Here is a 288358-nt window from a genome sequence, read left to right as displayed (position 1 = left end):
AAGGTCGGCTCACTTAGCTGCTCCCCAAGCTAGATACAGGAGCTCAGTTATTTAAAATCTATGGGTGGTTTATTATTTCATAAACCATAAAGCCCAAACGAGTAACAGAAAACAGCCTTTCTGGCTCAAATGAAAAATGAAAAAAATGGTCCATATAAAGTCATTCCCTGCTAGGCTCCCACCTTCTGGGACAACACAAGCGGCAGCTCTCGCAGCAGCTTCAGTATGGAGGCTTCCTTTCCTCCAAGCAACACAGAGAAAAATAAACTTTCTGGACATTTTACTCCTTCCAGCCACACCCTAGAGCTGAACATAAGGTGAGTGGGCATTCCGAAGATATGGTGGGTGGGATGTCCCGCCTGGGTGGGATGTCCCGCCCATCTCTAACCTACTCACCATGAAAGCTGGACCCATAAAGCGACTGGATGGCTCTCGGCACATATGCTGGAGAAAAACTTATGGCTTTTACATCATGTAGGATAGCAACCTTTGCGACACATATCTCCCCTCACGTACGGTGCCAGTTACCCTGTCACAGTGGGCGTAGATGTCTGACATTTGTGCTGTTCACCAAGACTTTGAGGACTTCACAAAGACAAAGAGCAGCAATTACGCCCTAGTCAGTGCAACAATCCTGCTCCTGTGCCTATTTAAACAGTCGCTGCTCACAATTAAACATGAAGCTATGCATGCAGGCCAGAAGGAGATGGAGAAATACATGAGACAGAGAGATACTTCCCAGCCCAGCCTCATCTCATCTGCTCAGGGCAGATTGGGTAACAATGAGGAGGTGGACACTGAAGAGGAGGAGGAGAAACAGGAGCTTTTGGTTAGTGCATTAGAGGCTAGTAGCCACACAACCTTCGTCCTGTCTCTCCTGCGTGGATGGGTTGAGGATGGCAATGAGGAGGAAGAGAGGGAGGGAAAGGAGGAGAAGATGGAAAGTTGTCATCATGGTGGAGACATGGAAGTGTTGGCTGTAGGGAGCTTGGCACATATGGCTGACTTTATGTACCGCTGCCTTTCCCATGAACCTTGCATTATATTCATCTTGGCCAAGAAGAGCACAGGTTGTTCACCCTGACAGATCCATGCTACAAAGAGAACTTTGCATCTCTTCTTCCTGAGGCATAGAGGTCTTCTAAAATGGTGTTATACAAGAAGGCTATTGTAGAAAATATGTTGAAAACATTCCAATCAGATAACACTAGCGGCAGGGGGGCAAGTGTCCTTGTCCAACTAAGAGGAGAGGTTAGGGAGACACACATCAGAGGCAGGCGTACACTGTCAAAGGCCTGGGCCAATTTCGTGACACCATCTCAGCGTCCAAGGCCTGATGACTGGGTATTTTTGACAAGGAGGGAAAAGTTTTTAATGATGGTCAAGCAATACCTGACTCCTTAATTTCTCTGTGACTTTCAACTATTGGATATCAAAGCTAGACACCTGGCATGAGCTGTCCCTCTATGCCTTGGAGGTGTTGTGCTGCCCTACCACTATCTTCCCTGGGTATTTTTTAGTGCCGCTGTGTGTGGGGGGTGGGTTCATAACAGACCATCGCTTTTGCCTGTCAACAGAAAATGCTGACAGATTCACTCTGATAAAAATGAACAAAGCCTGGATTAGCCCGAACTGATCCACTCTACCAGATGACAGCAGCACATAAAGTGTTTTTAATCTTCAATATTTGAATAAGGCACTCCAGTTGTTGCCTTCAAGGGTGTATGGATGACCCTGATTGTAATTTTTGGCAGGCTTTGCACGGCAGAGTTTTTATGAGTGTAGGAGTACCACAACTACTCTTGGCTCACAGTATTTGAATGAGGCACCACAGTTGGTGCCATAAAGGGAGTATGAATTACCCTGCTTCAAATTTTTAAGAGCGGTGAACCACACAAGAATCCACAATTCTTGCCACATGGAACTCCAAATTACTATCCACAATAATTGGTGGTGGCGGCGGCAGGGGTGGCGGTCCACAGGCTCTACATACAGCTTTAGCAAAAATTAATAGACCACCACATCAAAACCCTGTCATGGGCAGCCCAATCTCCAGACCTAAACCCCAGTGAAAATCTCTGGAATGTAATCAAGAGGGTGATAGTTAGTTACAAGCCATCAAACAAAGAAGAACTGCTTAAATTTTTGCTCCAGGAGCAGTCTGAAAGAGTAGTGGAAAACATGCCAAGAAGCATGAAAGCTGTGATTGAAAATCATAGTTATTCCACAAAATATTGATTTCTGAACTCTTCCTGAGTTAAAACATTAGTATTGTTGTTTCTAAATGATTATGGACTTGTTTCTTTGCATTATTTGAGGTCTGAAAGCACTGTTTTTTGTAATTTTTACCGCTTCTCCTTTTCTGAAAAAAAAAACCCCACAAAATGTATTGCTTGGAAATTCGGAGACATATTGTCAGTAGTTTATAGAATAAATGAAAAATTTTCATTTTACTCAAAAATATACCTGTAAAGAGAAAAATCAGACAAACTGAACATTTTGCAGTGGTCTCTTAATTTTTGCCAGAGCTGTATTTTTTGAGAAAACGAAAAGATGATCCAGCTTCCAAATAAAATATAAAAGTTTAATCCAACATATTAAAATAAGGAGACGACTCCTGGGACGGCATCATACACATAGTAAGGCGAGCGACGCGTTTCGACCAAGCGGTCTTTATCACAGCTGATCTGCTAAATGACATATCCGGTATATATACAATATAGCACCAATCAAATGCTAGAAAAATGTCATGTGATACATAGGAAAAAAACACAAAAACAAAATGTACCCAATAAATTCAAAACAATAATGTGCAGAAGGATATATACAATAGAATAAGCAATAAACAATGCACAATGAATAAAAATAAAGACATAAAGAAAATGAAGAAATACAAAGGGAGGGACATTGCTAGTAATGAAACATTAGTTCATTTCGTTTGTTCAAACCACCTGGAAACCTTGTACCTAGATTGAAGATCCAGAACGCTTCTCTGGTAAGTAACGCTCTGTGAATATCCCCACCGCGCGGAGGTTTTTTAATTTTCTCAATACCTATTACTTTTAAAGAAGCTGTATTGCGGGAATGAAAATCAATAAAATGCCTTGCCACCGAGGGAATGGTGTGACTATTATTTGTAGTGCATTTGATGTCATACAAGTGTTCCGATGTGCGGTTTTTTAATTTTCGAGTAGTACACCCGATATATGATTTGTCACAAATCGTACAATCAATTTTGTAGACTACAAATTGTGTATTACAGTTTATAAATGTTTGAATTTTGTATTGATTTTTATTTCCTCCGGTACCAAAAAACTTGACGGTGGTAAGATGTCTGCACGTAGTGCAATTAGTTACATTACATTTATAACAACCTATACAATGCAACCAAGTATTAGTTGAATGTTCAGAAGAAAAGTGATTAGGAGATATTTATGTTGCCTAAGGTAGGCGCTTTTCTGGCTACTATATTGCATCCCTTAGACAGAATTTGAGCAAGAGTGGGATCTTCAAATAAAATGGGCAAAGCTTTATTAATAATAGTTTTGATTTTATTGAACTGTGGACTAAATTGTAGACACACGTATGGTTTATTGCCTATATTAGTTCTATTTATAATTTTCTTTTTTTTATTTTTATTATTATCGCTTGTTCCACTGTCTATCTCTGAGGGGATAAGACTTGATTGCTCTTTCTGATTTACTATATGTGCTGCTCTGTCTAGCATCCAATGCGGATATCCACGTTTTAAAAATTTGTGACAAATCATATATCGGGTGTACTACTCGAAAATTAAAAAACCGCATATCGGAACACTTGTATGACATCAAATGCACTACAAATAATAGTCGCACCATTCCCTCGGTGGCAAGGCATTTTATTGATTTTCATTCCCGCAATACAGCTTCTTTAAAAGTAATAGGTATTGAGAAAATTAAAAAACCTCCGCGCGGTGGGGATATTCACAGAGCGTTACTTACCAGAGAAGCGTTCTGGATCTTCAATCTAGGTACAAGGTTTCCAGGTGGTTTGAACAAACGAAATGAACTAATGTTTCATTACTAGCAATGTCCCTCCCTTTGTATTTCTTCATTTTCTTTATGTCTTTATTTTTATTCATTGTGCATTGTTTATTGCTTATTATCTATTGTATATATCTTTCTGCACATTATTGTTTTGAATTTATTGGGTACATTTTTTTTTTTCCTATGTATCACATGACATTTTTCTAGCATTTGATTGGTGCTATATTGTATATATTCCGGATATGTCATTTAGCAGATCAGCTGTGATAAAGACCGCTTGGTCGAAACGCGTTGCTCGCCTTACTATGTGTATGATGCCGTCCCAGGAGTCGTCTCCTTATTTTAATATGTTGGATTAAACTTTTATATTTTATTTGGAAGCTGGATCATCTTTTCCTTTTTTGGATATTCTTCACGTCACGTCAGGACGGAGATCCGCGCTTCCTGCATTTCCTCGGTGTGCTGGCTACCTGCCTTTTGTCTGTATTTTTTGAGCAATGACTTCTGGAAAGCGTTGTGGATTTTGATATTTAGAGAAAGCTGATGATAAAAGGCCACAGGGTTACTTATAGCGACCACCTTATAAGGACCAATGATCCTATGACCTAATTTCCAGAAAGGAATTTTCAGTTTAATATTTCTGGTAGACAGCTATACTAAATCATTTACACCCAGGTCTCAATTTGACAACTGTATCTTATCAGCTTTGCATTTATATTCTGTCCCCTATGATCTTTAAGTTGTTCTTAACCCCTTGCCATACAGCTGAGTGATGAAGAGAATTGTTCCTCCCCAGGAACCTCTTGAAAACTCCTCCTTACAGAAGGTACAGAACTGAGGATGGAAGCCTTATGCACCAAAAAAGTCAACTTACCAGTGAACTCACAAAATGTTTTTAATGATGGTCAAGTAATACCTGGACGACCAAAGCAGCGTACTTCCTTATTTCTCTGTGACTTTCAAATATTGGGTCTATGCCTTGGAGGTGTTGTGCTTTCCTGCCACTAGCATCTTGTCTGAGCGGGTTTTAGTGCTTTGAGGGAGTCATAACAGACAGACGCTTTTGCCTGTCAACAAAGAATGCTGATAGGCTCACTCTCATAAAAATGAGCAAAGCCTGAATTAACCTCCATTTTTCCACACCAACAGATCACAGTAGCACATAAAGTGTTTTCAATATTCAATTTTTGAATGAGGCTCGCCAGTTTTTGCCTTTCAGGTGTCTATGTATGACTGGATGACACTGCTTATAATTTAGAATTTTTTCCTGGCTTTGTACTTTCTGCAAAGCCTTCATGAGTGTAGAAGTACAATGTAGTGCTGGTGCCTCTGCCCTCTGCCCCTCTCCTGTGGCAGAAATACCAGCGTACTCACTGCTGTGGCCCCTGTCCTGCTCTTTCTTCTTCAAGGTCTGTAGCTGCCCAGGATGCACACACCACACGCAAGTCCCTGGGCACTGTGCTTAGGGCATGCATGCACATCTCCTCTCTTATTGGGCCTCGCGCGTTCTAAAAGTATCTCTAGCCAATTGCTGGAGGACACTTACTGTTTAAGACACCTCCTCCAGCATGGAGGTGCCTGTGCAATGTTGTAAGTTTGTTTCTAGAACACTCATTAGTTCTAAGGTCCCAGTGCTCAAATTCCAGGATACCTGCCTATCAGCCATGCCTGCATGCATGTCTACCAGCCGTGCCCACCTGCCTGTTTTTCAGCTATGTTCGCCTGCCTACCAGCTGTGCCAGCCTGCCTGTCTATTTGCCGTGCCCACCTGCCTGTTAGCCAGCTGTGCCAGTTCATCTGTACATTAGCCGGTCCAGTCCGCACTTGCCAGTACTCTTCTGTTCGTCAGTCGGTCCAGTCCACACTTGTCAGTGCTCTTCTGCTCATCAACCAGTTCTATCCGCACCAGCCAGTTCTCATTTGTATGTCCGCCGGTCCAATCTGAATCTGTGGTTCTCGTGTTCCTAAAGTGCCTACCTTCATCTACTATTCCTTACTTCGGGCTGTTCCATCACTAGGGATTCTCGAGGTCAATCTTGAGTATAACCTGTTCCAACTCCTCAGTCTCTCCTTGGATTTCGGTATCGTTAGCCACTGTGTATCTGATGTTGGATTTGGTGAGGCACCTAGTTACGCCCCTCCAGGCTCTCCTTGGTCCACGGCACAATGTTTCCACCACCCAGCCTGTAAAGTACTTCAACTACACATTCAAAATATTTATGCTCCAAATTTTTTTCTGGATTCAATTAGTTATCCAGTAGATATAGAAAAACTGACTGAACAGTAATCTAATCTGAACTGGTGCATAACCAAAAAAGTCATATAGCAAATAGATTAATGGCTGCACTCAAAATTTACTGTGCTAAGGCAAGGAAATGTGCGATACATGAAATGGGAATAGCATAATGGCTTGTGAAATATATGAAAAAACACATGAGATTCTTAGCACAAGATTTGGCCAAAAGTTGTGAGCCCATCCACCAATCGTCAAGGTAATCTCAGAACGGATGGGTACCTGAGCTGACTGCCTAGTGTGAACACTTACCTATGGCTAATAACGTGGTAAAGCCTGCTTATATAGGAAGCTCAGAACCAACTGTGTTAGGATGTAATTAAAATCACAGCATGGTGAAGGGCGGAGCGTTCAAGTCAGAAAAAAGTACATAGTAGATATAGAAAAACTGACTGAACAGTAATCTAATCTGAACTGGTGCATAACCAAAAAAGTCATATAGCAAATAGATTAATGGCTGCACTCAAAATTTACTGTGCTAAGGCAAGGAAATGTGCGATACATGAAATGGGAATAGCATAATGGCTTGTGAAATATATGAAAAAACACATGAGATTCTTAGCACATGTGTTAAGTTTTTCTATATCTACTATGTACTTTTTTCTGACTTGAACGCTCCGCCCTTCACCATGCTGTGATTTTAATTACATCCTAACACAGTTGGTTCTGAGCTTCCTATATAAGCAGGCTTTACCACGTTATTAGCCATAGGTAAGTGTTCACACTAGGCAGTCAGCTCAGGTACCCATCCGTTCTGAGATTACCTTGACGATTGGTGGATGGGCTCACAACTTTTGGCCAAATCTTGTGCTAAGAATCTCATGTGTTTTTTCATATATTTCACAAGCCATTATGCTATTCCCATTTCATGTATCGCACATTTCCTTGCCTTAGCACAGTAAATTTTGAGTGCAGCCATTAATCAATTAGTTATCCATACAGTTTAGTTCTGTTATTGTTACATTACGGTGAAATATAAAACTCCAAAAAAGCATTGAAAATTTTTTCTTGATTCAATTGCTCACACATAGAGTATAACAGACTTTGTGGTACATTTCTGTGGTATATAACACTCCAAAAATGTTGGAAAACTTATCTTTATTCAAATAGTCAGCCATACAGTAGTTGGTGGTGCTTTCTGTAACATTTCGGTGGTATATAAGACTCCAAAAAAGCATTGCAAACTTTGGATTCAATTAGTCATCCATACAGTATTAGGTGCTTTCTGTTAAATTTCGGTGGTATATAAGACTCCACAAAAGCATTTAAAAATTTGTCTGTATTTAATTAGACATCCATAGAGTATTGATGGAGTCAGAAGAACTGTTTTGTAAATAAAAGGGTATAACATTTATTAAATACACATTTTTTATAATAACACCACAATCTCAGTGTATCAATACAAAAGGTTACAATTAGTTACAAAAAGGGGGGTCTCTCTCTATTTGCAAAGGATCCAGGTAAAGTATTCCAACAACCACACTAATGTGTTGTATCCGGCCAGAGGTTCAAGTTCATATATACTAGTATTCAAAATAGCCACTATGAGTAAAGCTACCATTATAAAGTATAGGGATATTTAAAGGATTGAACCTCACCCATATTTGCCGTAGTGTGGATGTGGAAACGCCAGCCCCTACGCGCGTTTCGCGTAGGCTTCTTCGGGGGGCCGTATTAGGAGTTGCTCTGCATTATGTTATGTGTTGCTCTGATCAATATAATTACATCCATAGAGTATTGGTTGCTTTCTGTGACATTTCTGTGGTATATAAGACTCCAAAAAAGTGTTGAAAAAGTTGTCTGTATTCAATTAGTCATCCATAGAGCATTAGGTGCAAGGCTGGAGTCACCACCTGGCCCCCCCCCGGAAAGTGCCGAGGCCCTCAGAAAGCAGGGGGGAGGGGAACACCGACATCCCATTTGTCCCCAATTTACCACAACAGAGAGGAGCCAGAAGACTTCACCTTCATATTAAATGGTGTAGGCTTCATTTAGCGGTGCAGGGGTTAATCTGCTCAATTGCCAGCTTTTGGAAGCTTTCCTGCATTAAGACTCTCAGCTGTTGACTGTTAGCCACTCCCATTTTCTATATAATCTGGGCCTTGGCTAGCACTCATTCCCAGATAGCTTACACTGAATTTTTAGGAGGTGGTCATTTGTGATTGGTGTATGAGAAGGCATTTGGTGGATTTATTTGAGACTGTTGCTAAGTTTTGGGTGGGTGCCAATTTCCTTCCACTCCCCGGTGTTTACCTTATGTTGTTTGTGTGAGTATATTTGCATGATTGGTATTTTTCTTTATCCCTGTTCGTATTACCTTGTTATCCTGGTAAGTCTCGGTTGGTGTATACTGGTACACTACTCTTCCCTGGGTGGGGGAAGGGTACAGACTGAGTGTGAATTCAGGAGCTAAGGCAAGGTATGACCCCCATTGCCTTCACCATCAGAAGTAATCTGGGGAACAGGGTGAGCTAGGATGCCCCTAGTGTTAGGGACCGGGAAGGAGCCCCAGGTCCTGGGACACCCGACAACAGAGTCATGGCACCATTATTCTGTATGGAGTATTATATGGGGCCCATTAATCTGTATGGAGCATTATATGCGGTCCATTATTCTATATAGAGCAATATATTGGTCCCATTCTGTATGGAGCACTATATTGGGCTCCGTCTGTATGGTTCAATGTATAGGATCCATTATTCTGTATGGAGCAATATATGGGGTCCATTATTCTGTATGGAGCAATACATGGGGTCCATTATTCTGTATGGAGCATTATATGGGGCTGTGAAGTAGCATATATATATATGCAAGGCAATTAACACATGACAGCAATAAAGAGTGTATGTGTAGCAGGACAAGTAATCAGCAATGAAAATATATATAAATGTATGCTCCATATGTTCTAGAGAGTCAGTGCCAAAACCACTCCTATGTAGTCAACGGGACCAGCCAGACAGTAAGTGAGCGTCTCTATGGAGAAACAGTATCAAATCTGCTGACAAAAGGTCCTGTGAAGTGGTGGTGGTTGCAAAAAAAAAAAAACACCAGGGTGTCCAAATGTTTGCAACGCAGCCCACAAAGGGATAAGAAAGAGGGGGGCACAAAAAATCTGAGGCAGTAAAAAATGGAGCATGAAAAACAATAAATGCCGCACAACCTGCCCTACCCTATCCTAGTGTTTCATCACCCATCCCCTGCAGACTGTGAGCCCTCGCGGGCAGGGTCCTCCCTCCTTATGTACCCGTGTGCCTTGTTATTTGCTCATGTTTAATGTACTTGTCTATATTTGCCCCATTTTCACATGTAAAGAGCCATGGAATAAATGGCGCTATAAAAATGTATAATAATAAAAAATGCAAATACTACCCAAGGAGTCTGCTGTGCCAAAAGGAGTCTGGAGTGATCCAGGGGGGATCCAGAGTCAGACCCTGTGCACCCCTGAGAGGTTGAAAGCTGTAAAAGCAGTGGGACCCTGAATGGCAAAAAATATAGATGGCTGGCGTGAGGAGATGGTTGCGTAGGAGAACCTCACGTGTATCGCTGCGATGCAGCTTCGTCAGGGGAAACATGCCAAACACAGTCTTTAAATAAGGATAAGTATAATGAAAAGTAATCAGGTACCGGTGTGTAGAGTCTGCCCATCCAGCCCGCATAGGAGAAAAAAAAAACCCAGCAGCAGCAGAAGGCGGGGTAAAGTGTCCTGCACACACACGTTGAAATAATCAGTAAGGCCCAGTGACGTCACAGAAGGGCATGGATGCGTGGAGAAGAAAGACCGCGTTAGGGCTAGCGGAATGCAAATATAGATGTTTTATTGAAATTGATGCGTTCGCAGCCCGGGGTCCACCGTGCAGGAGAACCTGCTGCTAGCAAACGGCCGAACTATATGGCGGTATGAACTAACTCTGTTATTTCACAGAGTAGCCGTGAAAGCAAAGCACTGCGCCCTGTTAGACTTCACAGAGGCAAAGGATAACTACCCAACTGAGAGCAGTCAGAGGTCATGCATGCACACAAAACTCCTCGCCGGAGGTGCCAGCATTCTAGGGGCTTATTTCAGCCAGGTCCCTGAACACAAACTTACATGACCACACTGGCGCAAAGTACATAGCATAGAAAGATACTAGCACATGGCCGTGCGAGCCTTAAATAGTTGCAGCACTTACAGGACCTACCTTCCTAGAAGGACCAATGAGAGGCTGCCACAGAGCCTGAGCACCTACAGGACCTTCCTGAAGGACCAATGGCTTTAGTTGCAGTATCTGAACATGTGACCCTCGATCTCCACTGAGAGATCTTACTCTGGGCATGCTCAGAACGAGAAAAGCAGGACTTAGTCCCAGAAGCGTCTGCTCGCCGCTACCCAGCACTGACTTCAATGGCAGAAGCAGGAAAAGCAGCAGTAACTCTTTGTACAGAGTCAGACTGAGCGAGATCCTGGGACTGACGTCTCCGCTGAGCAGGCTCCACTGCGGCAGAAGAAGAATGGGAGACTGCAGTGGAGATGGCCTGAGATTTCCCCTGTGCAGAGGTGGGAACTTGACCCTTAACAGACCTTCCAGTAGTCTACTGGCAGAAAACCCCATATGCATACCTCCCAACTTTTGAAGAAGGCAAAGAGGGAGAAAGGCAGCGGCGCGCGCAGCACATTTTAGGCCACACCCATTTAACAAGTAGTCGCATCCATATCCACATCCCAACCACACCCATTTAGCACTGCTGATCACACTGTTTTATAAACAGAAAAAATAAGGCAACACAGTGCTCCATCTATCTATATATAAAATTGTCTAAGGGTTTTTCCGTCTGTCTGTCCTGGAAATCCTGCGTCTCTGATTGGTTGAGGCCTGGCTGCCTCGACCAATCAGAGACGGGCACAGCGGCGATGATGACATAAAGGACGTAGAAATCCCACGTTTCTGATTCAGCGACGGGCACAGTATCGACGTTGATGTCATAATGGTTGCCATGGCGACGATGATGTCATAAAGGTTGCCTCGACCAATCAGCGACGGGCACAGTCTGCCGCGAATTCTGGAATCATCATTGACCATGCATATTCTAGAATACCCGATGCATTAGAATCGGCCCACAATCTAGTACTATAATGGCCCCACATGATGCTCAATACTGTATGATGGCCACACAATGCTCAATACTGTATAATGGCTACACAGTGCTCCATACTGTATAATGGCCACACATGATGCTCAATACTGTATAATGGCCTCACATGATGCTCAATACTGTATAATGGCCACACATGATGCTCAATACTGTATAATGGCCCCACATGATGCTGCACACAGTATAATGGCCACACATGATGCTCCATTCTGTATAATGGCCACACATGGTGCTCAATACTGTATAATGGCACTACATGATGCTCAATACTGTGTAATGGCCACACAGTGCTCCATACTGTATAATGGCCCTGTTGTGAATTCTGCTCTTGGGCTCCCTCTGGTGGTTATGAGTGGTAGTGCTGCTGTCTTTGGATCGCAGCATTTATCAGGTGTGTCCACTTATTGCAATTTGGGCTGGGCTATATAGTCTTGCTTGATCCTTTAGTCAGTGCCATTTGTCCATTGTTTTTGGAGGATTCACATCCATACCTGGTCTCTCCTGTTTTGCTGTTCATTTCAACAAAGATAAGTTCTGGCTTTGTTTTTGCTGTCCACATGCTGTGGATCTTATAGTTCAGTGCATTTTCATGTTTTGTCTTGTCCAGCTTTGTCTGTGAAGGATTTTTTGCAGCCAAGCTGTGTCTCTGGAGATGCAGATATACCCTCCATGTCTTTAGTCAGATGTGGAGATTTGTATTTTCTGTGGTGGATATTTTCTAGTGTTTTAATACTGACCGCATAGTACTCTGTCCTATTCTTTCTTTTTAGCTAGAATGGCCTCCTTTGCTAAATCCTGATTTCAGTCTGCGTATGTCATTTTCCTCTCATCTCACAGTCTATATTTGTGGGGGGCTGTCTATCCTTTGGGGATTTTCTCTGAGGCAAGATAGTTTTCCCATTTCTATCTTTAGGGGAAGTTAGTTCTAAGGCTGTGTCGAGGTGTCTAGGGAGCGTTAGGTACATCCCACGGCTACTTCTAGTTGCGGTGCTAAGTTCAGGTTTGCGGTCAGTACAGGTACCACCTTCTCCAGAGTACGTCTCATGCTGCTCCTCGGCCACCAGATCATAACAGTACAACTGGGCAACAATGAGTTAAACGCATCTCAGAAGAAGGGAAGGAAAGTGCTGAGCCATTTATTTTTCTGTAGTCTGTTTTGTCTTTCCTTCCCTCTTTACCTCTGGGTGGCTCAGGAGTTGGGCGCTGGCATGGAGGTTCAGGAATTGGTTTCTCGTGTGGACCAACTTGCTGCTAGAGTACAGGGTATTTCCGATTATATCGTTCAGACTCCGGCTTTAGAGCATAGAATTTCAACTCCTGATTTGTTTTTTGGGGACAGATCCAAATTTTTGAGCTTTAAAAATAACTGTAAACTGTTTTTTGCTCTGAAACCCCGTTCTTCTGGTGATCCCATTCAGCAGGTTAAAATTGTCATTTCCCTGTTGCGTGGTGATCCTCAGGATTGGGCATTTTCCCTGGAATCAGGGAATCCTGCTTTGCTTAATGTAGACACCTTTTTTCAGGTGCTAGGGTTATTGTATGATGAACCTAATTCTGTGGATCATGCAGAGAAGACCTTGTTGGCCCTGTGTCAGGGTCAAGAAGCGGCAGAATAGTATTGCCAGAAATTTAGAAAATGGTCTGTCTTGACTAAATGGAATGAGGATGCCTTGGCGGCAATTTTCAGAAAGGGTCTTTCTGAATCCGTTAAAGATGTTATGGTGGGGTTCCCCACGCCTGCTGGTCTGAGTGATTCTATGTCTCTGGCCATTCAGATTGATCGGCGCTTGCGCGAGCGCAGAGTTGTGCACACTGTGGCGTTGTCCTCCGAGCGGAGCCCTGAGCCTATGCAGTGTGATAGGATTTTGTCTAGAGCTGAACGACAAAGATTCAGGCGTCAGAATAGGTTGTGTTTTTACTGCAGCGATTCTGCTCATATTATTTCTGATTGCCCTAAGCGTACAAAGAGAATCGCTAGTTCTGTTACCATCAGTACTGTACAACCTAAATTTCTGTTATGTGTGACCTTGATCTGCTCATTATCGTCATTTTCTGTCATGGCATTTGTGGATTCAGGCACCGATCTGAACTTAATGGACTTGGAATTTGCCAAACGTTGTGGTTTCCCCTTGCAGCCTTTGCAGAACCCTATTCCTTTAAGGGGGATTGATGCTACACCGTTGGCTATAAATAAACCTCAGTTTTGGACACAGCTGACCATGCGCATGGCGCCAGCCCATCAGGAAGATTGTCGTTTTCTGGTGTTGCATAATTTGCATGATGATATTGTGCTGGGTTTTCCATGGTTACAGGTACATAATCCGGTGTTAGATTGGAAATCTATGTCTGTGACTAGTTGGGGTTGTCAGGGGGTTCATAATGATGTTCCTTTGATGTCAATTTCCTCTTCACCCTCTTCTGAAATTCCTGAGTTTTTGACAGATTTCCAGGATGTATTCGATGAGCCCAAATCCAGTTCCGTTCCACCGCATAGGGACTGTGATTGTGCTATTGACTTGATTCCAGGTTGTAAGTTCCCTAAGGGCCGACTTTTCAACCTGTCTGTGCCAGAACATGCCGCCATGCGGAGCTATATTAAGGAGTCTTTGGAGAAGGGGCATATTCGGCCATCTTCTTCACCATTGGGAGCAGGTTTTTTTCTTGTTGCCAAGAAGGATGGCTCCTTGAGACCCTGTATTGATTATCGCCTCTTGAATAAGATCACGGTCAAATTTCAATATCCTTTGCCTTTGCTTACTGATTTGTTTGCTAGGATTAACCCTGCTGTTCTGTTCGGTCTGGGAAGACCTATTTTGAACTTTGGTATTTTTTGGGGTGTTCAAGATGCGGTTCTGAAACTTGTGGTTGATTGACTTAAATGAGGATGGGTCGGTCGGCCACGGGTTTCAGAGCCGCATCTTGAATATTTTAAAGAATATTGAAGTTCAAAGTCGGTCATTTTTGACCAACAGAACAGCAGGGTTAAGGGGGCTAGTTGGTTTACTAAGATTGACCTTCGAGGGGCATATAATCTTATTCGTATTAAGCAGGGTGACGAATAGAAAACTGCATTTAATACGCCTGAAGGCCATTTTGAATACCTTGTGATGCCATTCGGACTCTCTAATGCCCCATCTGTGTTTCAGTCCTTCATGCATGATATCTTTCGGAGTTATCTTGATAAATTCATGGTTGTATATTTGGATGATATTTTGATTTTTTCCGATGATTGGGAGTCTCATGTGAAACAGGTCAGGATGGTATTTCAGATCCTCCGTAATAATGCTTTATTTGTGAAGGGGTCAAAGTGCCTCTTTGGAGTGCAGAAGGTTTCTTTTTTGGGCTTCATTTTTTCTCCCTCATCTATAGAAATGGATCCGGTTAAGGTTCAGGCCATTCATGATTGGATTCAGCCCACATCTGTGAAGAGCCTTCAGAAATTCTTGGGCTTTGCTAACTTTTATCGTCGTTTCATTGCCAACTTCTCCAGTGTGGTTAAACCTCTGACCGATTTGACGAAGAAAGGCGCTGATGTGACGAATTGGTCCTCCGCGGCTGTTTCTGCCTTTCAGGAGCTTAAACGCCGATTTACTTCTGCCCCTGTGTTGCATCAGCCAGACGTTTCTCTTCCATTTCAGGTTGAGGTTGACGCGTCTGAGATTGGGGCAGGGGCTGTTTTGTCTCAGAGGAATTCTGATGGTTCCTTGATGAAACCGTGTGCCTTCTTTTCTCGGAAGTTTTCGCCTGCGGAACGCAATTATGATGTCAGCAATTGGGAGTTGTTGGCTATGAAGTGGGCATTTGAGGAGTGGCGACATTGGCTTGAGGGGGCCAAGCACCGTATTTTGGTCCTGACCGATCATAAGAATCTGATTTACCTCGAGTCTGCCAAACGACTGAATCCTAGACAGGCTCGATGGTCCCTGTTTTTCTCCCGTTTTGATTTTGTGGTCTGGTATCTTCCGGGTTCTAAAAATGTTAAGGCTGATGCCCTCTCTAGGAGTTTTTTTCCTGATTCCCCTGGGGTTCTTGAGCCGGTTGGCATTCTGAAGGAAGGGGTGATTCTTTCTGCCATCTCCCCTGATTTACGAAGGGTTCTTCAGGAATTTCAGGCTAATAAACCTGACCGCTGTCCAGTGGGGAAACTGTTTGTTCCTGATAGATGGATTAGTAAAGTGATTTCTGAGGTTCATTGTTCTGTGTTGGAGGGAAAAGGCGTGCACTCTGTAGAATGGAGCTGGTGCTGGCTGAACCTGGACTGGATCCAGTTCAATCATAAATTCGGGCAAACAACCGCACTCAGACAATTTTTTGCATCAGAGATGTGAAGTATTTATTGAGTAACACCACAGTGGTCAATAAAGTTCTGAGGTAAAGTTTCGACCCGAAAGGTCTTTCTCAAACCTCACTTAGTGAATAGTGATGGAGGAAAGAGGAGGAGGACGATACTTGTCCGATAGATGGAGACAGAGGCTCCACAAAAGGTCCAGAGAACAGGAGTACGGAGGTCCGGTACGGCACGGACAGGGCGCAGTGTCCCTAGAAGCACTGTGGGTCCAGCAGGGAGGAAGGAGGCGGTAGTTCTGTGTTGGCTGGCCATCCTGGGATTTTTGGTACCAGAGATTTGGTTGGTAGGTCCTTTTGGTGGCCTTCTTTGTCGCGGGATGTGCGTTCTTTTGTGCAGTCCTGTGGGATTTGTGCGCGGGCTAAGCCTTGCTGTTCCCGTGCCAGTGGGTTGCTTCTGCCTTTGCCGGTCCCTGAGAGACCTTGGACGCATATTTCTATGGATTTTATTTCAGATCTTCCGGTTTCCCAGACGATGTCGGTTATCTGGGTGGTTTGGGACCGGTTTTCTAAGATGGTTCATTTGGTACCTTTGCCTAAATTGCCTTCCTCTTCTGATTTGGTTCCGTTGTTTTTTCAGCATGTGGTTCGTTTGCATGACATTCCGGAGAATATTGTGTCCGATAGAGGTTCCCAGTTTGTTTCTAGGTTTTGGCGGGCCTTTTGTGCTAGGCTGGGCATTGATTTATATTTTTCTTCTGCATTTCATCCTCAAACAAATGGCCAAACCGAGCGAACTAATCAGACTTTGGAAACTTATTTGAGATGCTTTGTGTCTGCTGATCAGGATGATTGGGTGGCTTTCTTGCCATTGGCCGAGTTTGCCCTTAATAATCGGGCTAGTTCTGCTACCTTGGTTTCGGCTTTTTTTTGTAATTTTGGTTTTCATCCTCGTTTTTCTTCAGGGCAGGTTGAGCCTTCTGATTGTCCTGGTGTGGATTCTGTGGTTGACAGGCTGCAGCAAATTTGGGCCCATGTGGTGGACAATTTGGTGTTGTCTCAGGAGGAGGCTCAGCGTTTTGCTAACCGTCGTCGGTGTGTTGGTTCCCGGCTTTGGGTTGGGGATTTGGTCTGGTTGTCTTCCCATCATGTTCCTATGAGGGTTTCTTCCCCTAAGTTCAAGCCTCGGTTTATTGGTCCTTATAGGATTTCTGAGATTATCAATCCAGTGTCTTTTCGTTTGGCCCTTCCTGCCTCTTTTTCCATCCATAATGTTTTCCATAGATCTTTGTTGCGGAAGTATGTGGTGCCCGTTGTTCCCTCTGTTGATCCTCCGGCCCCGGTATTGATTGATGGAGAGTTGGAGTATGTGGTTGAGAAGATTCTGGATTCTCGTTTTTCGAGGCGGAAGCTTCAGTATCTGGTCAAATGGAAGGGTTATGGCCAGGAGGATAATTTTTGGGTTGTTGCCTCCGATGTTCATGCTGACGATTTGGTTCGTGCCTTTCATTTGGCTCGTTCTGATCGGCCTGGGGGCTCTGGTGAGGGTTCGGTGACCCCTCCTCAAGGGGGAAGTACTGTTGTGAATTCTGCTCTTGGGCTCCCTCCGGTGGTTATGAGTGGTAGTGCTGCTGTCTTTGGATCGCAGCATTTATCAGGTGTGTCCACTTATTGCAATTTGGGCTGGGCTATATAGTCTTGCTTGATCCTTTAGTCAGTGCCAGTTGTCCATTGTTTTTGGAGGATTCGCATCCATACCTGGTCTCTCCTGTTTTGCTGTTCATTTCAACAAAGATAAGTTCTGGCTTTGTTTTTGCTGTCCACATGCTGTGGATCTTATAGTTCAGTGCATTTTCATATTTTGTCTTGTCCAGCTTTGTCTGTGAAGGATTTTTTGCAGCCAAGCTGTGTCTCTGGAGATGCAGATATACCCTCCATGTCTTTAGTCAGATGTGGAGATTTGTATTTTCTGTGGTGGATATTTTCTAGTGTTTTAATACTGACCGCATAGTACTCTGTCCTATTCTTTCTTTTTAGCTAGAATGGCCTCCTTTGCTAAATCCTGATTTCAGTCTGCGTATGTCATTTTCCTCTCATCTCACAGTCTATATTTGTGGGGGGCTGTCTATCCTTTGGGGATTTTCTCTGAGGCAAGATAGTTTTCCCGTTTCTATCTTTAGGGGAAGTTAGTTCTAAGGCTGTGTCGAGGTGTCTAGGGAGCGTTAGGTACATCCCACAGCTACTTCTAGTTGCGGTGCTAAGTTCAGGTTTGCGGTCAGTACAGGTACCACCTTCTCCAGAGTACGTCTCATGCTGCTCCTCGGCCACCAGATCATAACATGGCCACACATGATGCTCAATACTGTATAATGGCCACACAGTGCTTCATACTGTATGATGGCCACACATGATGCTCAATACTGTATAATGGCCACACAGTGCTCAATACTGTATAATGGCCACTGACACATGATGCTCCATACTGTATAATGGCCCTACATGATCCTCAATACTGTATAATGGCCACAAAATGTTCCATACTGTACAATGGCCTCAGACGATGCTCAATAATGTATAATGGCCACACATGATGCTTCATACTGTATAATGGCCACACAGTGCTCCATACTGTATAATGGCCACACTTGATGCTCCATACTGTATAATGGCCACATATGATGCTCCATACTGTATTATTGCCACACATGATGCTAAATACTGTATAATGGCCACACAGTGCTCCATACTGTATAATGGCCCCAGATGATGCTCCATACTGTATTATGGCCACACAGTGCTCCATAATGTATAATGACCACATATGATGCTGCGTACAGTATAATGGCCACACATGATGATGCCAGTGTAGAGTCAGGGCTGTATATGTGTCCCAGCAGCTCTGCTTACAATGCAGGCAACGATTTCAGCACCTGTCGCTGTCCACACTGCTGCCTCACAGATCCTGCACATTGCAATATAGCCCAGCTCTGCAAACTCTGCATGCACTCAGACAACACCACTATATACTGGCTCCACTCCATAATTTCTGTAGTATGTAAATGATACATATATACAGTATATACTGTGCCTAAGACTAACAGGCTGCACTTGATTTCTCTAACTGTTGCCACTACTCCTGGTTATAATGCCTTGCACTGTGAGCACAGCAGGGCCAGCTACATGTATGTGTGCAACACACACACACACATACACACACACAGTCTACCAGTCACACTATCAGATGGAGACACACACATGTACCTCAGAATGTCCTCTCTCCATCTCTGAACCACGGAAGAAGATACAGAGGCGGCGTGGCCTATTACAAGGGGGCATGTCGGCTGCTTCTCCTGCTGGCTGTGCGGGAGAAGCAGAGTCCTGTGTGGGACTGCAGGGCACAGCCTCAAAATCTGGACAGTCCCGCAGTATGAGGGACAGTTGGGAGCTATGCCATATGTCACGCAAACGCTGTGTGCGGCCACAGCACTGAAAATCAAGCTTTTAATGGCACTGTGGTTTAAGTGTATAGCGCTCCCCAGAGTTGGAATTGCTCTGGGGTCTCAGCTGCCGGGGTAGCTAAGACCTCAGAGAACATGATTCGGGTCGTTTTTTACTGACCCCGATGTTGCGATAACCGTTATTAACGATATAACGGCGACCACAAAAAAGTCAGATTTTCCATTTAATTTCTTTCTCCTCTGATGTGATCGCACAATAGAGGAGAGAGCAATAGGGTTCCCTGGTCCCCTCATCACCCTCCGGTACCTCTGGTGTCCAGGCATCCCCCATGAATCCCCCGGGCCGTCAGCACCTTCTTCCGCAGTGCGCCCGCCGAGACCTGCCGGGTGGCACCCGGCAACAATAGGAAGGTTTTTCCTATTGGTTCATTTTGATCACTGTGACAGATCCTGTCACAGTGATCAAAATAAAAAAAATAGTAAATAACCCCCCCCCCCTTTATCACCTCCTTAGTTAGGGAAAAATAATAAAGTAAAAAATATATATTTATTTCCATTTTTCCATTAGTGTTAGAGTTGGGCTAAAGTGAATTGGGTTAAAGTTAGGGTTAGGGCTAGCGTTAGGGTTAACGTTAGGGTTAGCGTTAGAGATAGGGTTAGGGATAGGGTTAGGGTTGGGATTACGGTTAGGGTTGAGATTAGGGTTAAGGGTGTGTTAGGTTTAGGTTTGTGGTTAGGGTTAAGGTTAGGGTTGGAATTAGAGTTAGGGGTGTGTTGGGGTTAGGGTTGTGGTTAGGGTTATGGTTAGGGTTGTGTTGGGGTTAGGTTTGTGGTTAGGGTTATAGTTAGGGATGGGATTAGGGTTATGGGGTGTTGGGGTTAGGGTTGTGGTTAGGGTTGGTATTAGGGGTGTGTTGGGGTTAACAATGTGGTTAGGGTCATGGTTGGGATTAGAGTTAGGAATGTGTTAGAGTTAGGTTTGTGGTTAGGGTTATGGTTGGGATTAGGGTTAGGTGTGTGTTAGGGTTGGGATTACGGTTAGAGTCATGGTTAGGGTTGGTATTAGGGTTAGGGGTGTGTTGGGGTTAGTTTTGTGGTTAGGGTTATGGATAGGGTTGGAATTAGGGTTAGGGGTGTGTTGGAGTTAGGGTCATGGTTAGGGTTGGGATTAGGGGTGTGTTGGGGTTAGAGTTGTGGTTAGGGTTATGGTTGGTATTAGAGTTATGGATGTGTTAGGGTTAGGTTTATGGTTAAGGTTATGGTTAGTGTTGGGATTAGGGTAGGGGTGTGTTGCGGTTAGGGTTGAAGTTAGAATTTGGGGGTTTCCACTGTTTACGTACATCAGGGGGTCTCCAAACGCGACATGGAGCCACCATTGATTCCAGCCAATTTTGCATTCAAAAAGTCAAACGGTGCTCCCCCCCTTCTGAGCCCTGCTATGCACCCAAACAGTGGTTTTCCCCCACATATGGGGTGTGAGCATACTCAGGACAAATTATACAACAACTTTGGGGGTCTAATTTCTCCTGTTACCCTTGGGAAAAATAAAAATTTGGAGGTGAAAAGATAATTTTTGTGGAAAAATATGATTTATTATTTTCACGGCTACATAGTAAACTTTTGTAAAGCACTTGGGGGTTCAAAGTGCTCACCATACATCTATATAAGTTCTTTAGGGGGTGTAGTTTCCAAAATGGTGTTACTTGTGGAGGTTTTTCACAGTTTATGCACATAAGAGGCTTTCCAAGTGCGACATGGCGTTCAATCTCAATTCCAGCCAATTCTGTGATGAAAAAGTGAAACGGCGCTCCTTCCCTTCTGAGCTCTGCCGTGTGCCCAAACAGTGGTTTACCCCACATATCGGGTATCGGCGAGTTCAGAAGAAATTTGACAACTTTTGTGGTTCATTTTCTCTTTTTACACTTGTGAAAATAAAAAAAATGGTTCTGAAGTAAAATGTTTGTGAAAAAAGTTAACTGTTCATTTTTTCCTTCCACATTGCTTCAGTTCCTGTGAAGCATGTAAAGAGTTAATAAACTTATTGAATGTGGTTTTGAGCACAATGAGGGGTGCAGTTTTTAGAATGGTGTAACTTTTGGGTATTTTTTGTCATGTACACCCATCAAAGTGTCTTCAAATGTGATGTGGTGCCTAAAAAAATCGTTTTGTAAATTTTTTTGTAAAAATTAGAAATTGCTGGTCAACTTTTAACCCTTTTTAACTTCAAAACAACAACAAAAAATTGTTTCTAAAATTGTGTTGATGTAAAGTAGACATGTGGGAAATGTTATTTATTAACTATTTTGTATGACATATCTCTCTTATTTAAGGGCATAAAAATTCAAAGTTTGAAAGTTGCAAAATTTTCTAAATATTTCCATTTTTTTCATAAATAAATGCAAGCCATATTGAAGAAATTTTACACATAACTTGAAATAATATGTCACAAAAACATTCTCAGAATCAGTGGGATCTGTTGAAGTGTTCCAGAGCTATAACCACATAAAGTGACGGTGGTCAGAATTGTAAAAATTGGCTTGGTCATTAAGCAGCAAATTGGCTCTGTTACTAAGGGGTTAAATAATTATGGATTAATGAGGGAATAATCCATACAGGCCACTAAGGAACTTTTGAGATAAATGTCCAATTACTCTTGGTACCTTTAAAAGGATTCAACTACATATTAAAGAACTGTGATTACTAAACCCTTACCCCAACAGGATGCGAATGTCCTCAAATTATAGCTGAGAATCTTTAAGTCCATATCGATTATATATATCTACTATATACAGTAATTGTCTAAGGGTCACTTCTGTCTTTCTGTCTGTCTGTCTTTTTGTCTGTTTTCCTGTCACAGAAATCCCAAGTCGCTGATTGGTCGCGGCAAAATGGCCATGACCAATTAGCGACGGGCACAGTGTGGCCGCGAAATGGCCACTCCCTACTCCCCTGCCATCAGTGCCTGCTCCATACTCCCCTCCAGTCAGCGCTCACACAGGGTTAATGGCAGCGTTAACGGACCGCGTTATGCCGCGGTGTAACGCACTCTGCTAACGCTGGGCTATTAACCTTGTGTGACCAACTTTTTACTATGGATGCTGCCTATGCAGCATCCATAGTAGAAAGATCTAATGTTAAAAAAAAAAAAATCATTATATACTCACCCTTCGTCGGCCACCCGGATCCAGCCCAGGCCTTTCCAGCTCCTCGCGACGCTCCTGTGACCGCTCCATGCATTGTGGTCTCTTGAGATGATGACGTAGCGGTCTCTCAAGATCGCTACGTCATCATCTCGCGAGACCGCAATGCACTCTTGGGACCAGAGCGTCGCGAGGAGCATCGGTAAACGTCTGGGCTGGATCCGGGGGCTGCCGGAGGGTGAGTATATAACTATTTTTTATTTTAATTCTTTTTTTTTTAACAGGGATATGGTGCCCACATTGCTTTGTACTACATGGGCTGTGTTAGATACTGCGTGGGCTCTGTTATATACTACATCTCTGTGCTATATACTATGTGGGCTGTGATATACTACGTGGCTGTGGTATATATTACGTGGCTGTGCAATATACTACATTGGTGTGCTCTATACTACGTGGTCTGGGTTATATACTGCATGGGCAGTGTTATATACTATGTCTCTGTGCTATATACTACGTGGCTGAGCTATATACGATGTGGCTGTCCAATATATTACGTGGCTGTGCAATATACTACGTGTCTGTGCTATATACTATGTGTCTGTGCAATATACTACGTGGCTGAGCAATATACTACGTGGCCGTGCAATATACTACATGGCTGGGCAATATACTACGTGGCTGGGCAATATACTATGTGGATGAGCAATATACTTTGTGTTTGTGCTATATACTACGTGGCTGGGCAATATACTACATGGCTGGGCAATATACTACGTGTCTGTGCTATTTACTATGTGGGCTGTGCTATATACTACGTGACTGGGCAATATACTATGTGGCTGTGTTATATACTACGTGGCTGTGCTATATACTATGTGGCTGTGCTATATACTACGTGGCTGTGCTATATACTGCGTGGGCTGTGTTATATACTACGTGGGCTGTGTTATATACTACGTGGGATGTGTTATATACTATGTGCCTGTGCTATATACTACGTGGCTGTGCTATATTTCTCTGCTGTATCTGTGCATCATGAATCATGGTATGTGTTAAAGAGGAGGGCCCACTGAGACTCTTTCGCCCAGGGTCCTCAAAAACCTGGAGCCGGCCCTGGCTTCACTGATTGGTCACGCCCGACTGCGAACAATCAGCAACAGGCGCAGTCCACCCGCAAATTGGCGCAGAATTTGAACCATGATTCGCTAATTGGTCGCGGCCGGCCGCCGAATCCAGTGTATAAATTGCATTATTCTGAAAACTTCATAAATAAACTATATATTTATAAAAATAAAGGGAACACTAAAATCCCACATCCTAGATATCACTGAATGAAATACTTCAGTTGTAAATCTTTATTCATTACATAGTGGAATGTGTTGAAAATAAAACCTAAAAATTATCAACGTAAATCACAACTAATATCCCACGGAGGTCTAGAGTTGGAATGATGCTCAAAATCAAAGTTAAAGGAAAGGAAAATGAAGTTACAGGCTGATCCAACTTTAGTGGAAATGCCTCAAAACATGGAAATGATGCTCAGTAGTGTGTGTGGCCTCCACGTGCCTTTATGACCCCCCTACAATGCTTGGGCATGCTCCTGATAAGGCGGCGGATGGTCTCCTGAGGGATCCCCTCCCAGACCTGGACTAAAGCATCCGCCAACTCCTGGACAGTCTGTGGTGCAACGTGACGTTGGTGGATGGTGCGAGACATGATGTCCCAGATTTGTTTAATCAGATTCAGGTCTGGGGAACAGGCGGGCCAGTCCATAGCTTCAATGCCTTTCGAGCACCCCTAGATACAGGGCTGCGGGTTACTCAGTACCGGTCCTCTGTCTAAGTTCTAGGGTTGTCACTGTTGCTGGGCCCGGTCCGTGACCCTTCTAAGGGGCGTCCAATAAAAGGGGTGATGAAAGTCGGCTAAGGTTTCGTGACGCCACCTGTGGTATTCGGTCAGGTCGACCGACGCCGCTTGGGGTCCACTGGGGTGATGTGATGGCAGCTAGATGGTATACCTTCCCACAGGCAGTGGCGTAGGAAGGGGGGTGCGGGGGGGGCGGTCCGCCCCGGGCGGCACAATGCTGGGGGCGGCCGGCGCTGCAGGAGAAGAAGATGGAAAAAAAAAAAAAAGACGCCCCTTTAAATCTTCGGGCGGCGCCGTCCGCCGCCACGACCAGGGCCAGCTCCCCCCACCCCCGGGTCCCGCCCCCGCCCCCCCCGCTCTATACTCACCTCTCCTGGTTCCTGCGGCGCCGGCAGCTGCAGCGTCCTCTGACTCTGCGACGTCTCAGAGCAGAGGGCGCGATGACGTCACTACTGTGCGCGCCGCTCTGCCTCTCTGTCCTGAGCGTCGCAGAGCCGGAGAGACGCTGACTGCACCGGACCTGCGCTGGGAACGGGAGAGGTGAGGATTTTACTTTTTTTTTTTTTTTCTTTATGTCTGACTGTCTGGGGCTGGGGCAATGCTGGACACACTGGGGCAATACTGGAGACCATGGGGCAGATTGCTGGACACACTGGGGCAGTACTGGAGACCATGGGGCAGAATGCTGGACACACTGGGGCAATGCTGGAGACCATGGGGCAGATTGCTGGACACACTGGGGCAGTACTGGAGACCATGGGGCAGATTGCTGGACACACTGGGGCAATACAGGAGACCATGGGGCAGAATGCTGGACACACTGGGGCAATGCTGGAGACCATGGGGCAGATTGCTGGACACACTGGGGCAGTACTGGAGACCATGGGGCAGATTGCTGGACACACTGGGGCAATACAGGAGACCATGGGGCAGATTGCTGGACACACTGGGGCAATACAGGAGACCATGGGGCAGATTGCTGGACACACTGGGGCAATACAGGAGACTATGGGGCAGATTGCTGGACACACTGGGGCAATACAGGAGACCATGGGGCAGACTGCTGGACACACTGGGGCAATACAGGAGACTATGGGGCAGATTGCTGGTCACACTGGGGCAATACTGGAGACCATGGGGCAGAATGCTGGACACACTGGGGCAATACTGGAGACCATGGGGCAGAATGCTGGACACACTGGGGCAATACTGGAGACCATGGGGCAGAATGCTGGACACACTGGGGCAATACTGGAGACCATGGGGCAGATTGCTGGACACACTGGGGCAATACTGGAGACCATGGGGCAGATTGCTGGACACACCGGGGCAATACTGGAGACCATGGGGCAGAATGCTGGACACACTGGGGCAATACAGGAGACCATGGGGCAGATTGCTGGACACACTGGGGCAATACTGGAGACCATGGGGCAGAATGCTGGACACACTGGGGCAGTACAGGAGACTATGGGGCAGAATGCTGGACACACTGAATACTGGAGACCATGGGGCAGATTTCAGGACACATTGAGGCAATGCTGGAGACCCTGGGGCAGACTTCTGGACATACTGGGGCAATACTGGAGACCATGGGGCAGATTGCTGGACACACCGGGGCAATACTGGAGACCATGGGGCAGAATGCTGGACACACTGGGGCAATACAGGAGACCATGGGGCAGATTGCTGGACACACTGGGGCAATACTGGAGACCCTGGGGCAGATTGCTGGACACACTGGGGCAATACTGGAGACCCTGGGGCAGATTTCTGGACATACTGGGGCAATACTGGAGACCATGGGGCAGATTGCTGGACACACCGGGGCAATACTGGAGACCATGGGGCAGAATGCTGGACACACTGGGGCAATACAGGAGACCATGGGGCAGATTGCTGGACACACTGGGGCAATACTGGAGACCCTGGGGCAGATTGCTGGACACACTGGGGCAATACTGGAGACCCTGGGGCAGATTTCTGGACACATTGAGGCAATGCTGGAGACCCTGGGGCAGACTTCTGGACACACTGGGGCAATGCTGGACACTGGGGCAGATTGCTGGACACACTGGGGGTAATATACTGGACACACTGGGGCAATGCTGGACACTGGGGGTAATATGCTGGACACACTGGGGCAGACTGCTGGACACACTGGGGAAAGGCTGGACACTGGGGCAGATTGCTGGACACACTGAGGGCAGATTGCTGGACACACTGGGGGTAATATGCTGGACATACTGGGGCAGATTGCTGGACACACTGGGGGTAATATGCTGGACACACTGGGGCAGATTGCTGGACAACATGGGGGTAATATGCTGGACACACTGGGGCAGATTGCTGGACAACATGGGGGTAATATGCTGGACACACTGGGGGCAGGACTTGAGGCATGGGCAGAATGTAGATACGGGGCATGATTGGAGACACGGGGCAGGATTGGATCATGGGGCAGGACGGATACGATGGAGGCTGGTGGGGCAGGATGGGGAGATCATATGGGGTAGAATGGATACTCATGAGGGCAGGATACGACAACATATGGCTGGAGCCAGGAATGAGATAAACGGGGCCAGGGTGGGGAATATTATTACCATAGGGGATAATTAAGGGATATTATTACTGCAGTGATGTATTTATTTTATTTTTTGAGTATACTGTTTTAAATGGGGGGGCGGTCCTGTTACTGTGCAGAGTGACACTATATCACCTTTTTTTCTTCATGTGGTGTAATGTAGAAGTTGTGAAAAATTAAGTAATGTGTTCTGCAAGCGGAGCTCGAGATAACTGTGTTATTTCCTGCAGAAACGAGTCCTGGCTGGAAGGAATGATGGCGGTCTGTGCTGGATGAAAGATGAAGGACTTCACCTAGAGACGTCACTGGTGAGTCAGTGTTACCTATACACTGACACTATACACTGTATACTATATAGAGGTCCTGTGTATAATGTCACCATCACCAGTGATCTCTGTATTACCTCTACACAGACACTGCATACTAAGTACAGATCTCCTGTGAATACTGGCACTTATGGTGATAGTATTGAGGGTTTTTTTTATTACTGATCAGTATTGTAGTATTCAGTCACTGTGGTGGTAATATGTGGTCTGGAAATGGTGCGGTGGTATTTGTCCCTTGTATGTAGTATTATTCGGTCACTATGTGGCCTGGTCATGGTGTGGTGGTATTAAGTCACAGGTGTGGCATGTGGGGGTGACACCATTAGGCCCAGTTTAAGTTCTACAAAACAGGAAAACCATTTTTGGTAACCTTTGTCTGTATTGAGCTGGGGGAGGGGGGGAGGGGGGGGGGGGGCGCCAAACTCGGGATCAGCCCCGGGCGGCAAAAGCTCTAGCTACGCCTCTGCCCACAGGTGAAGTATATCCCCAGGGCTTCCCAGTAATGTAGGTGGCTATGGTGTGAGGCGCAGTCAATAACGAGGACACAGGGTTGCAGTCTCTTTACCTTTTACTGAAGGCTTCGGGATCCTCAATCCAGAGCACTGTCAACTGGGCTGTCTGAGACCAGCTGGTCTGAAGGCACATCCAGAGCTCCCTTTGCAGGTGGAAATCAGTGCCTACCACTAGCGCCTGTGTGTTGTAGTTCTTCCCTGCTGAGCATTCGTGATAGTCATCACAACTTCTGTTCTCGTTCTTTCTCTTTCTCTCTCTCTCTCCGTCCCCCAAGTTTATCTGGATAGGATGCACCCATTTGACGGGAAGGCTCGGAGCTATTCTCGGACCCTAGAGACGCCCCTCTCCACGCTTGCCCCCTATGTCTGCTTAGGTGATGTATGATAGACAGCCGACCTATAATCAACTGTCCTGCGGTATTTGAAGTAAGGCATAAAGTCAGTTACTTCCTCGGTGTTCTGGTCACCGGCTACGCGCCTCAGTAGGATGTTGCCGTTCTCGGGGCACGACTCCTACTTGCTCTCCTTTGTGCTTTGATCTCGTTTCTCACTTTCCACAATATCCTTCTCTTCGTGTCCTTTCTTAGGATACCGCCGCAAGGTAGTGCAGGCGCAGTTCCGTTGCTTTCTATTCATTCTGCTAGGCCCCTGTCAGGAACCCACCCCTGACAGGTCCTCCCTGGACTCTCCCAGGCTGCGTTCTGTCCTAACTTCCTATCCGACCTCCTAGTTTTACCAGTGTGAGGAGTGGCCTAATACATAGTGCCTTTTGCTCCCCCTAGTGGCCAGAGTGTGAAGTGTAATGTGTGCTTGTGATACCTGGTCAGGTGAACTCCTTTAGTGCAATCAGACATAACATCACTTCCATTAGTGGCAGAGCGACATCACTGCAACGACCAGGACTCTGGGGCGCTGCACCTTCATCTTGCAGGAACTGCTGACACTCTCCAGCCACACGAGGTCTGGCATTGTCCTGCATTAGGAGGAACCCAGGGCCAACCGCACCAGTATATGGTCTCACAAGGGGTCTGAGGATATCATCTTGGTACCTAATGGCAGTCAGGCTACCTCTGGCGAGCACATGGAGGGCTGTGCGGCCCTCCAAAGCAATGCCACCTCACACATCATGCTGAAGGATGTTGCAGGCAGCAGATCGCTCTCCATGGCATCTCCAGACTCTGTCATGTCTGTCACATGTGCTCAGTGTGAACCTCCTTTCATCTGTGAAGAGCACAGGGCGCTAGTGGTGAATTTGCCAATCCTGGTGTTCTGTGGCATATGCCAAGCGTCCTGCACGGTGTTGGGCTGTGAGCACAACCTCCATCTGTGGACGTTGTGGACTTGGACCATCCTCATGGAGTCGGTTTCTAACCTTTTGTGCGGACACATGCACATTTGTGGCCTACTGGAGGTCATTTTGCAGGGCTCTGGCAGTGCTCCTTCTGTTCCTCTTTGCACAAAGTCTGAGGTAGCGGTCCTGCTGCTGGGTTGTTGCCCTCCTACGACCCCTTCCACGTCTCCTGGTGTACTGGCCTGTCTCGTAGTAGCGCCTGCAGCCTTTGGACACTAAGCTGACAAACACAGCAAACCTTCTTGCCACAGGTCGCATTGATGTGCCATCCTGGAAGAGCTACACTACCTGAGCCACTTGTGTGGAACCCCTTTTGAGAAAGCTGGACCGTGAAACGCGCATCAGGGGGCTGCTTGGTCAAGTGGGATAACCATCCGTGCACTTATGGGTAAGCATGTATGAATGACTAGTAAATTGGGAGTCATTTGCGGGGTATTGCCTTTGGCATCTATTCATTCTGTCAGATCCTCTGCCATGTGGGTGGTATTGTGTTACCATTGTTATTCATGGATAGCTTGCTCAGTATGTATTTAGCTTTTCCTGCCTAAACCAGCTTACGCTCATGTCTCCTCCATATTTCCTCACTGTATGGGCTACATTGTTTTTTATCTAGTGATTTGTATCTGCAATTGTATAAATAAAGTTTTTCTAATGATTATGCTTTGTGGGACTTTCATACTCTGCTTCTATGTCTTGCACTTGTGTAGGTTATAGAATCTGTCTCATGCTACCACGAGTGTGAAAGCACAACCAACATTCAAAAGTGAACAAAACATCAGCCAGAAAGCATTGGTACGGAGATGTGGTCTGTGGTCCCCACCTGCAGATCCACTCCTTTATTGAGTGTGTCTTGCTAATTGCCAATATTTTCCATCTGTTGTCTATTCTATTTGTACAACAGCATGTGAAATTGATTGTCAAACAGTGTTGCTTCCTAAGTGGACAGTTTGATGTCACGGAAGTTTGATTTACTTATTTACTTTGAGTTATATTCTGTTGTTTAAGTGTTCAATTTATTTTTTGAGCAGTATATATATATATATATATATATATATATATACATACTGCTCAAAAATATATATATATTGTGATGCAGTGACCAATGTTACAACCAGGGAACCAGGGGGCGCTGTGTGTGCACTTCAAGATGCGCTTGGAGGCATAATGGTGATGAGAGAAAGTCCGGCATGATTATAAATGGCTGGTATGTGTGTCGCAGAGGTCACTCTGCACTGTCAGTCTGAAGATAAGTTGGTGGTCTGGGACCTGTAGTCCCACAGGTTAATGTGTAAGTTGTAATGGGAGATTGGCAGGGCTAGTTATGTGAGATGGGCGGGACAAACTAGCCACACACAACCACACTCTCACCCAGTGGAGTGGTTACAGGTATGTAATGTGACCAGGGTGTGGGTCACATGGTGGTTCCTGTGCATGGTCCTGGACGGTCGGTGTTGGAAGCTCCTGGCTGGTGGAGTGTTCCTGGAAGCAACTGAGACCGTGGACTTTGTGGCCGAGGTGTTGGATTGTCCTGGTGTGGACTGGAGTCTTGCAAGCACCTGAAGAGGCTGCAACTACAGAGCCTGTGATGGCTTTGGTATTGGGGAGGCTACAGTTCCTACTGTGGGTCTGGACTATCTGAGGTGCCCTGGTCACAAGGACGGTGATCCCAGTGAGGCAGCTTTCCCCTGTGAACCAGCGCTGGCAGGAGCCAGTAGATGGAGCTGGAACTCCTGTAAGGTAACCCTGGACAAGGGGATTGTATTATGTGGCAGAGAGTTTTATCTGCTGCATGAAGAGACTGTATGTCATGTGGTTTATTATGACATTTAATAAACCAGATTTATGTGAGATATCGTGCCTGAAGTGTTTATCCTGCTGCCAAGCGAGTGTTCCCCAACACACTCAGGTAGCGTATCCTCACATATGGCGGAGAATGCGAGGGGCAACGGTCCAAGAAGCACGTGTTGCAGCGCTGGCTAGTGTTGAGCGATACCTTCCGATATCGGAAAGTATCGGTATCGGATAGGATCGGCCGATATTCAAAAAATATCGGATATCGCCGATACCGATACCCGATCCCAATGCAAGTCAATGGGACCAAAATATCGGAATTAAAATAAACCCTTTCTTTCCTTGTAGGTTCAGTCTACATGAAGGAAAACAACTAAGAATAATGCAGGATGTATTTGGGGAGGTGGCGGAGACATTAAAGTCATAGAGGTTTAGCCCAATCAAATAGAATAGCATGTTTTTTTTTTTTTTTTTAAAGACGTTCGGAGTGACAAAGATATTGACTATGTAAATATTATTTTTATTTTGTCAGATATTGATGTTTCACTATTCCACGCCCTTCCTTCTTTTTTTTTTTACTTTTCCCACACTTTCATCTTCATCATCATCAGCATCTTTGACATCAACTTCTTCTTCACCTTATTCATCTTCTTCTTCATCCTTTACCTTTTTTTTTTTTTTATTACATTCTTCATATTCATTTTATTCAACTATTATTATTCTTCCTATTCTACATATTCATTTTATTCAACTGTATTATTCTTCCTATTCTACTTCTTCATCATATTCTCATTTGTGACAGGCATTCCCGTAGTTGTTATCTATAAAAGTTGGAAGATTACACCTTCCGTTCTGCCAGTCACAAAAGTTACATTTGTCCGCGTTCAGTTTGGCCTGCAGCATCAGGCTTTATCCAGGGGCACCACGAGGAGGAACGGACTCACCCCCATACACTGCTTAAGGTACCATCACACTTAGCGACGCTGCAGCGATACCGACAACGATCCGGATCGCTGCAGCGTCGCTGTTTGGTCGCTGGAGAGCTGTCACACAGACCGCTCTCCAGCGACCAACGATGCCGGTAACCAGGGTAAACATCGGGTAACTAAGCGCAGGGCCGCGCTTAGTAACCCGATGTTTACCCTGGTTACCATCCTAAAAGTAAAAAAAAACAAACACTACATACTTACCTACAGCCGTCTGTCCTCCAGCGCTGTGCTCTGCACTCCTCCTGTACTGTCTGTGTGAGCACAGCGGCCGGAAAGCAGAGCGGTGACGTCACCGGTCTGCTTTCCGGCTGACCGACGCTCACAGCCAGTGCAGGAGGAGTGCAGAGCACAGCGCTGGAGGACAGACGGCTGTAGGTAAGTATGTACTGTTTTTTTTTTTTTACTTTTAGGATGGTAACCAGGGTAAACATCGGGTTACTAAGCGCGGCCCTGCGCTTAGTTACCCGATGTTTACCCTGGTTACCAGTGAAGACATCGCTGAATCGGTGTCACACACGCCGATTCAGCGATGTCTACGGGGAGTCCAGCGACCAAATAAAGTTCTGGACTTTCTTCCCCGACCAGCGACAGCACAGCAGGGGCCTGATCGCTGCTGCCTGTCACACTGGACGATATCGCTAGCGAGGACGCTGCAACGTCACGGATCGCTAGCGATATCGTCTAGTGTGACGGTACCTTAAGTCTTCTTCTGCGTATAATTTAGATAATATCTTTTGCTCTGATATTAAGTGTTATGCTTAATGTTCTTCTGCTCTTTGTTCTGCAGCCTCTTGTTCTTCTGCTTCTCGGTCTTCCATGTCGTTGTCTCCAGTGTCGTCATCTCCGCCGTCGTCGTCTCCGCCGTCGTCGTCTCCGCCGTCGTCGTCTCCGTCGTCGTCGTCATCGGGGTGGTCTTCCGGGTCGTCGACTTTAGGGTCTTCAACTTGGAAATGTAGCAGAAGGTACAAGAAGGCTGAGAAAATGCCAAGAACCTGATGATGGAACTGGAACTCGGATGGCTACCCGAAGGTTCAAGAGCCTATGGAACTACCGAGGACCAGCTGACGTTACTGGAACCCGGTTACTAAGCAGGAGGTACCCGTGCCTGAAAGCACTACCAAGGACCACCTGATGTTGGTGGAACTTGGATACCCAGAAGGAGGCACCTAAGCCAAAGGCTCTGCCCGGAACCAGCTGACGGTACTGGAACCAGGATGGGGAGCAGAAGGTACAAGAGCAAAAGACACTGCCGAGAACCAGCTGACGGTACTGGAACCCGGATGGCTACCCGAAGGTTCAAGAGCCTATGGAACTACCGAGGACCAGCTGACGTTACTGGAACCCGGTTACTAAGCAGGAGGTACCCGTGCCTGAAAGCACTACCAAGGACCACCTGATGTTGGTGGAACTTGGATACCCAGAAGGAGGCACCTAAGCCAAAGGCTCTGCCCGGAACCAGCTGACGGTACTGGAACCAGGATGGGGAGCAGAAGGTACAAGAGCAAAAGACACTGCCGAGAACCAGCTGACGGTGCTGGAACCAGGTGGTGGACCCGAAGGCCCACAGGAGAGGAGAGAACAGCTAGGCCGCGAGGCAGCCGCAGTTACCGAACCCCAACAGTCCTACAGGGGGAGCTGGGCCTACTGGCACTACAGAACCAGCCTTGACTACCAGTTCACACAGCCCACATAGGAAGCTCCTAAACTGGAGGCACCCTGGAGTTGGTTAACCCGACCGCACCACGACGGGGCAAGCATAGGCGTCTCAGTGAGCTTGACACAACCCGGAAACAGCTGACGGTGCTGAAACCAGGTCTGGCACGAGGGAGTACCTGTGACAAAAACACTGCCGAGAACCAGCTGGCGGTGCTGGAACCCAGATGCGTTGCCCCAGTGTGCAAGAGCCAATGGCACGACCGAGGACCAGCTGACGGTGCTGGAACCCGGTTACTAAGCTGTAGGTGCCCGCGCTTAAAAGCACTATCAAGGACCGCCTGACGTTGGCGGAACTCGGATACCCAGGAGGAGGCACCTAAGCCAAAGGCTCGGCCCGGAACCAGCTGACGGTGCTGGAACCAGGTGGTGGACCCCAAGGCCCACAGGAGAGGAGAGAACAGCTAGGCCGCGAGGCAGCCGCAGTTACCGAACCCCAACAGTCCTACAGGGGGAGCTGGGCCTACTGGCACTACAGAACCAGCCTTGACTACCAGTTCACGCAGCCCACATAGGAAGCTCCTAAACTGGAGGCACCCTGGAGTTGGCTAACCCGACCGCACCACGACGGGGCAAGCATAGGCGTCTCAGTGAGCTTGACACAACCCGGAAACAGCTGACGGTGCTGAAACCAGGTTTGGCACGAGGGAGTACCTGTGACAAAAACACTGCCGAGAACCAGCTGGCGGTGCTGGAACCCAGATGCGTTGCCCCAGTGTGCAAGAGCCAATGGCACGACCGAGGACCAGCTGACGGTTACTAAGCTGTAGGTGCCCGCGCTCAAAAGCACTACCAAGGACCGCCTGACGTTGGCGGAACTCGGATACCCAGGAGGAGGCACCTAAGCCAAAGGCTCGGCCCGGAACCAGCTGACGGTGCTGGAACCAGGTGGTGGACCCGAAGGCCCACAGGAGAGGAGAGAACAGCTAGGCCGCGAGGCAGCCGCAGTTACCGAACCCCAACAGTCCTACAGGGGGAGCTGGGCCTACTGGCACTACAGAACCAGCCTTGACTACCAGTTCCTGCAGCCCACATAGGAAGCTCCTAAACTGGAGGCACCCTGGAGTTGGCTAACCCGACCGCACCACGACGGGGCAAGCATAGGCGTCTCAGTGAGCTTGACACAACCCGGAAACAGCTGACGGTGCTGAAACCAGGTTTGGCACGAGGGAGTACCTGTGACAAAAACACTGCCGAGAACCAGCTGGCGGTGCTGGAACCCGGATGCGTTGCCTATCAAAGATTGTCTTCCTACAGCCCCAACTAGCGGTGTTGGAGCAAAGGGTAAGCAGGGGGAGCAGAGTGTAGGCCGAAGCCTGCACTGGAGTCAGCTTTGTGTCTGCGTTGCGTTTGCAGGACACTTTGCCGGCTACACAGTGGGGGAACAGCAGGCGGTGCTGAACCCCACTAACACATTGGCTGGTGTTTTTCTCTGTGCAGCTAGCACTTCCGGGCAAAAACTAGCGATGTTATAGCCCAGGGTCAGCAGGAGGAGGAGAGGAGCAGAGTGTAGGCCGAAGGCTAGTTGAACCAATTTCAATGGTAACCTTTAACCCCCCCCTCAGGTGTTACAAAGTACAAGAGCCACACCTTGTGCAGCATTAATGCTGCACAAGTAAAAGGTTGCTCTATTAATTTTTCTACTTGCACACGCTGAATGCAACACGTACACAATTTAGCCCATTCTACAGTCAAACTGTAGTTGAGGCGTGACTTGTATTTTTAAGGAGACGCAGCATAGGTGTCCCAAATAACGCCTTTGTGCTTGGCGCAGCTTCCTGAGCGTTGTTTTTTGCTGTACAGGAGTCTGCGCTCTTGTGTTATCCCTTGGCAATGCCCTGTTAGCGCTGCCCGTCTTATGACCTCATTTCATGTTGGCCGGTGCGGTTAACGATGGCCATAAATCCCAGACCTACAGTGCCTTTTCATAAAGTCACACTGCGGTGCTGGGATTCGTTGCCTTGAGCAGTAAATATTTTCGATGCTCACACACGTCCTTACACCTGCTTCAGACTGGGCGGCCTCTGCTGATCCCTTTTCGCATGCCGCGGCCATGAGGCCGCACAGTCTGAAGAAGGCGGAAGGAGATGAGTGACGACAGGCGAACATATGCACTGCTCGTGCCCATAAACCACACCCTCGCTGACAAAATAAATAAGACAACGAGGGGCGTTGTTTCACGCAGGGCGGATGCACAGGCGCAGCCAGCTAACCATGATGTCAAAAGACGGGAAGCGCTACCAAGGGGGGTGCTGCGTATCATTAGAAAGGAAAGTCACACCTCAGGGACAGTGGAATGGTCTCAATGAGACACATTTTGTACGTGTTGAGTTCCACGTGGGCAAGGAGAAAAAGTCAGCCACCTTGTACAAATGCAGCAGTACTGCTGAACAAGGTGGCTGTTATACATAGAAACACCTGGTGGTGGGGGGCAGGCTCCCTTCAATTTCAGTTCATGTGCCTGCATGGCGTTTGCAGGGCACGTTGCCGGCTACACAGCTGGAGAACAGCTGGCGGTGCTGAACCCCACTGACACATTGGCTGGTGTTTTTCTCTGTGCAGCTAGCACTTCCAGGCTAAAACTGGCGGTGTTATGAGCCCAGGGTCAGCAGGAGGAGGAGAGGAGCAGAGTGTAGGCCGAAGCCTGCACTGGTGGCAGCTTTTGTTCTGTTGTGCCTGCGTGGCGTTTGCAGGGCACGTTGCCGGCTACACAGCTGGAGAACAGCTGGCGGTGCTGAACCCCACTGACACATTGGCTGGTGTTTTTCTCTGTGCAGCTAGCACTTCCAGGCTAAAACTGGCGGTGTTATGAGCCCAGGGTCAGCAGGAGGAGGAGAGGAGCAGAGTGTAGGCCGAAGCCTAGTTGAACCAATTTCAAAGGTAACCTTTAACCCCCCCTCAGGTGTTGCAAGGTACAAGAGCCACACCTTGTGCAGCATTAATGCTGCACAAGTAAAAGGTTGCTCTATTTAGTTTGCTCCTTGTACACGCTGAATAAAACACGTACACTATTTAGCCCATTATACTGTCAAACAGTAGTGGAGGCGTGACTTGTCTTTTTAAGGAGATGCAGCACAGGTGTCAAAATTTACACCTAGGTGCTGGGCGCAGATTCCTGAGCGTTGTTATTTGCTGTACAGGAGTCTGCGCTCTTGTTATCCCTTGGCCATGCGCTGTGAGCGATGCCTGTCTTCTCACCTCATTTCATGTTGGTCGGTGCGGTTAGCGATGGCCATGAAACCCAGACCCGCAGTGTCTTTTAATAAAGTCACACTGCAGAGCTGGGATTCGTGACCTTGCGCAGTAAATTTTGTCGCCTGTCCCTCATGTCCTTACACCTGCATCAGACTGGGCGGCCTCATCTGATCCCTTCTCGCATGCCGCGGCCATGAGGCCGCACATTCTGAAGAAGGCGGAAGGAGATGAGTAAAGACAGGCGAAGATATCCACTGCTCGTGCCCATCAATCACACCCTCGCAGTCAAAATAAGTAAGACAACGAGGAGCGTGGTTTCAGGCAGGGCGGACGCACAGCCGCAGCCAGCCAACCAAAGATGTCAGAAGACGGGCAGCGCTAACAAGGGGGGTGCTGCGTGTCATTAAAAAGGAAAGTCACACCTCAGGGACATTGTAATGGTCTGTAATGAGACACATTTTTTACGTGTTTAATTAAACGTGGGCAAGTAGACAAAGTCAGCCACCTTGTACAAATGCAGCAGTACTGCTGTACAAGGTGGCTGTTATACATAGAAACACCTTGGCGTGGGTGGCAGGGTCCCTTTAATTTCAGTTCATGTGCCTGCGTGGCGTTTGCAGGTCACGTTGCCGGCTACACAGCTGGGGAACAGCTGGCGGTGCTGAACCCCACTAACACATTGGCTGGTGTTTTTCTCTGTGCAGCTCGCATGTCCGGGCAAAAACTGGCGGTGTTAGAGCCCAGGGTCAGCAGGAGAGGAGAGGAGCAGAGTGTAGGCCGAAGCCTGCACTGGTGGCAGCTTTTGGTCGGTTGTGCCAGCGTGGCTTGTGCTGGACACGATGCCAACTACACAGCAGGGGAACAGCTGGCGGTGCTGAACCCCACTAACACATTGGCTGTTGTTTTTCTCTGTGAAGCTCGCATTTCCGGGCAAAAACTAGCGGTGTTAGAGCCCAGGGTCAGCAGGAGGAGGAGAGGAGCAGAGTGTAGGCCGAAGCCTAGTTGAACCAATTTCAAAGGTAACCTTTAACCCCCCCTCAGGTGTTGCAAGGTACAAGAGCCACACCTTGTGCAGCATTAATGCTGCACAAGTAAAAGGTTGCTCTATTTAGTTTGCTCCTTGCACACGCTGAATAAAACACGTACACTATTTAGCCCATTATACTGTCAAACAGTAGTGGAGGCGTGACTTGTCTTTTTAAGGAGACGCAGCACAGGTGTCAAAATTTACACCTAGGTGCTGGGCGCAGATTCCTGAGCGTTGTTATTAGCTGTACAGGAGTCTGCGCTATTGTGATCCCTTGGCCATGCGCTGTGAGCGCTGCCTGTCTTCTCACCTCATTTCATGTTGGCCGTTGCGGTTAGCAATGGATATGAATCCCAGGCCCGCAGTGTGTTTTCAAAAAATCACACTGCGTGGCTGGGATTCGTGGCCTTGTGCAGTAAATATGTTTGCCGCTCACACATGTCCTTACACCTGCTTCAGACTGGGCGGCCTCAGCTGATCCCTTATCGCCTACCACGGCCAGGAGGCCGCACAGTCTGAAGAAGGCGGAAGGAGATGAGATAAGACAGGCGAACATATGCACTGCACATGCCCATCAATCACACCCTCGCAGCCAAAATATATGAAACGAGGGGGGTTGTGTCGGGCAGGGCGGACGCACAGGCACAGGCAGCCAACCAATGATGTCAGAAGACGGGCAGCGCTACCAAGGGGGGGGGGTGCGTGTCATTAAAAAGGAAAGTCACACCTCAGGGACATTGTAATGGTCTGTAATGAGACACATATTTTACGTGTTTAATTCTACGTGGGCAAGGATAAAAAATCAGCCACCTTGTACAAATGCAGCAGTACTGCTGTACTAGGTGGCTGTTATACATAGAAACACCTGGGGGGGTGGGGCCGGGTTCCCTTTAATTTCAGTTCATGTGCCTGCGTGGCGTATGCAGGTCATGTTGCCGGCTACACAGCAGGGGAACAGCTGGCGTTGCTGAACCCCACTAACACATTGGCTGGTGTTTTTCTCTGTGCAGCTAGCACTTCCGGGCAAAAACTAGCGGTGTTTAAGCCCAGGGTCAGCAGGAGGAGGAGAGGAGCAGAGTGTAGGCCGAAGCCTGCACTGGTGGCAGCTTTTGTTCTGTTGTGCCAGCGTGGCTTGTGCTGCACACGTTGCCGACTACACAGCAGGGGAACAGCTGGCGGTGCTGAACCCCACTGACACATCACCTAGTGTTTTTTCTGTGTAGACAACACTTCCAGGTGGCAACTGACAGTGTTGAAACCCAGGGAATCAAAAGAGGAGCAGAGTGTAGGCTGAAGACTGCAGTGGAGCAAGTTGAAAGGGAACCTTTAACCCCCCCCTCCAGGCATTTGTTGCTGAAAGAGCCATCTTGTACAGCAGTAATACTGCACATGGAAAATGGTGGCTCTGAAAATTATGCTCCTTGCAAACGCTGAAGTACACGCTCATATAATGTGTCCCCTCACACTGTCAAACCGTCCCGGAAGTGGGACTTTCCTTTGTAATGTGACACAGCAAAGCCGTCATTCCAACCGCCTTGGTGCCGTGCGCCACCTCCTCAACGTTGTTTGGTTCTGTCACGGAGCCCGCGCTGTAATGTTATCCCTTGGCCATGCACAGTTAGCGGTGCCCGTCTTCTGACATCATGTAGGTGTCAGGCTGGCAGTGCCTGTGCGTCCAAGCTGCCCGAGATCCAACCTTGCAGTGTCATCTAATGTAGTCCCACTGCGGGCCAGGGATCCATGGGCATGCGCAGTGCATATCATCGCCTCTCACTCACCTCCTTCCTGCTTCTTCAGACTGTGCGGCGTCACGGCCGTGGCATGCTATTAGGGATCAGCTGACGCCGCCTAGTCTGAAGAAGCGTGAAGAAGGGGAGTGGGAGGCTAGTATATGCACTGCGCATGGCCATGGATACCAGGCCCACTGTGGGATCACATTAGACGACACTGCGAGGTGGGATTTCGGGCAGCGTGGACGCACAGGCGCAGCCAGGACGACAACAAATGATGTCAGAGGACGGGCAGCGCAAACTGTGCATGGCCAAGGGATAACATAACAGCGCAGGGTCCATGACGGAATCAAACAACGCTAAGGAGCCAGCGCACGGTGGCAAGGGGGTAGCAATGACGGCTGTGCTGCGTCACATTACAAAGGAAAGTCCCACCTCCGGGACGGTTGGACGGTGTGAGGGGACACATTACATGAGTGTGTAGTTCAGCGTTTGCAAGGAGCATAATTTCAAGAGCGACCTTTCCCTTGTGCAGCATTAATGCTACACATGGTGGCTCTTTCAGTAACAAACGCCTAGGGGGGGGGGGGGACAGGTCCCCTTACATTTTAGTTGTGCCAGCTTGGCGGTCGCATGACACGTTGCCGGATACACAGCTGGGGATCAGCTGACGTTACTGAACCCCAATAACAGAGGAGCGACTGTTGACTGTGCAGACAGCACTTCCAGGCACCAACTGGCGGTGTTAGAGCCCAGGGACAGCAGGAGGAGCAGATTGGAGGTATTGCCGCACACACAGCTGGGGATCAGCTGACGTTACTGAACCCCAATAACAGAGGAGCGACTGTTAACTGTGCACACAGCACTTCCAGGCACCAACTGGCGGTGTTAGAGCCAAGGGACAGCAGGAGGAGCAGATTGGAGGTATTGCCGCACACACAGCTGGGGATCAGCTGACGTTACTGAACCCCAATAACAGAGGAGCGTCTGTTAACTGTGCACACAGCACTTCCAGGCACCAACTGGTGGTGTTAGAGCCCAGGGACAGCAGGAGGAGCAGAGGAACAGAGTGTAGGCCGAAGCCTGATTGGAGCAAGTTGAAAGGGAACCTTTAACCCCCCCCAAGACGTTTGTAGCTGAAAGAGCCATCTTGTGCAGCACTAAGGATGCAAAAGGAAAAGGTTGCTCTTTTAATTATGCTCCTTGCAAACACTGAAGTAAACACTAAAAATGTGTCCCCTTATACCGTTCAACCGTCCCGGAGGTGCGAATTTCCTTCGTAATGGGACACAGCACAGCTGTCATTCCTATCCCCTTGGTGCCGTGCGCTGCCTCCTCAGCGTTGTTTTAAGCTGTCACGGAGCCTGCGCTGTTCTGTTAGCCCTTGGCCATGCCCAATTAGCGCTGCCTGTCTTCTGACATAATTTGGTGTCAGGCTGTCAGTGCCTGTGCGTCCACGCTGCTCCAGATCCCACCTCGCAGTCTCGTCTAATGTAATCCCACTGCGGGCCTTGGATCCATGGGCATGCACAGTGCATATACTCGACTCTCACTCCCCTCCTTCCCTCTTCTTCAGCCTGTGCGGTGTCACGGCCGTGGCATGCTATTAGGGATCAGCTGACGGCGCACAGTCTAAAGAAGGCGGAGGGAAATGAGCGAGAGCCTGAGGGGAAGATATGCACTGCGCATGCCCATGGATCCCAGGCCCGCAGTGTGACTCAATCAGAAGACACTGCGAGGCGGGATCTCGGGCAGCGCGGCCGCACAGGCGCAGCCAGCCTGACACCAAATTATGTCAGAAGACAGGCAGCGCAAATAGGGCATGCCCAAGGGATAACAGAACAGCGCAGGCTCCGTGACAGCTTAAAACAATGCTGAGGAGGCAGCGCATGGCACCAAGGGGGTAGGAATGACGGCTGTGCTGCGTCACATTACGAAGCAAAGTCCCAGCTCCGGGACGGTATAACGGTATCAGTGAACACATTTTATAAGTGTTAAGTTCTGCGTGTGCAAGGAGCTAAACCAAAAGAGCTACCTTTTCCTTGTGCAGCATTACTGCTGCACAAGATGGCTCTTTCAGTAACAAACGACGGGGGGGGGTGGGGGACAGGTTCCCTTACAGTTAGGTTGTTGTGCCAGCGTGGCGGTCGCAGGACACATTGCCGGGGATCAGCTGACGTTACTGAAACCCAATAACACTGTGTCGTATGTTTTTACTGTGCAGCCTGCACTTCTGAGCCGCAACTGGCGGTGTTGGAGCCCAGGAATAGCAGTTCAGGTGGTAAAAAGATGAACACAGCAGGAGACCTGGATGACACCCAATTACTTAATCAGGCAGAGGAGTGGCAAATTCCTGCGAGATCCAGGCCTGGTTCATTTTCAGGAAAGTAAGCCGGTCAACGTTATCGGAGGACAGTCGCATGCGACGGTCTGTTAGTACACCACCTGCGGCACTAAAGACACGTTCTGATAAGACACTAGCCGCAGGGCAAGCCAGAACCTCCAATGCATACTGGCTTAGCTCTGGCCATGTATCCAGCTTAGAGACCCAAAACTTGAACGGGGAAGAGCCGTCTGGGAGTACAGTAAGAGGGCAAGCCATGTAGTCTGTCACCATCTGACGGAACCGTTGCCTCTTGCTGACTGGAGCCGCCGGTGATGGTGTAGACATTTGGGGCGGGCACACAAAAGTGTGCCAGAGTTGTGCCATACTGGGCTTGCCTTGGGCAGAGGCACTGCTTCTGCTCCCTCTTTGGGCAGAGCCTCCCCCACTGCCTCGACGCACTGAGCTGCTTTGTAAAGCACCAGCAGCACTCCTCTCAGTTGGACAGGAGAAGATGATGGAATTCACCAGTGTGTCGTGGTACTCCCGCAATTTACGCTCCCGGGTCAACGCTGGGATGAGGTTTTGGACGTTGTCCCAGTAGCGAGGATCGAGGAGGGTGAACACCCAATAATCAGGCATGTTGAGAATGTGGTCGATGTGGCGGTCGTTTCTCAGGCACTGCAGCATGAAATCCACCATGTGCTGCAGAGTGCCAACTGGCCCAGAAACGCTGTCCCCTGCTTGAGACATGATCTCTGCCCGCTCGTCATCACCCCACCCTCGCTGTACACACTGACCACTGGACAATTGTGTCGCTCCCTCCTCTGGACGGAGCTCTTCCTCCTCCATTGACTCCTCCTCATCCTCCTCACAAATTGGCCCCTGCGTACCCCTTTGGAGGAACCACGTGGCGCTGACTCTCCAGAAGCTGATGGAAAAGGTGACTCCTCATCCTCCACCTCTTCCACAACATCATCCCTTAACCCTTGCAAAGTTTGCTGAAGCAGGCAGATAAGGGGGACAGTCATGCTGACTAGTGCATCATCTGCACTTGCCATCCGCGTGGAATAATCAAAAGGACGCAAAACCTGGCAGACGTCCTTCATAGTGGCCCACTCTGTGGTTGTGAAGTCTGATCGGCGCTGACTGCGACTTCTTTGCGCCTGATGCAGCTGGTACTCCATAACTGCTTGCTGCTGCTCACACAACCGCTCCAACATATGTAACGTGGAATTCCACCGGGTAGGTAGGTCACATATGATGCGGTGTTCCGGAAGGCGGAATCGGCGCTGCAGAGCAGCAATGCAGGATCTGGCCAAGCTGGAACGCCGCAAGTGAGCACACTCTAGGCGGACCTTGTGCAGCAGGGCATCAAGATCCGGATAGTCCCTCAGAAAACTCTGCACAACCAAATTGAGCACATGTGCCAGACATGGGATGTGAGTGAGGTTGCCAAGGGCCAAAGCTGCCACCAGATTTCGGCCATTGTCACACACTACCATGCCTGGCTGGAGATTCGCTGGCAGTAACCACACATCGCTCTCCTGCTTGATGGCATTCCAGAGTTCCTGCGCTGTGTGGCTTCGATTCCCCAATGAAACTAGTTTCAAGACGGCCTGCTGACGTTTGGCCATGGCTGTGCTCATGTCGGTCATAGGTAAACGTTCACGGGTCCATGTGGAGGTGGACTGTGACGGCTCCTGCAGAGTTGATTCTGAGGAACTTGTGTAAGAGGAGGAGTCAATGCGTACAGACTGGATTCCTGCAATCCTTGGAGTGGGCAGGACACGTCCTGCGCCACTCGCACGATCTGTACCTGGCTCAACAACATTAACCCAATGGGCAGTGAGGGAAACGTATCGCCCCTGTCCATGCTGACTGGTCCACGCATCGGTGGTGAGGTGGACCTTGCTACTGACGGCGTTCAGTAGTGCATGTTTTATGTTTCCCTCAACATGCCTGTGCAGGGCAGGGACAGCTTGCCTGCTGAAGTAAAAGCGGCTGGGCACCTTGTACTGTGGGACTGCCAATGCCATCAAGTCACGGAAGCTGTCAGTCTCCACCAGCCTGAACGAGAGCATTTCCAGGGACAACAGTTTGGCAATGCCTGCATTCAGAGCCTGTGCTCGGGGGTGGTTGGCCGAGAATGCCCGCCTTTTCTCCCATGCCTGTACTACCGATGGCTGTAGAGTAGACTGGGAGTGTGAGGATGACTGGGAAGGTGGTGCTGTGGGTGGAATTACACAAGGTCTCTGGACAACAGTGCCAGAGGTTCTTCCATGGCGATCCTGGGAGGAAGCCAAACCAGCTGTGCGTGAGCTGGAGGAAGAGGCAACACGAGCTGAAGAGGTGGTAGCTGCCGCTGTTGGTTGGCCTACATCTTCAGTCTGTTTCTGTAACTCCACCGCGTGCCTGGTCCGCACATGTTTCCACATATTTGTGGTATTGAGGTTGCTGACATTTTCCCCTCTTTTTACTTTCTGATGACACAGCTTGCATTTGACAAAACAAATGTCATCTGCAACTGTGTCAAAAAAGGACCAGGCACTGCAAGTCTTGGGAGCGCCCTTTTTGGCTTTGGAAAGAGACAGGCTCCTAACGGGTGCCAAAGTGGAGGCTACAGGCTCCGCAGTCTTCCCCCTCCCTCTCCCTCTTTGGCCCGTAAGGGGAATCTCTTCCTCAGAGCTGCTCCCACCACCTTCCTGTTCCTCACGCCACGATGGGTCAACGACCTCATCATCTCCACTACCCTCTGCCACCAACTGCTCCTCCTGGGTAGTCTCGGCAGCACAGTACGCACCAGAAAGCGGCACCTGAGTTTCATCATCAGATGCGTACTGCGCTGTGGTCACCGGAGGCACTGGCCCACCCGCCTCTTCAGAGTCAGAGAGACAAAGCTGTTGGGCATCACTGCACACTGCCTCTTCTTCCATTTCTCCAATGCTGCTTGGCTGGCCCCCTGTTTCCAAGCCAAGAGATTCAGAGAACAGAAGTAGAGACGGCTCCTGTCCTGGGCTCTCTGCCTGGCCAATTTGGCAGGTGGTGAAGAGACAGATGGCTGCTCTCCAGTGCTCTGTGCCTGAGAGGATGTGGCCCTAACTGAAGTCGATGCCGAGGCGTTAGCTGCCATCCACCCGACAACGGCTTCAATTTGGTCTTCACGCAGCAGCGGTGCACGGCGCTCTCCGACAAAGCTGCGCATGAAGGACTGTTCCCTGCTGAAACTGAGTGACGACAAGTCACCGGCGCCCGCAGCAGGCACAGAATCACCATGTCCTCTCCCTGCTCCTCTCCCTGCTCCTCTCCCTGCTCCGCGCCCACGCCCACGTCCGTGCCTTACTCCCTGCCCTCTTCATCTTGGTTGACAGATAAAGATAAGCAGAAAAGTACTAAGGCCTTAGTGTGCTTATTCCTGAAATGCTCCTCCTAACAGGTGTAAGAAACACTAATGTTGTAAAGTGTGGACTAAACTTTATTATTTTTCAAATGTGGCCGACACAAGTGTTAAGTTGTGTTTGGTGAACTTTACTTTTTTTTTTTTTGCAGATCGGGCTACAGAGGTAGTTTAAATCACACGGAGACCGTGCAGACAGCCGTAAACGGCGCTGCAAGGCCCAAAAAACCTCCTCTAGGTTATCCTATTTAGTGTTTTTCCACTATTTAGCTGGAGACGGGTGGAAAGGCACTAATAGGAAATTTTTTTATTAAAGTTTAAACAGGCTGCACTATTTGAAAAAAAGGAATTTTTTTTTTCAAGGTATGAGGCAGTAACACACCCTGAGCTGAATCCAACCGGCTATGGCTGCACACAGACTACAGGGCGAGCTGCGCTCACACAGAGACCGTGCAGACAGCCGTAAACGGCGCTGCAAGGCCCAAAAAAACCCCTCTAGGTTATCCTATGTAGTGTTTTTCCACAATTTAGCTGGAGACGGGTGGAAAAACACTAATAGGAATTTTTTTTTTTTTAAATTTTAAACAGGCTGCACTATTTGAAAAAAAGGAAAATTTTTCTCAAGGTATGAGGCAGTAACGAACCCTGAGCTGAATCCAACCGGCTAAGGCTGCACAAAGACTACAGGGCGAGCTGGGCTCACACGGAGACCGTGCAGACAGCCGTAAACGGAGACGGGTGGAAAAACACTAATAGGAAATTTGAGAAAAAATGTGCAGCAGGCTGCACTATGAGCAAAAAAGGACAACTGTGTGAGGCAGTGTGAACCCCCCCTGAGCTGAATACAACCGGGTATATGGCTGCACACAGACTACAGAGTGAGCTGCACACACACACACACAGAGACCTTGCAGAACGCTGTTAAAACAGCGCTGCAAGGCAAGAGCAAGGTGAACAGTGAAGAACACACAGCGTTTTGCTAAATTAGCCTTTGGAAAGGAAAATAAAGCAATTAGCTAGCTCAACTGGCCCTCAGTTAGAACACAGCGTCCTGTCCCTAACTGAAATCACAGCAGAGTGAGCGCAAAATGGCGGCAGCGTTTTTTATAGTGCAGAGTGACATCATTTCAGCAGCCAATCACAGCCTTGCCAGTACTTACATGCCCACCATGCTAAACAGGATGTGCCCACACTTCCAATCATTCCTCATTGGCTGCTGCGTTCAGTTTGAATTCTGGGAACTTACGATTCCGGTATCCGATACGCGGGAAGTATCGGAATTCGGTATCGATACCCGATACTTGCGGTATCGGAATGCTCAACACTAGCGCTGGCTGATCTGACCCAGAGGAGTAAACGGTCTGAGAACCGGGTGTAACAGACAGGAGTCTGTACTGACTGTGGTCAGTGAGAGACTGTGAAGTTTTTTTTTCTCAAGTCAGCTTACTGTGGCTCGGTGAGGTCACGAAGTTTGCTGTAACTCGGCAGGGTTACGAAGGTGACAAGCGTCTTGCTGTAACTCGGCGGGGTTACGAAGGTGACAAGTGTCTTGCTGTAACTCGGCGGGGTTACGAAGGTGACAAGCGGCTTGCGGTGGATCGGCGGGTCCACGAATTCTGCGGTGGAGCTGTACAGAGCATTGTGGAGTGCAGCTGCAGTTGCAGCAAGAGGTTCAGCAGCAGTGGCTTGTGATTACCAGCAGGAGCTGGAGAATTGAGAAGAAAAAAAGAAAAATTACTTTTTTTTTTTTTTTTTTCTTTGCAGACTCTTAAAGGGCCAGTACAAGCCCAGAGACATAGGGGTGTACTGTGCGAACTGGGGCCTGAGTGCCGTGGGGAAGTCCATGGGGTGTCCCTTAAAGGGGTAGTGTCCATAAAAGTGGGCGGTGACCCAAATGGGGATGATTGCCCAAAAGGGGGTGGAGTCCCAAATGGGGGCGGTAACCCAAAGAAGGGTAGTCGCCAAAAAAGAGGTGGAATCTCGAGAAATGGTGGTTTCCCAAAAGGGGCAGGAGCATCCCAAAGAGGTACCGCAGATAAATTTCGATTCTGGGGGCCCAGTGACTCTACTGAGGGTTGCACCTGAGGGACTCGAAATACCCGGTAGGAAAATCAAGGTCACCTGCATCCATGGGCATACTAAGCTTTTTCCAATAGTCAGGGTGGTCCTAGAGATGGCCAAAGACCGTGCAATCCATGATGTGGCCGTAGTCTCAACCTTACCCTGCCCAGTGATAATTGGCCGGGACTCTAAATTCTTCACAGACTTGTGGGAGAAGGGAGTTTCTTTACCGCAGGAGAACATAAAAACATAAAAACATATGTTCCTCCCAAAGTTGAAGGGTCAAATGTCGGGTTGACCAGTGGGGAGGGAGCGTCTGCCCAACTTACGGACATTTCACCTGATGTGTACCCCAAGATGACTGGTAGTGGTGGGTTAAATAAAACCTGTGTAGCTGAAACCCGGTTAGAAAGCAACTTGAGCGTTCACCATGTCGTGGGCTGTGACACAGACTCTGGGGGTGACTGTGACATGACGTGGCCAGTAACAAGCGCTACAACTGAGTATGATGTACCGGTATCAGAAATACTGACACGGGGAAACGACAGGGCTCCACAGGGTGAAGACAGGATGGCAGTGACAGACATGCCAGAAGTTGTGACCTGTTTGGGTGGGGACTGTCGGTTCCAGGAGGACCGAATGGGTGGTGGTGACTCCCATTCAGATGATGACACCAGCGGAAAAGAGTGCAGTATAGCTGACTCAGGTACAGCTGGCAAGTCTTCCTCCCGTCGCCGGAGACGTGGAAGAGGCAAGGGGGCTGAATCAGTCGCACCTTGTGAAGATTTAACGGAGTGTGTGAAGTACTCTGAAGTCCCCGGGAATCGGAACGAGGCTAAGGTTGTCACTACTGAAGCCCAAGAGAGGGTTGAACCTGTTAATGAAGAAATAGGTAAAACTCTGAAGCAGCAGAGTGTGGGTGAGCAAGTTTGCCCATCTGAAAGTATATTTAAAGAAGTGATGGTGCGACACGTGCTAGCCAAAAGAGAACAGGATCACGAAATAGAGATGATTAAAGAGTCTGTCGAACAAGAAAGAGTTCTGAGACAAGTGGCTGAGCACAGAGTGGATGAGCTGGAGAAGGAAGTCTCTGAGCTCAAACATCACCTGTCAACGTGGCAAAGTGTGAATAAAGCCTTAAGGGAAGATGTGGATGTGCTCAGGGAAGCATTAAATGGTCTTCTGCAAGAGAAGGAGATGCTGGTCACAGACTCACAGCGGCAGTACCAGAGTGGTAACGAGGTGAAGTTGCCAGTGCCCATCCTGGCCAGGGTTCTGGAACACTGTAAAGCGGAGGAAGAGTTGGCAATAAAAACAGAACAAGACAGTCACCCGGCCGTGGCAGATGTCTTAATGGAAGAGTCCATGGCAAAAGGGGAGCCGTCTGTCCATGAAGAGAGTGAGACCCCGCTCTTCAAGTGTGTGATAGATGTACCCGAAGATGTGCAAGAAGCCTGTACCGGTGAAGGTGTGCATGAGGCCTTTAAGAAGGGGGTCAAAGCGCATAGTGTGAACTGGGCCCCAGAGACGAAACAGTTGGTGATACTGTCTACTAAGGAAGTCACAGTGAAGCGGGTGGCTATCCTGAAGGATATGCATCTACAATGTCTCCGTACGAAACAGATGATCTTGTTGAGAAATAAGGAAGCGGCTCGACGTTTGGAGCATGCCAGGAAAGCTCAAAGTCGGCTGGGCTTTGTGGAAGACATTGTTCAAGTACCCAGAAGTCTGGTGGGGAAGGTCATTGGAAGATTTGGAAAAGTGATGCAGGACCTGGTGAATAGGTCCGGTGTGGTAAGACTCAGGATTCCGGATGATGGTGAAGTCCAGGTAACTGGTGAAGATGAGATGGTTTCATTTGTTGTAATTGGCTCAGTAGATAGCCTTAGAAACATTCGGGTGACGTATCTAAAGGAGAGAGAGCAGCTAAGGCTGCGTCTGAAGATTAATAAACAGCTGCAGAATATAAGATGGCGACCACTTCCAACCCAGAGTATGGAGATACGAAAAGGCACCCTAAAGAGTAGAAGAGTCCAAAGAAGTGACTCCTCTGTTAATTCAGGGCTGAGTGACCGAGGTGGGAGACCTGGTAGCAGACGTAGTAGCGGAGACTCAGACCAGACAGTCAGCTCAACTGTAAGTGGGTTGACCAAAAATGGTCTGCTGACACAAACGGATGGTGACTCAAGGGTTGAAGCCCAGGGCCGACAAACTGACCGTTGGGGCCGGAGGAGGTCTATCAAAGGTGATGTGGGTTCCCGGTATCGGAACCCCATGTTTGTCATGTGTCCACCCCAATAGGGTTGAACAAAGGGGGAGGTATGTGATGCAGTGACCAATGTTACAACTAGGGGGCGCTGTGTGTGCACTTCAAGATGCGCTTGGAGGCATAATGGTGATGAGAGAAAGTCCGGCATGATTATAAATGGCTGGTATGTGTGTCGCAGAGGTCACTCTGCGCTGTCAGTCTGAAGATAAGTTGGTGGTCTGGGACCTGTAGTCCCACATGTTAATGTGTAAGTTGTAATGGGAGATTGGCAGGGCTAGTTATGTGAGATGGGCGGGACAAACTAGCCACACACAACCACACTCTCACCCAGGGGAGTGGTTACAGGTATGTAATGTGACCAGGGTGTGGGTCACATGGTGGTTCCTGTGCATGGTCCTGGACGGTCGGTGTTGGAAGCTCCTGGCTGGTGGAGTGTTCCTGGAAGCAACTGAGACCGTGGACTTTGTGGCCGAGGTGTTGGATTGTCCTGGTGTGGACTGGAGTCCTGCAAGCACCTGAAGAGGCTGCAACTACAGAGCCTGTGATGGCTTTGGTATTGGGGAGGCTACAGTTCCTACTGTGGGTCTGGACTATCTGAGGTGCCCTGGTCACAAGGACGGTGATCCCAGTGAGGCAGCTTTCCCCTGTGAACCAGCGCTGGCAGGAGCCAGTAGATGGAGCTGGAACTCCTGTAAGGTAACCCTGGACAAGGGGATTGTATTATGTGGCAGAGAGTTTTATCTGCTGCATGAAGAGACTGTATGTCATGTGGTTTATTATGACGTTTAATAAACCAGATTTATGTGAGATATCGTGCCTGAAGTGTTTATCCTGCTGCCAAGCAAGTGTTCCCCAACACACTCAGGTAGTGTATCCTCACTATATATATATATATATATATATATATATATATATATATATATATATATATATATATATATATATATATATATATATATATATATATATATATATATATATATATATATATATATACGTGTATATATATATATATATATATATATATATATATATATATATATACGTGTAGATAGATACATGGATATGAGATCAGATAGTGATGTGAGTGTCTTGGTCTCTATTCTTTATCAGTTACGGAAACCGTTTATATTTACATATACCACATGTTATGGCTATAGCTATGTGGACTGTGTATTTTTATTGATACTAAAAGAAACACAATGAAATGATATTTACATGTCCTTGTGGGTAGCTACGGAACCCAGAATGGTAACATTTATTTGTTTATATTCCTTCCTGACACTAAAGGTTTATCTAATCATTACAGGTGGATCCAGCCATATCTATTCTAACTAAGGTGCATTTAGTAATACAGTATGTATATACTAGGTGAGTATGGGAATATGAGATGGACTACAACGAACACAGAGAAATGACCAAAATATTGATTAGCCTTTGATTTCCTAATAGAGTGTGCTAAAGCTGCTGGTGATCACATAGAATGGGCAGTCCTGCCATGCTGATTATGTATGCCAATAATCTGTACAGCTTCTGATCATTGAAACATTTTTCTGGTGCTGCTGGAAATGGGAAAGTGCACAATGTTATTAGACAAAGAAACTGTAAAACGTAGACAATGCACCTCCTATAGGTTGACAGAAGTCTTCCAGCGTTCTTAGCTTTTCTTTGTTACCATTTCTAATTTGCAGTGATCTGCAAATTGTTCTCCCTGAACATCTTCAGCTTCCATTGACCTTATGTTAAGTTCACACAAATGTATTATTTTTCTCCCCGGCCCCTTGTTTTTATAGCCCCGTGTAGATGTGATATAAGTTTGCTATTGATTATCAAGTAGTTCTTGGAATAAAATATTAAAAATGTTTTGGCTCCAGAAAGAGCAGCGAGAGGTGAACAGATTGCTTTAGTTGAGACGGAGCTAATGCACTGGATTCTGATGTGCACAGTTGGGTGGGTTGCTATGGTGATATAGGTCCTAGGCTAGAAGGCAGAGGGAGTTGTTGGATACCCTGTGGAGTGCAATAATGTTAACTTATGGCGTTACTGGTTACGCAGGATGCTGGCAGCAACGCGCGTCTGACTGCAGAGAGCCGGATGAGGAGAGGAGGATGAGGAATCTGCTTTATTATACACAATGTATAATAATTGACCTGGTAGTGGTGGAAATTGTAGAATAAAGCCATACCATGATACAATTATTAAGCTGCAAATACTTAGAGCTGTATCTGGCAGAATTGCTCAGAAAGTGATCAGTGGTTTAATTTTCTTACAATCATATTCTCTGAACTGTCCCAGTCATGTAGAACTTCCCATCTACCCCAGTGTAAAGCCCTGCCTTGTGACCTCGATCAATGAGGGATTGTACTGCCTAGCACTCTTCGCTTTTATTATATTAGAACATTTGCATTATTTCTCTCCTATGTATCGTGCCTGTAACCTAATACATGAGGTCTTATCTCTGAAGTATGAAGAACTCTTCCACCCTTCCACCCAACAACACCAATATTATTCTATGTTTTATACATACACATTTTATAAAGCAATTTACAATTAAATTCTATTCTGCTACATTACATTGCTACAAAAAAAAAACGCTTATGGGATGATGTTATTATCAAAGTTTTACTTCTAATCATTCTATTCACCTCACATTCGTCACATTACAAGGTTATGTGAAGTGATGGCCATAAGGATTTTTTAAGAACTAGTAAATATGATAGCTGCATAGCATATATGCACGCGTACATTATGATTCATGCAGTTATGTTGATTTGCACAATAATAAGCAATGTTTCTTTTGTGCACTAGGTGTCACTCTGGTCAAATTTTTCTTAACCTTCTACCGCTATTATTTACATCTATCTAATATCTATCTATCTCTTCTATCTATCTATCTATCTATCTATCTATCTATCTATCTATCTATCTATCTATCTCTCTATCTATTTATTTACAGTGGGGAAAATAAGTATTTGATACACTGCTGATTTTGAAAGTTTTCCCACCCACAAAGAATGTGAGAGGCAGAACCTAAAAATAAAAAAACAGAAAATCACAATGTATGATTTTAAATAATTAAATTGCAATTTTTTTTTTTTTACATCAAATAAGTATTTGATCAACAAGCAAGACTTCCGGCTGTCACAGACCTGTTAGCTTTTCTTTAACCTCTTAACGACCTGGGGTATTTCAGTTTTTGAATTTCTATTTTTTGCTCCCCTTCTTCCCAGAGCTATAACTTTTTTATTTTTCTGTCAATATGGTCATGTTAAGGCTTGTTTTTTGTGGGACAAATTGTACTTTTGTAATTTTGAATGACACTAATTGTTTTAACATATGTGTACTGGAAAATGAGAAAAAAAAATTCCAAGTGTGGTGAAATTGCAAAAAAATGGCAAAAAAAGTGAAATTCCAATTTTACCATGTTCACTAAATGCTAAAACTGACCTGCTGTTATGATTCTACAGGTCATTACGAGTTCACAGACACCAAACATGTATAGGTTTTTTAATATTTAAGTGATGAAAAAAAATTCCAAAATTTGTTTAAAAAAAATGGGGCCATTTTCCGAGACCAATAGTGTCTCCATTTTTCGTGATCTGGAGCTGGATGAGGGCTTCTTTTTGCACACCGAGCTGATGTTTTTATTGATGTCATTTTAGTGTAGATACGGTCTTTTGATCGCCCGTTATTGCATTTTATTGCAGTGTAGCGGCGACCAAAAAAGCTTAATTCTGGCGTTTTGAATTTTTTTCTCATTACACCGTTTAGCGATCAGGTTAATTTTTTTATATTGATAGATCAGGTGATTCTGAAAGCGGCGATACCAAATGTGTGTATATTTGATGTCATGGACCACAGGGGGGATATTTTTGATTATCCGACTGCTGCCACCAATATGTCATGAATCACAGGGGGGATATTTTTATCATCCCAACGCTGCCACCAATATGTCATGAACCAGGGTTGTTTGGTTGCCCTGGTTCTTTTCTGAAGGGGATTTATCTATATCCCACTTCCCAGTTCCGGTTTGGAACTTGCAGCTCTCTGGCGCCCCCCTTACCCCCAGGTCAGACAGGGAACTGCACCTAGGATAATTAGTCGCCAGAAAGGCTGCCTTCTATATACTGGCTATTTAGCACACACTGCAGTGAGGGTGGTATAATCATTCCCAGCCGCAGCCGAGCAATACACTATAAAAACCCCATTCCGTCACTGCCAGCGTTACCCCTCAGCACAGGACACTTTGCTCGCCACCAGCTCCTATTTCTTAATTAATAATGGGTCAGGAGCCAACCCAGTTAGTGGCGTAATTTACTTCAGAGGACATGAAAGTAAGTTATAGAGCAAGGAGAAACAAAGTTAGTAATTTTATATATTTTACTCCAAAAGGTAGGCAGTGTTTACAAAAGTATAAAATCGTATGTGCAGACAATTACAAAAATAAAAGGGATTAAAGATTAAAATAAACTTACAGCTCTTTCATATCATGGCTGACCATGCGGCTGAGGGGAGGGGAGCATATGTCCCAATACATCACAGAGTGTCTCTTAGCTAGTTCCCTGGACAAAGACCAGTGCAAAATACCATCTCCCTGACTTATGCCTGTGCCCAAAACCAAGGCACTCCCCCTGTGCTGATCTCACTGGGTGGCTGAATACTCCCCTTTTACAAAGTTATGGAAAACCATCTCTAGACATATCTAGCCGTGTGAACCTCATAGTGGAGCAACACAATTATCATTATGCTCAGCGTGACATGGGGGTTCATTTAAGCATAAAAAGAAAGCGGATACATGACCTGCTTATAGAGAAATACGTTCCTTGAGTTTCTTTGGGTTTTAATCCTAGAGATTTCAGTGAGGTATAGATCTCTTGGTGGACATCCATAATATGTAACTTCTATATCTCTATCACTAATTGAGATCAAGTTATGCCCTACTATTAAGTTTTTACATGAACAAAGAGCACATGTTACCACAGCTGCCTTTAGCCAGCTTAAGGCCATAAACTACTCAGTGGGGGCTGCTGCACACTGGTGTCAAGTTGCACAGAGTCTGTAGTATGAAGAAGAGTTTCCTATGCGGTGTGCAGAGAGGGGGTCAGAAAGCCAACAGCATGTGTCTGAGCTGCATGTCTCTTACAAAGGCAGGGAGATTCAGCAGCCCTGAATGTGTTTGCGTACATTCATGACATTTGATTTTTTTTTTTTAGTATTGTTTTATTTTGAATGGGGCAAAAGGGGGGTGGTTTTAAATGTTATATTTTTAAAATTTTTCAAAACATTTTATTTTTTTACTTTTTGCATGCTTCAATAGTCTCCATGGGAGACTAGAAGCTGCAATACTTTGATCATTTCTGCTACAAGCAGGTGATCAACAGATCGCCTGTATGTAGCAGAAATGATCACTTGCTATGAGCATCGTCCACGGGGCGGTGCTCATAGCAATCTGGCAATGACAACCATAGAGGTCTGCTGCAGACCCATCGGTGACTCGTGATCATGTGACACGGTCACGGATGGGTGGGATTAGCGATGCGCTTCCGGTAAGCATGAGCTAAGTCATCTCTGACAGCGGCATTTATCTAGTTGAAAGCTGAGGGTGGATTGCGATTCCACCCGTGGCTGTTGTGGGCACATATCAGCTGTATAGATCAGCTGTCATGTGTTCGGAAAGGCAACAGGGGGAGTACTATTAAATGCAATGTCGGAAAGGGGTTAACAAGCCATCCTACTCTACACTCATTACCTGTATTAATTGAACCTGTTTGAACTCGTTACCTGTATAAAAGACACCTGTCCACACACTCAAACACACTCCAAACTCTCCAACATGGCCAAGACCAAAGAGCTATCTAAAGACACCAGGGACAAAATTGTAGACCTGTAGAAGGCTGAGATGGGCTACATGACAATAGTCAAGCAGCTTGGTGAGAATGCAACTGTTGGCTCAATTATTAGAAAATGGAAGAAACACAAGATGACTGTTAATATTCCCCGGTCTGGTGTTCCAGGAAAGATCTCACCTCGTGGAGAAAGGATGATTCTCAGAAAGGTCAGAAATCAGCCCAGAACTACATGGGAGGATCTGGTCAATGACCTGAAGAGAGCTGGAACCACAGTCTCAAACATTACCGTTAAAAACACACTACACCGTCATGTATTAAAATCCTGCAGGGCACAAAAGGTCCCTCTACTCATGCCAGCACATGTCCAGGCCTGTTTGAAATTTGCCATCTTGGTGATCCACAGGAGACATGGGAGAAAGTCATGTGGTCAGGTGAGAACAAAATAGAACTTTTTGGTACCAACTCCACTCGCTGTGTTTGGAGAAAGAGAAAAAGGATGAGTATAACTCGAAGAACACGGTCCTAACCGTGAAGCATGGGATAAACATAATACTTTGGGGTTCCTTTATTGCTTTTCTGAAAATGGGACAGGACGACTGCACTGTATTGAAGGAAGGGAGGATGGATGGGGTCATATATCGCGAGATTTTGGCCAACAACCTCCTTTACTCAGTAAGAGCATTGAAGATGGGTCGTGGGTGGTCTTCCAGCATGACAATGACTTGAAACACACAGCCAGGGCAACTAAGGAGTGGCTCTGTAAGAAGCCTTTCAAGGTCTTGGAGTGTCCTAGCCAGTCTCCACATCTGATCCCAATGGAAAGTCTTTGGAGGTAGCTGAAACTTAATGTTGCCAAGCAAACCTGAAAGATCTGGAGAAGGTCTGTATGGAGGAGTGGGCCAAAATCCTTGCTTATAAGTGTGTGCAAACTTGTTCAAGAACTGCAGGAAACATCTGACCTCTTTAATTGCAAATAAGATTTTCTGTACCAAATACTAAGTTCTGTCTTTCTATTCTATCAAATATTCATTTGAGACACTTAAATGCAAATTGATTATGTAAAAATCATACAATGTGATTTTTTAGATTGTCTGTCTTTCTCACAGTTGAAGTGTACCTATGATAAAAATGACAGACCACTCCATTCTTTGTAGGTGGGAAAACTTGCAAAATCGTCAGTCTATCAAATATTTTACCCACTATATCTATCTATCTGTTTACTTTATCATCTATCTGAATAAATGGAGGCAGCACTCAAAATAAAGTGCAGAATAACAGAATTTTAATGGTTATGTGGCAACGTTTTGTTTGGAGGAAGGTTCAGCCTGAACCATCACAATATGGGCCATTAGGTTCAGACTAAAAGTGAAATGTCACCACATAGGCCATTTTAATTGCTTTTGCTTTGCTTTTTTTTTTTTGAGTACTGTGTCCATTTTTTCACGTATTTATAAGGTTTGGTAAATATATAGGAGGCTTGGCATGCAGGCACAGATTGAGCTGGTGCTGCTTATTTTCTATCTTTCACATTTATTATTATTGTATTAGACATTTATTTTCCATTACAAAAAGGTAAATTATACTGTATCATACAAAATATGCAGAGGTAACACAGTTTAAACTTTTGCAAGCAATTTACAGTGATAATCTTATATTTGTTATTAACCCCTTCATGACCCAGCCTATTTTGACCTTAATGACCTGGCCGTTTTTTGCAATTCTGACCAGTGTCCCTTTATGAGGTAATAACTCAGGAACGCTTCAACGGATCCTAGCGGTTCTGAGATTGTTTTTTCGTGACATATTGGGCTTCATGTTAGTGGTAAATTTAGGTCAATAAATTCTGCGTTTATTTGTGATAAAAACGGAAATTTGGCGAAAATTTTGAAAATTTCGCAATTTTCACATTTTGAATTTTTATTCTGTTAAACCAGAGAGTTATGTGACACAAAATAGTTAATAAATAACATTTCCCACATGTATACTTTACACCAGCACAATTTTGGAAACAACATTTTTTTTTGCTAGGAAGTTATAAGAGTTAAAATTTGACCAGCGATTTCTCATTTTTACAACGAAATTTACAAAACCATTTTTTTTAGGGACCACCTCACATTTGAAGTCAGTTTGAGGGGTCTATATGGATGAAAATACCCAAAAGTGACACCATTCTAAAAAATGCACCCCTCAAGGTACTCAAACCCACATTCCAGAAGTTTTTTAACCCTTCAGGTGCTTCACAGCAGCAGAAGCAACATGGAAGGAAAAAATGAACATTTAACTTTTTAGTCACAAAAATTATCTTTTAGCAACATTTTTTTTATTTTCCCAATGGTACAAGGAGAAACTGAACCACGAAAGTTGTTGTCCAATTTGTCCTGAGTACGCTGATACCTCATATGTGGGGGTAAACCAATGTTTGGGCGCACGGCAGGGCTTGGAAGGGAAGGAGCGCCATTTGACTTTTTGAATGAAAAATTGGCTCCACTCTTTAGCGGACACCATGTCACGTTTGGAGAGCCCCCGTGTGCCTAAAAATTGGAGCTCCCCCACACGTGACCCCATTTTGGAAACTAGACGCCCCAAGGAACTTATCTAGATGCATAGTGAGAACTTTGAACCCCCGGGGGCTTCACAAATTGATCCGTAAAAATGAAAAAGTACTTTTTTTTCACAAAAAAATTCTTTTAGCCTCAATTTTTTTCATTTTCACATGGGCAACAGGATAAAATGGATCCTAAAATTTGTTGGGCAATTTCTCATGAGTACACCGATACCTCACATGTGGAGGTAAACCACTGTTTGGGCACATGGTAAGGTTCGGAAGGGAAGGAGCGCCATTTGACTCTTTGAATGAAAAATTATCTCCATCGTTAGCGGACACCATGTCGTGTTTGGAGAGCCCCCGTGTGCCTAAACATTGGAGCTCCCCCACAAATGACCCCATTTTGGAAACTAGACCCCCCAAGGAACTTATCTAGATGCATATTGAGCACTTTAAACCCTCAGGTGCTTCACAAATTGATCTGTAAAAATGAAAAAGTACTTTTTTTTTTCACAAAAAAATTCTTTTCGCCTCAGTTTTTCATTTTCACATGGGCAATAGGATAAAATGAATCCTAAAATTTGTTGGGCAATTTCTCCCGAGTACGCCGATACCTCATATGTGGGGGTAAACCACTGTTTGGGCACACGGCAGGGCTCGGAAGGGAAGGCGCGCCATTTGACTTTTTGAATGGAAAATTAGCTCCAATTGTTAGCGGACACCATGTCGCGTTTAGAGAGCCCCTGTGTGCCTATGCATTGGAGCTCCCCCACAAGTGACCCCATTTTGGAAACTAGACCCCCCAAGGAACTTATCTAGATGCATATTGAGCACTTTAAACCCCCAGGTGCTTCACAGAAGTTTATAATGCAGAGCCATGAAAATAAAAAATAATTTTTCTTTCCTCAAAAATGATTTTTAGCCTGGAATTTCCTATTTTGCCAAGGGTAATAGGAGAAATTGGACCGCAAATGTTGTTGTCCAGTTTGTCCTGAGTACGCTGATACCCCATATGTGGGGGTAAACCACTGTTTGGGCGCACGGCAGGGCTCGGAAGGGAAGGCACGCCAATTGGCTTTTTAAATGGAAAATTAGCTCCAATCATTAGCGGACACCATGTCACGTTTGGAGAGCCCCTGTGTGCCTAAACATTGGAGATCCCCCACATATGACCCCATTTTGGAAACTAGACCCCCAAAGGAACTAATCTAGATGTGTGGTGAGGACTTTGAACTTCCAAGTGCTTCACAGAAGTTTATAACGCAGAGCCATGAAAATAAAATAAAAAATTTATTTTCTCTAAAATGATCTTTTAGCCTGCAATTTATTATTTTCCCAAGGGTAACAGGAGAAATTTGACCCCAAAAGTTGTTGTACAGTTTCTCCTGAGTACGCTGATACCCCATATGTGGGGGTAAACCACAGTTTGGGCACATGTCGGGGCTCGAAAGTCAAGTAGTGACATTTTGAAATGCAGACTTTGATGGAATGCTCTGCGGGCGTTACGTTGCGTTTGCAGAGCCCCTGATGTGGCTAAACAGTAGAAACCCCCCACAAGTGACCCCATTTTAGAAACTAGACCCCGAAAGGAACTTATCTAGATGTGAGGTGAGCACTTTGAACCCCCAAGTGCTTCACAGAAGTTTATAACACAGAGCAGTGAAAATAATAAATACGTTTTCTTTCCTCAAAAATAATTTTTTAGCCCAGAATTTTTTATTTTCCCAAGGGTTACAGGAGAAATTGGACCCCAAAAGTTGTTGTCCAGTTTCTCCTGAGTACGCTGATACCCCATATGTGGGGGTAAACCACTGTTTGGGCACACGTCGGGGCTCAGAAGGGAAGTAGTGACTTTTGAAATGCAGACTTTGATGGAATGGTCTGCGGGCGTCACGTTGCGTTTGCAGAGCCCCTGGTGTGCCTAAACAGTAGAAACCCCCCACAAGTGACCCCATTTTGGAAACTAGACCCCCCAAGGAACTTATCTAGATATGTGGTGAGCACTTTGAACCCCCAAGTGCTTCACAGACGTTTACAACGCAGAGCCGTGAAAATAAAAAATCATTTTTCTTTCCTCAAAAATGATGTTTTAGCAAGCAATTTTTTATTTTCTCAAGGGTAACAGGAGAAATTGGACCCCAGTAATTGTTGCCCAGTTTGTCCTGAGTACGCTGATACCCCATATGTGGGGGTAAACCACTGTTTGGGCACATGTCGGGGCTCGGAAGTCAAGTAGTGACGTTTTGAAATGCAGACTTTGATGGAATGGTCTGCGGGCGTCACGTTGCGTTTGCAGAGCCCCTGGTGTGCCTAAACAGTAGAAACCCCCCACAAGTGACCCCATTTTGGAAACTAGACCCCCCAAGGAACTTATCTAGATATGTGGTGAGCACTTTGAACCCCCAAGTGCTTCACAGACGTTTACAACGCAGAGCCGTGAAAATAAAAAATCATTTTACTTTCCTCAAAAATGATGTTTTAGCAAGCAATTTTTTATTTTCTCAAGGGTAACAGGAGAAATTGGACCCCAGTAATTGTTGCCCAGTTTGTCCTGAGTACGCTGATACCCCATATGTGGGGGTAAACCACTGTTTGGGCACATGTCGGGGCTCGGAAGTCAAGTAGTGACGTTTTGAAATGCAGACTTTGATGGAATGGTCTGCGGGCGTCACGTTGCGTTTGCAGAGCCCCTGGTGTGCCTAAACAGTAGAAACCCCCCACAAGTGACCCCATTTTGGAAACTAGACCCCCCAAGGAACTTATCTAGATATGTGGTGAGCACTTTGAACCCCCAAGTGCTTCACAGACGTTTACAACGCAGAGCCGTGAAAATAAAAAATCATTTTACTTTCCTCAAAAATGATGTTTTAGCAAGCAATTTTTTATTTTCTCAAGGGTAACAGGAGAAATTGGACCCCAGTAATTGTTGCCCAGTTTGTCCTGAGTACACTGATACCCCATATGTGGGGGTAAACCACTGTTTGGGCACACGTCGGGGCTCGGAAGGGAAGGAGCACCATTTGACTTTTTGAATAAAAGATTGGCTGGAATCAATGGTGGCGCCATGTTGCGTTTGGAGACCCCCTGATGTGCCTAAACAGTGGAAACCCCTCAATTCTTACGCCAACACACCCCTAACCCTTATCCCAACTGTAGCCGTAACCCTAACCACAACCCTAACCGCAACACACCCCTAACCACAACCCTAACCCCAACACACCCCTAACCCTAACCACAACCCTAATTCCAACCCAACCCTAACCCTAAGGCTATGTACCCACATTGCGGATTCGTGTGAGATTTTTCCGCACCATTTTTGAAAAATCCGCGGGTAAAAGGCACTGCGTTTTACCTGCGGATTTCACCTGCGGATTCCTATTGAGGAATAGGTGTAAAACGCTGCGGAATCCGCACAAAGAATTGACATGCTGCGGAAAATACAACGCAGCGTTTCCGTGCGGTATTTTCCGCACCATGGGCACAGCGGATTTGGTTTTCCATAGGTTTACATGGTACTGTAAACCTGATGGAACACTGCTGCGGATCCGCAGCGGCCAATCCGCTGCGGATCCGCAGCCAAATCCGCACCGTGTGCACATAGCCTAATTCTAAAGGTATGTGCACACGCTTTGGAAAACGCTGCGGATCCGCAGCAGTTTCCCATGAGTTTACATTTCAATGTAAACCTATGGGAAACAAAAATCGCTGTACACATGCTGCCGAAAAACTGCACGGAAACGCAGCGGTTTACATTCTGCAGCATGTCACTTCTTTCTGCGGATTCCACAGCGGTTTTACAACTGCTCCAATAGAAAATCGCAGTTGTAAAACCGCAGTGAAATGCGCAGAAAAACCGCGGTAAATCTGCCATAAATCCGCAGCGGTTTAGCACTGCGGATTTATCAAATCCGCTGCAGAAAAATCCGCAGAGGACCAGAATACGTGTGCACATACCGAAACCCTAACCCTAACCCTAACCCTACCCCTAACCCTACCCCTACCCCTACCCCTAACCCTACCCCTAACCCTACCCCTACCCCTACCCCTAACCCTACCCCTAACCCTAACCCTAACCCTAACCCTACCCCTAACCCTACCCCTAACCCTAACCCTAACCCTAGTTCTAACTCCAACCTTAGTGAAAAAAAAAAAAAATTCTTTATTTTATTATTGTCCCTATCTATGGGGGACAAATGGGGGGGGTCATTTACTGTTTTTTTATTTTGACCACTGTGATAGATTATATCACAGTGATCAAAATTCACATTGGAACGAATCTGCCGGCCGGCAGATTCGGCGGGCGCACTGCGCATGCGCCCGCCATTTTGGAACATGGCGGCGCTCGGGGAAGAAGACTGACGGACCCCGCCAGGATCGGTAAGTATAAGGGGGGGAGATCAGGGCACAGGGGGGGGAGATCAGGGCACGGGGGGGCGTCGGAGCACGGGGGGGGAGGGATCGGAGCAAGGGGGAGAGTGATCGGTGTGCGGGCGGGTGGATCGGTGTGCAGGGGGGGGGATCGGTGTGCAGGGGGGGTGGTTCGGAGCACGGGGGGGGATCGGAGTGCGGGGGGGTTTGATTGGAGCACGGGGGGGTGTGATTGGAGCACGGGGGAGCGGACAGGAGGACGGGGGAGCGGAGCACAGGACGGAGGGGAGCGGGCCACAGATCGGGGGGCTGGGGGGGCGATCGGAGGGGTGGGGTGGGGGCACATTAGTATTTCCAGCCATGGCCGATGATATTGCAGCATCGGCCATGGCTGGATTGTAATATTTCACCATTTTTTTAGGTGAAATATTACAAATCGCTCTGATTGGCAGTTTCACTTTCAACAGCCAATCAGAGCGATCGTAGCCACGAGGGGGTGAAGCCACCCCCCCTGGGCTAAACTACCACTCCCCCTGTCCCTGCAGATCGGGTGAAATGGGAGTTAACCCTTTCACCCGATCTGCAGGGACGCGATCTTTCTGTGACACAGCATATGCGTCACAGGTCGGATTGGCACCGACTTTCATGACGCATACGCTGTGTCACAGGTCGGGAAGGGGTTAAAGTGGGACGCTTACTGAACTCAATAATGGGTTATTACAAGAGCATACCATCAATGACATATTGTATTTGTATTGCCCAAAAAATTCTTATAACATTGAGCCCACCCTAGTATACAGCATTACTTGTAAAATGCATCCCCTACCGTAACTCCCAGAGTGTCATTATATCTCCCCCTTGTGGCAGACTAGAATTTGAGCGCAGCAAAATACTGAAGTACATAAAAGATAAAAGCATGGAAATCTACGCAGTTCCATACACTACTATCTATTCCTCATGCTCCAGAGGAGATTGTGACAAATATAAGGGTTTAAAAAACTTGAAATTACTTTGCATTCTTGTGGACAGCAATGTGATGTAGAGCAAATTGATACATATAGTCATGGCCGAAAGAGTTGACACCCTTGGAATTGTCCAGTATTAAGTATTTCTCCCAGAAAATTATTGCATTTACACACGTTTTGTTATACACATGTTTATTTCCTCTGTGTGTTTTGGAACAATGAAAAAAAACTGAAAAAAAGGCAAACTGGACATCATTTCACACAAAATGCAAAAAAAGGACTGGAAAAATGTTGTCACCCTCAACTTCATATTTGGTTGAACACCTTTTGGAATAAATATCTGCAATCAATCGCTTCCTATAACCATCAACCTGCTTCTTACACCTCTCAACTGGAATTTTGGATTATTCATCTTTGAACCTGCACCATATTTGACTGTAGGTACTGTGTTCTTTTCTTTGTAGGCCTCATTCCCTTTTTCGGTGAACAGTAGAATGATGTGCTTTACCAACAAGCTCTATCTTGGGCTCATCTGTCCACAAGATGCTTACCAGAAGGATTGTGACTTACACATACATTTTGACAAACTGCATTTTAGCTTTTTTATGTCTCTGTGTCAGCAGTGGTGTTTTCCTGGGTCTCTTGTCATAGCATTTCATTTCATTCAAATGTCGATGGATAGTTTGCATTGACATTGATGCCCCCTGAGCCAGCAAGACAGCTTGGATTTTCTTGGAACTTGATTGGGGCTGCTTATTCACTATCCGGCATTGCAGCTTTTCATAATTTTTTCTCTGCCGTCCAAACCAAAGGAGATTAGCCACAGTGCCATGGGTTGTTAACTTCTTGATTTTGTTGTGCGCCATGGACAAAGGAACATCAAGATCTCTGGAGATGGACTTTCAACCTTGAGATTGTTGCAATTGTTCAACAATTTTGTTTTTCAAGTCCTCAGATAGTTCTCTTCTCCTTTTCCTGTTCACCATGCTTAGTGTGGCACACAGACTCACAATGCAAGGATTGAGTCAACGTCACCCCTTTTTATCTGGTGTGATTTTCATATTGCCCACACCTGTTACTTGCAACAGATGAGCTTGAAGGAGCATCACATGCTTGACACAAAGATATTTACCCACAATTTTGGAAAGGCACCAACATTTTTCTCCATTCTATTTTTTACATTTTGTGTGAAATTTGCCATTTTTGTCAGTTTTTTTCTGTGTTCCAATACACACAGAGGAAATAAACATGTGCATAAGAAAACATGTGTAACTGCAATAAATTTTCTTGGAGAAATACTTAATTTTCTGGAATACTTTCGGCCATGACTTGTCACTCACAGTGTGGGAAGACAAAGTGCAACGTGAGGGGAAGAGGGAAAGGAAGCCCAAACACTAGGAAAAGGGGAATGGAGACCCCTTGGTAGATCTAATAGCACCGTGCTTCCCCTACCATCCCTATATCGGTTCCACACCAATCACCGAGCAGGAACCTAAACCCTATATATCCCTAGAGATAGGCCCTGAATAGGGAAGAGGGGGATGAGCACTGGTACACTAAAGAGAAGAAGGGAAACAAAGAAGAGGGAAGCAACTTAGCTTTAGCAGACTCAGAGAGGTAACTCAAAGTGTTCTCCAACAGCACCAGAGAGGAAGAAAACTGACAACTATAGCTCCAAGACTTCACAAGGTAAAAAGTGAATATCAAAGGCGATCTCCTGAAGAAGACTGAGAGTCCATAACACCCAGGTCCAGGTGTGTCAATTAGAGCCGTAGGGAGGTTGCCACTGAATCCAAAAGTCAGAAGAATTAAGAAGGCTCCTGTACAGCTGAGCAGGCTATAAGTCTGCCCTTGTGTCAATCAGTGATATTATCCTCTTGACTAAGAAGTCTAGAATGGAAAGGAATTTCAATAAATAAAATCCAAGTTATATTTGTCATGATCCAGGTCAGGGATTGTATTCTACTTTTCTTTCCCTGGCCTGGTCATGTGGGTGTTAACCTTCTTGGCCTCTCTCTCGTGTATGGGTGGCTATTTCTCTGTGCGGCTGCCAGTAACTCGCGTCAGTGATAGTTCCGGTCCTCGGCTAGAGCAGCTGACCAAGTTTACCCTGAGTGTTCTTTGCTCCCTGACTTCCTGTGTTCATGTTTGCTTTGTTTCCTATCCCCGACTTAGTGTGTTCCCTCGTGCTTACTCCGCAGTGTATGACCTGGCCTGATCCCTGACATGCCCTTCCGCCTTCCATTTCGGTGTTCTCCTATACTGACTGGCTGTGACCTTTTGGCTTGCTTCTGACTCTGTTCCAGTCTTCCGCTCTGGTACCTCACTCCCGGCTGCTACCGACTCGGCACGATCGACTACTCTACTGACACTTTGCGGGGCTTGCACTGCGGCTCCACAGGTTTTCGCTTGTGGTGAGCTCCTGCTTCCCTCACTCCATCGCCCTCTGGTTGTTGGTCCTAGTACTTCCTCCCTAGTGTCACAACAATATTAAATCAATTCCCATAAAACTATACAGTATATGAATCTGTTCAGCTCCATATCATGTTGACCATGCATTAGACTGATTGTTCCATGGTACATGTTCAATTAAAGGATAAGTACATCTTTAAATCTTTTGTCATAATATTGCATGTATGTTTTACTTTTATGTAACAACCCTCTGTGGGCAGGGTGTTTGGTAGTTCTCACCTCAATATAGCGCAGTGCCTCCACCCAAATCTTGCTTGAAGTTATAGTAGGATATAACACGGTCTTCCGCTTCTGCCTGGGGTCGACTCGGGAAACCCCTGTACACACTCTGTATATACTCCCAAGGAGATGAGATTGAAAACTTAAACAGCTTTATTGTGGAGGAAGGTAAATGGTAAGTATGGTAAGGAGGATCGCAAGTAATAATAAAACATACAGCATTCACAATTTACACATTTAGAGAATCCATTAAGGATTTACAGTTAACTTGAAAGTTAGGGATGACACTTCCCCTTTAAATAGCAAGAAACACTCCTAGCTAGAACTGCTTAACTATGAATGGCTGCAGCCTAACAAAAAAACTCAGTTCACTATTTGGGCCTGGTTGCCGCAGATGATAGAGCTCTTGAAGACTTTGTTGATGCACATAACAAAAAACAAAACCGCCTTCATAGATTTTCCTATTACAGCTTCAAGTGTGTGGAACCATAATTTCCAGCAAGGCTGCCTTATAGAAAGTTTTTATACATTTATCCACAGTGGAGCCACAATCCCCATCAAGCTACTCACTCTTTAAAGTAGCTATTATGTAATCGCACCGGTTTCCAACCTGGCGCTTTAATAAAAATAGATGTAATGCACTAATATAAAAATCAAGTATGCACCAAATTCCACAATGCAGCACAAAATACTTTCCGAGAAGCACAAAATACTATGGTTCAGCACAAAATACCCCATAGCAGAGCTAAACAAGTGCTATAGTGCAGCACAAAATACCTCCAAAGCAGAGCTAAACCAGTGCTATATTGCAGCCCAAAATACCTCCAAAGCAGAGCTAAACCAGTGCTATAGTGCAGCACAAAATACCTCCAAAGCAGAGCTAATCCAGTGCTATAGTGCAGCACAAAATACCTCCAAAGCAGAGCTAAACCAGTGCTATAGTGCAGCACAAAATACCTCCAAAGCAGAGCTAATCCAGTGCTATAGTGCAGCACAAAATACCTCCAAAGCAGAGCTAAACCAGTGCTATAGTGCAGCACAAAATACCTCCAAAGCAGAGCTAAACCAGTGCTATAGTGCAGCACAAAATACCTCCAAAGCAGAGCTAAACCAGTGCTATAGTGCAGCCCAAAATACCTCCAAAGCAGAGCTAATCCAGTGCTATAGTGCATCCCAAAATACCTCCAAAGCAGAGCTAAACCAGTGCTATAGTGCAGCCCAAAATACCTCCAAAGCAGAGCTAAACCAGTGCTATACTGCAGCCCAAAATACCTCCAATGCAGAGCTAAACCAGTGCTATACTGCAGCCCAAAATACCTCCAAAGCAGAGCTAAACCCGTGCTATAGTGCAGCCCAAAATACCTCTGTCATGATATGTACTTTTGCCCTGTCCTGTATTTGAATAATATGCCATTTGTATGTAACTGTTCTCTGGTTTCTATTAGCTGTAATTTATGTATTTTCTTGTGCTGGGAGTTCACCTGTAACAATATGTCTCATTCCCCCAATACTTGCAGCCCTAAGCTATAATGTAATTAAGCTTTGTCAACACCACTAGTGAAAGAATATCCATTCATCCTCACAGCAGGTGGCTACTCAAATGTACATACTACATAGACTACGAGGAGCCCACCAGTCTAGAATCTTCTGGTGGACCCAACCATTGAATAGAAGGTGTGACCCCTACCCCCCTTCATGGGCGGATCCCAGGAGCTCAGACAATCCATTCTTATTTTGAGATCAGATGTGAGTTGATCCTTAAAGGAGAAGGAGTGGGGATTCTTAGCTGAGGCAAGACCCCATGTCCATCTGTGACTGCGGAAGCGAACGGGGCGAGACTTGAGCTGAGGACATATCTCGTCGTTCGTGGGATTGTTTTGTGATCCCTTGGACTCGTGTGGACTATTGCTTTGTTAGCTGGCACAAGGATTATCGGGAGGTGACCCCGAATCTGTTCCGTTGGACTAATTGTGGACTCTGTAGATCTACCTGCATGTGTTGTTCCAGCGTTCTTGATAATAAATCTGTTGAATCATCCCTCGGCCTGTTGTCCCTTCTTGCTCTGCCGTACACCCCGTCACAACCTCCAAAGCAGAGCTAAACCAGTGCTATAGTGCAGCACAAAATACCTCCAAAGCAGAGCTAAACCAGTGCTATAGTGCAGCCCAAAATACCTCCAAAGCAGAGCTAAACCAGTGCTATAGTGCAGCCCAAAATACCTCCAATGCAGAGCTAAACCAGTGCTATAGTGCAGCCCAAAATACCTCCAAAGCAGAGCTAAACCAGTGCTATAGTGCAGCACAAAATACCTCCGAAGCAGAGCTAAACCAGTGCTATAGTGCAGCCCAAAATACCTCCAAAGCAGAGCTAAACCAGTGCTATAGTGCAGCCCAAAATACCTCCAAAGCAGAGCTAAACCAATGCTATAGTGCAGCACAAAATACCTCCAAAGCAGAGCTAATCCAGTGCTATAGTGCATCCCAAAATACTTCCAAAGCAGAGCTAAACCAGTGCTATAGTGCAGCCCAAAATACCTCCAAAGCAGAGCTAAACCAGTGCAATACTGCAGCCCAAAATACCTCCAAAGCAGAGCTAAACCAGTGCTATAGTGCAGCCCAAAATACCTCCAAAGCAGAGCTAAACCAGTGCTATAGTGCAGCCCAAAATACCTCCAAAGCAGAGCTAAACCAATGCTATAGTGCAGCACAAAATACCTCCAAAGCAGAGCTAATCCAGTGCTATAGTGCAGCACAAAATACCTCCAAAGCAGAGCTAAACCAGTGCTATAGTGCAGCACAAAATACCTCCAAAGCAGAGCTAAACCAGTGCTATAGTGCAGCCCAAAATACCTCCAAAGCAGAGCTAATCCAGTGCTATAGTGCAGCCCAAAATACCTCCAAAGCAGAGCTAAACCAGTGCTATAGTGCAGCCCAAAATACCTCCAAAGCAGAGCTAAACCAGTGCTATACTGCAGCCCAAAATACCTCCAAAGCAGAGCTAATCCAGTGCTATAGTACAGCACAAAATACCTCCAAAGCAGAGCTAATCCAGTGCTATAGTGCAGCACAAAATACCTCCAAAGCAGAGCTAGTCCAGTGCTATAGTGCAGCACAAAATACCTCCAAAGCAGAGCTAATCCAGTGCTATAGTGCAGCACAAAATACCTCCAAAGCAGAGCTAATCCAGTGCTATAGTGCAGCTCAAAATACCTCCAAATCAGAGCTAATCCAGTGCTATAGTGCAGGACAAAATACCTCCAAAGCAGAGCTGAGGGTGGTTTCACATTTGTGTTTTTTTTTTGTTTGTTTTTGCAACGCATACGTTTTTTCCTGCATGCGTTGTGTTGCAGAAATGCAACATGTAGTATTTTTAGCAGTGTTTTTTTTTGCCGCAAAAAAACGCATGCATTTTTTTGCGGCAAAAAAATGCATTGCTGTCTATGTAAACGCATGCATTTTTAACCACATGCGTTTGCATGCATTTAAAAAAACAAAACACACTGATAAACCACCCCACACCATAAAATTGATAAAGGGATCCTAACCCTAACCCTACCCCTAACCCTACCTCTACCCCTAACCCTAACCCTAATCCCTTTAAACGCATGCGGTTTTTCCCTATATTTAACATTAAAAACGCATGCGTTTTTTTGTATGCATTTTGACGCATTTTTGCAACGCATGCACTTTTTTTCTGCATGCGTTGTGTTGCAGAAATGCAAAATGTAGTATTTTTAGCGGCGCTTTTTTTGCCGCAAAAAAACGCATGCTTTTTTTGCGGCAAAAAAATGCATTGCTGTCTATGTAAACGCATGCGTTTAAAAAAAAAAAAAAAAAAAACACACTGATAAACCACCCCACACCATAAAATTGATAAGGGGATCCTACCCCTAACCCTACCCCTAACCCTAACCCTACCCTTAACCCTAATCCCTTTAAGGGTAGGGTTAGGGTTAGGATCCCTTTAGGGTTAGGGTTAGGGTTAGGATCCCTTTAGGGTTAGGGTTAGGGGTAGGGTTAGGGTTAGGATCCCTTTAGGGTTAGGGTTAGGATCCCTACCCCTAACCCTACCCCTAACCCTAACCCTAGCTCTTTCTGTTTATAGTGGGTTTTTTACTTTATTTTGATGATTGGCAGCTGTCACACATTTATCTGCATGCGTTTAAAAATGCAAACGCATGAAAAAACGCATGTAAACGCGTCAAAATGCCGTTTTTTTTCACCACATGCAAAAACGTATGCTTAAAAAAAACCGCAGCGTTTGCACGCGTTTACATGCGTTTTTTCACCATGCGTTTTTTTTTTAAACGCATGCGTTTTGAAACGCAAGTGTGAAACCAGCCTAAACCAGTGCTATAGTGCAGCACAAAATACCTCCAAAGCAGAGCGAATCCAGTGCTATAGTGCAGCACAAAATATCTCCAAAGCAGAGCGAATCCAGTGCTATAGTGCAGCACAAAATACCTCCAAAGCAGAGTTAATCCAGTGCTATAGTGCAGCCCAAAATACCTCCAAAGCAGAGCTAAACCAGTGCTATAGTGCAGCATAAAATACCTCCACAGCAGAGCTAAACCAGTGCTATAGTGCAGCCCAAAATACCTCCAAAGGAATCTAGTATATATAACCTATAACATTATACTTTTCAAGAAAGGCATTTAGTCCCTTCTTAAATTTTAGTAATGAATCACTCATTACAACATCATACGGCAGAGAGTTCGACAGTATCACTGCTCTTACAGTAAAGAACCCGCGTCTGTGATTATGATTAAACCTTCTTTCCTCCAGACGTAGAGGATGCCCCCTTGTCCCCATCTCAGATCTAAGAGTAAAAAGTTCAATAGAAAGGTCTCTGTACTGTCCTCTCATATACAGTAGTTATACATTGTAATAAGATCACCCCTTAGCCTTCATTTTTCCAAACTAAACAACCCCAAGTGTAATAACCTATCTTGGTATTGCAGACCCCCCAGTCCTCTAATAACCTTGGTCGCTCTTCTCTGCACCCGCTCTAGTTCAGCTATGTCTTTCTTATACACCGGAGACCAGAACTGTACACAGTATTCTAAGTGTGGTCGAACTAGTGACTTGTATAGAGGTAAAATTATGTTCTCCTCATGAGCATCTATGCCTCTTTTAATGCATCCCATTATATTATTTGCCTTTGTAGCAGCTGCCTGACACTGGCTACTAAATGTGAGTTTGTCATTAGAGAACTACCAGAAATTCACTATCTACCGATCACTGCGGAGGGACTACACTCTGGCCCCATATCTGGAGAGGTTATATCACCCCAAAGACAGGCAGATCCCGAGTCTATACAGACTGAGTGCCCACAGTCTAAAGGTGGAAACAGGGTGGCACCAACAGACATACAAGCCACGGGATAACAGACTGTGCCAGCACTGCCAGCAGGTAGCATAGGAGGACGAGGTGCACTTCCTGTTTCACTGCAACAAATACTCAGCAGTGAGGGCCTCCCACTTCCAGAGACTTTCCATTCACAATTCTGACTTCCCATCCATGGACGAGGAGAGGAAACTCTGCATCCTACTGGGGGAAGAGGAATCAACAGTGGAGATCGCCGCCCAATACGTCACCATATGTCATAAGCTGAGAGGAGCTTAAAACCCCACATGGACTACTATTTCCCAAATTGTTCCCCCAACATCCCATTCCCATGATCCCCAATCCCCTCCCCTATCACATTTATTTTCCTTGCATTGGCAACACTAAATGTACTTTGATCCTGCCAATAAAACCTATTTGAGTTTGAGTTTAAATCATACACACAGACATTTTTCTGTAACCGTTTTGCCCAGTGTTTTACAATTAATGCTAATCTTTATTTTTATATAGCGCTAACATATTCCGCAGCGCTTTACAGTTTGCACACATTATCATCGCTGTCCCCGATGGGGCTCACAATCTAGATTCCCTATCAGTATGTCTTTGGAATGTGGGAGGAAACCGGAGTGCCCGGAGGAAACCCACACAAACAGAGGGAGAACATACAAACTTCTTGCAGATGTTGTCCTTGATGGGATTTGAACCCAGGACCCCAGCGCTGCAAGGCTGCAGTGCTAACCACTGAGCCACCATGCTGCCCACTAAGCACATAATTATACATCTTACTTCTTCTGCCCAAGTGCATGACCTTACGTTTATCTCCATTAAAGCTAGTTTGCCATTTATCAGCCCAAGCTTCTAGTTTACATAAATCATCCTGTAATATAAAATTGTCCTCCTCTGTATTGATTACCCTGCAGCGTTTAGTGTCATCTGCAAAAATTGAAATTCTACTCTGTAGGCATATATGCCCGAAAATAATACACGTCAGAGCACCCGTTTGCTCTGTCACTATACTAACCTCATGAATGCACTTGCAGAGATTTCTGATCATTCACAGTGCACCTCAATGAAGCCGGGACACACACACCCGGCTTCAAAGGATCAATGATGAGCAGGGAAGTAGCCTTGTAAGTATAGCACTTGCGATGTCGCCGGTACGTGTAAGTTATGTTATTATGTCCACAGGGGCGTGATAATATGCTTATTGGACCAACTAGTCTGTGGACATTAACACCCCCTTGACTAGTCAAAGCCCTCATTTACATATCATAAAAGGACTTTAGAAATACTTTTCCTAAAGATCTGTTTATGTATGTAATATAACACAGGGACTGTTAGGCAGTGTCTACATATGCAGACACAACTGCTGGTGGTTCTAGGGGCACAGGGTACCTGACAGGTACCTTTTAAGGACTTTCCGACATCGGGCATAATAATACGCCGATGTCAGACTCCCTCCCTTTGATGTGGGATCTGGTGCTGAGCCCACATCCTTTCCAGCACATGTCAGCTGTTTTGAACAGCTGACATGTGCCTCTAACAGCCGCGAGTGGAATCATGATCCACCCGTGGCTGTTAACTAGTTAAATGCCATTGTTAATCTCTGTCAAGTGATCTGGATATCCTGCCCATCAGTGACCCCATCATGTGATCGCGGGTCACCGATGGGTTGGCATAACAACCAGTGGTCTCCAGCAGACCTCTATGGTTGTCACTGCCAGTTTGCTATGAGCGCTGCCTGTTGGTCGGCGCTCATAGCAAATGAGCAATTCTGCTACATATAGGAAATCTGATCATCACCTGTATGTAGCAGAGGCGATCAGATTATAGCAGCTTCTAGTCTCCTATGGAGACTATTGAAGCATACCAAAAGAAAAAAAAAATGTTTTTAAAAATATATATATATATGAAAAAAAAATCAAACATACACATACTTGGTATCACCGATTTCAGAATTGCCTGATCTAATATAAAAAAAGAATTAAACTGATTGCTAAATGGCGTAACAAGAAAAAAAGAAAAAAAAACACCAGAATTAGGTTTTTTTGTCGCTGTCCGTCATTTGTTCAAATGGAAGCCTACGGGCGCCGGATCCGTCAAATTACAGAATCTGGTGACAGATTCCGTTTTTTTAACTAAGCATTCTCCGATTTATGTAGGATCCAATTAGCCAGATCCGCTAGTCGGATCCATTGAAAAAAGGAATCCGTCGCATCAGTTTTTCACAATCTGCAACGGATCCGTCGAGCCAACGGATTGCGACTGACGGCAAAAAACTGATGTGTGAAAGGGACCTTAAACATAGCTCAAAGGATGAAGAATGTTCCAGAAGCCCTGCCCACAGGTTTGTGTATTTGAAATGCTCCCTGCAGAGAGGAACAAAGACACACATGCCCCACCATATGCAGGACAAGGAATGCTAATATAGGCTTGATTACAGTATGGTCCATGAAAACAGGCTAGGGTGAGCCTCTGTTCCAAATGGAGCCATGAATTATGCTGTCTACTAAAAAATCCTGAAGGAGAATGCCTGGCCATATGTTTGTGATCTCAAGCTGAAGGTTATGCAGCAGGACAATGATCCAAAACACATCAGTAAGTCCAACTCTGAATGGCTTAAGAAAGACAAATTAAGACTTTGGAGTGGTTTAGTCAAAGTCCTGACATTCATCTAATTCACCTTAAAAAGGCAGTTCATGCGGAAACCCTTCAATGTGGCTGAACGACCACAATTATGCAAAGATGAGTGGGCCAAAATTCCACCAAAGCATTGTAAAAGACTCATTGCCAGTTATCGCAAATGCTTGATTGCAGTTGTTGCTGCTAAGGGTGGCCCATCCAGTTATTAGGTTTAGGGGCAAATCAATTTTTCACACAGGGCCCTGTAGGTTTTGATTTCCTTTAATAATAAAGGCCTTCATTTAAAAACTGAATTTTGTGTTTCATTCTGTTATGTTTGTCTAATATTTTAATTTTTGGGGTGATCTGAAACAATTAAGTGTGACACGCATGCAAACACTTTTTCACATAACTATATATTTTATCAGAGAAATCTGCTTCTTTTTCTGCCAGAATTGATCAGTCATTATCAAAATTCTCAAGTCTGAGGTAAAATCTATATATAAGATATATTACATAATTTGTTGTGTTCTCATGTACTATTGATTTAATGAACATTTAAACAATGGTTATTCTTTAAGCCACATACAGTTAGGGCCAGAAATATTTGGACAGTGACACAAGTTTTGTTATTTTAGCTGTTTACAAAAACATGTTCAGAAATACAATTATATATATAATATGGGCTGAAAGTGCACACTCCCAGCTGCAATATGATAGTTTCCACATCCAAATCGGAGAAAGGGTTTAGGAATCATAGCTCTGTAATGCATAGCGTCCTCTTTTTCAAGGGACCAAAAGTAATTGGACAATGGACTCTAAGGGCTGCAATTAACTCTGAAGGCGTCTCCCTCGTTAACCTGTAATCAATGAAGTAGTTAAAAGGTCAGGGGTGGATTTCAAGTGTGTGGTTTTGCATTTGGAAGCTGTTGCTGTGAGCAGACAACATGCGGTCAAAGGAACTCTCAATTGAGGTGAAGCAGAACATCCTGAGGCTGAAAAAAAAGAAAAAATCCATCAGAGAGATAGCAGACATGCTTGGAGTAGCAAAATCAACAGTTGGGTACATTCTGAGAAAAAAGGAATTGACTGGTGAGCTTGGGAACTCAAAAAGGCCTGGGCGTCCACGGATGACAACAGTGGTGGATGATCGCCGCATACTTAATTTGGTGAAGAAGAACCCGTTCACAACATCAACTGAAGTCCAGAACACTCTCAGTGAAGTAGGTGTATCTGTCTCTAAGTCAACAGTAAAGAGAAGACTCCATGACAGTAAATACAAAGGGTTCACATCTAGATGCAAACCATTCATCAATACCAAAAATAGACAGGCCAGAGTTAAATTTGCAGAAAAACACCTCAAGAAGCCAGCTCAGTTCTGGAAAAGTATTCTATGGACAGATGAGACAAAGATCAACCTGTACCAGAATGATGGGAAGAAAAAAGTTTGGAGAAGAAAGGGAACGGCACATGATCCAAGGCACACCACATCCTCTGTAAAACATGGTGGAGGCAACGTGATGGCATGGGCATGCATGGCTTTCAATGGCACTGGGTCACTTGTGTTTATTGATGACATAAGAGCAGACAAGAGTAGCCGGATGAATTCTGAAGTGTACCGGGATATACTTTCAGCCCAGATTCAGCCAAATGCTGCAAAGTTGATTGGACGGCGCTTCATAGTACAGATGGACAGTGACCCCAAGCATACAGCCAAAGCTACCCAGGAGTTCATGAGTGCCAAAAAGTGGAACATTCTGCAATGGCCAAGTCAATCTCCAGATCTAAACCCAATTGAGCATGCATTTCACTTGCTCAAATCCAGACTTAAGACGGAAAGACCCACAAACAAGCAAGACCTGAAGGCTGCGGCTGTAAAGGCCTGGCAAAGCATTAAGAAGGAGGAAACCCAGCGTTTGGTGATGTCCATGGGTTCCAGACTTAAGGCAGTGATTGCCTCCAAAGGATTTGCAACAAAATATTGAAAATAAAAATATTTTGTTTGGGTTATGTTTATTTGTCCAATTACTTTTGACCTCCTAAAATGTGGAGTGTTTGTAAAGAAATGTGTACAATTCCTACATTTTCTATCAGATATTTTTGTTCAACCCTTCAAATTAAACGTTACAATCTGCACTTGAATTCTGTTGTAGAGGTTTCATTTCAAATCCAATGTGGTGGCATGCAGAGCCCAAATCGCGAAAATTGTGTCACTGTCCAAATATTTCTGGCCCTAACTGTATATACTAAAGTGTACAAAGAGTCATGCCTGGGAGCTGTGTTTGATTAGGCAAACAAAAATATGTTAGCTGCCAGATGGAAGCTCAGTTGCCAATGATCTGTTCTTCTCAGTTCATTAACTTTTCATCAGAGAGCTGGATAGAGAAAACTAAAGAAGAATGATAAAATAATATTTTTACATAAACAATCAGTTCCAATAGACACTTGTTTTCTGTTGGAAAACACCAGACAGTGCACTATTATACTATTTATTATATTATCAACTCCTAAACACGTCTTATTTCCTGCCATCTGGTTGAGCTCTTCTTGGTGGGTCTTGACAGCTGGGTTCAGTCTGCCTACCATCCCTAAGTCATGGTCCTGTGCCCACTTTTTTAGCAGGAGTCCTGGCACTGTGGATAGAGGCAGAGTAGCAGCATGCATAGAGTTCTGTATGGTACATCTCAAGGAATGTGTGACATAGGACAGGAGGCCAAGACCTCCCAGCTTATCCAAACTGTAGCTTTTCGAATCAGGGGCTAAAGGGCCAAACAAGGGTGAAATTTTAAGCCACTGGGCTTCTCACATTTTTACATTATTGATGGGGATCTATAGTATTCATATGCTTGAGCTGATTGTATTTATGCACCTGTGAATATACGGTATAGATATATATATACAGTACATTTACAGGTGCACAAATACCATCATCTCAAACACATGAATACTATAGATCCCCATTAGTAATGTAAAAATGTATATAGTGCCTTGAAAAAGTATTCATATCCCGTTTTCGCCATTTTTTCCATTATTAATGAGGGACATATGAAAATCTAACGGATATGCAATAGTTTACTGTATGTAAACCGTGTCTCATATCCTGTCGGGTTCTGTAATGATTTAGCAAAAGCCAACAAATGAATTATCGGCTATTCTGCTATTTAACTATCCTGAGAAAGGATTTGTTTTGTCCGAGATGTTGCCAGTGCCACGCCACAGGCCATTAGAGTCCTTTTTTTGCATCTTTTTGTGCTGCTTCCCTTTTTGTTTGCTGTCTGGAAGGCCATTGGAATGCTGGTCAGGGAAGAGTGCAAGCTTTAAGGTATTTTTTCTGGTGCTGTTCCTCTTTTTCTACCTATATATATATATATATATATATATATATATATATATATATATATATATATATATATATATATATATATATATATATATATATATATATATATATATATATACTATGTGTATACATTTATTCTATCTATTCTATTTTAACCTGCCAGTGTGATTTTACATTCCAATGCATTGAATTGCCGGCTTTCTAAAGGACACCGGTGCGTATTTCTCGCAAGTCACACTGATGGCCCGAGAGGTGTGTGAGTTTTTCTCGCATCCATAGACTTTCACTGGCGAGTCTCCGCCGTAATAAGGTGCAAATCACAGCATGCTGCGATTTCTCTCGCACGTATAATACTGCCGAGAAAATAATAGATAATAGGAGCTGCCCCATAGACTAACATTGGTCTGCGTGCTATGCGAATTTTTTCTCTCATAGTACTCATTCGTATTCCTCTCTAGTGTGACTCCGGCCTTAGCTGTATACTCCACAAATTTGGTTTTAATGGCAAGAAGAAAATCATTTTTTAAAGCAAACCATAAAAAGTCCTTTTTGCCGTTTGCAAAAAGCCAAGTAGGGGGACACAGTTAGGGCAAGTAGGTGCTCAGGTCAGGCAAGTAGGTGCTCAGGTCAGATGAAACCAAAGTAGTACTTTTTTTTCTTTAAGATGAATGCAAAATGTTATATATGGTGGAAATCTAACAATGTTCATGACCCTGAATGAAAACACCATCCTCATCTTCAAATGTTGTAACAGCATCATGCTGAGGGGATTCTTTTCTTCAGGAGGGACAGGGAAGCTGGTCAGAGCAGATGGGAAAATGGATGGACCTAAATATAGGGCAATCCTGGAGGTTAACCAATTAGAGGCTGCAACAGACTTGAGACTGGGGAGAAGGTTTACCTTCCAGCAGGACAACATTCCTAAACATACTACCACAGCTACAATAGAATGGATTAGATCAAAGCATATTTTTTGAATATCAGTTAATGTCCAGAACCAAATCTCATTGAGAATCTGTGGCAAAACTTGAAGATTGCTATTCACAGACACTCTCCATCCATTCTCACTGAAAAAAAGCTAGTTTGTAAAGAGGAATGGGCAAAAAAGTCTTTGTCTAGATGTGCAAAGCGGTCATAGATAAAAGCCTTGCAAGCAGTAACTCTATCGAAAGATGGTCCTACAGAGCATCGGTTTAGGGTCTGAATACAAAATGCACATTAGAATTATCAGTGTAAAAAATTTAAAATATACAGAAAATCAGGTATCATTTCCTTTACACTTAACTAATACTGGCTACTTAGTATTGGCTTATCACATAAAATTCCAATAAAATACATTTAATCTTATGGGTGTAATGTGAAAAAAATATGGAAAAGTTGACAGAGTATCTAATATATAAATGCCTAGAATACTACTTCCTGCAATTTGTGCCAACTTCCGTGGCTTTGTCCGGAGCTAATGTCCGGAGCTAATGTCCGGAGATTAATTGCCTAGAATACTACTTCCTGCAATTTGTGCCAACTTCCGTGGCTTTGTCCGGAGCTAATGTCCGGAGCTAATGTCCGGAGCTAATGTGCGGAGATAATGTCCAGAGCTAATGTCCGGAGCTAATGTCCGGAGCTAATGTCCGGAGATAAGTGACGTCAACAGTGTCCAGTGTCTGATTGGTTGCCGCCTGCTGCGAGCGACCAATCAGAAACGTGCCGTACTGTGACACACTCCGCCCGCCATTTTGGTGTGATTTCTGAATTTTTACCTCACAGCAAGTTTCTACTGCGTGGAGGCGGGCCCAGTGACGTTGCTCTTCAAGCTCCTGCCGAATTTCGTCAAAAAAATGATAATACCATTTACCAAAACTATATATATTTAGTTGTGAAGTGGTTCAGTGACATTTTCACACCAATTTTGAACTTTTGTCAAGAGCTGGTGAGTGCAGCCATTTTTTGTTCTTTCTTACTATTATTTATTAATTGTATTATTCTTACATTTGAATAAATAAAGTATATATGGATTCTAGACTCCCGATTCTTTAGAATCGGGCTGCCATCTAGTATATATATATATATATATATATATATATATATATATATATATACAGTGGGGCAAAAAAGTATTTAGTCAGTCAGCAATAGTGCAAGTTCCACCACTTAAAAAGATGAGAGGTGTCTGTAATTTACATCATAGGTAGACCTCAACTATGGGAGACAAACTGAGAAAAAAAAATCCAGAAAATCACATTGTCTGTTTTTTTAACATTTTATTTGCATATTATGGTGGAAAATAAGTATTTGGTCAGAAACAAAATTTCATCTCAATACTTTGTAATATATCCTTTGTTGGCAATGACAGAGGTCAAACGTTTTCTGTAAGTCTTCACAAGGTTGCCACACACTGTTGTTGGTATGTTGGCCCATTCCTCCATGCAGATCTCCTCTAGAGCAGTGATGTTTTTGGCTTTTCGCTTGGCAACACGGACTTTTAACTCCCTCCAAAGGTTTTCTATAGGGTTGAGATCTGGAGACTGGCTAGGCCACTCCAGGACCTTGAAATGCTTCTTACGAAGCCACTCCTTCGTTGCCCTGGCGGTGTGCTTTGGATCATTGTCATGTTGAAAGACCCAGCCACGTTTCATCTTCAATGCCCTTGCTGATGGAAGGAGGTTTGCACTCAAAATCTCACGATACATGGCCCCATTCATTCTTTCATGTACCCGGATCAGTCGTCCTGGCCCCTTTGCAGAGAAACAGCCCCAAAGCATGATGTTTCCACCACCATGCTTTACAGTAGGTATGATGTTTGATCGATGCAACTCAGTATTCTTTTTCCTCCAAACACGACAAGTTGTGTTTCTACCAAACAGTTCCAGTTTGGTTTCATCAGACCATAGGACATTCTCCCAAAACTCCTCTGGATCATCCAAATGCTCTCTAGCAAACTTCAGACGGGCCCGGACATGTACTGGCTTAAGCAGTGGGACACGTCTGGCACTGCAGGATCTGAGTCCATGGTGGCGTAGTGTGTTACTTATGGTAGGCCTTGTTACATTGGTCCCAGCTCTCTGCAGTTCATTCACTAGGTCCCCCCGCGTGGTTCTGGGATTTTTGCTCACCGTTCTTGTGATCATTCTGACCCCACGGGGTGGGATTTTGCGTGGAGCCCCAGATCGAGGGAGATTATCAGTGGTCTTGTATGTCTTCCATTTTCTAATTATTGCTCCCACTGTTGATTTCTTCACTCCAAGCTGGTTGGCTATTGCAGATTCAGTCTTCCCAGCCTGGTGCAGGGCTACAATTTTGTTTCTGGTGTCCTTTGACAGCTCTTTGGTCTTCACCATAGTGGAGTTTGGAGTCAGACTGTTTGAGGGTGTGCACAGGTGTCTTTTTATACTGATAACAAGTTTAAACAGGTGCCATTACTACAGGTAATGAGTGGAGGAAAGAGGAGACTCTTAAAGAAGAAGTTACAGGTCTGTGAGAGCCAGAAATCTTGATTGTTTGTTTCTGACCAAATACTTATTTTCCACCATAATATGCAAATAAAATGTTAAAAAAACAGACAATGTGATTTTCTGGATTTTTTTTCTCAGTTTGTCTCCCATAGTTGAGGTCTACCTATGATGTAAATTACAGACGCCTCTCATCTTTTTAAGTGGTGGAACTTGCACTATTGCTGACTGACTACATACTTTTTTGCCCCACTGTATATATACAGATATATATACTGTATATACACATTTCATTTAGTAATGTAAGAAAGTGAGGATCTAGGTATGTATGTACAAATCTTTGGTACAATGTTTCGGATCTACTGTACATTGACATGATTCCAATGTACCAATTACAACACATCACATCATAGTGACCCAGTAAGCCAAAGATTGACATTTACATAATTCACAGCAATCAGAGCTATTGTATGCATGGAGATTATTTGTCTGACGAACTATAATGTCTACGTATTAGGTCAGTCTTGTAGCTGTCAAAGATGATTAAGACCCATCATAATCCATACTTTTCAAAGATTACATGAAAAAAGCAAATGCTATATTTAGATAATTGATCTGCAAATCAGTTTCCAGTTATTTTTGAAATTGTAAATGAGCAAATATTAGTCTCCTAGAAACATATCATAATAGGACCTTACTTAACCCCTTAGTGACAGAGCCAATTTGGTACTTAATGACCGAGCCAATTTTTACAATTCTGACCACTGTCACTTTATGAGGTTATAACTCTGGAACGCTTTAACGGATCCCGCTGATTCTGAGAATGTTTTTTCGTGACATACTATACTTCATGTTAGTGGTAACATTTCTTCGATATTACTTGCGATTATTACTTGCGATTACTTGCGATTATTTATGAAAAAAACGGAAATATGGCGAACATTTTTAAAATTTTGCAATTTTCAAACTTTGTATTTTTATGCCCTTAAATCAGAGAGATATGTCACAAAAAATAGTTAATAAATAACATTTCCCACATGTCTACTTTACATCAGCACAATTTTGGAAACAATATTTTTTTTTGTTAGGGAGTTATAAGGGTTAAAATTGACCAGCAATTTCTCATTTTTACAACACCATTTTTTTTTAGGGACCACATCACATTTGAAGTCATTTTGAGGGGTCTATATGATAGAAAATAATGAAGTGTGACACCATTCTAAAAACTACACCCCTCAAGGTTCTCAAAACCACATTCAAGAAGTTTATTAACCCTTTACGTGCTTCACAGGAACTGAAACAATGTGGAAGGAAAAAATGAACATTTAACTTTTTATTGCAAACATCTTAATTCAGAACCATTTTTTTTTATTTTCACATGTGTAAAAACAGAAATGTAAATAAATAAATTTTGTTATGCAATTTCTCCTGAATACGCCAATACCCCATATGTAAACCACTTTTTGGGCGCACCGCAGAACTTGGAAATGAAGGAGCGCCGTTTGACTTTTTCAATGCAGAATTGGCTGGAATTGAGATTGGACGCCATGTCGCGTTTGAAGAGCCCCTGATGTGCCTAAACAGTGGAAACCCCCCACAAGTGACACCATTTTGGAAACTAGACCCCTTAAGGAACTTATCTAGATGTGTGGTGAGCACTTTGAACCCCCAAGTGCTTCACGGAAGTTTATTACGTAGAGCCGTGAATATGGAAAAAATCGCATTTGTTTACACAAAAATGATCTTTTCGCCCACAAATTCTAATTTTCACAAGGGTAACAGGAGAAATTAGACCACAAAAGTTGTTGTGCAATTTCTCCTGAATACGTCGATACCCCATATGTGAGGGTAAACCAATGTTTGGGCGCACCGCAGAGCTTGGAAGGGAAGGAGTGCCGTTTTACTTTTTCAATGTAGAATTGTCTGGAATTGAGATCGGACGCCATGTTGCGTTTGCAGAGCCCCTGGTGTGCCTAAACAGTGGAAACCCCCTACAAGTGACAACATTTTGGAAACTAGACCCCTTAAGGAACTTATCTAGATGTGTGGTGAGCACTTTGAACCCCCATGTGCTTCACAGAAGTTTATAACGTAGAGCCGTGAAAATAAAAAATCGCATTTTTTCTACAAAAATGATCTTTTTGCCCCCAAATTTTTATTTTCACAAGGGTAACAGGAGAAGTTAGACCACAAATGTTGTTGTTCAATTTCTCCTGAGTACGTCGATACCCAATATGTGGGGGTTAAACCACTGTTTGGGCGCACCGCAGAGCTTGGAAGAGGAGTGCCGTTTTACTTTTTCAATGTAGAATTGTCTGGAATTGAGATCGGACGCCATGTCGCGTTTGGAGAGCCCCTGATGTGCCTAAACAGTAGAAATCCCCCACAAGTGTCCCCATTTTGGAAACTAGACCCCCCATGGAACTTATCTAGATGTGTGGTGAGAACTTTGAATGCCCAAGTGCTTCACAGAAGTTTAGAATGCAGAGTCGTGAAAATAAAAAATATTTTTTTTTCCACAAAAAATAATTTTTAGCCCCCAAGTTTTTATTTTCACAAGGGTAACAAGAGAAATTGGACCCCAAAAGTTGTTGTCCAATTTGTCCTGAGTATGCTGGTACCCTATATGTGGGGGTAAACCACTGTTTGGGCGCACGGCAGAGCTCGGAAGGAAGGAGCGCCGTTTTGGAATGCAGAGTTTGATAGAATGGACTGCGGGCGTTATGTTGCGATTGCAGAGCCTCTGATGTACCTAAACAGTAGTAACCCCCCACAAGTGACCCCATTTTGGAAACTAGACCCCCCAAGGAACTTATCTAGATGTGTGGTGAGAACTTTGAATGCCCAAGTGCTTCACAGAAGTTTAGAATGCAGAGTCGTGAAAATAAAAAATATTTTTTTTTCCACAAAAAAGATATTGTAGCCCCCAAGTTTTTATTTTCACAAGGGTAACAGGAGAAATTGGACCCCAGAAGTTGTTGTTCAATTTATCCCGAGTACACTGATGTGCCATATGTGGGGGTAAACCACTGTTTGGGCGCACCGCAGAGCTCGGAAGGGAAGGAGCGCCATTTTGGAATGCAGACTTAGATAGAATGGCCTGTGGGCGTTATGTTGCGTTTGCAGAGCCCCTGATGTACCTAAACAGTAGTAACCCCCCACAAGTGACCCCTTTTTGGAAACTAGACCCCCCAGGAACTTATATAGATGTGTGGTGAGAACTTTGAACGCCCAAGTGCTTCACAGAAGTTTATAATGCAGAGTCATAAAAATTAAAAATATTTTTTTTTCCACAAAAAAGATATTGTAGCCCCCAAGTTTTTATTTTCACAATGGTATCAGGAGAAATTGGACCCCAGAAGTTGTTGTCCAATTTATCCCGACTACGCTGATGCCTCATATGTGGGGGTAACCCACTGTTTGGGCGCACGGCAGAGCTCAGAAGGAAGGGAGCACCATTTGACTTTATGAGCGCAAAATTGGCTGTCGTGTTTGGAGACCCCCTGATGTACCTAAACAGTGGAAACCCCCCAATTCTAGCTCCAACCCTAACCCCAACACACCCCTAACCCTAATCCCAACCTGATCCATAATCCTAATCACTAACCCTAACGATAATCACAACCCTTACCCCAAAACAACCCTAATGTCAACCCTAACCATAACCCTAATCAAAACCCTAAATCCAACACACCCCTAACCCTAATCTCAACCCTAACCTCAAACCTAACCCTAATCCCAATACACCCCCAATCACAACCCTAACCTTAACCCTAATCCCAAACCTAACCCTAATCCCAAGCGTAACCCTAATGCCAACCCTAACCCTAATACCAACCCCAATCCAAACCCTAACCCTAATCCCAACTCTAACCCTAACCTTAGCCCCAACCCTAGCCCTAAATTTAGCCCCAACCCTAACCCTAGCCCTAAGGCTACTTTCACACTTGTGTCGTTTGGCATCTGTCGCAATCCGTCGTTTTGGACAAGAAACGGATCCTGCAAATGTGCCCGTAGGATGCGGTTTTTGCCCATAGACTTGTATTGCCGACGGATCGTGACGGATGGCCACACGTCGCGTCCGTCGTGCACTGGATCAGTGTTTTGGCGCACCGTCAGCACAAAAAAACATTCAATGTAACGTTTTTATGTACATCGCATCCGCCATTTCTGACCGCGCATGCGTGGCCGTAACTCCGCCCCCTCCTCCCCAGGACATAGATTGGGCAGAGGATGCGTTGAAAAACTACATCCGCTGCTTACGTTGTGCACAATTTTCACAACGTGCGTCGGTATGTCGGGCCGATGCATTGCTACGGCCCCGTACCGACGTAAGTGTGAAAGAAGCCTAACCCTAAATTTAGCCCCAACCCTAACCCTAAATTTAGCCCCAACCCTAAATTTAGCCCTAACCTTAAATTTAGCCCCAACCCTAACCCTAAATTTAGCCCTAACCCTAGCCCTAACCCTAGCCCTAACCCTAGCCCTAACCCTAACCCTAACCCTAACCCTAACCCTAGCCCTAACCCTAACCCTAATTTTAGCCCCAACTGCTCTTCTCCTGCCGGCCAGCAGATGGAGACAGATGGCGGGCGCACTGCGTATGCGCCCGCCATTTCGAAGATGGCGGCACCCATCGGGAGCCACGAGGAGCACCGGGGAGACAGGTGAGTATCGGGGGGCGATCGGGGACCCTTTTTCTCTGTCCTCTGATGTGCGATCACATCGGAGGACAGAGAAATTAAAAAGAAATCATTTTTTTTTTTGCGATCGCCGGTAAACGGTTAATTACCGGCGATCGCAAATGCAGGGTTGGTTAAAAAACCCCCGAATCATGTTCTCTGGGGTCTCGGCTACCCCCGGCAGCCGAGACTCCGGAGAAAATCCAACTCTGGGGGGGCGCTATTTACTTTTTCCACAGCGACGTTAATTAACGGCGCTGTGGTTTAAGTACCCTTAGCGGCCGCCGTTAAAAGGCGTATCGGCGGTCGCTAAGGGGTTAAAGGGGCTGTTCACCCCTTTTTATGCTTAAAACCCATCCAGTATAAAAATTAGAAAATAAAGAAAATAAGCAGTAGCTGTGGCAGGGGGTTGGTAGATAAGAAGCGGTTAAGTTTTATTTTTAAGGTACCGTCACACATAACGATATCGTTAACGATATCGTTGCTTTTTGTGACGTAGCAACAATATCGTTAGGGAAATCGTTATGTGTGACAGCGACCAACGATCAGGCCCCTGCTGGGAGATCGTTGGTCGCTGAGGAAAGTCCAGAACTTTATTTCGTCGCTGGACCTCCCGCAGTCATCGCTGGATCGGCGTGTGTGACACCGATCCAGCGATGTCTTCACTGGTAACCAGTGTAAACATCGGGTTACTAAGCGCAGGGCCACGCTTAGTAACCCGATGTTTACCCTGGTTACCAGTGTAAACGTTAAAAAAACAAACACTACATACTGACGTCACCGCTCTGCTTTCCGGCTGACCGGCGCTGACAGTGCAGAGGAAAGCAGAGCGCCGGAGGACAGACAGCTGAAGGTAAGTATGTAGTGTTTGTTTTTTTAACGCTTACACTGGTAACCAGGGTAAACATCGGGTTACTAAGCGCGGCCCTGCGCTTAGTAACCCGATGTTTACCCTGGTTACCGGGGACCTCGGGATCGTTGGTCGCTGGAGAGCTGTCTGTGTGACAGCTCTCTAGCGACCAAACAGCGACGCTGCAGCGATCAACATCGTTGTCGGTATCGCTGCAGCGTCGTTTAGTGTGATGGTACCTGAAGACTATGCAAGACCACCTTTGAAACTAACAATAGGGTGGACAATTCTTTTATTATGAATTGATAACTCTGCCTGGTTCATATAACCTATTAGGGTACTTATTATTTCAAGGCTATTATAATATTACCAGAATTTAATTTTTTGCAACACTGCTACGAATATTTGATTTGAAATATATGTTTATCTTGCTAAACCTTTTTCTCCTTAAACATCACCTTCTGCTCTTTCCAATACTTTTTGTTTGATAACGAGTTTACAATGGAAATATGCCATTGGGAGATGCAAATTGGCCACACAAAGCACTCTGTAACCATAAGCAAATGAAGATTTCCACAGAGGTAATGAAGGACAGAATATGAGCCAGGGTATGAGGCCGCATCTTCCAGTCTTGTTCACCTGCCACAAACTTGCAATGTTGATTGTGGATATAATGTTTCAAAGCAAAACACAAACCTGACCTCATAGTCAGCTCAAGCAATGAGTTTTCATGTCAGGTTTCTCCCAAGGTCGAGTCTCCTGATGAGGAATCTGTATTTTATTTGCATACCACATAATACAATTGACTGTATATTTAGAGTTTATATTTGTTGGATCCATTTCTCTTACTATACTTTGTAATGAAAGGGGCTATCCTCTTTCAGAAAACTCCAATCCTCGGGCGCAGTTTATGATAAAAAAGCAAAATGCTCATTACTCACAAGCCCCGGGTCCATCTCTGAGTCTCCGCTGCCGCTCCAGATTTTAGTTATTGGCTGCTATGAAGATGGCACGTCGACAACTCTACAACTAATTAATGAGCTCTGCGACTCTGATCACAGTGTTCCATCTATATAGGCTTGGAGAACTTTGAGAAAATCTTGAAAAAAAACTTTAATGCCAGCCTGCCTGCTGTTGGAAGGCAGTAAATACCATTGGTCTTCTTGCTCCTCTTACTCTCACATCCAGTTAAAATCTCGGTTAATAAGGGAAAAATTGGGAAAAATACCAACATATGAACACCTTGTACCAGAACATGAAAACACACATAGACATGATTCTAGAAAGTCTCCACTGATAATTTAACTTTACTCCCAATTATATCCTGATAGTCTGAAGACCATTTCATCTGAATTCCTCTCTTTATAAAGTTGTGTAGCATCTTGGTTTCGTGGAGATATGTAAAACGGTTTTACTAAAACCTAATATCCTTCAGTTTTGCAATTGGGAAAGCTAACATTTACAAGTGACTATTTTCCTATTTGAAGATGCTGGTTTCAGCAGCACAATGTATGTAAAAGAACAAGAATTCCATGTTGATACCTCTGCACCCAATAAATAAAATATGTACTTAATCAGAAATTAAAAATATGCTTGTGAATTGGAAACCAAACTGTGAAATTATTACCCCATAACAATTGAGATTGGATCTATTCTTTTATAAAATGGAAGAAGGTTCCAAAAATCTGGATGAATTGTTCCTTTCAGATGTCTGTTTTAATTAATAACCTTTGTGTCTTATGAGTCGTGTTATTAGGATTCCGAAATTTGCTACTTCTATATGAGGTATATAGATGATCTTTTTGCCAATTTTACAGAAGAAAACTCATTTCAGTCATATTTTATTTCATGTGACACCTACACTAAATGGGTATAAATATGTATTAGTTGTTTTCCCAAATTTTCTGAAAGGTGACATAACTGCTATAGTTATTATTTGTTCTACCACTAGAAAATGTGGATGAGTAAGATTAAAGGAGTTGTCTCAGAAAGAGAAACCCCATCCCTATGCCTTATTAGAGCAGAATGACATCTGAGATGGACTTCCACACCCAGGACTTCCCTTCATAAGCCAGAATTATAGGTCTCAAGCTGCACTTATATGCAATATATTGGCATTCATCTGGCTGGTGGCAACACTCCCCATGCCTCTGATACTGTATGTCATATCAGATTACATACTAAGGCTAGCAGTATTTAATCAGTATTTTACATCAGTATTTGTAAGCCAAAACCAGGAGTGGAACAATTAGAGGAAAAGTATAACAGAAACATATGCACCACTTCTGCATTTATCACCCACTCCTGGTTTTGGCTTACAAATACTGATGTAAAATACTGACAAATATTGCTAGTGTGACGGCAGCCTAACTCTGTAATACGGTGTCAAACAGAGCCAACAACCAGTAAGACAAGTGCCTTTGAGAATGACTGATCAGTGCAAGAAGAGAAAAAAGGTGATTTCCCTGATAAGATGTATTGCAAAGTTGCTCATTTGACAGCTAATTTTTCACCCCTTCCCTCACAACCTGTTTTCACCTTCCTCACCTGACCATATTTTACAGTGACCAGTGTCACTTTATAATGTTATAATTCTGTAACACTTCAACATAGCCCAGTGATTCTGAAAATGTTTTTTTCATGACATGATGTACTTCCTGTTAGAGGTAAATTTTGGTCACTGTGATTTGCATTTTTTTAATAAAAATATTAAAAAGTTGACAAAAAAATAGAAAATGTAGCAATTTTCAAACTTTGAATTTGTATGCCCCTAAAACAGATGATTATACCACACAAAATAAGTAAGTAAGGCTAGATTCACATCGCGTTAGGGCATTCCGTTTAATGGATCCATTTCTAAGCAGCACTAACGCTATGTAACGGATCCGTTAATGCGCCCATAGACTTCAATTAGAGTAACGCATCCTAATGCATGTCAAAATCGGCATGCGTTAGCAATAGTTTGTTACTATGTGAACCAACTTCGAAAGCAGTTTACCGTGTTTTCAGGTACGTTACGGCAAATACACAGCAAATGGAAGTGTTCGCTGTGCATTGAACTCTATTGCTAACGCATGCTGTTGCAATGCAACCATGCGTTAACACATGCGTTAGCGCGGTCGCAAAAAATAAGACACTTTGGGACACATCGTTAGCACATCCATTTAACTGATCCGTTAAACAGAATGCCCTAACGTGATGTGAACCTAGTGTGATGCAGTGACTCCTGTAACAGGTAGGGGGCGCTGCATGGTCTCCCCAGTATGCACACAGAGGTGTATTGAGGCCATGAGAGTGCATGGCTGTTGCACGCATGGCTGTGGTCATAAGACAAAGTCCGGCATTGTGATGAATGGACGATATGTGTGTCACAGAGGAGAAGACTCAGCGCTGCCAGCCTGAAGTGATGTGGTGTTCTGGGACCTATAGTCCCACAAGTAAGTTGCATGTTGTGTAATAGTTATGGGAGGTTTGGCAGGGCTAGTTGTGTGAGATGGGCGGGACAAACTAGCCACACACACCCACACTCCCACCCAGGGGCGTAGTTAAGGTTATATAATGTGACCAGGGTGTGGGTCACATGTCCCTGTGTATGGTGGCCGTGAAGTTCCTGTTTGAAGCCTGTGTTGGAAGACCTGGGAGGAGGCTTCCTGAAGAGCACATGGTGGGGCTTCAGACCTGGTGGCCTGGGGTGTTGGACGGAGTCCTGAATAGCACCTGGACAGGTCCCATGCTGGTGTGTTGGGAGGTCCTGGGAGTAGGACCGGATCCCTGAAAAGCGCACAGTGGAACTGTTGGTGAAGCTACCTTCGGTGAGTCTGGACTGACTAGGATATGCCGCACAGGCAAGTTGGTGATTCCCGTGAGGCAGCTTTCCCAGAGGATTGACAAGGAGTCAACAGGTGGAGCAGAAGCTCCCGTCAGGTACTTGTACAGACTGTTGGTACTTGTGATATGAACTGTGTGGTAACCCACGGCAACTGGTCAGGAGAGGACCAGCGTGTTTAGTTGCTGCAAACCGTAATGTCGTATGTTGGTGCCTGTTGTGCTCCATGGACATTGGTGAAGTGTACGGCGTACAGACATGGATTGCCCCCAGACACAGAGCCACGCGTTTCGGTACCGGGTCTCTCTGGTTCGGTTCTGAGGCTGTCACGGTGGCTAGACCCGGTCCGCGACCCTGCTAAGGGGTGTCCAATGAAAGTAGTATTGCAGTCTGTCAGGGGTTTGTGACGCCACCTGTGGTGTTTGGGCAGGGTGACCGACGCTGCTATGGGGTCCACTGGGGTGATGGAATGGCAGCTGGATGGTATACCTTCCCACAGGTGAAGTATGTCCCCAGGGCTTCCCAGTAAGGTGGATGGTGATGGTGTGAGGTACAGTCAATAACGAGGACACAAGGTTGCAGTCTCTTTACCTCTTTACTGAAGGCTTCAAGATCCTCTATCCAGAGTACGTTTAACAGGGCTTTCAGAGACTGGCCGGTCCGATGGGCACATCCAGAGTTTCCTTCACAGATGGAAATCGTTGCCTACCACTAGTGCCTGTATGTTGTAGTCCTATCCTGCTGAGCATTCGGAATAGTCCTCACAACTGCTGTTCTCGTTCGTTCGTTCTCTACAGCTCTCTCTCGTTCTTTGGTTCCAGATGTTACTAGTTTCTAACATCCCCCAGGTATGTTATGGCTAGGATGCCACCCGTATGACGGGAAGGCTTGGAGGTCTTCCAGGACCCTAGAGATGCCCCTCTCCCAATGTTGCCCCCTATGTCTTCGTAGGTGTAGAAGGTAGACAGCCAACCTATGACTGACTGTCCAGCGGAGTTTGAAGTAAGAACAACAAAGAAATTGGAGCAAACAACCAACGTATAAAAAATATATTAAACTTTATTAAATATCATCACTAAAAGTACATATTCAAACAATATAACAATATGACACACAGAGCAAAGACTAAGGGGTTAATGGTGCACCTTGAGTGATGGCACCCCCTGGACCGAAACACAAAGCCACTATTCCATGTATGAGTAACTCATTGAAACAAAAAGCCATAAAACGCCCAGTGCATTAAATAACATGGGCTGGCTAATGCACTCTCCTAAGTCACGGGTACATAGATCCTTCCTTATAGAACAGCACAGTGGCTATAAAGTAAAATATACCCGAGACCATCCGTGGACCTTACCCGTGCTCCCGTCCATGGGGGTACCCACGCGCCTCCAGTTTGAAGTTTGAAGTAAGGCCTGAAGTCAGTTACTCCTACGGTGTTCCAGCCACCGACTACGCGCCTCAGTAAGATGTTGCCTTTCTCTCTCTCGGCACGACTCTTACTGGCTCTCCTTTGTGCTTGATCTTGTTTACACGATTCCACAATATCCTTCCCTTCGTGTCTCTTTCTTAGGATACCGCTGCAGGGTGTGCAGGCGCGGTTCCGTCACGTTCTGTTCTGTTCGCTAGGCACCTGCCAGGTTCCCACGCCTGACAGGGACCCCCCTGTGCCTTCTCCCTGCAACACCCCCTGCCACGGGATGTTGCCTGGTTCCAACCCAGTCAGCTTCTGACTAACTTCCTCCCCAGCCCCCAGTTTTACCAGTGTGAAGAGTGGCCCAATAAATAAAGCCTTTTTCTCCCCCTAGTGGCCGGAGTGTGAAGTGTTGTGAGTTCTGTTTTTGGGCTCCCTCTGGTGGTTACTGATGGTACTGGGTGATTTGTGTTCTGCTGTCTCTGGTGTCCACCTGTTCTATTAGGATTTGGGAGTTTCCTATTTAACTGGGCTTTCTTGTCATTTCCCCGCCGGCTATCAAGGTTATCAGAGTGTTTTGTTACCTCAGCTTCTGGCTTCAGTAATCTTCAGGACAAGCTAAGTTTTTGATTTTCTTGTTCCACGTTTTGATTTATTTTTGTCTTGTCCAGCTTGCATATAATTGTTTCCTTGCTGCTGGTTGCTCTAGCGGGCTGTAATTGCTCCTCATGTTCCATGAGTTGGAACATGAGTTCAAGTAATTACAGGATGGTTTTTTGAAGGGTTTTTTGCTGACCGCGCAGTTTACTTTTGTATCCTCTGCTATCTAGTTTTAGCGGGCCTCATTTTGCTGAATCTGATTTCATACTGTGTATGTGCCTTCCTCTCATTTCACCGTCATTATATGTGGGGGGCTGCTATTTCTGTGGGGTATTTCTCTGGAGGCAAGAGAGGTCTGTGTTTCTTCTAATAGGGGAAGTTAGATCTTCGGCTGGTGCGAGACGTCTAGGATCAACGTAGGCACGTTCCCCGGCTATTGTTATTTGTGTGTTCAGGTTTAGGGTCGCGGTCAGCTCAGGTTCCATCACCCTAGAGCTCGTTGGTGCTTGTCCTTTTGTGATTCCCTGCCATTGGAATCATTACAGTGAAGTGTAATGTGTTCTGGTGATACCTGGTCAGGAGAACTCCTTACTGCCATCAGACGTACCACTGCTCCCCTTAGCGGCGGAGCGCCATACTGCAACGACCAGGTCTCTGGGGCGCTGCACTCCCCCCGGTTAAATCCAGTACTCCTGGACTGGGAAAAAATACAACAATATAATACAGCAAAAGACATACAAATTTTTGGAATGCTTATAACAAGTAAATAGAAATGGTGCTTCTCTTTATGGGAGGTAAGGACACTTGAACGTTACAAACAAAAACAAGGTTAAATATTTTTAAATAACATTTTGACTATAAATAACTCTCAGTACCCAGCCGGGTATTCTACTAAGTGCAAACTCTGAACAATAAGTTAACTTTTCTTTTAAGGGCGTATACTCTGAACCCACTAAAGGCCTACCATAAAATACTAAATAACTCAACTTCTCTTTCCGTTCCAACTTCACCAATGCAGGACCGCCTAGCTCCTTGGCTGGGCCTACTGCCATTGTGCCGACCATCTTTCTACATCTCTCAGGAGGACTCTCTCTCTAACCCCTACGGGTTCACTTCAAGCTTTCCTGTCCTCAATCTTTATTAACATTATCAAACTTTCTAAATTTTCAACATTATTAACGTTTCAACTTTTATGAAAGCAATCATGAAAACATTCCCTTTAAGAGGGACCCAAGTCTCTAGTTCAGATTCTCTCTCTGTCTGCCAGTCCACCGAAAGCAAGACCTTCTCCGTCATATCTGGAAGCATCATCTTTGCAAAGTCTTCTCTCGCTCGTAAAACCAGTAGGGAGCACCTTTAAGAAGGTGCAAACTATATACAAAAACAGTTTTGGATTCATTCACCGTCCATGATCCGGCAGTCTTTCAAACAGTGATAACTTGTGCAAAGGTAGAAAAGAAATAGAAACATTAGGGATCCCGGGTAAACAAAGGGATCCCTAGGAGTTAACCCTGGACGGGTTTAAAGTAGCAGCAACAGCAGGAAACAGTTAACTATATACATTTCGGGTTTTCGAGGTTTAGTGCTGTAATAGGTGACACGACATCAGCCAATGGTGACCACGTCCCGGCCGGGGAAGGTCTGGCCCTGTGTCACAGTCCAGCACCGTCTCCATCAGATCGGCAGCAGTCCGGGTACGAGCGGTAATGCCGGTGGCAGACTCCGCAAGCAGGACACCACGCGCCAAGGTGGTAGTGCTGGGTCCTGTGGGGTCAGGGGTCAGTGGAGTCCCGCCACCAGTTTCAGTTGTGATCGTAGATGGTGCGACCACTAGCGCACAGCGTTTGACTCTCTTGGCATACCACCCTCGCTCACTCCAGTGGCGGGTGTAGGTCACATGGTCCCCTCTGTACAAGTTTCGGAGTGGAGGTACACTGCGGGACTGGGGTTCCACGTTGCAGCTAGTCACATAGACCTCGGTCACAAGCCCTTGCTCTAATATGAAGCCACAACCCCTCCCCCGGTGGAAGGCTAGCACAATCCCCTGTTTTATCAAACTCTCAGGGCAGCAATTGACGAGGGGCACTCGTTCCTCGGGTCGGACAGTCTGTTCTATTCGCTCCCGATCTTCCCATTGTGAGATCAGGCTTCGCCTATACTGATCCCAGGTGAGCCTGATAACGTAGGAGCCCTCCTGTCGGGACCCGTCTGGCTGAAACCGGGGAGCATTCCACTCAAAGACCACTCCCCTGGGGCTGATGTCGATCAGTATACCCAGAGGTGTCGGTAGTGGGGGCAGGATCCCCTTCATGGCGTAAAGGGCCGCCACCACGATCTCAGTAGCGGGACATCAGTCATCAATGGGCTGGGGAGCGGTCACCGGAGCCGAAACGGTCGGTGGGGCAGGGGCGCTGTTGGTACCTGCGTCTGATGTGGTTCCACCGATGTCGGTCAGCTCCGCTGATGAGGACGCTGGAGTCCGCTGCGGCCCTGACCACGGCTCCCCGTGGGCGGCCTTCCAGCACAGCTCTGACTTCCATTTCCTCGCCATCGCCGACCCGTCGTCTGGAGTCGGGTGGTCTGGGGCCACCTCCGGCAACTCCAGGGGATCCGGGTTCCCCTGTGGCGGCAAGCCCTGGTCCGGCTCCGCTGGGCTGCGGTGCTCCCGGGTCACTTCATCGTCGTTCAGGTACCCGCTGGTCATCAGCTCCGCTCCTGGGTATGCAGCAGCACACGCACGAGGCTCCATCATGCTCTGGGGTTTGAGCTCCTCCGTTCCTGAGCTCTTCCTCCTGCAGCCGTAGTCGGAGTGGGCGGGTTCTGCTGTTCGCGCCATTTTCTCGATCTCCTCCCATGACACGCCCTCCTTCTTCTCCTGCGCTCCTCGTGGCGCGGCAATGGCGGCGGTTTTGGCGGGAATCATGCGTCAATAGCAATTCACAGTCTTTGCAATAAATCACAGTCCAACACGTTTCAATCACAGTTCCAAGGCACACATGACCTGCGTCTCAGGCTTAAGTACGATCCTGTTCGTGACGCCAAGTTGGATCACCCCCAGACACAGGGCCACGCGTTTCGGTACCGGGCCTCTCTGGTTCGGTTCTGAGGCTGTCACGGTGGCTAGACCCAGTCCGCGACCCTGCTAAGGGGCGTCCAATGAAAGTAGTATTGCAGTCTGTCAGGGGTTCGAACGCCACCTGTGGTGTTCGGGCAGGGTGACCGACACTGCTATGGGGTCCACTGGGGTGATGGAATGGCAGCTGGATGGTATACCTTCCCACAGGTGAAGTATGTCCCCAGGGCTTCCCAGTAAGGTGGATGGTGATGGTGTGGGGTACAGTCAATAACGAGGACACAAGGTTGCAGTCTCTTTACATTTTTACTGAAGGCTTCAAGATCCTCTATCCAGAGTACGTTTAACAGGGCTTTCAGAGACCGGCCGGTCCGATGGGCACATCCAGACTTTCCTTCACAGATGGAAATCGTTGCCTACCACTAGCGCCTGTGTGTTGTAGTCCTATCCTGCTGAGCATTCGGAATAGTCCTCACAACTGCTGTTCTCGTTCGTTCATTCTCTACAGCTCTCTCTCGTTCTTTGGTTCCAGATGTTACTAGTTTCTAACATCCCCCAGGTATGTTATGGCTAGGACGCCACCCGTATGACGGGAAGGCTTGGAGGTCTTCCGGGACACTAGAGATGCCCCTCTCCCAATGTTGCCCCCTATGTCTTCGTAGCTGTAGAAGGTAGACAGCCAACCTATGACTGACTGTCCAGCGGAGTTTGAAGTAAGGCCTGAAGTCAGTTACTCCTACGGTGTTCCGGCCACCGACTACACGCCTCAGTAAGATGTTGCCTTTCTCTCTCTCGGCACGACTCTTACTGGCTCTCCTTTGTGCTTGATCTCGTTTACACGGTTCCACAATATCCTTCCCTTCGTGTCTCTTTCTTAGGATACCGCCGCAGGGTGTGCAGGCGCGGTTCCGTCACGTTCTGTTCTGTTTGCTAGGCACCTGCCAGGTTCCAACGCCTGACAGGGACCCCCCTGTGCCTTCTCCCTGCAATACCCCCTGCCACGGGATGTTGCCTGGTTCCAACCCAGTCAGCTTCTGACTAACTTCCTCCCCAGCCCCTAGTTTTACCAGTGTGAGGAGTGGCCCAATAAATAAAGCCTTTTTCTCCCCCTAGTGGCCGGAGTGTGAAGTGTAATGTGTTCTGGTGATACCTGGTCAGGAGAACTCCTTAGTGCCATCAGACGTACCACTGCTCCCCTTAGCGGCAGAGCACCATACTGCAACGACCAGGTCTCTGGGGCGCTGCAGACACCCCTGTTAACTGGGTGAAGTGAGAGGCCCAGCATGTTTAGTGTCCATGAGACAAAGTCGTGTTTGAAGTGTACAAGATAAAGCTGCAAGTTATTATCACCAGTTGGTGCCTGTTGTGTTATGAAATGTGAACTGTGCATAACCCGGTTTATGACCCTTTAGTAAACCGTATGGACTATTTTTGTGTTCAAAAATTGTGCCTGTCTACATCAATCCCATGCCAAGTGAGTGTCCCCCAATACACTTAGTGAGAGCAATCTTATTTATGGCGTTCGAATGCAGGCAACGTTCCAGGTGGCACGTTCAGTGTTAATTGCTGTGGCTCGGCGGGGCCACGAAGATTGCGTCTGGCTGTAACTCGGCGGGATTACGAAGCTGACAAGCATCTTGCTGTGGATCAGCGGGTCCACGAAGGTGACAAGCGGCTTGCTGTGGATCGGCAGGTCCACGAATTTTGTGGTAGAGCCGTGCAGAGCCTTGTGGAGCATAGCTGCAGTTGCAGCAAGAGGTTGCACAGTAGCCGGAGCTGCAGTGGCAGTGGCTTGTCGTCGGCAGCCGGAGGTGCTGGTTATATGTGCGGGAGCTGTGGCAGTACCAGCAGGAGCTGGTGAAGTGACATATAGAAGAAAAAAAAATAAAAATGTTTTTCCCTTCAGGTCGTGCAGACTCTTAAAGGGCCCGTACAAGCCCAGAGACAGTGGTGTACAGTGCGAACTGGGGCCTGATTGCCGTGGGGAAGTCCACGGGTTGTACCCCAGGGAAGGGGGTGTCCCTAAAAGTGGGCGGAGACCAAAATGGGGATGGTTGCCCAAAAGGGGGCGGAGTCCCCAAAAGGGGCGGTAACCCAAAGAGGGGCAGGAGCCCAAAAAGAGGTGGAATCTCGGGAAATGGTGGTTTCCCAAAAGGGGGCAGAGCGTCCCAAAGAGGTACCGCAGACAAATTGGTGCCCATCCGACACCTACTGCCGCTAATAACAGTGAGAGCTGGAGCAGATGATGGGCGTATTCATTAGCCGGCTCCTGTACTGTAAATAAATAATTTAAAAAAAACCAGTGTGGGTTCCCCCCAATTTTGATAACCAGCCAGGCAAAACTGACAGCTGGGGGCTGCAACTCTCAGCTGTCAGCATTAGCAAGGTTGGTTATCAAGAATAGAGGGGTTCCCACACTTTTTAAAAATTATTTAAATAAATAATTAAAAAAAGCGGTGTGGGGTCCCCCCAATTTTTAACAACCAGCCTTGCTAAAGCTCACAACTAGGGGCTGGTATTCTGAGGCTGGTAAGGGGCCATTGATATAGAAACCCCCAGCCTAAAAACAGTAGTCTGCAGCTGCCCAGAAAAGGCACATCTATTAGATATGCCAATTCTGGCGCTTTGCCCGACTCTTCCCACTTACCCTGTAGTGGTGGCAAGTGGGGTTAATATTTGTGGGGTTGATGTGACATTTGTATTGTCAGGTGACATCAAGTCCACGGCTTAGTAATGGAGAGGTTTCTATAAGACACCTCTCCATTACTAATCCTGTAGTTATATTTTAAATAAAGACACAGCCAGAATAAAATCCGTTAATTGAAAAAAATGACACAGACTCCTTTAATATTCTCAATTAAACCATACTTATGACCACGCCTAATTCCACTGAAGCCCTCGATCTCCTGTAATAAAAATAAAATAAAAAAACAATATACCATACCTGTCCGTCGTTCTGTCCCACGCCGTAATCCATGTCTGGGGGATAATTAGTTTTCAACCTGGATGGTGCTAAGATGCGATCATCCAGGCTGAGAACCACTGGTGAATGAGATGCTGCGAGCACAGCCTCAGTGACTAGTAGTGACATCACTGAGGCTCTGTTCCCAGCTGGGATGAACTGCAGTGACCTAAGTGAGATTCCCGCTAGTACCGTGAGAAAGTCGCACAGTGCAAAGGCGAGTTCATCGGGAGAATCTCACTGGGAGAATTTTGCTGCAGTGAACTTACCTCTGCACCGTGCGACTTTCTCACGGTACTAGCGGGGATCTCACTGAGGTCACTGCAGTTCATCCCGTCTGGGAAGAGAGTCTCAGTGCCGTCACCGCTAGTCACTGGGGCTGTGCTCACAGCACCTCACTCACCAGTGGTTCTCAGTCTGGACACGAAGACTAGATATTATTGGATGTAGGTCCTACGGTACTGCGCCTATGAAATGAACTGATGCACAGAGAAGACAAGATATTATTAGCGGTAGATTCTATGTTCTTTGTACTAGGTAAAGTACTGATGCACACAGAATACAGGATATTATAAAAAAGTAGGCCGAATGTTCTTGCTCTTAGGTAATGAATTGAAGGGCACAGATGACTGGATATTATTGGAGGTGTCTATAATATGTAGGGCCCCAAGCCTTCTTGGTGGAAATGGTTTTAACTGCGCAGATTATTATTATTATTTACTTATATAGCACCATTGATTCCATGGTGCTGTACATGAGAATGGGTTACATACAAGTTACAGATATCACTTACAGTAAACAAACTAACAATGACAGATACAGAGGGGTGAGGACCTTGCCCTTGCGTACTTACATTCTACAGGATTATGGGGAAGGAGACAATAGGTTGAGGGTTGCAGGAGCTCCGGTGTTGGTGAGGCAGTATCTCCGGTAGTGATGAAGAGGCAGCGGGGTCAATACAGGCTGTAGGCTTTCCTGAAGAGATGGGTTTTCAGGTTCCGTCTGAAGGATCCGAATGTGGTTGATAGTCGGATGTGTTGGGGCAGAGAATTCCAGAGGATGGGGGATATTCTGGAGAAGTCTTGGAGGCGGTTGGATGAGGAGCGAATAAGTGTGGAGGAGAGAAGGAGGTCTTGGGAGGACCGGAGATTACGTGAGGGAAGATATCGGGAGAATAGTTCAGAGATATATGGAGGAGGCAGGTTATGGATGGCTTTGTAGGTCAATATTAGTAATTTGAACTGGACACACTCAGGGAATGGGAGCCAGTGAAGAGATTTGCAGAGGGGAGAAGCGGAGGAGTAGCGAGAAGAGAAATGAATTAGTCGGGCAGCAGAGTTAAGGATGGACTGGAGAGGTGCAAGGGTGTTAGCAGGGAGGCCGCAGAAAAGGATGTTGCAGTAGTCAAGGCGGGAGATGATGAGGGCATGCACAAGCATTTTAGTAGATTGACGGTTGAGGAAAGGATGGATTCTGGAGATATTTTTGAGCTGGAGGTGACAGGAGAGATGGACAGAGTTTGGATGTGCGGTTTGAAGGACAGGGCAGAGTCAAAGGTTACTCTGAGGCAGCGGACTTCCGGTACGGGGGAAAGCATGATGTCGTTGATTACGATAGATAGGTCAGGTAAGGAAGATCTATGGGATGGAGGAAAGTTCAGATTTGTCCACATTGAGTTTGAGGAAGCGAGAAGAGAAGAAGGAGGATATGGCTGATAGACACTCTGAGATTCTGGACAGCAGAGCGGTGATGTCTGGGCCAGAGAGGTAGATCTGAGTGTCATCATCATAGAGGTGGTACTGGAGTCCATGGGACTTTATGAGTTGTCCCAGGCCAAGTGTATAGATTGAGAAGAGTAAGGTTCCTAGAAGAGAGCCTTGGGGGACTCCAACAGAGAGAGGGTGGGATGAGGAGGTAGTGTGGGAGTGGGAGACACTGAATGTGCGTTTGGAAAGGTACAAGGAGATCCAGGATAGGGCGAGGTCTTTGATGCCAAAGGAGGAGAGGATCTGTAGTAGGAGGCTGTGGTCAACTGTGTCGAAAGCAGAGGATAGGTCTAGAAGGAGGAGTATAGAGTATTGTCCGTTAGCTTTGGCGATAAGTAGGTCGTTAGTGATTTTGGTCAGGGCTGTCTCAGTTGAGTGATGGGGGCAGACTCCAGATTGTAGATTGTCAAAGAGCAAATTAGATGAGAGGTGGGAGGAAAGTTTAGAGTGGACGTGCTGCTCCAGGAGTTTGGAAGCGAATGGGAGCAGCGATATTGGGCGATAGCTGGACATAGCAGTTGGATCGAGGGTTGGCTTTTTAAGGATAGGTGTGATTGTGGCATGTTTGAAAGCAGAAGGGAAGGTGTCAGAAGTTAGTGATAGGTTGAAGAGGTGGGTTAGGGATGGGATAAGTGTGGTGGTGAGGTTGGTGAGGAGGTGGGATGGGATGGGGTCGAGCGCACTGGTGGTGAAGTGCGATTCAGAGAGGAGACAATTAAGCCCCCCTTCAGTGATGTAGGATAGGGAGGTTATGGGGTTTGGGCATTGGTCTGATATACAAAGGGGTTGTGGTGGTTGAACAATGAAGACTTGCATTGTCTGGTCGATCTTATTTTTAAAGTGTGTTGCAAAGTCCTCAGCACAGATGAGGGAGGTTGGAGGGGGCAGTGTTGGGTGGAGGAGGGAGTTAAAGGTTTTGAATAACTGTTTGGGATTGTAGGATAGGGAAGATATGAAGGTTGTGAAGTAGGCCTGTTTAGCAGAGGTGAGAGCAGATTTAAAAGCGAATGTTGCCTGTTTGAATGCAGTGAAGTCATCTTCCAACGCCACTCCGCAACTCTGGACACTTGCCGGAGCTTTTTAGTGGTGTTATTGTGCCAAGGTTGTCTATTGATACGTCGCACTCTGCCATGGATGAGAGGGGCAACCGTGTCAATAGCTGATGTGAGAGTGGCATTGTAGAAAGCAGCTACACTGTCTGTGTCGTGGAGTGAGGATATGGATGCCAGTGGTAGGATAGAGTCAGAGAGTGTGTGGGTGTCTAGATGTGCAAGGTTTCTGCAGAGGTGCGCACATTGCTGGACATGGGTGACTGGTGAGGAGGACAGGTATGAGAAGGGATGAGGTTGATATGAAACCTTAGCAGACCATCTTCCAGTAAAGCCATACATTTGCTTATGGTTACAGACAGGTGCTGGAAATACACCTGTTTCTTGCAATCTATTTCTGTTTTTGTCATAACAGTTAAAGTGGTTTGGTGTTTGCATGAAACAGCTTAAATCAACAATAACATTTGTTTGGTCTTTTACACCTTTCCATGCACCAAGCTATTTGCTACATGCAACTCATTCTCAGAGCATAAACAAAGTCTGTGTTGTTACAGGCCTGCTTCACAGTCAGGAAAATGTTCAATTTGAATGAAGTCTGACCATGAAAAAGGCAGAACATCGTCATTTGTTAGCTTTTCATCTAGCAGAATTTGCACATTCCCTGTGTCTTCTATTGGCTATTAATAGTTCTTCTGTGGAAACAAATGGGTGCTTCAGAGAGAAAGACTTTATTTGCATGTTTATAGTCGATACATGACTTGAGGGAGTAGCAGATAAAATGTGTTGAGGTTTGCATGCAGGTGCTGAATGCTATAGCGTTTCCTTATGTCTTTCATCTCTCAGCATAATGTTCCTTTTACAGATCATTGCATTGATTATTGGTTTTCAAAGCAGAATTACCAATCCCCTCTGCATTGCTATTTAATGTAATTTCCACAAATTGTTCAAAGTTTTTTAAAATTTGTTTGATTCGAGAAATTACATTATGGGATCTGAGTACTTTTTGATGTACAATTAATACATCTTTCCTTTACCCTTTACCTATTACCAACATATGACATACCTGCACATCATATGCCGGCTCACTTAATTTTATACAGTCTTGCAAGCAGGGCCGGTTTTAGACAAATTCGGGCCCTGGGCAAAATTCTACCTGGGTCCCCCAATCCTGAAATATTCCACCAACAAAGCACACACACACACCACAGATATATACACAATCATACAAACACATATATAAAGTATATACACACAGAAACTTTCAGTTTATATACAATACTGTATATACAGTATGCTCACATACATATACAGTTTATACATATATTAACACAATATACTGCACACATGCAGTGGAGGAAATAATAGTTTGATCCCTTGCTGATTTTGTAAGTTTGCCCTCTGACAAAGACATGAACAGTCTATAATTTTAAGGGTAGTTTAATTTTAACATTGAGAGATATAATATCAAAAATAAATTCTAGAAAATCACATTGTATAAATTATATAAGTTTATTTGCATTTTGCATTGATAAATAAGTATTTGATCCCTCTGGCAAACAAGACTTAATACTTTGTTGCAAAACCCTTGTTGGCAAGCACAGCAGTCAGACGTTTTTTGTAGTTGATGATGAGGTTTGTGCACATGCCAGGAGGAGTTTTGATCTACTACTCTTTGCAGATCATCTCTAAATCATTAAGATATTGAGGCTGCCACTTGGAAACTCAGAGCTTCAACTCCCTCCATAAGTTTTCTATAGGATTAAGGTCTGGAGACTGGCTATGCCACTCCATGCCCTTAATGTGCTTCTTTTTAAGCCACTCCTTTGTTGCCTTAGCCGTATGTTTTGGGTCATTGTCTTGCTGGAAGACTCAGTCATGACCCATTTTTAATGTCAAGGCAGAGGTAAGGAGGTTATCACTCAGGATTTTATGTTACATGGCTCAATCCATTCTCACATTGAAGCAGTGAAGTAATCATGTGCCCTTAGCACTGCAGGATTTTATAAGAGTAGGTTAATTTTAACATTGAGAGATAGAATATCAAAAATAAAAACTAGAAAATCACGTTGTATAAATTATATGATAATGATCCAAAACACAAGGCCAAGTCGACCTGTCATTGGCTCCAGCAGAACAAAGTGAAGGTTTTGGAGTTGCCATTTCAGTCTCCTGACCTCAATATCATTGAGCCACTCTGGGGACATCTCAAGCACGCTGTTCATGTTAGACAGCCCAGGAATTTACAGGAACTGGAGGCTTTTTGCCAAGAAGAGTCTGAAGCTTTAGCATCTGAGAAAATAAATAACCTAATCCATAACTAACACAAAATACTTCAAGCTGTCATTGATGTTAAAGGGGGCAATACACGGTATTAAGAAATAGGGTATGTGAACTTTTGATCAGGGTTATTTGGATGTTCTGAGTTGTCTTTATGATTTAAAAAGAGAAAACACAGTAATTTGATAATAAGTGACTTCACCCAACCACTAACCATGAGTGGAGAAAAAGTTTTGGGGTTATCATTCATATTCTCTGAAAAAAGGTCAAGAAAGCAAAAATTCTGCCAGGGTATGTAAACTTTTACCCCTCTAACATCAATAAATGCTTGAAGTTCTGGATGAGGTTCTTTATTTTCTCAGGATGCTGACAGCTGAGGGTTGCAGCCCCCAGATGTGAGTTTTGCCTTACTGGTTATCAAAAATTCAGGGCAACCCACATTTTTTTTTAAACAAATTATTTATTTACAGCACAGGAGCCAGCTGATGAATACTCCCATCAGCCGCTGCCTGCTCTCACTGCTAATATTGGCAGCAGGCGTCGGCTGATGGGAGCAGGTTTGTAAAGTTTTTACCTCCAATCACAGCTGCAGGCTCACACTGTCATTTGACAGAGTGGGAACCGTGGCTGTCTGACCGGCAATAATGATTTTACTAACGATCAGAAACAGTGCTTGCTGTGCTGTCAAACACATGACAGCACGAAAAACATCCTGTGATCGGGGGGCCGAACCAAACAGTAAAATGGACTTCCTGGTGAAGTCCATGTTCAGTGTCCGTGCCCGAACAGTAGGTGTTCGGTACAGAAGCTGAACTTTACTGTTCGGGTTCGCACATCTCTACTCTGGAACACTTTAAGGGATTCCACTGATTCGGAGGTTTTTTTCGTGACATATTGTGCTTTGTGATAACAATAAAATATGTTAGATATGACTTACGTTAATTTATGAAAAAATTGTAAATTTGGCAAAATGTGAGAAAATTTCAAACTTTACATTTTTATGCCCTTAACCCCTTCCCGACATGCGCAATACATATCCTGCTCTGCGGGACCTGAGTTCCCGCAAGCAGCAGTATATGTACCATGCAGCGATTGCGAGGCCTCACACCGCGGCAATCAGGTGTGGGTGTCAGTTCTGTGTGAGAGCTGACATTCTGCAGCAATGTCCACGAATGGTGCTAGCACTGATCACGGGCATTTAACCTTTCTGATACCTCAATCACACCCATTCTCAAAAAGCCCACCCTTGACCCATGCTCTGTGTCTCGCTATCTCCCCATGCCTCCAAACTACTGGAACAACACCCCTCCTCTTGCTCCCTCTTTGACTGCTTATGTGACGCCCCAGGGTCCTGTTTGTCACAGTGGCATTGCTTTCCTCACGGGGAGAGTGATGTCACGCTTGGAAGCGAAGGAAGATCTTCTTTATCAAGTAACCACAAACATATAACATTTTCACACTCCAGGCCTGAAGGGGGAGCTCTTATCCATCTTGTAGTGGCTCCCCTTTATATATATTCTGGTCTGGAGGGAAAGTTAGTTAGTGCCAGACAGCAGACTGCAACAGTCTGAAGCAGAAAGATGTGTGAGGGGCCGTGCAACCAAGAGGGTCCTGCAGCTCCTGGATTGGGAGAACAACAGAGAGAGGAACACATTGTAGAGAGTGTGCAGAAGAGCGGAGAACAGGAGAGTGAGACCTGGGGAGAATAGCTGTGACTGAGCTATCTCCCTGCAGAGTGCAGATACTGGTAGCCGGAAGTCCAAGGTTGTGTCGGACTCCACGAGGCACAGCAGAAACCGGCAGGACAGCTGGACTACACTTGACCTTTCCGCCCAACCACCCAGGAGACACAGTGGTGCACAGAGCCTGGGTCGTGATAGAGACCCTGTAAAAAGGCTCGAGCCACCTGTCATATGGGTTTGTGTCCCACCTTTAAGGAGGACAGAGAGAACTTTGAGGACCTTGACAGAAGCCATAGGCAGCAAGGAAATACACCACCGTGCTAGTAAGAAGGCTTCTAACTACACCTGGTAAAGGGGACTCTGAACTCGCTTCCAAGCCAGCTGGACCCTGCCTGTACCTGTGATCTGGTGCCCTGGACTGTGGCTGCCTGAAGTCTTTAGTATACCAGGTGAAGAGATTGCAAACCTGTGTCCTCTGTTTCTTACCTCACCACCCGCCATCTTCATCTCCACACCGAGAGCCCTGGGGACCTAACTTCACCTGTGGGAAATTATACCATCTTAGCTGTCATAACATCACCCCAGAGGACCCCTTTTAGCAGTATCAGTCCCCACTGACCGAACACCACAGGTGGCATCACAAATAAGCTGCAAGAATTGACATTATGCAGATTTTAATATACAAGGAAAAAATATGCAACGTGTGCATGAGACTTCAGGTATCTCATTCACTTTGCTTGCACTGTAAAACCTTGCATATTTTCCATGTGCACATAGCCTTACAGCTATTGTTATTATTATTATTATCATTATTTATTATTATAGCGCCATTTAATCCATGGCGCTTTACATGTGAGGAGGGGTATACATAAGAAAAACAGGTACAATAATCTTGAACAATACAAGTCACAACTGGTACAGGAGGAGAGAGGACCCTGCCTGCGAGGGCTCACAATCTACAAGGGATGGGTGAGGATACAGTAGGTAAGTAACTGGTAAGTAACTGGTAAGTAACTGGTCGTGCAGTGGTTTGGTCACAGTTACAGTTAATTGAGGATAGTCACAGAGACTGAATAATTTATATTATTCAGCAGCAGAGAATATAGTTAATGGGGGGCACAGTACTGCTTATCACTTTATATTTTTAATGGTAGGGTACATATCTGTATTGAGGGGGGATACACAAGTATGTATACAATGTATGTGACCTTGTTATTTTCAGGGCTGCGATGATCATCATGACAGGAGGAGTTGTGGCTAGGAGATGTTGACATGAAGGTCTGACCAGATGAAGAAGAAACAGCAGAAAATGGCTTTAATTAGATGAGATGTCAGCGGTAAGTTCCTGGATGTAAATATTATTATGTATCTGTATTGTGTGACTTGGCGTGATAATGTTATCTGAAAAATCCCTTCTACATTCTCACATTTGTGTGAAATGTCCCTGTGGTTCCAGATTCCTCACGGACTCGTAAAGTTTAATAGGTCCACTGAAACTTGCGTGAAAATCACGGATCTGAGAATGAGATCTGTAAGGGTCATAGAATGTTTTGTTCTGAACCGATTTTGAGGATCAGAATAGGACATGCTCAATGCATCTGTAAAAGCTCGCAGCACACCAACACTGCACATGGATACAGGAATGTAGCCTAAGGCTGGAGTCACATTAGCTATTTTAAAATCAGTCCAATTTTCATGCAGGATAGTTGGACAAGTGTAATGCAAGGGTCATGCGAGTGTCATGCGTTTTGTGCAATCTGATTTTTCCCACCTAGCATCTGATTTACATCAGAATGCAGTGCGATTGTTATCTGATTGCAATGCGATTTTAACATGAGCTTTTACATAGAGAAATTCTCTAAGTCATTTACACAACATGCAGTAAATACAAATAGAATAGGTAGATATATAGATGTCAGTGACAAATACAGTTAGTACAGTGTGCGCAGTTTATTGAACATATATGTAATTTTTTAAAAGATTATTTTTTGGAAATAATGGCATGAGCTCCCGCTCAATTTTGGCTGGGGGCAGATGTTTATAGCCTTGGAAGGGGGTAATACCCATGGAGCTTCCCAGGCTATTAATATCAGCACACAACTGTATACTTAGCCTTTACTGGCTATTAAAATGGGAGACCCTCCCAAAAAAATGATGTGGGGTCCCAATATAATTAATAACTAGTAAAAGCTATGCACACAGCTGCGGGCTGATAGTAATTGCCTTGGAAGGGGCCATGGATACTGACCCCCCCAGGCTAAAAATCATCATCTCTCAGCTGCCCCAGAAAAGGTGCATGTTTAATATGCGCCAATTCTGGCACTTAACCCTGCTCTTTCCACTTGCCCTGTAGCACAAGAATTGTGCTGGAAAAAAATGCAGCTGAACACACAATCATAGAATAACATAGGTCCGAATTCAATCCGATTTTTTATCGGATTGCATTTGTCCGCTTTAATCGCAAGTGGGAATGAACACTTATTATGTATAGCACAGTCTATTTGTATATAGTGTACTCACTTAATATGCATAGCACAGTCCCTTAGTATAAATTATACTCACTTATTATGTACAGTATAGCACAGTCCCTTAGTATATAGTGTACTCACTTATTGTGTATAGCACAGTCCATTAGTATATAGTGTACTCACTTACTTTGTATAGTGCTATCCTTAGTTACATAGTTTTCTTTTACTATGTATAACACCATCCCTTATTATGTATCATCCTCTCTAGTTATATATGGTGTCATCCCTTATTATATTACACTTTCATTTGGGGAAGTTGGTTCTTCTGAATGTAGTAATACCCCATATGTGGTTGTACAGTACTGCCCAGCCATACAGCGAGACTCGGTTGGGTCGGAGAACTACTTGCATCCTGGAGTGCAGATTTTCCTAGAACAGTTTGCGGACTCCATATACAAAGGTCCTACATGCTAGAAAAGCAGAATCCCAGTATCAAGTGACCCCATTTTGGAAATTATACCCCTTGGGGATTTATCTTTAAGTGTAGTGATGATTTTGATTCCATAATTGTTTTCCAGAAACAAGCAGTAGTGGATATTACTGAGTGAAAATTGCAAAATGATAATGTACTGACCAGTATGTTGTAGTGTAGTGACCAGTACATCATCCCCAGCTTATGCTTCTTGAGACAAGCACCCTTAAATTAGGCAGGCTTTCATCATTACAGAAATGCCAAACATGGGCGCTATATGTGGTCTAGGTACACTGTGGGACTGAGATGGGAGGGGGGCATTTGGATTTGGGAGTGCAGAATTTGCAGAATTTCATTTGAGAAGGTTTTTCCAGAGCCTTTGTGCTATCAGTGACATGGAAGTCCCCTATATTTCTGTTAACAGATGATGGACCTTTTCTTGTGGATTAAGTTGAAGTTTTTATTGGGAACATTTTACATAACATTTAAGATCACATTTATAAGGCGTTCTACACTGAGCACTTACTTTGGGGTTTTCATCTCAATCTCCGAGTGACTTGATAGATGAAACCCCCAAGGGATCCATTCACTATAATTAGGCAGCAGTGTTAATTCGTACTCCCATCTGGCTGCTGTTCAGAAGTGGATAAAACTGTGGCCGACAGCACTTTTATGCAATCCTAAAAAGACATGGCAGGATCACAGATCCTATGGTGTCCGCATTGCCTGAATCTGCCTCAATATAGGGAATCTTCCACCATGGTTTCCATCTGAATCACGTATTTCAGAGATTTACACGGAAATCTCAGTGTAAGCGCTCAGCATAGAGTGCGGGATAAATGTGCACCGAGCCTTACTGCGATCTTTGGAGGCAGAATGAAAAAATCAACAGCAGGTGAAGAATTGGTTTTATTTATTTTTTATGCCATTCCTCGTGCGATATAAGCGATTAGCTGACTTTATTCTTCGGGTCGGTACGCTTACAGCGATACCAGATTTATATTGGTTTTTTATATTTGGCTGCTGTCACACACTAAAAGACGTTTTTTTCTTGCAAAAATGCGCCCATATATTTTGAGAGCTACACACGTGGTCAAACTTGTTGGTACCCTTCGTTTAATGACAGAAAAACCCACAATGGTCACAGAGATAACTTGAATCTGACAAAAGTAATAATAAATAAAAGATCTATAAAAATGAACAAATGAAAGTCAGACATTGCTTTTCAACCATGCTTCCACAGAATGTAAAAAAAAAAATAAAACTCATGAAATAGGCCTGGACTCATGAAATAGGCCTGGACCTACCACAGATCAGGTAAAAATGTATGGCTGAACAACTGAATCCAGAAAAAAATCACAATGCTTTTCGTAATGTTATATACCACCGAAATGTATTATAGAGCACATAATACCGTATGGATAAGAAATTGAACACAGAAAATTTTTCAACACTTTTTTTGAGTGTTATACAGCACATAAATGTACCACAAAGCAAATAATACTATACACATGGGTAGTTGAATAAAGAAAAAATGTTCAACGCATTTTTTAAGTATTATATGCCACAGAAATGCACCACAAATCACATAATACTCCATGGATTAGTAATTGAAGCAAGAACAGTTTTTCAATGCTTTTTTGGAGCGTTATGTACCACCAAAATGAACAACAAGCACGTAGTACTCTATGGATGAAAATATAGTCAATTTTTTCACCCCTCCCCAAAAATGTGGTTACATGTAGCCGATATATATTTAGCAATGGACAGCAAACCGTAAACCCTGACAGTATTCTGCCACTCTCCTTGTTCCTGCAACTATACCTACCTAGGCTAAATGCAGAATATATCTGATACAAGCAGCAAAACACAGATTTAGCTCTTACAAGGGCAGTTAATATGATGGTTCAGAATCAGCACCATCATCAATGCTAGCGGACTCTGATTCGTTCAACTGTGCACACATAGCCCTGGACAAGCACTCTCTCCCTCCAATAAGAATTGTCCCTAAGCTGTACAATGGCATCAGTGTGCCGAGCATGGTGGCGCCTGTCCTCTTATAATCCCTAATGATGTCGTAAGGCCAGCCAATCATAGTAATGCCACTACCAAGATGGCTATGGCATTACAGTGACTCGCAGGCAGTCCCCACATGCTTATTTGCTGTGTAACAGGAGCGCAACATGTGGGGTAGGGATTCGAGTTTCAGATTGAAGCACCAGCTAATGCTTGCCGAGTGCCAAGCACATCCGAGCCCCCAGATACTCGAGTGATGTCAAAGTATCACCGGGCGCCTTCGCTCATCCCTAGTATTTGTTATCTATTATTTATACTCGATATCTTCTCACATCATGATCTTATTACTATGGATCCTAATGTGTTTTATCGCCATAATGAGAAACATTAAAGGAAAAAAAATCACTAACTATTGCATTGTATCGGGAATTCATAAAGATTGCAAATTGCTTTTTAGGAACTATTGCGCTAATGGGACTTTTGAAAACTTTTACATTTTAATGCAGTTTATGCCATCTGAAATAAGTCAGCATTGCTTCACGGAATGTCACCCACAGCTATTTAATATATCAAAAATAAGTTGTCAGATAGATATATTTAAGAAGTCTCCATTTACCAAAACATTTTAAAAGGTTTTTCACTATTCATTTTATGGAATGTCCATTCAGTATAATTTAGTGCTTGAGATATATGCTTTATACTCACTCTTCACTGTAAATAAATCTACATTCATGCAAATGAAAATGCATTGCATAATTTATTGCATTTGCTCAGAACCAATTTTGTTTTTTTCTGTTTGTGAATGCAGACTGGGGCCAAGCACACAATGGTTGTCAGCAACTGCCTATGTCCTTACAAAAAAGGGCAAGCACAAATTATAGCCAAAATTGCCCTCTCTGTGCAAGCTTGGTCTTGCAAATGGCCGATACTTAATACTGTATGATTAGCCAGCTTAAACAAAATTCTGTAGTTTTCATAAACATTCAAGTAAAACTGCACGTAAGGATTTCCGTATAAATCTCCCTGATAAGACACAATTCAGAAGAAACAGCCCATTAAATAATTCATTATAATGTGGGAAGTTAGACACTTTTGGCTTCAACTGACCTTTGATTTGATGGTGTACATCTTTTTATCACTCAAACGTGTGGTCAGTTATTATTATTATTATTTATTGTTATAGCGCCATTTATTCCATGGCGCTTTACATGTGAGGAGGGGTATACATAATAAAAACGAGTACAATAATCTTAAACAATACAAGTCATAACTGGTACAGGAGGAGTGAGGACCCTGCCCGCGAAGGCTCACAATCTACAAGGGATGGGTGAGGATACAGTAGGCGAGGATAGAGCTGGTCAGTTGTGTTCATGCTTAAAAAGAGGGGACAGAGACAGGAAACCCCAAGTGATCATAAGATAGATTTGAAAATAGTCTCTAAAATAATCAAAACATGTTATCAACCCGAAAATGCTACCAATAAAAAACTTCGACCCATCCTGTAAAAAACAAATCCTCATTAACCTCTTCACCCTGAAGCCTGTTTTCACCTTCCTGACCAGGCAAAGTATTACGATTCTGACCATTGTAAATTTATGACGTAATAACTAAAGATGCGTCTTCTTTGCGTCTGGAGGAGAGAAGGTTTTTCCACCAACATAGAAGAGGATTCTTTACTGTTAGGGCAGTGAGAATCTGGAATTGCTTGCCTGAGGAGGTGGTGATGGCGAACACAGTCGAGGGGTTCAAGAGAGGCCTGGATGTCTTCCTGGAGCAGAACAATATTGTATCATACAATTATTAGGTTCTGTAGAAGGACGTAGATCTGGGGATTTATTATGATGGAATATAGGCTGAACTGGATGGACAAATGTCTTTTTTCGGCCTTACTAACTATGTTACTATGTTACTATGTTACTATGTTACTATGTGCGAACGTGTTCAGAAAATATTCACCAATTTCAAATTCGACACAAATGTAGCATATTTGGATTCATGTTTGCTTTCACAAGCATTTTTACTTAAAGTTGGCAAAAGTCTGTCACAGTTCGGTAAATCATAGCGTTTCCACTAATGCTTTTGTATGACTTGGCCAATGATAGTGCTGCTGTATGATGAGCGAGGGAGATGCGGGACGTGTTTGATGAGGGGTGGGTGTGTGGAAGGGTAAAAGGAGCATCTGAAGAGATTATAGGAGCGGCGTACGCTTTTTTTTAAACTTAACTTTATGTGTGTTGATTCCGTGCACAGAAACCTTCAACAACAACATGACACGAGGTGCTCTGTGATTGGTTACCGAAGTCACATGTTCCTGGCCATATAAAAAGCGGACATCTTGTTGTTTTGGTGGAAACATTTTCTCAGTGTCGCAGTGCAGAGACGTCACTCCTGGGTTACAGCTGTTGCTGCTGAAAGGGAACTTGTCCTGTGTGAAATCAATATTCCAGCATCGAAGTAGATTGTGCAAATACTGCGTGGCAGTCTTTGGAAGCCCCATTTGCTACTACCAGGGCTGCCATCAGGGCATTACTGACTGGCGTATGGGGTCTGGTGGGCAGAGGGGGCCCATCTTCTGCTCATCGGGTCCGGGCCCCAGTGGCAGGCTTGTGCCAATGCAATAACTGTTACTCTATTGCCATGCAGGCCCACTCAGCAATAGTTTAAGCCACAAGCCAATTGGAGGCTGGCAGCTGACATCAGCACACATGTCGCCGGCATATGACGTCATTCTCATTCGCCGGAGAATGCGTGCTTGAAATGCCTGAAGTGATCATCACCGCAGGAGCGCGGCCAGGTAAGGAGAAACGTTTTTTTTTTTATTTTTATTGAAAACGGCAAGCCGCAATGTTTCACTGGCAGGATGGAGACACATGGACCATGTATCTCCATCCTGCCTGGTGCAGAATGGAGACAATAGGGCAGGATGGGAGACACAGGGGCAGGATGGATACAGAGGACCCAATGGAGACATGGGGACAGGATGGAGACAGGGGGCAGAATGGAGACACGGGGGCAGGATGGATACACAGGGGCAGGATGGAGACACGATGGCAGGATTTGAGACAGGGGCAGAATGGAGACATGGGGGCAGGATGGAGACATAGGGGCAGAATGGAGACAAGGGGAGAGGATGGGAGACAAGGGGCTGAATGGAAACACGAGGCAGAATGGAGACACGGGGCAGAATGGAGACAAGGGGGCAGGATGGTAGACAAGGGGCAGAATGGAGACAAGGTGGCAGGATGGGAGACAAGGGGCAGGATGGGAGACAAGGGGCAGTATGGGAGACAAGGGGCAGAATGGAGACACGAGTTAATACTGGAGACAAGAGGGCAAGATGAGAGACAAGGGGCAGAATGGAGACACAGGGGCAGAATGGAGACAAAGGGGCAGAATGGGAGACAAGGGGCAGAATGGGAGACAAGGGGCAGAATAGAGACACGGGAGCAGAATGGAGACACGGGGCAGAATGGAGACATGGGGACACGATGGGAGACATGGGGCAGGATGGGAGACATGGGGCAGGATGGCAGACACGAGGGCAGGATTGTAGACACAGGGGCAGGATTTAAGATGGGGCAGGATTGGAGACATGGGGAAAGGATGGGAGACACGGGGTCAGGATTGGAGACACAGGGGAAAGATTTGAGACACGGGGGCTGGACTGGAGACATGGGGGCTGGATTGGAGACACGGGGGCAGGATTGGAGACTAGGGTTGAGCGAAACGGGTCGAACATTTTCAAAAGTCGCCGACTTTTGGCTAAGTCGGGGTTTCATGAAACCCGATCCGACCCCTGTGCGGGGTCGGCCATGCGGTACGCGACTTTCGCGCCAAAGTCGCGTTTCAATGACGCGAAAAGCGCCATTTCTCAGCCAATGAAGGTAAACGCAGAGTGTGGGCAGCGTGATGACATAGGTCCTGGTCCCCACCATCTTAGAGAAGGGCATTGCAGTGATTGGCTTGCTGTCTGCGACGTCACAGGGGCTATAAAGAGGCGTTCCCGCCGACCGCCATCTTACTGCTGCTGATCTGAGCTTAGGGAGAGGTTGCTGCCGCTTTGTCAGAAGCAGGGATAGCGTTAGGCAGGGTCCATTAACCACAAAACCGCTTGTGCTGCAGCGATTTGCACTGTCCAACACCACCCTCGGTGTGCAGGGACAGTGGAAGTTTTTTTTTTTTTTTTTTTCCCCTCAGCGCTGTAGCTCATTGGGCTGCCCTAGAAGGCTCCCTGATAGCTGCATTGCTGTGTGTACGCCGCTGTGCAAACCAACTGCTTTTTTCAAAGCACAAATCCTCTTGTTCCTTCCTTTCTGCACAGCTATCTTTTTTGTTTGTCCACACTTTTTATTTCATTTGTGCATCAGTCCACTCCTTATTGCTGCCTGCCATACCTGGCTGAGATTACTGCAGGCAGGGAGATAGTAGCTGCCTGCCATACCTGGCTGAGATTACTGCAGGCAGGGAGATAGTAATTGTAGGACATTCCCTGTTTTTTTTTTTTTTTTGGTGGGAGATTAAGATTGGCAATTTGGCATTTCTGCTAGAGTGCCATCCCTGTGTGTGCCATCTCTCTCACATAGTGGGCCATAGAAAGCCTTTTCATTTTTCTGTATTTTTTTTTGTGGGGTGTATAAATTCTCCCTGATAAAAATACAGTGGGAGATTAATATTGGCCTTTGGGCTTGTGTGCCAGTCCTGAGTGTGCCATCTCTCTCACAAATAGTGGGCCATAGAAAGCCTATTTTATTTTTTTTTGGGTTTTATAAATTCTCCCTGAAAAAAAGGGAGATTAATATTGGCCTCTGGGCTTGTGTGCCAGTCCTGAGCGTGCCATCTGTGCCAGCCCTGAGCGTGCCATCTCTCTCACAAATAGTGGGCCATAGAAAGCCTATTTATTTTTTTTTTTGGTTTTATAAATTCTCCCTGAAAAAAAGGGAGATTAATATTGGCCTCTGGGCTTGTGTGCCAGTCCTGAGCGTGCCATCTGTGCCAGCCCTGAGCGTGCCATCTCTCTCACAAATAGTGGGCCATAGAAAGCCTATTTAATTTTTTTTTTTGTTTTATAAATTTTCCCTGAAAAAAGGGAGATTAATATTGGCCTCTGGGCTTGTGTGCCAGTTGTGAGCGTGCCATCTGTGCCAGTCCTGAGCGTGCCATCTCTCTCACAAATAGTGGGCCATAGAAAGCCTATTTAATTTTTTTTTTGGTTTTATAAATTTTCCCTGAAAAAAGGGAGATTAATATTGGCCTCTGGGCTTGTGTGCCAGTTGTGAGCGTGCCATCTGTGCCAGTCCTGAGCGTGCCATCTCTCTCACAAATAGTGGGCCATAGAAAGCCTATTTAAATATTTTTTTGGTTTTATAAATTCTCCCAGAAAAAAAGGGAGATTAATATTGGCCTCTGGGCTTCTGTGCCAGTCCTGAGCGTGCCATCTGTGCCAGTCCTGAGCGTCCCATCTCTCTCACAAATAGTGGGCCATAGAAAGCCTATTTTTTTTTTTTTTTTGGGTTTTAGAAATTCTCCCTGGAAAAAAAAAGGGAGATTAATATTGCCCTTTGGGCTTGTGTGCCAGTACTAAGCGTTCCATCTCTCTCTCTCTCTCAGTCAGTGGGCCATAGAACGCCTATTTTTGGTTTTATTTGTTTTCTAAATTCTCCCTGAAAAAATCATTTTATTTTATTTGGTTTCTAAATTCTTCCTGATAAAATCATATTTTTTTTATTATTTTTTTTTCTAAAGTCTCCCTGAAAAAAAAAAACAAAAAACAGTGGGAGATTAATATTGGCCTTTCTGCTTGTGTGCCAGTCTTGACTCCTGGGTGCGTCATCTCTCAGTCAGTGGGCCATAGAACGCCTATTTTTGGTTTTATTTGTTTTCTAAATTCTCCCTGAAAAAATCATTTTATTTTATTTGGTTTCTAAATTCTTCCTGATAAAATCATATTTTTTTTATTATTTTTTTTTCTAAAGTCTCCCTGAAAAAAAAAAAAAAAAAACAACCAAAAAAAACAGTGGGAGATTAATATTGGCCTTTCTGCTTGTGTGCCAGTCTTGACTCCTGGGTGTGCCATCTCTCTTTCTCTCTCTCTCTCTCTCTCTCTCTCTCTCCAATTGTGGTCCATAGAAAGCCTATATTTTTTTTCCTTGATTTGGGTTCTAAAATCTACCAGAGAAAATAACTACATCAATCATTGGTAGAAAAATATTGGCCTCTGGGCTTGTGTGCCACTCCTGACTCCTGTGTGCGTCATCTCTCAGTCAGTGGGCCATAGAACGCCTATTTTTGTTTTTATTTGTTTTATAAATTCTCCCTGAAAAAATCATTTTATTTTATTTGGTTTCTAAATTCTTCCTGATAAAATCATATTTTTTTTATTATTTTTTTTTCTAAAGTCTCCCTGAAAAAAAAAAAAAAAAAAACAAACAAAAAAAACAGTGGGAGATTAATATTGGCCTTTCTGCTTGTGTGCCAGTCTTGACTCCTGGGTGTGCCATCTCTCTCTCTCTCTCTCTCTCTCTCCAATTGTGGTCCATAGAAAGCCTATATTTTTTTTCCTTGATTTGGGTTCCAAAATCTACCAGAGAAAATAACTACATCAATCATTGGTAGAAAAATATTGGCCTCTGGGCTTGTGTGCCACTCCTGACTCCTGTGTGCGTCATCTCTCAGTCAGTGGGCCATAGAACGCCTATTTTTGTTTTTATTTGTTTTATAAATTCTCCCTGGAAAAATCATTTTATTTTATTTGGTTTCTAAATTCTTCCTGATAAAATCATATTTTTTTTATTATTTTTTTTTCTAAAGTCTCCCTGAAAAAAAAAAAAAACAAAAAAAAAAAACAAAACCCCCCAAAAAATGGGAGATTAATATTGGCCTTTCTGCTTGTGTGCCAGTCTTGACTCCTGGGTGTGCCATCTCTCTCTCTCTCTCTCTCTCTCTCCAATTGTGGTCCATAGAAAGCCTACATTTTTTTCCTTGATTTGGGTTCCAAAATCTACCAGAGAAAATAACTCCATCAATCATTGGTAGAAAAATATTGGCCTCTGGGCTTGTGTGCCACTCCTGATTCCTGTGTGCGTCATCTCTCACTCAGTGGCCCATAGAAAGCATATAGTTTGTTACATTTGTTTTCTAAATTCTCCCTGCAAAAATCTATTTTTTTTTTTTTGGGGGGTTTCTAAAGTGTTCCTGAAAAAAATAAAAATAAAAAAAAAATAATAGTGTGACATTAATATTAACATTTGTGCTTCAGTGACAGTCCTGCGTGTGGGGCATCTCTCTAATTTGCAGCCACCAAAAAAAGAGTGTGTAACATTGGGCCTGATTTTCGCTGTGGTCTCACCAACCTGTAAAGGGGTAGCTAAATCATACTGAAGTTATAGCTCACCGTGTAAGTTGTGTGACTGCAACAAATAACGTTAGTTTGGTTACGTTTTTAAAACAATGAGGAAGTCTAGTGGAAGAGGTCGTGGCCGGGGGCGTTCATTGTCAGCTGGTAATGAGGGTAGTGGTAGTGGTGGAGCATCAGGTGGTCGTGGGGAAAAAAATATTGCACCTAAGTCTGGAGCTGTGGAGCCAGGTTCGTCATCCGGCTACACAAGGCCTCGAACGCTCCCTTTTCTGGGATTAGGAAAACCGCTTTTAAAGCCGGAGCAGCAAGAGCAAGTTTTGGCTTATCTTGCTGACTCAGCCTCTAGCTCTTTTGCCTCATCTCGTGAAACTGGTAAAAGTAAAAGCAGCGCGTCGTTAGTGGATGTTCACGGTCAGGGACAAGTCACTTCCTTGTCCTCTTCAGCAAAAACAACAACAGAGAAGAATGCAGCAGGCGACACAACGGGTTACTCCATGGAGCTCTTTACACATACCGTCCCTGGCTTAGAAAGTGAAGCAGTTAACAGTCCATGCCCATTACAAATTGAATCTGACATGGAGTGCACTGACGCACAGCCACAGCCAGACTACTATGCTGGTCCTTTGACTCAGACCACAACATTGCCCTCGCAGGGTGCTGATCAAGAATCAGACCCTGATGAGACTATGTTGCCCCATCACGAACGCTATACCACCGAACGACACGGTGACACAGACGAAGTTGCGCAGGAGGTACAAGAAGAGTTATTAGATGACCCAGTTCTTGACCCCGATTGGCAGCCATTGGGGGAACAGGGTGCAGGCAGCAGCAGTTCTGAAGCAGAGGAGGAGGAGGGGCCGCAGCAGGCATCAACATCGCCACAGGTTCCATCTGCCGGGCCCGTATCTTGCCCAAAACGCGTGGCAAAGCCAAAACCTGGTGGAGGACAGCGTGGCCATCCGGTTAAAGCTCAGTCTGCAATGCCTGAAAAGGTATCCGATGCTAGAAAGAGTGCAGTCTGGCATTTTTTTAAACAACATCCAATTGATCAGCGCAAAGTCATCTGTCAAAAATGTTCTACTTCCTTAAGCAGAGGTCAGAATCTGAAAAGTCTCAATACTAGTTGCATGCATAGACATTTAACCACCATGCATTTGAAAGCTTGGACTAACTACCAAACGTCCCTTAAGGTTGTTGCACCCTCGGCCAATGAAGCTAGTCATCAACGCAACATCCCTTCCGGCAGTGTAGGACCACCATTTAGCGCACCACCTGCTGTATCTGTGCAGGTATGTTTGCCAGGCCAAAGCAGTCAGGGTCAGGGAATCACCAGTTTCGTAGTAGGAAACACTGCATCTAGGGCACCGGCGGCAACAATACCATCTCCCACCGTCTCTCAGTCTGCCATGTCCACCGGCACCCCCGCTAGTTCCACGATCTCCAGCTCTCCAGTCCAGCTCACCCTACATGAGACTATGGTTAGAAAAAGGAAATACTTAGCCTCGCATCCGCGTACACAGGGTTTGAACGCCCACATAGCTAGACTAATCTCGTTAGAGATGATGCCCTACCGGTTAGTTGAAAGCGAAGCTTTCAAAGACCTGATGGACTACGCTGTACCACGCTACGAGCTACCCAGTCGACACTTTTTTTCCAGAAAAGCCATCCCAGCCCTCCACCAGCATGTTAAAGAGCGCATCGTCCATGCACTCAGGCAATCTGTGAGCACAAAGGTGCACCTGACAACAGATGCATGGACCAGTAGGCATGGCCAGGGACGTTACGTGTCCATCACGGCACACTGGGTAAATGTGGTGGATTCAGGGTCCACAGGGGACAGCAAGTTTGGGACAGTTCTGCCTAGCCCACGGTCTAGTAAACAGTTGTCTGTAGCCGTTCGCACCCCCTCCTCCTCCTCCTCCTCCTCGTCCTCCTGCAGAAGCAAGAGCTCGTCCACAGACCGCAGTCGCACAAACACTCCATCCGCACCTGCCACTGTTGCACACCAGGTCTCCCATTATGGGGCAGCTACTGGCATACGTCAGCAGGCTGTATTGGCTATGAAGTGTTTGGGCGACAATAGACACACCGCGGAAGTTCTGTCCGAGTTCTTGCAGCAAGAAACGCAGTCGTGGCTGGGCACTGTAGATCTTGAGGCAGGCAAGGTAGTGAGTGATAACGGAAGGAATTTCATGGCTGCCATCTCCCTTTCCCAACTGAAACACATTCCTTGCCTGGCTCACACCTTAAACCTGGTGGTGCAGTGCTTCCTGAAAAGTTATCCGGGGTTATCCGACCTGCTCCTCAAAGTGCGTGGACTTTGCGCACATATCCGCCGTTCGCCTGTACACTCCAGCCGTATGCAGACCTATCAGCGTTCTTTGAACCTTCCCCAGCATCGCCTAATCATAGACGTTGCAACAAGGTGGAACTCAACACTGCACATGCTTCAGAGACTGTGCGAACAGAGGCGGGCTGTTATGTTTTTGTGGGAGGATACACATACACGGGCAGGCAGTAGGATGGCAGACATGGAGTTGTCAGGTGTGCAGTGGTCGAAGATTCAAGACGTGTCAAGTCCTTCAGTGTTTTGAGGAATGCACACGGCTGGTTAGTGCAGACAACGCCATAATAAGCATGAGCATCCCCCTAATGCGTCTGCTGATGCAAAGTTTGACGCACATAAAGGATCAGGCGTCTGCACCAGAGGAAGAGGAAAGCCTTGATGACAGTCAGCGATTGTCTGGTCAGGGCAGTGTACATGACGAGGTACCGGGCGAAGAGGAGGTGGAGGATGAGGAGGATGATGGGGATGAGTATATTTTTAATGAGGAAGCTTTCCCGGGGGCACGGGAAATTGGTGGCGTGGCAAGGCCGGGTTCTGGTTTTTTGAGGGACACAAGTGACGTAGATTTGCCTGCAACTGCCCCTCAACCAAGCACAACCGCAGATTTGACAACGGGAACTTTGGCCCACATGGCGGATTATGCCTTGCGTATCCTCAAAAGGGACACACGCATTACAAAAATGATGAACGATGACGATTACTGGTTGGCCTGCCTCCTTGATCCTCGCTATAAAGGCAAATTGCAAAATATTATGCCACATGAGAACTTGGAACTAATATTAGCAACAAAACAATCAACTCTTGTTGACCGTTTGCTTCTGGCATTCCCTGCACACAGCGCCCGTGATCGTTCTCACACGAGCTCCAGGGGCCAGCAGACCAGAGGTGTTAGAGGGGCAGAAATCAGAAGTGGCGTTGGACAGAGGGGTTTTCTGACCAGGTTGTGGAGTGATTTTTCTATGACCGCAGACAGGACAGGTACTGCAGCATCAATTCAAAGTGACAGGAGACAACATTTGTCCAGTATGGTTACAAACTATTTTTCATCCCTTATCGACGTTCTCCCTCAACCGTCATTCCCATTTGATTACTGGGCATCCAAATTAGACACCTGGCCAGAATTGGCAGAATATGCATTGCAGGAGCTTGCTTGCCCGGCAGCTAGTGTCCTATCAGAAAGAGTATTCAGTGCTGCAGGTTCAATACTAACAGAAAAAAGGACTCGTCTGGCTACCCAAAATGTAGATGATCTAACCTTCATTAAAATGAACCACAACTGGATTTCAAAATCTTTTGCCCCACCCTGCCCGGCTGACACCTAGCTTTCCTATGAAAAGGTCTTGCCTGTGGACTATTCTGAATGACTTTTCCAATCTCGTAATTTTCTTCACCTGATTGTCCAGCATACGACATGTTTCCACCTCACGAAATGGCCAAACTCCCCACACGGGGCCGTGCTATCGCCACTTTGCGCTTGGACCCTTGAGAGTGCTGTTTGTCTGAAGAGGTGGGTGTGGCCGCTTTTGGTCGACGGCACTGCCACTGGGTCCCTTATAGTACAATAAAGTGTCTCTGGCGGTGGTGGTGCGCACCCAACGTCAGACACACCGTTGTAATATGAGGGGCCCTGTGCCTGTACCGCCGGCCTCAAGACAGTTCCCCCCCCAGCTCAAACAGTGCTCTACCACTAGCAAAATTATCTCTCACAGCTTCACCAATGTGTAGTCTAGGCGCTGACATCCTTCAATGCCTGGCACTGACAATACCATTGTTTTGACATTTTTGTTATGTTAGGCCTTCGAAGCCTGTCTGCGGTCCCTTCTTTCTACAACTACTACACTGACCAGGCCACTGCTGCCCATGTACCCCTGGAACCAATTTAAAGTGCCTACAGCCAGCCCAATTTTGTTATGTTAGGCCTTCGAAGCCTGTCTGCGGTCACTCCTTCCACTAGACTTCCACTGACCAGACCACTGCTGCCCGTGTACCCCTGCAACCAATTTAAAAGTGCCTACAGCCAGCCCAAGTTTGTTATGTTAGGCCTTCGAAGCCTGTCTGCGGTCACTCCTTCCACTAGACTTCCACTGACCAGACCACTGCTGCCCGTGTACCCCTGGAACCAATTTAAAAGTGCCTACAGCCAGCCCAAGTTTGTTATGTTAGGCCTTCGAAGCCTGTCTGCGGTCACTCCTTCCACTAGACTTCCACAGACCAGACCACTGCTGCCCGTGTACCCCTGGAACCAATTTAAAAGTGCCTACAGCCAGCCCAAGTTTGTTATGTTAGGCCTTGGAAGCCTGTCTGCGGTCACTCCTTCCACTAGACTTCCACTGACCAGACCACTGCTGCCCGTGTACCCCTGGAACCAATTTAAAAGTGCCTACAGCCAGCCCAAGTTTGTTATGTTAGGCCTTCGAAGCCTGTCTGCGGTCACTCCTTCCACTAGACTTCCACAGACCAGACCACTGCTGCCCGTGTACCCCTGGAACCAATTTAAAAGTGCCTACAGCCAGCCCAAGTTTGTTATGTTAGGCCTTGGAAGCCTGTCTGCGGTCACTCCTTCCACTAGACTTCCACTGACCAGACCACTGCTGCCCGTGTACCCCTGGAACCAATTTAAAAGTGCCTACAGCCAGCCCAAGTTTGTTATGTTAGGCCTTCGAAGCCTGTCTGCGGTCACTCCTTCCACTAGACTTCCACTGACCAGACCACTGCTGCCCGTGTACCCCTGGAACCAATTTAAAAGTGCCTACAGCCAGCCCAAGTTTGTTATGTTAGGCCTTCGAAGCCTGTCTGCGGTCACTCCTTCCACTAGACTTCCACAGACCAGACCACTGCTGCCCGTGTACCCCTGGAACCAATTTAAAAGTGCCTACAGCCAGCCCAAGTTTGTTATGTTAGGCCTTGGAAGCCTGTCTGCGGTCACTCCTTCCACTAGACTTCCACTGACCAGACCACTGCTGCCCGTGTACCCCTGGAACCAATTTAAAAGTGCCTACAGCCAGCCCAAGTTTGTTATGTTAGGCCTTCGAAGCCTGTCTGCGGTCACTCCTTCCACTAGACTTCCACAGACCAGACCACTGCTGCCCGTGTACCCCTGGAACCAATTTAAAAGTGCCTACAGCCAGCCCAAGTTTGTTATGTTAGGCCTTGGAAGCCTGTCTGCGGTCACTCCTTCCACTAGACTTCCACTGACCAGACCACTGCTGCCCGTGTACCCCTGGAACCAATTTAAAAGTGCCTACAGCCAGCCCAAGTTTGTTATGTTAGGCCTTCGAAGCCTGTCTGCGGTCACTCCTTCCACTAGACTTCCACAGATCAGACCACTGCTGCCCGTGTACCCCTGGAACCAATTTAAAAGTGCCTACAGCCAGCCCAAGTTTATGTTAGGCCTTCGAAGCCTGTCTGCGGTCACTCCTTCCACTAGACTTCCACAGACCAGACCACTGCTGCCCGTGTACCTCTGGAACCAATTTAAAAGTGCCTACAGCCAGCCCAAGTTTGTTATGTTAGGCCTTGGAAGCCTGTCTGCGGTCACTCCTTCCACTAGACTTCCACTGACCAGACCACTGCTGCCCGTGTACCCCTGGAACCAATTTAAAAGTTCCTACAGCCAGCCCAAGTTTGTTATGTTAGGCCTTCGAAGCCTGTCTGCGGTCACTCCTTCCACTAGACTTCCACAGACCAGACCACTGCTGCCCGTGTACCCCTGGAACCAATTTAAAAGTGCCTACAGCCAGCCCAAGTTTGTTATGTTAGGCCTTGGAAGCCTGTCTGCGGTCACTCCTTCCACTAGACTTCCACTGACCAGACCACTGCTGCCCGTGTACCCCTGGAACCAATTTAAAAGTGCCTACAGCCAGCCCAAGTTTGTTATGTTAGGCCTTGGAAGCCTGTCTGCGGTCACTCCTTCCACTAGACTTCCACTGACCAGACCACTGCTGCCCGTGTACCCCTGGAACCAATTTAAAAGTGCCTACAGCCAGCCCAAGTTTGTTATGTTAGGCCTTGGAAGCCTGTCTGCGGTCACTCCTTCCACTAGACTTCCACTGACCATACACTGCTGCCCATGTACCCCTGGAACAAATTTAAAAGTGCCTACAGCCAGCCCAAGTTTGTTATGTTAGGCCTTCGAAGCCTGTCTGCGGTCACTCCTTCCACTAGACTTCCACAGACCAGACCACTGCTACCCGTGTACCCCTGGAACCAATTTAAAAGTGCCTACAGCCAGCCCAAGTTTGTTATGTTAGGCCTTGGAAGCCTGTCTGCGGTCACTCCTTCCACTAGACTTCCACTGACCAGACCACTGCTGCCCGTGTACCCCTGGAACCAATTTAAAAGTGCCTACAGCCAGCCCAAGTTTGTTATGTTAGGCCTTGGAAGCCTGTCTGCGGTCACTCCTTCCACTAGACTTCCACTGACCAGACCACTGCTGCCCGTGTACCCCTGGAACCAATTTAAAAGTGCCTACAGCCAGCCCAAGTTTGTTATGTTAGGCCTTGGAAGCCTGTCTGCGGTCACTCCTTCCACTAGACTTCCACTGACCATACACTGCTGCCCATGTACCCCTGGAACAAATTTAAAAGTGCCTACAGCCAGCCCAAGTTTGTTATGTTAGGCCTTCGAAGCCTGTCTGCGTCCCGTTCTTTCAACTACAACTACACTGACCAGGCCACTGATGGCCGTGTTCCCCTGGAACCAATTTTAACTTGCCTACAGCCAGCCCAATGTTAGGCCTTTGATGCCTGTCTGCCGTCACTCCTTCCACTAGGCCTCCACTGACCTGTCTATTGCTGCCCGTGTACCCCTTGAACCAACCTAATAAAATATTTAAAAAATTAATTTGATTATAAAAAATAAGATCGTGTTGAGATCTCAAATGCAGACATTTTAACAATCAAAACAAACACACAACAAATATCTGGAACTGTACTACAAAGGTCCAACAGCTACAATTTCTTTCTCCTGCAAGAAGTTAACTGAAAGTTTTTTGGAGTTGTTAACACAGATATGGCATCCACCGAGTGTTGTCCTGTCGCGTCTCCTTTAAATTATTTCCAATAAGATGTTAAACTATTAATTTAATAAAATCAATAATTAAAAAAATAATTGAGTAAGTCAAAAGCACATTGCAAATAAACATTAATTACAAATCAAGAAGCATGGCGCGTCCGAGGGTGAGTAGATACCGAATAAGAATATAATCACCCTCGGACGCGCAATGCTTATTTACAACAGCCTTCCTTCCTAAGAATCAGCCCTTTCGTGGTGTAGAGAGAGGTTGTGTTACACTCCAAGGTGTTCCCCGGGTTGCCTTTCATGAGCTTCGATCTTCCGGCTCTCGTTTAGTAGTTGGTGGAAAAGTACACAGCATTAGGCCTACAAAATGGGTATGGGGTGGAGAGAGATGGTGTGTTACACTCCAAGGTGTTCCCCAGGTTGCCTTTCCTGAGCTTCGATCTTCATGCTCTCGTTTAGTAGGTGTCGGAAAGTAGGCTGCATTAGGCCTACAAATTGGGTATGGGGTGGAGAGAGATGGTGTGTTACACTCCAAGGTGTTCCCCAGGTTTCCTTGCCATTGCTTCGGTCTTCCGACTCTCGTTTAGTAGTTGTAGAAAAGTACACAGCATTAGGCCTACAAAATGGGTATGGGGTGGAGAGAGATGGTGTGTTACACTCCAAGGTGTTCCCCAGGTTGCCTTTCCTGAGCTTCGATCTTCATGCTCTCGTTTAGTAGGTGTCGGAAAGTAGGCTGCATTAGGCCTAAAAAATGGGGAATGGGGTGGAGAGAGATGGTGTGTTACACTCCAAGGTGTTCCCCAGGTTTCCTTGCCATTGCTTCGGTCTTCCGACTCTCGTTTAGTAGTTGTAGAAAAGTACACTGCATTAGGCCTACAAAATGGGTATGGGGTGGAGAGAGATGGTGTGTTACACTCCAAGGTGTTCCCCAGGTTGCCTTTCCTGAGCTTCTATCTTCAGGCTCTCATTAAATTGTGGTTAAATGGAACAACTGCATTTGGCGTACTAGTTGGTTTGGGGCCTACTATCGGTGTCTGCCACTCCTTGCTGTTCTCCTCCACTGAACAAAGCTGTGCCGCCTGTTTTCTACGGTTGCCAATTTTGAACTGCATTTCGACTACTTACTGATTTGGCCCTACTCTCTGTGTCAGCCTCTCATTCCAGTTGTCCTCCACTGCAATGCCCCCTGGTTATTCCTGTGTTACCAATTTTGAACTGCATTTAGCCCACTTTCTTCTTTGGGCCTATATCTGTGTTTCCACTTCATCGTGCCCATTGCCCAGCCAGTGATAGATGAGTCTGCTGGTACATTGACCCATAACGCAACATTCCCCGTGCACGCTACACAACAACATTGTGACCCTGCTGAAAGTCAGGTTGCTCTTCCCGCATACCATACCACCTTACACGGGGACAAAGAGGAAGGTGCAGATGAAAGTGCAGGTTCCTTCATCAGGTGGGGGGAGGAATACTAGTTGGCGACGTCACTGGCACAGGGCCTCTCATAGTACGCAAAAGTGTTGCTGCCGGTGGGAGGCGCCCCCGCCGTGCAAACACACCGCTGTACTTTGAGGGGCCCTGTGCCAGTGCCAATGCCAACGAGTGGGCCCCCCCTGCTTGCTCAGGTTCACAGCACTTGCAAAGTTGAAATACTTACCTCTCCCTGCTCCACTGCCGTGACGTGGTCCAGATTTCCTGGGCCCACTAATTACTTGAACCAGCCCTACCCCCCACAACTTTAGCCAAATGACCCCCAATTTCAAATGCCTTCCAATTATTAGAAGGTAAATTACGCTTGACAAGCTTCATTAAGAAGAATGGATGGTTTTGACATTAAAATGGGCACTCTAGGTGTTTTCCTGGCCCCCACTCACTGCCGACTATGCTGCCCCATTGACTTGCATTGGGTTTCGTGTTTCGGTCGATCCCGACTTTACGTCATAATCGGCCGATTTCACTCGACCCGACTTTGGACATAGTCGGGTTTCGCAAAACCCGGCTCGACTCTAAAAAGGTCAAGGTCGCTCAACTCTATTGGAGACAGATGGGGCAGGATGGAGACAGATGGGGCCGGATCATTATGCAGGATGGAGACATGGTGCAGGATGGAGACAGATGGGGCAGGATCATGGGGCAAGATGGAGATAGATGGTACAGGATCATGGGGTACGATGGAGACAGATGGGGCAGAATCATGGGGCAGATGGGGCAGGATCATGGGACAGATGGGGCAGGATCATGGGACAGATGGGGCAGGATGGGACATCACATGGGGACACAATGGATACTCATGAGGGCAGGATGGGAGCACATATGGCTGGAGCCAGGAATGAGACACAAGGGGGCCAGGATGGGGGATATTATTACCATAGGGGCTAATTAAGGGATATTATTACTGCAGTGATGTGTTTATTATATTTTTAGAGGATACTGTTTTAAATGTGGGAGGCAGTCCTGGTACTGTGTGGAGTGATAGTCGCCTTTTTTTCTTCATCTGATGTACTGTACTTTAAAATTTGGGAAAATATTAAATAATGTGTTCTGCAAGCGGAGCACTAGATAACTGTTATTTCCTGCCAAGATGAGCCCTGGCTGGATGAAGATGAAAAGGAAAAATGAAGAACTTCACCTAGTGTGTTACCTGTACACTGACACTATACACTGTATACTATATACAGCGGTCCTGTGTACAATGTCACCAGTAATCACTGTATTACCTTTACACTATACACTATATACAGAGCTCCTGGGTATAATGTCATTGATCGCAGTATAACCTGTACAATATATACAGTTCTCGTGTGTATAATGTCACCTGGAGCACTGTATTACATGTACACTATAAATTGTATACAGAGCCCCTGGGCAAAATGTCACTGGTGATCACTGTATTACCTGCACACTGACACTATATATAGCGCCTTTTTGTATAATGTCACCAGTAATCACTGTATTACCTGTACACAGACACTGCATACTAAGTGCAGTTCTCCTGTGTATAATGGCACTTATAGTGATATTAGTATTGTGTTTTTTTTAATTAATGATCAATATTGTAGTATTCAGTCACTATGTTGTGGTAATATGTTGTCCAGCCATGGTGTGGAGATATTTGTTCCTTGTATGTGCTATTATTTGGTCACTATGTGGTGGTAATATGTGGCCGGCTCATGGTGTGGTGGTATTTATTTCTTGAATGTGATATTATTCGGTCACTGTGGTGGTAATTAGTGATGAGTGAGCACTAAAATTGCCGGGTGCTCGTTGCTCGGGTCGAGCAATTTCGAATACTTGGGTACTCGACCCTGGCAACGAGCCCAATGTAAGTCTATGGGAAACCCGGATATTTTTACCGCGATCCCCCCTGGGGGTCCTTTGAAATTCTAATCTCATCTGAAAATGATAGAAACACTGCTCAAATGACATGGGAACATCATGGGAATCGCCCCTGGAATCATTTCTGACTCCAAGGTCACAGCTGTAAGCAATTGTGTCAGAGTTTCATGCCATTTTTACAGGTGTACCAAAAAACATACAAAAACTAAACCATAATGGATTTTGCTGGGAAATATGTTAAGGTACATCCTTTCCAGGGTAATGACTTGTATGTAACCCCAGACCAAAATGTTTCTCCACCACTTGGGCTATGTTCACACACAGCGTTTTTGATGCGTTTTTCAACTTTAACATTGCTTTCAACCAATGCAAATGCATTCACTAGGAAATGTCATTGTAACATTTAACAACCCTAGCTGTCAATGTGGTGTGTGACACATAAGGAGACACATTTTGCTTTATTTGTGAAGGAGGGACTCTAAAGTCACAAAGCCTATTTTTAGAGGGGCATCAGGCGGCATTAATATTCTTAAAGGGCCATTATTAAATAATGGGTTTCCTATGCTGTTATTGCCTTTGAAGTGAGTGGCTGAGCTGCCAACAATTACAACACACTACAATACCCCTTTCACGAGAGGTAAAGGAGGGCTTCCTGAAAAAATGTTGCATTGAATGCAAGGTCTGCCTTATTATCAAGTTATATGCACCCCAATAAGCCTTTGAACCCAGGTACTGGATGGCCACAGGAAAACCCACTTCACATTCTTCAGTTGGTCCTACCATACTGTTTTCTTATGTATTACCGGCAAGGCCTGCCCTGCCACCAAGTCATATGCACCCCAATAAGCCTTTGAATCCAGGTACTGGATGGCCACAGGAAAACCCACTTCACATTCTTCAGTTGGTCCTGCCATAATGTTTCCTTATGCATAGAATGCAAGTTCTGCCTTAACCCAAATTTGCACGCACCCCAATCCCCTTTGGAAGAAACAGGGAGGAGGGCCTCATAAAAAATCTGCCCCATTACAAAGGAGTGTGTATATCCTAGACTTTTAATGCCCATATAGTGCCCAATAATGTAAGGGCTGACAAACATTTCCCCATGGGGGTTACATTTTTAAGGACCTCTATAACTTACATCAGAGATCAGTAGGACAGCTGAACTCTACGTTACCTAACACCCAGGAGGCACGGTGGCACCCCTGAGAGGCCGGGGCATGCTACAGTCCCTATAAACAGGAACACATGGGCTACTTGCACAGTGAACAAGTCTGTAAGAACATGTTCACACACCACCAAGAAACCTGAAGACACAAAAGAGAATAGTAAAACCAAAAACACTCAGTTTGAAAAAAATTGCAGTAATCCGCAAGTGCTAGTAAAAGATGTAAAAAACAGGGTATTTGGTTGATACGTTTTTTGCAAAAAATGTATACTAAGCTGCTCTACCAAACTTCACGGTATACCCATATCAGAGCAGTCCTAACTAATGTATGCAATCCCTATCTGATGTATTTAAAAACCTGATCATCTGTATATTACCTGTGTGAACAGGGTTCAGAGAGGGAAAATCCATGTGTGCATACAGAGTAGAACAGCTTTTGTGCAGATAGCCCAAGAGGAGTGGTGGATAGCTCCCCAGTCTTGTAGACACAAGAGAACAATTATGGAAACAGGAACACATGGGCTACTTGCACAGTGAACAAGTCTGTAAGAACATGTTCACACACCACCAAGAAACCTGAAGACACAAAATAGAATAGTAAAACCAAAAACACTCAGTTTGAAAAAAATTGCAGTAATCCGCAAGTGCTAGTAAAAGATGTAAAAAACAGGGTATTTGGTTGATACGTTTTTTGCAAAAAATGTATACTAAGCTGCTCTACCAAACTTCACGGTATACCCATATCAGAGCAGTCCTAACTAATGTATGCAATCCCTATCTGATGTATTTAAAAACCTGATCATCTGTATATTACCTGTGTGAACAGGGTTCAGAGAGGAAAAATCCATGTGTGCATACAGAGTAGAACAGCTTTTGTGCAGATAGCCCAAGAGGAGTGGTGGATAGCTCCCCAGTCTTGTAGACACAAGAGAACAATTATGGAAACAGGAACACATGGGCTACTTGCACAGTGAACAAGTCTGTATTAACATGTTCACACACCACCAAGAAACCTGAAGACACAAAAGAGAGTAGTAAAACCAAAAACACTCAGTTTGAAAAAAAATTGCAGTAATCCGCAAGTGCTAGTAAAAGATGTAAAAAACAGGGTATTTGGTTGATACGTTTTTTGCAAAAAATGTATACTAAGCTACTCTACCAAACTTCACGGTATACCCATATCAGAGCAGTCCTAACTAATGTATGCAATCCCTATCTGATGTATTTAAAAACCTGATCATCTGTATATTACCTGTGTGAACAGGGTTCAGAGAGGAAAAATCCATGTGTGCATACAGAGTAGAACAGCTTTTGTGCAGATAGCCCAAGAGGAGTGGTGGAACTCCCCAGTCTTGTAGACACAAGAGAACAATTATAGAAACAGGAACACATGGGCTACTTGCACAGTGAACAAGTCTGTAAGAACATGTTCACACACCACCAAGAAACCTGAAGACACAAAATAGAATAGTAAAACCAAAAACACTCAGTTTGAAAAAAATTGCAGTAATCCGCAAGTGCTAGTAAAAGATGTAAAAGACAGGGTATTTGGTTGATACGTTTTTTGCAAAAAATGTATACTAAGCTGCTCTAACAAACTTCACGGTATACCCATATCAGAGCAGTCCTAACTAACGTATGCAATCCCTATCTGATGTATTTAAAAACCTGATCATCTGTATATTACCTGTGTGAACAGGGTTCAGAGAGGAAAAATCCATGTGTGCATACAGAGTAGAACAGCTTTTGTGCAGATAGCCCAAGAGGAGTGGTGGATAGCTCCCCAGTCTTGTAGACACAAGAGAACAATTATGGAAACAGGAACACATGGGCTACTTGCACAGTGAACAAGTCTGTAAGAACATGTTCACACACCACCAAGAAACCTGAAGACACAAAAGAGAATAGTAAAACCAAAAACACTCAGTTTGAAAAAAATTGCAGTAATCCGCAAGTGCTAGTAAAAGATGTAAAAAACAGGGTATTTGGTTGATACGTTTTTTGCAAAAAATGTATACTAAGCTGCTCTACCAAACTTCACGGTATACCCATATCAGAGCAGTCCTAACTAATGTATGCAATCCCTATCTGATGTATTTAAAAACCTGATCATCTGTATATTACCTGTGTGAACAGGGTTCAGAGAGGAAAAATCCATGTGTGCATACAGAGTAGAACAGCTTTTGTGCAGATAGCCCAAGAGGAGTGGTGGATAGCTCCCCAGTCTTGTAGACACAAGAGAACAATTATGGAAACAGGAACACATGGGCTACTTGCACAGTGAACAAGTCTGTAAGAACATGTTCACACACCACCAAGAAACCTGAAGACACAAAAGAGAATAGTAAAACCAAAAACACTCAGTTTGAAAAAAATTGCAGTAATTCGCAAGTGCTAGTAAAAGATGTAAAAAACAGGGTATTTGGTTGATACGTTTTTTGCAAAAAATGTATACTAAGCTGCTCTACCAAACTTCACGGTATACCCATATCAGAGCAGTCCTAACTAATGTATGCAATCCCTATCTGAGTCCCTATAAACAGCATCAAGCCACCAGTCATATGAGTTATGTCCTATCCTACCTGGGGACAGAGAGAGAGATAACATCTGTTAAGAAGCATTAAGCCGTAAGGACCTACAACACCACGGCACTAGAGGAAGGCTTTTGATTTCCACCTGAGTAAGGGGACTCCTAACTTGCCTTCAAGCCAGCCTGACCCTGCCTGCCCTGTGATCTGGTGCTCTGGACTGCGGATGCTGAGGTCTTCAGCATATTTTCTTGTCCCATTGGGCAGCACGGTACGTCAGTATTTACACTCTTCTATTGTGCATGCAAATTATAGTTTGTACCATACAAGGATATGTTATGATGAGCAATGTATTGGTGGTTTTTCCTCTTATAGGTCTGAAAATGTTTCATGCTCTTGACCATACTTACTGTTCTCTGTATATACTTATTTTCTATTGTTGAGCAATGTACTCACATTTTGTTATGTTGTTTTCTGTATATAGTAACTGAAGAAGGCCAACACGGGCTGAAACGTTTATAATGTTCTTTTGCTGCTTTAAAATACAAAAGAAACTTACCAAAAGTTGAGTGCCAGGTTTTGATTACTTCCTTCCCCATGTATGCTGCTGTCCTCGCTGCATGTCCTCCTGCCAGGTTGGGTTAGTCACTATGTCATCCACCACCTCGTCTTCCACATCCGCACCCTCCTCACATTCTGGCAATTGTGTCTCATCATCGTCCACTTCGTGACACTTTCCCACCATCGGTTTCGTGGGAAGGTGGCTGATCAAATCTTTGGGCATCACTACATGCAATCTCATCTGGCCCCACTTCTAGTTGACCAGCCGAGAGTACGGAATCTTGAAAGGGAAAACTGAACAGCTCTTTAAAGTTTCCAAGTGTGGGATCAGTTGTCTCAGGGCACTCGGCATGGTGGGAGGAAGGAGGATCAGGGTGAGGGATATCCGGTCCACACTCATGGCTACTCAGACTTGACCGTGTGGAAGACATGGTGGTGGTGGTGGCTAAGTGATTGGAAACATTATCCGTTATCCAGCCAACAACCATTTCACACTGCTCTGGCTTCAATAGTGGAGTGCTGCGATCCCCTAGAAACTGGGACAGAAAGGTCAAGCGAGTAGATGTGGGTCTTTGTTGTGGCCCACTTTCAGCTTGGCCACGGCCTTGTCCTCTGCATGCACCATAAGAATCACGTCCACTTCCGAACCCCTTGCCCCTTGCCTTGCCCATTTTAAATGGACGACTGAACTATTTCAAAAGTTCAACACAAATGTATTTATTTTGAGCAAAATTGTATCTGATAAGTGTGCCTTCAAAGCTACGATTTTTCCACCACAGATACACCAGGCCTCAGCCTGATATAAAAGATTGTATAAAATATATATATATATTTTTTTGGATGAATTTTTTTTTTTAATGGAGACCAAGGCTAGCACACAGAACTATGACACTTGTGCCTGAGAAGCTACAATTTTTCCACCGCAGGTACACTAGGCCGCAGCCACAGAAAACAGACTGTCTAATTTCTTTTCTTTTGTATGTGAAGTCTGGCAAAAAATTAAAAATGAGTACAACAACACTAACAGACAGAACTATGAAACTTATGCCTTCGAAGCTACGATTTTCCACCACAGATACAACAGGCCTCAGCATGACATAACAAACTGTATAATTTTTGGGGGGGTTTTGAAGAATCTTTAAAATAATAAAGAAAGAGTGGAACAAGGCTAGCAGACAGAACTATGAAACTTGTGCCTGCGAAGCTACGATATTCCACCACAGATATAACAGGCCTCAGCTTAACATAACAGACTGTATAATTTTTTTTAGAGGGGGGTTGCAGAATTTTTAAAATAATAAAAAAAGAGTGGAACAAGGCTAGCAGATAGAACTATGAAACTTATGCCTTCAAAGTTACGATTTTTCCACCACAAATACAACAGGGCTCAACATGACATAACAGACTGTATAATTTTTGGAGGGGTTTGGAGAATTTTTAAATAATAAAAAAAGAGTGGAACAAGGCTAGCAAACAGAACTAAGAAACCTGTGATACACCACAGATACACCAGCCGTCAGCCTCAGATAACAGATAGATGTAAATGTGGCCTTGATTTTGGGGGGCACAACTAAATTGTGTCAACAAGTTGGCTATGACACACACACAAAAAAATTTTGGCGCACTCACATCTGGTGTCTGGGACAAAAGAAAAAAAAGATAAATTTGCACATTCATAGATTTCAATATCCTGGCACTAGTAGGCAGCGTGAACAAGCAAATACATGTTAAAATAAGGGAGCTATGGATTGCTTTAGAATAAAAGGAGCAGGTATCAGGTGAAGAAAAAAAAAGCCACAGAAAACTGCATCTGGATATATGTTAAATAAGCAGCAGCAGCAGACAGTAATGGAGCTTTTGGAGGTATGCAGTATGTACGCACATACAGTGCCTGCAGGCCTTGCACTGATGTGGATATGCGCACATAGACTCCCCTGCCTACCTAGCGCTGCAATCTTGGGACCCCCTGAATTAGCCTTAAAAAGGACTGTTGGTTTCTCAGGAGTTGTGGACTGAACAGTTGCAGACCTACACTAACTCTTACAAGCACGATTCTGACCCTATCTCAGCAGCAGCTCTCCCTACACTCGCTAAGTTTGGAGCAGAATGTGGGGAGCATGGCGGCGCCAGGTTCTTATAGACCTGATGATGCTATGTGGACAGCCAATCACTGTAATACCACAACAAAGATGGCTGCAGCATTACAGTGCATGGCTGACAATCCCTGCACTGTCATTGGCGCTCTAAAGAGCGCTAGAATTGCAAGGTGGAGACCCGAGCTCCTGCCGAATAATCCCAGAAATACTTGGTGCTTCTAAGTCCATTAAGTTCAGAGCGGCGCCTGAATTCACAAATGCCATGACAGAAAATGATGATAATGAGCAGATCAAGGTCACAGATAACAGAAATTTAGGTTGTATAGTACTGATGGCAGCAGAACTAGTGATTCTCTTAGTACGCTTAGGGCAATCAGAAATAACATGAGTAGAATCGCCGCAGTAAAAACACAACCTATTCTGACACCGGAATGTTTAACGTTCAGCTCTAGACAAAATCCTATCACACTGCATAGGCTCAGGGTTCCGCTCAGAGGGTAACGCCACAGTGTGCACAATTCTGCGCTCGCGCAAGCGCCGATCAATCTGAATGGCCAGAGACATAGAATCACTCAGACCAGCAGGCGTGGGGAACCCCACCATAACGTCTTTAACGGATTCAGAAAGACCCTTTCTGAAAATTGCTGCCAAGGCATCCTCATTCCATTTAGTCAGTGCAGACCATTTTCTAAATTTCTGGCAATACGATTCTGCCGCTTCTTGACCTTGACACAGGGCTAACAAACTTTTCACAGCCTGATCCACAGAATTAGGCTCATCATACAACAACCCCAATGCCTGAAAGAACGAACCAACATCAAGCAAAGCAGGATTGCCAGTTTCCAGGGAAAATGCCCAGTCCTGTGGGTCACCACGCAGCAGAGATGTGATGATTTTAACCTGCTGAATAGGATCACCAGAAGACCTGGGTCTTAATGCAAAAAACAGTTTACAGTTATTTTTGAAACTCAAAAATTTGGATCTGTCACCAAAGAATAAATCAGGAGTGGGAATCTTAGGTTCTAGGCCAGGAGTTTGAACAATATAATCTGAAATACCCTGTACCCTAGCAGCAAGCTGATCCACCCGAGAAACTAATTCCTGAATATTCATGTTAATACAAGACTCCATAGCCACCCAGAGGTAAAGAGGGAGGAACAGACCATACAGGCTAAGGAAAAAAAATGGCTCAAAATCTTTCCACCCTTCTTCTGAGATGCAATGAACTCATTGTTGGCCAGTTGTACTGTTATGATCTGGTGGCCTTGGAGCAGCATGAGACGTACTCTGGAGAAGGTGGTCCCTGTACTGACCGCAAACCCTGAACCTAGCAGCGCAACTAAAAGCAGCCGTGGGGGGTACCTAACTCTCCCTAGACCCCTCGGCACAGCCTAAGATCTAACTACCCCTAAAGACAGAAACAGGAAACCTATCTTGCCTCAGAGAAAATTCCCAAAGGATAGATAGCCCCCCACAAATATTGACTGTGAGAGGAGAGGGAAATAACATACGCAGATATGAAATCAGATTTTAGCATAGAAGGCCATACTAGCTAAAAAGAAAGGATAGAACAGAGTACTATGCGGTCAGTACAAAAACACTAGAAAATATCCACCGCAGAAAATACGGATCACCACATCTGACTAAAGACATGGGGGGTATATCTGCATCTCCAGAGAAAAAGCTAGGCTGCAAAAAATCCTTCACAGGCCAAGCTGGACAAGACAAAAATATGAAAATGCACAGAACTATAAGGTCCACTGCAGGTGGACAGAAAAAACAAAGCCAGGACTTATCTTTGTAGAAAAACACAGCAAACTGGAGAGACCAGCAGGGAAGTGAATCCTTCAAGAACAATGGACAACTGGCACTGATTAAAGGATCCTGCAAAGCTATATACCCCAGTCAGTCCTGCAACTAGTAGAAACACATGTCCACTCCTGCAATTCAGGCACAACTGCATTACCCTCTACAACCACCGGAGGGAGCCCAAAAGCTGAATTCACAACAGTAGCTTTCCCCAACACAGAAGCCATCACAGACCGTCCAAGACCACTGTCTCTCCAGGTGCTTCCAGGAAGTCTCCACTCACAGGAGCTTCCAACACAGACCATCCAGGTCCACGGTCTCTCTGTGCACTATTCAGGACATCCGTCCCCACCTGGGACCGTTCAACACACAGGCATGTGGCCTGTCCGGGTGCTATTCAGGATGTTTTTGCAACACCAAGGCCACCAGATCCAAAGCCCCACCATGTGCTATTCAGGGAGATAGCACTCCCAACACATAGGCTTTTCCCGGACCTACAGCACAGACCATTCAGGTCCACACTCTCAACCATGTGACCCACACCCTGGTCACTTTTTATACCTTTAACCACTCCCATGGATGGGTAGTGTGTGGCTAGTCTGACCCGCCCAGCTCTCAGAACTAGCCCTGCTAGCCTCCCTCTAAAACAACACAATTTACTTGTAGGAGTACAGGTCCCAAAACATCCTTAATTCAGGCTGGCAGTGCAGAGTGTCTTCCTCTGCGACACACATACTGGCCATTCACAATAATGCTGGACTCATCACCACAGTTATTCCTGTGATTGCCATGCATTCTTATGGCCTCAATACGCCTCCATACATATTCTGGGGAGACCATGCAGCGCCCCCTACCTGTAACGGGGTCACTGCATCACAGGTGGTATTTGTCCCTTGTATGTGATAATTTTGGTCATTTTCAAAATTGAAAAATAAATAAAAATATACCTAAAACTGCATTGGCTAATTTAACAAATGCTTAGTGAGTTACAGTAGTGTAGAGCCCGGCCAAAAGAGTCTACCTTGTTGTTTTGGTGGCTTAAAAAATCTTTTGGACAAAACAAAAGCTGCTGGCTATATGTGTGATCTGGTGATGGGAATTGTTAATGTGTGATTGGTGAGAAGTGGAGTTTTTTCAAGAGAGAGTGGTGGGACTGGGAACAGTTCGAGGGGTGGAGCCTGGGCAGATTCTCAAAATGAAAAGTTTTGCCAGTATAGGGCCCCATAATTCCTAGTGGCAGCCCTGGCTACTACAAATCGTTTGTGCTAAAACTATGTTCCATTGACAAATCAGAAGGCCAGATTTTCACTAAAAAATAATTAGGGCTAATATAGTGTTGTAGCCACGAGTCCCAATTAGCTACTCCAAATAGTTTGTGCTAAAACTGTGTTTCAGTAGTTAATCAGAAGGCAAGATTTCCACTTAAAAATTGTTAGGCCTAGTGTAGCGGTGCAGTCACTATGAGCAATTAGCTATTCCAAATTGTTGCTAAAACTGTTTCAGCAGCAAATCAGAAGGCCAGATTTCCTCTTAAAAATCATTATGCCTATTATAGTGTTATAAAAACTTGATTCCAACTCACCCAGCTGCTCTATGCTCATCCACCTGGGGCTCAGACACCGGCCTCGCCCTGGCTTCACATCAAGGATAATAGAAAAAACTGGAGTCCGGCTCAACAGGACTGGATTTTCCTTTCCTTTTTATTTATCAAAAGAAATTATAGTGCCTACAAAAGAGAAACATACATGGTCGACATGACCCAGTCTTCACGTTTCGACTGCACTAAGCAGTCTTACTCATGACTAATGGTCAAATAACATGCAGTCATTTATATATTCTTTTACAAGTTATAACACACATGTACTTAATTGTAAATCATTAGGCCTACTATAGTGTTGCATAAAGGAGGCCCAATTAGCTACTCGTAATAGTTTATGTTAAATCTGTGTTTCAGTCACTTAAAAATCGCTAGGCCTGGTATAGCGGTGCAGCCGCTAGGCGCAATTAGCTACTCCTAATCGTTTGTGCCAGTATAGTGGTGCAGCCGCTAGGCGTAATTAGCTACTAATAATCGTTTGTGCCAGTATAGTGGTGCAGCCGCTAGGCGTAATTAGCTACTAATAATCGTTTGTGCCAGTATAGTGGTGCAGCCGCTAGGCGTAATTAGCTACTAATAATCGTTTGTGCCAGTATAGTGGTGCAGCCGCTAGGCGTAATTAGCTTCTACAAATCGTTTGTGCTAAAACTGTGTTTCAGTCGCAAATCAGAAGGACAGATTTCCACATAAAAATCATTAGGCCTACTATAATGTTGCATCCATGAGGCCCAATTTGGTACTCTAAATAGTTGGTGCTAAATCTGTGTTTCAGTCACAATCAGAAGGCCAGATTTCCACTTAAAAATCATTAGGCCTAGTTTAGTGGTACACCCACTAGGCGCAATTAGCTAATCCTAATCATTTGTGCTAAAACTGTGTTTCAGTTGCAGATCAGAAGGACAGATTTCCACTTAAAAATCATCAGACCTACAATAGTGGTGTATCCACGAGACCCAATTAGCTACTCCTATTACAAATTACACTGCTGCTCCTGGTAACGACTTCTGGCTTTCTTAACCTGCTTATTCCTTCAAATGACATTGCTGTTCCTGTGTACTGACTCCTTGGCTATCTCAGACTACGCTACCTGCCGGTACTGCCCCTAGTGGTTGCAATATCACTACTCCCACCCAGGTCAGTCCTTAACAGAACCAGCAGTGGGACAATCAGAGGAAAAGTATAATAGAAACAAGTCACAACATCTGTATTTATCACCCACTCTTGGTTTTGGCTTTCTAATCTCGGGGTAAAAGCTCACCAAAAACTAAATGTGTGGATGTGGTCTTTGGATGTGTTTGTCTCATGACGAGCTTTTGGTGATTTTTTTTATGCTGCTTATTTTCACCCTGTCAAAAATGCAGCATTTTACATTTCCAGCAAAGTGGATAGGATTTATAGAAATCTTATGCCCACTGTATTTTTTTTTTGCTCAGCGTAAACTGACCTGCTGTGCGAGTTTCAAATCCGCAATATGTCGCTCTCTCTTGTAGGTATGCTGAGATTTAGGCCAGGGTCACACTTGTGAGTGCCATGCGAGATACTCACGCAAGTCTCTCGCATCAATACCCAGGATTGCCGTCGGCACTCGGGACCGGAGCGTTCAGCTGCATAGAAATACATGATCGCACGCTCCAGTCCCGACGGCAGTGCCGGGTATTGATGCGAAAGACTTGTGTGAGTTTCTCGCATGGCACTTGCAAGTGTGACCCCGGCCTTATACGTGGAATATTATCAAATATACAGGTAAAAAATGCACATGCGTTTTTATCGTATTTCCGCCATGGAAAAGCATAACAAAAACATGTAATCCACACATGACTACTTAAGTAAAGTTTTGTCAAAGCCAAATACCAGTAAGTATCAAAAATGCAGCTTTATTTATAACATGACACACCAACAAAAGACAAAAAAAAGGCAATAAAAAAGCTTTAAAAAAACTAACGCAAAAACGCAATGAAAAACCGCAAGCAAAAAGTCCACATTTTGGCGAATGTGGAGTTTTGCGAATGTGAAGCTTTGTAAAATTTGTGTAGAATTCAATTCTCCTCGAATTTATTTGCTCATCTCTAGTTATAATACATCATACTAACCTTACATAATAATTTGATATTTTGCATTGGAGCTAATAAGATCTCTATCTGATTCATACCTTGCACAAGTACATTTACGTATCGACTATACATGTGTATATACATGCACATAGCTTACATAAAATTGTGGCTTCAGCTGTCTACCTGGCTTCATGTTTGACATATTCTCCACTAATTGCTGGCGGTTTCATTAATCACATCTGTCACTGGCAGAATGGTTCAGGGGACATACTGTAAATTCTGAGATTTCTACTGTGTGTAATCTGGACCCATATAGCAGTTGTCTATGTAGTTGTTTATACAGGCAGAATGATATGCTAGACTTTAAAATCCATGGGAAGGAAGATAATTGTGCAAACTTGCAATAAGAAGAAAGTTGATACCGCATATTGATATTCATTGGTAATGTATCTCCAGCATCTATCTGTACAGCATGAGTGTCATTTCCTAATGTTTCATATCAGTGCAGAGTATCAAATACAGGATGAAATGGTGAATGATAATCTCACAATGCCAAGCTACTTAGTGTAACTAAATACAGCATGAACTAAAATATAAAGTTAATGAGGTTGTCGCTGATCCTGTTACCCTTTTATACAGTTACATAAAATAATCCAAAATACTAACAAATGTAAGAACAATGCTATTGAAATCACACCTTAGGCCTCTTTCACACTTCAGTCTTTTGGCGCCAGTCTGAAACCACCATTTTCCTGAAATTGCGGATCCGCCATTTATTTTTTTTTGCGGATCCGCTATTTTCCCATAGACATACATTAGCGACGGATTGTGGCAGATGGTCGTCCGTTCCATCCGCCATGTGACGGATCCGTAGAGATTTGGCGGACGTCATCTAGACATTGACGGACATTATAACGTTTTTTGTCTGTGCCAAAATGGCGGTTCGCGACGGATCCGTCACGTCCGCCATTCCATAGAATGGCCGCCTATGGGCGATGGATCCGTCGCGACCGTCATTTGGCAGATCCGTCGCCCCAATCTGCTTTTTCAATTGTGCATGCTCCAAAAAGTAGATACTTTTCCCAGACAATCCCCAAGTAACAGATCCGTCAAAAAAACGGATCCGTTAGAACCGTTTTCTCAACAATTGTGACGGATCCGTCGATCCGTCATTATGTCTGAGCAGACTGACACCAAACAACTGGAGTGTGAAAGAAGCCTTAGGCAACATTCACATTTTCTTTTGCTGATTATTTTGATATTCTATTCATTCTATTCATACTCTGATTATTGCATTTAGGCTGGGTCACACTAGCATATATTCTCACCTCTGAGAGAATCGGATCAATTATGGCAATGACACTTTGATCAAACTCTCATCTAAGTTTGATTTGAGTGTCAGCATAGTGTGATCCAACTCTCTTACATGAGAGAATTGTAGCACAGGTGAGTAGGAGATGGAGAAATTAATTTCTCCATCTTCTTCATTGTCTGAGTCCACGGAAAGCAGACTGCACTCTGATGTCATCCGAATGCAGTGTGAAGTTTTCCACTCATCAATAGACTTAAATGGGTGAGAGGCATCCGATCTGAGCATGCTGCTACTTTCTTCTCATGCTGAATTGGCATGAGGAAGAAAAAAATGCAGATCTGCACTGTCTCATAGAATGACATTGGTCCAAGTGTCACCTGACAAAACATCAGATAATACTCGGCCGTGTTATATGCTGGTGTGAGTGAGCCCTTTGAGAAACAAACAAATTCAATGCAATTGCACCCACAAAATGGCCCTTTCTCTTGCAGTAAAAACATACTCCCCTTTACACCGAACTACTGATTTCCAGGACGAGTTGTCCCACCCAACTGCTTTCATTCCTCAGATTACTCAGACCAGGTTTGCCGAAGATGGCGCAAGCGGGATAGTCAGAGACATGGCCACCTCAAGGGAAACCGGAGTCTCATACAGGGCTAAGGCATCCTTCACCCTTACTGATAGCTTTTGAGGACCACCTCAGAAACCCAGAGCAATACTCCTCCGCCAGCTGGTCTCCCTGTCATAGCTGACGTTGTGTGGATTCAGCCAGGGAGACACGGTCGGGGTTTCGATTATATGACCCAGCGCCATAAAAAATTCTTCCACCTTTTGGAGCGACTGGGAGTCAGACAGTAGAGAGAATGCCCATGTTTGGGGGTCACCCTGAAGGAGAGAGATTATTATCCCCACCTGTTGCTCCTCGATTCCTGAGGAACAAGGATGTAACCTGAAGTATAGCTTACAGGCCTCCCTGAAAACAACAATTTTGTCACCCCCCCCCCAGAGAACCTGTCAGGCAAAGCGATCTTGGTCTCCATTAGGAGTTGCCAGGGAGTCATGATCCCAAACCTGATGTGTTAGGGTGCTGCAAAATGACAGTGCATCGATCTGCCACCTCCAGGCTTAGTTGCTGCAGTTGCCTTTTCAGAACAGTGATAGGATTCATAATGTATCAAAAACGGTTTCGGTCAGAGCTAATGTCACAACTCTGCTGTCGGGTGTCCCAGGACTAGGGGCTCCTTCCCTGTCTCTAATGTTATGGGCGCTCTAGCTCACCCTATTCCCCAGATTACTTCTGATAGTGAAGACATCGGGGCCACGTACCTTGCCTTAGCTCCTGAATCCACCCAGGGGAAGAGGGGAGTAATAGTGTACTGTAATACCCCAACCACACTAACAAGGAAATATGAACAGGGATAAAGGAAAATAGTGCACCAATCATACAAATATACTCCCACAAACAATAGAGGAATACTTCGGGGAGTGGTAGTTGGGGTAAAACCAAAGTAGGAGATGAAGGGAAATTAGCACACAACTAAAACCTAGCAACAGTCACAGATAAATCCACCAAATGCCTTCTCAAATAGCAACCACCAACCAACAACCTCTATCCATGCAGCAAAAGCTAACTCTGACAATGAGTGCTTGACAGGGCCCAGATTATATAGGAGATGGGAGTGGCTAACAGTGAACAGCTGAGCCTTAATGCAGGATAGCTTCCAAGAGCTCTCAACTAAGCAGATTAACCCCTGCGCTGCTAAAGGAAACCTTCACTATTTAAAGTGAAGTGCTTCTAACCAGAGCAGGAGCAGGAGAAATCAGACGCTGCGGTCTTCTGGCGCCTCTCTGCAGGGCCGCCATCAGGGCATTACAGCCGTGACTGGCGTATGGGGCCCGGTGAGCAGAGGGGGCCCGCATCGGGACCCGTCTCATTTGCTCACCGGGCCCCCCCTGCAGGCGCTGCGGCACACTATTTTCGTGCGGTCCCGCGCCCGCACGTCAATAGTTAACAGCCGCCAGCCAGTCTGAGGCTGGCAGCTGAATAGGGCCGCAGTGCGCACTCGCCGGCGTCTGACGTCATTGTCAGCCGCCGGGCCCAGCGAGTGCGTCTGTTATGAAAGGCAATTCAGTACTACAATGGACATAGCGGTCAGAGCACATACAGTGATCTGACAATAACCCAAAATCATAGAACGAGCTCTGAGACGTGGGAACTCTGCAGACCGCAATCCCTAATCCTCTCCAAACAACACTAGAGGCAGCAGTGGATTGCGCCTAACTCTGCCTATGCAACTCGGCACAGCCTGAGAAACTAACTAGCCTGAAGATAGAAAATAAGCCTACCTTGCCTCAGAGAAATACCCCAAAGGAAAAGGCAGCCCCCCACATATAATGACTGTGAGTTAAGATGAAAAGACAAATGTAGAGATGAAATAGATTCAGCAAAGTGAGGCCCGACTTTCTAAACAGAGCGAGGATAGAAAAGATAACTTTGCGGTCTACACAAAACCCTAAAGAAAACCACGCAAAGGGGGCAAAAAGACCCTCCGTACCGAACTAACGGCAGGGAGGTACACCCTTTGCGTCCCAGAGCTTCCAGCAACAAAATAGACAAGCTGGACAGAAAAAATAGCAAACAAATAGCAAAGAAGAGCTTAGCTATGCAGAGCAGCAGGCCACAGGAATGATCCAGGGAAAAGCAAGTCCAACACTGGAACATTGACAGGAAGCCAGGATCAAAGCATTAGGTGGAGTTAAGTAGAGAAGCACCTAACGACCTCACCACATCACCTGAGGGAGGAAACTCAGAAGCCGCAGTACCACTTTCCTCCACCAACAGAAGCTCACAGAGAGAATAAGCCGAAGTACCACTTGTGACCACAGGAGGGAGCTCTGCCACAGAATTCACAACAGTACCCCCCCTTGAGGAGGGGTCACCGAACCCTCACCAGAGCCCCCAGGCCGACCAGGATGAGCCACATGAAAGGCACGAACAAGATCGGGAGCATGGACATCAGAGGCAAAAACCCAGGAATTATCTTCCTGAGCATAACCCTTCCATTTAACCAGATACTGGAGTTTCCGTCTAGAAACACGAGAATCCAAAATCTTCTCCACAATATACTCCAATTCCCCCTCCACCAAAACCGGGGCAGGAGGATCAACAGATGGAACCATAGGTACCACGTATCTCCGCAACAATGACCTCTGGAATACGTTACGTATGGAAAAAGAATCTGGAAGGGTCAGACGAAAAGACACAGGATTAAGAACCTCAGAAATCCTATACGGACCAATGAAACGAGGTTTAAACTTAGGAGAGGAAACCTTCATAGGAATATGACGAGAAGATAACCAAACCAGATCCCCAACACGAAGTCGGGGACCCACACGGCGTCTGCGATTAGCGAAACGTTGAGCCTTCTCCTGGGACAAGGTCAAATTGTCCACTACATGAGTCCAAATCTGCTGCAACCTGTCCACCACAGTATCCACACCAGGACAGTCCGAAGACTCAACCTGACCTGAAGAGAAACGAGGATGGAACCCAGAATTGCAGAAAAATGGCGAAACCAAGGTAGCCGAGCTGGCCCGATTATTAAGGGCGAACTCACCCAAAGGCAAAAAGGACACCCAGTCATCCTGATCGGCAGAAACAAAGCATCTCAGATATGTTTCCAAGGTCTGATTGGTTCGTTCGGTCTGGCCATTAGTCTGAGGATGGAAAGCCGAGGAAAAAGACAAGTCAATGCCCATCCTACCACAAAAGGCTCGCCAAAACCTTGAAACAAACTGGGAACCTCTGTCAGAATAGATATTCTCTGGAATGCCATGTAAACGAACCACATGCTGGAAGAACAATGGCACCAAATCAGAGGAGGAAGGCAATTTAGACAAGGGTACCAGAAGGACCATCTTATAAAAGCGATCACAGACCACCCAAATGACTGACATCTTTTGAGAAACGGGAAGATCAGAAATAAAATCCATAGAGATATGTGTCCAAGGCCTCTTCGGGACCGGCAAGGGCAAAAGCAACCCACTGGCACGAGAACAGCAGGGCTTAGCCCGAGCACAAATCCCACAGGACTGCACAAAAGCACGCACATCCCGCGACAGAGACGGCCACCAAAAGGATCTAACCACTAACTCTCTGGTACCAAAGATTCCAGGATGACCAGCCAACACCGAACAATGAACCTCAGAGATAACTTTATTGGTCCACCTATCAGGGACAAACAGTCTCTCCGCTGGACAATGATCAGGTTTATTAGCCTGAAATTTTTGCAGCACCCGCCGCAAATCAGGGGAGATGGCAGACACAATTACTCCTTCCTTGAGGATACCCGCCGGCTCAGACAAACCCGGAGAGTCGGGCACAAAACTCCTAGACAGAGCATCCGCCTTCATATTTTTAGAGCCCGGAAGGTACGAAATCACAAAGTCAAAATGGGCAAAAAACAGCGACCAACGAGCCTGTCTAGGATTCAACCGCTTAGCAGACTCAAGATAAGTCAAGTTCTTATGATCAGTCAATACCACCACGCGATGCTTAGCTCCTTCAAGCCAATGACGCCACTCCTCGAATGCCCACTTCATGGCCAGCAACTCTCGGTTGCCCACATCATAATTTCGCTCAGCAGGTGAAAACTTCCTTGAAAAAAAAGCGCATGGTTTCATCACTGAGCAATCAGAACCTCTCTGCGACAAAACAGCCCCTGCTCCAATCTCAGAAGCATCAACCTCGACCTGGAACGGAAGAGAAACATCTGGTTGACACAACACAGGGGCAGAAGAAAAACGACGCTTCAACTCCTGAAAAGCTTCCACAGCAGCAGAAGACCAATTGACCAAATCAGCACCCTTCTTGGTCAAATCGGTCAATGGTTTGGCAATACTAGAAAAATTGCAGATGAAGCGACGATAAAAATTAGCAAAGCCCAGGAACTTTTGCAGACTTTTCAGAGATGTCGGCTGAGTCCAATCATGGATGGCTTGGACCTTAACAGGATCCATCTCGATAGTAGAAGGGGAAAAGATGAACCCCAAAAATGAAACCTTCTGCACACCAAAGAGACACTTTGATCCCTTCACAAACAAAGAATTAGCACGCAGGACCTGAAAAACTGTTCTGACCTGCTTCACATGAGACTCCCAATCATCCGAGAAGATCAAAATGTCATCCAAGTAAACAATCAGGAATTTATCCAGGTACTCTCGGAAGATGTCATGCATAAAAGACTGAAACACTGATGGAGCATTGGCAAGTCCGAATGGCATCACTAGATACTCAAAATGACCCTCGGGCGTATTAAATGCAGTTTTCCATTCATCTCCTCGCCTGATTCGCACCAGATTATACGCACCACGAAGATCTATTTTGGTGAACCAACTAGCCCCCTTAATCCGAGCAAACAAATCAGATAACAATGGCAAGGGGTACTGAAATTTAACCGTGATCTTATTTAGAAGGCGGTAATCTATACAAGGTCTCAGCGAACCATCCTTCTTGGCTACAAAAAAGAACCCTGCTCCTAATGGTGACGACGACGGGCGAATATGCCCCTTCTCCAGGGATTCCTTCACATAACTGCGCATAGCGGCATGCTCAGGCACGGATAAATTAAACAGTCGACCTTTTGGGAATTTTCTACCAGGAATCAAATTGATAGCACAATCACAATCCCTATGCGGAGGTAGGGCATCGGACTTGGGCTCATCAAATACATCCTGGTAATCAGACAAGAACTCTGGGACCTCAGAAGGGGTGGATGACGAAATTGACAGAAATGGAACATCACCATGTACCCCCTGACAACCCCAGCTGGACACCGACATGGATTTCCAATCTAATACTGGATTATGGGCTTGTAGCCATGGCAACCCCAACACGACCACATCATGGAGATTATGCAACACCAGAAAGCGAATAACCTCCTGATGTGCAGGAGCCATGCACATGGTCAGCTGGGTCCAGTACTGAGGCTTATTCTTGGCCAAAGGCGTGGCATCAATTCCTCTCAATGGAATAGGACACTGCAAGGGCTCTAAGAGAAACCCACAACGCTTAGCATACTCCAAGTCCATCAAATTCAGGGCAGCGCCTGAATCCACAAATGCCATGACAGAATACGATGACAAAGAACAGATCAAAGTAACGGGCAGAAGAAATTTTGACTGTACCGTACCAATGGTGGTAGACCTAGCGAACCGCTTAGTGCGCTTAGGACAATCAGAGATAGCATGAGTGGAATCACCACAGTAGAAACACAGCCCATTCAGATGTCTGTGTTCTTGCCGTTCAACTCTGGTCAAAGTCCTATCACACTGCATAGGCTCAGGTTTAAGCTCAGGTAATACCGCCAAATGGTGCACAGATTTACGCTCAAGCAAGCGTCGACCGATCTGAATGGCCAAAGACATAGACTCATTCAAACCAGCAGGCATAGGAAATCCCACCATGACATCCTTAAGGGCTTCGGAGAGACCCTTTCTGAACATAGCTGCCAGCGCAGATTCATTCCATTGAGTGAGCACGGACCACTTTCTAAATTTCTGACAATATACCTCTATCTCATCCTGACCCTGACAAAGAGCCAGCAAATTTTTCTCTGCCTGATCCACTGAATTAGGTTCATCATACAGCAATCCGAGCGCCAGGAAAAACGCATCGATATTACTCAATGCAGGATCCCCTGGCGCAAGAGAAAATGCCCAGTCCTGAGGGTCGCCGCGCAAAAAAGAAATAACAATCAAAACCTGTTGAACTAGATCACCAGAGGAGCGAGGTTTCAAGGCCAGAAATAATTTACAATTATTTTTGAAACTCAGAAACTTAGTTCTATCTCCAAAAAACAAATCAGGAATAGGAATTCTTGGTTCTAACATAGATTTCTGATCAATAGTGTCTTGAATCTTTTGTACTCTTGCCGAGAGCTGATCCACAAATGAAGACAGACTTCTAATGTCCATCGCTACACCTGTGTACTGAACCACCCAAATGTCTAGGGGAAAAAAAAGGCAAAACACAGTGCAAAGAAAAAAAATGGTCCCAGAACTTCTTTTTTCCCTCTATTGAGAATCATTAGTACTTTTGGCTTCCTGTACTGTTATGAAAGACAATTCAGTACCACAATGGCCATAGCGGTCAGAGCACATACAGTGATCTGACAATAACCCAAAATCATAGAACGAGCTCTGAGACGTGGGAACTCTGCAGACCGCAATCCCTAATCCTCTCCAAACAACACTAGAGGCAGCCGTGGATTGCGCCTAACTCTGCCTATGCAACTCGGCACAGCCTGAGAAACTAACTAGCCTGAAGATAGAAAATAAGCCTACCTTGCCTCAGAGAAATACCCCAAAGGAAAAGGCAGCCCTGTTATGAAAGGCAATTCAGAATCACAATGGACATGGAGGTCAGAGCACATACAGTGAACTGACAATAACCCAAAATAATAGAACGAGCTCTGAGACGTGGGAACTCTGCAGACCGCAATCCCTAAGCCTATCAAACCACACTAAAGGTAGCCGTGGAGCGCTCCTGACCAGAACCTAGGCGCCTCGTCACAGCCTGAGAAACTAGCTAATCCTGAAGATAGAAAAATAAGCCTACCTTGCCTCAGAGAAATTCCCCAAAGGAAAAGGCAGCCCCTCACATATAATGACTGTGAGTAAGATGAAAACACAAACATAGAGATGAAACAGATTTAGCAAAGTGAGGCCCGACTAGCTGAACAGAACGAGGATAGGGAAGATAACTTTGCGGTCAGCACAAAAACCTATAAAAAACCATGCAGAGGGGACAAAAAGACCCTCCGCACCGACTAACGGTACGGAGGTGGTCCCTCTGCGTCTCAGAGCTTCTAGCTGGTGAGAAAAACCAATAAAGCAAGCTGGACAGAAAAATAGCAACAAAATAACATAAGCAAAACTTAGCTTTGCAGAGCAGCAGGCCACAGGAATGATCCAGGGAAAAAACAAGTCCCACACTGAAACATTGACAGGAAGCATAGATCAAAGCATCAGGTGGAGTTAAGTAGAGAAGAAGCTAACGAGCTCACCAGATCACCTGAGGGAGGAAACTCAGAAGCTGCAGTACCACTTTCCTCCACAAACGGAAGATCCCAGAGAGAATCAGCCGAAGTACCACTTGTGACCACAGAAGTGAACTCTGCCACAGAATTCACAACACAGCCCCCCACATATAATGACTGTGAGTTAAGATGAAAAGACAAACGTAGAGATGAAATAGATTCAGCAAAGTGAGGCCCGACTTTCTAAACAGAGCGAGGATAGAAAAGATAACTTTGCGGTCTACACAAAACCCTAAAGAAAACCACGCAAAGGGGGCAAAAAGACCCTCCGTACCGAACTAACGGTACGGAGGTACACCCTTTGCGTCCCAGAGCTTCCAGCAACAAAATAGACAAGCTGGACAGAAAAAATAGCAAACAAATAGCAAAGAAGAGCTTAGCTATGCAGAGCAGCAGGCCACAGGAATGATCCAGGGAAAAGCAAGTCCAACACTGGAACATTGACAGGAAGCCAGGATCAAAGCATTAGGTGGAGTTAAGTAGAGAAGCACCTAACGACCTCACCACATCACCTGAGGGAGGAAACTCAGAAGCCGCAGTACCACTTCCCTCCACCAACAGAAGCTCACAGAGAGAATAAGCCGAAGTACCACTTGTGACCACAGGAGGGAGCTCTGCCACAGAATTCACAACATGCGTCTGTGTGGAGCCTGGAGGGATCTTCGCCCGGCGCAGGAGCACGGCCAGGTAAGAACTCGTGTTTTTTTTTTCTTTGAGAGCGGCGATCTATGGGGAGCCAGGGGGCAGGATGCTGGACACAGTGGGGCAGAATGCTGGACACAGTGGGGCAGAATGCTGGACACACTGGGGCAGAATGCTGGACACACTGGGGAAGAATGCTGGACACACAGTGGGGCAGAATGCTGGACACACAGTGGGGCAGAATGCTGGACACACAGTGGGGCAGAATGTTGGACACACTGTGGGGCAGAATGCTGGACACACAGTGGGGCAGAATGCTGGACACACAGTGGGGCAGAATGCTGGGCACACAGTGGGGCAGAATGCTGGACACACAGTGGGGCAGAATGCTGGACACACAGTGGGGCAGAATGCTGGACACGCAGTGGGGTAGAATGCTGGACACACAGTGGGGCAGAATGCTGGACACACAGTGGGGCAGAATGCTGGACACACAGTGGGGCAGAATGCTGGACACGCAATGGGGCAGAATGCTGGACACACAGTGGGGGCAGAATGCTGGACACACAGTGGGGCAGAATGCTGGACACACAGTGGGGCAGAATGCTGGACACAGTGACAAGGGCAGAATGCTGGACACAGTGACAGGGGCAGAATTCTGGACAGAGTGACAGGGGCAGTATGCTGGACACAGGGGCAGACTGTGAGACCCGGGGGCAGAATGCTGGACATTGGGGCAGAATGCTGGACACAGTGGGGCAGAATGCTGGACACAGTGGGGCAGAATGCTGGACACAGTGACAGGGTCAGAATGCTGGACACAGTGACAGGGTCAGAATGCTGGACACAGTGACAGGGGCAGAATGCTGGACACAGTAACAGGGGCAGAATGCTGGACATTGGGGCAGAATGCTGGACATTGGGGCAGAATGCTGGACATTGGGGCAGAATGAGAGACACGGGGCAGAATGTAGATACGGGGCATGATTGGAGACACGGGGCAGGATGAAAGACATGGGGGCATGACTGGAGACAGATGGGGGAGGATTGGAGACAGATGGGGCAGAATGGAGACACAGGGGGCATAATTGGAGACAAGTGGCAGGATTGCAGACACGGGGGCATGGTTGGAGACATAGGGGGCAGAATGGAGACATGGGGCATGATTGGAGACACTGGGGGCAGAATTGGAGACAGATCGTGCAGGATCATGGGGCAGGATGGATATGATGGAGACAGATGGGGCCGGATGGAGAGATCACATGGGGCGATCATATGGGGCAGGATGGGGAGATCATATGGGGCAGAATGGATACTCATGAGGGCAGGATGGGCAACATATGGCTGACGCCAGGAGTGAGACACACGGTGGCCAGGATGGGGAATATTATTACCATAGGGGCTAATTTAGGGATATTATTGCTGCAGTGATGTATTTATTTTATTTTTTGAGTATACTGTTTTAAATGAGGGGGCGGTCCTGTTACTGTATAGAGTGATACTATGTTGCCTCTTTTTCTTCATGTGGTATAATGTAGAAATTGTGAAAAATTAAGTAATGTATTCTACAAGCGGAGCTCGAGATAACTGTGTTATTTCCTGCAGAGACGAGCCCTGGCTGGATGAAATGGTCTGTGCTGGATGAAAGATGAAGGACTTCACCTAGAGACGTCACTAGTGAGTCAGTGTGTTACCTATACACTGACACTATACACTGTATACTGTATACAGAGCTCCTGTGTATAATTTCACTAGTGATCACTATATTATCTGTACACAGACACTGCATACTAAGTACAGATCTCCTGTGTATAATGACACTTATGGTGATAGTATGGTGCTTTTTTTTAATTACTGATCAGAATTGTAGTATTCAATCATTATGTGGTGGTAATATGTGGTCTGGACATGGTGTTGCGGTATTTGTTCCTTGTATGTGATATTATTCGATCACTGTGGTGGTAATATGTTATCTGGTCATGGTGTAGCGGTATTTGTTCCTTGTATGTGATATTATTGGTCATTTTAAAAATTGAAAAATAAATAAAAATATACCTAAATTGTATTGCATATTTTAATAAATATTTAATAGGTTACAGTAGAGTAGGGCCCGGACAAAAGTGTCTACCGTGTTATGGTGGCGGCTTAAAAAATCTTTTCGCCAAAACAAAAGATGCCAGCTATGTATGTGATCTGGTGATGGGAACTGTTAATGTGTGATAGGTGAGAAGTGGAGTTTTTCCAAGAGAGAGTGGTGGGACTGTGGACAGTTCGAGGGGTGGAGCGTGGAGGCGGGGCTGGGGTGGAACCTGGGCGGAGTCTCAAGGGGGCCCCGAAAAATTTGCCAGTATGGGGCCCCGAAAATTCTAGTGGCAGCCCTGCCTCTCTGTTGCGGTAAACCCCTGACAGTGATATTATTCTTTCAATATATGGTGGTAATATGTAACCCAGTCATGGTGTGCCAGTATTTGTCACTTGTATGTGGTATTATTATATTACTATGTGATGGTAATATGTAGTCTAGTCATGGTGTGGCAATATTTCTCCCTTGTATGTGGAATTGTTTGGTCGCTATATGCTGGTAATATCTGGTCTAGCCATGATGTTATGGTATTTCTCCCTTGCACAGTATGTGGTATTATTCGGTCACTATGTGGTGGCCACATGTGTTCTGGTCATGGTGTGGTGGTATTTCTCATTTGTATATGATATTATTGGTCCTGATATAGTGGATTGTGTTGTTTACGGTGGTCATTTGTTCTTTCTGATATTAATTAGAAGATTCTTTAATTCCATTAGTAATTAAATACTTGGAACAAGATGGCACTTACAGGGGTTCTCTGGTGAAATCAAGTAATCCCCTCTCCACAGGATAAGTGATAACTTATTGATTGGTGGGAGGTTGACTGCTGGGACATGCACTGATCGGCAGAATGTGAAACTTTTATCCCGATTAGAATGGAGCAGCATGTGCAACTTGACCACTGATCCATTCATTTCCTCAGTGAGTGTGAGCGATGCGCTTCTGTTTTTATGGAAGACCCAGAGAGGATGAATGGAGCTGCAGTCAGACATTCCACTTGCTGCTGCATTTTAAAATGGGGATGAAAGTGTCCTGTCAGGGATAAAACTTCCCAATTCTTCAGATCGGTGAGGTTTCTAATGGATGTTTTTAATCCATTTTGGGTAGTGTACACTGGAAAATTTCAGGTAACTATGACATCAACATTTAAAAAAAAAAATGTTGTAGTGTGAAAAGCACCCTATTCTCTTTTGTAGATTAACAAATCCAGAAATTCATTCCTCGTGGTGGAGAAAGAATATGAAAACTGTAACCCTCAACAATTATTATTAAGTTGATGTACAAAAGATGTTGCCTCTTCAGGAGTCCCTGTCCAAATGAAAAATAAATCATCTATAAATGTTTTGTAAAATGCAGTGTTTCTCACTGGCAGAGGGAGCTGAGCAATATGATGGGATTAAAAAACCTCCACAAAAAGATTGGTGTAACTGGGTGCAAAACGAGTACCAATCCCTGAAACCAGGGATTCAAGCTTCAAAACCAGGGATTCAAGCTTCAGGAGGCTAATTTGCATATTCCAGGTGCCTTCTGGGAGAAGCGAAGTCTCCCTAAGCTAGAAGATCGTTGGGTACAGCCGGGACCAGCTGCTTCGAAAGCATCACCAAACCAGGGATTCAAGCTTCAGGAGGCTAATTTGCATATTCCAGGTGCCTTCTGGGAGAAGCGAAGTCTCCCTAAGCTAGAAGATCGTTGGGTACAGCCGGGACCAGCTGCTTCGAAAGCATCACCAAACCAGGGATTCAAGCTTCAGGAGGCTAATTTGCATATTCCAGGTGCCTTCTGGGAGAAGCGAAGTCTCCCTAAGCTAGAAGATCGTTGGGTACAGCCGGGACCAGCTGCTTCGAAAGCATCACCAAACCAGGGATTCAAGCTTCAGGAGGCTAATTTGCATATTCCAGGTGCCTTCTGGGAGAAGCGAAGTCTCCCTAAGCTAGAAGATCGTTGGGTACAGCCGGGACCAGCTGCTTCGAAAGCATCACCAAACCGCGCGCCGTAAGGCGCGCGAATTTTTGCCTGTAGGACATTATTGCAAGAGAGCTTGGCTGAGTAGATTACACAAGAAGGAAAACACACAGCAAGTCAGCAGGATCTAGGAGCAACATGGCAGATGTGACAACCTACATGGTGAGCTGCAGCATGTGCTACATGTTCACAGATCGACCAGAAGAAGAATCCAATTTCACCTGTCAGAAGTGTAGACTAGTGGCCCTTTTAGAAGAAAAGGTGCGGGGTCTGGAAGAAAGAATAGCAACTTTGAAACTCATCAAAGAGAATGAAGACTTTCTAGACAGAACAGAAGCATCTCTACTGGTCACAGAAGGTGCAAAAAGTGTCAGAGAACCTCCAAAAGCAGATGAGTGGAAGCATGTGACCAAAAGAAGCAAGAAGACCATGGAGAAATCACCAACCACACAACTGAAGAACCGATATCAAATCTTTGTAGAGGACGAAGATGGCACACCTAAGAATGAAGCAATACCAGCAAGCAAAAAAGAAAAGGGCACACAGCAACAAGTGACAGCAAAAAGTACAGCCAAGAAGCAACGAAGAGTGGTGGTGGTGGGAGACTCACTACTGAGAGGCACAGAAGCAGCCATCTGCAGACCGGACATAACTGCAAGAGAAGTATGCTGCCTTCCAGGTGCGATGATCAAGGATGTGACCGATAGGATACCAAAGCTCTTCAGCTCCAAGGACGTCCACCCATTTCTTCTGATACATGTTGGCACCAATGACACGGCAAGGAAGGACCTACCGACAATCTGCAAGGACTTTGAAGAGTTGGGGAAGAAAGTAAAGGAACTGGATGCACAGGTAGTTTTTTCTTCTATCCTTCCAGTAGATGGGCATGGCACCAGGAGATGGAACAGGATCCTTGATGCAAACAACTGGCTAAGACGATGGTGCAGACAACAAGGATTCGGATTCCTGGACCACGGTGTGAATTACTTGTACGATGGACTCCTCGCCAGAGACGGACTACACCTCAACAAACCTGGGAAACACACATTCGCCAGAAGACTCGCTACACTCATCAGGAGGGCGTTAAACTAGAAGAAGAGGGGACGGGAAGAAAAACATTAGACTCGAACAAAGACGACCCAGGAAAACATACTCAGAAGGGAGGTAAGAACATTTCTAAAACAATCCACAGTGAGGAGATTGGAACAAAACAAAATCCTCTAAACTGCATGCTCGCAAACGCCAGAAGCCTGACAAACAAGATGGAAGAACTAGAAGCAGAAATATCTACAGGTACCTTTGACATAGTGGGAATAACCGAGACATGGTTAGATGAAAGCTATGACTGGGCAGTTAACTTACAGGGTTACAGTCTGTTTAGAAAGGATCGTAAAAATCGGAGAGGAGGAGGGGTTTGTCTCTATGTAAAGTCTTGTCTAAAGTCCACTTTAAGGGAGGATATTAGCGAAGGGAATGAGGATGTCGAGTCCATATGGGTTGAAATTCATGGAGGGAAAAATGGTAACAAAATTCTCATTGGGGTCTGTTACAAACCCCCAAATATAACAGAAACCATGGAAAGTCTACTTCTAAAGCAGATAGATGAAGCTGCAACCCATAATGAGGTCCTGGTTATGGGGGACTTTAACTACCCGGATATTAACTGGGAAACAGAAACCTGTGAAACCCATAAAGGCAACAGGTTTCTGCTAATAACCAAGAAAAATTATCTTTCACAATTGGTGCAGAATCCAACCAGAGGAGCAGCACTTTTAGACCTAATACTATCTAATAGACCTGACAGAATAACAAATCTGCAGGTGGTTGGGCATTTAGGAAATAGCGACCACAATATTGTGCAGTTTCACCTGTCTTTCACTAGGGGGACTTGTCAGGGATTCACAAAAACATTGAACTTTAGGAAGGCAAAGTTTGAACAGCTTAGAGATGCCCTTAATCTGGTAGACTGGGACAATATCCTCAGAAATGAGAATACAGATAATAAATGGGAAATGTTTAAGAACATCCTAAATAGGCAGTGTAAGCGGTTTATACCTTGTGGGAATAAAAGGACTAGAAATAGGAAAAACCCAATGTGGCTAAACAAAGAAGTAAGGCAGGCAATTAACAGTAAAAAGAAAGCATTTGCACTACTAAAGCAGGATGGCACCACTGAAGCTCTAAAAAACTATAGGGAGAAAAATACTTTATCTAAAAAACTAATTAAAGCTGCCAAAAAGGAAACAGAGAAGCACATTGCTAAGGAGAGTAAAACTAATCCCAAACTGTTCTTCAACTATATCAATAGTAAAAGAATAAAAACTGAAAATGTAGGCCCCTTAAAAAATAGTGAGGAAAGAATGGTTGTAGATGACGAGGAAAAAGCTAACATATTAAACACCTTCTTCTCCACAGTATTCACGGTGGAAAAAGAAATGCTAGGTGAAATCCCAAGAAACAATGAAAACCCTATATTAAGAGTCACCAATCTAACCCAAGAAGAGGTGCGAAACCGGCTAAATAAGATTAAAATAGATAAATCTCCAGGTCCGGATGGCATACACCCACGAGTACTAAGAGAACTAAGTAATGTAATAGATAAACCATTATTTCTTATTTTTAGGGACTCTATAGCGACAGGGTCTGTTCCGCAGGACTGGCGCATAGCAAATGTGGTGCCAATATTCAAAAAGGGCTCTAAAAGTGAACCTGGAAATTATAGGCCAGTAAGTCTAACCTCTATTGTTGGTAAAATATTTGAAGGGTTTCTGAGGGATGTTATTCTGGATTATCTCAATGAGAATAACTGTTTAACTCCATATCAGCATGGGTTTATGAGAAATCGCTCCTGTCAAACCAATCTAATCAGTTTTTATGAAGAGGTAAGCTATAGACTGGACCACGGTGAGTCATTGGACGTGGTATATCTCGATTTTTCCAAAGCGTTTGATACCGTGCCGCACAAGAGGTTGGTACACAAAATGAGAATGCTTGGTCTGGGGGAAAATGTGTGTAAATGGGTTAGTAACTGGCTTAGTGATAGAAAGCAGAGGGTGGTTATAAATGGTATAGTCTCTAACTGGGTCGCTGTGACCAGTGGGGTACCGCAGGGGTCAGTATTGGGACCTGTTCTCTTCAACATATTCATTAATGATCTGGTAGAAGGTTTACACAGTAAAATATCGATATTTGCAGATGATACAAAACTATGTAAAGCAGTTAATACAAGAGAAGATAGTATTCTGCTACAGATGGATCTGGATAAGTTGGAAACTTGGGCTGAAAGGTGGCAGATGAGGTTTAACAATGATAAATGTAAGGTTATACACATGGGAAGAGGGAATCAATATCACCATTACACACTGAACGGGAAACCACTGGGTAAATCTGACAGGGAGAAGGACTTGGGGATCCTAGTTAATGATAAACTTACCTGGAGCAGCCAGTGCCAGGCAGCAGCTGCCAAGGCAAACAGGATCATGGGGTGCATTAAAAGAGGTCTGGATACACATGATGAGAGCATTATACTGCCTCTGTACAAATCCCTAGTTAGACCGCACATGGAGTACTGTGTCCAGTTTTGGGCACCGGTGCTCAGGAAGGATATAATGGAACTAGAGAGAGTACAAAGGAGGGCAACAAAATTAATAAAGGGGATGGGAGAACTACAATACCCAGATAGATTAGCGAAATTAGGATTATTTAGTCTAGAAAAAAGACGACTGAGGGGCGATCTAATAACCATGTATAAGTATATAAGGGGACAATACAAATATCTCGCTGAGGATCTGTTTATACCAAGGAAGGTGACGGGCACAAGGGGGCATTCTTTGCGTCTGGAGGAGAGAAGGTTTTTCCACCAACATAGAAGAGGATTCTTTACTGTTAGGGCAGTGAGAATCTGGAATTGCTTGACTGAGGAGGTGGTGATGGCGAACTCAGTCGAGGGGTTCAAGAGAGGCCTGGATGTCTTCCTGGAGCAGAACAATATTGTATCATACAATTATTAGGTTCTGTAGAAGGACGTAGATCTGGGGATTTATTATGATGGAATATAGGCTGAACTGGATGGACAAATGTCTTTTTTCGGCCTTACTAACTATGTTACTATGTTACTATGTTACCCTTCGCACAGCCCCTCAATTACCGGTAGGTCACACCCTCAAAAGAAAAAATGTTATCTTCTAATACATCAAAAAACACAAAATCAGGTGGTAAGTCATTCCACCCAATAAGAAGAGAATCCCAACAATTCAGAATAAAACAATGTATTTTTATTAATTAACAGATATAAAACCAATTAAAAAGACAGGGAATATGACCTCCTAAAAAGGAGGGAAAAGGCTGCAAAACCATAATGGTATGGTGTTAGTGATAATGGGAAGGTAAATACAATAAAGGATAGGGGTCCTAAAATTCCTGCTTTATTAATACCAAGCGAGGAATGGGTGGGCGCAAGTTACGATGCTGCCATGACAAAGTTCTCATGCAGCCCACTGTGTCGTAACGGAGATGACCAGGGTTCATCAGCTATGAACCATGGTGAGGTGACCTTTCTCATGGCAGCTCAGCGCTACACACTATAGGAGTGTAGCTCCTGTCTCAGTGTGAACCGGCTGGCATGGTTAGCGATCGCATCACTGATGTGACCGTTATTCAAGTCATCCAAATCTTCCTGGGATAGATATGGATTATCTTCTCGTCGGACAGGTGATAAATATGGTAGTTTATTATTTTTGTTTTGTTACAGGGGACATGAGCATTGGAGGATTATTTTCATTTCGGAAATATGAGAAATGTGGTGGTTAATTATTTTTATTTTTTTACAGGGGACATGGGCTTCAGTGGATTAGATTTAACGGTGAGTATATCTTTGAATTTTTATTTTTATTTCAAATAAAGGTGTCAGTGTCTTTACTTCAATTAAAGGAATTTATTCTGGCTGAGTTTTATTTTACAATTTAACTATGGGGTTAGTAATGGGGGTGTCTTATAGATGCCTCTAGTCTTCATTACTAACCCCTGGGCTTGATGTCAGCTGACAATACAAATCTGACATCAACCCCAACCCTGAGTTCAAGCCACCGAGTCTCATGGTAGCTCCAGTGACAGACTGTTGATTGCTGGAGTGCAGAGTGCCAAGGGCGTTCATCAGTCCTGCACTGGCACTTGCAAAGCAAAAAAAAACAGCGACTATGAACTCAGGTGACCTTACTGTTCTTGCTAATAAATAAAAAAAGTGAAGAAAAAAAATGCGTGGGGGTACCCTGTAATTTTCATAATCAGCAGAGGGAAAACCGACAGCTGGAGACTGATGTTAATATTCTAGGAAGGAAACAATATACATACATGTTGCCAGGATATTAATAACAGCTCTTAGCTGTTTGCTTAGCCTTTACTAGTTATTGTAGGGGAGACCACCAAAAAATTACATAGGGTCCCCCTTATACTCAATTACCAGAAAAAGACAAACAGACAGCTGCAGCCTGATGTCACGGGTGTGTCAGGTGTGACAGACAGTCACACTGAATGCTGCTGTAGAAGGTCATTGCAATTGGCTCTACAAGCACCTTCTTGATTTCTGCATCTCTGTTATTGATTGATATTCTTCCCCCTCTAGTACCCAACAGTTACCTCCACCTCCTGCTTCTAATTAGTACACCTTTGCTGAAGGTTTAAATATATTAATTATTTTCAGCAGGGTGCTGGTGTTAGCTCAATATCCCTTTGTCTTGTTGGAAGAACTAGCAGTCAGCTAGTGCCTTCTTGGAGTACTCTTGGAGGACTGCTAGCGTGATATCTCAGTGGTCTTCTCAAGCTAAGCGTATCACCTTGTTCATTCACCATCTGTCTTTAGTTGTAGTGGGGGCTGGCTAGCAGACATCGCATCCCCTCCCAATACAGGGCCTATCACTAGGGTAAGGCAGGGAATAGGTTCCCGCCTAGTGATAGGTGCGCAACCTATTTAGGGATGTTTAGGGCAGACAGGGTGTTGTTAGATCTGCCTAGGGGTCTCCACTCCCCACTTCCCTAGTGTTTGAGCTTTCCCTTCCCTCTCCCCGTTGTTGTGCACCTTACTTCCCCCTCACCCAGCGTGACACCTGAAATTAATAGCCCAGGAAAGGGCCATGGTTATTGTTCCACTGACTGACTAAAATCATCAGCTGTCAGCCAGACCAGAAATGGTACAGCCAGAATAAAGCCCTCTAATTGAAATAAAGACACTGACACCTTTATTGAAATAAAAAAGCAAAATGATACTCCCCTTTATGCCTAAATCACTGAATCCCATGTCCTCTGTAAAAGAATAAAAATACTAAACCACCATATTCCTCACCTGTCCGATGTGAAGATATTCCATATGTGTCACAGGAATATCCGGATGATTTGGATAGTGGTCACGCCAGCCGGCGTACGATGAGCCAGGAGCTATGCTCCAGCAATATGTAGCGCTGAGCTGCCGTGAGAAAGGTCACCAATTTTCTAAAGTTATCATTCTTAGCAATTCAGAGTGCAACATAATCTTTTCTTGTAGTTAATTTTTTTTGTTGGTACCTGTACACACTAGTTTGGACGTGCTGGTTATTTTTTTATATTTGTTGTAAATGCTTTTGTCATATGCACTCCTACTCCCATGAGCTTCAGGTGGTGTTAAGTAGCTGGTTCCTTCCAGCCCAATAATTTTTAGGCTTCTTACCCAAGAGAGGTGTCATATCAGGACAGGGACCCAATAATGAAGGACACATTGACGTTGGCTGCTGGGCTCAAGTATATTGGCCAATCTATGCACTAAGTACCTTCTTGATTACTGAATTTTTCATAGCAAAATTGCAGTTTCATTTTCCAATATTCCCTATGTACATAATGAGCAAAAGGGAAATATACACACCAATTTATAATAAAGTGTAAAGCTTTTATTTTTATATAAAATGTAACACACAAAATCACACATGGCAGAATATAAAAAATCCGACATGCAAAAGGAGAGGAAAAAAACCAACCAATACACTAAAGGTAGGACACAGGTCCAAAGTATGACCAGGGTGAGTAAGTTAATCGCTTAAATATCAATAGTCACAAGGCAATGCTCCATATATCAAAACACCATAGGCCATATTGTAATCTAATCTATCCCATATTCACATCTATTAATGGAATGGAGTATAAGCTCACCCATAGTTGGTCCAGACTGCTACGTGGCCTTCCCACAGCCCCTGACGCGCGTTTCGCCTGATCGCTTTCTCAAAGGGGAAGTGATAAGAATGTCTCGTCCCTCCTGCACTATTTATAGAACCCCGGCACACCAATGTAGATGGCTCATGCGCCCGTGACATCCCACACATGAAAGTGCACATCCTGTTGGCGTCATCATGCCGCGTGCATGTGGGCGGTATAACGCCCATGGTACCAATGTCCATCTGCGCCGCATGTTTTGATTGATGCCAGACAGAAATTAAGCAGTGTCGGGTAAATCACAGTGCGCACGCGCACCACCAGCGGCCAGGTTTCCAGATATACGTAGCGGGCCAGATCGTAATTGAATGATGACAACTAAATCATACTGCGCTTGCGCATCTTTAGCGGCCATATTTACAAGGGTACGCAAAGGTATCGGCCAGCAATTCAGAAGTGTAAGACAACTCACTACGCGCTTGCGCATTATTCATAGCCCTATCTCCGGAGTTCAACAGCAGCATTAGCCGACAAATTACATAATATCAAATGGGTTATCATACACATACATTCCATTAATGGCCATATTACCGGGAATTAATCATGGTGCTGGCCAACAATTATATAGTGACAAAGCAATCGTCATATGCATATGTACTGTATCACCGATAGCCATATTCCCGGTACTTAAAAATGTATATACCTGGCATAATAAAACCCACTTGAAAAATGAATTTGTTGTCCGATCAAGGACTACCCTAAAAATAAGATCTAAACATGCATATATTGATAATACAAAGGACAGATCAATCAGTCCTCTGTATGGGTGAGGGAGAAGAAAGAAACATAGTGACCAAGCAATTGGTAAGGGTCACACTATGAGTCTGGATTTATTGTTACTAACAGTGGTGTCCATATAGGCATTTTTCCTATTGGGTATTGACCTATTTGCTGCAGTGCAGGTGTAGGCCTCATTATGGGCTTTGTTTCTAAGGAACAAGTGTGTTGCCTTTTTTAATTGTTTTTAACTGTCTGTTTTCTGTATTGCTAGTTTGATGTGTATTGCAGTATAATAAAATTGTTTCTATTTTTGCTAAATCCAGTGTGTGGTGATCCCCATTTGTATGACCTTCGCTTTTCTTCTTTGTTGCTTTTTGATACATATGATTGTAGGTCAGGGTGATCCCACTGTATAACCCGTGGTGCCCCCTTCATATTTATTTTCTAGAATTCGTCCTTTCGTCAACCGTCAAACTACTAAAATGCTTGTGCATGCCCTCATCATCTACCGCCTCGACTACTGCAACATCCTTTTCTGTGGCCTCCCTGCTAACACCCTTGCACCTCTCCAGTCCATCCTTAACTCTGCTGCCCGACTAATTCATCTCTCTCCTCGCTGCTCCTCTGCTTCCCCCTCTGCTTCCCCCTCTGCAAATCTCTTCACTGACTCCCATTCCCTCAGTGTATCCAGTTCAAATTACTAATACTGACCTACAAAGCCATCCATAACCTGTCTCCTCCATATATCTCTGAACTAAACTCCTGTTATCTTCCCTCACGTAACCTCCAGTCCTCCCAAGGCCTCCGTCTCTCCTCCACACTTATTCGCTCCTCACCCAACCGCCTCCAAGACTTCTCCCGAATATCCCCCATCCTCTGGAATTCTTTGCCCCAACACATCCGACTAACAACCACATTCAGATCTTTCAGATGGAACCTGAAAACCCCCCTCTTCAGGAAAGCTTACAGCCTGTACTGACCCCGCTGCCTCCTCACAACTACCAGAGCTACCGCCTCACCAACACCGGAGCTCATGCAACCCTCAACCTATTGTCTCCTTCCCCATAATCCTGTAGAATGTAAGCCCGCAAGGGCAGGGTCCTCGCCCCTCTGTATCAGTCTGTGATTGTTAGTTTGTTTACTGTAAGTGATATCTGTAATTTGTATGTAACCCCTTCTCATGTACAGCACCATGGAATCAATGGTGCTATATAAATAAATAATAATAATAATAAGACCAGGTGAGCTGACTTTTGTTCACTTTTTTCTGTTTATAGATATTAAGCTCCTTCTTGATACAAGTAGACCACACTGGTATTCACTAACTGAAACATTATTTGTCATTTGGCTACCCACATCATTTTATTAAGGGTTTTAATAAGCAAATGTTATGTTGTGTATTTAGCTTGTACGGCAAATGCTTTCTACAACCACATAGATTTGCTGACAGCCTTTCTATTAAGCCTGGGATAAAATGTTTAGAAATTTATACGGTCATGACTTTACATTTATGTGAGTTTTCTTATGAGATGTTTAACAAATAATGTAGCATAGTATACAGTAAGGCTTAAAAGAGTTCTCATAATGACAGTGTCTTTATACTCTATAACAGGTGTGGCAATTAATTTTTCCGATGGGCCGCATGAGAGACCATGGCTGTTGTGGAGGGCTGAAATAAATTATGCTCAATATTAATATAAATTACAATTATTATTCTATATTTATATTATCACTTAATATTGAGCAGAATTAAGTATGCTAACATTCTCCTATATACAGCATGATCCCTCACACAGCTTGCTGATATACAGGAAGAGCCCCCACAAAGCATCCCTCCATACAACATGAGCACCAACACAGTCTTCCTATATACAGCCTCCCTATATGCAGCATGCACCCAAACACAGCCTTAGCCAAACAGTATGAGCCCTGGCACAGCCCTCCTATGTACAGCATGAGCACCCACATGCCCTCTATATACAGGATGAGCCTCTACATAACGTCCTACATACAGTATTGGCCCCTGCATAGCCTCATATATAGAGTGTGTGTTAGGGTTGGTGGATTGCACTAAATAAATATGACGATAAAGGGCAATGGCAATTTGGGGTCCACCGTACAGAGATGCTAAACTGCAGCTAATATGAACAATAGCGGAACTTGCAGCAAGCGATTGCTTGCACTCACAGAGTTAAACGTTACTCTGAACTGCTCAAGAAGGTGTCACTCACACACAGAAATGGAATAGATGCTCTGAAGTAGAGCTGTGTCACTCACACACAGTAAAGAAATAGATGCTCTGCTATAGAGCTGTGTCACTCGCAAACAGAAACAGAATAGAAATGACGCCAGATATGATCCCTATTAACCTCACAGAGGATCGAAGCTCACTAACGGAGCAGGGAGCATACAGTTGTCATACAGTGAGCAACTGCACTCAAAAACAATTCCTCTCTGTAGGTGCCAGAATCCTACAGTAGTGGCTACATGCCAGCCCTGAATTCATACAAACAAACTAACAGTAAAGAATCCTCCTCTATGTTGGTGAAAAAACCTTCTCACGCAGAGAATGCCCCCTTGTGACCGTCACCTTCCTTGGTATAAACAGATTCTCGAAGAGATATTTGTATTGTCCCCTTTTATACTTATACATGGTTTTTAGATTGCCCCTCAGTCATCTTTTTTCTAGACTAAATAATCCTAATTTTCGCTAATCTCTCTGGGTATTGTAGTTGTTCCCCATCCCTTTACTAATTTTGTTGCCCTCCTTTGTACTTGCTCTAGTTCCATTATATCCTTCCTGAGCACCGGTGCCCAAAACTGGACACAGTACTCCATGTACAGTCTAACCAGGGATTTGTACAGAGGCAGTATAATGCTCTCATCATGTGTATCCAGACCTCTTTTAATGCACCCCATGATCCTGTTTGCCTTGGCAACCGCTATCTGGCGCTGGCTGCTCCAGGTAAGTTTAGCATTAACTAGGATCCCCAAGTCCTCCATGTCAGATTTACCCAGTGGTTTTCCGTTCAGTGTGTAATCGTGATATTGATTCCTTCTTCCCATGTGTATAACCTTACATTTATCATTGTTAAACCCCATCTGCCACCTTTCGGCCTAAGTTTCCAACTTATCCAGATCCATCTTTAGCAGAATACTATCTTCTCTTGTACTGACTGCTTTATATGTACCGCATATTATGTGTCATACTACTATATGGATATGTGGCTCGCTGTATATGTTTTAGGCATCTACACATCATTTTTTCATTGTCTGTCAGTTTTTTCAGTGTATATATTGTTTTTGGTATGTGTTATTAAAGGAAATTTGTACGATTTTTAAACAAACTCCATGGTCTTCTCCTATTTTTGTATGGACACCACTGTGCATACACTTATAGTACAATAGAATAAACCTATAGGTCAGTATTTAAGGTGGACAAAGTGGAGGACAATCCCATAACACCATAGCACTCGCACGGTTTTCACCAAAAAAATGCTGCTGTAAATACAGCCATAAATGCTATCCCTCATATAGGCATGTCCCTTGCTTTGGCATACACAGAGGCAAGAAGCCTCACTCGTATCACCAGATGGGGCTGCAGGCGAGTAAGTCTACACATAGCCCCATGTGTAGCCATGGAATACGATACCATAAACGTGTATGACCAGTCAAAAGCTCAGGTGAAGCGGACGAATTCTGGTGATATTTTTGAGCTGGAGGCAACAGGAGGTGGAAAGAGCTTGGATGTGAGGTTTGAAGGACAGGGCAGAATCAAGGGCTACTCCGAGGCAGCACACTTCCAGCATGGGGGAAAGCGTGATATCGTTAATTGCGATAGATAGGTCAGGTAAGGAAGATCTATGAGATGGAGGAAAGATGATAAGTTCAGATTTGTCCACATTGAGTTTAAGGAAGCAACAGGAGGAGAAGAAGGAAGATATGGCTGATAGACACTCTGGGATTCTGGACAGCAGAGAGGTGACGTCTGGCCAGAGAGGTATATCTGAGTGTCATCTGCATAAAGGTGGAACTGGAATCCATGGGACTTTATGAGTTGTCCCAGGCCGAGTGTATAGATTGAGAAGAGTAAGGTTCCTAGAACAGAGCCTTGGAGGACTCCAACAGAGAGAGGGTGGGATGAGGAGGTATTGTGCGGTTGGAAAGGTATTAGGAGATCCAGGATAGGGCGAGGTCTTTGATGCCAAAGGAGGAGAGGATCTCTAGTAGGATGTAGTGTCGAAAGCAGAGGACAGGTCTAGAAGGAGGAGTATAAAGTATTGTCCGTTAGCTTTGGCTGTAAGTAGGTTGTTATAAATATATTATAAATTGTAATGAGTAATGACACATTCGCTATTTATCTCATAGAATCAATTACCTGTAAATTTTAGTATGTAGAATGTACTACATGTCCCCTCAAAATATGAATCAAACACATTTCTGAAGCTGCTAATCCCCAGACTTTATCTTCTTCTGAGGTATCCAAACATTTTGCCCATGTTCATAAAGGTGTGTAAGCGGTTTTAAATTCTGTGGTATAGAAAAAGTATATAGACCATGGCAGAGGTGGAGACCATAGACGAAAACTACTCAACAGAGAAGTTGAGTAGTTTGCACATTATTCTATTATCTTATTGTCTATGTATTTATGTATATGTTAAAATACAGTATATGTAGTCCATTTCTGCTCTCACTGCAGAGCTTGATGAAGGTGAGTTTAAATGCTCCTTTCATTGTTGCTGTAGTTTTGTGCTGGTGGGGCAGTGCGGTCTGGAGTAATGGGGACTCAGTCTTGCAGCACGGGCGCTGTAAGGCACTAGGCCATCCGCCCAGCCGGTGCATTGTCACTGCATTGTGATTGGTGCGCGGCTATGCTCCATAAGGGCAGACATTTGTGCTGATGACCTGGCTTCCCACTTTATAGAGAAAATAGACAATATCCGTCAGGAAATCTGCTCCCAGACACCAAATGCAATGACTCCCATCCCTCCCTGCATCTCCCCTCGCTCACTCTCCACATTCGATCCCATCACAGAAGAAGAAGTCTCCAAGCTCCTCTCGTCTTCTCGTCCAACTACATGCACCACCGACCCCATTCCCTCACACCTCCTCCAGTCATCACAACTCACCTAACTACAATTTTTAATCTCTCCCTCTCCTCTGGCATTTTCGCCTCCTCCTTCAAACACTCTATCATTACTCCATTACTAAAAAAAAACTACCCTTGACTGTTGTGAATTCTGTGGCCAAGCTCCCTCCTGTGGTCGTGAGTGGTACTGCGGCTGGTTCTGTCTATGAGCTTCCTTTGGTGGATGAGAGTGGTACTGCGGCTTCTGAGTTTCCTTCCTCAGGTGATGAGGTTAAGTCGTTAGGTGCTGCTCTATTTAACTCCACCTGGTGCTTTGATCCTGGCCTCCAGTCAATGTTCTAGTATTGGTCTTGCTTCCTCCTGGATCGTTCCTGTGGCCTGTCTTCCTGCATAAGCTAAGTTCTGCTTGTGTTATTTTTGTTTGCTATATTTTCTGTCCAGCTTGCTATATTTTCTTGCTTGCTGGAAGCTCTGAGGCGCAGAGGGAGCACTTCCGTACCGTTAGTCGGTGCGGAGGGTCTTTTTGCCCCTCTGCGTGGTTGTTTGTAGGTTTTTGTGTTGACCGCAAAGCTACCTTTCCTATCCTCGGTCTATTCAGTAAGTCGGGCCTCACTTTGCTAAATCTATTTCATCTCTGTGTTTGTATTTCATCTTTACTCACAGTCATTATATGTGGGGGGCTGCCTTTTCCTTTGGGGAATTTCTCTGAGGCAAGGTAGGCTTATTTTTCTATCTTCAGGGCTAGTTAGTTTCTCAGGCTGTGCCGAGTTGCATAGGGAGCGTTAGGCGCAATCCGCAGCTACCTCTAGTGTGGTGTGATAGGATTAGGGATTGCGGTCAGCAGAGTTTCCACGTCTCAGAGCTCGTCTTATGTTTTTGGTAAATGTCAGGTCACTTTGTGTGCTCTGAACTTCAAGGTCCATTGTGGTTCTGAATTACCTGTTCATAACAGTACTGGAGGCCAGAAGTACTAATGCTTCTCAATAGAGGGAAAAGAGAAGTTCTGAGACCATTTTTTTTCTTTGCATTGTGTTCTGTCTTTCTTTTCCCCTTTACATCAGGGTGGTTCAGAACACAGGTGTGGACATGGACATTCAGGATCTGTCCTCTTTGATGGATAATCTCACTATAAGAGTACAGAACATTCAAGATTTAGTGGTTCAGAATCCTATGTTAGGACCTAAAATTCCTATTCCTGAGTTATTTTCTGGAGATAGAGCTAAGTTTTTGAATTTTAAAAATAATTGTAAACTATTTCTGGCTTTGAAACCCCGCTCCTCTGGTGACCCAGTTCAACAAGTTAAGATCATTATTTCTTTATTACGTGGCGACCCTCAAGACTGGGCATTTTCCCTTGCGCCAGGAGATCCTGCATTATGTAATATTGATGCGTTTTTTCTGGCGCTCGGATTGCTGTACGACGAACCTAATTCAGTGGATCAGGCAGAGAAAAATTTGCTGGCTCTGTGTCAGGGTCAGGATGAGATAGAGATTTATTGTCAGAAGTTTAGAAAGTGGTCCGTGCTCACTCAATGGAATGAATGTTTGCTAGGCGCTGTGGGTTTGTCTTGGAGCCCTTGCAGTGTCTTATTCCATTGAGAGGAATTGATGCTACGCCTTTGGACCCAGCTGACCATGTGCATGGCTCCTGCGCACCAGGAGGATATTCGCTTTCTGGTGTTGCATAATCTGCATGATGTGGTCGTGTTGGGGTTGCCATGGCTACAAGTCCATAACCCAGTATTAGATTGGAAATCAATGTCTGTGTCCAGCTGGGGTTGTCAGGGGGTACATGGTAATGTTCCATTTCGGTCTATCTCATCATCCACCCCTTCTGAGGTCCCAGAGTTCTTGTCTGATTACCGGGATGTATTCGATGAGCCCAAGTCCAATGCCCTACCTCCGCATAGGGATTGTGATTGTGCTATCGATTTGATTCCTGGTAGTAAGTTTCCTAAGGGTCGACTGTTTAATTTATCTGTACCTGAGCACGCCGCTATGCGGAGTTACGTGAAGGAGTCTTTGGAGAAGGGTCATATTCGCCCGTCATCGTCGCCATTGGGAGCGGGATTCTTTTTTGTGGCCAAGAAGGATGGTTCGCTGAGACCTTGTATTGATTACCGCCTTCTAAATAAAATTACGGTCAAATTTCAGTACCCCTTGCCGCTGCTGTCTGATTTGTTTGCTCGGATTAAGGGGGCTAGTTGGTTCACCAAGATAGATCTTCGTGGTGCGTATAAACTTGTGCGTATTAAACGGGGCGATGAATGGAAAACAGCATTTAATACGCCCGAAGGCCATTTTGAGTACCTGGTTATGCCATTCGGGCTTTCTAATGCTCCATCAGTGTTTCAGTCCTTTATGCATGACATCTTCCGAGAGTACCTGGATAAATTCCTGATTGTATACTTGGATGATATTTTGGTCTTCTCGGATGATTGGGAGTCTCATGTGAAGCAGGTCAGAATGGTGTTCCAGGTCCTGCGTGCTAATTCTTTGTTTGTGAAGGGGTCAAAGTGTCTCTTTGGTGTTCAGAAGGTTTCATTTTTGGGGTTCATTTTTTCTCCTTCTACTATCGAGATGGACCCTATTAAAGTTCAGGCCATTTATGATTGGACTCAGCCAACATCCCTGAAGAGTCTGCAGAAGTTCCTGGGCTTTGCTAATTTTTATCGTCGCTTCATCAATAATTTTTCTAGTATTGCTAAACCGTTGACTGATTTAACCAAGAAGGGTGCTGATGTGGTCAATTGGTCTTCTGCTGCTGTGGAAGCTTTTCAGGAGTTGAAGCGTCGTTTTTCTTCTGCCCCTGTGTTGTGCCAACCAGATGTTTCGCTTCCGTTCCAGGTTGAGGTTGATGCTTCTGAAATTGGAGCTGTGGCTGTTTTGTCGCAGAGAAGTTCTGATTGCTCGGTGATGAAACCATGCGCCTTCTTTTCCAGGAAATTTTCGCCTGCTGAGCGAAATTATGATGTTGGCAATCGAGAGTTGCTAGCCATGAAGTGGGCATTCGAGGAGTGGCGTCATTGGCTTGAAGGAGCTAAGCATCGCGTGGTGGTCTTGACTGATCACAAAAACTTGACTTATCTCGAGTCTGCCAAACGGTTGAATCCTAGACAGGCTCGTTGGTCGCTGTTTTTCTCCCATTTTGACTTTGTGGTTTCGTACCTTCCGGGCTCTAAAAATGTGAAGGCGGATGCCCTGTCTAGGAGTTTTGTGCCCGATTCTCCGGGTTTGCCTGAGCCGGCGGGTATTCTCAAAGAGGGGGTAATTTTGTCTGCCATCTCCCCTGATTTGCGGCGGGTGCTGCAAAAATTTCAGGCTAATAGACCTGACCGTTGCCCAGCGGAGAAACTGTTTGTCCCTGATAGGTGGACAAATAAAGTTATCTCTGAGGTTCATTGTTCGGTGTTGGCTGGTCATCCTGGAATCTTTGGTACCAGAGATTTGGTGGCTAGATCCTTTTGGTGGCCGTCTCTGTCGCGGGATGTGCGTTCTTTTGTGCAGTCCTGTGGGATTTGTGCTCGGGCTAAACCCTGCTGTTCTCGTGCCAGTGGGTTGCTTTTGCCCTTGCCGGTCCCGAAGAGGCCTTGGACACATATTGCTATGGATTTTATTTCGGATCTCCCTGTCTCTCAAAGAATGTCGGTCATTTGGGTGGTTTGTGATCGCTTCTCTAAGATGGTCCATTTGGTGCCCTTGTTTAAATTGCCTTCCTCCTCTGATTTGGTGCCATTGTTTTTCCAGCATGTGGTTCGTTTACATGGCATTCCAGAGAACATCGTTTCTGACAGAGGTTCCCAGTGTGTTTCGAGGTTTTGGCGAGCCTTTTGTGCTAGGATGGGCATTGATTTGTCTCTTTCCTCGGCTTTCCATCCTCAGACAAATGGCCAGACTGAACCAGACCTTGGAAACATATCTGAGATGTTTTGTTTCTGCTGATCAGGATGATTGGGTGTCCTTTTTGCCTTTGGCCGAGTTCGCCCTTAATAATCGGGCCAGCTCGGCTACTTTGGTTTCGCCATTTTTCTGCAATTCTGGGTTCCACCCTCGTTTCTCTTCAGGGCAGGTTGAGTCTTCGGACTGTCCTGGTGTGGATACTGTGGTGGATAGGTTGCAGCAGATTTGGACTCATGTAATGGACATTTTGACTTTGTCCCAGGAGAAGGCTCAACGTTTCACTAACCGCAGGCGCTGTGTGGGTCCTCGACTTCGTGTTGGGGATTTGGTTTGGTTGTCATCTCGTTATATTCCTATGAAGGTTTCCTCTCCTAAATTTAAGCCTCGTTTTATTGGTCCATATAGGTTTTCTGAGGTTCTTAATCCTGTGTCTTTTCATTTGACTCTTCCGGCTTCTTTTTCCATCCATAACGTGTTCCATAGGTCGTTGTTGCGGAGATACGTGGCACCTGTGGTTCCATCTATTGATCCTCCTGCTCCGGTTTTGGTTGAAGGGGAATTTGAGTATATTGTGGAGAAGATTTTGGATTCTCGTGTTTCGAGACGGAAACTCCAGTATGTGGTTAAGTGGAAAGGTTATGGTCAGGAAGATAATTCCTGGGTCTTTGCCTCTGATGTCCATGCTGCCGATCTGGTTCGTGCCTTTCATGTGGCTCATCCTGGTCGGCCTGGGGGCTCTGGTGAGGGTTCGGTGACCCTTCCTCAAGGGGGGGGTACTGTTGTGAATTCTGTGGCCAAGCTCCCTCCTGTGGTCGTGAGTGGTACTGCGGCTGGTTCTGTCTATGAGCTTCCTTTGGTGGATGAGAGTGGTACTGCAGCTTCTGAGTTTCCTTCCTCAGGTGATGAGGTTAAGTCGTTAGGTGCTGCTCTATTTAACTCCACCTGGTGCTTTGATCCTGGCCTCCAGTCAATGTTCTAGTATTGGTCTTGCTTCCTCCTGGATCGTTCCTGTGGCCTGTCTTCCTGCATAAGCTAAGTTCTGCTTGTGTTATTTTTGTTTGCTATATTTTCTGTCCAGCTTGCTATATTGGTTTTTCTTGCTTGCTGGAAGCTCTGAGACGCAGAGGGAGCACCTCCGTACCGTTAGTCGATGCGGAGGGTCTTTTTGCCCCTCTGCGTGGTTGTTTGTAGGTTTTTGGCAAAGCTACCTTTCCTATCCTCGGTCTATTCAGTAAGTCGGGCCTCACTTTGCTAAATCTATTTCATCTCTGTGTTTGTATTTCATCTTTACTCACAGTCATTATATGTGGGGGGCTGCCTTTTCCTTTGGGGAATTTCTCTGAGGCAAGGTAGGCTTATTTTTCTATCTTCAGGGCTAGTTAGTTTCTCAGGCTGTGCCGAGTTGCATAGGGAGCGTTAGGCGCAATCCACGGCTACCTCTAGTGTGGTGTGATAGGATTAGGGATTGCGGTCAGCAAAGTTTCCACGTCTCAGAGCTCGTCCTATGTTTTTGGTAAATGTCAGGTCACTTTGTGTGATCTGAACTTCAAGGTCCATTGTGGTTCTGAATTACCTGTTCATAACACTTGACCCATCCTGCACAAACAACTACAGACCGGTCTATAATCTCCCCTTCATCTCAAAACTCTTGGAGCACCTGATCTACTCCCGCCTTACCCGTTACCTCTCCACTCATTCCCTCCTAGACCCTTCACAGTCCGGTTTCCGCCCCCTCCATTTGACAGAAACTGCACTCATCAAGGTGACCAATGACCTTCTGACAGCAAAATGTAACCGTGACCACTCTCTGATCATTTTCCTCGACCTTTCTGCAGCTTTCGACACTGTTGACCACCCTCTCCTACTCTCTAGGCTCCAGTCACTAGGCATTAAGGACACTGCTCTCTCCTGGTTCTCCTCCTACCTTTCTGACCACTCCTTCAGTGTTCTGTTGTCTAGCTCCACTTTATCTCCTCTTCCTCTCACTGTTGGGTTACCTCAGGGCTCAGTCCTTGGCCCCCTTCTCTTCTCCCTCTACACAGCCCCAATTGGACAGACCATCAGCAGATTTGGCTTTCAGTACCATCTTTATGCTGATGACACACAACTATACACGTCATCCCCTGACCTTACCCCCACTGTACTACAGAATGCCACTGACTGTCTGTCTGCAGTCTCCAACATCATGTCCGCTCTCTATCTGAAACTCAACCTCTCCAAAACTGAACTTCTTCTGCTCCCGCCTTCTACTAACCTCCCTAAATCTGACATTTCCCTCTCCGTGGGTGGCACCATAATAACACCCCGGCAGCAGGCACGCTGTCTGGGTGTTATGTTTGACTCTGATCTCTCCTTCACCTCCCACATACAATCTCTTGCCCGCTCGTGCCACTTACACCTAAAGAACATCTCTAGAATTTGCCCTTTTCTCACCATGGAGACAACAAAAACCCTCACTGTTGCACTGATCCACTCCCGCCTGGACTACTGCAATGTTCTATTAATTGGCCTCCCCCTCACTCGACTTTCCCATCTCCAGTCCATCCTTAATGCGGCAGCCAGGGTTGTCCATCTGGCTAAACGTTTCTCAGATGCTTCTGCTCTTCACCCATCATTACACTGGCTGCCCATTCATTACAGGATACAATTCAAAGTACTTGTTCTCACCCACAAAGCTCTCCATAGTGCGGCACCCCCATAATCTCCTCCCTCATTTCGGTCTATTGGCCTAGCCGACCGCTGCGCTCTGCAAATGACTTTCCGCTAACCTCTGCACTAATCCGTACCTCCCACTCCCAACTCCAAGACTTCTCCCGCGCTGCACCAATCCTCTGGAATGCTCTACCTCAAGATATTAGGACCATCCACAACTTGCATAGTTTTAGGCGCTCGCTCAAAACACATTTGTTCAGAGCGGCCTACCATGTTAACTAATCAAAGTCAATGTCATGCTTGTGTGTGTAGCCCATTCCCTATCTCCATCTACCCCCCACCCCCTGAAGATGGCTGGACCATCATTGTAAATACATCATTGTAAATACACACCTGTACTTTGTATCTCCCCCACCTCATTGTAGATTGTAAGCTCTCACGAGCAGGGTCGTCTTATTTTGCTTTATTGTATTGTTAACGTTGTTACCTATGACTGTTGTGTTTAAAACTGTTAAACTGTAAAGCACTGTGGAATATGTTGGCGCTATATAATTAAAGATTATTATTATTATTATACTGACCCACTGAGAGGTTTGCCCTGACGTGGCAGTGGGCTTTATACAGTCTAATCAGAATGATAAGCTAAGAACCTCATGTTCAGTAATATATATTTTTGCCTAGCGGCATGAGATCAATGTATGATTTTTGGATGTGCTGTCCATTCTCTTTTTCAGCATATTTATATATACAAGTGCTTATCACAAAATTAGAATATCATCAAAAAGTTAATTTATTTCAGTTCTTCAATACAAAAAGTGAAACTCATATACTATATAGTCATTACAAACAGAGTGATCTATTTCAAATCTTTATTTCTATTAATGTTGATTATGGCTTACAGCCAATGAACACCCAAAAGTCATTATCTCAGTAAATTAGAATAATTAACAAAAAACACCTGCTAAGGCTTCCTAAGCATTTAAAAAGATCCCTTAGTCTGTTTCAGTAGGCTCCACAATCATGGGGAAGACTGGTGACTTGACAGTGTTGAGAAGGCGGTCATTGACACACTCCACAAGGAGGGTAAGTCACAAAAGGTCAATGCTAAAGAAGCTGGCTGATCACAGAGTGCTGTACCAAGTATATTAATGGAAAGTTGAGTGAAAGGAAAAAGTGTGGTAGAAAAGGGTGAACAAGCAACTGGAATTATCTCTGTCTTGAAAGAATAGTTAAGAAAATGCCATTCAAAATTTTTGGGGAGATTCACAAGGAGTGGACTGCTACTGGAGTCATTGCCTCAAGAGCCACCACACACAGACATATCCCGGACATGGGCTACAAGTGTTGCATTCCTTGTGTCAAGCCACTGATGGCCAATAGACAGCACCAGAAGCTTATTACCTGGGCCAATGAGAAAAAGAACTGTACTGTTGCTCAGTGGTCCAAGGTGTTCTCAGATGAAAGTTAATTTTGCATTTCATTTGGAAATCAAGGTCCCAGAGTTTGGAGGAAGAGTGGAGAGGCACAATCCAAGCCGTTAGAGGTCTAGTGTGAAGTTTCCACAATCAGTGATGGTTTGGAGAGCCATGTCATCTGCTGGTGTAGTTCCACTGTGTTTTTTCAAGACCAAAGTCAGCACAGCCGTCTACCATAAATTGTTAGAGCACTTCATGATTCCCTCTGCCGACAAGCTTTATGGAGATGCAAATTTAATTCTCCAGCAGGAATTGGCACCTGTCCACAGTGCCAAAAGTACCAATACCTGGTTTAAAAACAGTATCACTGTGCTTGATTGGTGATTGGCCAGCAAACTGGTCTGACCTTAACCCCATTGAGAATCTATGGGGTATTGTCAAGAGGAGATGAGAGACACCAGACCCAACAATGCAGATGAGCTGAAGGCTGTTATCAAAGCAACCTGGGCTTCTATAACACCTCAGCAGTGCCAGAGGATGATCGCCTCCATGCCACGCCGCACTGATGCAGTAATGGATGCAAAAGGAGCCCTGTCCAAGTATTTAGTGCAATTACTGAAAATACATTTCAGTAGGCCAACATTTCAGATTTTAAAATCATTTTTCAAGCTAGTGTCATGAGGTATTCTTATTTACTGAGATGACTTTTGGGTTTTCATTGGCCATAAGCCAAAATCACCAACATTAACAGAAATAAACACTTGAAATAAATTACTCTGTTTGTAATGACTCTATGTAATATATTAGTTTCACTTTTTTGTATTGAAGAACTGAAATAAATTAACTTTTTGATGGTATTCTAATTTTGTGAGAATCACATGAATTTTCCATTACTTAATATCTATGACCGTAAAATCCAGGAGAAATGATCAGTCCAATAAATACAAATATTAAAAGGCGCTTATTCCTTTATATGAAAAAGCTTTGTAGTAAAACGAACAGTCTACGCTGGACCACACTGAATAAAAAAGATGGAGCCTGTCAAAGGAAAATCCATGGACCAAATTCAGTGCCCAAACATTGGATCATCACGCAGGAACTCAACAAATCACTATAACCAAAGCACAAAATATACGGTGTGCAGCCTTATTAACTGTCATCTCGATAAACAGCAGGAAAAGCCCAAACCTTGAAGTTCTGCACACAAGTTTGAGGCTAATATTACAGCTTTTTCCAAGATTTATCTTTATATTTGAGTAGATGCAGTTGTATTATGCTGTAGCTGTCAGTTTGCCAGACAATGAGAATGGCATGTCACTAACAGTTCGCTGGATACTCCTGTGGGAAAGCAGCAAGAAAATAAAAACAGATCATATTTACAGCTTTTTTTCTGAAATATCAAAGATTCCAATGCTGGTTAAAGCTCAAGACTATTCTTACATTACGCTCTCTAAGTATGTCTCGCACAGTGCCTCTATGGAGAGATGCAGAGGGCCATGGTCTGGTTTCAATCTGGAGGAGAGATGAAGTTAAACTGTCAGTTTGACTGCTTGTGTTGCTATGTCTACTATTACCCCCTGGAAATCAGAGACTTTCTTACACTTGGCAATAGGTGCATGAAACTAAAGCTGCTTTTTCTACCTTGACAAAAACATGTTAAAATGAGGTCATAGTCATTAATTAAACAGCGTGGAATTTTGGCTCCGTCAAATCAAACATTCTGCAGCAGGCTGTAATAAAAAGAAGAGAGCAAACAGCTGCATCGTCTGTCGTCCAAGACCTGGAACAATAGTAATCTCTAAGCCTGAAATGTTCTGATAATGTAGCATTTTAGCACACAGTACAGAATTTCATGATTTCTGTGGAATTCCTCCTCAATGACCTGAAACCACATATTGAAACACTGTGGCTGAACTTTTATCAAAGTGAAGGCAAATTTGAATAGCTATCAGCAGGCTACATACAATTCCCATCAAGTTACTTTATTCTCTCTATTCTAGATGCCAAAATGCGTGACCTCTACTCTTCTTGATGCTTTTAATGAGCAGACTTTTAAAAAATAATTAGCTGAGCTGCCATGGATGCTGCTAACATGTAATATATTATCATACAGTGCCAACTTATATGCACCATTCAATGTGATGCCAAATGATGACTTTGTTTACATTACATACGAAGTATATATTCAGTATATAAGCCAGGAAATTTCTCAGAACGCAAGTCATACTTGAAATTGGCCCTCATTTACCGTTTAGAGGCCAAAATAATATTTGGAATAGGGCTTGTATAGGTTGGTATAGTGCTTTTATAGAGAAGTACAGTCAACTTTTCTAGGCAGAAATATTCTAAAAAAAGTATGTTATGCCACATAAGTTTTTTTTACATGGATGTGAATGGCAGGGTATGCTACTATCATCAGGGGCTAGCTGGCAAATTTTGGCCAGGGAGGGCAACAACACAGCAGTGGCCCATCAGCAACCCATCCTTATTGTGTTTACTCCTGACTGCTTCATAAAGAGAGTAGAGGTTACAAGGCCTTAAAAAGATACAACAGGAGTAATGATGTGATAGTTGTGGTCTAGTGCCAATGAAATTCTCATCCACTTGTGCTACTGAGGGCGATTTCTGAGACTCTAGTTGGCACGTGACCATAACTATGCAAATCTTGCGATCACTACATTGGGAGTATATAAGAACCGTGACGGTGTGAGCACAGCACTCTATGGTGATTTAGCTGTCTTCAGTCACATAGTACAACTCCATAAATTTGTCTAGAGTTCAGAAAACAATGTTGGAAAAAATGGTGAGTGGCTTGGAAACTGCTATTCTCATAGAATTGATTCATATATATTAGCGTCCATTTAAAATAACCAAACAGTCCATCTAAAGAAGCCTCACACTAACTGTTTTTTTCTCTAAACCTGTCAAAATGTTAGTGTAGAGAAAAGGAGGTGTTTGGAGCTTAACACGGTTGTGGAATAGATTAGAGTCCATGGGAGGCAAAAGTGGTGGGTGCCATGTCTCCAGCTGGTGGAGTGGCACTTTCAGTAGCTCAATAAAACAAGGATTTTATTACCTCTCCGGAGGCCCCTGGACATCACCGCTGGTAACCGGCAGCCTTCTTAGCTTAAAATGAGCGCCAGGCATTGGCCAAAACCCCCCGGATTGTGCGCTAGATCGACGATCACATCGATCGCGCCAATCCAATCGATCGCGGTAACTTCCTGGATCGGTGCTAGTGCTATTGCATCACCGATCTTACGCCAGAGGCCAGAGCAGATTGGCATGATTGATGTGATCATGGATCACGTCTATCACAGGGCACAGCAGCCGTGCGGACACGTTTTGAGGCCATCCATAAGTTCCTGCATTATTCTGATAACACAGTGTCCTGCACGCGATGACCCCAACTTTGATCGTCTGTTCAAAGTTCGACCTGTCATCGAACACTTCAACAAAAAGTTTGGTGAAGTGTACGTGCCCAAAAGGGACATCTGCATGGATGAGTCCTTGGTTCATTTTAAGGGGCGGCTCAGATTCCGTCAATACCTGCCCAGCAAGAGGGCAAGGTACAGAATCAAACTCTACAAGCTGTGTGAGAGTACCTTAGGGCACACCTACAGCTTTAGAGTCTACGAAGGGAAGGACACCAGGATTGAACACCCTGAGTGTCCCCCTGTCCTGGGAGTGAGTGGGAAATTTGTGTGGGATTTGGTGCACCCCCTGCTGGATAAAGGTAATCACCTCTATACCGATAACTTTTATTCCAGCATCCCACTCTACAAATCCCTCTCTGCGCAAGGCACTGCAGCCTGCAGTACTGTATGCAAAATTCAGAGAGGCCTCCCGATAACGCTACTTGGGCAGATGCTCAGAAGGGGTGACAGCAGAGCCCAATATAGCGACCACCTGCTGGTGGTCAAGTACAAGGACAAGAGGGATGTCCTTCTCTTGACCACCATACACGGTGATGGCAGTGCCCTCAGCACTGTACGGGGTACCTCTACACAGGTCAGCAAACCTGACTGTGTACTGGGGTACAAAAAAACATGGGGGGCGTTGATCTCTCTCATACTAACTCTCCAACACATGAAGATGGAAACTCCCTTGACTTGGTCTTCTCCCGCCTTTGCTCAGTGGATGATTTCACAAACTCCCCTCTCCCACTCTCTGACCACAACCTTCTTTCATTCTCTATCAAGAACTGCCATCCCGCTCAGGTCACCCCCACTTTCCACATTTATAGAAACATACAGGCCATTAACACCCAGAAACTTATGAAGAACTTGCAGTCCTCATTGGCCCCAATCTTCTCCATCTCACGTCCTGATTCTGCTCTGAAGCATTACAATGAAACCCTGCAAAGTGCTCTGGATGAAGCTGCTCCTCCTATACATAAAACAACTCCGCACAGATGGCAACAACCGTGGCACACACTGCAAACACGTTTCCTGCAGCGGTGCTCCAGGTGCGCAGAACGTCTGTGGAGAAAATCTAATCTACCCGAAGATTTCATCCATTATAAGTTCATGCTAAAGACATACAATACTGCCCTTCACCTCTCCAAACAAACCTACTTCAACACCCTCATCACCTCCCTGTCCAATAACCCTAAACGTCTCTTTGACACGTTCCAGTCCCTACTCATCCCAAGAGAGCAGGCCCCAACCACGGATCTCTGTGCTGACGATCTGGCCAATTACTTCAAAGAAAAAATTGACCACATTCGACAGGAAATCATCTCCCAATCTCTTCATACCATGCACTGTCCTCCCTCCCCCACTGCATCTAGTTCACTCTCTGACTTTGAAGCAGTTACAGAAGAAGAAGTAAGCAGGCTCCTTGCATCTTCTCGCCTGACCACTTGCACCAGTGACCCCATTCCTTCACATCTCCTCCAGTCCCTTTCCCCGCCTGTCACCTCTCACCTAACAAAAATATTCAACCTTTCCCTCCCTTCCGGTATTTTTCCCTCCTCATTTAAGCATGCCATCATACATCCATTACTTAAAAAACCATCCCTCGATCAAAACTGTGCCGCTAATTATAGACCTGTCTCTAATCTTCCCTTCATCTCTAAACTCCTCGAACGCCTGGTCCACTCCCATCTTACCCGCTATCTGTCAGATAACTCTCTTCTCGACCCTCTTCAATCTGGCTTCCGCTCTTTACACTCTACTGAAACTGCCCTCACTAAAGTCTCTAATGACCTACTAACAGCTAAATCTAATGGTCACTACTCCATGCTAATTCTCTTGGATCTCTCTGTAGCATTCGATACTGTGGATCATCAGCTCCTCCTCACTATGCTCCGCTCCATCGGCCTCAAGGACACCATTCTCTCCTGGTTCTCCTCCTATCTCTCTGACCGATCCTTCACTGTATGTTTTGCTGGTTCCTCCTCCTCTCACCTTCCCCTTACTGTTGGGGTTCCTCAAGGATCAGTCCTAGGCCCCCTCCTCTTCTCATTGTATACTGCCCCTATTGGACAAACAATCAGTAGATTTGGTTTCCAGTACCATCTCTATGCTGACGACACCCAATTATACACTTCTTCTCCTGATCTCACGCCTGCCTTATTAGAAAACACCAGTGATTGTCTTACCGCTGTCATCATGTCCTCCCTCTATCTGAAACTAAACCTGTCAAAAACTGAACTCCTCATGTTCTCTCCCTCTACTAACCTACCTTTGCCTGATATTGCCATCTCCGTGTGCGGTTCCACCATTACTCCAAAGCAACATGCCCACTGCCTTGGGGTCATCCTTGATTCTGACCTTTCATTCACCCCCCACATCCGATCACTGGCTCGCTCTTCTTACCTGCATCTCAAAAACATTTCTAGAATTCGTCCTTTTCTTACTTTCGACTCTGCAAAAACTCTTACTGTTTCACTTATTCATTCTCGTCTGGACTATTGTAACTCTCTACTAATAGGCCTCCCTCTTACCAAACTTTCCCCGCTCCAATCTGTCCTGAATGCTGCTGCCAGGATCATATTCCTCGCCAACTATTACACCGATGCCTCTACCTTGTGCCAGTCATTACACTGGCTACCCATCCACTCCAGAATCCAGTACAAAACTACTACCCTCATCCACAAAGCACTCTATGGCTCAGCAGCACCCTACATCTCCTCCCTGGTCTCAGTCTACCACCCTACCCGTGCCCTCCACTCCGCTAACGACCTCAGGTTAGCATCCTCCATAATCAGAACCTCCCAATCCCGTCTCCAAGACTTTACACGTGCTGCGCCGATTCTTTGGAATGCACTACCTAGGTGAATACGATTAATCCCCAATCCCCACAGTTTTAAGCGTACCCTAAAAACTCATTTGTTCAGACTGGCCTACCGCCTCAATGCATTAACCTAACGATCCCTGTGTGGCCTATTTAAAAAAAAAAAAAAATCAGGTTCCTCGCATTATGTTCTCATTCACTTCATGCAGTTAATAGCCCTCTGTGTCTGTACTGCTACATACTTAGGCAGTTAACTGGTTCATGCAGCTTTACATGAACACCCGAGCCTTACACTATGGCTGGTCTGAATAACTATAGCAATTGTTACGATCCACCTCTCGTGTCTCCCCTTTTCCTCATAGTTTGTAAGCTTGCGATCAGGGCCCTCATTCCTCCTGGTATCTGTCTTGAACTGTATTTCTGTTATGCTGTAATGTCTATTGTCTGTACAAGTCCCCTCAATAATTTGTAAAGCGCTGCGGAATATGTTGGCGCTATATAAATAAAAATTATTATTATTATTATTATTATCTCTCTGATCAACTTCTCCAACTGTACAGTGCTTTGAGAAAGTCCAAGGTGTGGTACAAAAAGCTGTCTGTGTACATCGTACAAATGGCAATGCTCAACGCTTTCCTGCTGTCACGATGTGAACGCCACACCGATACGTCATACCTTTACTTCCAGGAGTTAGTGGTTAAGGCCCTGATATTTGGCATGAGGGAAGGAGCGGGCCCCAGTACTTCTTGAACTGAAGGTGCTCATATCGTACCAGGTCAGCCTTTCCCGGGTGAGGTCCCACAAACTGGAAAAAGAGGTAAGTCGCAAAAAGGTGCCGAGTGTGTTAGAAAAGGTGAATACGCAAGGACACCATTTATCAATGCGACACCTGCCCCTAAAAACCTGGCCTGTGTATGAAGGATTGCCTCAAATTGTACCACACCTCCATGCACTACTAATTTACTTTACAGGAAACAGTAGATTAGTTCCAAAAAGGGGCACATCTATATAAGTTCATTGGGGGTCTAGTTTACAAAATATCACTTGTGGGTTATTTTTTTTTACTGTTTAGGCACATCAGGGGCTCTGCAAATGGAACATGACGCCTGCAGACCATTCCATCAAAGTCTGCTTTGCAAAACGTCACCACTTCCCTTCCGAGCCCCGACGTGTGCCCAAACAGTATTTTTTCCCACATGTGGGGTATCAGCGTACTCAGGACAAATTGGACAACAACTTTTGGGGTCTAATTTCTCCTGTTACCCTTGGGAAAATTGAAAATTGGAACTAAAAAGTAATTTTTGTTGGAAAAAATAGGATTTTTTTTTTTTATTTTCACGCCCTGGCGTTATAAATTTAAGTGAAACACTTGGGGGTTAAAAATTCTCACCACACACCTAGATAAGTTCCCAATTAGATCTAGTTTCCAAAATGGGGTCACTTGTGGGGGATTTCTACTGTTCAGGCACATCAGGGGCTCTGCAAACAGAACATGATGCCTGCAGACCATTCCATCAAAGTCTGCTTTTCAGAATGTCACTACTTCCCTTCCGAGCCCCGAAGTGTACCCAAACAGTAGTTTTCTCCCATATGTGGGGTATCAGCGTACTCAGGACAAATTGGACAACAACTTTTGGGGTCCAATTTCCCCTGTTACTCTTGGGAAAATTAAAAATTGGGGACTAAAAGATCATTTTTGTGGGAAAAAATAGGATTTTTTATTTTCACACCCGGGCATTATAAACTTATGTGAAGTACTTGTGGGATAAAAGTGCTCACTACACATCTAGATAAGTTCGATAGGGGGTCTAGTTTCCAAAATGGGATCACTTGTGGTGGGTTTCCACTGTTTAGGCACATCAGGGGCTCGCCAAATGCGAGCGCTCCTTCCCTTCTGAGCCCTGTCATGCACCTAAACAGTGGTTCCCCCCACATATGGGGTATTGGCTTACTCAAAACAAATTGGACTACAACTTTTGTGGTCCAATTTCTTCTGTTACCCTTGTGAAAATAAAAAATTGGGGACTAAATTATTATGTTTGTGGAAAAAAATATGATTTTTTATTTTCACGCCCAGGCGTTATAAACTTCTGTGAAACACTTAGGAGATAAAAGTGCTCAACACACATCTAGATAAGTTCCTTAGGGGGTCTATTTTCCAAAATGGGGTCACTTGTCGGGGGTTTCCATTGTTTAGGCACATCAGGGGATCACCAAACACGACATGGCGTCCGATCTCAATTCCAGCTAATTTTAGCTTGAAAAAGTCAAACGGCGCTCCTTCCCTTCTGAGCCTTGCCATGCGCCCAAACAGTGGTTCCCCCCACATATGGGGTATCAGCAAACTCAGAACAAATTGGACTACAACTTTTGTGATCCAAATTCTTCTGTTACCCTTGTGAAAATAAAAAATTTGGGGCAAAACGATCATGTTTGTGGAAAAAATATATGATTTTTTTATTTTTACGCCCAGGTGTTATACACTTCAGTGAAGCACATAGGGGATAAAAGTGCTCACCACACACCTAGATAAGTTCCTTTGGGGGTCCAGTTTCCAAAATGGGGTCACTTGTGGGGGGTTTCCACTGTTTAGGCACATCAGGGGCTCGCCAAACGCGACATGGCGTCCAATCTCAATTCCAGCTAATTTTAGCTTGAAAAAGTCAAACGGCGCTCCTTCCCTTCTGAGCCTCGCCATGCGCCCAAACAGTGGTTTCCCCCCACATATGGGGTATCAGCATTCTCAGGACAAATTGGACTACATCTTTTGTGGTCCATTTTCTCCTTTTACCTTTGGGAAAATAAAAAATTGCTGCTGTAATATCATTTTTGTGACTAAAAAGATAAATGTTAATTTTTTCCTTTCAGGTTGCTTCTGCACCTATGAAACACCTGAAGGGTTAATAAACGTCTTGAATGTGGTTTTGAGTACCTTTAGGGGTACAGTTTTTAGAATGCTGTCACTTTTAGGTATTTTGAGCCATATAGACCCCTCAAAGTGACTTCAAACGTGAAGTGGCCCCTACAAAAATGGTTTTGTAAATTTTGTTGTAAAAATTAGAAATCACTGGTTAACTTTTAACTCTTATAACTTCCTAACAAAAAAAAAATTTGGTTCCAAAATTGTGCTGATGTAAAGTAGACATGTGGGAAATGTTATTTATTAACTATTTTGTGACATATTTCTCTGTTTTATGGGCATAAAAACTCAAAGTTTGAAAATTGCAAAATTTTCTAAATTTCCACCAAATTTCCATTTTTTACATAAATAAATGCAAGCAAGATTAAAGAAATTTTACCACTATCGTGAAGTACAATATGTCATGAGAAAGCAGTGTCAGAATCATCAGGATCCGTTGAAGCGTTCTGGAGTTATAACCTCATAAAGGGACAGTGGTCACAAATGTAAAAACTGGCCCGTCATTAAAGGGACACTGTCACCTGAATTTGGAGGGAACAATCTTCAGCCATGGAGGCGGGGTTTTTGGGTGTTTGATTCACCCTTTCCTTACTCGCTGGCTGCATGCTGGCTGCAATATTTCATTCTCTGTCCTCCATTAGTACACGCCTGCGCAAGGCAAGATTGCCTTGTGCAGGCATGTGCTACGGACGACAAAGAATGAACTTCAATCCAATTTTGCAGCCAGCATGCAGCCAGCGGGTAAGGAAAGGGTGAATCAAACACCCAAAAACCCCACCTCCATGGCTGAAGATTGTTCCCTCCAAATTCAGGTGACCGTGTCCCTTTAACGTGCAAACAACCCTCGGGGGTAAAGAGGTTAGATAACTTCCAGAAAAGGTATGAACATTCCTTTATCTCCTTAAGAAAAAAGCTGTTAGGGCACGTGTGTAAGAGGGTGAACTGTATCCTCCTCGGGGGTTGGGGTTACCCTGGCAGCCGCGGCGACTCCGGGAGGGTATGTGCCTGTAGGAGCTTTACTTCAGCACATGCCGAAATATGACGGGCGCAATATGGCGTTGCAAGATTGGGCTGAGAGAATCCGGAGTATTCTGCGCATGTGTAATTTGACCCCCGCGTTACGCGCTGAGCTGGCATTAAATGCACTGGAGGGTGATATTAGGCGTATGGTGATGGTGCGCCCAGAATCAGAGAGGGATACATTAGAAAAGATTTTGGAACCGTTAGAGGGGAGTTTGGGGGGCCGAGCGCGTGTGGCCCAGCTTCGGTCCCTATTCTTTAATCGTCCCCAGAGAGAGTGTGAGTCCCTGATGCAGTACTCTAATATTTTGCAAGAGACATTGAATGAGATGCAGCGACTAGACCCGGGGGCCATGGGGGCGTTCCGGGAGGTAGACCGCTTGCTCCGGGACCAATTCATCATCGGTTTAGCCAATAGACTTCTCCAGGACAAACTGTTGGAAATGGCCCGGGTTGCACCAGAGTTATCTTTCTGGCAGATTTACCGAGCTGCAGTGGAAAGGGAAGAGAAATCAGCCTATGTTCCCGAGGGGTCAGTGAACAGTGCCCAGCTGGAGGAAGGTGGGTCATCAGGGTCGGGGGGAGAGGGGCTGGTAAGCGTGGTACAAGCTTTGCGTGCTGAGGTGAAGGAGTTGAAGCTGAAATTGTCGCAACTGACAGTTGATCCCGCCTCTACCCCCTCACAGGAACCTCCTGCCCCACCCCCTGGAACGGTGACCCCGCAAATGGCCAGGTCGTCCTATCAGAATGAGTCAAGCCCTCGCCCACGAGGAACAATCACCTGCTGGAAGTGTGGCCGCCAGGGACACATCTCGCGTTACTGCCGGGCGCTTACAGCCCCAGAAACCCCGTCGCCGGCTTTAAACTTCCGGCCGCTGCCATGAGAGGGCAAGCAGCAGCGGCCCCACCCACACAAAGCCCTCGACGGAATGAACAAGATTTGTTTGCATGTAGTCCAGTGATAGAAGCAGAGTTTGAAGGGCGGAAGATGAGGTGCTTGGTTGACACGGGATCCGAATGTACTATAATGCCTCTAGAAGTATGTGAGAGATACTTCAGTCGACTAGTGATTCCAGAGGATGGCCGAGTGATACGACTAACCGCCGCAAATAATGGCCAATTGTCAGTCAAAGGGATCGTGTGGATGCAACTAAAAATGTTTGGTCAAGAGCTGGGGCAGAAAGGAGTAGTACTGGTGGATCACCCCCCTAGAAGAGGGATGGAAGTGATGCTCGGAATGAACGTGCTGCGAGATTTGAATCACCAGATGTATGCCAGTGAAGGACCCCGATACTGGACCCGTGCGACAAGACACCGACCCACACAGAGAATTCTACACCATCTAGTGCTGAGTTGCGACTTGCTGAAAAGTGCGGTCCCAGGTGGCCGGGTGGGCCGGGTCCGAGTGACTTCGAGGGCCCCAATCCTGCTGGGACCCAGACAAGAGGAACTCTTAATGCTGCCTGTGGGAGCTGCACAGAGATTGAATGGGCTTGAAGTGCTAATTGAGCCCGCCCGAGAGGGTTCCTCATTTGCCAAGGTACATGTGGCCCGGTCTTTGGCGATTGTGAAGAATGGACGAGTGCCGGTCCGATGCATCAATGTTTTAGATGAAGCTGTTGCAATTCCCGCTGGGACCATACTGGCTGAACTGTTCGTGCCGGCAGAGAAGGTGCCGGAAAATGCAGGGTTCGAATTGCGACCAGACCAACAGTCATCCTGGACATTCGCGGTCGAGGTAGGCCGGACTGAACCTCCTACGGAGGAATGGAATGTTCATGTGATCATGGAGCAGATGGGAGTGGATCGGGAGAAGCTGACCCCCGTGCAGTTGGAGCAGTTGGAGAGAGTTTTGTGGGAACATCAAGAGACCTTTTCCCGACATGGAGAGGACTTCGGGTGTACCCAGACGATTGAGCATGAGATTCCAACGGGGGATACTCCACCCATTAGAGAAAGATATCGTCAAATTCCTCCGGCGCTCTATCAAGAGGTGAAGAGCATGGTGGCCAGTATGCTGGACAACCAAGTGATCCGAGAGAGCCGGAGTCCCTGGGCGGCCTCTGTAGTCTTAGTCCGCAAGAAGGATGGGACACTCCGATTTTGTGTGGACTATCGGAAATTGAATGCCCACACCGTATGGGACGCATATCCTTTACCCCGTATTGAAGAATCCCTGTCGGCCCTGGGTCGGGCCAAGTATTTCTCAACGTTGGATTTGGCAAGCGGGTACTGGCAAGTCCCAATGGCTGAAAAAGATCGGGCCAAGACGGCGTTTGTCTTGCCAATGGGGCTCTTTGAGTTCAACCGGATGCCCTTTGGCCTCGCTACCACGCCGGGAACCTTCCAACGCCTGATGGAACATTGCTTGGGCGATCTAAATTTTGAATCAGTCCTGATATATCTAGACGACATTGTGGTGTTCGGAACCTCATTTGAAGATCATCTGGAGAAGCTGCGTCAAGTTCTCCGGCGGCTCAAGAGCTACGGCCTGAAAATAAAGCCAAAAAAATGTCAACTGTTACGAAACCAGATTGAATATTTGGGGCATCTGGTGACCCCGGACGGGGTACTACCTTTAGCCAGTAAGATTAAGGTGGTACAAGAGTGGCCACCTCCTTGTGACCTGCGAGAAGTGCGGGCCTTCCTGGGCCTAGCAGGATACTATCGGCGGTTTGTGCCTAAATTCTCACAAGTGGTGAGTCCCTTGAATGAACTTTTGAGAGGGACAGCGCTGGGTCCTCGAAATCGCCCCATTCCATGGGGGCCCCTACAGAAAAAGGCATTTGATGGAGTGAAAACCGCCCTAACGAGTGCCCCATTGATGGCCTATGCCCGGTTTGACACCCCTTTTTTGTTGTATACCGATGGTAGTCTTCATGGGTTGGGGGCAGTACTAGCACAGGTGCAGGACGGCCGAGAACGAGTGATTTCTTATGGCAGCAGATCTTTAAGAGACTCCGAGCGAAATCCGGCTAACTACAGCTCATTCCGGCTGGAATTGCTGGCCCTGGTGTGGGCAATGACAGAACGCTTCGCCGAGTATCTAACAGGAGCTGAGGTGCTAGTCATGACAGATAACAACCCGCTAGCTCACTTAGAGAATGCAAAACTGGGGGCGTTGGAGCAGCGGTGGGTCGCCAGACTGGCCAAGTTCAATTACCGCATTAAATTTCGCTCTGGTCGAGAGAACGGCAATGCAGATGCACTGTCCAGAGTGCCCCTTGGGTCATCAGGGGAAGATGTTGACGAACAACTTGAGGATACTGAAACTCCAGCTTTGGGGCAAATACCTATCTTCCAAAGTGTGGTACACTCAAGTGGGGTGGCCACCGGGATGCCCTGTGTCCTGGGTAAAACACCCTCAGATTGGACAAGAGTCCAGGATGAGTGTCCGGACGTTGCCCTTGTGCGCCGTTGGGTACAAAACAAGGCCTGACCCAGTGCAGAGGACAAGGCTCAGTTGTCCATGGAAGGAATGAAACTCCTTCGACAATGGGATAAATTGTGTGTGGAACAAGGTCTTTTGTATCGTAAGGTGTACCTGCCATCGGAGCTGCAGCATCGGTACCAACTGATAATTCCTGTGGGGATGGGTCCAGTGGTCGCTCGTGAGGCGCATGAGAAGGGGGCCCATTTTGGAAGTGAAAAGACACTTCAGTGGTTGCAGCAAGTCCTCTACTGCCCTGAGTTGGGAGGGATGGTGGCCGACGCGTGTCGGCAGTGCCGAATTTGTGGGCTCAACAAAAGCCCTGAGCAGCGGGCTCCCACACAGTCTATTAAGACTTCAGCTCCACTGGAACTACTCATGATTGACTACGTGTTGATAGGGTACTCTACGTCAGGGTACTCCTATTGCCTGGTGATGACAGATCACTTTACCAAGTATGCTGTAGCGGTGCCGACAAGAGATCAGACGGCCAAGTCGGCGGCTGAGGCAGTGTGCCGACATTTCTTCCAAGTGTTCGGGTGTCCGCAGAGAATACATTCAGATCAAGGGGCCTGCTTTCAGGGGACGCTGATGAAAGAGTTGCACCAGCTCTATGGTATCGAGCAGTCAAGAACAACGCCTTACCACCCTCAGGGTAACGGGGCGTGTGAGCATTTTAATCGGACCCTGTTGCAAATGTTGAGGTCCTTAGAGAGTCAGCAACAGACATGCTGGCCTGAATATCTCCCCGAATTGATGTGGACTTACAATAACAGGGTGCACAGTACTACTGGTTACTCACCACACATGTTGATGTTTGGTAGACCTGGCCGAGACATTGAGGATTTGAACATGCCGGATCCCTCCTCCGCCCCCCTTCGGACTGCATCCAAGTGGGTATGAGAGCATCGGCGGCGGTTGAGGGTGGTGCATCAGGTGGTGGGCGACCGCTTTCGCCAGGTGGTCCATAAGGAAACGCGACCTGTACAAACAGAGCTGTTCTCTCCGGGAGACAGAGTGTTGGTGAGGACAAAACGACGGTCAGGAAAGCTGAGTGACCGATGGGAGGCGATACCGTATCTGATAAAAAAACAGGTGAACCCTGAGATTCCAGTGTACGAGGTCGAACCGGTGGGGACAGGGGGGCCAACCCGTAATTTGCATCGTAACATGTTACAGCGGTGCTGGTTTGAAGATTCGGCGCCTACTCCCCTAGAGCCAGAGGCCATGTTTCAAGGGGCAGAAGCTCTGAATGATCTTGAGTTTGATGGTGTGCTTACTCCTGCGCCTGCTTATTTGCCCCCTGTGACCGATCTGGCCTCGGGTGATGAGAATGTTGGGGATATGGAGGATGTTGTTGAGGAGAGTGCATCAGGTCAACTGCTTGGTCCTGACGCTGTATCACAGGACATCGAGCCGCAGGAGGAGACAACTCCACTTACGCCCACTAACACGACCACGGAAGAGACTCTAGCTCCCTCTAAGGTCGCACCTGTTGATGTAGGACTCAGGAGAACTACACGATCTACGGCAGGAATACCGCCTCAGCGATATGCTCAAGATGAATTTGAGTGGGAAGGTATGTCGAGGACGCCAACCTCTAGTGGGGTGGCATGTAAGAGGGTGAACTGTAGTCCCACTGAGAGGGCACTAGGACCCTGTGGTTTTTGCCTGTTGCAGCAGAAGACAGACCCTGCAAAACTCCCGGAGACAATGTGTGCTGGGGGGTGGGGTCTAGTGTCTCGTGTGTAAAGTGAAACTAGGATGTGAGAGCTGAGAGAGAAAAAGGCGGGAAGAAAAGGCAGAAGCTGCTGTGAGATCTTAAAAAGAGACTGTGTGTGGATTTACTGCAAGTGTTTTTGGAGGAAAAGAAGCTTTTGAGAGACTTTTTGTTGCTAATGTTCCCCTGGAGAAGAGCTAACCTTTTGTTTAACTCTGTGAGAGACTTGTGTTGCTAACGTTTCCTGGAGAGGAGCTAACCCTTTATCTAAGAAAAGACTGAGACTTTACTAAGAACCCAGTACGTATTTGGAAGTCTGTGGATTCCCTGTGCATTGAGTGGAGAAACAAGTCTGGACAGACTGCTGATACAGAGACGGACGGGTTATCGTTGAAGCATTCCTAGGAGCTACAGAAGCAGATACAACATCGTGTGACCACTAACTAAGTCCCCGGCGTTTGGGCTCGGCATCGGCCGACAAAGACAAGAGGAGCTTGCTGTAACTTATTGGCGCTGAAGATATGGACTGGCTGCAGCCTGTGCGGATTCCTGCCTGAGAGGAAATCCATCTCAGGATACGGTACCATAGTTATAGATACCCGGGTATCTCTGCTCAGAGTGTTAAATTGTTACTTTAGAGGTGTATCTTGTATTAGAGTGGTGTAAGTTATACTCAGTGTGCCGTTCCAGGGGCTCCCTTGATAACACTACATTCAATTTACACTTGTTCCTGTTTTTAGTTGCCTGTTAGGTAAATTTCTTACTAGTCTGTTGTAGTATACTGTTCTCAGGAGACCTTGGAGTGGCACAGTGATTTCAGCTGCTGCTGAGCTAGTGTATCTTTGGGGTGCATCTGCCTTAATATTCTCCATATTACCTTGATTATTTTGCCTTTGAGTAAATACTGTTGGAGATTTCTGCCTTGGTCTTGGTTTGTGACTCACTGGATCTTATTCGGACCTCTGGTCATTACACATGCACATGTTGAGAATTTTTTTTCATAGATGAAAAAACTAGAACAATAGTACATTTAAATTAATAAGTGGATAAAAATTGATATCTGAAGAATTCACATATGTTAATGTACCTCTCAACATTGGGTCAGGATATACCAATGCCATATGGAAAGCATCTGACCTTGGAACCTGGTTCCCAAATTGGAGCTTACTTATTGTGGGGACTCATAAGTTATCATAACAACTGTTAAGAAGGTGGCTACATAGATGTTTACATCAGTGTACCATGATACTGGGATATAATGGCAAGTATTGTCCAAAGTGTTTGGTTCATCAGTAATATGGGCCACTAATATTTGATACTAACGCTCATCTGATATCTTGAAAAATAAAAGGATATATGAAAAATGATGGCAACATAAAGTAGTCATATGGCAAATGTTGTTTTGTAACTATTTTATTTACAAAGGGCAGAAAAATAAAAGTTTAAAAATTCTAAATTTTAAAATTTGACAAATTTCAAATATTTTAATAAATAATGAAAATCTTACTGGCATAAATTTACCAATGCCATTTAATACAGAGTGTCAAGAAAAAAAATCTCATAATCACTTGTATTGGAAGAAGCACTCAATAAAGGATTCAAATATGAGATTTTTAAACCAGACAACACTTTTAACAAATTAATGTGTTAATAGTTTAATAAAACTGTCTCTTGTTCTGGCATTTGACATGATGACAAATTTGCTTTTTTATAATATAAAATATCAGCATGAATAACCACATTGCAATATAAGAAAGAATTGGCAAAGCTACATTATTTTCATACTTAAGAAAAGGCAAATGAAATAACATTTTTAAGATTTTATTGTCAGCACAGCTGGCTATCAGAAAAGCTGAGAATTCTCTGTAGTCTAGCCAATAATGTTTTGCTGGCATACCAAAATTGGCTCTGTCTGCTGACATACACAGAATGCATTACTACAAAGGCACTTAACCACATATGCTAAACAAGGGAAATATCTTTTCACCACTGCACATGTCCAAGTTTTTAGTTCAGGTTTTAATTACTTTAACCACACCATAAGTTCTGACCCAGGCTCCCTACACATGCAGGCAGCAAAATCCAAAAAAAGCTTTACTTTACAGCTGTAGACTAACAACAATGCAAGAAAACGCCTATATGCAGTTACTAAATTCAGTTAATCTCATGGCAGAACATTGCGTTTAGCAATGCCATTGGTTTTTTTCCCATGGCAGGTTGAGACAAACATACTTTTCCTTCTTTAAAAACATAATTTGCAATACACCACCTGTTTTCTCTTACCACCCTGTGATGCTGTGATAGACAGAAGACTTTTGTTACAGCAAACAAGATATTTTTATTATTCTTTTTCTTGTTCCTTTTTCTGAATCCATATGCTGTCTTTAGCATATTTGTATTTTTTTTCTAAAAGGCTGTAAAATTATTGGCAACAACTTTGCAAACATACTGTACATATACAGTGAACATAGAATAGATGTAAGATTGAAAGATAGATTTTAGTGAGATAATGTGGTTTTTAAATTGTTAGACAATTTCAGATGGATATTTAATAGATACTATAGATAGCTATATAAATAGTTTTCTGGATAGATAACACTGTTCTACATATTTTCAAAAGTTGTCTGGTTCAGTTATGAAATGAGCCATTTCTTAATGATTTTTTCCTGAATTCAAATCTGACAATGAAAGTTTTTAGCTGCCTCTTGTTTCTATGATATCAAAGTGTTTTTCTTTTAGTGCTATATAGAATTCATGCAAAAACATTTATGTACTTTGAAAAATTATTTTTGCAAATATAAAGATGCAGAATGTTTTATTCCAATGTTTTCATATTAGAGGAAACTTATCAACAATTTAAATAGACTGATGTAATAGACTAGCTAACAGCAATGCAATAATGAGCAATTTTTTTCTATAAGCCTTCTTTTCAGAAGTGCACAAAACTGCGGCGGACTGTGTTTTGATGCACACCTAAAAGATCATAGGCCAGATGGCATCCACAGTGCCTCCATCTTCTTCATTATAGGGAATCTTCCTCCACCTCCAAAACCAACTTCTCCACCATTACAGAAGATCGACTCTCCACTCTACTCTCAAGATCGCATCTCACCACATGTGCACTTGACCTGATCCCTTCCCACTTCATCCCAAACCTTGCCACAGTCTTCATCCCAACCCTAACCCATCTCTTCATCCTATCACTAACAACTGGTGTTTTCCCCTCAAGCTTGAAACATGTCTCAATCACACCTATCCTCAAAAAGCCCTCTCTTGACCCATCCTCTGTATCTAGCTATCGGCCTATATCACTTCTCCCCTATGCCTCAAAACTACTGGAACAACACGTCCATCTTGAACTGTCCTCCCATCTATCTTCCTGCTCCCACTTCAACCGCTTACAATCAGGCTTCCAGTCACACCACTCCACTAAAACAGCCCTAACTAAGGTCACCAATGACCTATTAACCGCCAAGAGCAAGCAACACTACTCTACCCTCCTCCTCCTGGACCTGTCCTCTGCCTTTGACACAGTGGACCATTCCCTTTTGCTGCGGACCCTCTCATCCCTTGGCATCACAGACTTGGCCCTATACTGGATCTCATCATACCTAACTGACCAGACATTCAGCGTCTCCCACTCACACTCCACCTCCTCACCTCTCCCCCTATCTGTCGGAGTCTCGCAAGGTTCAGTTGTAGGGCACCTGCTCTTCTCCATTCACACTTTTGGCCTGGGACAGCTCATTGAATCTCACGGTTTTCTGTATCATCTCTATGCTGATGACACACAGATCTACATGTTGTGAATTCTGTGGCTGAATTCACTCCTGTGGTCACAAGTGGTACTGCAGCTTCTGGGCTTCCTCCCTCAGGTGTTCTGGTGAGCTCGTTGGCTGCCTTGTTATTTAATTCCGCCTGATTCTGTCTTCCTTGCTCCTTGTCAATGTTCCAGTGTTGGATCTGAGCTTCTGGATCTTTCCTGTGGCCTGCTGCTCTGCTTAGATAAGTGCTTCTTTGCTTTTTTTGCTGTTTTTTCTGTCCAGCTTGTCTATTCGTTTTTGCTGGAAGCTCTGAGACGCAAAGGGTGTACCGCCGTGCCGTTAGTTTGGCACGGTGGGTCTTTTTGCCCCCTTTGCGTGGTTTTTGCTTTAGGGTTTTTTGTAGACTGCAAAGTTCTCTTTGCTATCCTCGCTCTATCTAGAATATCGGGCCTCACTTTGCTGAATCTATTTCATCCCTACGTTTGTCTTTTCATCTTGCTAACAGTCATTATATGTGGGGGGCTGCCTTTTCCTTTGGGGTATTTCTCTGAGGCAAGTCAGGCTTGTTTTTCTATCTTCAGGCTAGTCAGCTCCTCAGGCTGTGCCGAGTTGCATAGGTAGTGTCAGGCGCAATCCACAGCTGCCTTTAGTTGTGTTTAGGATAGGTTCAGGTATTGCGGTCTACAGAGATTCCACGTCTCAGAGCTCGTTCTATTGTTTTTGGGTTATTGTCAGATCACTGTATGTGCTCTGATTACTGGCACACTGTGTTACTGGATTGCCTTCATAACAGTACAAGGAGCCAAACTAATGATTCTCAATAGAGGGAAAAAAGAAGTTCTGACATCATTTTTTTTCCTCAGCTCTGTGTTCAGTCTTTTTTTTCCCCTAGACATTAGGGTGCTTCAGGACACAGCTGTGGACATGGATATTCAGGCTCTGTGCTCTTCAATGGATAATCTCGTTATAAATGTACAAAAGATTCAAGATATAATTGATCAGAAATCTATGCTAGAACCAAGAATTCCTATTCCTGATTTGTTTTTTGGTGATAGAACTAAGTTTCTGAGCTTCAAAAATAATTGTAAGCTATTTCTGGCCTTGAAACCTCATTCTTCTGGTAATTCAGTTCAACAGGTTTTGATTATTATTTCTTTTTTGCGCGGCGACCCTCAGTACTGGGCATTTTCTCTTGCGCCAGGAGACCGATGGTGTCAATGCGTTTTTCCTGGCGCTCGGATTGCTGTACGATGAGCCTAATTCAGTGGATCAGGCTGAGAAAAATTTGCTGGCTTTGTGCCAGGGTCAGGATGATATAGAAGTATATTGTCAGAAATTTAGGAAGTGGTCAGTACTCACTCTGTGGAATGAATCTGCGCTGGCAGCTTTGTTCAGAAAGGGTCTCTCTGAGGCTCTTAAGGATGTCATGGTGGGTTTTCCTATGACTGCTGGTTTGAATGAGTCTATGTCTTTGGCCATTCAAATCGGTCGTCGCTTGCGCGAGCGTAAATCTGTGCACCATCTGGCGGTATTGTCTGAGATTAAACCTGAGCCTATGCAGTGCGATAGGACTATGACCAGACTTGAACGGCAAGAACATAGACGTCTGAATGGGCTGTGTTTCTACTGTGGTGATTCCACTCATGCTATTTCTGATTGTCCTAAGCGCACTAAGCGGTTCGATAGGTCTGCCGTCATTGGTACTGTACAGTCCAAATTCCTTCTGTCCATTACCTTGATATGCTCTTTGTCATCGTATTCTGTCATGGCGTTTGTGGATTCGGGCGCTGCCCTGAATCTGATGGATTTGGATTATGCTAAACGTTGTGGGTTTTTCTTGGAGCCTTTGCGGTGTCCTATTCCGTTGAGAGGAATTGATGCTACACCTTTGGCCAAGAATAAACCTCAGTACTGGGCCCAGCTGACCATGTGCATGGCTCCTGCACATCAGGAAGTTATTCGCTTTCTGGTGCTACATAATCTGCATGATGTGGTCGTGTTGGGGTTGCCATGGCTACAAACCCATAATCCAGTATTGGATTGGAACTCTATGTCGGTATCCAGCTGGGGTTGTCAGGGGGTACATGGTGATGTTCCATTTTTGTCTATTTCGTCATCCACTCCTTCTGAGGTCCCAGAGTTCTTGTCTGATTATCAGGATGTATTTGAAGAGCCCAAGTCCGATGCCCTACCTCCGCATAGGGATTGTGATTGTGCTATCAATTTGATTCCTGGTAGTAAATTCCCTAAAGGTCGTTTATTTAATTTATCCGTGCCTGAACACACTGCTATGCGCAGTTATGTGAAGGAATCCCTGGAGAAGGGACATATTCGCCCATCGTCATCACCACTGGGAGCAGGGTTCTTTTTTGTAGCCAAGAAGGATGGTTCGCTGAGACCGTGTATTGATTACCGCCTTCTTAATAAGATCACTGTTAAGTTTCAGTATCCCTTGCCATTGTTATCTGACTTGTTTGCTCGGATTAAGGGGGCTAGTTGGTTCACTAAGATAGATCTTCGTGGTGCGTATAATCTGGTGAGAATCAGGCAAGGAGATGAATGGAAAACGGCATTTAATACGCCCGAGGGTCATTTTGAGTATCTAGTGATGCCGTTCGGACTTGCCAATGCTCCATCTGTTTTTCAGTCTTTTATGCATGACATCTTCCGTGAGTATCTGGATAAATTCCTGATTGTTTACTTGGATGACATTTTGATCTTCTCAGATGATTGGGAGTCTCATGTGAAGCAGGTCAGAATGGTTTTCCAGGTCCTGTGTGCTAATTCTTTGTTCGTGAAGGGATCAAAGTGTCTCTTCGGTGTGCAGAAAGTTTCATTTTTGGGGTTCATCTTTTCCCCTTCTACTATCGAGATGGATCCGGTTAAGGTCCAAGCCATCCAGGATTGGACTCAGCCGACATCTCTGAAAAGTCTGCAAAAGTTCCTGGGCTTTGCTAATTTTTATCGTCGCTTCATCTGTAATTTTTCTAGCATTGCCAAACCATTGACCGATTTGACCAAGAAGGGTGCTGATTTGGTTAATTGGTCTTCTGCTGCCGTGGAAGCTTTTCAGGAGTTGAAGCGTCGTTTTTGTTCTGCCCCTGTGTTGTGTCAACCAGATGTTTCTCTTCCGTTCCAGGTCGAGGTTGATGCTTCTGAGATTGGAGCAGGGGCGGTTTTGTCACAGAGAGCTTCTGGTTGCTCAGTGTTGAAACCATGTGCTTTCTTTTCCAGGAAGTTTTCTGCTGCTGAGCGTAATTATGATGTGGGCAACCGAGAGTTGCTGGCCATGAAGTGGGCATTCGAGGAGTGGCGTCATTGGCTTGAAGGAGCTAAGCATCGCGTGGTGGTATTGACTGATCATAAGAACCTTACTTATCTCGTGTCTGCCAAGCGCTTGAATCCTAGACAGGCCCGTTGGTCGTTATTTTTTGCTCGCTTCGATTTTGTGGTTTCGTACCTTCCGGGCTCTAAGAATGTGAAGGCGGATGCTCTGTCTAGGAGTTTTGTGCCCGACTCTCCGGGTTTATCTGAGCCGGCGAGTATCCTCAAGGAAGGAGTCATTGTGTCTGCCATCTCCCCTGATTTGCGGCGAGTGTTGCAAAAATTTCAGGCTAATAAACCTGATCGTTGTCCGGCCGAGAAACTGTTCGTCCCTGATAGGTGGACTAGTAAAGTTATCTCTGAACTTCATTGTTCGGTGTTGGCTGGTCATCCAGGAATCTTTGGTACTAGAGAGTTAGTGGCTAGATCCTTCTGGTGGCCATCTCTGTCACGGGATGTACGTACTTTTGTGCAGTCCTGTGGGATTTGTGTTAGGGCTAAGCCCTGCTGTTCACGTGCCAGTGGGTTGCTTTTGCCCTTGCCGGTCCCGAAGAGGCCTTGGACACATATTTCGATGGATTTCATTTCTGACCTTCCCGTTTCTCAAAAGATGTCAGTCATTTGGGTGGTCTGTGATCGCTTTTCTAAAATGGTCCATCTGGTGCCCTTGGTTAAATTGCCTTCCTCCTCTGATTTGGTGCCTTTGTTCTTCCAGCATGTGGTTCGTTTGCATGGCATTCCTGAGAATATTGTTTCTGACAGAGGTTCCCAGTTTGTTTCAAGGTTCTGGCGAGCCTTTTGTGGTAGGATGGGCATTGACCTATCTTTTTCCTCGGCTTTCCATCCTCAGACTAATGGCCAGACCGAACGAACCAATCAGACCTTGGAAACATATCTGAGATGTTTTGTTTCTGCAGACCAGGATGATTGGGTGTCCTTTTTGCCGTTGGCTGAGTTCGCCCTTAATAATCGGGCCAGCTCGGCTACCTTGATCTCTCCATTTTTCTGCAATTCTGGGTTCCATCCTCGTTTCTCTTCAGGACAGGTTGAGTCTTCGGACTGTCCTGGTGTGGATTCTGTGGTGGACAGGTTGCAGCAGATCTGGACTCAGGTAGTGGACAATTTGACCTTGTCCCAGGAGAAGGCTCAACTTTTTGCTAATCGCAGACGCCGTGTGGGTCCCCGACTTCTTGTTGGGGATCTGGTTTGGTTATCTTCTCGTCATATTCCTATGAAGGTTTCCTCTCCTAAATTTAAACCTCGTTTTATTGGTCCATATAGGATTTCTGAGATTCTCAATCCTGTGTCCTTTCGTCTGACCCTCCCGGACTCCTTTTCCATACATAATGTATTCCATAGGTCGTTGTTGCGGAGATACGTGGCACCTATGGTTCCATCTGTTGAGCCTCCTGCCCCTGTTTTGGTGGAGGGGGAATTGGAGTATATTGTGGAGAAAATTTTGGATTCTCGTGTCTCTAGACGGAAACTCCAGTATCTGGTTAAATGGAAGGGTTATGCTCAGGAAGATAATTCCTGGGTTTTTGCCTCTGATGTCCATGCTCCAGATCTTGTTCGTGCCTTTCATGTGGCTCATCCTGGTCGGCCTGGGGGCTCTGGTGAGGGTTCGGTGACCCCTCCTCAAGGGGGGGTACTGTTGTGAATTCTGTGGCTGAATTCACTCCTGTGGTCACAAGTGGTACTGCAGCTTCTGGGCTTCCTCCCTCAGGTGTTCTGGTGAGCTCGTTGGCTGCCTTGTTATTGAATTCCACCTGATTCTGTCTTCCTTGCTCCTTGTCAATGTTCCAGTGTTGGATCTGAGCTTCTGGATCTTTCCTGTGGCCTGCTGCTCTGCTTAGATAAGTGCTTCTTTGCTTTTGTTGCTGTTTTTTCTGTCCAGCTTGTCTATTCGTTTTTGCTGGAAGCTCTGAGACGCAAAGGGTGTACCGCCGTGCCGTTAGTTCGGCACGGTGGGTCTTTTTGCCCCCTTTGCGTGGTTTTTGCTTTAGGGTTTTTTGTAGACTGCAAAGTTCTCTTTGCTATCCTCGCTCTATCTAGAATATCGGGCCTCACTTTGCTGAATCTATTTCATCCCTACGTTTGTCTTTTCATCTTGCTAACAGTCATTATATGTGGGGGGCTGCCTTTTCCTTTGGGGTATTTCTCTGAGGCAAGTCAGGCTTGTTTTTCTATCTTCAGGCTAGTCAGCTCCTCAGGCTGTGCCGAGTTGCATAGGTAGTGTCAGGCGCAATCCACAGCTGCCTTTAGTTGTGTTTAGAATAGGTTCAGGTATTGCGGTCTACAGAGATTCCACGTCTCAGAGCTCGTTCTATTGTTTTTGGGTTATTGTCAGATCACTGTATGTGCTCTGATTACTGGCACACTGTGTTACTGGATTGCCTTCATAACATCTACATCTCTGGACCAGATATCACCACCCTACTAACCATAATCCCTCAATGTCTATCCGCTATTTCATCCTTCTTCTCCGCTAAATTTCTAAAACTTAACATGGACAAAACAGAATTCATCGTCTTTCCCTCATCTCATGCGACCCCCCAACGAACCTATCCATTACAGTGAATGGTTGCCCACTCTCCCCAGTCCCACAAGCTCCCTGTCTCGGGGTAATCCTTGACACTGATCTCTCCTTCAAACCACATATCCAAGCCCTTTCCACTTCCTGCCACCTTCAACTCAAAAATATTTCACGGATCCTCACATTCCTAAACCAAGAGTCTGCAAAAACCCTAGTCCATGCCCTCATCATCTCCGGCCTCGACTACTGTAACCTCCTGCTCTGTGGCCTCCCCTCTAACACTCTCACACCCCTCCAATCTATTCTAAACTCAGCTGCCCCACTAATCCACCTGTCCCCCCACTATTCCCTGGCCTCTCCCCTCTGTCAATCCTTTCACTGGCTCCCCATTACCCAGAGACTCCAGTACAAAAGCCTAACCTTGACATACAAAGCCATCCACAACCTGTCTCCTCCATACATCTGTGCCCTCATCTCCCAGTACTTTCCTGCACGCAACCTCCGATCCTCACAAGATCTCCTTCTCTACTCCCCTCTTATCTCCACTTCCCACAATCGCATACAAGATTTCTCTCAAGCATCACCCCTACTCTGGAACTCTCTACCACAACATATCAGACTCTCACCTACAATTGAAACCTTCAAAAAGAACCTGAAAACCCACCTCTTCCGACAAGCCTACAACCTGCAGTAACCACCGATCGACCAAACCACTGCACGACCAGCTCTTTCCTCACCTACTGTATCCTCACCCATCCCTTGTAGATTGTGAGCCCTCGCGGGCAGGGTCCTCTCTCCTCCTCTACCAGTTATGACTTGTATTGTTCAAGATTATTGTACTTAAAGCAATAGAGAAACCTTCAGGAAGATAATCCTGTACTGGGGAGCTGGGACTCTAAACATCCATCTAACATGGAATATAGCCAGCAAAGACTGCATGTGCCAGGAGTGTATAAATAGCCTCTCCCAATATGTGATAGGACAAACCAAAATGAGGAAGTTAAAACACCTGCATAGAAGAAACACCAAAGCAAAACAAAGACAAGCATTATTAACAGTTGGACAGAGACAATTCAGGCTATGGTCCAACAGAGAGGGAAACAGATCCACATGCAGAGATCACCGGATCAAGTCCCAGAGTTGAGCCATGACATCCAGTTTACAGCCTGCAAGTGCACATTGGTACAAAGATCTTACATTTTGGAAATATGTCCTCTGGTCTTATGAAACAAAAAACAACTGTATTGTCAGAATGATCACTGTTATGTAAGGAAGAAAAAATGTAAAGCTTGCAAGTAGGGATGAGCTAACCCAAACTGTATTTAGTGTCCAATACTGAACCCAGACTTTTACAGGATGCATGGTTTGCCGTTCAGGTTCAGATGCCTAATAAAGTTTGTTTCAAGGCTGCAGCACAGCCAATCAACAAACTTTTAGACTGTGGGCACTTCCTGAGCCATCACAGCCATGTCAACTATTGGCATGGCTCTGATTGGCTGGCTCACCAAGTGACCCGACCTGTTTAAATGCCAGCTCACAAGTGCCATAGCAATTCTACTCTGATTAGGGACAGGATGCAGCTGGAATGAGGGACAGAATTAGATTGCACATTCAGCAAAAAGGTCTCTTTGTGCACTCTGTACATGTCTCAGTGGGAGTACTGTGCCAAAAAGCCACTGTGTGTACCCTGCACCCATATCTGTGGGAGTACTGTGCCAAAAACCTGCTGTGAGTACTGCTGTGTAATTCTACTCTGCATCTGTTTTTTTGTGAGTAGTGTGTCTAAAAAATAATTCTACTCTGCAACCATGTCTTTGCCATTTGTGGGCCCAAAGAACTATTTTACTTTACTGCTGTGTCTATAGCAGTAGTGTGCCAAAAAATAATTCTACTCTTTGCCATCTCTTTTCCATTCTTGGTCCAGAAAACTAATTCTACACTGAAGCCGTGTCTTTGCCCTTTGTGGACTCAAAAAAATAATTTTACACTACTGCTGTGTCCATAGAAGTAGTGTGCCAAAACAATAATTGTACTCTGCAGCCATGTCTTTCCTAGAGATGAGCAAACCTATCAAGGTTGGGATCGGTTTAATTCGCCAAATGTTTAGATGTTTACCAAATGTACCCAAACCCTATTAAACTCAATGAGGGGCCAAACTAAACGTATACCCAACACCTTTAGGGGTGACAAAAAGCTTTTCAAACAGCTAAAATTAAGAGCAGACACCATGAAAATTGGCATCAACTGACCCACAGTAGAAATTTGGTAATGGCACAGCAGCAGTCAGCCATGTGCCATGCATGAGATATCAGTGTCTGGGCTAGCATTTGCAGTTTTGAATTGAAGATTCAATTAAGACATGTGGCTAAGGGAGCAGTGTAAGCCTTCTTTGCTGGGAGCCCAGATACCTCATGTAACAGCTCAATTTTTTTTTAGTTTCCTAGTCACATTCAGGTGGCACAAACATCAGTTTCATAGACCACTATTGGTAAAAAAAAGTAAGGATAGTAACACAAGTAGGTGACTGATAAATTAACCCACAGCAGAACATTTTAGCATGGCACAAAAGTAATCAGTAATAGGCCATGCATGTGGTTTCAGGGTCAGGGTCAGCATTTAGAGCTTTGAATTTAAGTTTAAATTAAGACGAGGTTAGTGAGAGACAAGTGTAGGCCAGCTGTGCTGGGAGCCCTGATTCCTCATGCAAAAGCTCAAACTTCTTTATTTGCTCAGCCACACTCAGGAAGCACAAATATCAGCTTGGTAGTGTACTATTGGTAGAAAAATGTAAGGATAGTAACACAGGTAGTTAAGTGATCAATTCAACCACATGAGAAATTTTAGAATGGTACAGCAACAGTTTGCAACAGGCCAAGCATGTATCAGGATCTGGGCCAGCATTTAGAGCTTTAAATTGAAGTTTCAATTAAGACATGGTGGCTAAGGGAGAGGTGTAAGCCTTCTTATCTAGGAGCTCTGATACCTCATGCAGCACTTCCAATTTTTTTTTCCAGCCTCACTCAGATAGCACAAACATCAGTTTCATACAGTACTATTGGTAGAAAAATAGAAGGAAAGTAACACAGGTAGTTGACTGAGGCCAGCGTCACACTAGGCGTATGAAAATACGGTCCGTTTTTTACGGCCATTATACGCAGAAATAATCCAGAAATAGTGTTCCGTATGTAATCCGTTATCAAGGTGTGGCCGCGTATTTTGCGCATATAATGTTGACTATGTAATCCGTATGACATCCGTACTGTGTTTTTTCCACGCAGCCTGACAAATGGACATTTATGGTTTTGTAGGCTGAAATTAATTTAAATCAGCATCAGCAACCCTATTTAAGGCCTCTACAACAGGTGGCACCCTCCCAAATGGCCATTTTGTGGTTGTGCATCTGTTGGTGTGTTGTGGTAATGTTTGCACCATGTCTGACGTACTGCACTTCACCCCAACTCAGCGGGTCTTATTTAACTGGGTCTTGTCGCGTCGGTTTGGGCAGCCATACCCTGTGATTGTTGATCCGCGAAGGAGGAGAAGAAGATTGTGGGTGCATCTTATTTTGACCCAACGCCTCACTAAAGGCCATTTTCAGAGGCTATATACAGCTCTGGGCGCACATCCTGAGACGTTTTACCTATACTGTCGAATGACAATACCAACATTTGATATCTTATTGGAGACAGTACGTCCAGGACTCACGTATCAGGACACCAGGATGCGAAAACGCATATCTGCAGAGGAGCGTCTTCTCCTTACCTTACGGTATGTTTTCAACATCCTCACATACTGTATGTTGATGATGTTTTTTTCTAAGGGTTGTTTGCTAGCAGCTATTTTTTAAAATAGAAGTAAATTAGGGCAAAAGCACATTCAAAATATGTATTTGTAATGTTCTACTTATGTACCCTAGGTAAATATAGATTATTTTTATTGATATTCCTGTGTTTTTGAATCTACAACATACTTGTGCTTTTTCATGTTTTGTGAAAACTATTGTTACCTACCTAATATTCTTTTTTCTGTCCTTTCTGCTTCCTGTCAACTGGATTGTCTTATGCGGGACTACACCTGTAGTTTCTCATTGGGCGGTCCACGATTTCTAGCATTGTGCACTCAACATGTAGTCAAATAAGGGCTAAACTACAGGAACTTGTCATGCCTGAGCCAAAAATGAATGATTGGCTCAAAATAGCCCATGGGTTCAATGACACTTGTGACTTCCCACACTGCATTGGAGCCCTGGATGGGAAACATATCAGGGTGCGTAAGCCGCCGAACTCTGTCTCACAATTCTACAATTATAAGCAGTTTTTCTCTGTAGTTCCGTTAACTGTAGTTGACAGTAACTACAGGTTTATAATTGTAGACATTGGGGCCTATGGGCGAACAGGAAACTCAAGGGTGTTCAATTCGTCCATTATGGGTCGGCGGCTACGTGACAACCAGTTAGACCTTGCACCACCACAACAACTCCCAGGCTCCAATGCTTAAGCAGTGCTATATGTTCTTGTGGGAGATGAGGCCTTCCAATTGACAAGGCATGTCATGAGGCCTTATCCCAGGCGCAACCTGGACCACCGGCGGTGTGTATTTAATTTGAGGCTTTCCAGGGCGCGTAGACTGATGGAGTGTGCCTTTGGGATTCTGTGTGCCAAATGGCGTGTCCTCCAGTCTGCCATTCAGCTGAATAAGGCTACTATTAATGAAGTAATTAAAGCGTGTGTTGTTTTGCACAATTTTACTAGACTTCATGATTGCCCCTCATCTGCTATTGGTGAAGAAATGTTGCCCAATGTGAGTAGGCCTACACCACATGGCCTTCCTCCGCGCCGTCCCCTTTCTGGACTAAAAGTGAGAGATATTTTCACAAATTATTTTGTTTCTCCTCAGGGTGCTACTCCTTGGCAAGATTATGCTGTTTCTCAGTTGTGATTTCTTAAATGACAAACTATCTTATCTGCCAAAAAAAACATTTTTGTTTAAATAAGGTAATCTGTGTGTTGTATTTACTTAATTACCAGATGGTTATGAAAAGAGCATATGTGTGTGATGTAAGAATGATTGTCCCACAAATGTCAATTGGCTTTTGACTATATATTTTAATTATAGCAAAAGCCTTTTGTTGTTAAGGTAAAACTATATTTTTTTCATATGGCTTTGTATACGTTTTTTGTTTTTGTTTTTATGATCAACATAACAAAGTGCTATTACAGCACAAACTAAAACAAAACATGGTTAGGCGGCAACAAGCCAAACACAATAAAATATTTTTTATAGATTTCTGTACGTTGGTGGAAGTGATGGTGGAAGCTAAGGGTCCTGCTCAGGTGGCCTTTGTTGGGCCAATTGTCCTTCACCCTGTGTGGATGCTGTGTGGGACGGATCCAAATACAGGCCTTGATCAGATTGGCCAGTTGGGTATTGACCATAAGGTCTTTGACTCTGGCCCTCATGCTGCAGGAAATATGGCGTTGACTCACAGCCAACCCCAATATGGCCATGTCGTCCAAACCCAGGTTGGGACCAGCCTACAGCACTGGATCTGGACAAATGGCCATATTGTGAAGGTTGGTTGTAGGCTGCTATATGGTACGGTGCTGGCCTTGGTGGGTTTTGGGTGGGAAGGGTTTGATCATGATTGACCATGCACTTGTTGAGTTCGTGGAGGGCGCAATGGTTATGTGGTGACAGCTGCCTTCTCTCAATAAATTCGAACACCTCATAGGGGTCATTTGGGAAGGTGCATAAATCAATCAGGATTTGAATACACCCACTCACACGAAGCCTCACCTCATGGGGAAAGGGATGTAGGTACCGGGCCAGGCTGCGAGCAAAGGTCTCCTCACCATCATCCGTGGCTGCCCTTGCCAAATAATTAAGGACACCAGTGTCCACATTCCTCCTACTCTCTTGCAGCTCTTTCCTTCTGTGGCCTCTGTGTAAAGGCCCAGCAGCCTGTGGGGAGGACACCAGTGGGATAGTAGGGCTGCTGCTGTGTCCATGATCTTCCTGACTTACTGGATCTGGTGCTGCTCTAGGTGGTGGTGCTGCATCTTGGCCACTTGTTGCTGGATCTTGGGATGTGCACGTAGATGGTCCAGGAAGGATGGAGCTAGAAGAGGCCAAAGAAGGGCCTGCCACCTCTTATTCTACACCAACGGGTCGATGATAACCTCCGAGTCTTACCCGGTCTCCCTCTCAGTGAGGTTGGACTGTGTTCTGTTAGTAAATTATGAAAATTAATACCCATAATTAAGAGTTTACACAATTGCTAACATATGCGTATTGTGTTGTGAGGTTTTTACTTATGGTCTTAGATCCATACTGGGATCCAAAAAGGAGAGGCGATCATAGTATATATATTTGCTTTTTTTGCTAGGAGCTGCTGACCCACTCCTGGCCCGCTGCTGCCTTTCCCTCCGATATTGGTCCCTGATGCTGCGCCATCGTCTCATAACATCTTCCACTGCAATGACATAGAATCAAATATTCTATAAGGTCATTCTGCACATTGCTTAAAACAGTTGTCATTGATTGATCATATTTTAACGAGGATAATAAAATGCATTTTTAAATGAAGTTAATAAAGTAAAAATGTTTGAAAAAATAAAAAGGAAACACAATAAAATGAAACCTCACAAGGACAGGGTCCACACCCCTCTGTACCAGTCTGGCGTTCAAAAAAATATTACCCTACGCAACATCTCGACCTCTGTACGTAACCCCTTTCTCATATCCAACATCTTTTTTTTTGCTTAAAAATACATAATAAAAAACAGACTAAGCCCAAAACAAATCTGCATGAAATCATGTAGGTAAAGTATCTTTCAAGGTAAATTAATGTCAAAACATGAGTGTAATTACAAAGTTGTGTCTGCACCGCACGTGTGCGTTGTTCAAAATCTGGGAATAGGATCCCACAGATGGTCCTCCAAGCTGCCTCTTTCCTGGCCCGGTTTGAATAGTTGGGATCCCGCTAGTCCCATATTTCAGGCTTTTCTTGGACCAGGATGAGGAGCATATCCACATTAATTATGGATGCAATGCTGCTTGCAACTCCGTGGAGGCGAGCGCCAGACTTCCGGGATGTCTGTCTGGCTTTTTCAGCTAATTAGCATGTCTGAGCTTCATGATTGAGGGCTTGGCACAATTCCTGGCACCTGGAGATGTCTGGCGTATTTCTCGCAAGGCACACTGCTGGTCCTTGTGTAATCCGTATTTTTCTCGCCCCCATTGACTTGCATTGGCGTATTTTTTGCGCAATACGCTGACAAAAAGTTGGAAACTTGGGCTGAAAGGTGGCAGATGAGGTTTAACAATGATAAATGTAAGGTTATACACATGGGAAGAAAGAATCAATGTCACCATTACACACTGAATGGGAAACCACTGGGTAAATCTGACAGGGAGAAGGACTTGGGGATCCTAGTTAATGATAAACTTACCTGGAGCAGCCAGTGCCAGGCAGCAGCTGCCAAGGCAAACAGGATCATGGGGTGCATTAAAAGAGGTCTGGATACACATGATGAGAGCATTATACTGCCTCTGTACAAATCCCTAGTTAGACCGCACATGGAGTACTGTGTCCAGTTTTGGGCACCGGTGCTCAGGAAGGATATAATGGAACTAGAGAGAGTACAAAGGAGGGCAACAAAATTAATAAAGGGGATGGGAGAACTACAATACCCAGATAGATTAGCGAAATTAGGATTATTTAGTCTAGAAAAAAGACGACTGAGGGGCGATCTAATAACCATGTATAAGTATATAAGGGGACAATACAAATATCTCGCTGAGTATCTGTTTATACCAAGGAAGGTGACGGGCACAAGGGGGCATTCTTTTCGTCTGGAGGAGAGAAGGTTTTTCCACCAACATAGAAGAGGATTCTTTACTGTTAGGGCGGTGAGAATCTGGAATTGCTTGCCTGAGGAGGTGGTGATGGCGAACTCAGTCGAGGGGTTCAAGAGAGGCCTGGATGTCTTCCTGGAGCAGAACAATATTGTATCATACAATTATTAGGTTCTGTAGAAGGATGTAGATCTGGGGATTTATTATGATGGAATATAGGCTGAACTGGATGGACAAATGTCTTTTTTCGGCCTTACTAACTATGTTACTATGTTACTATGTAAATGCAGCATGCTGCGATTTTCTACGGCCGCACAACACCGTATAATACGGATGCATAAAATATGGCAGATAGGAGCTGCCCAATAGAAAATCATTGGTCCATGTGCAATGCTAGTGTCCAGTGTGGCTGTTAAATTTACCTTCCAGAATTTTATTTTATTTTTTTGCGATTACTGAGGTCCACAGGCAAAGCCAGCAGTGCACATGTCCTACAAGTGTGTTGTGCACTGCTTCAATTGTGCTCCATGCATGAGTATAGCATCTATAATATAACGCTGGGAGCGTCACTCTGTCCGAAGCCTTTATAGACTGCGCAAGCGCAAGCGCCGGCGCAGTCTGGCCCCCACAGAGTGACGCTCCCAGGAGATCGCGGTATGCGTAAACACTGAACGCACACTGCGACCTCCAACAGAGAAGCAGGGACCGCCAGGAGGGTGAGTATCGGCTATATTCACCTTGCCCCGTTCCACCACTGCGCGCCGCCATCTTCCGGGTCCTCTGCCTGTGACGTTCAGTTCAGAGGGCGCGATGACGCGCTTAATGCACGCCGCCCTCTGACTGAACAGTCACAGCCAGAGGAGCCGGAAGATGGCGGCGCGCAGCGGTGGAGCGGGGCCAGGTGAATATAGCAAGTGCTGGGGGGCCTGAACTAGCGGTGATACCGGCACCTGACCCCCACAGCACGCCGGTGTCCCCGCCTGCTCAGGCCCCCCAGCACTCGGCGCCCAGCGACGATAGGTGAGTATGTTTTTTCTTTTTTTCATATATTGCAGCAGCATACAGGGCACATACTATGGAGCATCTTATGGGGCCATCAACCATAATGGAGCAGTGTACGGGGGCATACACTATGGAGCATCTTATGGGGCCCATAAACCATAATGGAGCAGTGTACGGGGGCATACACACTGGAGCGTCTTATGGGGGCCATCAACCATAATGGAGCAGTGTACGGGGGCATAAACTATGGAGCATCTTATGGGTGCCATAAGCCATAATGGAGCAGTGTACAGGGGCATACACACTGGAGCATCTTATGGGGCCATAAACCATAATGGAGCAGTGTACAGGGGCATATACCATGGAGCATCTTATGGGGCCATAAACCATAATGGAGCAGTGTACGGGGGCATATACCATGGAGCATCTTATGGGGCCATAAACCATAATGGAGCAGTGTATGGGGGCATATACAATGAAGCATTTTATGGGGCCATAAACCATAATGGAGCAGTGTACGGGGGCATATACCATGGAGCATCTTATGGGGCCATAAACCATAATGGAGCAGTGTACAGGGGCATATACAATGGAGCATATTATGGGGGCCATAAACCATAATGGAGCAGTGTACGGGGGCATATACAATGGAGCATCTTATGGGGCCATAAACCATAATGGAGCAGTGTACGGGGGCATATACAATGGAGCATCTTATGGCGCCATAAACCATAATGGAGCAGTGTGCAGGGGCATACACTATGGAGCATCTTATGGGGCCATAAACCATAATGGAGCAGTGTACGGGGGCATATACCATGGAGCATCTTATGGGGCCATAAACCATAATGCAGCAGTGTACGGGGGCATATACCATGGAGCATCTTATGGGGCCATAAACCATAATGGAGCAGTGTACGGGGGCATATACAATGGAGCATCTTATGGGGCCATAAACCATAATGGAGCAGTGTACAGGGGCATATATCATGGAGCATCTTATGGGGCCATAAACCATAATGGAGCAGTGTACGGGGGCATATACAATGGAGCATCTTATGGGGCCATAAACCATAATGGAGCAGTGTACGGGGGCATATACCATGGAGAATCTTATGGGGCCATAAACCATAATGGAGCAGTGTACGGGGGCATATACCATGGAGCATCTTATGGGGCCATAAACCATAATGGAGCAGTGTACGGGGGCATATACCATGGAGCATCTTATGGGGCCATAAACCATAATGGAGCAGTGTACGGGGGCATATACAATGGAGCATCTTATTGGGCCCATAAACCATAATGGAGCAGTGTACGGGGGCATATGCAATGGAGCATCTTATGGGGCCATAAACCATAATGGAGCAGTGTACGGGGGCATATACCATGGAGCATCTTATGGGGGCCATAAACCATAATGGAGCAGTGTACGGGGGCATATACATTGGAGCATCTTATGGGGCCATAAACCATAATGGAGCAGTGTATGGGGGCATGTACAATGGAGCATCTTATGGGGCCATAAACCATAATGGAGCAGTGTATGGGGGCATACACTATGGAGCATCTTATGGGGCCATAAACAATAATGGAGCAGTGTACGGGGGCATATACCATGGAGCATCTTATGGGGCCATAAACCATAATGGAGTAGTGTACGGGGGCATATACCATGGAGCATCTTATGGGGACATAAACCATAACGGAGCAGTGTACGGGGGCATATACAATGGAGCATCTTATGGGGGCCATAAACCATAATGGAGCAGTGTACGGGGGCATATACCATGGAGCATCTTATGGGGGCCATAAACCATAATGGAGCAGTGTACGGGGGCATTTACCATGGAGCATCTTATGGGGGCCATAAACCTTTATGGAACAGCGTACGGGGACATATACTATGAAGCATCTTATGGGGGCCATCAACCTTTATGGAGCAGTGTACGGGGCATATACTATGGAGCATCTTATGGGGGCCATAAACCTTTATGGAGCAGCATATGGGGCATATGGATGGGAGCAGCAAATTAAAGAATGGTGGCACAGGATGGGAGCAGCACATGTCAGAATGGAGGCGCAGGATGGGTGCAACACATGTCAGAAAGGAGGCGCAGGATGGGAGCAGCACATGACAGGATGGGGACGCAGGATGGGTGCAGCACATGACAGGATGGGGCGCAGGATGGGAGTAGCACATGACAGGATGGGGGCGCAGGATGGGTGCAGCACATGACAGGATGGGGGCGCAGGATGGGTGCAGCACATGACAGAATGGGGGTGCAGGATGGGAGCAGCACATGACAGGATGGGGGCGCAGGATGGAGCAGCACATGACAGGATGGGGGTGCAGGATGGGTGCAGCACATGACAGGATGGGGGCACAGGATGGGTGCAGCACTTGACAGGATGGGGACGCAGGATGGAGCAGCACATACCAGGATGGAGACCATATACCAATATAAATGCTCGCCACCCGGGCGTAGAACGGGTTCAATAGCTAGTTCTAAATAATATGTTTTTACTAGCTAAATGTTAAACAGCCTGCTGTATCCCACCTTGTCATTTAGTGCTGTGGTGATATGAAACTGTCTGCAGGCCTAAGGCACATTAAGAAATATATATAATTTTTCAATTGCAAAAAGTTAGACAGCCTGCGGTATCACAGTTTGTCATTTGGTTGGGTTGAAATTAAGCTGTAGAGGACTGATCCAGAGGTCACACAAAAATTCTTGTGTTCCTAATGTCATACAGTAGGGGACCTGACTTTAAAATAGTTTGTAGCATCTGGTGTGTTATAGAGGCCTGATCCAAAGGTCACAAAAATTCTTGTTTTCCCAACATCATACAGTAGGTGATATCTGACTTTCAACTTGTTTGTAGCATATCTTCTTTATCACTATATAATAACAAACTTGTCACTCAGTATATAAAAAATTGGAGTTCCTTTTATTGTGCATCCAGACAAAAAAAATTGTGAATGTTTTGGGTCCGTCATAGGACCTTCCTCAGAACATTTTTTAACATGAGCTGGATATGAGGAATGCTCTGAATGAGCAAAAGAGCATCTGAATAGGTGGAGCCTGCTATACTAGGCATATGCTGGAAAACTGCTGGGTACCGCAAGACGAGGAAAAGTGCATCAGTCTGGGCCAACTTTTTTGCAAGCGATAAGTGTTGTGTGCCCAGGTCCATAGTATAGGGATACCGTCATGCAGGAGGAACACACAATTTTTTTTGTCTGGATGCACAATAAAAGTAACTCCAATTTTTCATATACCGAGTGCCATGTTTGTTATTATATATTGACGGGTTGGATACCTGACTTGAGCACCAACAGCACCACCGCCTAAGAGTGCCATGTTCTTCTAAATTATATCTTCTTTGTCATACAGGCATCATCCACACTCAAACAATTTTTTTTTCCGTGACTAACACAGTACAGCATGCCATATTTCACCTTGGAATTTACTGTTGCTGAAATTCAGCTGTTTGCAGAGGTGGTGCAGTTTAAAATCTAATTATTTGTTACGAATTCTGTGCTCTTACCACATTTACCACACTAACTGAGCAACATAACTGGGAATTAGCGAGGCTGTGATGGAAGGGGAATTAGGCTTGGTGTTCAAGGTGTACGTGGGGTAGGTGGTAATGTTTGTGAAAGCACTAGTGAACCAAAAACATCATGTCCTATGCAAAGACAACTGACAAATTCTGTTACTGGACGGGCTACTCCAGTACCTTTCTTTGGCAGATGCACAGCAGTTAGCCTTGTTGATGAGGCCCAGAAAGAGCATGTACTCAAGTCGATGACAAGTGCAGCTTCAAGTGGCCTTTCCTCTTCCTCCACATCAACATCACACCCAGTACAGTCCACAGAGGTGGCACCCAAATTCTCCTTGCTTCCCCCCTTGTCCCAACTCTCCAACCGTACAACTGACTGTATGGAACCACGGATGGATGAGTCTGAAGAGCTTTTCACACATTCTATGCCATAGTCATCAGAAGTGTACTCAAAAGCTTCACAGTGTCAAAAGGAGGAAATCTGCACCGATGTGCAATTTTTTTTTAGCTTGGATCCGGGGCAGGACGAAGTAGGGTCCGAACAGCATCCTGACTCTTATCATCAGACGTTAACCCCTGGGGGATGTTATCCTGATGAGACTTAGATATCTGAGGCTCACGCAGACTGTTCTGTGCTGTTAGGGCAGGAAGAGGAGGAGAGTGACTCCAAGGAATATGATAACACAGAGGATAATGATGATGATGACGTGTTAGATTCCAGTTGGTGTGAACACAGAGGCACACAACTGAGTAGGACATCTGAGGAGGAAGGCGAGGAGGTTACGTTGTGCTGTTCGTCGCAGCCACGCAATGCAGCCACGATGAACTATGCATCTTCAGCCACAACTGACACTGCAAAGGATGAGCCAACTCACATAATCTACCATCTTTGCAAAAAAAACTGAGTCGAGGTAGAAAGTGCAACAATTTGACTACTACATGTATGAACCTTCACATGTGCAATCAACTTCTGAAGGTAAAGATGCCAGGGCCTCCACCCTTGCCTTACTCCTGAATGAGCACTCCGCCTGTTCACTTCCCCCACCCAGGTAAGAGGGGCGTTGCCATGCACCGCAGTACACCAACCTGAAGAACAAGGCAACACGAACAAGGGTAAGTGAAAATACCAGGCATACAAATATTCACTCACATATAACAGAGGAATGCATCGGGGAGTGGAGGATGGGGAAAAACCAAAGTAACAGGAGGGAAGTCAACTATCACATTAACAAACCCACGCAACAGTCACAGATAACTCCTCCAAACACCTCATATAACCACCAAAACACCTCTCCTCCAAGCCATGAAGCATAAGCTAGCTCTACCAATTAAACCAAGATGGGGGCGCACCAATATCCTATATGAGCTTATAAGCATGAGGGGGTGCAGTACCGAGTCAGTAAGTCACAATCAATAAAGAACCAAAGAAAAGACAGACTCATATGGTATGCACAACCACACAAAATAAGATGAAGAAATCATGTATATGTAAACATCACAAAAACCTTTATTACACCTCAAAAAGACATAAAAACATTTAAAACAAGATATACAAATCTATACATACACCATACCCCCAAGGCAGATGAAAGCCTAATGAATGTGCCAATGGCATAATATATACCTCCAAATCAATTTATATACTCCATACATGGAAACACCCTAAAGACGGAACCTGCTGACATATCTATCGCACACCAAATAAGGTGTGTCTGAACAAGTGCCCTTACTATCCGTATGTACAGTGGGGCAAAAAAGTATTTAGTCAGTCAGCAATAGTGCAAGTTCCACCACTTAAAAAGATGAGAGGCGTCTGTAATTTACATCATAGGTGGACCTCAACTATGGGAGACAAACTGAGAAAAAAAAATCCAGAAAATCACATTGTCTGTTTTTTTAACATTTTATTTGCATATTATGGTGGAAAATAAGTATTTGGTCAGAAACAAAATTTCATCTCAATACTTTGTAATATATCCTTTGTTGGCAATGACAGAGGTCAAACGTTTTCTGTAAGTCTTCACAAGGTTGCCACACACTGTTGTAGGTATGTTGGCCCATTCCTCCATGCAGATCTCCTCTAGAGCAGTGATGTTTTTGGCTTTTCGCTTGGCAACACGGACTTTCAACTCCCTCCAAAGGTTTTCTATAGGGTTGAGATCTGGAGACTGGCTAGGCCACTCCAGGACCTTGAAATGCTTCTTACGAAGCCACTCCTTCGTTGCCCTGGTGGTGTGCTTTGGATCATTGTCATGTTGAAAGACCCAGCCACGTTTCATCTTCAATGCCCTTGCTGATGGAAGGAGGTTTGCACTCAAAATCTCACGATACATGGCCCCATTCATTCTTTCATGTACCCGGATCAGTCGTCCTGGCCCCTTTGCAGAGAAACAGCCCCAAAGCATGATGTTTCCACCACCATGCTTTACAGTAGGTATGGTGTTTGATGGATGCAACTCAGTATTCTTTTTCCTCCAAACACGACAAGTTGTGTTTCTACCAAACAGTTCCAGTTTGGTTTCATCAGACCATAGGACATTCTCCCAAAACTCCTCTGGATCATCCAAATGCTCTCTAGCAAACTTCAGACGGGCCCGGACATGTACTGGCTTAAGCAGTGGGACACGTCTGGCACTGCAGGATCTGAGTCCATGGTGGCGTAGTGTGTTACTTATGGTAGGCCTTGTTACATTGGTCCCAGCTCTCTGCAGTTCATTCACTAGGTCCCCCCGCGTGGTTCTGGGATTTTTGCTCACCGTTCTTGTGATCATTCTGACCCCACGGGGTGGGATTTTGCGTGGAGCCCCAGATCGAGGGAGATTATCAGTGGTCTTGTATGTCTTCCATTTTCTAATTATTGCTCCCACTGTTGATTTCTTCACTCCAAGCTGGTTGGCTATTGCAGATTCAGTCTTCCCAGCCTGGTGCAGGGCTACAATTTTGTTTCTGGAGTCCTTTGACAGCTCTTTGGTCTTCACCATAGTGGAGTTTGGAGTCAGACTGTTTGAGGGTGTGCACAGGTGTCTTTTTATACTGATAACAAGTTTAAACAGGTGCCATTACTACAGGTAATGAGTGGAGGAAAGAGGAGACTCTTAAAGAAGAAGTTACAGGTCTGTGAGAGCCAGAAATCTTGATTGTTTGTTTCTGACCAAATACTTATTTTCCAACATAATATGCAAATAAATTGTTAAAAAAAAAGACAATGTGATTTTTCTGGATTTTTTTTTCTCAGTTTGTCTCCCATAGTTGAGGTCTACCTATGATGTAAATTACAGACGCCTCTCATCTTTTTAAGTGGTGGAACTTGCACTATTGCTGACTGACTAAATACTTTTTTGCCCCACTGTATATACAGCGTGATAATCATAACCAGAGTCATCCAAGTATATACAACCTGTTGATGGTCAAATAACGATATGCATCAAGCTGGTAAGAAGGAGCAACATAGATGGTGCAGGGTAATAGGTCAAAGTGAAGTCTCCATGTGGCGGACGGAGGAGTAGGTAAGATCGCCTAAGGAAATACAGGGGGTATGGTGAGAGCTGGCCCCACGCGTATCGCTGCCGCAGCAGCTTCGTCAGGGGAAGTGACCAGGGGTGTATTACACTGGTTTAAATAAAGCATGAAGTCATAACAATTACATACCGCTGGCGGCGCCAGGAAGAGAGGGGGAGGGCAGATAGAGCGGGAGCACCGCACGCGCCATGTCGGATACACAGGCATAATGCCGGAAATAGTACAGCGTCCATCGGGTACACTGCGTGTGCGCACACCGCGATTCCTGATAGGATCGCGTTGCGCATGCGCTGTCCCCAGCCGGCTGGACAAACCCAAAACATACAGGGAACAAGCGACAGGATCAGTAATGAGGGAGTGAAGCTAAAGGGATAAGTATGGCGGCTGGCTATACGGGAATGTCCTGATCAGGGACAGAGCAGAGAAAGCGCTCAAGGAAAGAGTAAAGGGAAACAAGACAAGGTATGCAAGTATACGCTATGGCCACAAGTGGACCACCCACGAAGCACTATCACCTAAGGACAAAAAGCTTGTTAATAAGCAAATAATATATACAACAATACTTCATGAGTGTACATAAGCATATATATGCGTAACGTGCCCAATGTTATGCCCATTACAATCCATAATGAGAAAATGATTATTTAATGATTGGCACACCACGGTGTATCAAAGTACATCATAAGATGGTAGACAGCCCACCACGGTGTCTCCCAAAAAAAGATGGGGGGGGGGGAGGGGGGAAAGGCGGAAACATACATGAACAGAAAACATATATCACTTATTTATTTGAGATGGCTCATTAACATATATATGCATCACTGGACCCGATACTCGAAGTATCTCTCCCATGGTGTAAATCAAAATGAATAAGTCCTTGAACTGTCCAAATAAGGGGTGCATCCAGCTCCAAATGTCATATTATGGAAACTTGTTCCGTCCAAGTCCGAGGTGCTTCCATTCTCCTGAGTCACCAGCCACGTCCACCCTTACTTTGGTTTGTGTATGATCCAATATCTTGAAATACTGTGGGTCAGTATTGACCTCCAGAGCCACGCAATAGTTCCCAAAAATGATGGTATCCAATATATATGCACGTCATCTCATTCCATATGTCCTCAGTTTCCCTGTACAAAATAATCATAAATAAATAAATAAAGAGCAAATAATCAGGAAAAAGGGGCAAAAATCCACAAGATCACGTACGTCCAGATTCATACTGACTATCCCAGGAATCCCGTGAAGAGAAACTCTTCATTGAGTCCCAATGGTGTAACTGTCTGAAGGTCAAAGATCCACCTAGATTCCATATGCATAAGCTAGCTCTGACGATGTGTTTCAATCAGGACCCAGGTTATAAAGGGGATAGGAGTGGCTAACCGAGCTCAGCTGAGATCTCAGATTCCCAGAGCTCCTAACATGGCTGATTAACCCCTGTTCTGCCAAAGAAATTAACACTATTTAAAAAGAAGGTGAACTGCTTTTCAGTGCAGAAGATGACACGATAAGACACTGTGGTCTCCTGGCTCCTCTCTGTTGCAGTAACTCTGTGACAGTAACCTCTTGTGTCATGACGTTGTGGATGGTTTCTGCGTCTTGATTGCCTGCCAGCATCAACACACCTAAATTTAAGAGAAAAAAAAAATGAGAGCACGCCACTCCTCTAACCTCTCGACATGCTTTTCTAACCTCTCCACACCCCCATCCTTCATCAAACCCATCTCCCCATCCTTCCCTCTCATTATTCAACACCATTATCCTAGCCAAAGTAATAATTAGTGATGATCGAATAATGAAATATTCAGATTTTGGAAAATTGGCACAAATAATTTCTAATATCCGTGTCTTCGTACCAAATAACGAATCCAATGCAAGTCAATGGGGAAGCCAAATGTTTTTATGCTAGACCCAACTAACCGGTTTGGAGGCCTGAGAAAAAAACTGAAATTGATGGGAAAGCATGGATAAGATACCTGCATGCCTTTCTGATTCACATATGGTAGTATCTGTGAATAATGTTGTCAGACTATTGCGCTGGTTTTACAAGAAAACCCTACCAAACCTACATTTTTTTTTTCAGGGAAAAATGCTAAGAAACATTTTATCCTTCATAATTACATCTATATAACTCTAAATAAAAATGAAACCTCCCTTTTAGCATATGTGTTCACATGGAGTCTTTTGGCTTTAGTTTTTCCTTTAGCGTTTGTGAGGGCTCTCACTCCTACATTTGAGAGGTCCCTCCCTGATGGCAACTAATTAGCAAAATACATTTTCCCCATCCCTTTACAATGCCATTTCAAACATGCACATTTGAATTTTGGGCTTTGTGCGCCACCACCACATGTCCTTCGCCATGTCATTATTCGGCCCTCTCTTACAATTTGCAGAGTGCCAGCAGGTGCCCTGAAACCTGAGATTGGTAAGGGCCCTCAGGTAGCCCTGTATCATACATTTGGTAGATCTCTCACTCCTACATTTGGGAGGTCCCTCCCTCATGCCAAATAGTTAGCAAGATAGTGGAATACATATTCCCCACCGCTTTACAATACCATTTCAAAAATGCTCATTTGAATTTTGGGCTTCACCCGCCACCACCACCATGTCCGCTGCCATGTCATTATGCGTCCCTCGTTTCCAATTTGCAGAGTGCCAGCAGGTGCCATAAAATCTGAGATTGGTAAGGGCCCTCAGGTGGCCCTATACATACATTTGAGAGAGCTCTCTCTCCAACATTTGGGAAATCCCTCCCTCATGCCAAATAGTTAGCAAGATAGTGGAATACATATTCCCCATCCCTTTACAATGCCATTTCAAACATGCCCATTTGAATTTTGTGCTTTGCCTGACACCACCATGTCCACCGCCATGTCATTATGCGTCCCTCGCTTGCAATTTCCAGAGTGCCAGCAGGTGCCGTGAAACCTGTGTTTTGTAAGGTCCACAGTTCATTTTTTCCACTGGATGCCAATGGAACGACTCTCAAAGTGGATGAAGCCGCTGTAAGGTGAATATAATACAGGAGTTGGGTGAGCTGTATGATCAATGTCAGGAAATTGGATTCTACCAGACACCAAAAGAATTAGAATTAAATTCGGAATACAGTGTATGCAAGCGAGTGCCTGTATTGTGCTCAGTCTGTCAGGCCTGAAGCCCATGTCAGGAACATGTACAAACCTCATTTTACATCGAAGCAGCCTCCTCAAGGGAAAGAGAGAGAGGAGTGCCATTGACCAATCTGCACAAGACCAAGCACTTCTGTAAACTACACAACCAGGCTGAATGTAGCTTTTACATGGTTTTGAGCAAAAATTGAGTAATTGCAAGATATGTCCCAGAGAGATGCAAAACTAGAAGAATGGAGAAAGCCATAAACTATTGAAAATTGTATTTTAGACAATACAAAAATTACAATCATTAAATTAGAAAGCACATAACAAAATATATAAACATAGTGGAGGAGACATGGAATGTTGTGAATTCTGCTTTTGGGTTCCCTCCAGTGGATGTAGGTGGGAATGCAGTTGTCCCTGAGTTGCAGTCCTGGCCAGGTGTATCTGCTGATTGCAGTTCTGACTGGGATATTTAGGTGTGCAGGATTCATTAGTCCTTGCCAGTTGTCCATGGTTCTGGGAGGTTTTGGATCTTTGTCTGTTCCTCCTTCCTTGCTGCCAATTCAGCAAAGATATGTATCTGGTTTTGGTTTCTGTGGCACACATGCTGTGTGCTTAATAATTCTGTGCTATTCATTTGTTTTCTCTTGTCCAGCTGAGATTGTGTCGGTGTTTTCTCAGTCTTTTTGGATTCTCTGGAGTTGCAGATATACGCTCCACATCTTTAGTTAGATGTGGAATTTTTGTATTTTCTGCTGTGGATATTTTTGGAAGGGTTTTAATACTGACCGCTTAGTATTCTGTCCTATCCTTTCCTATTTTAGCTAGAGTGGCCTCTTTTGCTAAATCCTGTTTCCTGCCTGTGTGTGTCTTTTCCTCTGCTACTCACAGTCAATATTTGTGGGGGGCTGCCTATCCTTTGGGGTTCTGCTCTGAGGCAAGGTAGAATTCCTATTTCCATCTATAGGGGTATTTAGTTCACCGGCTGTGTCGAGGTGACTAGGATTTGTTAGGCACACCCCACGGCTATTTCTAGTTGCGGTGATAAGTTCAGGATTTGCGGTCAGTATAGTTTCCACCAACTCAGAGAAAGTTCCATGAGGCTCCAAGGTCACTGGATCATAACAATGGAAGTAGGCAAGGAGGGGGAACAGGTAGAAGTGTGGAATCCAATGGAGCATTAGTGGAGGATGGCCTTTCGCCTGATGGATGAGGATCATCTTATATGCATCCTGTATGCATTCTTGGACTCTCAGACTTAAATCAGTGGGACTTTCATTATGGAGGTCATTTGGATCTGAGGACCTTGACACATGGCTATTGGACTTTTTACTGTTCATGCCTTCCCACTTTGCATGTGTGCTGCAGTTTGTTATTGGGATGGTCTCTTCATCTGACATTTAAATGTGGGCCATTTTCTCCTTTTTTTTTTTTTAATATTTCCATACCTATTGGCACACATTTTGTATTGCAGCATATAGACTAATTATGTGTCCTGTATTGAGTGGTAGTGATGGCATATGTATGTTTTTTTTTTTTTTATATATATATATATATATAGTCATTGCTGCATTTTCACACTAACTATGCACATTCCTTCAATACAGGTCCATGCATACCATTTGTGCCTGTTAGTTCTTTTTGCAGGCTATTCTGTTATGTTTCATTCACCTTCTGCGCCTCTGTTGCTTGTGCTCTTTATCGCCCCCCTCTGGACGTTTGCGCAGCGCGGCTCATTATTTGAACCACGTCTGCGCAGGCGCCGCCCGTCTCCATGGAGATCTTTTGTTATTCCCATCCTGCCTCTCTCCATTCCCTGCCAATGTGCGACTTCCTGTTTCCGCCCCCCATCCTTTGGACGGCATGGCTGCACACACTCCAATTGATTGGGCTTCTTATTTATATGTGAGTTATTGACTACAGCACCCACTTCCCCTGACGAAGCCGCTGTGGCGGCGATACGCGTGGGGCTCTCACACCCTACCCTACCCTGCCTTATGCCGTTCACATTTAGGCACTGGCTTCTATTTGACTTTGTGTAGTCGATATATTTTTGGGTTCAGCCTGTCTTTTTTCTCCCCGCCTCAGATGAGTATGCTGGGCATTATATTGCCCCCCCTCTGTAACTATAGGCTGTATTTCCTTGTTATCTGCTGGGCACTTTACTTCCAAACCAATTAGTAGATTTGATATGGACATCCTTTTTACAAGGTTTTCTTTTTTTTTTTTTTTTGCTCTAGCTTTTCCAATAGGGGGCTTATGGTTCTTTGCGCCTATGACCTCTTATGCCCTAAGCATATATGGATGAGTTTCCCTTCCAACTAGGGGGTATTATTTCATCTATATAAGGTGACATATATTATGCTGATCCATTGTATTATGTTTCATGTCGACTTCATATTTATTTGTAGGGCATTTGAATAGGGGTGTTTTTGTACACTATTGGTACATTTTAAATGTTTTTATGTTTTGCTGTGATGTTCAATAAACATTGTGTTATTTTTCTACTTTCTATGGTTGTGCGGGTCTGTTTCATAGTCCATTCTGTTTTCTTCTTTTTTTGGTTATACATTTAATATTGGACTAGGCACTGCACCCTATACCATTTATTTGTCTATACAGCTTGAGTGCACCCTTTACAAGTGTTTGAGTGTTGTGAATTCCGCTCTTGGGCTCCCTCCGGTGGTTGTAAGTGGCACTTTTGTGAGTTCTGCTCTTGGGCTCCCTCTTGTGGTTTCAAGTGGTATGGCTGTTCCTTGGATTTAGCTGTCAGCAGCTGCTTCTACTGATTGTCTTTTCTGCTCGGCTATTTATGCCTGGCTCTTTCCTTCAGCCAATGCCACTTGTAAATGGTTCCTGGTTTGATTCACATCTCTTTGGATTTCCCTGTTATCCTGACCAGTTCAGCAAAGCTAAGTTCTTGCTTGCTCTTTTCTGTCCACAAATTGTGGACTTATCCGTTCTGTGCTTTCTATGTTTGTCCAGCTTATCAGTATGAATTATCTCTGTGTTGCTGGAAGCTCTGGGAAGCAGATTTACCCTCCACACCTTTAGTCAGATGTGGAGATTTTTGTAATCTCTGTGTGGATTTTTGTAGTGTTTTATACTGACCGCACAGTATTCCATCCTGTCCTATCTATCAAGCTAGACTGGCCTCCTGTGCTCATCTTGGTTTCATTCTGTGTATGTCTTTTCCCTCTCCACTCACAGTCATTATTTGTGGGGGGCTAATCTATCCTTTGGGGATTTTCTCTGAGGCAAGATAGTTTTCCTGCTTCTATCTTTAGGGGTAGTTAGCTCTTAGGCTGTGACAAGATGCCTAGGGAGAGTTAGGAGCATTCCACGGCTACTTCTAGTGTTGTGTTGAGCTTAGGGACTGCGGTCAGTACAGTTACCACTTCCTTCAGAGCTCGTTCCATGTTGCTCCTAAACCACCAGATCATAACAGTACAAATGGCCATAAATGAATTAAATGCATCTGAAAAAGAAGGAAAAAATTCTGAGCCATTTTTTTTTCTGTGCTCTCCTTTTGTCTTTTTTTTTTTCCTCTTGACCTTTGGGTGGTGCAGGATTTGTGCTCTGGCATGGATGTTCAGGGTTTGTTTTCTCGTGTGGATCAACTTGCTGCAAGAGTACAGAGTATCCAAGATTATGTTGTCCAGACTCCGGCTTTGGAGTCTAAAATTCCTACTCCTGATTTGTTTTTTGGAGACAGATCCAAGTTTTTGAACTTTAAAAATAACTGCAAATTGTTTTTTGCTTTGAAACCCCGTTCTTCTGGCGATCCCATTCAGCAAGTAAAAATCATCATATCCTTGCTGCGTGTTGACCCTCAGGACTGGGCATTCTCCCTTGAATCAGGGGATCCGGCATTGCGGAATGTAGACGCATTTTTTCAAGCGCTCGGATTATTGTATGATGAACCTAACTCTGTGGATCATGCAGAAAAAACCCTGTTGGCCTTGTGTCAAGGTCAGGAAGCGGCAGAATTATACTGCCAGAAATGTAGGAAATGGTCTGTGCTTACTAAATGGAATGAGGATGCTCTGGCTGCTATTATCAGAAAGGGTCTTTCTGAAGCCCTTAAAGATGTTATGGTGGGCTTCCCTACGCCTACTGGTTTGAGCGAGTCTATGTCTCTAGCCATTCAGATTGATCGGCGTTTGCACAAGCGCAAAGCTGTGCACCATATGGCAGTGTGCTCTGAGCAGAGTCCTGAATCTATGCAATGTGATAGGATTTTGACTAAAACAGGACGGCAGGAATTCCATGTTGCTCCTAAACCACCAGATCATAACAGATGAGGCACAATGCAGCACAGGAGGAGAGCAGTAAAATGCCTGCTCCCCTGCCTGATGGAGATTCTGCACCCTTGTATCACAGTAGCCAGTTGCAGAATCTCCCTCCTGCACTGTAAGGTGTTGACTGACCTCAGGAGCTTCTCCCAGGCTGCAATTTTCTTCACTCTGCATGCAAGCTGGGATTGGCTCAGGACAGGCACACTGGGTCCTAGTGCCCACCTGCATTTCACTCAGATACTTCCTGGTCCTGCTGCAAACTTCATGGGTAATTGGGGATAAAATGTAATAGATTGATAGGCATGTCATAGCCACTGGGGGATAAATGTGAGAGGAGGGCTGCATTGTGGGGAGGGAGACAGGGCACTGGGGTGGGTGAATGTGAAAGGATGGGGATGTTGTTGGAGAGGGAGACAAAGCACTGAGGGTGAATGTGAGAGGATGGGGGTATTGTGAGGGCTGAGTTGGGGAGGGTGACAGGGCACTGGGGGGTTAATGTGAGACGATGGGGGTATTGTGGGGCTGAGAGGTGACAGGGCACTGGGGGGTGAATGTGAGAAGACAAGGGTATTGTGAGGGCTGAGATGGGTGAGGGGCGACGGCACTGGGGGCTGATTATTATACAGTTTTGTTATGAGATTATATGCACTCCTTCACATGTAATGTTGTCTGGGATGGGAAGTAGGGGGCTTTATATACTTACCAGCTGGGTAAGCCATGAGGTGCATCACATTTAAAGCACTATTCCATCATTTTTTTAAATTTCACTGCTGGAGTGGTGCTTTAAATAAAAGACCAACTGTCTGATACTCACCTTCCAGCGTTTTCATCTGTTTTTGCCACCACACTGCTTGGGTCCGTCTCTGCAGTTTGTGACCTGTCCACTGCCCCAGTGTTTCATGGAGCGGTACGGAGGTCACTAATCAATTTTAGTCTTTGAGAGCCTCGTTCTGGCCTCTTTCTCACCCCTTCCTGACTCTCATAGACTTACATTGAGCGCTTGTGACATAGCTTCTATCTGCTGGCCAATCAGAAGCTAAGCTCACAAGATGGAGCCACAGGACTGGAGCGGTGCCAAAAAGCAGTGAATACAGTGGAGGATGAGTATATGATCGGGGCAGGGGACTTGCGCTTAAAGCACCACTCAAGCAGTGAAAAAAAAACCCTGATAGAGTGGTGCTTTAATAATTTAATAAGCAGACTGCCAAATCATGGCAGGGAGCGCCTGCTGTCATTAGTCCCCAATATCACTGGTGTTATCAGGCAGTCATGCGACCCCATGTTTGCTATTTGCTTGTGTTGACTAGAAAGGTTTGGTTTCTTTCAATAGAAGAGAATTGAGAGAAGCTGAAAGAGTCATCACTTGACCGCCTGCTTACATCTGCGATGCTGAGGCCATTGTTACTGTATATGGGGGACTCAGGGGACATTATTAAATGTTAAGTGGGCACTTAAGAAGCATTATTATTTAGAGGGGCATCAGTGCGCATCTACTTGGTGGTAGAGGCTGCTGAGTCGGCTATCAGTCGGAGTAAGAGGTGCAGTTACAGCTGCCTCTCTCTATACACAGAGCGGTGACTGAAACCGTGTCAGCGTCTCCCCTGAGGCTGCAGTGAGAAAAAAAAGTTAATTTCCTCCTGGCAGTGGGACTCTCAGTGCAGGCGACGCATGGTGTCAGAATACTATTAACCATTATACTGTGTTTTGGGGGACCAGTGGGGACATAATTCTATCTATAGAGGAACTCTAATGGACATCATACTGTATGTATGGGAGCTGTGGGCCCATCATACTGTGTATAAGGGAGCTGTGAGCATACCATACTGTGTAGAGGGGAGCTGTGGGGGCATTATAATATGTATACTATGTGTACTGTGTACAGGGGAATTGTGGGGGACATCATACTGTATATACGGGAGCTGCAAGCCCACTATACTGTGTATAGGGGAGCTATGAAGGCATTATACCATGCATATGAGAGCTGATGGCCCATTATACTGTATATAGGGGAGCTCTAGGGGGCTTTATACTTTCTATAGTGGAGCTCTGTTGGCATAAGACTGTGTATAGGGAAGCTGTGGGCTCATCATACTGTGTATATGGGAGCAGTGGGAACATCATAGTGTGTATAGGGGAGCTGTGGGGACATTTTACTGGGTATAGGGAAGCTGTGGGCCCACCATACTGTGTATAGTCGAGCTGTACATAGAGGCTACTTAGGGGATATTATTAAATGTTAAGTGGGCTCTTAAATATTATCGTTAAAAGGGCACTCCACTCAGTATTGTGACCATCAAAATTGCATATGTGGTATTATTTTTTAGGGACAAAATGTGGAGGGCACTAGCACAGAGAATTAATGTTTTCTAGCGGTGAATTTTATCATCACAAAGGAGTCATTATTACTATGTAAGGGGCACAGTGATGGCATTACTATGTGGGGCAGTACCATTATTGTACTACACAGCAGGTGCTTTAGGACACATATGGCTGCAGCGGCTCAGTATTATGGCATCAGCAGAATGAGGAGTTTGTGCAGGTTGAAGATAGATGGGGATGGGACTGGAAATGTGAGAAGTCTAATGTGTCATTGATGTAATTTCTGGACATGAGTCCTGGGTGGAGAAGTCATGTTGGTCTGGGCTTGACCTTTGCACAAAAGTATTGTAGGGAACAAAGTTGGAGGCGAGAATCTACAATCCTCGAAATTTGAAACTCTAGGTTTTCATAAACCATTATTGGGGAGGCAGTAGGGGTGGAGGCTCAAGGGGTTCCACATATTTCTTGAGCAAAGACCTGTGAAAAATGTTGTAGATCGTAAAAGCCTGAGGTAGCTCAAGACGAAATGTTGTTGGACCAATGACGGTGGTTATCTAATAGGGACCAATGAATCTAGGTCCCAACTTCCAGGAAGGAATCCTTGACCTGAAATTACTGGTAGACAACCACACAGAATCATTCACAATCAGGTCCGGACCTGGCACGCATTTACTGACAGTCATACGTTTATACCTGACAAGCATATGTTGTTTTAAAATCTCTGTGTCATGCTCATTATTGATAGTGTCTATCAAGATGTGTAAGCTGCCCATGCCATGTTAGCACCATGCTGGCATGTCAGTTCTCTCACCCACACTGCAGTCCCTCTCCCTCTCATGCTCCACATGCTCCCAGCAGCACTTCCAGCCGGGCCTCTGGCTATGTTCTAAGGGCATGCGTGCGTGCGCTCCCACCCTCTTAATGGGCCAACGTGTGCACTTGCTATTTCCTCCCGAGCTGGTTTTGAGGAATTATGTATATATTGCTCTCTCTCCACTGAGGAGGTGCTTGAGCAATATTCCTGTGACAGTCTATGTTGTGTAAGGTCGCATACACAACAAATCCTGCCTGCTGCACTCAGACGCAAACTCTGTCTCTGATACTAGCTCTGCCTGCTGGTCCATTGAGTCTGTCTTTCGGGTCCAGCTGCTGCGTGACCATTGGTCTGCCCTGGAGTGGTACCTGGCGTTCATTGGGAGCCAAGTCTAACCTCACCATCAGAGGCTCTAGTGAATAGTCAGAAGATTGCTTAGTCAAGCCCCTCCAGGCTCTCTGCAGTCTGTGGCAAAGTGGTTCCACAAACCACGATCGTGACAGTTTGCTCAAGCCATGGATCCCACTGGATCCCGGACCCTACCCATACAGACCATGTCCCAAGAGCTTTGCCTACAGAAGAACGCACAGGAAAAGCTGTCCACACGGTTACAGCCCTTAACCACAAAGTTGGAGACCTTAAATATTCCTCCAGAGTTACAGCAAATCGAAACAGCCGTGTCCCACCAGAGACTTCCCACCATGTTTTGACGGCAATCCAAAGCTCTGCCACGGATTCATCAACCAGTGCCAGCTACATTTTAAACTTCTTCTACACCACTTCCAGCTGGACCGAGCAAAAGTGGTGTTTCTAATGTCGAACCACAGAGGCGAGGCCCTGGCGTGGCTGAATTCATTATGGGAGAGATACGATCATCTCCAATTTGCCAGCATTCTTGGAAGCTTTCCGCAAAGTGTTCGATGACCTCGGGCAAACCACCTCAGCAGCTTCAGCTCTTTTCTGTTTATGTCAGTCCAATTCTACTGTGGGGCAATATGCAGTAGGCTTTTGCACCCTGGCATCTGAACTCAGATGGAATAATGAAGCTTTGGTGGTGACATTCTGGAAGGGGCTTTCTGGAGATATTAAGGATGTGCTATCTGGTTGAGATCTATCAACCATCCTCAACAAACTGATCTCTCTCGCCATCCGTATAGACCTCCTCTTCCGTGAGCATGCTAGTGAAGTGGCACGTGAAAAGAAACCGCAATGTCTGGCTCCATTTTTTCAAGAACTGGAGAAGCCCCGGCATCTTGGGGAGGAAGGAGAGGTCTGTCTAAATGGAAAGGATGTCTCTCAACCCCTGATTCTTACTGTGGCTGTGACTACTGGTAAATCCCAGTTTGTTGAGTCAGCATATATGGATTCTGGGGCAGCCAGAAATTTCATCTTTCAGGCTATAGTGGATCAGTTCCAAATCAAAGTTCATCTACTCCAGAAGCCCCTTGCAATAACATCTGTCGATGGGAGAACTCTTCGGGAGACGATTCATTTGTTTTCTGAACCACATGAGGTCCGTATTGGGATGCTCCATATGGAGAAAATGGTCTTCTATGTCCTCTCCAACATGCTTCACGCCTTTCTCTTGGGCCTACCATGGCTGCGTCAGCACGAACCTATCTTGGACTGGAGAACTGGAGAGGTTCTCCGCTGGGGACATTTCTGTCATGGGAAGTGTCTGGCTCCCGTGCGCCTGGCTAAGGCCCCGTCTAGTTAAGCATCGCTGCCCAGTTTGCCATCTGCCTATTGGTCCGTCGATGACATATTTGGCAAGAAGGAAGCACAGACTTTGCCACCCCTAATGGCCGAATTTACCCTCTGTCCCCAGCTGAGAGTCAAGCTATATCAGACTACATTCAGGAGAATTTGGCTAAGGGGTTCATTCAGAAATCCTCCTCACCTGCTGGTGCCTGGATTTTCTTCTTCAAGAAGAAGGACGGATCTCTACTACCCTGTATGGACTATCAAGGTCTCAACCAGATCATGGTAAAAAATAAATATCTTATCCCACTGATTTCAGAGTTGTTTGACTGATTAAGAGGTGCCAGGATCCTCACCAAATTAGGTTTAAGATGCGCCTACAATCTAATCCGGATTCGCCGGGGAAACAAATGGAAGACGGCTTTCAACACCAGGGACGGACACTATGAATACCGAGTGATGCCCTTCGGTCTCAGTAATGCACCGTCTGTTTTCCAGGAGTTCGTCAATTATATCTTCAGGGACCTGCTTTATACCTGCGTTGTAGTGTACCTGGATGATAGTCTGATATTTTTCCCAGATCTGGCCTTCCACAGACGAGCAGTTCAGCCAGTTCTACAGCTTCTAAGGGAGAATCGACTCTACGCCAAGTATGAGAAGTGCGTTTTCGAACCGTCCTCTCTTTCTTTCTTGGGATACGTTGTCTCAGATACTGGACTCAGGATGGATCCCGAGAAGGTCTCTTCCATCCTTAAATGGCCGCTGCCTGTGGGAGTCAAGGCAATCCAAAGATTCCTTGGCTTTGCTAATTATTATCAGCAATTTATTCCGCATTTCTCCACTCTGACTGCTCCCATCTCTGCCATGACTCGAAAGGGAGCCGATCCAAAGAACTGGTCCCCTGTGGCTGAAGAGGCCTTCCACTCTCTCAAACAGTTCTTCTCCACCACACTCATTCTGCATCAGCCTGATCTAAATAAACAGCTCTTCCTTGAGGTGGATGCATCCTCATTAGGGGCCGGAGCTGTGCTTACGCTGAAGTCCTCCTCGGGTCGCCGCGTGTCCTGCGGCTTCTTCTCCAAGGCCTTCTCCACTCCAGAACGTAACTATTCCATCTGTGAATGGGAATTCCTCGCTCTTAAGACGGCTCTGGGGGAGTGGCAATACCTGCTGGAGGGCGCAGTTTATCCAGTAGTGATCTACATGGACCATAAGAATCTGGCATATCTCCAGTCTGCTCAGAAACTTAAGGTACCGTCTCACAGTGGCACTTTGGTCGCTACGACGGCACGATCCGTGACGCTCCAGCGTCGCTCCATTATCGCTCCAGCGTCGTAGACTGTGGTCACACTTCGCAATGCACGGCACTGGAGCGATAACTTTATGATGTATTTGCGATGTAGAATCAGCAGAGGAGGTGGAGAATATCATGCACACCTTTGTTACATGATGCGATCATGCCGCCACAGCGGGACACTTGACGACGAAAGAAAGTTTCAAACGATCTGCTATGACGTACGATTCTCAGCAGGGTCCCTGATCGCAGTAGCGTGTCAGACACAGCGAGATCGTAAGTATATACGTGCCATCGTAGCGACCAAAGTGCTACTGTGAGACGGTAGCCTTAATCCTGGCCAAGGATTTTGCATTTCAGATTCGGTGACAAGAATGTCAGAGCTGATGCCCTTTCTCGCTCATTTCTGTCTGGGGACCAAGAGGAGGATCCTCAATTTATCATTGAACCCTCTAAGATGGTTACTGTCACCCCTGTCTGCCTGTCATGAATTCCTCCAGGAAAGACTCTTGTGGGTGAATCTGAGAAGGAGCAGGTTTTGTCTTGAGATCACTCCTCCAAGGTGGCTGGTCAGGTGGGACAAAGGAAGACATTACAATTGATCTCTCATCATTAGTGGTGGCCATCCATGAGGAAGGAGATCTATGCCTATGTGGCTGCCTGTCTGACTTGTGCCCGCAATAAAGTTCCTAGATGACTTTCTACCGGTTCTCTCCTGCCATTACCCATACTGTCCGTTCCTTGGCAGCACATAGCAATGAACTTCGTTACGGTTTGCCAGTTTCTGAGGGTTGCACCATCATCTGGGTAGTCGTGGATCGCTTCTCTAAAATGCCGTTACCCCATTGTCTGCTCATCCGTCCGCTCCTGAATTGGCTGACAGCTTCATTAAGCAGATTTTCCGCCTGCATGGATTTCCTCACCACATTGTATCCGATCAAGGTTCACAGTTTACTTCCAGATTCTGGCAAGCACTCTGTAAACATCTGGATATCGTATTGAACTTTTCCTCTGCTTATCACCCTCAGTCCAATAGACAAGTGGAGTGTGTCAATCAGGTCCTGGGCAACTACCTGCAACACTTCGTCAATGCCAACCATAATGATTGGGTGAAATTACATCCCTGGTCTGAGTTTTCGTATAACAATCACATTGGTGAAGCCTCTGGAGAGTCGCTATTCGACATTGTGTTTGTTCAGCAGACTGAGATTCCCCTTCCAGTGACGGTTCCTTCTGTTGTTCCTGCGGCAGATGTCCTTTCCAAGGATTTTGTGAAGTTGTTGCAGGACACCAGAGTCACGCTAGAAGCATCCTCGATTCGTATGAAGAGACATGCAGACAAGAGGTGCCTGGATCCTCCGTGCTTTCGTCCTGGAGACAAGGTATGGCTTTCGTCCAGGTACGTATGGCTGAAGATCCCTTCTTACAAGTTGGGTCCTCGTTTTATCGGGCCTTTCGAGGTGTTGAATTCTTGCTATTTCCTCCCCAGCCAATGGTTTTGAGGCATTATGTATATATTGCTTCCTCTCCACTCGGGAGGTGCTTGAACAATATTCCGGTTACAGTCTATGTTGTGTAAGGTCGCATACCAGTGCAGGTCCTGCCTGCTATACTCCAAGTACAAATCCTACCTGCTACACTCCAAGTACAAATCCTACCTGCTGTACTCCAAGTGCATATCCAACCTGCTGTACTCCAAGTGCAAATCCTACCTGTTGTACTTCAATGCAAACACAAAACCCAGCTGCATTTTAAATGCAGGAGGGGGATATCACACAGTGGTGGTACACCTTCAGTTCAATTGGCCCCATAACATTGCATAACAAAATAAAAGGACACGGAGTACATAAGTGCATATAAAAAATTTTGTAATTTTATTTGTCCATCAAAAAATATACAGTATGTATAAAAAAATATTACAATACAAAAAACACATTCATGGAAACAGAGATATTGAGGTCACTGTCTATAGTTGTATAACCATGCACTCGCACATGATATCAAACAATCACATGGATTCAGTGTTATTATGTCAATGCACCAATACAGGATAAAAAGGCACTAGGTCAGGCAATCGTATCTATATATGTATTTGTGTCAAAATGTGCATCATAATTCAAAAGACCGTGCCAAAACCTGATAAGATGTATCCCACCTGAGGAATGAAGGTGCTGCACCCAGTGTCTATTACAAAATTGCACATGCCCCGCAATCTACCCAGAAAGGGAAAGAGGGAAGAGAGAGAGAGAGAAAAAAGCGCCATAGTGCAGTGTGTCAGGGGAAGGTACCATACCATGGAGCAAATATATTAAGTTAAAGTAACTATATAATATACCTATCACTCATCGGTCCTTACCCAGAAACGAGACAGTGACCCCCCCTGGTCAGGTGAAGCAGTCCCGACGTACGTTTACAAAAACAGAAACTAAGGCTAGCAGAACCAGAGGTACAAGCACTGCACAAATAACACACACAGAACACAAAGCAAAGCACCAAGCTAGAGCTCAAGCAGATTATCACTGATGTCCATCAAGGACTGGGAGGCAGGTGCTGGTTAATAAAGAGTGATACAAACACCTGACCCAAGACAAACCCAGCACCAAAGGAAAAATGCCAGCAGCCAGAACTCTACAAGAAAATGGCGGATAGTCACAAACTGAACAGATTCTAAAAGACGCGTCTATTAGATGCACCAATTCTGGCATTTTGCCCTACTCTTCTCACTTGCACTGTAGCAGTGGCAATTGGGGTTCATATTTCTGTGGTTGATGTCACCTTTGTATTGTCCGTTGACATCAAGCCCATGGATTACTAATGGAGAGGCATCTATGAGACACCTCTCCATTACTAATCCTATTGTTGTATTGCAAATAAACTCACAGCCAGAATAAAACAAAATACACATTTACTTTTGTATTTAAAAATAACAAGCAGTTATACTCACCTAACACCCATTCCATTGAATCCCTTGTCTCCTGTAATAAAACAAAAATAAAAAAAAACTATCCCTCACCTGTCCATCGTATTGTCCCATGCCGTAATCCATGTCTGGGTGATAAACAGTTTTCAACCTAGATGGTGCCAAATTGCGACAATCCAGGCTGAGAACCACTGAGAAATGAGCTACTGTGTGCTGAATTCTGCTTGGACCCTATGTCGTCCAGCCTCGGTTCCAACTGAAAGATATTTTGGACATCAGTGTAGATGTGTTCCTTATGTTGATTCTGTGAATTTTTGGAGCACATCTCTGATGCCAATGAAATAGATTATGTGAATCGCTGTGCAGACTCGCCCATCTGTGGTTCCCCGCAGTCAGTTGGGAGGTTGGAGAGTTGTGATGCGGGGGGAAACAAGGGTATTTGGTGTGCCACCTCTGAGTACTGTACTATGTTTGATCTTAAGGTGAAGGAAAAGGAGGAGAGGCCAGTTCATGCAGCTCTTGGCATTCACTGGAGCACATGCTCTTTGTGGCCCTCATCTACAAGGCATAGATGAATGTATCCCACAAGCTCACAGAATCAGGGTAACCTTGGACTCTAATCTCTCCATCAAAATACACATCCATGTCCTTTCCACTTCCTGTCGACTGCAATTCAAAAATATTTCCCGGATCAGTACTTTCCTGAATGAAGAATTTTCAAAAACCCTAGTCTGTGCACTCATCATCTCCCTCCTCAACTCTTTCTTTGAGGCCTCCCTTCTAAGGCTAGGTTCACATTGCATTAGGGCAATCCGTTAAGCGCATAGCGCTAGCAGATTGCACTAACGCAATGTTTCTTTTTGGTCCGCGTTTGCCGTCCCCGTTAGCACAGATCCCCTAGTGAGGGACGGACCTCGGACGCAGCTCGGATGCTGCAAGCAGCGTCCGAGGTCCGTCACAAAAGAACGGCACATCGCTAGCGTGTGCCGAAAATGGCACGCGCTAGCAATGTGCTACAGGCAGAAATAACATTGCTGTCAATGGGTGCGCTAACAGACCCGTTGCACGGCGGTAATTGTGAAATTTTCACCATGCAACGCTGTCCGTTAGCGTTAACCCATTAACGCAATGTGAACCTAGCCTAAAGGTACCATCACACTAGACGATATCGCTAGCGATCCGTGACGTTGCAGCGTCCTCGCTAGCGATATCGTCCAGTGTGACAGGCAGCAGCGATTAGGCCCCTGCTGGGAGATCGCTGGTCGGGGAAGAAAGTCCAGAACTTTATTTCGTCGCTGGACTCCCCGTAGACATCGCTGAATCGGCGTGTGTGACACCGATTCAGCGATGTCTTTGCTGGTAACCAGGGTAAACATCGGGTAACTAAGCGCAGGGCCGTGCTTAGTAACCCGATGTTTACCCTGGTTACCATCCTAAAAGTAAAAAAACAAACACTACATACTTACCTACAGCCATCTGTCCTCCAGCGCTGTGCTCTGCTCTCCTCCTGCTCTGGCTGTGAGCGTCGGTCAGCCGGAAAGCAGAGCGGTGACGTCACCGCTCTGCTTTCTGGCTGCCCGGCGCTCACAGCCAGACCAGAGAAGCAGAGCGCCGAGGACAGACAGCAGAAGGTAAGTATGTAGCGTTTGTTTTTTTACTTTTTAGGATGGTAACCAGGGTAAACATCGGGTTACTAAGCGCGGCCCTGCGCTTAGTTACCCGATGTTTACCCTGGTTACCGGGGACCTCGGGATCGTTGGTCGCTGGAGAGCTGTCTGTGTGACAGCTCTCCAGCGACCAAACAGCGACGCTGCAGCGATCCGGATCGTTGTCGGTATCGCTGCAGCGTCGCTATGTGTGACGGTACCTTAAGAGTTTCTCACCCCTCGAATCCATCCTAATCTCTTCTGCCCAACTAATCCACTTATCCCCTCACTATTCCCTGGCCTCTCCTCTCTGTCAATCCCTTCACTGGCTCCCCATTACCCAGAGACTCCAGTTCAAAAACCTAACCATGGCATGCAAAGCCATCCACAACATGTCTCCCCCATACATCTGGGACATAGTCTTGTACATATCTGCAAGCAACCACCGATCCTCAGAAGAGCTCCTTCTCTACTCCCCTCTTATCTCCCCTTCCCACAGTAACATACAAGATTTATTTCATACATTATTATTATTATTATTTATTTATATAGCACCATTAATTCCATGGTGCTGTACATGAGAAGGGGTTACATCAAAATAAAAATATCACTTACAGTAAACAAAACTAACAATGACAGACTGGTACAGAGGGAAGAGGACCCTGCCCTTGCGAGCTTACATTCTACAGGATTATGGGGAAGGAGACAGTAGGTCGAGGGTTGCAGTAGCTCCAATGGTGTTGAGGTGGCCGTGTGGTCTTTACAGGCTGTAAGCTTCCTTGAAGAGGTGGGTTTTCAGGTTTCTTTTGAAGGATCCAAAAGTAGTGGATAACCGGATGTGTTGGGGCACTGAATTCCAGAGGATGGGTGATATTCAGGAGAAGTCTTGGAGGCGATTGAGTGAGGAGCGAATAAGCATGGAGGAAAGGAGGAGGTCTTGGGAGGTCCGGAGATTACGTGAGGGAAGATATTGAGAGATTAGTGTGGAAATATATGGAGGAGAAAGGTTATGGATGGCTTTGTAGGTCAGTGTTAGTAATTTAAACTGGATACGCTGGGAAATTGGGAGCCAGTGAAGGGATTTGCAAAGAGGTGAAGCAGGAGTGTAGTGAGGAGAGAGATTAATTAGTCGGGCAGCAGAGTTAAGGATGGACTGGAGGGGTGCGAGAGTGTTAGAAGATAGGCCACAGAGGAGGATGTTGCAGTAGTCGAGGCGGGAGATGATTAGGGCATGCACGAGCATTTTGGTGGAGTGTGGGTTGAGGAAAGGACGAATTCTGGAAATATTTTTGAGCTGGAGGCGACAGGAGGTGGCGAGAGCTTGGATGTGCGGTTTGAAGGACAGGGCAGAGTCAAGGGTTACTCCGAGGCAACGGATTTTGAGGACAGGGGAAAGTGTGATTTCATTTATTTTGATAGATAGATCAGGTAGGGAAGATATTTGTGATGGAGGAAAGAATGAGTTCAAATTTGTCCACATTGAGCTTGAGGAAGCGAGAGGAGAAGAAGGAGGATATGGCTGATAGACACTCTGGGATTCTGGAGAGCAGACAGGTGACATCTGGGCCAGAGAGGTAGATCTGAGTGTCATCGGCATATACGTAGATGGTGCTGGAAGCTATAGGACCTTATAAGTTGTCCCAGACCGAGTGTATAGATTGAGAAGAGTAAGGGTCCTAGGACAGAGCCTTGGGGGACTCCAACAGAGAGGGGGCGAGATGAGGAGGTAGTATGGGAGTAGGAAACGCTAAATGTGCGGTTGGCAAGGTATGAGGAGATCCAAGATATGGCAACGTCTTTGACCCCAAAGGAAGAGAGGATCTGTAGTTGGAGGCAGTGGTCAACTGTGTCGAAGGCAGAGGACAGGTCTAGGAGGAGGAGTAAGAGAATTGTCTGTTAGCTTTGGCTGTAAGTAAGTCATTAGTAATTTTGGTAAGGGCAGTCTCAGTGGAATGGTGGGGACAGAAGCCAGATTGTAGGTTGTCAAATAGAGAGTTAGATGCAAAGTGAGAGGAAAGTTCAGCATGGACATGCTGCTCAAAGAGTTTGGAAGCAAATGGAAGAAAAGATATGGGGCGATAGCTGGACATAGCGCTTGGGTCAAGGGATGGCTTTTTGAGGATATGTGTGATTGTGGCATGTTTGAAGGCAGAAGGGAAGGTACCAGAAGTTAGTGAAAGGTTGAAGAGATGGGTTAGGGATGGGATTAGTGTGGTGGTGAGGTTGGGGAGGAAGTGGGATGGGATGGGGTCAAGTGCACAAGTGGTGAGGTGTGATTTGGAGAGAAGATGAGCAAGCTCCCCTTCAGAGATTTTGGAGAGTGAAGTTATGGGGTTTGGGCATTGGTCTGGTATACAAAGGGGTTGTGGTGGTTGGACAACAAAGACTAGCCTTGTTTGGTCTATCTTATTTTTGAAGTGCGTGGCAAAGTCCTCGGCAATGATTAGGGAACTCGGAGGGGGCAGTGGTGGGCGGAGGATGGAGTTAAAAGTGTTGAACAACTGTTTGGGGTTGTGGAGTAAGGAAGATATGAGGGTTGTGAAGTAGGTCTGTTTAGCAGAGGTGAGAGCTGATTTGAGTGCCAGTGTTGCTTGTTTGAGTGCAGTGAAATCATCTTGTGAATGCGTTTTCCTCCAACGCCATTCTGCAATTCTGGATACTTGCCAAAGCTTTTTAGTGATGTTATTGTGCCAGGGTTGTCTATTGGTTCGTCGCACTCTGCTATGCATGACAGGGGCGACCGTGTCAATAGCTAATGCAAGAGTGGCATTGTAGAAAGCAGTGGCAGTGTCTGTGTTGTGGAGTGAGGATATAGAGGACAGTGGTAGGATAGAGTCAGAGAGTGTGTGGGTGTCTAGGTGTGCGAGGTTCCTGCGTGGGTGCGCATGGTGCTGGACATGGGTGACAGGTGAGGAGGACAGTGATGAGAAAGTGAGTAGATGGTGGTCAGATAGAGGGAGAGGGGAGGTTGTGAAGTTAGATACATCCCCTCTACTTTGGAACTCTCAATTCCAACATATGAGGCTCCTTCCTACCATGAAAACCTTCAAAAGGAACCTGAAGAACCACCTCTCCTGACAAGTTTACAACCTACAGTAGCAATGGTGTATCTACGGTTTTGGATCGGGGGTGCGGGACTTCTCAGTGAGCACCTTAGCAGGTAACCTTGATTACAAGTGGGTGACGCACCCTAATAGTGGATGTTAATAGTGGATGTAGAAGAACCTCAGCAGATGACCGTGATGTTGCTGAAAATAATCTCTATATAAAAATCAACATTGATATTACTGCCATATGGTCTGTGGTAGATACCAGTCCTACAGAACATATAAGAAATTACAGTACAGTTACAGATGGTGACTTACCGCTGACGTTCTTTCTGATGGAATCGTTCAATTTTCACTTCTCTTGCATCTGGCCCAGACCGAAATGACAACCTCTTCCAGCCACGAATCGGCTGCAGAGGTATAAAAAGGACACATTTCAGGTCTCATATTTTCAGCATTGTCCCCATTGGGACTATTCCCAACCTGCACAAACTCTTCATCCTTCTGATACCCCAATGATGATGCCCCACTTTTCAGTTTTTGAATTTCCACAAAAATTTAAAATAATCAATAAATTTCATTCAACTTCACAATTGTGTTCCACTTGTTGTTGATTCTTCACCAAAAATTTACATTTGGTATCTTTATGTTTGAAGCATGATATGAGGGAAACGGTTGAAAAGTTCCAGGGGGCCGAATACTTTCGCAAGGCACTGTATATATATTGACAGGTCATTATACCGTGTATAAGAGGGCATAATACTGCTTTTAGGAGAGCTGTACGGGAGAGAGACTAGGGACATTATTAAATGTAAAGTGATCACTTATTTTTATAGAGGAACTCAGGCTACTGTGACTGTCAAAGGGGCACACAGGGCATTATTAGTTTCTAGGGGGCAAAATGTGAGCACTGTTGTCTAGGGCACTTGCACCCGGAATTACTATGTTCCAGAGGGTTACTTTAGAATTTAGAGGGCACACAGTATCACACGGCATGTGCAATAATAGGGACACACACGGCAGTAGCATCTCATCATTGGGGGCTGAATACTTTTGTGAGGCACTGTATACTGACCCCTTAGTATCCCCCAAACTTTTTGATGGCTTCAAGACTGTATGATGGCCCCGTCACTGTAATCTCCACACTGTATGATGGCCCTCTAGATAGCCTCCATATAGTATAAAGCACTAGATAGTCCTCAATATAATATAATGCACTCTCTATAGGCCTCCATATAGTATAATGTACTCCCCATAGGCCTCCATATTGCATAATGTGTAGAAAAACTTGGCACTCAATAGTTTGTGAAGAAGGATAAGATCATTTATTTCACATCCAGAGAAACAAATCAATTGCTGAACGTTTTCGGTCCAGGATGGACCTTCCTCAGAGCAATTTAGCTTATCTGGAGTACTGGGTATACCGCATAATACATCATAATGGCAATTTGTCAGGCTACACATATTGACCCAGTATTCCCATAGAATGTAAGTCCGCAAGGACAGGGTCCTCTCCCCTCTGTACCAGTCCGTCACTGTAAACCTGTTTACTGTAAACGATATATATAACTCTGTATGTATCCCCTTTCTCATGTACATCAACATGGAATTAATGGTGCTATATAAATAAATAATAATAATAATAACATAATGCACCCCCCATAGGCACACTCTATAGTATAAAGCAGCCCTCCATAGGCAGACTCTAGAGTATAATGCAGCCTTTCATAGGCAGACTCTATACTGTATAATGCAACCCCCATAAGCAGACTATAGTATAATGCAGCCCACCATAGGCAGCCTCTACAGTATAATGAAGCTACATATAGGCAGATGTTGTGAATTCTGCTCTTGGGCTCCCTCCGGTGGTTGTTGATGGTAATGCAGTTGTTCCTGAGCAGCAGTCTTGGACAGGTGTTTCGGCTAATTGCAATTCTGACTGGGGTATTTAGCTGTGCAGGACTCATTAGTCCTTGCCAGTAGTCAATGTTCCTTTGGAAGTGTTGGTCCTCTGCCTGGCCTCTCCTGCTTGCTGCCAATTCGGCAAAGATAAGTGTTTTGCTTCATTTTTTAGACACACTGCTGTGTGTTTGTTTTCTGTGCTTATCTTGTTTCTATTTTGTTCCTGCTAGACTGTGCCTGATGTTTTTCTCAGTCTAGTTGGACTCGCTGGAGTCGCAGATATACTCTCCACATCTTTAGTTAGGTGGTGGAGTTTTTGTATTTTTCTGCTGTGGATATTTTGTAGTGTTTTATGCTGACCGCATAGTAACCTGTACTTTCCATTCCTATCTAGGTAGAAGTGGCCTCCTTTGCTTATCCCTGTTTTCTGTCTGCGTGTGTCTTTTCCTCTCCTACTCACAGTCATTATTTGTGGGGGGCTACCTATCCTTTGGGGGTCTACTCTGAGGCAAGAGAGTTTTCCTATTTCCATCTTTAGGGATATTTAGTCCTTAGGCTGTGTCGAGGTGTCTAGGTCTGGTTAGGCACACCCCACGGCTACTTCTAGTTGCGGTGATAGGATCAGGGTTTGCGGTCAGTAAAGTTACCACTGCTCCAGCGAAGGTCATTTCATGCTGCTCCAAGGCCACCTGACCATAACAGGCAGACTCTACAGTATAATGCACCCCCATAGGCAGACTCAGTACTGTACTGTACCCCACATAAACATACTTTATAGTACTGTATATTATACTCTCCATAGTATAATGCACTTCCCATAGGCAGACCCTATATAGCATAATTCAGCCGCCCATAGGCAGACTCTATAGTATAATGCACCCCCATAGGCAGACTCAATACTGTACTGTACACCACATAAACATACTTTATAGTACTGTATATTATACTCTCCATAGTATAATGCACTTCCCATAGGCAGACCCTATATAGCATAATTCAGCCGCCCATAGGCAGACTCCATAGTATAATGCAGCCCCCCATAAGCAGAATCTATAGTATAATGCAGCCCCCCATATGCAGAATCTATAGTATAATGCAGCCCCCCATAGGCAGACTCTATTATAATGCAGTCCCATAAGACTCTATAGTATAATGCACACCCCATAGGCAGACTCTTTATAGTATAATACATTCCTCCATAGGCAGACTATATATAGTGTAATGCATTCCCCAATAAGCAGACTCAATACTGTACTGCACCCCACATAGACAGACTCAATAGTATAATGCAGCCTCCCATAGGCAGACTTTATTATTTAATGCACCCCATAGGCAGACTCTACAGTATATTGCACTCCCTGTAGGCAGACTCTTTAGTATAATGCACCCCCATAAGCATACTCTATAGTATAATGCAGCCTCCATAGGCATACTCTATAGTATAATGCATCCCCCATAGAGTATACAGGGCTGCCATCAGGGCATTACTGCCTTTACTGGCGTATGGTGCCTGTGATGGTGTGATATGCTATGTGGGTATAATTTTTGTGTATATTTTTATTTTACTGATTTTCATGGTGTTCTCTTGTAGGATGAGTTATTTGCTAATTGATGAATGGCTGTGGTTGCCATCTGATATCAGCCCCCACAGTACTGTATTGTTTGCTAATATGCTAATGACATATTGACCTAGCTTGTTGAAACAATGACTCCCAGTAGTGCCTTAATCCCCAAGGCACCTTTGTATGGTCTGGGAGGCCTGAAAACCAACTCAACCTTTCTGACTACCTCTGGACATAAGGAGGGGGCTGGGGAGGACATGAGGGGGAAGTTAGTCCTGTGTGGAATGATGATGTGTTCACAGCACCTCAGAGAGAAAGAAGAGTATATAGACTATGTGATCCTCTCTCTGCTGGATTGTTGGACTTTTATCCTGTTACTGAACTGCATTCGTGTTCTGGACTATCTTATCCTTTGTGTGGTGGATCGTATATGGACCTTTCGTATTTTTGCCTAAATAAAGGTCTTGGAATTGTTTACTATACTCTAGCTCTGTTGATGTGATACCGGAGAAGGACCCCCTGACAACTGGTGGCATCAGTGGGATCAACAGAGCGTAACCAAATGGTGAACCACCCACAGAATGAGTACAGAAATTGGACTGTATCCAGTTTACAGGAGATAGCCAGAGACCTGGGCCTGAACTACCAGGGACTGACTAAAGAGGCCTTAATTGATCTACTGGGGGGTCCTAGCCAGACCACCTACTCCCATATGTCTGAAGGACAAGCCCGGGAGACGAGGACCCCCATCCTAAAAAGTCAGTGTGTGGTGTGTTACGAAGAAGAGATGGCGGTTCTGGGCCCAGGCATCTCAGGAGTACAAGGTGGAGGCTGCCCGCTGGGCACAGCGGAGACAAGAAGCAATGGAGTTTGAAAGAGGGAGTAACGCAATGTGGAGTGTAAACCCAACGATCCGAGAGCATGTATGGATCACCCGGACAGAGTTTAATCCATTTGATGAGGCTTCCGGAGATGTGTTGGAGTTCTTCAAGGACTTGAAGTGTGCTGTGATGGAGGTGCCCCCCTCTAGCTGGATGCATTTGTTAGTGGGACTCCTGAACGGTAGCATGGCGGAGGCTTACCGAACCATTGACTCACAGTGGAATCAGGATTATAACATTGTAAAGCAGACTATCCTAGATTACCATGCTATCACCCCAGACTCATATAAGGGGAGAAGAGAGACATTTAGGGCTACATTTTGGTTGGTGGGTTCCCATAGCAGGGCTCACTCAGGGCCTGTCCTTGTCAGGACAGGAGCTCTTCAAAGGGTTCACAGGGAAAACAGTGGCAGTGTATCTTTCCCTACCCTTGGCCCATAGCATTTGGAACCACCACCCTCATGGAACTTGAGGGATTTTCTCCATGTGTCCGTTTAAATTGGTAAGACTGATCCAATTTTTTTATCTCGAGCACTGGTTCACCTGAGCACGTGTGTTTTGTTTATATATGTGTTTTGTTACGATCCGAGTTTTTTATTTATATTTATTAAAGGTTATGTTTTAATTTAGTGGGTATCCTCCATAGCTATTCTCATATTTATCCTGAGGATATAGACAAGGCAAGTTCCTCTCTACGCCTTAGCTATTTTTTCATATAAGGCCAAGTTACGAGACCTCCCATGCCCTACGGGGGGATCGTTTAGGATGTATGCACATAAGATGTCCCAGGCATGTCGGAGATGGCTGGAAGCAGAAAACTCCTTTACTGTGGAAGATGTTATACAGGCGTTCCTTATAGAACAATTTCTTGCCAAGTGCCCCGCAGAGGTACGGGAATGGGTCCGGGAGCGCACGCCGTGTACCATGGATAGAGCTGCCGCCCTGGCCAATGAAGCCCTTACTATCCGACCGCATTGGAGGAGGCTTCTGGATAATAAACCACGGCCTGCTCCCGCGCCCTGTCCCCCTCCGATTATATCTGCCCTTCCACCTAGTTGCAAGCCGATGACAATCATGCCTCACAATCCTGGGCCCCAACAGTTCCTACCACGACCTGGGGGTATCACAGAGAGGAGATGTTACGGGTGTGGGCAACTTGGACATTTGCAGTCTGTCTGTCCCTCAAGGATTCGGAGGAAGCCCCACGCAGTCGCGCCTTGTTCAGTGCATCTTGTGCACTCCATCCTGCCTGAGGAAGAGCTACCACCACACTCACCAGAGTGGACCACCGACCACGGCACCATAAGTACCCCTCCTTGAGTGTACGGACTCCGGCCTTTGTCCTTTAGCTAACCGGAGCAACGGCAAAGCCACCTGCAGGATGTTTTAATGGATGGATACAAAGTGTCGGGATTTAGAGACACAGGGGCATTCCTCACTATCGCTGTCCCCCGTGTGATTCAACCCAAGGTTATTCACCAGGGTCCGGGATTTCCCATTGTCCTGGCGGGGGGTGTCCGCAAATATAAACTGCGAGCTTTGGTACGTTCGGGATATGGTTTTGGAGAAAAACTGTGTTGGATTGGAGTTATGGGAGGACTTCCTGCAGATATCCTCCTTGGAAATGACACTGGGGAGTTACAGTGTCATTTTGTGGGAGCAGTCACCCGACTACAAGCCCTTCAAGCACCATGACATCCAGACCTCACCGGGGAGCAATCTGTTTGGCCAGAAGGTCCGTGGGCCTCTCACTCTTCTGAAAGAACAATTGGAGGGAGATATCACAGGCACCGGAATGCCCATCATTCCCTACATTCTAGAGTTCAGAGACTGTCTCGCCCAGCTAGCTACCTTGGCTAATGAACATCAGCGAACGGCCCAGTCCAGTCAAAACACCTGGTATGACCGCAAATCCTGGACCTGGGAATTTATGGACAACAAGTGCTCATGATTATTGCAACCCCTGCCACTGTGCAAGGAACTATAAACAGTGGAGCAAAGTGGACTAAAGTGAGCAGGCCAGAGGTCTGTGTAGACCTAATGGCATGCTCACTTATTATGAGGGGGGAGAGGTTGTGATGGTGTGATATGCTATGTGGGTATCATTTTTATGCATATTTCTATTTTACTGATTTCCATGGTGTCCTCTTGTAGGATGAGTTATTTGCTAGTTGATAAATGGCTGTGGTTGCCATCTGATATCAGCCCCCACAGTAGTTTATTATTTGCTAATATGCTAATGACATATTGACCTAGCTTGTTGAAACAATGACCCCCTGTAGTGCCTTAATCCCCAAGGCACTTTTGTCTGGTCTGGGAGGCCTGAAAACCACCCCAACCTGTCTGAGTACCCCTGGACATAAGGAAGGGGTTGGGGAGGACATGAGGGGGGAAGTCAGTCCTGTGTGGAATGATGATGTGTTAACATTACCTCAGAGAGAAAGAAGAGTATATGGACTATGTGATCCTCTCTCTGCTGGATTGTTGGACTTTTATCCTGTTACTGAACTGCATTCATGTTCTGGACTATCTTATCCTTTGTGTGGTGGATCGTATATGGACCTTTCGTATTTTTGCCTAAATAAAGGTCTTGGAATTGTTTACTATACTCTAGCTCTGTTGATTGTGTGATACCGGACAAGTATCCCTTGACAGGGCCCAATGAGCAGAGGGGGCCCACAGCAGGCCTCCTCTGTTCAGTTCACTGGGCTCCTGAGGCAGGATCCTGCTGCTTTAGTAACTGATCACGCATCCTCCGACGCACGATCATTTAAAATCTGTTGCCGTGCAGGAGACTCCTCCTGCATGGCAACAGTTAACACCTGCCATCTAATCACAGGCCAGCAGCTGACGTCAGCATGCATGTCGCCAACGTATGATGCCTCTGTCATACGTCGGAACAACGCTGCGCACCTCAGCTGAATCAGAAAGCAGGACACCGCTGAAGCTTGGCCAGGTATGGAAAAACTTTTTTTTTTTTGCAAAGGCGCGGTATGGGGCATATTATACCGGTATGTGGTTACATTATAACCTTGTGGGGGGAGGGAAAGGGAGTGCATTGTACTGGTATGGGGGTGCATTATACTATGGGGTGCATTATACTATGGGGGTGCATTATACTATGGGGGTGAATTATACTCCTATGGGGTGCATTTTTCTGCTATGGGGCTGCATTATACTAGGGGATGCATTATACTATGGGGGTTCATTATAGTACTTTAGGGTGCATTATACTGCTATGGGGATGCATTATACTACTATGGGGGTGCAATATACTGATATGGGGGTGCATTATACTGCTATGGTTGTGCATTATATTATGAGGATGCATTATACTGCTATGTGGGTGCATGATACTACTATGGGGGTGCATTATACTGCTATGAGGCTTCATGATACTACTATGGGGGTGCATTATACTAATTTGGGGCTGCGTAATGGTCAGTATTGTAGTATTCTGTCACTATGTTGTGGTAATATGTGATCTGGTCATGGTGTGGCTGTATTTGTTCCTTGTATGCGCTATTATTTGGTCACTATGTGGTGGTAACATGTGATCTGGTCATGGTGTGGTGGTACTTGTTCCTTGTATGTGCCATTATTCGTCACTATGTGGTGGTAATATGTAGTATGGTCATGGTGTGGCAGTTTTTTCCTTGTATGTGGTATCATCTGATCACTATATAGTGGTAATATGTGGCCTGGTCATGCTGTGGCAGTATTTGTTCCTTGTTTGTGATTTTATTGGTCATTTTAAAAATTGAAAATAAATAAAAATATACTTAAATTGTATTGGATATTGTAGCAAGTGTTTAGTCAGTTACAGTAGAGTAGAGCCCAGCCAAATTGGTCTACCTTGTCATGGTGGCGGATTAAAAAAATCGATTGGCCAAAACAAATGCTGCTGGCTACTTATGTGGTGATGGGAACTGTAAATGTGTGATTGGTGAGGATGTGATGCAGAAGTGGAGTTTTTCCAAGAGAAGGTGGTGGAACTGTGGATAGTTTGAAGGGTGGAGACAGGCTGGGGTGTAGCCTGGGTGGACCCTCAAGGGAACCCAAAAAAATTTTGCCTGTATGGGGACCAAAAATTCCTAGTGGCAGCCCTGATAGTATAATGCACCCCCATAGGCAAACTCTATAGTATAATGCACCTCCCAGAGGCAGACTCTATAGTATAATGCATTCCCCATAGGAAGACTCTGTAGGATACTGCACTCCCCATAGGCAGACTCTATAGTATAATGCACCCCCCACCCCATAGCCAGACTCTATGGTATAATGCACCCCTCATAGGCAGACTCTATATTATATTGCAGCCCCCATAGGCAGACTCCATAGTATAATGCACTCCCCATAGCCAGACTCTATAGTATAATGCACCCCCTATAGGCAAACTATAGTATAATGCACCTCCCATAGGTGGAACTGTGGATGGCTTGAGGGGTGGAGATGGGGCTGGGTGGAGCCTGGGCGGACTCTCAAGGGGCTCCCAAAAAGTTTGCCAGCATGGGGCCCCGAAATTCCTAGTGGCAGCCCTGATAGAATAATGCACCCCCATAGGCAAACTCTATAGTATAATGCACCCCCAATAGGCAGACTCTATAGTATAATGTAGCCCCCCATAGGCAGACTTTATAGTATAATGCAGCCCCATAGGCAGGCTCTATGGTTTAATGCACCCCATAAGCAGACTCTATGGCAAAATGCATCCCCCATAGGCAGATTCTATAGTATAACGCACCCCCCATAGGCAGACTCTATGGTATAATGCATTCCCCATAGGAAGACTCTGTAGGATACTGCACTCCCCATAGGCAGACTCTATAGTATAATGCAGCCCCCATAGGCAGGCTCTATGGTTTAATGCACCCCCCATAGGCAGACTCTATGGCATAATGCACCCCCATAGGCAAACTATATTATAATGCTCCCCCATAGGCAAACTATAGTATAATGCACCCCCAATAGGCAGACTCTATTGTATAATGCAGCCCCAATAGGCAGACTCTATGGTATAATGCACCTCCAAATAGGCAGACTCTATGGTATAATGCACACCCCATTGGCAGACTCTATAGTATAATGCACTTCCATAGGCAGACTCTATAGTATAATGCACTCCCACCCCATAGCCAGGCTATAAAATATAAAAGGCAGATTCTATAGTATATTGCAGCCCCCATAAGCGTAGGCAGACTCCATAGTATAATGCACTCCCCATAGCCAGACTATAGTATAATGCATCCTCCATAGGCAGTCTCTAGTACAATGCAGCCCCCCATAAGCAGACTCTATAGTATAATGCAGCCCCCCATTGGCAGACTCTATAGTCCAATGCAGTCCCCATAGGTATGATGCAGCCCCATAAAAAATAAATAAAATGCTCACCTGAGTCACTTCTCTTCCTCGTTCCTCCACTGCTCTGAGTGCCCGCACATCAGTGACGTCAGACGCTGAGAGGGGGGTGATGGGAGAGCGTAACGCTCCCTCTCTCATCAATGAGGTCAGCTGAATCGGCATCGCACCATAGCAGCCGGGTGGCAGAGCAGGGAGACTACCTGTTCTGCTGCAGAATCTAACTGTATTGGCGTGCTGTGCACACAGCTACAGTTCCATTGCTCCAGGTGGACCCCTTCAGAGCGGGGAGCCCGGGGTGACCGCACACACTGCTACCCCGGTAGCTACGCTACTGTACAGTAGCCATTGTTCCACTATACAGCTGCACAACTAGCTCTACCCTCATCTATTGTATTTTCACCCATCACTTGTAGACCGTGAGCCTTCGCAGGCAGGGTCCTCTATCCTCCTCTACCAGTTGGTGACTTGTATTTTTTAAGATTATTGTACTTGTTTTTATTATGTATACCCCTTTTCACATGTAATGCACCATGGAATAAATGTCGCTATAACAATAAATAATAATAATTATACCACTGTGCGATTGCCAAATTAAGGGAGTGGAGAAGTTGTCAAAATAATGAGCAATTATACTACTTCTACTCTTGGGAAATTGATGCCACTTTAACGGTGTGTGGCAATACTTTTTTGAAATATGGAGACTGCTTGGTGGATCTCCATCTGGTGGGTTGCCTATAGTGGAAGGGGTGTCAGAGGCCCATTATACTATTTCTTCTCTGGGGAAATTGATGCCACTTTAGTGGTGTGTGGCAATATTTTTTTTAAATGTTTGTACCCCAAGCTGGGTCTCCTTCAAGTGTTTTGCCTGTAGCAGTAGGGCTCCAAGACCAACAGGCCTGTGCTTACTTTCAGTCAACTACCTGTGTTACTATCCTTACATTTTCATAACATTTTTGGTCTAACAAGATGATATTTGTGCCACCTGAGTGTGGCTGAGCAAAAAAGCAGTTTGAGCTGTTGCATGAGGTATCTGGGCTCCCAGCACAGTAGGCTTACACGAGACCCTCACCCTTCTTGTCTTTTAACTAAAACCTAAATTCAAAGCTGTAAATGCTGGCCCAGACCTTGATACTTTATGCATGGCCTTCAGCTGACTGATGCTGTTACTGTGTTACTATATTTAAATTTTCTATCGATGGTAGTCTATGAAACTGATGTTTGTGGCACCTGAGTGTGGCTGGGAAAAAAAACAAAAACGTATGAATTGTTGCATAAGGTATCAGGGCTCCCAGCCAAAAAGGCTTACACTGCTCCCATCCCTACCTAGTCTTAATTGAAACTTCAATTCAAATATCTAAATACTGGCCCAGACCCTGATTCCTCATACATGGCCCAGAGCTGACTGCTTCTGTGCTATTTTAAAATGTTCTATTGTGGGTCAATTGATCAGTCAACTACTTGTTTTACTATCCTTACATTTTTTTTAACATTAGTGATCTACAAAGCTGATATGGCTGACTGCTGCTGTGCCTTTATCAAATTTCTACTGGGGGTCAATTGATGCCACTTTTCCTGGTGTCTGCCGCTACATTTTGGAATTGTTTGGACTCCAAGTTTAGTCTCCTTCATGTGTGTTGCCTGAATTTGGCAGACCTCTCAGAGCATCAGGCCTACACCTGTCACTCATACACCTGTTACTGATCAATGTTTCAGCAACAAATGGTGGTCCAAGCCCTGTTAGGCTACGTTCACATTAGCGTTGCGCGCCGGTGCGTCAGCGACGCAACGCACGACGCACAAAAAACGCGCGCAAAACGCGCACAAAAACGCTGCGTTTTGCGATGCGTGCGTCGTTTTTTGACGAAAATCGGACGCACGAAAAATGCAACTTGTTGCATTTTCTTGCGTCCGACGCTAGCGTCGGAAACGACGCACGTGTCGAAAAACGCCACCCAAAAAACGCACGCGTCCCCTATGTTAAACATAGGGGCGCGTCGCCGCTGCGTCGCCGCTGCGTCGCCGACGCAACAGCGACGCACATTAGCGGAACGCTAATGTGAACGTAGCCTTAATGCACTATGCACTTTATTTAATCTCCATGTTTTACTTCAGATTACTCATATGATCACTATGATCACTATTGGATGTACTGTACTTCTTTACTGTAGCTACAGAGTTACCAGATGTGTACTTTAGACTGTCTGTAGGATCTCCACAGGATGTACGTCACCCTGTATCACTCTGCTCTGCACCACACACTTGGGACAGGCTCCAGCATCTCCTAGCATTACATTTATATATCAAGCACTCAGCACTCTGTTATTCACATATCTTTATTTTGCATACTAATTTTATACTTTGAAATGTTCATTTTAATGTGCATTAGGTTGCTAGTGTAAATAAGATTACAGTGATTATTTCAATTAACGTTAAGGTGTTTACCAGGATACATGCTCTGCATATATAATCTCTCAGAATTGAAGTGATCTCTATTATAACTCCTACACAGAGGCTTTCTCATTTTTCTTTCAAGTATGTGTTGTCATATCCTTTTTTTATCATGTTTTTTTTTTTTAATTTATTTGCTGAATAAAATTCATATTTTTTAAGATATCACTTTGTAGTTGGAGGATCTGTTTCCCACATTGGTTCTTTTGTCTGTCACGGTCCTCCGTGTTAGGCTGCCATCACACGCTCAGTATTTGGTCAGTATTTTACCTCAGTATTTGTAAGCCAAAACCAGGAGTGGAACAATTAGAGGAAAAGTATAACAGAAACACGTCACCACTTCTGCATTTACCACCCACTCCTGGTTTTGGCTACAAATGCTGAGGTAAAATACTGACCAAATACAGGTCCTTCTCAAAAAATTAGCATATAGTGTTAAATTTCATTATTTACCATAATGTAATGATTACAATTAAACTTTTATGTATTATAGATTCATTATCCACCAACTGAAATTTGTCAGGTCTTTTATTGTTTTAATATTGATGATTTTGGCATACAACTCCTGATAACCCAAAAAACCTGTCTCAATAAATTAGCATATTTCACCCATCCAATCAAATAAAAGTGTTTTTTAATAACAAACAAAAAAACCAACAAATAATAATGTTCAGTTATGCACTCAATACTTGGTCGGGAATCCTTTGGCAGAAATGACTGCTTCAATGCGGCGTGGCATGGAGGCAATCAGCCTGTGACACTGCTGAGATGTTATGGAGGCCCAGGATGCTTCAATAGCGGCCTTAAGCTCATCCAGAGTGTTGGGTCTTGCGTCTCTCAACTTTCTCTTCACAATATCCCACAGATTCTCTATGGGGTTCAGGTCAGGAGAGTTGGCAGGCCAATTGAGCACAGTAATACCATGGTCAGTAAACCATTTACCAGTGGTTTTGGCACTGTGAGCAGGTGCCAGGTCGTGCTGAAAAATGAAATCTTCATCTCCATAAAGCATTTCAGCCGATGGAAGCATGAAGTGCTCCAAAATCTCCTGATAGCTAGCTGCATTGACCCTGCCCTTGATGAAACACAGTGGACCAACACCAGCAGCTGACATGGCACCCCACACCATCACTGACTGTGGGTACTTGACACTGGACTTCAGGCATTTTGGCATTTGCTTCTCCCCAGTCTTCCTCCAGACTCTGGCACCTTGATTTCCGAATGACATGCAAAATTTGCTTTCATCAGAAAAAAGTACTTGGGACCACTTAGCAACAGTCCAGTGCTGCTTCTCTGTAGCCCAGGTCAGGCGCCTCTGCCGCTGTTTATGGTTCAAAAGTGGCTTTACCTGGGGAATGCGGCATCTGTAGCCCATTTCCTGCACACGCCTGTGCACGGTGGCTCTGGATGTTTCCACACCAGACTCAGTCCACTGCTTCCTCAGGTTCCCCAAGGTCTGGAATCGGTCCTTCTCCACAATCTTCCTCAGGGTCCGGTCTCCTCTTCTCGTTGTACAGCGTTTTCTGCCACATTGTTTCCTTCCAACAGACTTACCATTGAGGTGCCTTGATACAGCACTCTGGGAACAGCCTATTTGTTGAGAAATTTCTTTCTGGGTCTTACCCTCTTGCTTGAGGGTGTCAATGATGGCCTTCTTGACATCTGTCAGGTCGCTAGTCTTACCCATGATGGGGGTTTTGAGTAATGAACCCGGCAGGGAGTTTATATAAGCCTCAGGTATCTTTTGCATGTGTTTAGAGTTAATTAGTTGATTCAGAAGATTAGGGTAATAGGTCGTTTAGAGAACCTTTTCTTGATATGCTAATTTATTGAGACAGGTTTTTTGGGTTATCAGGAGTTGTATGCCAAAATCATCAGTATTAAAACAATAAAAGACCTGACAAATTTCAGTTGGTGGATAATGAATCTATAATATATGAAAGTTTAATTGTAATCATTACATTATGGTAAATAATGAAATTTAACACTATATGCTAATTTTTTGAGAAGGACCTGTACTGCTAGTGTGACAGCAGCCTTACTGGTTAGGGCACAATAGGCTCTCTCCATATTGCAGCCATAGTACTTGCATATACCTTAATAGTTTCTAAGTAGTGAGAAATCTCCAGCACACTTGTAGAGAAGCAGGCAAACATATCTATGGATGAAATTAGGAGTTTTTGTTACTTGTATAATTTTATGTTATATAACTGGCACAACGCAGGCAATTCATTGAGAAGGATGTAATGAATTCTTGTACTGGACTTAAAGTAATTATCATCATGCAATGATAAGGTACACATGAGTTTAGGGCTCGGAATACATCATATGGTTTCACCTGTGGTTGTGTTGTTTGATGAATTTTTTTGAGCTAGGTAAAAGCTAAGGACTAATATGTGACATTCATCATAACATAATATATAATAATACATATATAATATCATAGCATGTATATTGTGGGCATACTAATCTGTAATTAACAAAGTGTAAAGAAATAGTCTTTCATAAACATAAAGTATATAATGCTCATGCTTATTGTGCTTGTCTATATTTGCCACTTTCACATGTAAAGCGCCATGGAATAAATGGTGCTATATAAATGTATAATAATAAAAAATAATAATAATGAATTCTGCAAAAGATTTAGGAATACTGATTTGCAATCCCCGCACTGTCCACTAGATGGCATTAGATACATACCGTCACCTTCAACAAGCCTAATAAAAGCAAATCTTTTTCCTTGAACCATTTCCTCCACTTAGAAAATATATCAAAGACCTTTTACCACTCACATCACATGAATCATGAAATCATTTGGCCATGGCTCAATATGACTTATCTTTGAGTATGTAAAATTTCTCAAATGTGGCATTAGTGGCCACATATTTTTATTGAAGAAAAATTCCAGCTCCTGGTAAAAATTTTTTAGAATTTATTCCATATAAAAGATTAAAACTATATCCGATGCAGATATTTACAAAGTAACGCCTTTCGAACGAACACAAATGTTCTTTGTCAAAACTTCTTCTGAGTGAACAACTAATTACATGATTGAGTGAGAAAAGAAAAAAAGCAACATGTTCATTAATTTTGCGGATTTTTCGTGTTTTTCCCGCTGTTTAATGCATTGGGAAAAAACGCAAAACTGAGGACTAAGAGCACTATACGTGTTCGAAACGCGTCCAGTTATTCAAGACATTCCTTCCTCCAGTATGCACTGGTTTGTCAAGCAGCTTACTTTTTAAATTTGTCCAAATAAAGACTTTTGATTTTATTTCCTGATTTGGATACCTTCATTTTCATGCACAAGTACCTGGCGTCAAGCAGAGACGTTTCCGTACTCGGATCAAATTTCTCATGGGTTGTGAGAATACCATCACAAGGGTGAGCTGAATCAATTTCTTTTTTCTATTTGGAAAAATGACAACTAAAAAACTAGGCTTGAGACTATTGTGATGGTGCGTTTTTTGCTAATTCTCCACAGCCTGATCGCAGAATGGAGGCAAGAGCATCATCCTCCAGCAAACAAAGGTGCAGTAAGTATCTCTGTATAATTTGTCTGATGCTGGAAAATTGTAGGCTGTACTGAGTAGAACGAAGGGGTTTATGAGATTTATTTTTGCTAATATGAGATCTGTTGTAATTAATGAGTTATAAACGATCCTTGTATTTGACTGTATTATGTGCTCTAGTTAACATCCACAAAGGGTATCCACATTTTCTAAGCCTCTCATTTAATTGATTTGTTTTCTGGATATAATCAAAAGGGTCACTACAGTTGGTTTGAATGTATTCGCCCACAGGAACTGACTAAGCAACATGCTTAGAGTGGCTACTTTTGACATGCATTATAGTCTTACCAGCTAGGGTTGAGCGACTTTTACTTTTTTAGGGTCGAGTTGGGTTTCGCGAAACCCGACTATCTCAAAAGTCGAGTCGAGTGAAATCGGCCGATTATGGCGAAAAGTCGGGGATCGACCGAAACACGTAACCCAATGCAAAGTCAATGGGTAATTTTTTTCTCTCTCTCTCTCTCTCTCCTCCGTCCCTGAACAGAAAAGCTGGTGTTACACATTGCAAATTGCTACAGCGCACAAGCGACAAGATGGCGATAGGCGTCCACGCCCCTAAGACCTATGTCATCACTCTGCCTACGCTCCTTCATTGGCTGAAAAAATGGCGCCAAGCGCATCATACGAAACGCGACTTTGACGCGAAGATCGCCAACCGCATGGCCGACCCCACACAGGGATCGGGTCGGGTTTCATGAAACCCGACTTTGCCAAAAGTCAGCGACTTTTGAATTTGTCCGATCCGTTTCGCTCAAGCCTATCACCAGCAAGTGGTTTGCGAAACACAGAACTTGAAATAAAATTTCCAGAATAACCAGCAAGCTTCAGATCCAAAAAGGAAAATTCTGATGAATTACAGTTGATCCCAACTGCAAATAGAAATGTATTGAAATTGATGTATTCACCAAAGAGTAGTATGGCAGATACATCAGCGCTCCAAATGAGGAGCGTATCATCGGCACATCTGCCATACCACACAATGGATGTATGAAAACGGTTATGTGTGGAATAAAGAAATAACTCCTCCCATTATGTCATCACAAAATTTGCTAGGGAGGGTGAGAACCTGGCCTCCATGGACACTCCCCTGTGCTCTATATAAAAAGAACCATCAAATAATGCATCGTAAGGAAAATCGCAACCTGTAAGGTATGAGTGTAGTTGCTGTATTTGTCAAGATGAAAAATCAAGGCTTCAATGGCCACATGTTGGTGAATCGAAGTGTACAGGGAGATCAGATCACAACTGATCCACGTATATTCTTTAGACCATCTGAGATTAGAATTTGATTGAGAATATCACTGGAATCTCTGATATATCAGGAAGATCTTTGTGCCCAGGATTGAAAAAGGGAATCAAGCCACTCACTTAAATATTCGTTTGCAGATTCGATGCCTGTAATGATTGGCCTCACAGGAGGGGGATTTATCCCTTTGTGGACTTTGGGAAGAGTATAGAATCTACTATATAATTGTCTAAGGTTCACTTCCGTCTGTCTGTCTGTCTGTCTGTCACGGATATTCATTGGTCGCGGCCTCTGCCTGTCCTGGAAATCCAAGTCGCTGATTGGTTGTGGCAAAACAGCCACGACCAATCAGCGACGGGCACAGTCCGGAAGAAAATGGCCGCTCCTTACTACCCGCAGTCAGTGGCCGGCGCCCGCATACTGCCCTCCACTAACACAGGGTTAATGCCGGCGGTAACGGACCGCGTTATGCCGCGGGTAATGCACTCCGTTACTGACGCTATTAACCCTGTGTGTCCCCAACCTTTTACTATTGATGCTGCCTATGCGGCATCAATAATAAAAAAATGTAATGTTAAAAATAATAAAAAAACAAAAAACCTGCTATACTCACCCTCCGTTGTCCGCTGAACCGCTCGCGCTGGCCGCCATCTTCCGTTCCTGGCGATGCATTGCGAAATTACCCAGATGACCGCTAAGTCATCTGGGTAATTTCGCAATGCATCCTGGGAACGGGAGATGGTGGCAGCCACGCGCCTATCGCCAGAGCTCCGCTGGATCCCAGGAGGTGAGTATAAAACTATTTTTTATTTTAATTATTTTTTAACAGGGATATGGTGCCCACACTGCTGTATACTACGTGGGCTGTGTTACACACAGTGTGGCTCTGTGCTGCATACTACATAGGCAGTGTTATATACTCCGTGGGCTGTGCTATATATTACATGGTCACTGTAATATACTGCGTGGGCTGTGCTATATACTACGTGGCTCTGTGCTGTATACTATGTAGCTGGGCAATATACTACGTGGCTGGGCAATATACTACGTGGCTCTGTGCTGTATACTACGTGGCTCTGTGCTGTATACTACGTTGCTGGGCAATATACTACGTGACTGGGCAATATACTACGTGACTGGGCAATATACTACGTGGGCTGGGCAATATACTACGTAGCTGGGCAATATACTACGTTGCTGTGCAATATACTACGTGGCTGGGCAATATACTACATGGCTGGGCAATATACTACGTGGGCTGGGCAATATACTACGTAGCTGGGCAATATACTACGTTGCTGTGCAATATACTACGTGACTGGGCAATATACTACGTAGCTGGGCAATATACTACGGGACTGGGCAATATACTACGTGACTGGGCAATATACTACGTGGCTGGGCAATATACTACGTGGCTGGCCAATATACTATGTGGCTGGGCAATATACTACGTGACTGGGCAATATACTGCGTGGCTGGGCAATATACTACGTGGCTGGGCAATATACTACGTGGCTGGCCAATATACTGCGTGGCTGGGCAATATACTACGTGGCTGGCCAATATACTATGTGGCTGGGCAATATACTACGTGACTGGGCAATATACTACGTAGCTGGGCAATATACTACGTGGCTGGGCAATATACTACGTGGGCTGTGCCTTATACTACGTGGACATGCATATTCTAAAATACCCGATGCGTTAGAATCGGGCCACCATCTAGTAATATATAATACTAGCTATTGAACCCGTTCTACGCCCGGGTGGCGAGCATTTATATTGGTATATTGTCTCCATCATGGTATGTGCTGCTCCATCCTGCGTCCCCATCCTGTCATGCGCTGCTCTATCCTGCGTTCCCTTTCCTGTCATGCGCTGCTCCCATCCTGCGTCCCCATCCTGTGATGCGCTGCTCCCATCCTGCGTCCCCATCCTGTGATGCGCTGCTCCCATCCTGTGATGCGCTGCTCCCATCCTGCGTCCCCATCCTGTCATGTGCTGCTCCATCCTGCGTCCCCATCCTGTCATGCGCTGCTCCATCATGCGTCCCCATCCTGTCATGCGCTGCTGCATCCTGCGTCCCCATCCTTATGTGCTGCTGCATCCTGCGTCCCCATCCTGTCATGCGCTGCTGCATCCTGCATCCCCATCCTTATGTGCTGCTGCATCCTGCGTCCCCATCCTTATGTGCTGCTGCATCCTGCGTCCCCATCCTTATGTGCTGCTGCATCCTGCGTCCCCATCCTTATGTGCTGCTCCATCCTGCGTCCCCATCCTTATGTGCTGCTCCATCCTGCGTCCCCATCCTTATGTGCTGCTCCATCCTGCGTCCCCATACTGTTATGTGCTGCTCCATCCTGCGTCCCCATCCTTATGTGCTGCTCCATCCTGCGTCCCCATCCTTATGTGCTGCTCCATCCTGCGTCCCCATCCTTATGTCCTGCTCCATCCTGCGTCCCCATACTGTTATGTGCTGCTCCATCCTGCGTCCCCATCCTTATGTGCTGCTGCATCCTGCGTCCCAATCCTTATGTGCTGCTCCATCCTGCGTCCCCATCCTTATGTGCTGCTGCATCCTGCGTCCCCATCCTTATGTGCTGCTCCATCCTGTGTCCCCATTTTTATGTGCTGCTCCATCCTGCGTCCCCATCCTTATGTGCTGCTGCATCCTGCGTCCCCATCCTTATGTGCTGCTCCATCCTGTGTCCCCATTTTTATGTGCTGCTCCATCCTGCGTCCCCATCCTTATGTGCTGCTGCATCCTGCGTCCCCATCCTTATGTGCTGCTCCATCCTGTGTCCCCATTTTTATGTGCTGCTCCATCCTGCGTCCCCATCCTTATGTGCTGCTGCATCCTGCGTCCCCATCCTTTTGTGCTGCTCCATCCTGTGTCCCCATTTTTATGTGCTGCTCCATCCTGCGTCCCCATCCTTATGTGCTGCTGCATCCTGCGTCCCCATCCTTATGTGCTGCTCCATCCTGCATCCCCATCCTTATGTGCTGCTCCATCCTGCGTCCCCATCCTTATGTGCTGCTCCATCCTGCGTCCCCATCCTTATGTGCTGCTCCATCCTGCGTCCCCATCCTTATGTGCTGCTCCATCCTGCGTCTCCATCCTTATGTGCTGCTCCATCCTGCGTCCCCATCCTTATGTGCTGCTCCATCCTGCGTCCCCATCCTTATGTGCTGCTCCATCCTGCGTCCCCATTTTTATGTGCTGCTCCATCCTGCGTCCCCATCCTTATGTGCTGCTGCATCCTGCGTCCCCATCCTTATGTGCTGCTCCATCCTGCGTCCCCATCCTTATGTGCTGCTCCATCCTGCGTCCCCATCCTTATGTGCTGCTCCATCCTGCGTCTCCATCCTTATGTGCTGCTCCATCCTGCGTCCCCATCCTTATGTGCTGCTGCATCCTGCGTCCCCATCCTTATGTGCTGCTCCATCCTGTGTCCCCATTTTTATGTGCTGCTCCATCCTGCGTCCCCATCCTTATGTGCTGCTGCATCCTGCGTCCCCATCCTTATGTGCTGCTCCATCCTGTGTCCCCATTTTTATGTGCTGCTCCATCCTGCGTCCCCATCCTTATGTGCTGCTGCATCCTGCGTCCCCATCCTTTTGTGCTGCTCCATCCTGTGTCCCCATTTTTATGTGCTGCTCCATCCTGCGTCCCCATCCTTATGTGCTGCTGCATCCTGCGTCCCCATCCTTATGTGCTGCTCCATCCTGCATCCCCATCCTTATGTGCTGCTCCATCCTGCGTCCCCATCCTTATGTGCTGCTCCATCCTGCGTCCCCATCCTTATGTGCTGCTCCATCCTGCGTCCCCATCCTTATGTGCTGCTCCATCCTGCGTCTCCATCCTTATGTGCTGCTCCATCCTGCGTCCCCATCCTTATGTGCTGCTCCATCCTGCGTCCCCATCCTTATGTGCTGCTCCATCCTGCGTCCCCATTTTTATGTGCTGCTCCATCCTGCGTCCCCATCCTTATGTGCTGCTGCATCCTGCGTCCCCATCCTTATGTGCTGCTCCATCCTGCGTCCCCATCCTTATGTGCTGCTCCATCCTGCGTCCCCATCCTTATGTGCTGCTCCATCCTGCGTCCCCATCCTTATGTGCTGCTCCATCCTGCGTCCCCATCCTTATGTGCTGCTCCATCCTGCGTCCCCATCCTTATGTGCTGCTCCATCCTGCGTCCCCATCCTTATGTGCTGCTGCATCCTGCGTCCCCATCCTTATGTGCTGCTCCATCCTGCGTCCCCATCCTTATGTGCTGCTCCATCCTGCGTCCCCATCCTTATGTGCTGCTCCATCCTGCGTCCCCATCCTTATGTGCTGCTCCATCCTGCGTCCCCATCCTTATGTGCTGCTCCATCCTGCGTCCCCATCCTTATGTGCTGCTCCATCCTGCGTCCCCATACTGCCTCTGACCCGCTCGGCGCCGAGTGCTGGGGGGCCTGAGCAGGCGGGGACACCGGCGCGCTGTGGGGATCAGGTGCCGGTATCGCCGCCAGCTCAGGCCCCCCAGCACTTACTATACTCACCTGTCCGGCGTTCCATCGCTGAGCGCCGCCATCTTCCCGGTCTCCTGGCTGTGACTGTTCAGTCAGAGGGCGGCGCCGGCGTGCATTAAGCGCGTCATCGCGCCCTCTGAACTGAAGGCCACAGACCGAACACCGGGAAGATGGCGCCGCTCAGCGATGGAACGGGGACAGGTGAATATAGGCCGATACTCACCCTCCTGGCGGTCCCTGCTTCTGCGGTGGAGATCGCGGTGTGTGTTCAGTTTGAACGCACACCGCGATCTCCCGGGAGCGTCGCTCTGTGAGGCCCAGACTGCGCCGGCGCTTGCGCTTGCGCAGTCTATAGAGGCTTCGGACAGAGTGACGCTCCCAGCGTTATATTATAGATTCCTTTTGTTTTTTGGTCAAAACTCCCAATGTGAGACCATCATTGATTAACGTAAATAACATTTCAGAGAAGTCATGGGAAGAATCAGAAGACAATTTATTGTAGGTGGTAGAATCACTAAGCATGTTGTTAATTCAGAACAAGCTTTGACAAAGAAAGTTTGTGTATGTTTGTACATATCTGCCTTGGATATAGTTTTTAATCTTCATATGGAATAAAGTCTAAAGAACTTTTTACCAGGAGCTGGAAATTTTCTTCTTGTTTTTGCTTATTTGCTACATGTGTTTTCCGTGCATACTGGACTTTTATTATTGGTGAGCTGGCAATCCTTTTTCTTTTTGTCAATTTACATATTTTTATTATTCACTAAAACATTAAAGATGATCTGTCAAAATAACAAAGGGGATTATTTTGTGTTCTTATTTTATTCCAGGTTCTTACCTGACTATTCTGCTTCCAGAGATATGGAACTTTTTACTCAGTGCTACTTTTTATAGTCTTTATCCAGGAGGAACAGAATAGGTGAAAACTTGCTGATCATTGGGTGTCAGACAGCTGGGACCTGCAGTAATTGGAAGTTCGGGAGTCATTATCCCCAAAAGGGATTTTTTATCCTTGTTACAAAATTGATGAAAGGTCAGATGCCTGACTGCTGCTCCATAGATTTCCTATGGGTCTACCATAATCTTTTTGCCATATGGGGTGGTCCACCTTTAGGCTCTTTTTTTTTTTACTTAAATGCATGTATTTTGGGCTAAAATTTATTTTTGAAATTGAGTTTCATTAAGAGTTTTGCTTCCCTTGTTGTACTGTCTAGTTGCAGACTGAGTTAACTGAGAATTTGTAAGGAACTTCCTTGTTCGAGGTTTAATATGGAAAACACTAAATACCAAACAAATGGGTCACCGTGTGTGTGCACTAAAGTCTTTTACCATAAATGTCCTTCTCAAGAAGGACTCTGCCATGTCATGGTGGAGCTGGGAACCCTTCACATTCTTGTAGCATGTCAGAGAGTTTTAGAAGAATAAACTCTGTTTTACTAAGCGTTAAAACTATATACAGATAGTACCAGGCACAGATCTTGTGCAACGTGGTGTGGGCGGTAGCCCTGGGCGAAGTACTAGTCTGTTGCGCCCCAGCACATCACATGAAAGTGGGGGTCATAGCTGAGTGTGTGGACTTATGCTGTGCTGCATATAACTGGTGTTGCTTATTTGCGAGGACTAGGTGTTGAACAGTTCACTGAAGGAAACCACCAGTTAAAAATACACGTTTTACTGAACGGGCATATATAGAAGAGATGGTGGATACAAAATCTTATGAACGTTTCCTTCACAACTTGAAGCATTTTCCTCTTGTTCTCTAGCTCCATCTTTCCTCTTTAATCTTTCAATTGGTCCTCTGTTTCTACTGTTTATCACTGCTTCACCCGTTACTGAGCTTGACACTACAGTCCTGCTTACCAGGAGTCATGTACATGTCTGCGGTTTCTGTTTCCACTGTTCCTCACTACTTCACCCATAACCGAGCTTGACAATACAGTCCTGCTTACCAGGAGCCATGTACTTGTTTGAGGTTCCGTGTCTTCATTCCCTCTTAAGGGTGTCAATATGGCCAGTAAGGCTGATGCTATGGAATTACCACCCAGGACGCTTAGTCCTGTTTTGGCCCATTACCTTCTAAAGTTATAGACTCTGGGCCTTGTCGCTAGGCATCTTGAGGGTGGGGGAGTTGTTGTCCCCCACTACAGTTCGCCAGGGGGGCCTTTGGGCAGGGGACTTTTTTGTTTCCGAGTGGTCGTTGCAATTTTGGATTAGGAAGTCTAAGACGGATCAGATGGGACGGGGTAAAAGGGTGGTTTTGGGCGCCGTTCCCGGGTCCGTTATGTGTCCTGTCTGTTGCTGGCAGGATTTTGATAGGCTACAGCTGCGGGGTGATGGGCCTTTGTTACGTCATGAGGACGAGTCTTTTCTCTCCAAATACCAGTTTGTAGCAGTTTTTCGGCAGTCTTTGGAGGCCATGGGCGTGGATCCAGGTTCGCCTCACATTCTTTTCGGATCGGGGCTGCTACAGAGGCGGCGCGGAGTGGTTTGGCTCCTGCAGTGGTACAGAGGATAGGGCGGTGGGAGTCTGGTCGTTATCGGAGTTACGTGAGGCCCTGAGAGGCTGGTGACTGTCGGTCTTTGTTCTTGTTGTTGGCACGTGCCTAAGTTGTTTATGTTTTTCAGGTTCATCCTCGCTGTTGGTGTGGATTGTCGGCCACTCTTACGTGTACTGGGGCGCAAAGCGAGCAGACGTCCGACGGGATGGAAGACAGCTCGGCTTTTCCAGGGACGTGGCCGTCATCAGGTGGTTGGGGTTTCGGGGCTTAGGTTGGAACAGTGTCCTGGAGGAGGTACACAATGGCGTGCAGTTGGACAGGCCTCCTGACATTTTGGTTTTACACGTTGGGCTAAACGACTTGGGAGTTCGTCCTTGCCGTGAGTTGATCCGAGACATTAAACATGACTTGCTACGGTTATGGGTCTCTTTTCGGGACATGTCTATAGTGTGAGTAGAGGAGCTGCGGAGACACCATCACGTGTTTCTCAACGCAGGCAGTGAATAGAGTCGGTCACTTCCCGCTCTGAGGACCTGTGAGCAGTCCCGCCCACCCGCCCTTTATGTTGTGTATTTGATAATTTTAGTTGGCTTTTTGTTCTCGGGTCATAGTGGCTGTAGGCGGGGGGAGGGGTCCTTGGAGTTGGTGCTAAATTGGCCTGGGGGGTCCGTCGGGTTACGGATTCTCCAGTTGGTATAAGTTTTGGTTGCGGGTCTGGGGATTTGGGGCAATCTTGGTAACGGTGGGCCAGATTCCTAAGTTGGAAGTGGACAAGGGTAACCCTTCGGGGTGTTTTGGTGCTCTCGAGCCTGTGGGGTAACGGCTGAGAGCAATCTACGGTTGGTCTCTTGTCCACTTGTTTATACTATGGTTGACACCAGACTTTTAGCTTCAAGGACCCCTTCCCAGATCATGTTACGGTTAAATGTTTTGTTTGTTTATAATAAAGGCCGCTGTGGCCAATTATATCCAACTTGAGACTCATGTCATTATTTGGATGCTGGGAAGGAAAGGGGTCAGAGACCCTTGGGGCGACACTTATTCACGGTGGTCGACAATTCCAATGTCAAGGCTATTACGGCCCTAACCCCATAAACTCCCGCCCTTACAAGGGCAGTCCACAGCTGACCTTTACAAACATTCGCCCTACTTGTCTCTGGGAGATGTGAGATCCCTCCATTTTTTCTGGAAACTGTGGAAATTATTATATGCAGCCGAGCGAATGAGTCCACGTGGAGACTGTGATTGTTTTGTGTGGATCAAACATCGTGTATGATGTCGGGATCATTGGTACAATTTCACGGTCTATAAATATATGATTTGGTATCAAATCTAAATGTTGATCAGAATTGGAATTGGTCACAAATAACAATATATAGGGACTCTTTGAGAAGAGATATTAGTATCCCTATGTTGGTTGGTCCGTTTGGACGTATAGTGAATAAGTGAGATTTTAATTTGCACTTGGTCAATTTCTCTTATAAGGTAGTTTTTAATATAAATAAATAAAAGTTACATTTTAAACACATTCTCTGTGCTGGTTGGTAGTTAGAGGAGAGAGAATGTGGGCATTGACCTTGCTTTTTACATTTGCCACAGAACACTAGGATTGGCAAATTCGCCACTGGCGCCCTGTGCTCTTCACAGATGAAAGCAGGTGAACACTGAGCACATGTGACAGATGTGACAGAGTCTGGAGACGCCGTGGAGAGCAATCTGTTGCCTGCAACATCCTTCAGCATGACTTGTTTGGCAGTGGGTCAGTAATGGTGTGGTGTGGCATTTCTTTGGATGCCGCAGAGCCCTCCATGTGCTCGCCAGGGGTAGCCTGACTGCCAATTAGGTACTGAGATGAAATCCTCAGACCCCTTGTGAGACCATATGCTGGTGCGGTTGGCCTTCGGTTCCTTCTAATGCAGGACAATGCCAGACCTCATGTGGCTGGAGTGTGTCAGCAGTTCCTGCAAGATGAAGGCATTAAAGCTATGGACTGGCCCTCCCGTTCCCCAGACCTGAATCCGATTGAACACATCTGGGACATCATGTCTCGCACCATCCACCAACGCCATGTTGCACCACAGACTGTCCAGGAGTTGGCGGATGCTTTAGTCCAGGTCTGAGAGGAGGTCCCTCAGGAGACCATCCGCCGCCTCATCAGGAGCATGCCCAGGCATTGTAGGGAGGTCATACAGGCACATGGAGGCAACACACACACAACTGAACATCATTTCCTTGTCTTGAGGCATTTCCACTGAAGTTGGATCAGCCTGTAATTTGATTTTCCACTTTGATTTTGCATATCATTCCAAATCCAGACCTGCCTTTGATATTAATTTTGATTTACATTGATCATTTTTATGTTGTATTGTTCTCATCACATTCCACTATGTAATGAATAAAGATTTGCAACTGAAATATTTCATTCAATGATATCTAGGATGTGGTATTTTAGTGTTCCCTTTATTTATTTTGAGCAGTGTAGACTAGATATTGGAAAAAACGTTTTCACAGTAAGAGTGATCAAGGAGTGGAACAGGCTGCCACGAGAGGTGAGTACTCCTTTAATGGAAGTCTCCTGTATTGAGCAGGGGTTTGGACACGATGACCCTGAAGGTCCCTTCCAACTCTATGACATCACATTCCATCACATTCCACATAAAAATACAATAACACTGTGTACAGAAAAGATACATGAGCTCTTCTCCACCTTTACAAATCCATCAGTGAATTTATTGGAAATTTATTCTATTGGGAGAGTTCGCAACACTTTTATCTGTTTTTGTTTTTTTAAACTCCACTCAGCAGATTTATTACAACAGACAATATTAAAGATGAATGTGCAAGGAAAAGAACAGACAGATGGCGCAAATTTTATTTTAATGACACTCAGTTGCAAAAATGATTTTTAATCCTAAAACGCTTGCATTTAAGTAAACAGAAATTTCAGAAAAAGGGATAACTCCTTCAATTGTATTGTAATAGTTATTATAGAATGTGCTTATATTTCATAACAAAACTCTCATACCAGATTCAAAGTACAGATGTTTCTTTATTCCATTGTAATTCTCACTGACTCAATTCAAATCTGCATTTACCAACTTCCTTATTTTAATTTCTTGATACAGAGCATTTAAATACTCAGCTCAGTTTATATAGGGCCACAGTCATTGTAACATCACTTAGTCATCTGCAGATTATGTGACACACTGTATTTGATCATATTTGCCATAATCTTCTCAAGTATTAAAAGCTTTCCAAGTGAGTATTGTAGCACATACAGTATGTATGAAAAGATGAAAAGACTGCTATATAAAGAAAAAATCTTATTGTAACCTACTCTTGTGACAATTTGACAACAATTTTTCTACATGTTTGAGAAAAAAAATCATCCAAACCAGCAGATTTGGACAAAGTCCAGAGAGAAACTTTTCAGATATGTTAGCAGAATTTATGTGGCATGTGCCCAATGTATGACATTTAAATATCCATATTAGACAGGAAGAGGACTTAAACTCTAGCGCCACTTATTGGGGGGTAGAAATCCTAAAAGTCAATTTCAACCCTTTTTAGTGGGTTGTCCACTACAAGGGTAACCCCTTTTCGATTTGAATGTTTGCCATTGTTAATATAATAATACCTATATCGATATTTGCAGATGATACAAAACTATGTAAAGCAGTTAATACAAGAGAAGATAGTATTCTGCTACAGATGGATCTGGATAAGTTGGAAACTTGGGCTGAAAGGTGGCAGATGAGGTTTAACAATGATAAATGTAAGGTTATACACATGGGAAGAAGGAATCAATGTCACCATTACACACTGAATGGGAAACCACTGGGTAAATCTGACAGGGAGAAGGACTTGGGGATCCCAGTTAATGATACACTTACCTGGAGCAGCCAGTGCCAGGCAGCAGCTGCCAAGGCAAACAGGATCATGGGGTGCATTAAAAGAGGTCTGGATACACATGATGAGAGCATTATACTGCCTCTGTACAAATCCCTAGTTAGACCGCACATGGAGTACTGTGTCCAGTTTTGGGCACCGGTGCTCAGGAAGGATATAATGGAACTAGAGAGAGTACAAAGGAGGGCAACAAAATTAATAAAGGGGATGGGAGAACTACAATACCCAGATAGATTAGCGAAATTAGGATTATTTAGTCTAGAAAAAAGACGACTGAGGGGCGATCTAATAACCATATATAAGTATATAAGGGGACAATACAAATATCTCGCTGAGGATCTGTTTATACCAAGGAAGGTGACGGGCACAAGGGGGCATTCTTTGCGTCTGGAGGAGAGAAGGTTTTTCCACCAACATAGAAGAGGATTCTTTACTGTTAGGGCAGTGAGAATCTGGAATTGCTTGCCTGAGGAGGTGGTGATGGCGAACTCAGTCGAGGGGTTCAAGAGAGGCCTGGATGTCTTCCTGGAGCAGAACAATATTGTATCATACAATTAGGTTCTGTAGAAGGACGTAGATCTGGGGATTTATTATGATGGAATATAGGCTGAACTGGATGGACAAATGTCTTTTTTCGGCCTTACTAACTATGTTACTATGTTACTATGTTACTATAGTCACCTCCCATGCCGGTGGTGTCGGCACTCATGTTCCCCAGACTCACATGAGGTTGTTATATAGGTTGTTACAGAGAATAGGAGAATCCTCTGATGTTCCCTGGCTTCTCCTTCTGGGGCATCAATAACCGTGGATTTCGCAGCCAATGTGGAGCCATTGCATCGGGAAGTACCCAGCGCCAACATCTGGATTTAAACAGTATCTCAGTGATTACATGATAAACAATCGAATCAACAAGCAGAGCCGAATACTAACATTATGTATACTAACATTGTGTATCTTATGGCTATACCGTAAGATACAGTGACTGACAAAAATTATCCCAGGTCTTAAAAACCCCTTTAATGATTATTATTTGATTTTGTATAGAAGAAAGGTAAGCCCTCACAATCAAGTCATCTGGTTGGCCAAATGTTGCTCAATCTGACACTGGGCACAGGATTCATGTACGATTAATGGAGATAAACAGTCAGATTGAAAAGGTATTGTCCTATTAGTGGACAACCATTTCAAAGGGGTTTCCCACAAACAAAGTTAATTTTAATCAACATTGTAATCAATAGATCTTTGAATAGTAGTAAGTAAAACAATTGGATGTGTTTAAAAGAAATTATCCTGTGCTGAGATAATCTTATAAATGTGTCCTGGCTATTTCCTATGTAATAACTGTGTCTCACCATGCAGTAACATGGTCCGATCATACCATAGCTCCTTGGCAGGGTTCAAAAAGAGTATACAGACATTACAACATGGGATCACAGCTCATTCTTTCTTTGAAGTAAAACATTGCATAAAAACAGGCAGTGAAATGTTTTACCTCACAGAAAGAATCAGCTGTGATCCCATGCTGTAATGTCTGTATACTCTTTTGCTTCCTCCCTGGCCTGGAGCTGTGGTATGATCAGACCATGTTCGTTAACGGTCAGACACAGCCATTACACAGTACATATCAGGGGCACATTTATAAGATTATCTCAGCACAGGAACATTTTATTAAACTTATCCAATTGTGGAACTTATTATTATTCAAAGATCTATTGATTAAAATGTTGATTAAAATTAACTTTGTTAGTGGGAAAACCCTATAAAATGGTTGTCCAGGACAATCTCATTTAAGTCTCATAGAAAGACTCTGCGAGTCTGATAAGCCGTGTAGTTACTGATGTCACCACTGTTCAGAGCCGCCGGGTCTTACGGGAGCCAGAAGCTCTGATTCTTTACTGCAACCATGGGTCAATAGTGGTCATGTCTCAATAGTAATGATGAGCGAATACATTTGACACTATTTGTTACTCGCATGAATCGTACGGTATTCAGGCTATTCGTTAGTCGGCGAGTAATTTGCTATTCACCTTGGTATATTCGAGTGACCTGCCAGCATGTTTGGTGCTTTATTTCGAGCCAATGAACATGCTGGGCTTGCTTGCTTGGCAATCACAGTAATGCCGGTGCCATCTTTTATGTGTTATTACTGTGATTGGCTGGCCTTATAGCATCATAGGGGATATTTAGAGGGAGGCTAAGTGCCGGAATTGGCAAATTGGTAAATCATGTCTCCTATCCTGTCGCCTCCTGCATTGATTTTACAGAAGCTGACACATTAATTACTGGCTAATCTTCTATCTATATCTCTATGCAATGAAAAGATATATACATATATGTGTGTGTGTGTGTCACTGATTATATATATATATATATATATATATATATATATATATATATATACACATACAGTGGCTACAAGTAGTATTCAACCCCCTGCAGATTTAGCAGGTTTACACATTTGGAATTAACTTGGCATTGTAACATTTGGACTGTAGATCAGCCTGGAAGTGTGAAATGCACTGCAGCAAAAAAGAATGTTATTTCTTTGTTTATTTTTTTTTTAAATTGTGAAAAGTCTTTTCAGAGGGTCATTTATTATTCAACCCCTCAACCCACCAGAATTCTGTTTGGTTCCCCTAAAGTATTAAGAAGTAGTTCAGGCACAAAGAACAATGAGCTTCACATGTTTGGATTAATTATCTCTTTTTCCAGCCTTTTCTGACTATTTAAGACCCTCCCCAAACTTGTGAACAGCACTCATACATGGTCAACATGGGAAAGACAAAGGAGCATTCCAAGGCCATCAGAGACAAGATCGTGGAGGGTCACAAGGCTGGCAAGGGGTACAAAACCCTTTCCAAGGAGTTGGGCCTACCTGTCTCCACTGTTGGGAGCATCATCCGGAAGTGGAAGGCTTATGGAACTACTGTTAGCCTTCCACGGCCTGGACAGCCTTTGAAAGTTTCCTCCCGTGCCGAGGCCAGGCTTTTCCGAAGAGTCAAGGCTAACCCAAGGAAAACAAGGAAGGAGCTCTGGGAAGATCTCATGGCAGTGGGGACATTGGTTTCAGTCAATACCATAAGTAACGTACTCCACCGCAATGGTCTCCGTTCCAGACGAGCCCATAAGGTACCTCTACTTTCAAAGCGTCATGTCAAGGCTCGTCTACAGTTTGCTCATGATCACTTGGAGGACTCTGAGACTGACTGGTTCAAGGTTCTCTGGTCTGATGAGACCAAGATCGAGATCTTTGGTGTCAACCACACACGTGACGTTTGGAGACTGGATGGCACTGTATACGACCCCAAGAATACCATCCCTACAGTCAAGCATGGTGGTGGCAGCATCATGCTGTGTGGCTGTTTCTCAGCCAAGGGGCCTGGCCATCTGGTCCGCATCCATGGGAAGATGGATAGCACGGCCTACCTGGAGATTTTGGCCAAGAACCTCCGCTCCTCCATCAAGGATCTTAAGATGGGTCGTCATTTCATCTTCCAACAAGACAACGACCCAAAGCACACAGCCAAGAAAACCAAGGCCTGGTTCAAGAGGCAAAAAATCAAGGTGTTGCAGTGGCCTAGTCAGTCTCCTGACCTTAACCCAATTGAAAACTTGTGGAAGGAGCTCAAGATTAAAGTCCACATGAGACACCCAAAAACCTAGATAACTTGGAGAAGATCTGCATGGAGGAGTGGGCCAAGATAACTCCAGAGACCTGTGCCGGCCTGATCAGGTCTTATAAAAGACGATTATTAGCTGTAATTGCAAACAAAGGTAATTCCACAAAATATTAAACCTAGGGGTTGAATAATAATTGACCCACACTTTTATGTTTAACCCCTTTCTGCCATTAGACGTACTATTGCGTCCATGTGGGGTGGGCTTTACTTCCCAAGGATGCAATAGTACGTCATATGCGATCGGCAGCGCTCACGGGGGGAGCGCCGCCGATCGCGGCCGGGTGTCAGCTGTTTATCGCAGCTGACATCCGGCACTATGTGCCAGGAGCGGTCACGGACCGCCCCCGGCACATTAACCCCCGGCACACCGCGATCAAAGATGATCGCGATGTGCCGGCGGTACAGGGAAGCACCGCGCAGGGAGGGGGCTCCCTGCGGGCTTCCCTGAGCCCCCCGCAGCAACGCGATGTGATCGCGTTGCTGCGAGGGTCTCACCTCCCTCCCTGCTCCCTCCAGCCCCGGATCCAAGATGGCCGCGGATCCGGGTCCTGCAGGGAGGGAGGTGGCTTCACAGAGCCTGCTCAGAGCAGGCACTGTGAAGCAGCCTGCACTCCTATCAGATCAGTGATCTGACAGAGTGCTGTGCAAACTGTCAGATCACTGATCTGTGATGTCCCCCCCTGGGACAAAGTAAAAAAGTTAAAAAAAAAAATTTCAAATGTGTAAAAAAAAATAAAAAAAATATTCCAAAATAATGAAAAAAAAAATAAAAATATTATTCCCATAAATACATTTCTTTATCTAAATAAAAAAAACAAAACAATAAAAGTACACATATTTAGTATCACCGCGTCCGTAACGGCCCGACCTATAAAACTGGCCCACTGGTTAACCCCTTCAGTAAACACCGTAAGAAAAAAAAAAAAAAGAGGCAAAAAACAACGCTTTATTATCATACCGCCGAACAAAAAGTGGAATAACACGCGATCAAAAAGACAGATATAACTAACCATGGTACCGCTGAAAACGTCATCTTGTCCCGCAAAAAACGAGCCGCCATACAGCATCATCAGCAAAAAAATAAAAAAGTTATAGTCCTGAGAATAAAGCGATGCAAAAATAATTATTTTTTCTATAAAATAGTTTTTATCGTATAAAAGCGCCAAAACATAAAAAAATGATATAAATGAGGTGTCGCTGTAATCGTACTGACCCGAAGAATAAAACTGATTTATCAATTTTACCAAACGCGGAACGGTATAAACGCCTCCCCCAAAAGAAATTCATGAATAGCTGGTTTTTGGTCATTCTGCCTCACAAAAATCGGAATAAAAAGCGATCAAAAAATGTCACGTGCCCGAAAATGTTACCAATAAAAACATCAACTCGTCCCGCAAAAAACAAGACCTCACCTGACTCTGTGGACCAGAATATAGAAAAATTATAGCTCTCAAAATGTGGTAACGCAAAAAATATTTTTTGCAATAAAAAGCGTCTTTCAGTGTGTGACGGCTGCCAATCATAAAAATCCGCTAAAAAACCCGCTATAAAAGTAAATCAAACCCCCCTTCATCACCCCCTTAGTTAGGGAAAAATTAAAAAAATGTATTTATTTCCATTTTCCCATTAGGGCTAGGGCTAGGGTTAGGGCTAGGGTTAGGGCTAGGGTTAGGGCTAGGGTTAGGGCTAGGGTTAGGGCTAGGGTTAGGGCTAGGGTTAGGGTTAGGGCTAGGGTTAGGGCTAGGGTTAGGGCTAGGGTTAGGATTAGGGTTAGGGCTAGGGTTAGGGCTAAAGTTACAGTTAGGGTTTAGATTACATTTACGGTTGGGAATAGGGTTGGGATTAGGGTTAGGGGTGTGTCAGGGTTAGAGGTGTGGTTAGGGTTACTGTTGGGATTAGGGTTAGGGATGTGTTTGGATTAGGGTTTCAGTTATAATTGGGGGGTTTCCACTGTTTAGGCACATCAGGGGCTCTCCAAACGCGACATGGCGTCCGATCTCAATTCCAGCCAATTCTGCGTTGAAAAAGTAAAACAGTGCTTCTTCCCTTCCGAGCTCTCCCGTGTGCCCAAACAGGGGTTTACCCCAACATATGGGGTATCAGCGTACTCAGGACAAATAGGACAACAACTTTTGGGGTCCAATTTCTCCTGCTACCCTTGGGAAAATACAAAACTCGGGGCTAAAACATATTTTTTGTGGGAAAAAAAAAAGATTTTTTATTTTGACGGCTCTGCGTTATAAACTGTAGTGAAACACTTGGGGGTTCAAAGTTCTCACAACACATCTAGATTAGTTCCCTGGGGGGTCTAGTTTCCAATATGGGGTCACTTGTGGGGGGGTTTCTACTGTTTAGGTACATTAGGGGTTCTGCAAACGCAATGTGACGTCTGCAGACCATTCCATCTAAGTCTGCATTCCAAATGGCGCTCCTTCCCTTCCGAGCTCTGCCATGCGCTCAAACGTTGGTTTCCCCCAACATACGGGGTATCAGCGTACTCAGGACAAATTGGACAACAACTTTTGGGGTCGAATTTCTCCTCTTACCCTCGGGAAAATACAAAACTGGGGGCTAAAAAATAATTTTGGGGGGAAAGATTTTTTTTTTTAATTTTCACGGCTCTGCGTTACAAACTGTAGTGAAACACTTGGGGGTTCAAAGCTACCACAACACATCTAGATGAGTTCCTTAGGGGGTCTAGTTTCGAAAATGGTGTCACTTGTGGGAGGTTTCTACTGTTTAGGTACATTAGGGGCTCTGCAAATGCAATGTGACACCTGCAGACCATTCCATCTAAGTCCTCATTCCAAATGGAGCTCCTTCCCTTCCGAGCCCTCCCATGCGCCCAAACAGTGGTTCCCCCCCACATATGGGGTATCAGCGCACTCAGGACAAATTGGACAACAAATTGTGGGGTTGAATTTCTCCTTTTACCCTCGGGAAAATACAAAACTGGGGGCTAAAAAATAATTTTTGTGGGAAAAAATTTTAGTTTTATTTTTACGGCTCTCCATTATAAACTTCTGTGAAGCCCTTGGTGGGTCAAAGCGCTCAGCACACATCTAGATAAGTTCCTAAGGGGGTCTACTTTCCAAAATGGTGTCACTTGTGGGGGGTTTCTACTGTTTAGGTACATTAGGGGCTCTGCAAACGCAATGTGACACCTGCAGACCATTCCATCTAAGTCTGCATTCAAATGGCACTCCTTCCCTTCTGAGCCCTCCCATGTGCCCAAACAGTGGTTCCCCCCACATATGGTGTATCATCGCACTCAGGACAAATTGGGCAACAAATTTTGGGGTCCAATTTCTCCTGTTACCCTCAGGAAAATACAAAACTGGGGGCTAAAAAAATAATTTTTGTGGGAAAAAAATTTTGTTTTATTTTTACGGCTCTGCATTATAAACTTCTGTGAAGCACTTGGTGGGTCAAAGTGCTCACCACACCTCTAGATAAGTTCCTTAGGGGGTCTACTTTCCAAAATGGTGTCACTTGTGGGGGGTTTCAATGTTTAGGCACATCAGTGGCTCTTCAAACGCAACATGACGTCCCATCTCAATTCCTGTCAATTTTGCTTTGAAAAGTCAAACGGCGCTCCTTCCCTTCCGAGCTCTCCCATCCACCCAAACAGTGGTTTACCCCCACATATGGGGTATCCGCGTACTCAGGACAAATTGTACAACAACTTTTGGGGTCCAATTTCTTCTCTTACCCTTGGGAAAATAAAAAATTGGGGGCAAAAAGATAATTTTTGTGAAAAAATATGATTTTTTTTTTTTACGGTTCTACATTATAAACTTCTGTGAAGCACTTGGTGGGTCAAAGTGCTCACCACACCTCTAGATAAGTTCCTTAGGGGGTCTACTTTCCAAAATGGTGTCACTTGTGGGGGGTTTCAATGTTTAGGCACATCAGTGGCTCTTCAAACGCAACATGACGTCCCATCTCAATTCCTGTCAATTTTGCATTGAAAAGTCAAACGGCGCTCCTTCCCTTCCGAGCTCTCCCATCCGCCCAAACAGTGGTTTACCCCCACATATGGGCTATCAGCGTACTCAGGACAAATTGTACAACAACTTTTGGGGTCCAATTTCTTCTCTTACCCTTGGGAAAATAAAAAATTGTGGGCGAAAAGATAATTTTTGTGAAAAAATATGATTTTTTATTTTTACGGTTCTACATTATAAACTTCTGTGAAGCACTTGTTGGGTCAAAGTGCTCACCACATCTCTAGATAAGTTCCTTAGGGGGGTCTACTTTCCAAAATGGTGTCACTTGTGGGGGGTTTCAATGTTTAGCCACATCAGGGGCTCTCCAAACGAAACATGGCGTCCCATCTCAATTCCAGTCAATTTTGCATTGAAAAGTCAAATGGCACTCCTTCGCTTCCGAGCTCTGCCATGCGCCCAAACAGTGGTTTACCCCCACATGTGGGGTATTGGCATACTCAGGACAAATTGTACAACAATGTTTGGGGTCCATTTTCTCCTGTTACCCTTGGTAAAATAAAACAAATTGGAGCTGAATTAAATTTTTTGTGAAAAAAAGTTAAATGTTCATTTTTATTTAAACATTCAAAAAGTTCCTGTGAAGCACCAGAAGGGTTAATAAACTTCTTGAATATGGTTTTGAGCACCTTGAGGGGTTTAGTTTTTAGAATGGTGTCACACTTGGGTATTTTCTATCATATAGACCCCTCAAAATGACTTCAAATGAGATGTGGTCCCTAAAATAAAATGGTGTTGTAGAAATGAGAAATTGCTGGTCAACTTTTAACCCTTATAACTCCCTAACAAAAAAAAATTTTGGTTCCAAAATTGTGCTGATGTAAAGTAGACATGTGGGAAATGTTACTTATTAAGTATTTTGTGTGACATATCTCTGTGATTTAATTGCATAAAAATTAAAAGTTGGAAAATTGCGAAATTTTCATAATTTTCGCCAAATTTCCGTTTTTTTCACAAATAAACGCAGGTACTATCAAAGAATTTTTACCATTGTCATGAAGTACAATATATCACGAGAAAACAATGTCAGAATCACCAGGATCCATTGAAGCGTTCCAGAGTTATAACCTCATAAAGGGACAGTGGTCAGAATTGTAAAAATTGGCCCGGTCATTAACGTGCAAACCACCCTTGGGGGTAAAGGGGTTAAAATTTATAAAAATTTAACTGAGCAACAAAACTTTTTGGTTTGTAAGATTTATGCACCTGTTAATAAATCCTGTTCTTGTTTGAAGTTTGAAGGCTCTAACTTATTTGCATCTTATTAAACCTGCTAAATCTGCAGGGGGTTGAATACTACTTGTAGGCATTGTATATATGCACACCTATTATATGTGTATATATGTATTCTATCTATTCTATTCTAACCTGTAAGTGTGATTTTACTGTGGCCGCAAATGAATTGCCGGCCTTTCAAAGGACATCGGTGCGTAAAAATCAGACAGCACTCGCATGGTGCGAGTGCTGTGCAATTTTGTTTTCTTGCACCTATTGACTTGCATTGGACTCGCTACTCGTTACAAATACTAGTATTAGGACCTACTTGTTATATTAAATATTTCACTACTCGTTCATCCCTAGTCATAAAGGCAATATAAAAAAAAATTACCATGCTAGTGGTTAAATAAATAGCGTATATTTATTTAGCAGTTGTCCAACTGGCGTGAAGCCTACTGAGATACCAAAACATCACTATTTACCAGTGCCAATAATTTGTTAAAACAGTATTCTCAAAAAACAAAATAAACACATCACTGCAGTAATAATATCTAGGGATGAACGAGCATTAAATTGCTCTGGTGCTCGTTGCTCGGGTCGAGCAAATTGGAATACTCAGGTACTCAACCCGAGCACCGAGCTCAATGTAAGTCTATGGGAGACCCAAATATTTTTACCGCGATCCCCCTGGTGGTCCTTTTAAGGTCTAAAAATGTCTGAAAATTATGGAAACACTGCTCAAATGACATAGTAACATCATGGGGATCGTCCCTGGAAGCATTGCTGACTCCTAGTTCACAGCTTTAAACATTTTTTTACGAGATTCATGCCATTCTCCCGGTGCCACCAAAAACACACTAAAACAAAACCAAAACAGATTTTCCTGGGAAATGTGTTAAGGTGCATCCTTTGCAGGTTAATGACTTACCTGTAAGGCCAAATTATTAAACCCAGAATGAAAATTTCCTCCCCCACTTAGGCTTAGTTCAGATTCAGCGTTTTTGAAGCGTTTTTTCAACTTTATCATTGCTTTCAACCACTACAAATGCGTTTACTGGGAAATATCATTGTAACATTTAACAACCCTAGCTGGCCATGCGGTGTGCCCAAGTCCCAATTCTTGCCCAATTTCCCAATGTGGGTTCCTTTTTTCACAAAATAAAATAGTGCCATCACAGCCCCTTTGCCCAAAATGCACCGTACAGAGCACGTTCACCCTGGTGATCTAGTGGCAGTTAAAGTACACATTGCAGGAGACATAATGAAGAAGTAGGCCCAATGTAATGTCATGCCCAATTCTCCAATGTGGGGTCCTTTTAAAAAAATGTAAAATAGTGCCATCACAGCCCCCTTTCCCATAATGCGCCATACAGAGCACGTTCACCCTGGTAATCTAGTGGCAGTTAAAGGACACATTGCAGGAGACAGAATGAAGAAGTAGGTCCAATGTAATCTCATACCCAATTCCCCAATGTGGGGTCCTTTTTAAAAAAAATTAAAATAGTGCCATCACTAGTGTTGAGCATTCCGATACCCCAAGTATCGGGTATCGGCCAATATTTGCGGTATTGGAATTCCGATACCGAGTTCAGATACTTTCAGTATATTGGATACTGGAATTGGAAGTTCCCATAATTCAAACAACCAGAATTCAGCCAATGAGGAATGATTAGACGTGTGGGTACATCCTGTTCTGCATGGTAGGCATGTAACTACTGGCATGGCTGTGATTGGCTGCTGAAATGATGTCATGATGCACTATAAAAGTTGCTGCCGCCATTTTGGGTTCACTCCGCTGTAAATTCAGTTAGGGACAGGACGCTGTGTTCTGACTGAGGGCCAGTTTAGAGATAGCGATTTGCTTCATTGTGCTTTACCCAGGCTAATTTAGCAACCGCTGTATGAGAACCTTGTTTTTGCCTTGCAGCGCTGTTCACAGGTGTCTGCAAGGTGTCTGTGTGAGAGCAGCTCACTCTGTAGTCTGATCTGCAGCCACCGCTGGTTGTAGTCAGCTCAGCGTGCGTCACTGCCTCATACCGTTCCATTGTCCGTTTTTCAATTAGTGCAGCCTGCTGCACATTTGTTCAAATTTATCCTATTAGTGGCTTCCCATCTGTATACAGCTAGATTGTGGGAAAACACTATAGGATTGCATAGAGGAGCTTGGGCTAAACCTCTATGCCTCTAATGTTTCCTCCACCTCCCCCAATACATCCTACATTATTCTTAGTTGTTTTCCTTCATGTAGAATTAACCTACAAGGAAAGAAAGGGTTTATTTTAATTCCGATATTTTTGTCCCATTGACTTACATTGGTATCGGGTATCGGTACCGGCGATATCCGATATTTTTTGAATATCGACCGATACAATCCGATACCGATACTTATGGATATCGGAAAGTATCGCTCAACACTAGCCATCACAGCTCCCTTGCCCAAAATGCACCGGCCTATAACTGTACAGAGCACGTTCACCCTGGTCATCTAGTGGTTCTGGATGATGAGGATAAGGAGGAGGATAACAGCAAACAGACAAAATCTGGAAGTGTATACCCATGTGTGGTTGTGAAGAGGTGCATGAGAGTACACCTCCCCAAAATAGAGAATGTATTTGAGGTTATGTTACGCTGTTTTCACTTGGTGGTGTACAGAAGTCTTTCCCAATCCAGCCCTTGTTCACTTTTATAAGAGTCAGCCTGTCAGCATTTTCAGTTGACAGGCGGATGTGCTTATCTGTTATAATTCCACCAGCGGCACTAAAAACCCGCTCTGAAAGAACGCTAGCAGCAGGGCAGGCCACGACCTCCAAGGCGTAGAGAGCCAGTTCATGCCACGTGTCCAGCTTCGATACCAAATAATTAAAAGGCACAGAGGAATCACGGAGGACGTTTGTACGAAATGCAAGGTACTCCCTCACCATCTTCCCAAACATTGCACTTCTTGTGACAGCACCCCTTGCCTCTGTGCCAACACGACGGGAGGGTCTGAGAAAGCTTTCCCAGAACTTTGCCATTGTTCCCATGCCTGAGCTGGATTGTACTTCTGTCTCTCTCGCTTGGACTCCTTGGTTGTACCACAAACTTTGACGTCTGCTGCCAGCGTTCTCACATGGGAATTTTCTGAGTAATTTCGTTACAAGTGACCTCTGTTACTGCAACATTTTAGTACACCTCTCTGCCTCTGGTAGAAGAGATTTAAAGTTCTCCTTGTCGGGGGATCTAGTAGTGTCATCAACCAGTAATGAGTGTCACCCAAAAATTTTATAATGCGAGGGTCACGTGAAACGCAGCACAACATAAAGTCAGCCACGCATGCCAGACTGCTAACAGGAAAGACTTCCGTGTCCTCACCAACAGGACGACTGGCCTTGCTGTCCTCCTCATACTCATCCTCCTCCTCCCTGTCCTCAGGCCAACCCCGCTGAACAGAGGGAATGACACCTGTGTTTGTAGTACCATCTATAGCGCATGAAAGAAGCTCCGGTTCTTCCTCCTCCTCCTCATTGACTACCAATCCACGTTTTGAAGACATGAGGCTGGGCTGAGTGTAATCCCCCTGTATGGTTCCTTGCTCTATGTCCTCATGCTCTGCCTGCAATGCATCCTTTTAAATTATGAGCAGAGAGGTTTTCAGAATGCTGAGAAGAGGGATGGTGATGCTAATTATGGCATCATCGCCACTCACCATCTTGGTGCACTCAAAGTTTTGTACGATAGTACATATGTCGGACATCCATGTCCACTCATGAGGTCTTATGTGTGGAGTCTGAACTGAATATCGACAGCCTTGTTGATGTTGGTAGTCAACAACTGCCCTCTTCTGCTCACAAATCCTTTCCAACATATGCAGCGTAGAGTTCCAGCATGTGGGGACATCACACACCAGCCAGTAAGCTGGAAGCTGCAAACGCTGCTGAAGCACAACAAGGGCGGCTGAAGCTATTGCTGACTTTCTAAAATGGGCAGACAGACGGCGTACTTTCACTAGCAGATCCAGCAGCTCTGGATAGCTTTGAGAAAACGTTGAACCACGAGGTTAAGCATATGGGCCAAGCAAGGTACGTGTGTGAGCTCACCTTGCCTCAGAGCCGCCACCAGGTTATGGCCATTGTCACACGCGAGCATGCCTGGCTGTAGGTTCAGCGGTGTCATCCTAACATCTGACTGCTCTTTCAGCGCTGTCCACAACTCTTCTGCATTGTGTGGTTTGTCACCTATGCAGATTAGCTTCAGCACAGCCTGTTGCCGCTTGGCTGAGGCAGTGCTGCAGTGCTTCCAGCTTCTGATTGGTGTGTTGATTTCCAAGATGGAGGATGTAGAGGAGGAGGAGGTGCAGGAGCTGTAGGCTGTGGGGGCAACCCTGATTGACATAGGCAAGTAAATAAGGCAGCACTCTGCAGCGCCAAAACATGCAAATATGAAACACGAAAATTGAACTGCATTACTGCACTAGAAATATGAAAAATAAGAGCGTTTAGCGCATAAAAATGGCCAATTTTATGTGTACCTGGTAGCCACATTAGGGCATCTCTCTTATACCAGGTCCTAAACTTGCCTTTCCTCGCTGAGAATAAACGTCTCCATCTGAATGGGTACATGTGAGACCTCTTCTTAGACTAAAATTCTCTGTCTCTGTGTAGGGGTATTGGACCTGCTGTAATTAAAACACATGTGGCTAGGAGGCGGGAGTGCTCAATCAGAAGGCTGAAGAATGCATTTCAAAAACCTGACCGTCACATCCAAACATAGACTAAGTGTGAACAGGTGCTGAACCTAGAGTCGCCAACTCGTACATAGTCAAGTAAATAAGGCAGCACACTGCAGCGCCAAAACATGCAAATATGAAACACGAAAATTGAACTGCATTACTGCACTAGAAATATGAAAAATGAGAGTGTTTAGCGCATAAAAATGGCCAATTTTATGTGTGCCTGGAAGCCACATTAGGGCATCTCTCTTATACCAGGTCCTAAACTTGCCTTTCCTCGCTGAGAATAAACGTCTCCATTAGGGTTGAGCGAAACGGGTCGAACATTTTCAAAAGTCGCCGACTTTTGGCGAAGTCGAGTTTCATGAAACCCGATCCGACCCCTGTGCGTGGTCGGCCATGCGGTACGCGACTTTCGCGCCAAAGTCGCGTTTCAATGACGCGAAAAGCGCCATTTCTCAGCCAATGAAGGTAAACGCAGAGTGTGGGCAGCGTGATGACATAGGTCCTGGTCCCCACCATCTTAGAGAAGGGCATTGCAGTGATTGGCTTGCTGTCTGCGGCGTCACAGGGGCTATAAAGGGGAGTTCCCGCCGACCGCCATGTTACTGCTGCTGATCTGAGCTTAGGGAGAGGTTGCTGCCGCTTCGTCAGAAGCAGGGATAGCGTTAGGCAGGGTCCATTAACCACAAAACCGCTTGTGCTGTAGCGATTTCCACTGCCCAACACCACCTTCGGTGTGCAGGGACAGTGGAAGCTCCTTTTTTTTTTTTTCCTCAGCGCTGTAGCTCATTGGGCTGCCCTAGAAGGCTCCCTGATAGCTGCATTGCTGTGTGTACGCCGCTGTGCAAACCAACTGCTTTTTTCAAAGCACAAATCCTCTTGTTCCTTCCTTTCTGCACAGCTATCTTGTTTGTTTGTCCACACTTTTTATTTAATTTGTGCATCAGTCCACTCCTTATTGCTGCCTGCCATACCTGGCTGAGATTACTGCAGGGAGATAGTAATTGAAGGACAGTTCCTTTTTTTTTTTTTTTTTTTTTGTGGGAGATTAAGATTGACATTTCTGCTAGAGTGCCATCTCTGTCTGTGTCATCTCTCACTCAGTGGGCCATAGAAAGCCTATTTATTTTTTTGCTTGATTTGGGTTCCAAAATCTACCAGAAAAAATCACAACATCAATCAGTGGGAGAAAAATATTGGCCTCAGGGCTTGTGTGCCACTCCTTACTCCTGTGTGTGCCATCTCTCACTCAGTGGGCCATAGAAAGCCTATTAATTTTTTTGCTTGATTTGGGTTCATAATTCTACCTGAAAAAATCAATCAATCAATCAGTGGGAGATTAATATTGGCCTTTGGGCTTGTGTGCCAGTCCTAAGCGTGCCATCTCTCTCTCTCAGATAGTGGGCCATAGAAAGCCTATTTATTATTATTTTTTTTATTGGGTTTATAAATTTTCCCTGGAAAAAAAAAAAATGGGAGATTAATATTGGCCTCTGGGCTCTCTCTCACAAATAGTGGGCCATAGAAAGCCTATTTATTTTTTTGGTTGATTTGGGTTCCTAATTCTACCTGAAAAAATCAATCAATCAATCAGTGGGAGAAAAATATTGGCCTCAGGGCTTGTGTGCCACTCCTTACTCCTGTGTGTGCCATCTCTCACTCAGTGGGCCATAGAAAGCCTATTAATTTTTTTGCTTGATTTGGGTTCTAAATTCTACCTGAAAAAATCATTAAATCAATCAGTGGGAGATTAATATTGGCCTTTGGGCTTGTGTGCCAGTCCTAAGCGTGCCATCTCTCTCTCTCTCAGATAGTGGGCCATAGAAAGCCTATTTTTTTATTATTTTATTGGGTTTATAAATTTTCCCTGGAAAAAAAAAAAAGTGGGAGATTAATATTGGCCTCTGGGCTTGTGTGCCAGTCCTGAGCGTGCCATCTCTCTCACAAATAGTGGGCCATAGAAAGCCTATTTATTTTTTTGGTTGATTTGGGTTCATAATTCTACCTGAAAAAATCAATCAATCAATCAGTGGGAGATTAATATTGGGCTTTCGGCTTGTGTGCCAGTCCTAAGCGTGCCATCTCTCTCTCTCAGATAGTGGGCCATAGAAAGCCTATTTATTATTATTTTTTTTATTGGGTTTATAAATTTTCCCTGGAAAAAAAAAAAATGGGAGATTAATATTGGCCTCTGGGCTTGTGTGCCAGTCCTGAGCGTGCCATCTCTCTCACAAATAGTGGGCCATAGAAAGCCTATTAATTTTTTTGCTTGATTTGGGTTCCAAAATCTACCAAAAAAAATCACTAAATCAATCAGTGGGAGATTAATATTGGCCTCTGGGCTTGTGTGCCACTCCTGACTCCTGTGTGCGTCATCTGTCACTCAGTGGGCCCTAGAAAGCCTATTTTTTGTTTTATTTGTTTTCTAAATTCTCCCTGAAACAATCATTTTATTTTCTTTGGTTTCTAAATTATTCCTGAAAAAAATCATTTTTTTTGTATTTTTTTTTCTCTCAAGTCTCCCTGAAAAAAAAAAAAAAAAAAATCTGTGGGAGATTCATATTGCCCCTTCTGCTTGTGTGCCAGTCTTGACTCCTGGGTGTGCCATCTCTCTCTCTCTCCCCAATTGTGGGCCATAGAAAGCCTATTAATTTTTTTGCTTGATTTGGGTTCCAAAATCTACCAAAAAAAAATAACTAAATCAATCGGTGGGAGATTAATATTGGCCTCTGGGCTTGTGTGCCACTCCTGACTCCTGTGTGCGTCCTCTCTCACTCAGTGGGCCCTACAAAGCCTTTTTTTTTTTCCTAAATTCTCCCTGAAACAATCATTTCATTTTATTTGTTTTATAAATTCTTCTGTAAAAAATAATTTTTTTAAATTTTTTTTTTTTTCTGAAGTCTCCCTTTTAAAAAAAAACAAACACAAATCAGTGGTAGATAAATATTTACATTTGCGCTTCAGTGACAGTCCTGCGTGTGTGCCATCTCATTTGTTGCCAACAACAACAGAGTGTGTAACATTGTGGCTGATTTTCGTTTTGGTCTCACCCACCTGTAAAGGGGTAGCTAAATCATACTGAAGTTATAGCTCACCGTGTAAGTTGTGTGACAGCAACAAATACCGTTCGTTTGGTAACGTTTTTAAAACAATGAGGAAGTCTGGTGGAAGAGGTCGTGTCTGGGGGCGTTCATTGTCAGCTGGTAATGAGGGTAGTGGTAGTGGTGGAGCATCAGCTGGTCGTGGGAAAAAAAATATTGCACCTAAGTCTGGAGCTGTGGAGCCAGGTTCGTCGTCTGGCTACACAAGGCCTCGAACGCTCCCTTTTCTGGGAGTAGGAAAACCACTTTTAAAGCCGGAGCAGCAAGAGCAAGTTTTGGCTTATCTTGCTGACTCAGCCTCTAGCTCTTTTGCCTCCTCTCGTGAAACTGGTAAATGTCAAAGCAGCGCGTCGTTAGTGGATGTTCACGGTCAGGGACAAGTCGCTTCCTTGTCCTCTTCAGCAAAAACAACAACAGAGAAGAATGCAGCAGGCGACACAACGGGTTACTCCATGGAGCTCTTTACACATACCGTCCCTGGCTTAGAAAGTGAAGCAGTTAACAGTCCATGCCCATTACAAGTTGAATCTGACATGGAGTGCACTGATGCACAGCCACAGCCAGACTACTATCCTGGTCCTTTGACTCAGACCACAACATTGCCCTCGCAGGGTGCTGATCAAGAATCAGACCCTGATGAGACTATGTTGCCCCATCACGAACGCTATACCACCGACCGACACGGTGACACAGACGAAGTTGCACACGAGCTACAAGAAGAGGTAATAGATGACCCAGTTCTTGACCCCGATTGGCAGCCATTGGGGGAACAGGGTGCAGGCGGCAGCAGTTCTGAAGCGGAGGAGGAGGGGCCGCAGCAGGCATCAACATCGCAACAGGTTCCATCTGCCGGGCCCGTATCTTGCCCAAAACGCGTGGCAAAGCTAAAACCTGTTGGAGGACAGCGTGGCCATCCGGTTAAAGCTCAGTCTGCAATGCCTGAAAAGCTATCCGATGCTAGAAAGAGTGCAGTCTGGCATTTTTTTAAACAACATCCAATTGATCAGCGCAAAGTCATCTGTCAAAAATGTTCAACTACCTTAAGCAGAGGACAGAATCTGAAAAGTCTCAATACAAGTTGCATGCATAGACATTTAACCACCATGCATTTGCAAGCCTGGACTAACTACCAAATGTCCCTTAAGGTTGTAGCACCCTCGGCCAATGAAGCTAGTCAGCAACGCAACATCCCTTCCGGCAGTGTAGGGCCACCATTTTCCGCACCACCTGCAGTATCTGTGCAGGTTTCTTTGCCAGGCCAAAGCCGTCAGGGTCAGGGAATCACCAGTTTCGTAGTAGGAAACACTGCATCTAGGGCACCGGTGGCAACAATACCATCTCCCACCGTCTCTCAGTCTGCCATGTCCACCGGCACCCCCGCTAGTTCCACGATCTCCAGCTCTCCAGTCCAGCTCACCCTACATGAGACTATGGTTAGAAAAAGGAAGTACTTAGCCTCGCATCCGCGTACACAGGGTTTGAACGCACACATAGCTAGACTAATCTCGTTAGAGATGATGCCCTACCGGTTAGTTGAAAGCGAAGCTTTCAAAGCCCTGATGGACTACGCTGTACCACGCTACGAGCTACCCAGTCGACTCTTTTTTTCCAGAAAAGCCATCCCAGCCCTCCACCAGCATGTTAAAGAGCGCATCGTCCATGCACTCAGGCAATCTGTGAGCACAAAGGTGCACCTGACAACAGATGCATGGACCAGTAGGCATGGCCAGGGACGTTACGTGTCCATCACGGCACACTGGGTAAATGTGGTGGATGCAGGGTCCACAGGGGCCAGCAAGTTTGGGACAGTTCTGCCTAGCCCACGGTCTAGGAAACAATTGGCTGTAGCCGTTCGCACCCCCTCCTCCTCCTCTTCGTCCTCCTGCAGAAGCGAGAGCTCGTCCACAGACCGCAGTCGCACAACCACTCCATCCGCAGCTGCCACTGTTGCACACCAGGTCTCCCATTATGGGGCAGCTACTGGCAAACGTCAGCAGGCTGTATTGGCTATGAAGTGTTTGGGCGACAACAGACACACCGCGGAAGTTCTGTCCGAGTTCTTGCAGAAAGAAACGCAGTCGTGGCTGGGCACTGTAGATCTTGAGGCAGGCAAGGTAGTGAGTGATAACGGAAGGAATTTCATGGCTGCCATCTCCCTTTCCCAACTGAAACACATTCCTTGCCTGGCTCACACCTTAAACCTGGTGGTGCAGTGCTTCCTGAAAAGTTATCCGGGGTTATCCGACCTGCTCCTCAAAGTGCGTGGACTTTGCTCACATATCCGCCGTTCGCCCGTACACTCCAGCCGTATGCAGACCTATCAGCGTTCTTTGAACCTTCCCCAGCATCGCCTAATCATAGACGTTGCAACAAGGTGGAACTCAACACTGCACATGCTTCAGAGACTGTGTGAACAGAGGCGGGCCGTTATGTTTTTGTGGGAGGATACACATACACGGGCAGGCAGTAGGATGGCAGACATGGAGTTGTCAGGTGTGCAGTGGTCGAAGATTCAAGACATGTGTCAAGTCCTTCAGTGTTTTGAGGAATGCACACGGCTGGTTAGTGCAGACAACGCCATAATAAGCATGAGCATCCCCCTAATGCGTCTGCTGATGCAAAGTTTGACGCACATAAAGGATCAGGCGTCTGCAGCTGAGGAAGAGGAAAGCCTTGATGACAGTCAGCCATTGTCTGGCCAGGGCAGTGTACAGGACAAGGTAGCGGGCGAAGAGGAGGAGGAGGACGAGGAGGATGATGGGGATGATTATATTTTTAATGAGGAAGCTTTTCCGGGGCCACTGGAAATTGGTGGCGCGGCAAGGCCGGGTTCTGGTTTTTTGAGGGACACAAGTGACGTTGATTTGCCTGAAACTGCCCCTCAACCAAGCACAACCGCAGATTTGAGAACTGGAACTTTGGCCCACATGGCGGATTATGCCTTACGTATCCTCAAAAGGGACACACGCATAACTAAAATGATGAATGATGACGATTACTGGTTGGCCTGCCTCCTTGATCCTCGCTATAAAGGCAAATTGCAAAATATAATGCCACATGAGAACTTGGAACTAATATTAGCAACCAAACAATCAACTCTTGTTGACCGTTTGCTTCTGGCATTCCCTGCACACAGCGCCCGTGATCGTTCTCACACGAGCTGCAGGGGCCAGCAGACCAGAGGAGTTAGAGGGGCAGAAATCAGAAGTGGCGTTGGCCAGAGGGGTTTTCTGACCAGGTTGTGGAGTGATTTTGCTATGACCGCAGACAGGACAGGTACTGCAGCATCAATTCAAAGTGACAGGAGACAACATTTGTCCAGTATGGTTACAAACTATTTTTCATCCCTTATCGATGTTCTCCCTCAACCGTCATTCCCATTTGATTACTGGGCATCAAAATTAGACACCTGGCCAGAATTGGCAGAATATGCATTGCAGGAGCTTGCTTGCCCGGCAGCTAGTGTCCTATCAGAAAGAGTATTCAGTGCTGCAGGTTCAATACTAACAGAAAAAAGGACTCGTCTGGCTACCCAAAATGTAGATGATCTAACCTTCATTAAAATGAACCACAACTGGATTTCGAAATCTTTTGCCCCACCTTGCCCGGCTGACACCTAGCTTTCCTATGAAAAGGTCTTGCCTGTGGACTATTCTGAATGCCTTTTCCAATATCATAATTTTCAGCACCTGATTGTCCAGCATACGACATGTTTACACCTCACTAAATGGCCAAACTCCCCACACGGGGCCGTGGTATCGACACTTGGCGACAGCACCCGTGAGAGTGCAGTTTGTCTGAAGAGGTGGGTGAGCCCGCTTTTGGTCGACGGCACTGCCACTGGGTCCCTCCTAGTACAATAAAGTGTCTCTGGCGGTGGTGGTGCGCACCCAACGTCAGACACACCGTTGTAATATGAGGGGCCCTGGGCCTGTACCGCCGGCCACAAGACAGTTTCCCCCCACCCCAGCTCAAACAGTGCTCTACCACTTGCAAAATTATCTCACAGCTCCACCAATGTTTAGTCTATGCGCTGACATCCTTCAATGCCTGCCACTGACAATACCATTGTATTGACATTTTTGTTATGTTAGGCCTTCGATGCCTGTCTGTGGTCACTCCTTCCACTAGGCCTCCACTGACCACACCACTGCTGCCCGTGTACCCCTGGAACCAATTTAAAATTGCCTACAGCCATGTGTTATTATTTTAGGCCTTCGATGCCTGTCTGCGGTCACTCCTTCCACTAGGTCTCCACTGACCACACCACTGCTGCCCGTGTACCCCTGGAACCAATTTAAAATTGCCTACAGCCAGCCCAATTTTTTTATTTTAGGCCTTCGATGCCTGTCTGCGGTCCATTCTTTCAACTACTACTACACTGACCAGGGCACTGCTGCCCGTGTACCCCTGGAACCAATTTAAAATTGCCTACAGCCATGTGTTATTATTTTAGGCCTTCGATGCCTGTCTGCGGTCACTCCTTCCACTAGGCCTCCACTGACCACACCACTGCTGCCCGTGTACCCCTGGAACCAATTTAAAATTGCCTACAGCCATGTGTTATTATTTTAGGCCTTCGATGCCTGTCTGCGGTCACTCCTTCCACTAGGCCTCCACTGACCACACCACTGCTGCCCGTGTACCCCTGGAACCAATTTAAAATTGCCTACAGCCATGTGTTATTATTTTAGGCCTTCGATGCCTGTCTGCGGTCACTCCTTCCACTAGGCCTCTACTGACCACACCACTGCTGCCCGTGTACCCCTGGAACCAATTTAAAATTGCCTACAGCCAGCCCAATTTTTTTATTTTAGGCCTTCGATGCCTGTCTGCGGTCCATTCTTTCAACTACTACTACACTGACCAGGGCACTGCTGCCCGTGTACCCCTGGAACCAATTTAAAATTGCCTACAGCCATGTGTTATTATTTTAGGCCTTCGATGCCTGTCTGCGGTCACTCCTTCCACTAGGCCTCTACTGACCACACCACTGCTGCCCGTGTACCCCTGGAACCAATTTAAAATTGCCTACAGCCAGCCCAATTTTTTTTATTTTAGGCCTTCGATGCCTGTCTGCGGTCCATTCTTTCAACTACTACTACACTGACCAGGGCACTGCTGCCCGTGTACCCCTCGAACCAATTTAAAATTGCCTACAGCCATGTCTTATTATTTTAGGCCTTCGATGCCTGTCTGTGGTCACTCCTTCCACTAGGCCTCCACTGACCACACCACTGCTGCCCGTGTACCCCTGGAACCAATTTAAAATTGCCTACAGCCATGTGTTATTATTTTAGGCCTTCGATGCCTGTCTGCGGTCACTCCTTCCACTAGGCCTCCACTGACCACACCACTGCTGCCCGTGTACCCCTGGAACCAACATCAGAAAATATAAAAATAAGTATTTTGCTTATAAAAAAGAAAATACTGGAGAGATATCAAATGCAGACATTTTAACATTAAAAACAAACACACAACTAAAATCTGGTACAGTACTAAAAATGGCCACCAGCTACAATTACTTTCTCCTGCAAGTAGTTAACTGAAAGGTTTTTTAAATTGAAAACACAGATATGGCATCCACCGAGTGTTGTCCTGTCGCGTCTTCTTTATATTATTGCCGAGAAGATGCAAAACAATGAAAATAATAAAATCATTAATTACCAAAATAATAGAGAAAGTCAACACCACATTGCAAATAAACATTCATTCCAAATAAAGAAGCAGGGCGCGTCCGAGGGTGAGTATATACCTAATAAGAATATAATCACCCTCGGACGCGCAATGCTTATTTCCAACAGCCTTCCTTCCTAAGAATCAGCCCTTCCGTGGTGTAGAGAGACGTTGTGTTACACTCCAAGGTGTTCCCCAGGTTGCCTTTCCTGAGCTTCGATCTTCCGGCTCTCGTTTAGTAGTTGTTGGAAACTACGCTGCATTAGGCCTTCAAATTGGGTATGGGGTGTAGAGAGATGGTGTGTTCCACTCCAAGGTGTTCCCCAGGTTGCCTTTCCTGAGCTTCGATCTTCCGGCTCTCGTTTAGTAGTTCTTGGAAACTACACTGCATTAGGCCTTCAAATTGGGTATGGGGTGTAGAGAGAGGGTGTGTTACACTCCAAGGTGTTCCCCAGGTTGCCTTTCCTGAGCTTCGATCTTCATGCTCTCGTTTAGTAGTTGTCGGAAACTACGCTGCATTAGGCCTACAAATTGGGTATGGGGTGTAGAGAGAGGGTTTGTTACACTCCAAGGTGTTCCCCAGGTTGCCTTTCCTGAGCTTCGATCTTCCGGCTCTCGTTTAGTAGTTGTTGGAAACTACGCTGCATTAGGCCTACAAATTGGGTATGGGGTGGAGAGAGATGGTGTGTTACACTCCAAGGTGTTCCCCAGGTTTCCTTGCCATTGCTTCGGTCTTCCGACTCTCGTTTAGTAGTTGTAGAAAAGTACACTGCATTAGGCCTACAAAATGGGTATGGGGTGGAGAGAGATGGTGTGTTACACTCCAAGGTGTTCCCCAGGTTGCCTTTCCTGAGCTTCTATCTTCAGGCTCTCATTAAATTTTGGTTAAATGGAACAACTGCATTTGGCGTACTAGTTGGTTTGGGGCCTACTATCGGTGTCTGCCACTCCTTGCTGTTCTCCTGGTTTCCTGTCCTGAAATTCCATTTTCAGGCTCTCGTTAAGTAGTTGTTAATGTTAGACTGCATTTAGCCTACTAGTTGGGTTGGGGCCTACTATCGGTGTCTGCCACTCCTTGCTGTTCTCCTCCACTGAACAAAGCTGTGCCGCCTGTTTACTACGGTTGCCAATTTTGAACTGCATTTCGACTACTTACTGATTTGGCCCTACTCTCTGTGTCAGCCTCTCATTCCAGTTGTCCTCCACTGCAATGCCCCCTGGTTATTCCTGTGTTACCAATTTTGAACTGCATTTAACCCACTTTATTCT

The sequence above is a fragment of the Ranitomeya imitator genome, chromosome 1 (assembly GCF_032444005.1).
Source record: "Ranitomeya imitator isolate aRanImi1 chromosome 1, aRanImi1.pri, whole genome shotgun sequence".
Lineage (NCBI taxonomy): Eukaryota > Metazoa > Chordata > Amphibia > Anura > Dendrobatidae > Ranitomeya > Ranitomeya imitator.
This window is presented reverse-complemented; position numbering follows the sequence as displayed.